The sequence below is a fragment of the Ips typographus genome, linkage group LG5 (genome assembly GCF_016097725.1).
Source record: "Ips typographus isolate SLU linkage group LG5, UJ_Ityp_2.0, whole genome shotgun sequence".
Classification (NCBI taxonomy): domain Eukaryota; kingdom Metazoa; phylum Arthropoda; class Insecta; order Coleoptera; family Curculionidae; genus Ips; species Ips typographus.
In genome coordinates, this window is record NC_138426.1 from 13,443,149 (window position 1) to 13,723,219 (window position 280,071).

General features: G+C 34.3%; 28 protein-coding genes, 4 long non-coding RNA genes and 4 other non-coding genes across 64 annotated transcripts in view; 17 read left to right on the forward strand and 19 right to left on the reverse strand.

Moving 5' to 3' along the window:
- Positions 1–3,513: 3,513 nt before the first annotated feature.
- Positions 3,514–11,201, reverse strand: LOC145729648 (adhesion G-protein coupled receptor G6-like). 4 transcript variants are annotated; one of them, XM_081980487.1, is made up of 7 exons: positions 9,952–10,016; positions 9,725–9,770; positions 8,246–8,292; positions 8,018–8,058; positions 7,803–7,829; positions 7,078–7,615; positions 3,514–6,728 (listed from the first exon to the last, which is right to left on the reverse strand). In XM_081980487.1, the coding sequence occupies exons 6-7, from the start codon at positions 7,120–7,122 to the stop codon at positions 3,579–3,581; spliced, it is 3,195 nt and encodes a 1,064-aa protein (XP_081836613.1). In that variant the 5' UTR covers positions 7,123–7,615; positions 7,803–7,829; positions 8,018–8,058; positions 8,246–8,292; positions 9,725–9,770; positions 9,952–10,016; the 3' UTR covers positions 3,514–3,578. The 4 variants fall into 4 exon arrangements, 2 of the variants coding, with proteins under 2 accessions (XP_081836613.1, XP_081836614.1); XM_081980488.1 differs by lacking the exon at positions 7,078–7,615; XR_014178430.1 differs by lacking the exon at positions 3,514–6,728 and adding an exon at positions 10,200–11,201 and having other exon boundaries at positions 7,558–7,829.
- Positions 7,673–7,756, reverse strand: LOC145730040 (small nucleolar RNA snR60/Z15/Z230/Z193/J17). Its single transcript, XR_014178525.1, has one exon. It is a non-coding gene; the product is annotated as a small nucleolar RNA snR60/Z15/Z230/Z193/J17 (small nucleolar RNA).
- On the reverse strand, positions 7,895–7,977 carry LOC145730042 (small nucleolar RNA snR60/Z15/Z230/Z193/J17). Its single transcript, XR_014178526.1, has one exon. It is a non-coding gene; the product is annotated as a small nucleolar RNA snR60/Z15/Z230/Z193/J17 (small nucleolar RNA).
- LOC145730043 (small nucleolar RNA snR60/Z15/Z230/Z193/J17) lies at positions 8,354–8,435 on the reverse strand. The gene has a single exon (XR_014178527.1). It is a non-coding gene; the product is annotated as a small nucleolar RNA snR60/Z15/Z230/Z193/J17 (small nucleolar RNA).
- Positions 9,833–9,910, reverse strand: LOC145730044 (small nucleolar RNA snR60/Z15/Z230/Z193/J17). The gene has a single exon (XR_014178528.1). It is a non-coding gene; the product is annotated as a small nucleolar RNA snR60/Z15/Z230/Z193/J17 (small nucleolar RNA).
- Positions 11,202–11,462: 261 nt separating the features above from the next.
- Orc3 (origin recognition complex subunit 3) lies at positions 11,463–14,135 on the forward strand. Its single transcript, XM_081980496.1, has 9 exons — positions 11,463–11,630; positions 11,681–11,815; positions 11,867–11,975; positions 12,027–12,418; positions 12,475–12,663; positions 12,716–13,033; positions 13,085–13,633; positions 13,687–13,886; positions 13,952–14,135. The coding sequence occupies exons 1-9, from the start codon at positions 11,598–11,600 to the stop codon at positions 14,052–14,054; spliced, it is 2,028 nt and encodes a 675-aa protein (XP_081836622.1). The 5' UTR covers positions 11,463–11,597; the 3' UTR covers positions 14,055–14,135.
- A 505-nt stretch (positions 14,136–14,640) lies between these two features.
- Positions 14,641–16,088, forward strand: Rae1 (ribonucleic acid export 1). Its single transcript, XM_081980502.1, has 3 exons — positions 14,641–14,789; positions 14,852–15,135; positions 15,189–16,088. Exons 2-3 carry the CDS (start codon positions 14,860–14,862, stop codon positions 15,987–15,989), a joined length of 1,077 nt encoding a protein of 358 aa, XP_081836628.1. The 5' UTR covers positions 14,641–14,789; positions 14,852–14,859; the 3' UTR covers positions 15,990–16,088.
- Positions 16,089–16,165: 77 nt separating this feature from the next.
- Fak (protein tyrosine kinase 2 Fak) lies at positions 16,166–28,676 on the reverse strand. 3 transcript variants are annotated; one of them, XM_081980492.1, is made up of 14 exons: positions 28,515–28,674; positions 27,651–27,750; positions 27,446–27,601; positions 26,602–27,388; positions 26,442–26,552; positions 24,895–25,077; positions 24,433–24,843; positions 24,044–24,376; positions 20,713–21,142; positions 20,502–20,682; positions 18,861–19,007; positions 17,396–17,623; positions 17,033–17,343; positions 16,166–16,967 (listed from the first exon to the last, which is right to left on the reverse strand). In XM_081980492.1, the coding sequence occupies exons 1-14, from the start codon at positions 28,532–28,534 to the stop codon at positions 16,784–16,786; spliced, it is 3,582 nt and encodes a 1,193-aa protein (XP_081836618.1). In that variant the 5' UTR covers positions 28,535–28,674; the 3' UTR covers positions 16,166–16,783. The 3 variants fall into 3 exon arrangements, with proteins under 3 accessions (XP_081836618.1, XP_081836617.1, XP_081836616.1); XM_081980491.1 differs by lacking the exon at positions 20,502–20,682 and having other exon boundaries at positions 21,006–21,142; positions 27,651–27,757; positions 28,515–28,676; XM_081980490.1 differs by lacking the exon at positions 20,502–20,682 and having other exon boundaries at positions 21,006–21,142; positions 28,515–28,672.
- Positions 28,677–28,904: 228 nt separating this feature from the next.
- PCNA (Proliferating cell nuclear antigen) lies at positions 28,905–30,002 on the forward strand. Its single transcript, XM_081980504.1, has 2 exons — positions 28,905–29,254; positions 29,314–30,002. The coding sequence occupies exons 1-2, from the start codon at positions 29,034–29,036 to the stop codon at positions 29,873–29,875; spliced, it is 783 nt and encodes a 260-aa protein (XP_081836630.1). The 5' UTR covers positions 28,905–29,033; the 3' UTR covers positions 29,876–30,002.
- A 72-nt stretch (positions 30,003–30,074) lies between these two features.
- On the reverse strand, positions 30,075–34,375 carry glo (heterogeneous nuclear ribonucleoprotein glorund). 3 transcript variants are annotated; one of them, XM_081980500.1, is made up of 8 exons: positions 34,232–34,375; positions 32,734–32,972; positions 32,540–32,680; positions 32,232–32,370; positions 31,269–31,483; positions 31,077–31,094; positions 30,694–30,869; positions 30,075–30,638 (listed from the first exon to the last, which is right to left on the reverse strand). In XM_081980500.1, exons 2-8 carry the CDS (start codon positions 32,969–32,971, stop codon positions 30,420–30,422), a joined length of 1,146 nt encoding a protein of 381 aa, XP_081836626.1. In that variant the 5' UTR covers position 32,972; positions 34,232–34,375; the 3' UTR covers positions 30,075–30,419. The 3 variants fall into 3 exon arrangements, with proteins under 3 accessions (XP_081836626.1, XP_081836625.1, XP_081836627.1); XM_081980499.1 differs by having other exon boundaries at positions 31,077–31,097; XM_081980501.1 differs by lacking the exon at positions 31,077–31,094.
- A 99-nt stretch (positions 34,376–34,474) lies between these two features.
- Positions 34,475–41,080, forward strand: Pdk (pyruvate dehydrogenase kinase). Its single transcript, XM_081980497.1, is given in 9 exon segments — positions 34,475–34,755; positions 36,308–36,446; positions 36,740–36,993; positions 37,099–37,284; positions 37,340–37,384; positions 37,387–37,514; positions 37,592–37,816; positions 40,161–40,296; positions 40,299–41,080. Coding segments are annotated over 9 exon segments (1,266 nt in total). The 5' UTR covers positions 34,475–34,655; the 3' UTR covers positions 40,352–41,080.
- Dhfr (dihydrofolate reductase) lies at positions 41,068–41,906 on the reverse strand. The gene is made up of 3 exons (XM_081980505.1): positions 41,689–41,906; positions 41,234–41,629; positions 41,068–41,184 (listed from the first exon to the last, which is right to left on the reverse strand). Exons 1-3 carry the CDS (start codon positions 41,766–41,768, stop codon positions 41,109–41,111), a joined length of 552 nt encoding a protein of 183 aa, XP_081836631.1. The 5' UTR covers positions 41,769–41,906; the 3' UTR covers positions 41,068–41,108.
- A 3,592-nt stretch (positions 41,907–45,498) lies between these two features.
- On the reverse strand, positions 45,499–53,958 carry LOC145729650 (hapless 2). Of its 3 annotated transcripts, XM_081980494.1 has the most exons (13): positions 53,801–53,956; positions 51,015–51,076; positions 50,863–50,955; positions 48,235–48,863; positions 48,011–48,173; positions 47,830–47,955; positions 47,445–47,729; positions 47,194–47,400; positions 46,820–47,143; positions 46,366–46,767; positions 46,116–46,314; positions 45,710–46,062; positions 45,499–45,654 (listed from the first exon to the last, which is right to left on the reverse strand). In XM_081980494.1, the coding sequence occupies exons 3-13, from the start codon at positions 50,879–50,881 to the stop codon at positions 45,539–45,541; spliced, it is 2,823 nt and encodes a 940-aa protein (XP_081836620.1). In that variant the 5' UTR covers positions 50,882–50,955; positions 51,015–51,076; positions 53,801–53,956; the 3' UTR covers positions 45,499–45,538. The 3 variants fall into 3 exon arrangements, with proteins under 3 accessions (XP_081836620.1, XP_081836621.1, XP_081836619.1); XM_081980495.1 differs by lacking the exons at positions 50,863–50,955; positions 51,015–51,076 and having other exon boundaries at positions 53,801–53,958; XM_081980493.1 differs by lacking the exons at positions 50,863–50,955; positions 51,015–51,076; positions 53,801–53,956 and having other exon boundaries at positions 48,235–48,957.
- eve (homeobox protein even-skipped) lies at positions 50,984–56,818 on the forward strand. Of its 2 annotated transcripts, XR_014178431.1 has the most exons (4): positions 50,984–51,300; positions 52,217–52,407; positions 55,019–55,972; positions 56,030–56,818. XR_014178431.1 is itself a non-coding variant. In XM_081980503.1 (3 exons), exons 1-3 carry the CDS (start codon positions 51,141–51,143, stop codon positions 55,547–55,549), a joined length of 882 nt encoding a protein of 293 aa, XP_081836629.1. In that variant the 5' UTR covers positions 50,984–51,140; the 3' UTR covers positions 55,550–56,818. The 2 variants fall into 2 exon arrangements, 1 of the variants encoding a protein (XP_081836629.1); XM_081980503.1 differs by having other exon boundaries at positions 55,019–56,818.
- A 22,414-nt stretch (positions 56,819–79,232) lies between these two features.
- Positions 79,233–82,085, forward strand: Erk7 (Extracellularly regulated kinase 7). Of its 2 annotated transcripts, XM_081980342.1 has the most exons (6): positions 79,233–79,382; positions 80,109–80,478; positions 80,536–80,742; positions 80,804–80,944; positions 80,996–81,135; positions 81,186–82,085. In XM_081980342.1, the coding sequence occupies exons 2-6, from the start codon at positions 80,219–80,221 to the stop codon at positions 81,950–81,952; spliced, it is 1,515 nt and encodes a 504-aa protein (XP_081836468.1). In that variant the 5' UTR covers positions 79,233–79,382; positions 80,109–80,218; the 3' UTR covers positions 81,953–82,085. The 2 variants fall into 2 exon arrangements, with proteins under 2 accessions (XP_081836468.1, XP_081836467.1); XM_081980341.1 differs by lacking the exon at positions 79,233–79,382 and having other exon boundaries at positions 79,967–80,478.
- Positions 79,562–80,100, reverse strand: LOC145729544 (uncharacterized). Its single transcript, XR_014178401.1, has 2 exons — positions 79,891–80,100; positions 79,562–79,829 (listed from the first exon to the last, which is right to left on the reverse strand). It is a non-coding gene; the product is annotated as an uncharacterized LOC145729544 (long non-coding RNA).
- A 525-nt stretch (positions 82,086–82,610) lies between the features above and the next one.
- Positions 82,611–91,830, reverse strand: SMC1 (structural maintenance of chromosomes 1). 2 transcript variants are annotated; one of them, XM_081980325.1, is made up of 21 exons: positions 91,561–91,830; positions 91,083–91,203; positions 90,915–91,026; positions 90,116–90,264; positions 89,893–90,061; positions 89,663–89,838; positions 89,502–89,610; positions 89,299–89,448; positions 89,002–89,246; positions 88,734–88,947; positions 88,445–88,675; positions 85,322–85,465; positions 85,141–85,263; positions 84,960–85,091; positions 84,719–84,902; positions 84,346–84,660; positions 84,163–84,290; positions 83,991–84,109; positions 83,576–83,937; positions 83,207–83,526; positions 82,611–82,802 (listed from the first exon to the last, which is right to left on the reverse strand). In XM_081980325.1, the coding sequence occupies exons 1-21, from the start codon at positions 91,670–91,672 to the stop codon at positions 82,731–82,733; spliced, it is 3,687 nt and encodes a 1,228-aa protein (XP_081836451.1). In that variant the 5' UTR covers positions 91,673–91,830; the 3' UTR covers positions 82,611–82,730. The 2 variants fall into 2 exon arrangements, with proteins under 2 accessions (XP_081836451.1, XP_081836452.1); XM_081980326.1 differs by lacking the exon at positions 89,299–89,448 and having other exon boundaries at positions 89,002–89,088; positions 89,545–89,610.
- On the forward strand, positions 86,470–87,075 carry LOC145729542 (uncharacterized). 3 transcript variants are annotated; one of them, XR_014178399.1, is made up of 3 exons: positions 86,470–86,579; positions 86,652–86,855; positions 86,955–87,075. It is a non-coding gene; the product is annotated as an uncharacterized LOC145729542 (long non-coding RNA). The 3 variants fall into 3 exon arrangements; XR_014178397.1 differs by having other exon boundaries at positions 86,478–86,588; positions 86,620–86,855; XR_014178398.1 differs by having other exon boundaries at positions 86,491–86,619; positions 86,703–86,855.
- A 278-nt stretch (positions 91,831–92,108) lies between the features above and the next one.
- atos (atos homolog atossa) lies at positions 92,109–100,110 on the reverse strand. The gene is made up of 9 exons (XM_081980340.1): positions 99,866–100,110; positions 99,040–99,089; positions 97,410–97,619; positions 96,987–97,165; positions 95,682–96,932; positions 95,474–95,625; positions 93,740–93,912; positions 93,445–93,683; positions 92,109–93,390 (listed from the first exon to the last, which is right to left on the reverse strand). The coding sequence occupies exons 3-9, from the start codon at positions 97,617–97,619 to the stop codon at positions 93,222–93,224; spliced, it is 2,373 nt and encodes a 790-aa protein (XP_081836466.1). The 5' UTR covers positions 99,040–99,089; positions 99,866–100,110; the 3' UTR covers positions 92,109–93,221.
- On the forward strand, positions 94,280–95,405 carry LOC145729541 (uncharacterized). The gene is made up of 3 exons (XR_014178396.1): positions 94,280–94,410; positions 94,473–94,768; positions 94,827–95,405. It is a non-coding gene; the product is annotated as an uncharacterized LOC145729541 (long non-coding RNA).
- Positions 100,111–100,368: 258 nt separating the features above from the next.
- LOC145729540 (translation machinery-associated protein 7 homolog) lies at positions 100,369–101,182 on the forward strand. The gene is made up of 2 exons (XM_081980347.1): positions 100,369–100,530; positions 100,866–101,182. Exon 2 carries the CDS (start codon positions 100,866–100,868, stop codon positions 101,058–101,060), a length of 195 nt encoding a protein of 64 aa, XP_081836473.1. The 5' UTR covers positions 100,369–100,530; the 3' UTR covers positions 101,061–101,182.
- On the reverse strand, positions 101,032–101,440 carry LOC145729543 (uncharacterized). Its single transcript, XR_014178400.1, has 2 exons — positions 101,311–101,440; positions 101,032–101,244 (listed from the first exon to the last, which is right to left on the reverse strand). It is a non-coding gene; the product is annotated as an uncharacterized LOC145729543 (long non-coding RNA).
- A 42-nt stretch (positions 101,441–101,482) lies between these two features.
- On the reverse strand, positions 101,483–102,083 carry LOC145729820 (uncharacterized). The gene is made up of 3 exons (XM_081980740.1): positions 101,868–102,083; positions 101,771–101,819; positions 101,483–101,718 (listed from the first exon to the last, which is right to left on the reverse strand). Exons 1-3 carry the CDS (start codon positions 102,081–102,083, stop codon positions 101,561–101,563), a joined length of 423 nt encoding a protein of 140 aa, XP_081836866.1. The 3' UTR covers positions 101,483–101,560.
- Positions 102,084–102,103: 20 nt separating this feature from the next.
- Positions 102,104–104,123, reverse strand: BckdhA (Branched chain keto acid dehydrogenase E1 subunit alpha). Its single transcript, XM_081980343.1, has 8 exons — positions 103,982–104,123; positions 103,599–103,816; positions 103,393–103,547; positions 103,192–103,338; positions 103,028–103,142; positions 102,768–102,968; positions 102,449–102,715; positions 102,104–102,393 (listed from the first exon to the last, which is right to left on the reverse strand). Exons 1-8 carry the CDS (start codon positions 104,057–104,059, stop codon positions 102,318–102,320), a joined length of 1,257 nt encoding a protein of 418 aa, XP_081836469.1. The 5' UTR covers positions 104,060–104,123; the 3' UTR covers positions 102,104–102,317.
- A 372-nt stretch (positions 104,124–104,495) lies between these two features.
- Fancm (FA complementation group M) lies at positions 104,496–111,902 on the forward strand. 2 transcript variants are annotated; one of them, XM_081980323.1, is made up of 17 exons: positions 104,496–104,652; positions 104,710–104,848; positions 105,020–105,203; positions 105,252–105,517; positions 105,567–105,713; positions 105,770–105,894; positions 105,945–106,057; positions 106,113–106,234; positions 106,290–106,517; positions 106,579–106,962; positions 107,014–107,125; positions 107,184–107,357; positions 108,715–108,795; positions 108,844–110,309; positions 110,363–110,532; positions 111,531–111,633; positions 111,694–111,902. In XM_081980323.1, the coding sequence occupies exons 1-17, from the start codon at positions 104,636–104,638 to the stop codon at positions 111,859–111,861; spliced, it is 3,999 nt and encodes a 1,332-aa protein (XP_081836449.1). In that variant the 5' UTR covers positions 104,496–104,635; the 3' UTR covers positions 111,862–111,902. The 2 variants fall into 2 exon arrangements, with proteins under 2 accessions (XP_081836449.1, XP_081836450.1); XM_081980324.1 differs by lacking the exons at positions 110,363–110,532; positions 111,531–111,633; positions 111,694–111,902 and having other exon boundaries at positions 108,844–110,100; positions 110,154–110,303.
- A 33-nt stretch (positions 111,903–111,935) lies between these two features.
- On the reverse strand, positions 111,936–113,255 carry RpS7 (ribosomal protein S7). Its single transcript, XM_081980344.1, has 4 exons — positions 113,116–113,255; positions 112,489–112,650; positions 112,105–112,437; positions 111,936–112,050 (listed from the first exon to the last, which is right to left on the reverse strand). Exons 2-4 carry the CDS (start codon positions 112,648–112,650, stop codon positions 111,973–111,975), a joined length of 573 nt encoding a protein of 190 aa, XP_081836470.1. The 5' UTR covers positions 113,116–113,255; the 3' UTR covers positions 111,936–111,972.
- On the forward strand, positions 113,251–115,483 carry LOC145729538 (cytochrome c oxidase subunit 5B, mitochondrial-like). Of its 2 annotated transcripts, none has more exons than XM_081980345.1 (2): positions 113,251–113,491; positions 115,037–115,483. In XM_081980345.1, the coding sequence occupies exons 1-2, from the start codon at positions 113,401–113,403 to the stop codon at positions 115,321–115,323; spliced, it is 378 nt and encodes a 125-aa protein (XP_081836471.1). In that variant the 5' UTR covers positions 113,251–113,400; the 3' UTR covers positions 115,324–115,483. The 2 variants fall into 2 exon arrangements, with proteins under 2 accessions (XP_081836471.1, XP_081836472.1); XM_081980346.1 differs by lacking the exon at positions 115,037–115,483 and adding an exon at positions 114,528–114,868 and having other exon boundaries at positions 113,282–113,491.
- Positions 115,383–152,698, reverse strand: AGO2 (Argonaute 2). 8 transcript variants are annotated; one of them, XM_081980330.1, is made up of 20 exons: positions 152,677–152,698; positions 128,144–128,172; positions 127,936–128,007; positions 127,814–127,867; positions 127,197–127,279; positions 126,475–126,538; positions 126,336–126,407; positions 126,098–126,277; positions 125,991–126,029; positions 125,872–125,931; positions 125,035–125,070; positions 124,926–124,973; positions 124,785–124,829; positions 124,686–124,730; positions 124,286–124,571; positions 122,848–123,146; positions 122,229–122,745; positions 119,425–119,731; positions 118,576–119,365; positions 115,383–116,019 (listed from the first exon to the last, which is right to left on the reverse strand). In XM_081980330.1, the coding sequence occupies exons 2-20, from the start codon at positions 128,157–128,159 to the stop codon at positions 115,667–115,669; spliced, it is 3,366 nt and encodes a 1,121-aa protein (XP_081836456.1). In that variant the 5' UTR covers positions 128,160–128,172; positions 152,677–152,698; the 3' UTR covers positions 115,383–115,666. The 8 variants fall into 8 exon arrangements, with proteins under 8 accessions (XP_081836456.1, XP_081836455.1, XP_081836454.1 ...); XM_081980329.1 differs by lacking the exon at positions 152,677–152,698 and adding an exon at positions 128,894–129,056; XM_081980328.1 differs by lacking the exons at positions 128,144–128,172; positions 152,677–152,698 and adding an exon at positions 151,965–152,028 and having other exon boundaries at positions 126,125–126,277.
- On the forward strand, positions 130,243–160,982 carry LOC145729533 (inactive dipeptidyl peptidase 10). 4 transcript variants are annotated; one of them, XM_081980338.1, is made up of 11 exons: positions 130,243–130,449; positions 155,148–155,361; positions 155,420–155,514; positions 155,567–155,694; positions 155,745–156,126; positions 157,667–157,894; positions 157,950–158,176; positions 158,226–158,690; positions 158,743–159,098; positions 159,151–159,356; positions 159,456–160,982. In XM_081980338.1, the coding sequence occupies exons 1-11, from the start codon at positions 130,357–130,359 to the stop codon at positions 159,588–159,590; spliced, it is 2,529 nt and encodes an 842-aa protein (XP_081836464.1). In that variant the 5' UTR covers positions 130,243–130,356; the 3' UTR covers positions 159,591–160,982. The 4 variants fall into 4 exon arrangements, with proteins under 4 accessions (XP_081836464.1, XP_081836462.1, XP_081836465.1 ...); XM_081980336.1 differs by lacking the exon at positions 130,243–130,449 and adding an exon at positions 133,641–134,315; XM_081980339.1 differs by lacking the exon at positions 130,243–130,449 and adding an exon at positions 149,653–149,898.
- Positions 160,983–161,273: 291 nt separating this feature from the next.
- On the forward strand, positions 161,274–169,159 carry LOC145729019 (NPC intracellular cholesterol transporter 1 homolog 1b-like). 2 transcript variants are annotated; one of them, XM_081979626.1, is made up of 24 exons: positions 161,274–161,413; positions 161,469–161,699; positions 161,752–161,943; positions 162,443–162,593; positions 162,645–162,768; positions 162,823–163,024; positions 163,068–163,133; positions 163,192–163,409; positions 163,460–163,561; positions 163,611–163,804; positions 163,857–164,033; positions 164,086–164,290; positions 164,346–164,539; positions 164,590–164,693; positions 166,700–166,827; positions 166,884–166,993; positions 167,045–167,183; positions 167,231–167,394; positions 167,449–167,704; positions 167,751–167,932; positions 168,396–168,627; positions 168,684–168,797; positions 168,853–169,015; positions 169,071–169,159. In XM_081979626.1, exons 1-24 carry the CDS (start codon positions 161,407–161,409, stop codon positions 169,100–169,102), a joined length of 3,687 nt encoding a protein of 1,228 aa, XP_081835752.1. In that variant the 5' UTR covers positions 161,274–161,406; the 3' UTR covers positions 169,103–169,159. The 2 variants fall into 2 exon arrangements, with proteins under 2 accessions (XP_081835752.1, XP_081835753.1); XM_081979627.1 differs by having other exon boundaries at positions 163,077–163,133.
- LOC145729021 (uncharacterized) lies at positions 164,896–166,685 on the reverse strand. The gene is made up of 2 exons (XM_081979630.1): positions 165,802–166,685; positions 164,896–165,683 (listed from the first exon to the last, which is right to left on the reverse strand). The coding sequence occupies exons 1-2, from the start codon at positions 166,240–166,242 to the stop codon at positions 165,600–165,602; spliced, it is 525 nt and encodes a 174-aa protein (XP_081835756.1). The 5' UTR covers positions 166,243–166,685; the 3' UTR covers positions 164,896–165,599.
- A 6,596-nt stretch (positions 169,160–175,755) lies between the features above and the next one.
- LOC145729020 (homeobox protein aristaless-like 3) lies at positions 175,756–187,121 on the forward strand. Its single transcript, XM_081979629.1, has 3 exons — positions 175,756–175,978; positions 179,743–179,963; positions 186,590–187,121. The coding sequence occupies exons 1-3, from the start codon at positions 175,891–175,893 to the stop codon at positions 186,944–186,946; spliced, it is 666 nt and encodes a 221-aa protein (XP_081835755.1). The 5' UTR covers positions 175,756–175,890; the 3' UTR covers positions 186,947–187,121.
- A 9,616-nt stretch (positions 187,122–196,737) lies between these two features.
- On the reverse strand, positions 196,738–238,074 carry LOC145729704 (retinal homeobox protein Rx1-like). 2 transcript variants are annotated; one of them, XM_081980564.1, is made up of 5 exons: positions 237,890–238,074; positions 237,747–237,832; positions 222,719–223,027; positions 217,018–217,286; positions 196,738–197,823 (listed from the first exon to the last, which is right to left on the reverse strand). In XM_081980564.1, the coding sequence occupies exons 3-5, from the start codon at positions 222,900–222,902 to the stop codon at positions 197,446–197,448; spliced, it is 831 nt and encodes a 276-aa protein (XP_081836690.1). In that variant the 5' UTR covers positions 222,903–223,027; positions 237,747–237,832; positions 237,890–238,074; the 3' UTR covers positions 196,738–197,445. The 2 variants fall into 2 exon arrangements, with proteins under 2 accessions (XP_081836690.1, XP_081836689.1); XM_081980563.1 differs by lacking the exons at positions 237,747–237,832; positions 237,890–238,074 and adding exons at positions 228,900–229,089; positions 229,151–229,647.
- Positions 238,075–241,237: 3,163 nt separating this feature from the next.
- Positions 241,238–243,402, forward strand: LOC145729140 (kynurenine/alpha-aminoadipate aminotransferase, mitochondrial). The gene is made up of 4 exons (XM_081979781.1): positions 241,238–241,405; positions 241,465–241,823; positions 241,890–242,342; positions 242,702–243,402. Exons 1-4 carry the CDS (start codon positions 241,318–241,320, stop codon positions 243,125–243,127), a joined length of 1,326 nt encoding a protein of 441 aa, XP_081835907.1. The 5' UTR covers positions 241,238–241,317; the 3' UTR covers positions 243,128–243,402.
- An 8,617-nt stretch (positions 243,403–252,019) lies between these two features.
- On the forward strand, positions 252,020–279,188 carry LOC145729225 (homeobox protein orthopedia-like). The gene is made up of 5 exons (XM_081979905.1): positions 252,020–252,097; positions 252,408–252,706; positions 270,017–270,203; positions 273,508–273,663; positions 276,704–279,188. Exons 1-5 carry the CDS (start codon positions 252,073–252,075, stop codon positions 276,991–276,993), a joined length of 957 nt encoding a protein of 318 aa, XP_081836031.1. The 5' UTR covers positions 252,020–252,072; the 3' UTR covers positions 276,994–279,188.
- Positions 279,189–279,309: 121 nt separating this feature from the next.
- The window catches only part of LOC145729559 (uncharacterized), a 1,189-nt gene continuing 427 nt past the window's right edge, over positions 279,310–280,071 (forward strand). Inside the window, exons 1-2 of the mRNA XM_081980365.1 lie at positions 279,310–279,392; positions 279,450–280,071. The exon at positions 279,450–280,071 is cut by the window's right edge and continues 427 nt beyond it. Of these exons, the coding sequence (XP_081836491.1) occupies positions 279,390–279,392; positions 279,450–280,071 (625 nt within the window). The 5' untranslated portion in view covers positions 279,310–279,389. The remainder of the gene's footprint in view (positions 279,393–279,449) is intronic.

Here is a 280,071-nt window from a genome sequence, read left to right on the forward strand (position 1 = left end):
AACACGTGACCAATTTGTTTGCAAATGCGCAAATGACAACCTGCAGTATCAGTGGGAGTCAGGTGACTTGCTGTCAAATGACGTCACACAAAGTGCTTTCACCAGAAATTATGCAAATCAATTTAATTGATTCATTTGTTTGGGAGTTACTTTATTAAAAACCACCCATCAGTTCGAATAAACATCCAGTTGGTGTATTACAAATTTCTTAAGTCATTCAATTAGCTTTAGGTATACCTGTTTGGTACCTAATGCTATATAATATTGGGTGGTTGTCGATGATAAATTATCGCACAGTGACTTTCGTTTTAAGGTGATATTGGGCGGCACTCAAAGGGTATGAATCCGATTACACGCCGGTTGCATCTTGTTAAAAGTTAATTAATCACAATTGTGGCAAATAAAGATATTTGACCGTGTTCAAGAAGGCGTTTCTAGAATACCCGATTTATTTCAGAATCTTATATTAATATTTCTATAATGACTTGGCATATACAGGTGTGGTAAATCCAAAATCGACCATAGGAAAACCGTGTAACGGACAGAGAAACGTAATAAGCATGCGCGGGACTAAGACAGAAAACGAAAAAAATATCAAGTAGGCCATATTTTTAGCGCGCTGTTGCCAAACGCCGTAAGTAAGTTTGTCGAGGGTATTGAATACTTACGGCGTTTGGCAACAGCGCGCTAAAAATATGGCCTACTTGATATTTTTTTCGTTTTCTGTCTTAGTCCCGCGCATGGAATAATGTACGTTTCTCTGTCCGTTACGCGGTTTTCCTATGGTCGGTTTTGGATTTACCACACCTGTATAATTTTTTTATGTCTTGTTTGTTCTGAATTTTGCCACTTATTCAATGTTATGTCAATTGAACGCAGTGTAGCTGTTTTCTTTCGGTTTGTGATTTCGTATCAACAGAGGTCACGTGACCTCTATCTCATTTTATAATTATGATATCATGTGATTTTTAGATCAGAATAACGCTTTTGGATCCAAAATCATGGATCGAAAGAATGCGGCTTGTGTGTAGCTGGATATTGGATTGGATGAAAGTGTCAGTCGATACTCTCCTTCATCGGTGAATAGTAAGAATAAAAGATTTCGTGTGAAAAAGAAAAAGATAAAAAAAACATGGATGTTTTGTGGCGCCCGCTGTGGTGTTGACAGGCAAGGTGAGGTTGTGAATTAAGAGCGGTACCGACTACCATGAATTTTCACTACGTCATGCTGTTTAATGAATTTTTAACCGACTCAGGAATGACTCGGCATCAAGCCCGGTAGCTACTTTTCTTATCTACATAAAATGATTGACTTGACGCCGTGTTAAATCTATACGATTTTTTTTTTGTATGTTTCAGATATGTAATTCGGAACAATAGCGTTCTCTTACTATCAATTAATTCACGTTATAAGCCAAACTTGCAAATGCTCTTGACACCGTGCGAAATATTCTACTTACTACTCACGCACAGTATAGACAACTGATTTCAGTTAGTTTGCAAATAATTTAAAAACTAAATCAGGTAAAACTGTCTTATCTACACTTACAGTTCTACAACGGACCACAAGCGACCTCTAGTGGCAAACTGCCAAACTTCAAAACCAAGCTACAGAAAACTGTCACAACCAGACCAGAAAGCGCAAGCTCGACCAATCAGATCCTCCTTCTGTGCCCTCTCCCCGTCACACGCCATGGCTCCATTAAAGCTCAATCAGCCGCCATTGGTTCAAAATTCAGGTATGGAAACGTGGTTTAGCATGGCAACAGTCACAGGACCTGTTATTGCGTATATGGGCAAGGGTTATGGGTATATGGTACACCTTGTTCATTTTCAATGGGATAATAATGGGTTGTGGTTTTTTTTCTACCATTTTTCTTTTTTGGCATGCAACCTAGTGAATGGTATAAAACCTTCTATACAGCTGTTTGTTTTGTGTATAGTAAATCCAGGGTGGTCCAGTTTTAAGTGTCAATAATTCACCATTTGACAGCTAATCAAAAAATAAGTTGACTTGCATTGTGTCATTTTTCTGAAAAACGTTTCCTAAGGAAGATACAGTCCTGCAAATTTCAATTTAAAAAATCGTTTTATAGTTTAAAACTGAACATCCAAGACTTGTGAAAGTCCAAATTTGTACTGAATAGTCTAAAAACTTTTTTACTACTAGGAATGGTCTTATGATTCGCTTTCTCAGACTGCCATCCTGGTTGAGTGTCTGAAACTGGCATTCAAGAACTAAAAAAAGTCCGGAAATCAAGACAAAGATTGTATTGTGCATGAAACTCATTTTTTACTACTAAAAATAGTATAAAAGTTGACTTTTAATGCTAGAACGGACCTTACTAGGACTAAAGAGAGTCCAAAAGTATATTTTCAAGACTTGAATTGGTGTACAACTGAATTTTCTGGACTGGACAACAAGTCTAGAAGTAAATTAAATTTTCGGACTATTTTATTTCTAAAAATTAGTTCTCAAGACTATTATTGTAGCATTTGGTACCAACATTTTTTACTTTTATTACTGAAGAAACTTGACTTTTGGAAATAGTCTTAAACTCAATTTTTCAGTCTTAAAAAGCATTAAAAACAGTCTGAATTTCTTAGAGGTGCTACAATTTATTGCACCTATGAGTGTAGAAGTCAATTTAATAGTGAAGAAGCTTGAAATAACATTTTCAAGACTATGGTCAGTGGACACACTGGCTTTTAGGCCTGATAAGTCAAAAACTTTGTAAAGATAGTCTTGAAACTCGATTTGAGGCACTGAAAACAGCCTTAAAACACTAAAAACAGTCTAGTTTATTAAGAAATACCCGAATTTTTAGCACTGAGGTGTCTAGAAGTCGATATAATAGTGACAAAGCTTGGAATGCTATTTTAAGTCTATGAAGAATGTAAAAATTGTTTTTTAAGTTTGCTATGTCAATAACTTGGTGAAGATAGTCTTGAAACTCGATTTTCCAAGCTGAAAGCAGTTTTGAAGCACTAAAAATAGTCCGGAATTCGAAGAAAATGAAAAGCAAAGTAAAAAGCACGAAAAGTTCGTTTTCAAGACAATTTTCATGAATCTAATGTCAATGTCCTGCATCTAAGACTATTTTCAAGACTAAAATATTGAAATTTGTCTTCAAATTATGAAAACTTACTTCAAATGCAAATTATAAGCTTCTGATGTCACTTTTCATTAGTTCAGTCACATTTTGGGGTTCAAGTCAATTTTTAAGGTTTAAATGTGTGAATTTGTAGTAACAAATTCTTGAAAAAGTAGTTTTTATGTCTACAAGTCAATTTTCAGTATTAAAGTCTCTCGATTTGCATGAAAACTGGTTACAAACACAATTTTTAAGCTTCTGAAATTTTTATCTTTTCTAATTCAATTTTCAAAACTAAAGTCTTTTAGTTTGTCTGGAAACTATGAAAACTGGCTACAATATTATTTTTTAAACTTCTTAAGTGAATTTTCCGTGTGATAGTACCTACTTATTTAAGGTAAATTAAAATAAAAAACAATTTACTACTTATTTATCCATATAAACTATATAGCACAATAATTTCTAATACAAAAGTTTAAAAACTTAAGATACACTCCCCGAAATTGATTGCGATTTAGATGTAGAAAATATTTTATAATTTTCTTTATCATAAAACAACACCCGTTGCCACGAGCTTCTAGTCTCTTTGTTGAAGATAACGTAGAACAGAAACATCAGAAAACCTTGCAAAATGGCGGTAATGGTAAAAATATACACGCACACCAATTTCAACCATCGCCACGGAGCCACATTGGAGACAATCCCGAAAATCCAAGGTATTCCCAGAACTGAAAACAGTAAAACAGCCAATTTGATCTGTTGAATTCGCACAGTGGTCGAGTGGAATTTGTCCAAGTTGCCTTTGGTAACCTCACGCATTATTTTGCAAAACACCCCGCAATTTATGACCACCACTACAGCCACCGGTAAGTACAGTCCTATGTACAAGTAAATTCCATCGGGGTAACAAAATGTTTGCTTGTAATATGTGGTGGGGTTGGAAAGTGCCACCCAAAGTGCTGGAATAATTCCAAAACCCCAACCGAAACAAATTGATTTAGCAAGAAATCTGTTTGGCATCAATTTAAAGACCTGAACGAAACGTAGATATTGACAAAAAGCGTAGATAAGCATCCAAGCAAACTTACTTATAATCACATACTGTAGTATACAACCAGACACCACACAATCAAATAGTTTGATACCGTTTAAGTACATAAAAACTATTTCAAGTAAAGTGGCAAACGACAAATGTAACAAAATTTGAGTGCCTGTTTTGTCCCTCCAGAATTTAAACATACAAGAAGTGAGGAATATTCCATTGATCCCAAACAAACTAAGCATACTACCAATAGCAGTCATTAGACTCAAAATAGTATCATTAACCCCTTCCAGAAACTCCTCACTTTGATCTCTGACAACGAGCAGTGCCAAATGGGTGATGTGAGAGTAAGAACACTTCTGAAGATTCGGATTGTTTTCAATAGTTCCTTCGAAACTGCTCCCTGAAGAAGACCAATCACCTTTTTTTGGATCTTGCGGGTTTCCATAATCCCAGAAAGCACAAGTGGAATTCAAATTCGAGCCGGAATTCACCAAAATCTCAATAGGACCCTGCAGGTAGTCGTCATAGTTGAGCAAATTCGCATTAACCACCAGGTCAACTTCAGAAGTGGTATTTGCAGGAAAAAAGTTTCCATTCAAGTAAATCACAAACACTGCGCTCACATTTAAAAGTTGGTTTTCCGTTATTGCAGCGATATCTTCTGGCGAAATGCATACAGCTAGTTTTACCTCATGGATATCTTCCACCGAATCAAATCCTTCAGTTAGCACCGATGGAAGGTTTTTAATAGTGTAATTCTTATACAACACAAACCCTGAAGTGTCATCTTTTAAAGGGTTAAAAGAGTGGAAAATCACATTATCCTTCTTTAACGTAACTGAGGTTTGGTTAATACGACTAGTAGTGTTCAGTACAAGCAATTCGCAATTTCTCAAGTAAGAATCAGTCAAGTTAAACTCACTCTGGGCAGAAAAAAGCAAATCTATATCTTTTTGCAGTAACCCATTAACAACATTAAAAGTTGCATCCAACATGGTTGTCACAGGTACTTCAGATGACTTCTCCAGAATTCGGGACACAATATACAAATCGACTAAAGATAGGTTGTGATACTCCACAATTTCGCTGACGCCCTCCATCACTCCAGCAGAAACTCCTTTAGAAAGATAAGTCTGCAGTAATAAAGTTTCTGTATTGTAGTTGCTACTTTCTAGAGAGCAGGTGCCTTTAATTTTTCCCCATTGCAAACCGGAAATAAAATCCCCGGAACAGTATCGTGACACTGGAGCCCCATTTTCTTGAAGACAAAATTCGTTGCTTAAAGCTCGCTGAAAACTTCTGGTAATAGGCCAGGTTAAGTTGCCTTCCACTTCTGGTAGACATCTTTCAGAACTTCTCACGCTAACTACTTTAATATAATCAGGCAGGTCGAGCAATATGTTTTTTAAATGGTTAAAGTCTTCTACTAGTTGGTATTTCCAATGCAACGTAGACGCATGAATAGTAATGTCTGCGTTCTGATGAAATGCAGTGATTTTCATTAGTCGAACTTTAGCAAAATTCTGGCTTTCTATTGGTTGCTTAATGTCGTTTAAAAGCAAGTCTAACTCGTTTGTAGGTGGACAGGTCATGTAACTGCATATTGAGCTGATTCTAAGTCTGACAGCAAACTCATTGCTTGTTGTAATTTTAGCAGCCATTATAGTGTTTGACTTGTATTCTGTATTGCCTTCTAGGTGTCCGACAGTTTCGCACCAGTACTGCCCAATGTAATCTTCAAGTTCCACTTGGTAAACTAGGTAGTTCCGAGCACTTAAATATGGATACCCTTCGTCCTTCCTTACCAACATTATATTCACTCGCTTTATCAATTCATCTCCAGCATCAGTGAAACAGTAGATGTAGTCGGGATCTCCTTTGTTGTACAAACAAGAAGGGCTATAGATTGTAAGGAACAACCTTCCATTAAAAGAAAGTACCATGTTGGCATTTCCTGGACAGTGATTCACCCTTCTGAAACAACCAGTGCAGGGATTAAAAGGGTGTCTTCTATATTCAACCCACCTCCTCCAGGTGGTAGCTGGTGAATAAGTTGATACATTCGCAACGCAAGTAAGACCACTAAAACAATAAGTGCAGTCGGAAGAACAAAATTGATGTTGATCCGCCTCGGAAATAGTACAATTATGCTGGTGCTGCGCATCACAATCCTCCGGAAACACTTCGTCAGTACTATTTCCAAAAATCAAACAATCCTTATCAAAATCCGGTACAGAAACATTAACTTTGTCCTGTACACTAGACCCGTACAAACTCCCCCAAGTGGTAGACCGATAGTCTCCATATTTGATAAAACGCTTGGCAGGATACCAAAAAGTCGAAACGTTCCAATTAGAAGAATTATCATAAGACACCATATCCTCGAAGGTTCCCTTCAAATTGCAGCCACGTTTAAAGGGCTGAGCCGAGGATAAGTAGTAGCACATTCCCTCGGAATCGCAATTGAACAGTGTGGAGGTGAGGGAGTTGGTCAGACACGTGGAGCACATCAACGTCGATTTACAAGAGGATTCATATTGGAACGCGTTGGGGTTTTCTTGACTGCAGGTGTCGTATTGGGATTTCACCTGAAAAATGTTTGTTTAGTTAATTCTAGTGGTTATGTGGGATTATTTTATGGAACAGTGTTATAGATTGAGAGAGGAAATTAGTTTTATAACTTTAATAACCAATAGCAGAGAACAGTAAAATAGTGCAACACTGGTATTGGTTACCATGAACAGAGTAGGAAATAACATTGTTTAATTTGGCCCAAAGAGTGCAAACGAAATGTTGGTATACCTGGATTGCTGGGAAAAACTGGATGAGGGCTGCTTTGGACACCTTGGACTATACCTTCGTTAGGCAAAACAACATGTTGGAGGACAAACAGCTTTTAGACTAACTTCATTTTTAGTTACTGAAGTCTTCACTTACCTGACCAATGAAGAAAACCAAAACTGAGATCCACAAGCTCCACATTATACCATGGCCTCCCGGCCGTACACACTTATTAATACTAATGTTGAAGTCCCAGCCAGAAAGGTTTGTTTAAATTTTATTGCACTTACAAATCAAAATTTGACAAGTTAAACAAAAGGAAGTGCAGTATCTACATTTGCGGAACAAATTAAAGTGATGGGGCTATCCAACTCAAGCCACACATAAGCGTTATCTGAATCATACATTTCGATTAAAAGGAGCAAAAATTATTTTTGCAAAAAAAGTACTTGACATTCACTGAAATGAGGTCCAGAAAAAAAATTAACAAAGCCCTAAATTGTACGCGTGCTAATAAGGTGTATTTGTTTAACTGATTAGGCGGATTTGAACCACATGTTTGAGCAGTTAATTAGTCCAGGTAGATTAATATGACGTGTTATTAGCAATGTTAGATTAGAAAGGAAAAACAGGAAAAACTCTCAAATTATTTATTTTTTCTAGTTACAAAATTTGATTTCAGTTTGCCTCTGCACTGAAAACAAAAAGTACAGTCAGCAACTGAATATGACTATCACTTAAAACTAAAATAGATTTAAATATCAGATAGGAGCGAAAGACAAAAAAGTGTGTAATCATTTAGTCATCTGAACTATGCAATCATCATTTTTAAACTTATTCAATCAGGTCACTAATTCAAATTAGTGACCTGATAAACTTACCTCTATCCAAGATGACTGAGCAACTGCCTGAAATAATAAATAGTTGGTTAAACAGTAACAAAATTAATAAAACAGGGATGACCAATTCATTATAATAACTCAGATAGGAGCGAAAGACAAATGCGGTTGTAATCATTAGAAATCATCTGAACTATGCTGTCATCACTGTTTAACTTGATTTAAATTTAATCAGAATTGTATCAGGTTGTGCTTACCTTAACTAGAGAAAAAAGGACCAGCGGGTTGCAGGTACAATCTGAAAATTGCCATTTATTTAAAATAATGCTGTAACTAACAGAGATGTATTTAAAGTAAATAAGCTTAATTAATCAGCTGGTAGTGCATGTTTGTGGAATAATCATTGATCATTCAGTTAAAACGGTAAGAAAAATCATCATTAATTCGAACGTTGTTAGTAATTTGTAATAGTAAAAAATAATTACCTTCCAATCTTGTATTCCTGGTGGCCTTGGTTGTGTTAAGATGTGTACTAAAAAAAAAGCTAAATTAAAATGTAATACAAAAAAGAAACAATTGGTTTTGGATTCATTTAAATGTCAGATAGGAGCGAAAGACAAATTGCAATTGTAATCACAATGGTCATGTGAACTATGCAGTCATCATAATAATAAGTAATTAATAGAGTCCAGATTAAAAACATTTCTAAAACTTTCTCACTAAAAAAGATTTCAATTTGCTTCATCATTATCATAGCATCAGGAAGATTTTAGACTGTTTTGAAAACTTCACAACAAAAGTGTTTTTGAACTACTTGAGAGCATTTGGAAGGCTTTTGGACTGTTTAAACAGCATATTGAAGGTTCTGGAATGCTTTTGGAATCTCTTACATGGTTCACAAAATTTTTTGGAAGCTTCTAAACTGCTTTAATATCTTCTGGGAGCTTCTAGACTAGTTGAAAAGCGTTTAGAATCTTCTGTTTGACAGACTTCCGACTGCCTTAGAAGCATTTTGGAGGTTCTGTAGTGTTTTGAAATCTTTTTAGACTACTTTAGGAGCATTGAAGGTTATGGACTGCTTTTAAGACATGTAAATTTTAAGTTTTGGAAGCTTTTAAACTGCTTTAGAAGCATTTAGCTTTTAGACTGCCTTGAGAGAAGAGAGAAGTCTTTAGAGTATTTAAAAGCATTTGGAAGCTTCTAGACTGTTTTGGAAGTCTTTAGACATATTTTGGAGTTTGTGTAGTGTTTTGAAACCATTCTAGGCTATTTTAGAAGCATTTGGAAGGTGTTTGGGCAGTTTAAAGAACCTTGAAGGTTCTGGACTGCCTTTAAGACATTTAAAAAGCTTCTGTATGCTGCTCTAGAAGCATACAGAAGCTTTTGAAACTTTCTAGATAAATTGAAAAGCATTTGGAAGCTTTTAGAAGCTTCTAGGCTGCTTTGTAAGTTTTGCAAGACATTTTAGAGGTTTTATAGTGTTTTGGAATGTTTTTACATTTTTTTAGACTACTTCAGGAGTATTTGGAAATTTTTTGGTCAAATTGGTAAATTGATACTTATACATTTTGCAACATGTTTTTGTCATTCAGAAAGAAGCCTTTAATATCTCAATATAGGGGGTAATTGAAAACAGCCCCCAAGCTCTGCATTACATTGTTAATAATGCTTTTGAGCGCCAAAAATGTACTACTTTATCTCTCTTCATTTTTAGTTTTCACATATTTCAGTTATTATTTTGTTTAAAACTATTGTTTGAAGACCAGAAATTGAAGTAGTCTATTGATATCCATATAAATAATTAAAAAACTGTGTTCTTCTTCACTTATTCAATGGTTATTTACTGTTAATGCAAAAATTCTCATTCACAATGTTTGAAACAGCTAACACATTAATTTATTTAGTAGTTAATGTCTTTCATGTAAATTTACAGATTGAATTTGTTTGTGTTTACCAATACTTACAATCTCAGCCACTAATACTGTTTGGAGCACCAAAATCGAAATAGTCCTAGAAAAAAACTGAAATTAGATCTTTATAGAGGCAAAACATGGGTAATAGAAGTGAATTGAAAAATCAGATAGGAGCGAAAGACAAAATTGCAGTTGTAATCAGAATAATCATCTGAACTATACAATCATCATAGTAGAGTGTTAGTTTTCTAATTAAATACTTATATTAATTAACTTACCTCACATTAATCCTCTGCTTCTTAGCTTAATCTCAGGTCCCAATTAACTGAGCTGCATCCTAGAACAATTTTAATACAAAGTTAAAGCACAAATTTTAACAAAAAAACAACATTTTTCTATTACACACATAAAATCAGTTGGTAGTGCATGTTTTAGGAATAATCACCAATATTCATAACAAACGGTATTGATTGTCATCATTGAAAATTATTAATAAGGCAACTGACAACTGAAATAAAATACTCACTTTTCCCAGCTTGTCTTCTTCACTTTTCGGCTTTGACTTGCACAAAAATCCTACCAACATCCACATCTTCCTTCTTATTCACAGTACGGCGGTGGACATATGAGTTAACCAACAGTTTAAACCCAGCCTTTTCAAACAAGTCTTTTGTAATCTCCAAAGAGAAAAAGTAGCTTCTAGTGCCATCCTGTCTCATGTAAAAATTTTCAGCTATCTTGCTTCCAGGTTTAAAGCGCAACTGTGCCATGTCATACAGACCGTAGTCGCGAAAAAGAATTAAACCTCCAGGTTTAAGTAGCTTGTATAGGGTTAGAAGTGTGGACAAAAATTTATCAGGGTGAATGGCAGAAAGGACAAAAATTAAGGTTATAATGTCAAGAGACCCAGCTGGAATATGGTTAAACACTTCATCTTGTTGAGTGATATCACACTGGAAAATTGTTATTTTTGTGGGGTCATAGAGAGAATTGGTTTTGGCAAATTCTACAGCTCTTGGTGACAAATCACATGCGAATATGCGTAAATTTAGTTTTTCTTCGACTAAAGGATATATGAAGTTACCCACACCGCAGCCAATTTCAAACAAAACTCTCTCAGTTTCAGGCTTATTGTCTTCCCCTAGGAGTTCAGCAAACTCCCTGGTAGTCCAATGTCGGTCCCGGAAAAAACGTGTTTCATTTCTCTTGTAAAATTGATCCCAGTATTTCCGGGCTTGGGTTTCTAGCAGATTGGCTCTGTATTCACTAACCAGGCGAGTGTCTTGGAATTTCAACAGTTCAAGATTTTGATCTAAATTGTCCTGATTATTCTGTGGGAATTTTACAGAATGGGCACACATTACAAGAAAATATTTAATAAATACAAAAACCACTAATATAGTTAAAGCAAAAGTGGCTTTTTTTAGTAAATTTACCAAAGGATTGGGGTTATAAACGCAGATTTGAAATTAAGAAACACGTCCTACCTACCACAAACCACAACACAAAATGAAATTAAAAATGGTGATTTCCAGATTTCCAATCAAAGTAAACAAAACCTCTAACCTAAGTCTGAAAAATGTCAAATTGTGATATAAGCACGTGAGATGCCTATATCAAGTATTAGTACAAGTCATGTGATAAAGTGATACAAACTGTCGTTTTTTTAATGTGAGGTTAAATACAATTGACGGACGTCGAGAATCATATGACTTTGTAGTAGTTTTTCTCACAGTTGGTCACGTGATTTTTTTCTTACTGTGGTATTAGGTTAGGAGGACATATTTTTTTAGGTTATTGTTATTTCTACTTGATTGGCGGGAAACAAAAATTAAACAAAAAAACTATACTCTGGCCAAATTAGTTAATAAGCACTATTAATTTAAAATCCCTCAAGTTATTTCATCATTAAAAAACTAGAAATATGTCAGGTGAAGACACTGCATCAGTTTCCAAAGTAAGTAGTAACATTTCAAACTGTTGTAATAGTATACATAGTACTTTTAGGGGGTTTTTGTCTTTAAAAATGGTTTCAAACCAAACAAAACACACTCTAGAAGCAAAGATAATGATCCTTTTATGGCCAATTTATGGTATCAAGAGTACAGGGCCCTATGGTCTGCACTTAATAGGGAATATAAGGTTTGCATAAATTTCTAAGATTTACAACAGTTTTAACCAATAAACTTGTAGAGAATTTCTGTAGAAATGTTTGCATCAACTACAGCAGAGCTACTTAACTATGTAGGGAACAGCCACAATGAGGTTCTCAATGAAATACCTACAGCTGCTTTATTAACTGGTAAGTCCAGCAACTGATCAGTAATTAAAAAATAATTAAAATTACTCAAAGGAATCAACATGCCCGATCATAATGCCCAGTTTAAAGGTTTATATGATTTGGTTAGAAATCACATCAGTCCCCATGTGGCATTTTTAACCACTGAAGAATGTAGCAGTTTAAAGTATTTAATGGAAACCATGATTTTGCAATTAATGGGTGAACCTGATATGAAAAAGGCACAAATCAGCTTTGCTTTACTAAACAGCTGGTATCAGGATTTATACAAAACCAATGTAGAAAAGCTGCTTGTTGTTATTATTCCTAATTTTGAGGGGTGCTGCCCTAAGTTGCTTCAGGGATTTATTCAAGTAGTTCACTCTTATTTGGGTCAACTGCCTTTTGTTTTTATTTTTGGAGTTGCTACTTCTGTTGAAACTTTGTATAAAAATTTACCATATCATGTGAGTTTTATTTTATTATACAGCACTAGGAATGTATAGTGTATTTAATTTGTTAGGTGATCTCAAAAATTAACATCAATGTGTTCAAGTGTGAACCATCTGCAGTGCATTTGAATAATGTTTTGGAAGAGTTGTTTCTTACTCCTTACTGCCCTTTCCAGCTGGGTGGGAAGGTTTTTGATTTGTTTACTGAAATCTTCCTGTTCTATGATTTTTCAGTTAGGAATTTTGTACAAAACATTAAGGTTTGTTGTGTCTATATTTACTTAACTTGATAAAATAATAGGAAACTTTTAGTTTGCAATGATGGAACATTTTAGTCACGGAAACGCCATGGCTTTGTGCCAAATCGGCAAAAAAGAGGTCAAATCTATTCTTAATATATTTACACATGATGATTGTGAAAATATGCGACAGCTTCCATCCTTTAGGACACTTGTTGAATCTGAGACTTATGAAAATCAAATTAAACTTTTCAACGACCAGGAATATTTTAAAAAGGTTGCTTATGAAAAAATAGTTTTGATCCAAAAATACATTAAGCGGTTTCATGTGTTTCTCAAATGTCTTCACGCTTTAGTTGATGAACTTCCTGAACTGCCTCTAGGCCAAAACGTGAGTTAGTGTTTCAGTTTGAAACACGCATCCACCATTGTTTTTTTGTAGCTTAGAGAAGTGTACACTATCGCAGTCACTAAACCTTTAACAACTTCCAAGGAATACAAAGAGGCATTCCAGTTACTAGGCTTCCAATCTATGGGTGATTTAAGGTCAAAATTGTACAACATAAAGAAGGTAATGGAAAAGTATGTCAATGTTGACAGTAAAAAGACCCAACTGAAAGACTTCTGCTTGGAAGTGGACAGATACCACACCCTTATTGATAACCTAATAAAAAATCCAGAAGTTGATAATGAAGTGATACAAAAATCTGATAATTCATCTTTAAAAGGTGTTACAGATCGTAAAGCATTAAAAAAAGCTTTACTGTCGCGTTCCAAACAATGCTCTAACTCTGTGAGAAAATTTGAGAATGTCAGGGAAGAAATTCTTACATTCCTGTCATCAAATTTTGAAACCTACTTAGCGCATCCATCTTCATTCCATTTTTATGAAATATTCTTCTTTGAAGATATTTCAATTAAAGACAAAATAATTGGTACACATAGATCAGCAATTCACAATGCCCTTAGGAATCCTCACTACTATTTACAGGTCAGTTTTACAACACTAAAAGAAAGATTGTTTAGTGACGTCCATTTTTACAGTGTAAATGTTGCCAAATATTCAATGCACAAACTATTAAAGCCACAATGCCTGACATATGCATTGTCTACAAACTTCACCTGGAGTGGGGAAAAATGATAAACTTGTATGATTGGCTGTGTGCCTTTCTGTGTGTGGTGGATTCAAAACATGAAGATGAAGGTGATGGCGAGTCTAAGAAAGTTGTTGATCCACAGTTGCAGTATCCTTTTTTTTTAACAAATTTGACTTGAAAAGTGTTGGGAATTTTCTTTAATGTGTGCACAGAGCCCGGTTTACTCAAGCAGTGACTGAAATGGAGTATCTTGGTTTTATAAAGAGTTCAAAGAGGAAAGCAGATCATGTAATGCGCTTAACTTGGGAGGGTTAATCTCATTAGTTTACTATATTTATTTTGATAATTTATTTTTGCTACTGGATATATACAATATATTTTTGTTATGTTAGTCAATATTTTTTTTTTTCACTAGTTCACCTTTTTCAGCTAAAATTTCCTCAATGTTCCTTTTACCATTCAGGTCACTAAACCACTTCAAATTGTCCGCAATTACATGATTGTTCTGACATCCAGTACAGGTAACAATCACAACTCCCTGGTTGTAGGCAACTTTGGAGATGGTGTGGAGATTTCTGGAGCCACACACTTTGCAAGTGTATTCCAGTCGCAGTTTACTTTCCATCTGTCCCAAAGGCAGAGTGCTTTTTAGGGCTGATGTATGCAGTCTCCTACTTATCCACGGATTAGTATTTGTTTCTAACAGTTTTGATGTGCCTACAAGATGATTGATTACATTGGGAGTTTTTTTCAGAAAACTGACTAAACGGGAACAAGCCATATTTACAAAAATCAACTATTTTCTTGCTTTAAAAATTTCACAATTTTAAAAAATTCAAAAACCAAGTTTTTCTGAGGTTATGCGAGCTGATTTGAGTTTGACATTTATCACGTGATTTTACTTTTTGGATAATTAATACTGTCACGTGACAACTATCAAGACGATACAAAATGACAGATGACAAACCTAATTATTGTGGAAGTGGAAAGTTGTTTATTATTGTGGTTTTCGGAAACACTGTACAAAAAAGTGTAAACCAAAATTCCATTGTAAGTAACTTAACATAAAATTACTAATTCTAGAACAGATTTTCATTTACCCATCTGTACAGTTGAAATCATGTTCAATCAAAGTGGAATTGGTGGTTTTACCAACACCACCGTTACAAACACGAATCCTATGAAGGATTACGAAGTGGTACAGCCCCCAGATGACTCGATCAGTTCCTTGGCATTTTCTCCTAGTACTTTGCCCCAGAATTTTCTCATCGCGGGCAGTTGGGACAACAATGTCAGATGCTGGGAGATTGAACAGTCAGGCACCAGCATTCCCAAGTCAATGCAGTCTTGTGGGGCCCCAGTTTTGGATGTGGCTTGGAGTGATGACGGCACAAAGGTAGGTTGTGGTTATTACTCTCTGCTCAATCACATTTACATTGATTTTAAAAGGTTTTCATGGCTGGTTGTGATAAACAAGCAAAGATGTGGGATTTGGCCAGCAATCAGGTGGTACAAGTGGCAGTTCATGATGCGCCTATTAAAACCTGCCACTGGATTAAAGCACCCAACTATTCCTGCTTGATGACTGGATCTTGGGATAAAACTCTGAAATTTTGGGATACGCGCAGTCCAAATCCCATGCTGAGCATCAATTTACCTGAGAGATGTTACTGTGCTGATGTTGACTACCCAATGGCAGTTGTTGGGGTAGCCAACCGTCAAATTATAGTATATCAACTGGAAGGGAAACCACAAGAGTTTAAAAAGCTTGACAGCCCTTTAAAATACCAGCATAGATGTGTGGCAATTTTCAAAGACAAGAAAAAATCCCCCACTGGTTATGCTTTAGGTTCAGTTGAGGGCAGAGTGGCCATTCAATATGTCAACCCATCAAACCCTAAGGACAACTTTACTTTCAAGTGTCACAGATCAAATGGCACTCCAAATGGATTCCAAGACATTTATGCAGTCAATGACATAGCCTTTCATCCAGTGCACGGCACTTTAGCTACTGTGGGTGCAGATGGATCTTTCAGTTTCTGGGACAAGGACGCCCGTACCAAATTGAAAGCTTCCGAATTGATGGATCAGGCTATAACTAGATGTGCATTTAATCACAATGGACAGATATTTGCTTATGCAGTCAGTTATGATTGGAGTAAAGGACATGAATTCTACAATCCACAGAAGAAAAACTACATCTTTTTGAGGAGCTGCTATGATGAGTGTAAACCTAGAACATCAGCTTAATTGCATCTTTTTGTCTATTTTAAAGTAGCTATTAAATTATAATTAAAAGGTGTAAACGCTTTCAATTATTGAAATAAAAGTTATAGGTGTTTGTATCTATTTCTATCTCTCATTGTTTTGACACCCAAGTGTCTGTATATTTAAAAACAAAAACTTTACAAAATGTAAGCCACAAGTTACATAATAACTATATTTAATAAACAAGCCGGACGTTGATTAATTACCGAGTTACATACACCTACATTTTACGGGCAATAAGTAGAAAATAAATCGGTATTAATTTAACAATGTTCGATTTTTTACAAGTGCAAAATTACTGGTTAAAATTGTTTATTTACACATTTATAATACACACAAGCAACTGGAAAACAATATTTTTATATAAAAAAAAAACAATTTAAATCTCTCATTCACGTTCAGTCTATTATAATTTCGTTTCTTTTGACAAAAAATGCAATTTTTCTACTTGCCAACCCTTCGTTCAGTCAGGTGTTTTCCCAATTTTATTGTTTAAATGTCTGATTTAATTTTAGTTATTCAATGAATAACGTAAGTTATTAAAAAAAAGTTCATTCAGTATATGACTAGATATTCGATAAGTGTCTAATGTTTTGTTTGCTCTGCTTAGTATACTGACCGACGTAAAAGCTTCGCCTAGAGATTCCCATTAATGTTAAATGGGAAAATTCTAAGTTAAAACTGAGTATTCTACACTAAACCAGAAATCACCAGATACGCAAATAATATCACATAAGATCAATACGTATATTTTATCGTTACCGTCGACTTGATCACTAACTGTTGCTTTCTTCCTGCGGTTCACCCATGCTTTTCTCTTCTTCCAATACTGATTCGACTAAAGTGTCATCGCCATTTGTCGATTTTTGTGTCTCTTGATGCTGCGCACGCAAGTTGTCGATCACGTCCAGTAAATTCTTGGAGTCCATGGCTAAAATATGCGCCGTACTCAGCATCCCCCTAAAAATTCATTTTTAGTCATTTCTACTCTAAACTAAACTTTAAAACAAGAAAATAGAACGTACTTCCGGTATTCGGCATCCAACGTAGTTCTACTGTATTGCTGTGCCAGTTTCATGGCGCTGACCACTTCGGTCATGTCTTTGGAAAGTACTTTGTGCGCCATTTCAACCTCGCGCAGCATATGGGCGGGGAAGTTGCTCACTATTTCGTCCACACTAGTTAGAAGATTGCGCAGTTCTAATCCAACGTTTTTCACCAGATCTAAATACTGATCGGATTTGGACTGTTGCACTCCTTGAGATAAAAGCATTATCGCTTTTACCACATCGGTGGTGCATTTGTAGACTTTGTCGTTTTCACGGTTTAAAGTTTCCTAGAAATTACAGTTTTTCTAGTGTCAACTAACGAATGTGAATGTTTTTTACCTTCGAGCCACTGCCATTCACTCCCAACCGATGTCTCCTCTCTAAACTATTCAGTCTACTAGTAGACAAAATGGGGGAACTACTTTTACTTCGATTCAACGATTCGTTGCTGTTCTGTATGCTAGCAGACTTACTCGAGCAGCTTTCGCGCGCTTCCAAATCTAACCCGTTTGAGGAGGAATGAACTTCACTGCTAGAATCGATGGGAACGCGGCTAAACCGTTTTTCCTAGACAATTTATACAGGAAGGTCAAAATTGTGGCAAGGTGTTATGGTTTACACTAGGTGACCTTTCTTGTCCTGGGTGGAGAGAAATGGGTTGGATTTGTTAATTTACATAATGATGTCCACCTGACTGCCGTCCCAGTTCTCCCCAACGGCACAAGAAGGCCCGTTTGTTTTTGACATTTTTAATTCACAAGAAATCACTCCTAGTATCAAACCACAAAATAAAATGAATTTAGAATTTAAATTCAACAAAAACAAGAAATACAGGGATGCCAAAACGTTGTATTAGGCCAACGCATAAAATTATCTTCTAGGGCCACAATACCGTTATGTCCAAAAACATTCTGAATTCAAAAAACAATTACTATTCTACTTACAGTCAGTTATGTACTGTACTTTTTAATCTCACCGCACGTCACGTTCTCTATCTCCGCACTAAAAGGACAATGGGCCTGTCCCACAATTTTTTTTTTATTTCATAACTACAAAGACGGATTGAAAATATTATACCCGTATTTTTTTGTTTTCAAAAATATTAAGTCTAAATAGAAAAAAAATGATGATAAAAACTACATTAATCTCATGCTTAAAACGCCCGCCGCCGGTGACGTACTACACTATCAACCAATCAGCGACAAGAAGTGAAACAGATGGCGTGCAACAGCCAATAAAATCGCCCAGAATTACGTACGTCACATGCGCGCCAAAACCGATCTTTTAAATTTAATGGACAAATTCAAACTAATGTAGGAACATTTACGACCATAATTTTTTCTTCAAAAATATGAAAAATTAGTTTTTTGATCCTATTCTTTCGATTCCAGTCGTTAAAACAAAAATTTATGATATGTGGGATAGGCCCATTTGCTGCAATGCCGAAGAAATTGTCTTGAGTCCGATGCGGCATTGAAGAACCTGGAATCCTCGGATTCTTTAAAGTTTTCTTGGAAGAAATTTCTTCCCAGCTCAAGTGTTCCTTCAGCTACAGCCAGACGTCCTCCAAAAATAATAATACGAAAATGGCTCTTCTTGGTGAGACTTTCGTATCTAACGTTTTGTTGTTAGCTTTTTTGACTTCTCTTACATTCAAAAACCGTCAATCAAAAAACCACTCAACAATTAAATACTTATAAACTATCTATTTTTTTTAACATCCCTGTAAAAAAAATACCAGGAGTGATTTCTGTTACAAAAAGATAAGATTAATATCTTTTCAGAAGTAACACAAAAAAAGTACCAAATTCGTTTCGGACTCGGCCAGCCATCTGGAATCGTCGTTTGACTCTAATTGTTGCTGCCTCAATCTCTGTTCGAAACGATCGTTTTGAGGAATAACGATTTCTCGCCTTTTTTCGTTCATATTATGGATGTGGTGGGTTGTAAGCTAAAAAATAAATCATTTATTAAAATTAAACGTAGTGGGTATATAAGAAAAGGTGGCCAAACAAGAACAAATTGAAGGCGTTTTCATGAAAGTCCTCTTGTGTATTATTTACGTAATAATCTCAGCATTGTTGGTAGTTTGTGATTGAACAAAAAAGCTGGTTTTTCTTGACCAATCCCAACAAATCAATGCTGCACATGTGGACTTAATTAAGAAACCTGCAGTTTTAAATGTCTATTTCTATCAAGTTACATAGTCTCCTATAATCAAAATTTTACCCATCGAGAATGACGTAAAACAGGTGAAAAACCACGCATATCTTGCATTAAATCACAAATTTTCACCTGCAAACTTGAATTTTTAACTTTAACTAACTTACTGGCTGATAGTGATTTTTCTGTCTGAGATAGTTTTCTGTGGCTATTTCCATTCAAAACCAATAGTTTGCATCATATTTTCAAAGCAGAAATGACGCTGAAACTTTTTAAATGTTCTTCAACTTGGTCAAATAATTCTTTTTGCAAAATTTCCATCCCTACATAATAATTCTATTTAATCTTACATTAATTTGATCTCTGTGTTCTTCATAAATGTAGTTATTTTGGTTTTTCTGATCGACATTTTCTTAGAAATGTTGGTGAAATGTGGCTTAAATTCCACCCTTTTTTAGGGTGGTGGTGTTTTTATAACTTTAATATTTATTTAAATCAAAGTGACAGCAAAAGACAACGTTTTTAATTCGACAAGATGACAAAATCAACAATGTGTCTTTTTTGCTGAAATTTTTCATTTCGATATGCGAGAATCAAAGATGGTAACAGGATGACGTCATTCTCAAAAGGTAAAATTTCAACTATACAAGGTAATTCGCTATTTCAATATTAATCAATGATACAGGGGAGTTTTTTTAAAGTTTTCGGTTGGTCACTCTGTATAATAACACCCATGCAATTCGACATGCCGTGAAATCAAAAAAAATTCAAAAAACAAGCTGAAAGTAAAATACCCACAATGTGCTCCTTTAAGAAGGAGAAACAAGCTGGCCTAATTCCACTTTACACCGCCCTAAGGCGTAATAACAAATTGCGTTGTTGCCAAAATGTAGAGAAATTAATTGTTTAAAATGTGAGTATTTGCACATTTTTTATATTCAACACAATACTGATTTTAAAAAACTAGCGTGTGAAAGTGAAAGAAAAACTCGTTTTCAATAGACAGCAATGACAAAAATTTTAAATTAAGATATAATCCAATTAAGTTATAAAAACTAGACTCCCATTTTATTGAATTGAAGAAAATATATTAAAACAACCGCACTCAATGGATTTGGGACAACCTTTGGGTCAACATTCTTTAAAATCACACCATCAAGCAACTTTAAACTTGAAAAAACTCGCAAAAAAAACTGAACCAGGCATGCAACTTTGTAGCATTCTCAAATTGAAGAAAATAAAATAGCACGCCTAATAACATGCCATTTTGCAGTTTTCAAACCTGCGGTGTCGGTTGTGGATGATAAAACTTATCGACAGGCCGTGCCTGGACCATTAAAGGTTGCTTATGCGCGCAACTCTTGACGTTTTCCCCACCAAAATCGTACAAACTCTCCTCGACCTCCACGTTCTTATACAAAACCGGGTCCTTGTGATAGGCCGGTATGGCGTCTAAAGTGTAACTAACGTTGCGGGTCAACGAGGACGCGTACGAACTAAAACTGGACTGGCTTTGAACGCTCGAGCTTTCCACATAAGTGGATTGAGACTTTTTCTCTAAAGTGCTTGATTTCGAAGAACCCCGTGAACCGCTATCGCTTTGCAACAGCGAAAAGTTGCTCTCAGTGAGCGAAATGCTCTCGATCGAGTCAAGAGATTTCGGTTCTGCGTTTGGTACTTCGGGATCGAGTTTTTTTAGACTCTGTATCGGGATGGGACGCGTTTTTAACACGGGATCGGGAATGTCTTCCTTAATACCAAATTCTACAGCTACAGTGTTAAATACCGAAGCGGGAATTGTGTACATCGCCGGCGTCATTCCACGATTTTCATTCTCTCGCATTAGGTGGGCCAGTACTTCGGGATTTTGGGCCACTATGTAGGTTTGTGGTACCAGGTCTCCTGTAGTATTAGGTCCGGCTTCTAGAAATAAAAGTTATGTTTATTTTAAGTTTAAGTGTCATTGCTTTTTAATTTATATACTGCCGATCTGCCAGCACAGATCCGATTTTGTACTGTGCACCTGTATGCAGATGACACCCAGCTAGTCGCAAATTTCTACCCTGAAGCGGCTGGTTGGGCGTTAGAAAAAATAAATGAGGATTTAAGTAGAATAGATCTATGGTCGGCAAATATTGGGTTGAGATTGAATGTGGCTAAATGTATGTATTTGCTGATAGGCTCAAAAGCCAATATAAATAAGGTTCCTGTGTACAACTTCAATGCCATACATATAAATAACATAATAATTCCCCAAGTAGAAACGGCAAAAAATTTGGGAGTGGTGTTTGACAGTAGTTTGAATTTTGAAGCGCATGTCATTAGAAAGATATCAGCCGTATTTATAAAACTGAGATTTCTGTATCCCCTAAAATTTATTGTACCACCTGAGGTTAAACTTAGACTAGTTGACACTCTTTTATTACCGTATCTCGATTACTGTGATGTATTATGAATATCTTACTGATGAATATAAAAAAAAAATTCAAAAGGCGCAAAATGCTTGTATGAGATTCATTTACTGTGTAAATAAATACGATCATATATCTCTGTATGTAAGTAACAATATTTTAAAAATGAATTACCGTATAAAACTACATACCGTGTTGTTTATACAGAAAATACTTTTAACTAAAACTCCAAGCTACCTTTATGAACTCATTATAGTAAGGGATGATATGCATTTATTAAATCTGAGAAATATTGTTAGATTTAATATTCCACGGCATAACACATCGAAATTCAAGGACTGCTTTTTATTTCATTGTATAGAATTACTTAACTCGCCTCTGTACTGGTTAGTGGTGGATTGCAGTAAAAGCTCACTCAAAAACAAACTAAAGGCTATTTACTTTGAAGAACAGAGTAGGGGTTGATTAAATTGGATACAACTAGGTATGTAAATATAGATATAGTTGGATTTTTACCTTTTGAGAATGACGTCATCTTTTTACATCTTTGTTTCTCGCATATCAAACATGTGAAATAAACAATTTTAACAAAAAAGGCACGTTATTAATTTTGTCATCCTGTCAAATTAAAAACGTTGACATTTACTGTCACTTTGATATAAACAAATATCAAAGGTATAAAAATGATGCGCTACAATGAGCAAGCCCAAATGCTAGTTCTAAATGTGCTGCTTTTTTGGAGGACGAAAAGAAACAGTTTCCAGATGTCATCCCAATTGATCATCAGTCACTTCTGAACACACTAATTTTTCAGAGCATTTGTAGGTTAAAACTTGTGATCTAATTCCAGACATGCCTGTTTTTTCACCTGCATGACGTCATTCTCAAAGGGTAAAAATTTGACTATATATGGTACTCTCTACGTTTCGATTGGCGAAGATCGGCACTCAACGTAGCTATTCGGGTTGTGCAAAATAGAAAGACCGAATGAGGTCTTGCTATGATTTTATCTCTCTTGGGGCTATGAAATTTTGTATTTGTTAATCTTTCTTTTCCGTCGTCTTCTAAAATTGAATTGTTTTGTTTTTTAACCTTTATCCCGTCAGTGTCAACATTGTGTCAATAAGGTTGGGTTGAGGACCAATTGATTGTGTTTGCACCCCCCTTTCATTGTTTTTGAGTTTTTAGTAAAAGTGTTAATGCATCTATTAGTTGTTGTTTTTAAGGTGTAAGCTGTTCATGATGGAATGGTTGTGTTATGGCTATATGAGTTCCATCAACACATCCTAAAGTCCCATCCTACTTCCTTCACAAAATGCTTAACAATTGGTAGCATGTTTACAAGGAACTGAGAAATATTAATAGTCTAACAAGAAAATAAGAAACTGAAGACAGAACTACAATAAATACAACAATAATGGGAACAAAACGGACTATTTTAGAATGCAATCTTTGAAATATATGATTAATTACTGAGAAAGAAAGCAAAAAACGTAGAATTATCCAAATTATTGTCATTGATACTTGTCATTAACCCTGAATAGGAGGAAACAAGTAAAAGCCCTATTTTTTATTACTAGAAATTAGTCAATGTTTTTAGGACCGATAGCTTCCCGTTTTCTGTTGACGGTGTCAGCCGAATATGATAGAAAATAGCTTAGAGAGTACCAACAGTTAATAGAAAGAAATTTTCTTTCTTGTCTATTTCTATGCGTTTTCTATTTCCTACATCGTTACGGAGTTCGCCTCCTGAGATCTCTGTATCCCCTAAAATTTATTGTACCACCTGAGGTTAAACTTAGACTAGTTGACACTCTTTTTTTACCGTATCTCGATTACTGTGATTTACTTTATTATGAATATCTTACTGATGAATATAAAAAAAAATTCAAAAGGCGCAAAATGCTTGTATGAGATTCATTTACTGTGTAAATAAATACGATCATATATCTCCTCTGTATGTAAGTAACAATATTTTAAAAATGAATTACCGTATAAAACTACATACCGTGTTGTTTATACAGAAAATACTTTTAACTAAAACTCCAAGCTACCTTTATGAACTCATTATAGCAAGGGATGATATGCATCTATTAAATCTAAGAAATATTGTTAGATTTCTGTATAGAATTATTTAACTCGCCTCTGTACTGGTTAGTGGTGGATTGCAGTAAAAGTTCACTCAAAAACAAACTAAAGGCTATTTACTTTGAAGAACAGAGTAGGGGTTGATTAAATTGGATACAACTAAATATGTAAATATAGATAGACTTAGTGGGTATTATTGTAATAAATCTCTAGTTAAAGAACATCATGGAAGAACGCTCCAGCGAATGCCTTTTGTGTAACCCCTTGAAGTTTGCACAATAAATATCTATTTATTTATTTAAGTGACAAAACTAGTATGGCTTACCTGTATGTCTTAAAGGTTTAGGTGGTGGACTTATATCATCGGTAGAACTCCAAGACATGGCGGCCAATCTGCGAGTTTCCCGTCTTAATGTAGTTTGCTGGCTGCTACGTTCCTCCAACAAGATTTCCTGCAAGATTTCCCTGATGTCCCTGAAGCTAGGCCGTTTGCTAGGCTCGTAAGCCCAGCACTGTGACATCAAAGAGTAGAGTCTGGGCGGACAGTTTTCAGGCAGCGCCAGCCGCTCCCCGTTCTCGATTTTACCAATTACGTCGTTGTTTTTGACGCCTTGGAATGGTTTGACGCCCAGCATCAGAATTTCCCATATACACACCCCTTTAAAAAAAAACAACATTTTGTATTAACCAGAGTAGTGTTAAGAAAAAACTCACCAAACATCCAGACATCACTGGCCGTGGTAAACCTACGAAAGTTAATACTTTCCGGGCTCATCCATTTAATGGGTAACTTTCCTTTAGAAGCCCTATAATAGCTTTGGTCCTGGCCCATCCAACGGGACAAACCAAAATCGGCTAATTTTACGCAGGTTTCAGAACTGACTAGTACATTTCGGGCAGCAATATCCCGATGGACGTATTTTTTCGACTCTAAATAACTCAAAGCCGTGGACAGTTGGAAAGCAAACGTCAATAACGTTTCAAGTTGTAAGTCGGTCTTTTTACTTTGCAGATACGCCCTCAGTTCGCCCAGTTTGGCCAGTTCCATCACAATCCACACCGGCGAATCCGAACAAACTCCTATCAATTTGATTATATGCGGATGATCGAATTTTTGCATGATATCTAAAAATGATCATCAAACACTTTAAATCACCTAATTCAAAGCAAACGTACAAGCTTCCTCGAGGAATTTTTCGGTTGTAGTGACATCGGCATCGGTTTTACAGGTTTTAATAGCAACAGGAATACTGCTGCCCTCTTTGGTAGTTACGGAACCTTTGTGAACATCACCGAATTGGCCTTTACCCAAAATAATGCCCAGCTCAATGTGATCTCGGTTCAGTTCATAATCTCTTACTGCAAACATGATGGTTGGGTTGGTAATTTGAGATTTTTTGACCAATCACAAGATATCTAAGCATATACTGCACATGTGCACAATATAGTCTGTTCAGAAACTGTGACTGTTGCGTCACAATCACCAGCAAAAACCGTATGTCGGTGAATGATGATTAGTTAGTTTTATAACTTAAGACAGGGGCTACATTAAATTATATAGAATATGGACCAATCAAAGTTTAAAAACCAACAATTACATAATTCTTAGGAGTAGTAGTCCATTTTTACTCAGTGGAGCTGTACAAATACAGGGGTAACACTCAGTCGACTCCACAATAAATTTATTAATTTAATAACCTCTCTAAAAACTGCCCAACATGTTTCGAGTGCAGAAGCAGCTCATCATCAGGAGCTAATACCAAAATTACAAAATCATGCTGTCATTCTGTAAAAGCAGACAGCAGATCTGGGGTTAAGTGTTTATAGTTTTTAAAGGAAAACTTTTCAAAAACCCATTAATGTTTTTAAGGATTAAATATGTAACAATCGTAATTATCTACATGATTAAAAACAAATTATAATTTTTTGTAAATTAAGTGGTTTTTGGAAAGTTTTGCCTTAAAAACTATAAACGCTTAATCCCAGGTCTGCTGCCCCCTTTTACACAATGACAGCATGATTTTGTAATTTTATATTAGCCCCTGAGCTGCTTTTGCGCTCGAAACATGTTGGGCAGTTTTTAGAGAGGTTTAAGACCTAATAAGTTTATTGTGGAAACGACTGAGTGTTACTGTTACACCCCTGTAATTCTTAGAAGGTTTAAAACACTTCCAGAGGCTACTGATGGCAATTTTAAACAATTCATGAAAGGTTTAAGACCCTCGCAGAGGTCTTTTGAAGGTTCTGAATATCATTTAAAGTCTATGGAACTTTCAAAATGGTCCTAAAAGCCTCTGGTAAATTTAAAACAGTTCTGGGACGGTTTAAAACACTTCTAGAACCTGCTGACACTTTTTAGAAGGTTTCCAATAGCATTTAGAGGTCTATGGTACTTTCAAAATGGTCCTACACTTTTTAGAATATGTTGTAGAAACACACATTTTTATTCGATCTTCCTCTAATAAAACAAGATAAGGGATATGACGTAACAGTCAAAAGTAAGTGAACAGAATATAGTAAGAAGCTTGTCAAAAGTCTTGCCCACTGTATAAGAATGCAAAATTAATTAATTTAGTAGAGTGTTGCCTTTAAACTTCTTTACAATAAAAGACAACAAAAATGTCATTTGCCTTGATTTGGACCTGACTGTTAATTGAAAACTTTTACATTTAATAGTAAAAAAACTGCTAAAAACTACTAATTTTAATAAATAATTTATTCACCAGCTGGTACTGAATAATCCCCTTCTTCTATAATCTCAGCATAATCTTCTGCAAGTAAAATCCCTCCTTTGTGCTTTACACTGGGAACCGCCTTACTTTCGGGTTTTTCCTCTAAAATATTTCATAAACAAACTTGTACTAGCAGTATACAACAACAAACCTTCGAGTTTCCACACTGGTTCTTTCCGATCGGAATGTAAACGACAATACCCGTCAATTAAATCGGCTAAACTCTCCGCCACCGCCAAATTGACGCAATTAAAACAAATAATTTCGGTGCTGGTAGTCAGTTTCAGTTTTAAAGTCACCTTGGGGGACTCTTCGCATTTTTCAACGTGTAAACTTTTTATGTGCTTAAAATCTATACTGCGAGCTGAGGTGGCGTGAATGCCGATGTCAGGCCCGATAATCAGTTCAATTGGGATGGTAAAACTTGGACTAGTGCCGTAATCCACTTGAAATCGTTCCTGATCGAATTTGGTGTATAGTTTTAGCTTTTCCAAAAAATGCAACATACACTCTTCAGCACTAATGTTGCCCAGTTTCTTGAATTGTGACTGTATGTGTTTTTTTAACATTTTTGGCTTGATTTTGTCTGACAAACTGGGTGGAATAAATTTCTGTAAACCAACCTCCCTATCTAAGTACTCTAAGGTGGACTTTTTGTCTAAGCCACTAGTCATATTTTTCAAATACTTTCGAATTTCAAAACAGCACAATTGCAAGGCCAGCTCTTGATCAATTTTTGTGTGTAATTCTGCATAATAATCACTCCTAACCTGTTCATAATAGAAACTGAACACGGCATAGTCTTTGTCACACAATTCTTTGAAAGTTGTTGGAAGATATCTGATTCTCAAGTCAAACCTCCACTCATCCTCTGCATGTCTTTGAAGGTATTTATCAAAAACTTGCTGCATTGTAAAATCTTTATGAAGCCAAAAGATCTAAAAGTCATATAAAACTAAGCAAACACAGCAACCTAAAAGTGAGAGAAGTAGAACCTCTTTGGATGGCAGCAGATTGAGCCGCATGGCGAAACAAGAGTGATAACACCCATTTCCAGCTGAAAGTCTTTCAGTAACTGTGGAAATTATTCCTTTAATGTCAATACCATCACCATAACGGACCACATTAAATCCTCCATTAGGAAGATGCACCTAACAAGATTCTTTTAAAAACAAGCAACTTGAATGAAGAACAACTCACTTTAACAATTGACTTTTCAGTGGGCAGAGGGTCAGATCTATCCATAGTCAGTATAAATGGAATGCTGTCAAGTTTAATTGATTTAGCTGCTACATGAGGCCTGAAATCTATAGAAAAATCAGTTATGATTTACTCTGAAATGTTTTATACAATTTTCTCATTTTTTATCAGCACTTATTATGACCTATAAAAAATAGTATTTTCAAAGGTATTTTACAGAACACATTACACAGTGGTAATAATCTGTGTCATTCAACTTTGCAAGATTATGTACTTGATCATGTATATTGATTGTATTGTGTGAAAAAATCAGGCAGGAAAGTGATTGATATCATATCAAGGTGGACAAACAAAAATTAAGTACAGATGGAAAAAAACAAACATCTATGTTAATATACCCACAATACATAAGCTTGAAAGTTTAATTTTTGCCAGCTTTATGTCTATGATTAAAAACATAGATGTACTGTGATTAATTCCTTTGCTCACAAACTGAAAAATACAAAATCACTAAAACTGATTACACATGTATGAAAGCTTTAAGATTTAGTTAATTTATGTCAAGCTTTGCGAACAGAGTGCTATTAACACACAAAACAACAACCAAAAATACGAAAACATGAAGATGAAATAACTTATGTAAAGTGAGAGCAACAGAAGGCTGCCTAAATCAAACAAAAATAAAACCTGCTATAACTATATTAGGAAGTAGACCCAGCCCTCTGGGTAGCATAAAAATAATTAATAAACACCAAGGTAGAGTAAGAAATCCTTGAGAACCCACTTTTTTGAACTGGGTGCATATTTAACAGAAATTAATAAATGTTATCAAAAAATATGTGATCATAAATTGATTGCACTCACCTAAATGGGTTTCCACGCATTTTTTTCAACCATGCAAACGGCTGCTACTTCCTGTACAACAACATTTAATTGAGTAATTTATAACAATTTCCTGCAGGAAGGAAAATTCTTATTGATTTATTTACTCCTCCTCAAATCATTCAATCACCTGAAAAAGAAAGGTTATGTTGATAGTTTGTGACAATCGACAGTGACGTGAACGTCAGTGTTGTCACGTGGAAAAAAACATTTTCGAGTAGGTTATGTAACATTGTAAACGGTCTAGCACGTGACTGCGTATAAAAGAATTGCCACAATACTCACGTGACAGAATAAAACAATATGGTTAGTCTGACATTTTAACGTTTTCCCTCCAATTTAAAGATGACATTTGATGTAAATGTTTTTACCGCCTTTTTAGTTTTTTTTTTATCATTTGGGGCCCATGTTCCTTTGTTAGCTGTTGCTCTATAGCAAGTATTAATAATAGGCTCTTTTAACTTAATCTACAATTAGTGGCAGCAGAATTAAAGTGTAAACATGTTCGAGGCAAGGTTGGTAAACAGTGCAACTTTCAAAAAAGTCCTGGACGCCATCAAAGATCTCCTAAATGAAGCATCCTTTGACTGTTCAGAGTCTGGGATTCAGCTCCAGGCCATGGACAGCTCCCATGTCTCTTTAGTTTCCTTAAATCTCAAGTCTGATGGTTTTGATAAATATCGGTGTGACAGGAACTTAACAATGGGAATGAACCTTGCCAGGTAAGGTTTTAGCACTTAACCAGCTCAGTTTTAGTTATTGATGCTCATTTTCTTTACAGTCTTGGAAAGGTATTTAAATGTTCAGGTCCAGATGATACAGTCACAATGAAAGCCCAAGATGATGCTGACATGGTAACCTTCATGTTTGAGTCAAAGAAGCAAGACAAAATTTCAGACTATGAAATGAAACTAATGAATCTTGATCAAGAACATTTGGGTATTCCTGAAACTGAATTTTCCTGCATTATAAAAATGCCAGCAGGAGAATTTGCAAGAATTGTCAGGGATCTGTCACAGTTTGGAGAGTCTATTGTAATCTCGTGCACTAAGGAGGGAGTTAAATTCTCAGCCCAAGGTGATATTGGTACTGGCAATGTTAAATTGGCTCAGACCAACAATTTTGATAAAGAGGAGGAATCAGTAATTATTGATTTGCAAGAACCAGTCACTTTAACTTTTGCCTGTCAGTACTTGAATTCCTTCACCAAAGCCACACCTCTTAGCAACCAAGTTACACTGTCCATGTCTGAAAATGTGCCTTTGGTTGTAGAGTATCAGATTCCTGAGTTGGGACATTTACGGTTTTATTTAGCTCCTAAGATTGAAGAAGATGATAATTAAGTTGTATAACAATGCTATTTTTTATATATTTACAGTGTATTTCTCATTTTTTAAGTTCTGTTTTTATACCTGCCTTTGTTTAAAATGAATTATTGGTCCAGTAGAAATAAAGTTATTTATTTAAGTACCTGAGAATTTCTCTTCCCCTCATCATCAACTTACTGTAGTATATCTGGATGAAAGGTACAAAAACTGCCAGTACTGGAAAATATTGACTTTAATTTCAATAGAATTGGAGTGGTACATTTCATAAACTTACACTGATAAATCTTTACCATAATTAATGATTATTACTATGTCAGTCATAAAATTCCACTCTTATGGATTGTTTGCATTAGAGGGGAATTTTTGCGACCTTATATACTGTCAATATAAAGCTACTAGCTAATAAATGCGTCGTTACGTCACCGACTGCCAATCATGTAAATCGCCACTAATACAAAAAATGGAAAATAAAAAAATAATCTATGAACACGCCTTCTACATCGAATTTCACACACAAAATAAACGATACCGTAACTAAGCCCTAAGCAATGCGCGTTTCTTAGCGTCGAAATTTACCAGGCGAACCTCCGCCAATTGAACTGGGCCCCGAAGAATTCAAAAACAATTCGATATAACGATGGGACATGTTAGTTTTGTCTTTTGACATCGCTTTGATTGCGTCCTCGTGCGAGGCGAACGTTACGTCAGCCTCGCCCGAAGGACGTCCCGACGGATCTGTGGAAATGTTGATCGATACTGGCTGCACTGGATCGAAAAACTGTGACAAACCACAATAATCAGTTTAAGACGGCAGAAGAAATGAAATTAATCACCTCGGCAATATCCATTTCAGAAGCCTTAAATGGCAAACCTCGCATATGGATGCAGTGATTCTGCGTGTTAGCCCAAAGGTTCTCTGGTGGCTGCAGATTGTTCATTCTTGAGACAGATGGAGGAGCAGCTATTGGGGCCGGTCTTTGACCTCCGCCATTTAAGCTTACCCAGTTACCTGATTTTGGTAAGTTGATTATTGCAAATTATAAAAATCTAGTTACGTAAAAAGATTCGTTGCATTACAACAATAATATTACACCTAAAACACATTATAATATTTAAGAAGTGAGGGTCTTATAGACATAACTGTCAGTCAGTTCAAAAATGTTTCTTTTAATTGTTTGGGGACTTAAATTGATAACATCAACATGCCGACACTCACCCTTTTTTGAAGAATTGCCTGCTGAAAACAAATATAGTCTTTAAACAAGTTTTTTACCGACAAAACAAAAAATGTCGCTGACAAATAGAATTGATTATTAAAAGACGTTTTAGATTTGAAACCATCAAGTCGACATTTATATATTCACTGAGCTGTAACTGGTAAACTAAATATTTGAAAATCATTACTTACTTGAAGTGTTGCTAAGGTTGGCGCCTTTGAAGTTCCGGCTGGGCCTCTGAGGAAATCGACTGGATGCATTGTTGCCAAAACGGTCACCCCGATCGTAAGGACCGGGCCGCGAACCAAAGTTGGAAGAGCCGCCACGTTGCAAAGGGCCACGAGGACCGCCAAAACCAAGGGCCCCACTTATTTCCGATAAACTGCTGCGGAAAATCTCGATGTATCTGTTCGGATCAAAGAATAATTGATGTATTAGTTGGATTGCCTCATTTCCCAATAGTAGTAACTACGTTGTGAGTTGTATTTGAAACTTTTAAATGGAAATTGTGTTTTTTAAAACTTTCAGTTAATATGATTCACTGGAGAAAATAATTTCCATACAAAAGTGTTCAATTTGGCTTACGGGGTGTCCCAAATAGTCAGTACAAAAATATGCTACAAAAAAAGATAATCATTGATGACCACAGATCTTACAAATTGGAAATTTGGGACACTCTGTAATAATCAATACAAATGTAAAATAAACCAGGTCCCAGTACTGTGCCCCCCAGTCATAGCGTCCTAAGACCCCAGTCCCAACATTGTTCCGAAAGAGGCCCAGTTTGAAACATTTATGTTACATTACCTAACGTCCACAATGCTGCAATAACTTCATTAAATTTCATTGTCGATAATCATTTGTATTTTATTATATTAGTTTTAAAGTGTACCATTAATCAGGGAGGGCGCGCCTCAGGTTAACCCCCCGCCCGCCCCCCTTTCCCTTATAGGCCTGAAAAGACCCCAGCATGATCGTTTTCTGTAAATTTTAACCCTCCCTCCCAACCCACGACTTTTTCCGCACTTTAAACCAAAATCAATTACGCCCAACTTGGACCCTTTCAACTTTTTCAAAGGTTACAGAAAAAGAAAAAAACAACCATGCTAAACTGTAGTAAAAATGATCTCTCCAGGCCTACGCCCTTACCCCACCTGTGTCCGATTTTTTCCCTGTGTTTCTCGAGAGCCCGTTCCGCCACTTCCCTGTTCGCGAATTGTACGTAGGCCTCCCCTGAGCTGCGCCCCGAGTAGTCGGTCAGCAGCGTTATCCCATTGGGTACTATCTCCAACCCTACCCAAATAAACCACCCGTTTCAAATTTGTTACGAGCCCAACGCAGGTAACCCTCAAAGAAGTGACAGTGATTAAGTAAAACAACGAAACTAGTGCCTTTACGCAAAATTGCAAAAAAAACTCAGCAGTAAACCCAAACAAAAATCTGGAAACCTGGTGGCACTCACCCGTAAAGAACTGGGCAATCTCTTCTTTGGAACATTCAAATGGGAGTCCGCGCAGACGCACGCAACCGTCTTCATTGCCGTTGTAGGAAGTGCCAGAACGCTTAACCATCCAATCCATTTCAGCTCGATTAACTTTGAAAACTACTTAAGGAGTAATTACACTGAATCCAACTTAAAAAACCCTCCAAACTCACCCTCAATATAACGATTGCCCATATGGGCCTTATCTTTAGTTTCGGCTTTCTGCAGAGCGCTTTCAGAATCCAGTTCCACAAACGCCTCCCCACTGGGTCGTCCCTCTTTGCTTAACGTAAGGTGAACACGTTCGATTCCTTCACCACCAAGAAACTTTTTCACATCTTCCACAGTTGCCGACCAGGGCAAACCTCGCAGTTTTACAATATAGCTCTTATCTTCTTTGATAATAGACATACTGAAAAAGATAGAAAGAAATTCACAGTTACAAAAACTAAAGAAGTATAGTCAATCAGTTGGCACAGGTTAAAATACCCTATCAATCCATAGACAAAACCAAGGAGCTTGTTTGTGATTTGATTGTTCCCTCAATACAATCACCATAAAGCTGTTTGATTGGCCTTTTTTTTCAGATTCTTGTAGAAAGTGGGTATTTATGGAAAACACAGTGCAGTATTTAGAGTTTTCAATCCTGTTATTTGAAAATATAAATAATATTGTTCAATGTGCGTGTGTGTTCTTATTTGTCTTATTAATTGACTTAGGCCCACTACTTTCAGTTCAGAATAACTTTATTCTAAGAATATGGAAACCCTGAAATCAGAGGCTGCTATTGGTCAATTCCCTCATTTCTATAGAAATTATCCTAAGAATAAATTTATTTGGAGGTAAAAGTAAGGCCCTTATGCAAAGAAGGGCTAAATACATTTTTATCACACAACCCATGTTTAACAAAGGCCGCATTCGTTTTTGAGCTCCATGGAGCAAGCAGCGCGTTTTTGACGTCACGATGACGTAATTTAGCAAAAGCATAATTTAACCAACTGTCAAATTACGTCATCGTGACGTCAAAAACGCTCTGCTCCCTCTATGGAGCTTGAAAATGAATGTGGCCAAAGACACATAGGACAAAATAAGCAAATTCACTGGTAAGAAGAGACTTGACACATTCTCCTTAACAGTATTTATTCAAAATGATTCCTTTTTATTGTCAATTTAGCTTTTAGTGAGAGGACAAATTTAGACTACAAAACAACACTTACTCTCCCTTAAAACAATAAACATGTTTTGTAGAAACATTAGTCTAGCAAGAGAAGCTTTAGTAAAGACCAGTCTAAATTTTGCCAAGGTTCCAGATGAACACAAAAACCTTGTGTTTAGAGCAAGTTTAAGCATAAAAATAACTAGGGCGATAGAGGATAGAGACTACCCTATATTTTGGAAGAGTGAATGCCTACTCAACAGTCTGGAAAAAGCCAAGATTTTACCCTTACTTTTCTTTGTAAAAATTTAATTTTTATGCCCAATATGTTTAATAAGTTGATTATATGTTACAATAATTATCCATTAAAGTACTTTTTACAACAATTTCAGGATGAGGGAGACATAAACTAGCTACATTTGGCATTCAACCTACAGGCCTGAAATAGGTGACGCCAACCTTATTTTGTGCTCGTTTTCATACAAATTAAGGCATCAGAAAACTAGGATACATACCTTTAACGCTTCGAATAGTTTTTTTAAACGTTTAGACACGCACAGACACTCTAAAATTGAAATTACCAAATTATTTGTAATGTTGTTTAACAAACAATTAAACTGATCAGTGATATCCAGCCACTCCAGCTTTCACAAGTGACAACATTGACAACTGATGTACTACATGTCATCTGTCAACTTCATATGACGGTCAATCAGCTGGTGCGCGCGACTGTTTGTCAAAGTCAACCAAAGTTTGTTGTTGAATTTTTATTTGTTGAACAAACGGTAGTCTATCAAGTCGATGTCAAAGTTTGTTTATTACAAATGACATAACAAAATTCCAAGTATTGTTTATTGCAAATATCGGGATTCCGTCGTTTACATCGTTTTTCCAATCATTCAGTGTTTAGGTAGCGCGGTCACAACACATTGAAAAATAATGAGACTGAACTACAAATTGCTCAGCATATCCAAAATGCTGGATTTTTATTCCCAGTTCAATCCGTCGCCGTTGTCCATTAAGAAATTTATTGATTTCGGTAAGTTTTTTTGATTGTTTTCAAGTTTCAATTGGTGCTTGCTTGTCTAGTAGTGTTAAAAAAATTCGCAGTATTTAAAAACAAATCCAGTATTTTTTCCTGTGTTGGATTCATGAATTCATAATTAGCCTTAAACTCCTGATTGAATGCATCTGTGTCATCTTACAAGGGCAAACTAATTTTTGCTAAATAGTGTTTTGGTGCTAATTAAATTCAAAAATACCCTTCACTTAGTCAATTTTACATAAAAAGCTGTTGTAACCCCCCATGAAAGTTCATTTCTATTGTAAGGACATGAAAGGGGTAGGTAATCAATTTTGTTACCCTCTAGCTTGACCTTCAGCTGTCATGTATTGTACAAGTTATTGAATTTCCATTAAACTAGGGTGGTTAAACTCAACCAATGTCAGAAAATTACTCACAAGTCAGTGCTCTTTTTATACAATCAAATAAATGTCATTAAAGCAGCATTTTTAGATTTAAAAATCATCTTAAATGGTGTGATTTTGAAGCACCCATATTGCACCAGATTGCACTGGTAATTTAAGTAACATTCTAGCTCGAAATTACAAGATTAAACCAGACAGACTTAACAATTTCAGATTGGTATTGATTTACAATGTTTTTGATAAGGATATTTAGATAGTTGTGATTCAAATATGTTTCGATTAATTAATTATATTGTGCCTATAAGATAAAACTTGTTTGCAGTCTTTTGATCAACATTAACTGGAAATTAGAAAAGCGCTTTGTATGTAATTTAGTTAAAATCACATGATATGACATCACTAGTTATTACCACAACTTTTGGGGATTTTTGTCGAAAGTCCTGAATGGAATATTACTGACATAAAAGCGTAGGCCATATAGTCACAGGAAATTGGACTGGTCTAATTAAAATAGCATATTATATGCCAGCCAGTGCCAGATGCACCAACTTTATAATAAATGAATGGAAGCGCATCATTTATTCGCCAAACGCCAAAAGGTGATGAAAAGTGTGAGGCGCGTTTATTTATAACCTGATCCCCTAGGAATACATGGGAATTGGGACATACAACATTTTAGTTTAACGACTGGGTTGTTGTGATGTTCCATATCAGACCCACACACAATTATTGCCAATATTTTTTGTATTTAGGTTCAAAGGTTCAATTTACCGCGTGTGGTTTACTATTTATGATTTTAATCACAATGGATGACAACAATGAGCCAATAACTGATTTTTGACTTGTTGTCCCTGTTCTATTTGTTTATATTCAATCCTGAGTGATCCTATCAGGTTTTTTTTTACTACTATAATAATATATGCAATTAAGTACTGTTTGTTGACTACTTAACCAAGGTCAGTAATTATTATGAGTAAACAGACGCAAGTAGGAGAGAATACGAATAGATACGTTTATTATCCATATTGGAGCTAAATAGTAGGTTTTACTGAGATAAGATTTTGTAATCTAACTTCCAGAAACAAAATTGTCACTAGATGTGACTCCATCACATCAAAGAGCGTGGAAAACTCTAAATAATGAGGACAAATCTTATTTTCTAGGTCTAAATGCTTCAGAAGAAAAGTCCTTTATTTTTCTACGCAAAGAACTACCAGTTCGGTTAGCCAATATAATGAAGGAAATTGCCTTGTTGCCGGAAAATCTACTGAGAATGCCGTCTGTAATTGCTGTTAATGATTGGTAAATATCGATGTTATTAGCAGTATTTTAGTTATTTTCATAATGCATTTACGATTTTATAACACTAATATAGTAATCCAACATGCTTAGTAATAGTATCACAATATTCTCCTATCTTTCTGATTTATTAGTACCTATTAGTAAGCAGTTCAAGTTGAAGGTGATCACAATGTTAATGGTTATTTTTTCCTGTGACTTTGTCCTTGAATTATACTATTTCCTGATTATGTTCCTAGTAACAATTGTTACTTTTGATATTAGTCTACCTAATTGGAAAATAATAAATATTTTAGGTACATGAGAAGTTTTCAAGAAATATTAGAGTTTGAGAAACGCGACCCAACTCCGAGTACCCTGGAACATTTTTGCGATGAACTGGTCAAAATCAGAAATCGTCACAGTAACGTGGTGGAAACAATGGCCCAGGGAGTGCTCGAACTGAAAGAATCGCACGACGTGGATTGTCACACCGAACACAGCATCCAGTATTTTCTGGACAGGTTTTACATGTCCAGAATTTCAATCAGAATGCTAATAAATCAACACAGTAAGTAGACCAGTAATCGCACGGACTCCTGTGCATTGTTTAAGCCAAACCACAAATATATGTGTTCAAATCCCTCTAATTTTTAAAAAGTCCTTTTATTTGCAGCGCTGATCTTTGGTGGACAGTTAGAGAACGCTCCAGGGCCAAACAAGAGCAAGTACATCGGGTGTATTGACACTCAGTGCGATGTGGTCAGTGTTATTAAGGACGCCTACGAAAATGCCAGGTTTTTGTGTGATCAGTACTATTTAGCATCACCAGACTTGATTATTCAGCAGGCCCAGCATAACGGTACTTTTGCGGTGCAAATTGTTATGCACCGCAAAAATAGTGTTTAATTTTGTAGATCTTCAAAAGGATGACTATATCAACATCGTTTACGTGCCCTCACATTATATCACATGCTGTTTGAACTGTTTAAAAACTCCATGCGCGCAGTTATGGAATATCACAATACCAGTGATGAATTTCCTCCTATTACTGTTGCAGTCTCTAAGGGTAAAGAGGACATTTGTTTAAAGGTTTGTTTTATTGTTTATTTATTCATTAGTGTGTTTGTTAAATTATAATTTTTGTAAACACTTGAGTGTCTTCACAGATGTCAGATTTGGGTGGTGGAATAGCAAGATCAACCACCGACTATCTATTCAAATATATGTATTCTACTGCACCGCAACCAAGCAAATCTGACGCCCATACCGTACCATTGGCCGGTTATGGATATGGTTTGCCAATTTCACGGCTTTATGCCCGATATTTTCACGGTGACTTAGTCTTATTATCGTGCGAGGGTTATGGGACTGACGCTGTTATTTACATGAAGGTATGTATTGTTTTATAAGGCTCTCAAGTCATCAAATGTAACTTCACGTTCTGTTCTCAAAAAAAGAGGAAAATGCTTTGTTTGGACTAGTTAAGTTAGAAGGTGATATCCATGTTTACTGACCAAACCTTACTTTACTGAAACAGGAAAAATAAAGAATGTCAGTTGAAATGCAATGAAACACCATTTCAGTTAGAATTTTAGAAATCTGGGAGTTCTTTGATATCTTGTATAGTTTTCAAAATATCCGCTCTAGAAAGCCGCGGTTAGTTTACAGACATTCGAACGCGGATATCTCGAAAATTGTAAAAGATACCGAAAAACTTGACCGAGTAAAACTTGTAGCGATTTTTCAACTTTTATTTTGTATAGAGTGATATCTTTACAAAGTCAAGAGAGATGTTACTTTCAATTTGACAAAAATAATTTCAATTGCAGTGGTGTAACTACCTCTGTGTCATTTATGTTTCCACCACAGTTTTTTAACTCTGAGACTGTTTTTTTCAAATTCAAAAGGAAATCACTGACTTTTCCTTTTTCAAAGTATTTCCTCCTGGTTTGCTATTCCTTGCTTTTGAAAAGTACCTTTCAACTCATTCATGATTTCTTTAGGTGTAGTTTTGGTTTTCACCATTTCAAGAACATTATCAGCCAATAACTGAGCAATTAAATTCCGAGTTTTTATATCGTTTTTATTAAAAACTGCAAGTTCATTTGTGGCTGTTGACAACAACATTTCCAAAACACCTTGTTGCTCAACTTACTCAAAACTCCCAATTTGAGAAGCCGGTTCCATCAAATGGCTTTACAATTAAATTACTTGGGATTGTCGCCATAATTTCTCTTATCCTTCAGGTTTTCATCAGCACATTCGAATAATAATTACTAGAGTCTGGATTTCTAGAAATTTTACTTTTTGTAAAAAAAGCAACCAACCTTTGACATCTAATGTGTACGATTTATGCAAAAACGCGTTATTTGACAGATTTTGTTGATGCTTTTACTAGTTTTTTACAAAACAAGCTTTTCAAGTTTTTTAAAAATAAACTAATCTAATATCTGCTTTGACAAAAAATTGCTATATTGAGATATTGAAGGTTCTGAACGACAAAAACATGTTGAAAAATGTATAAGTATCAGTTTACAAATTTAAACTAACCAAAAAATTTCCAAATACTCCTGAAGTAGTCTACAAAAATGTAAAAACATTCCAAAACACTATAAAACCTCTAAAATGCCTTGCAAGCTTACCAAGCAGCCTAGAAGCTTCTAAAAGCTTCCAAATGCTTTTCAATTTATCTAGAAACTCTCAAAAGCAGTTCCACCGGCTTCCAAAAGTTTTTAAAACCGTCTACAAGGTTTCAAATGTCTTAAAAGCAGTCCAGAACCTTCAAGGCTCTTTAAATTGCCCAAACACCTTCCAAATGCTCCTAAAGTAGTCTAAAAAGGTTTTTAAACACTACAGAAACTCCAAAATGTTTCTCATATCGTCTAAAGCCTTCCAAAACAGTCCGGAAGCTTCCAAAGCTTTTAGAACACTCTAAAGGCTTCCAAATAATCTTCAACTAGTCAAGACACTCTCAAAAAATGTCAAGGCAGTCTAGAAGCTTCTGTATGCTTCTAAAGCAGTTTCAAAACTTTCAAATGTCTTAAAAGCAATCCAGAATCTTCAATGCTCTTAAAGTAGTCTAAAAACACTACAGACACTCCAAAATGCTTCTCAAGCAGTCGGTCGTCTCAAGCTAGAAGCTCCCAGAAGATATTAAAGCAGTTTGTGAACCGTGTAAGAGATTCCAAATACCTCTAAAGCATTCCAGAACCTTCAATATGCTGTTTAAACAGTCCAAAAACCTTCCAAATGCTCTCAAGTAGTTCAAAACACTTTTGAAAGTTTTCAAAACAGTCTAAAATCTTCCGTATGCTTCAGCAATTTGAAATCTTCAAAAAATTCCTAGAGAAGTTAAACTCAAAAAAATGTTGCATCTCTGAAGAGTTTTGTGCTTTTTTGAAGAAAATAATTTTGCTTTTTAAGTGCTTTTTTCCCACGATTTTAGTGCTTTTTAATCTGGACTCTAAATAATCTTCCTTAACCTGATTATCTTAAATTATCATTAGATAACATAATTTTTTAGTTTCTGTAAAATTGTTAACACTCCTTTGGCTCAAGGGCTAGGGGCGGGGACTTTAATATGTCCACCTAAGAAGTCCAAACAAAGTTAGGAAAGCAAAAATTGGTTCCAAGCACCTCTATACTTTTTTGTTGACTGGGCTAATAATACTCTTTATTATTATGTTTTCCCGCATTTCTGGACACAACTAACAATCAAAAAAACAAAATTTACAGGCATTAACAAACGAGGCTAACGAGCTTTTGCCCATATTCAACAAGACCACCTCGAAATTCTACAGGACATCGGTGCAAACTGGCGATTGGTCGAATCAAGCGACCCACATTGGTGACCGACAAATTAGTATACAAACTAAAAGCACCAGTTGCCCCAATCTGCTCATGAGGCTCTAACCAGAGCTTTGTAATGTTAGTGTACAATTTATTTTAGTCGTCATCGTAATAGGGCATGAAGTTGGACATATTTAGGATAGTACCCATTTCAGCTGAAATGTGTTAATGGTGTCCAATAGTGATTCACAATTTACATTTTTAATCCAGTGACTAAAGCTCATTTTTGCATATCAAAATTGTTCAATGGCAAAAACTAAAATCTCCACCAAATCATCACAAAAACCTGTTTTTTGCCACAAAATTTTGAGTCAAGAATAGTGAATAATGTCCAACACTTTTTTAATTGTCTGTCTGATACATTTTGGTAAGCAATAACATTTATTGTTTTTGATTGGAAAATGCCTAAAGGTTGTCGGACTTTCAGGCTTTAGCAAGATTTACTAGTTAAATGTTATATAATTTATAGATAGTGCAACTATATAGCTTTATTTTACACTAGAAACATTTATAAGCTTTATTCTTTTTATGTAAAAAATTCTAGATAATTATTGTTGTACATTTAGTTTATTAAATTATTTTGATTAGTTTTTATTTTGTTGAAAAGGACATTTCTATTATTATTTATTAATGTTGTAAAATATAAACTTCTGACAGGAATTATTGTGATGGATGCAAACTGAAGTGCATATAAAATTATAAATTTTGAGAAAAGTGATAATTTAGTGAGGTAACTATTAATTATACTCTAATAATTGTGTGATAAATGTCTACAGTGGTATAATAAACACAATTTGAATATTGAATTCCAGTGTTTATTCGAAAGTGCTTACCTCAAGACTTCACATAAACATGGTAAGTATACTGAAGGCCATTTTCCTCTTGAATTTCCTCAGGCACTCCACTTTCCCTACATGCAAACACATTAAATATTTAACAACCCTACAGTGACAACTTACTTGATTGGTTTTAGTGTATCCGGAAATTCAGGCAGGAATGTATCACAGTCAAATTCTCTATGGATTTTAGTCAAGTACAACTTATAAAAATTAGGTGAATCTAAAGCTTCTTTATAAATACTTGATCCCCCAATTACCCAAACATCCTCATAACTCTTCTGGAATGTTTCATCACTCAACTTTCTATAAGCATCTTCAAAGCTTTTAAATGCGAAACTCTCTTTAAAACTGCTTAAATCCAAGTCTGACCGACTTAAAACGAAATTTATCCTGTTGGGCAATGGTTTGTACTTAGGTGGGATGCAGTCCCAGGTCCTTCTACCCATGATTACTACATTCTTACGATTCTGGTCTTTTGTGGTCGATGTCATTTTACTAAAATACGCCATCTCATTCCTGGTGATGAGTTATTTACTTAATTATGTGAATAATAGTAAAAGTAGAAAAATACAAACTTTAATCTCCAAGGTAGATCACCATTTTTGCCTATGCCCATGTTTTCGCTAGCAGCCACTATTAGTTTCAGTTTCACCATTATAGTGTTTTAAAGTTTTATTCGTAGGTTTTGGAAATTGTTTTGATTTTAACTGAAAATACCAATTTAACTCTGAAAACTTTTGAATTTAGATAAAACTGGTATAACCTAACCTAACTTTTTTAACCGCTATGATGCTGTCAAACATTAACACTGTTGCCGGATGAACCTTTTATTTGACATTTATTGATTAGTAAATAAATTGGTGTTTTAGTTTTGCAAAAATTTGTGTGCTGTGTGGAAGTAAATCAAATTATAATGAATGGTTCAAATTAATTTACTGGGTGTTGCTGCAACTATTTTTATAAAATTTTTGTTGATTAATTGTGACAACGTTACAGCTATGTGCATGTTGCGGTTATCTATTATCGATACTGTGGATATCGATATGAACAGTGAATTTCATTCTTTATGAATGATTAGAGTCTTTTTTCAGCTTAACTAAAGCTAATATTTTAATATCATCATGTAGAACAAAAGACTTAAATGAACAACATAAACGAAACAACACATCGAAATTAAAACGAATAAAATTCCATCACAAATATAACTTACGAGATAATTGTGTCGTACCGTAAGGCTCAACCCTCTATTATTTTTCTCGGCAGAGAACTGAGCCGGCGAACCGACCGGGGATAAAATAAGGGCTCTAATAGCACGCCGGGGAATTCACCCTAATAAAAGTGTAAATCCCCGCGTAATACGAAGTGTTCATTGAAAATAAACAATTTTTCATCCTCCCTAATTGGCGAAAACAGGATAATTTCCGTACGGATCCAGATGACTCACTAAACGATATTGTATTATGCGTTTTTGATTGGGTGTTTGGTAATATAAAAGGTGTCAACGATCTCTTCCCACGTCCCAAAGTGCGATGATATACACCAGGAACCCTCAATTATCGTGTCGACGCTCGATAAAAAAAGGCAGAAGCCCGAAATTTAGTACCTCTTACAGCTACTAATGTCGGTCTTTTTTTAAACCGCCTTAAAAGTGTTTATACTATTCTGGCACAATCAGACCAGATAATTTTAAGTGTTTGAGTGTTTTACAGTGTTAAATTTGGATCAATTAAAAAATGACTGAAACAGTAGTCTAAACAGGGGGAAATATAAATGCATCCAATAAAACCTAATTGATTTATATCCGAGTTACATCAGGACAGTGAGTTAGCTAAGAATGTACGTTTAGGTAATAACTAAAAGAACTTGAAGAAAAAGGGCAAAATCAAGATTTTTTTGGCGCCCTCTGTTGAAATTAGACGGATTGATTGATCTGGTACCACAGTAGCAGTACTTGAGACCTGTCGGAGATGGCGCCTTAAGACTGTTTGACAAGTTTTATCTGATAATAGGAGGAATTGTATTTGTATTTGTCGCCTTTAAAATAAAAGTTGAGCCTCTAATATTGCGAAACAGGTACTGCTGTTCAAGGTTTTACGGTAAAATAATTTCTATTGGGGTCATTACAGTGATAATATCTGTTACTTTAAGGGTTGTAAATTAAACAAATATGATTTCTATTACTTGTTTGCGTTGAAAGTTGGAGGTAAGGTCCAATTTTGTGGACAAAACTTAAATTTATGATTACGACTATGGCTTAGAAGCTGGGTAAACCCGGCTTATGTTGTTAGACCGTAAAATACATAAATCCTAAAATTAGTTCTTGTCGATTGTCACTGCATTTTGAAAACATCTGTATAATCTGTTAAATGACAGTGACTTCCGACTGTTGGGTCACATTAAGAAGCATTTAGAAGCCATTGGCACTTTCTTCATGAATCTAGAACAATTCTTAGGTTTGAGACTTGAGACACTTGTAGAAGTTGATTTGACACTTGATTCAGTATTATTTAGAGAGCTCCGGCACTTCCAAAATGGTTCTGGAGACATCTGACAACTTAAAACCATCATTGTAGAGCCTTCTGTGACTTTTTAGAAGGTTGTCAGTAGAACTAGAAACGTCTGTAGCAGATTCAAAATAGTCCTAGAGGCCTCTGACTATTTAAAACAAGTCTGGACACTTTTAGAGGCTTCTCTGACTCTTTTTAAGAAAGTTTGCAATAGCATTTGGATGTATATATGGAACATCCAGAATGGTCCTAGGTCCTCAGAAAGTTCTCAGTAATATTAAGCACACTCAAGACGGTCGTAGAGACTTTTGACAATTTAAAACTAATCTGGGAGGGTTTAAGACACTTCTAGAGTCCTCTGACACTTTTTAAGTTCTATGGAACTTCCCAAATTGGTCCTAGAGGATCTGGCAGTTTAAAACAGTTGTAGTTGTTAAAATACTTGTAGAGGCCACTGGCAATTTCATAAAATTGTTGGAAGGTTTAAGACACATGTAAAGTCTTCTGGCACTTTTAAGACAGTTCTAGAGGCCTCTGGCAGTTATTAGAAGGTTTGTAGTAGTATCTAGTAAGCTTTGACCCTTTCAAAATGGTTCTAGAGGCCTCTGGCAATTTCATAAAATTGTTGGAAGGTTTAAGACACATGTAAAGTCTTCTGGCACTTTTAAGACAGTTCTAGAGGCCTCTGGCAGTTATTGGAAGGTTTGTAGTAGTATCTAGTAAGCTTTGACACTTTCAAAATGGTTCTAGAGGCCTCTGGCAATTTCATAAAATTGTTGGAAGGTTTAAGACACATGTAAAGTCTTCTGGCACTTTTAAAACATTTCTAGAAGCTTCTGGCAGTTATTGGAAGGTTTGTAGTAGTATCTAGTAAGCTTTGACACTTTCAAAATGGTTCTAGAGGTCTCTGGCAATTTCATAAAATTGTTGGAAGGTTTAAGACACATGTAAAGTCTTCTGGCACTTTTAAAACATTTCTAGAGGCTTCTGGCAGTTATTAGAAGGTTTGTAGTCGTATCTAGTAAGCTTTGACACTTTCAAAATGGTTCTAGAGGCCTCTGGCAATTTCATAAAATTGTTGGAAGGTTTAAGACATATGTAGAGGCTTCTGGCACTTTTAAGACAGTTCTAGAGGCCTCTGGCAGTTATTGGAAGGTTTGTAGTCGTATCTAGTAAGCTTTGACACTTTCAAAATGGTTCTAGAGGCCTCTGGCAATTTCATAAAATTGTTGGAAGGTTTAAGACACATGTAGAGGCTTCTGGCACTTTTAAGACAGTTCTAGAGGCCTCTGGCAGTTATTGGAAGGTTTGTAGTAGTATCTAGTAAGCTTTGACACTTTCAAAATGGTTCTAGAGGCCTCTGGCAATTTCATAAAATTGTTGGAAGGTTTAAGACACATGTAGAGGCTTCTGGCACTTTTAAGACAGTTCTAGAGGCCTCTGGCAGTTATTGGAAGGTTTGTAGTAGTATCTAGTAAGCTTTGACACTTTCAAAATGGTTCTAGAGGCCTCTGGCAATTTCATAAAATTGTTGGAAGGTTTAAGACACATGTAAAGTCTTCTGGCACTTTTAAAACATTTCTAGAGGCTTCTGGCAGTTATTAGAAGGTTTGTAGTAGTATCTAGTAAGCTTTGACACTTTCAAAATGGTTCTAGAGGCCTCTGGCAATTTCATAAAATTGTTGGAAGGTTTAAGACACATGTAGAGGCTTCTGGCACTTTTAAGACAGTTCTAGAGGCCTCTGGCAGTTATTGGAAGGTTTGTAGTAGTATCTAGTAAGCTTTGACACTTTCAAAATGGTTCTAGAGGCCTCTGACAATTTAAAACAGTTACGGGATGAAGATAAGGGATGTGCTGCAACAGTCAGAAGTCACTGAACAGAGAACATTCGTTTAATATTTGATTTTTTCTTTGAAATCATTTCTTTTCTTCGCTTTGGCTTTCTTTACTTTTTGATCGTCTGCAGCAGAGTAGACTTTTCTTCTTCTGGCTACCATCAGCTTTACTGCTTGATCGACTAGGATTTCGACTTTCTGAATTATTTACACTTTATTACTATACCTCACATGAATTTCATTAATTTCTTACCTTTGCTGGTAGATTTGTTATCAAATTTTATCGTCTCTTTACTTTTAGTATTTCTTCTGCATTTGAACACGCTACTTGGTCGGTTAGTTTTGGCCTTTAAAATGGCTCGACTTGGATGACACTGGCAACCGTACAAGTCGTCCAACATGTCATCGGTTGAATATTTAGGACCCAGAAGGTTCTTGATTGTGTTCCAGACCAGAGCAAGTGGAAACAGGAAAAAGAACACCATATTGATAGCGAATTGGGTAGGTGGAGCTACGTTGTGCACTTTTTTGCTAGTTTCTGGATGTATTGGCCATCCCTCATCGTCGTAGACCACTTTCACGTCTTGCAATTCGGGCTCGTAGTATCTAAAATTGTCAAACTATCATCCACCAGCAAGATTTTTCAAATAGTTAATTACTTATTAAGCTTCTTTGGGAGATCTAAAATCTTATCCAAACCCCACAGTCCTATAGGCAAAACGCAGCAACCTATCAAAGCTTTGATTAAACCCATGTACCATAAGGTGAGACAAAAATATAGGATGATATGAAGTGTTACGGATACTGTATCATCTAAAGCGGAATAGTTGACCACTTGGCTTGCAACAGGCATTCCTCCTATACACCAAATATCTGTAACATCAATATCTTCGAAAATCATTGTCAAACCTTGAAAGCCTGCAGCATGATATTGTTCAACCTCCAATGGGTTACACTTTAAGCCATAATCCGAATTGTAGCACGTACAAAGACAATACCAAACGCATATGCATCTGTCAGTTTTTTTGAAACGAATCCTCCTGACTGCGATCAGTTGTTGCTTCAAATTGAACACCTCCAAGGAACAGTAAAAGTTTTTAATCGGTAGCTCGCAGTAAATTTCCAAATTGAACATGTGCTGGTTTTGTGGAGCTATGAGGACTGGCTGAGAGCTGATACTGCCAAAACTGGCCGGAATTTCCAGAGGACAAGCTCCGATTCCCACGTAGAAGACGCTGGTCACCAACCCAGAGTTAAAAATCTTCGCAGTTACCGTCACTTTTTTAGGATTTAGCGTTTCGGTGTAAACTTCTAAAATTTATTTGTCTTTAAAAAAATGTTGGATTGACTATAATATGAATACCGGTTATCATGGCTGAAGAATCAGGTTTCAAAATGGAGTTTGTATCGGCAGCAAAATTGATATTAACACTGCTAACCATAGGAGCCAAATAATACATGAATAATAGTTTATTCTGGGGCTTTTTAACGCTTCCGTTGCATGGTTTTATGTGGACGGGGTTTTGTGGTAACAAACCAAAATTTTTAAGAAAGTAACACCCTTTTTTACCACTACTCTCCAAATCGTGGTCATGTTTCCACATATGTTTGGGTTGGTTTTGCAGGCAGGAATTCTGGTCGCTGTCACACTTTTTGGGTTGTTTTGCAAAAGCCTCATATCCAACCCCTGACAAATTTATATAGAGGCACAGTTACAAAAAGAAGTATAGTGTTAACCAGGTTTGTTGCAAGTTTGACCGCTAAGATCCACGTCACTCTCGCGTATCACCAGGTATTCGGGTGGACCACCACACATTTCAGGATATTGGCTTTCGTTAACGTCTTTTCCAACCACTTCAGGGATTAGTAACATGTGAGATTTGCAGTCCAAAGCAAATTCGCTGTCCACTTGTGGATTGATCGTGTAGTAGGCCAGAATATTTCCTGCTCAAAAACTATTATGGTGGTTTACTGTTTTTGTAATCTACCTTCTTTGTTAGCATATCTTTGGTCTGAAGTTCCAACCGATATTGCTCCAGAACAGGTAATTTCCCTCCAGAAAACTCTTCTTCCCGCGGTAATTTTCTCGAATATTTGCACATCGACCGAGTGATCAATATCCGGATGAGCTATCCTGTATATGGAATACCATATGTCCGAAAAATCCATACAATGAGCACTGTCGTGGTATGTTTTCGGATCGGCGTTCTTTGGAGTGTAGTCGTCGCCACAATCCTGACCTCCTCGTCGTTGAAGACGTTTTTTCTTTGTACCTTTTGATTAATTATTTACTTATAATATATTTTTGAGCTAGAACGGGACTATTTATGACATCATAAAAAAGTAAGTATCACATTGTGCTCTAGTTTTTACCTGTTTTGGTGCCAGTCTGGCGTGAAGCTCTAAAAGGTATCGGATTATTTCTTTTGCTGTCTAAAATGGGATTTCCGTTTATTGTTATTGCATCTCTTATTGCGTCATTTCCTACCAGCCCACTGCCTACAACAGATTTGTTTTATAGTTTTACAAAAAGTCGGTATATGATCGTTTCAACCAAATTCATTGTTCGATTGAGACGAGTCCAATCCTAAACCGGACAGGTCTTTGTTGATTGCCGATTGTTGAAGGCTATCAAGTGAAGGACTGTTTATGTTTGGATTCAGTTCGGAAGAACGTGGTGATGCACAAGAACAACAAAATCCAGAACTATAAGGAACCTAGAAAAATTATGCTTAAACTCTCTGAATCTCTTACACAGAATCTAAAAAACAAACTTACCTCTTTTTCATCATAACGTACAGTACCACAAGTTGGATTGGCCGAATCAGTACTGCAACCAGTAAATCCAGGATCGTTCTTATTGACCACCCTTTCCGACGGTCCAGCATTGACCACAGTTTCAAACAACAAATCGTACACTTGATAAACTGGTCTTTGCGTGATTTTCAACACGTACGGATTGAGCAACTTCAATTTCTCATCGCTTAAACCGTCAATCACATGATCCAGGACGATGTACTGGGGATTACAGTACGTCATCCCTTTGTTCTTAATCTTCAAAGTTAATGAAACCTTCTTCTCGCAATTTTTTAGGATTTTATCATCGGCCAGTTCTTCGCACTTGGACCGGTACTCTTTAGTACGCAAATTGGTGTTCAAGGTAGTGTTGGCTGAACACTGAAATGAGTTTTCGCAGTCGCACACTTTCGGGTTAGGACACTTGGTCATTGTGGCTTTGATTTCGAAATTGGTCGGTTCTGGACTTGGTTGGGTTTCGGGGGCATTTCTGCGTGGTTCTTTGCTGATTTCGGTGTAAATTTCTTGCGATTGCTGGTATGGGAAGGAAATGCCGTTCATAAAATCCGGTTGGGACACCGTGTTTTCTAAAACACCCTGATCTCTGACGCCTTGAACAAAAGTAATAATAAAAAAAACGTGGATATGTGCCATAGAAGGAAACATGTGTCATTTATAGAATGGTTACATAATAGCAAAATTTGACACTGAAAATTTGACAGTTTTGGTGTAATTTTGGCAAATTTTTATTTTTCTCCAAAAGCACAGCAAAATACCTATTTATATCACAAAGTTTTAAATTCTTCTAAATTCTCTTTTTTGTCAATTATTTAATTTACTCCAAAAAAAACAAAATCATTCAAAATTGGAAAAATGTCGGTTTTTGTAAAAAGTGCAATTTTGCTAATTAATAATGCACAGCAAAGGTGAAATAAGCACTTTAATGTCATTCGAGTTGATAAGTTGATAACTACTTTATCAGTGAATCATATAAGAGTTCCACAGAGTGTTTTCAAATTATTTGAGTATTTCTCCTTCAAATTTCAATTTAAAAAATCCGGTTTTTTGTCATAAATAAATAAATTTGGAACAAGCACTTATGAAATTAATACTTATTATGAATGACGTTTGCCAAGTAGCGTAGATACAGGAAGATGGTTTTCATGTTTCTGCCTGATTCTCTGGATATTTTTCAAAAATTTCAGTTTTTTTTACTTTACTTGTCCAATTTGGCAAAATACCTCTTATGATTTGAAGCTTCGTTTACGAGATAATTGAGTTATTACGTTCAAAGACCCAAAATCAACCCAACTTAACTTAAAAATTGTCTTGAAAACAGTGAAAATTTACTTAAGAAGCTTAAAAAATGTCTTTGTAGCCAGTTTTCATAGTTTCCAGACAAATTGAAAGACTTAGTTTTGAAAATTGACTTAGAAACGAGTAAATTTACTTTGAAACGGTGAAAATTAACTTGAGAGGTTTAAAAATTGTCTTTTGACCAGTTTTCACAAATTGAAAGATTTTAGCCTTGGCAATTGACTTGGAAACTGTAAAAATTGTCTTGAAAGGCTTAAAAACTGTCTTTGTAATCAGTCGTTATAGTTTTCAGATAAGTTGAATAACTTTAGTAGTGAAAATTAGGTTGTAGTGATGATAAACTACTTTATCTACAATTTTTTACTACAAATTCACACATTTCAGTCTTGAAAATTGACTTGGACACCAAAAAGTAACTCTAAACCAATGAAAAGTGACATCAAAAGCTTAAAATGTCCATTTGAAGTAAGTTTTCATAGATTAAAAATACATTTCAATATTTTAGTCTTGAAGATAGTCTTAAATACCGGATATTGGCATTAGATTGATAAAAATTTACTTGAAGACTAACTTTTCAGGTTTGTTTCCTTTGCTTTTGATTTTCTTAGAACTCTGGACTATTTTTAGGGCTTTAAAACTGCTTTCAGCTAGGAAAATCGAGTTTTAGGGTTATCTTCACCAAGTTTTTGACATAGCAAAGTTAAAAAACTATTTTTACATTTTCCATAGGCTTAAACATGCCATTTTACGCTTTGTCAGTATTAAATTGACTTCTAGACGCTTCAGTTTGCTTTAAGACTGAAAAATCGAATTTTAAACAAATTTTTCTAGTAAAAGTTAAGTTTCAGACTCTTCATTGATGAAAATAAACAATTTTGGCATTAAATGCTACGATATTAGTCTTAAACACTAATTTTTAGAATTAAATTAGTCCAAAAATTTTGAAGGTCTGTGTTTTCCTTAGGAAGCGTTCTTCAGGAAAATGACATGTCAACTTATTTTTTGATTGGCTATCCATTGGTGAATTATTGACATTTAAAACTGGACCACCATGTAGAAAAGACTATAACAAGCAGTCTTATATCTTTCATCTTAACAAGATTTTCTAACATAGCTAAATATGGTAATTTGGTAGCTTTATAAAGTTAATCAATATGAACAACCTAATAAAACGAAAGCAGGGGGAGCGGAAAGAATTTCTCATTAAGACTTAAGAGCAGCGGCACCCCATGTCGACCTAATACATTTCGACATCTACTTAGGGCAGATAAAGACGTGTGAAACGATTTGTACCCTTAAACCATCTGAACATAAAGAACCATGGGCGGACTCGCCAATCACCGCTCGTTTTACCCACAGCCAACCAGGTTCCGTATTGGCCACGCCCTGTAAAATTGGATCTATAAGCCCAATACCTGCTTAAATAGGGTCTGTCTACAACCAACCATTCTAACCAGAGAGTTGCTGAAGTAAATACGTGGTTCACAGTGTTCGAATACAGCAGGTTCTGAAAGTTGATTGTGCGTTAGTGAAATTGACTATTTTGAAAAAAAAATTGTATATAGTTCGGTATGCATACACAAGACAGTTATAAAATGTTTGGCCATCAAAATGATGATTCCCATCATGGTTCTGTGGTTTTGGACATTATGCCGCCACATTACGTCGATAGTGATTTACATAAAAGTAGTGATACTCCTCCACGATCACCAAATACCAATTTTGGAACAGGTAAATTTCATTTTTTTTTAGTAGTGTTGAGAATATGAAAAAATTTGGAATTTGTGGTATTGTATACTTATTTTCAGTCAGCAAGCCAAATTCCATTTTAGATTTATTCTTAATAAATATTACTACTTAACAATAATTCTTGTCTTTACTTCTCGTATTTTTTACATAACCATAACAAAAAAGCATATTATTTTTACAGTTTTTTTATGATTTTTCAAACTGCCTTTTTCCTTTCATTTTAGTGCTTCAACTTATACTTTCATTTCCTGCATAAGATTTTCAGTGTCCCATACAAAAAAATCCAACTTAAGCAAGTCTGGTGGGGTAGCTGGCCTTTCAATGGAAGTACTCTTTTTACATAAAATTATATCTTTAAAACGTTTAGACACATTCTTTATTAAAAAATACCTTGTGCAGTCAATTTAAAACCTGCTTCTTGTCCAATTTATAGATTGTTCATTCTAATTTTGACACCATAATCCATCTAATTATAGTAATCAGGCAAGGTTCTATAAATGGGTCTGGAATATGTCACTGACAATACATTAGTGGATTATTTAATAATAAAGTTTTAAAAACATTTTTGTTAAAAGGCAACCACTTTAGCCTGTAATCACTGAAATATCGCTAAAATTAACATTTTACAGTGGCGGAAGTGAGTCGCCCTTGCTTCCGAATTGCTTCACCCATTTAACCATTTAAAGTGGTTTCAAAACAAGGGAACGTCTGTTGATGCTATTTAGCATCCACTCGAGTCTAGACTTTCTTCCTTTTCTCGAGGTTCCGAAAGTCGCGTTAATTGCTCATTAAACACTTATATGTTACCCTTATATGATGGGCCACTTGATCTAGGCAGTTGCCCACACTTTTTAAGTTTTATGATTTGTTTTATTTAACGAATTGTGTTCTTGTGCAGAAACATCGTGTCCGTCGGACAGCAAGCTGTCTTCCCAACAAACGGATCCCAACATCCGACGGTATCGGACGGCCTTCACCAGAGAACAGCTGAGCAGATTAGAAAAAGAGTTTTATAAAGAAAATTACGTGTCGAGGCCTAGAAGGGTGGAACTTGCCGCCCAACTGAATTTACCAGAAAGCACAATTAAAGTGAGTATCATTTAATAAAAATTTTATTTGTATAAGGTCGAAATTGGTTTGAAACAAATAACCACGGTAACGGTGTCTGTCATTATAATTCAGTTTTACAATAAGCGAAAATGAGCTTTATGAATATTCAAAAAAATTGTATTCATTTGTTTGAATGTGTTAAAACTAACGCTTTTGTTTGCTAATTTTCGCAAAATGACAATATTGACATTTATTTACTAGCACAATGAAAATTCGTTACTGTACTAGTAACATAATGTATGAGCATATTTTAGACCGCTTTAAAAAAAAACATTTTTTATTCTAAAAAATTTGAAAAACAGTACCTAATTGTCAGTTGTATACGCAACACGGCAAACCGAAATCATAGGCACCCTTGACAATGACAGTGACAGTTAGTTCTGTCGGCAATGGTGGATGTCAACTAAATAATGTGTTCTCTCTCTGTTTAATATAAATAAAGAAGGGTGGAACTATTCTATGAACGTATAGTTGGTTGCCTATGATAAAATCGTGTATTAATGGGACTCATTAATGAATGATTTTGCATTCTTCTTCAAGGGGATGAACTTATTAGATTTTTTTTCTTACTAATATAGATAGTAAAGTTATACTACTTACAATCCAACCAACAATTTTTCGAATAGAGCTGTTTTCTACCAATTTTTCAGAAATAACAAAAAATATGTTTTTATTGTTGATTGGAAAATTGCAAGTAATTGATAATTTATCATTGCAATTTTTTCTACTGTACCGAAGTCCGACGTTTCTCTTTTTGCTAACCAACATCAAGATTACGTTGTTATGTTTTAGAGAAAAAAAAATCGTAAAATTGCAAGAATAAACTAAATGTTTTCAAAATCCAGTATGGCGCCCATAAGAAAAATTAATGATGGTAACCAAACATTGAAACGTTGGATCTCAAAATAATATGATATTGCCACGATGTAAAGTGTTACTCACCAAATAAATTAACAAAAAAACAATTTTCAATTTCTAAGGATATACAGGGTGTGTCTAAAAGGTCTGTGCAAAATCCTATGACATATTCCTTGCTTCATCTTCGAGATACAGGGTGGTAAAGTTAAAAAATAAAAATCGAGTTTTTTAAATATAATGCACATTTTGTAACGTATTATTTTTAAATCTGGTACTCAAGCGTTTATTGAGATTCGAATTTGGACACGTTTTTACTACTATTTCTGATATATTTTTTAACTTTACCACCCTGTATCTCAAAAATGGAGTAATTTCGGACTGGGGTAAGTTGTTTTAAATTTTGATGTCAGGAATATGTCATAGGATTTTGTACAGACCTTTTAGAGACACCCTGTATCTGGAAGTTTCAGTGTCCAATTTTGCCATAAATTTAATCAAACTCTGTATCTCTTACCGTTTTCGAAATCTTCTCCTCTCCATCACTCTGTATAATAGAAATCAAAGAAGAATGGGTAGGTCTGTGGTTAGTGGCTAGTAGCTAGTGGTTAGACTGTGTGTAGATTTTAAGAATTTCACGTAAAATAACATCTAAAACAACTTTATTGTTGTTTATTGTGATTAATCATAACCAAAAAAACAAGGTTAGGTTAAAAACGCGTCTCTTTTCGCGAGCAGCGCGTTCCGAAATAAAAACGACACACACAGGAGCGTTCCGTAGTTAGCACTATAAAAAATAGATTTGTTCGCAACAATAAGCATTTGCAGTAAGTTTGCTTTAAGTAAAGTGGTTTAAAAAATTAGAAAGCTATAGTGGTTACTACATTTTTTAGTAGAAGTTTGCTTTGTTTTTTTTTCTATACAGGGTGTGTCCCTAAAATGAACGGAAACAATGCTTCCACAATGCTACTATTAATACCCTGTATAATTAAAATTTTTCTTCAAATATAGTAGTCTTTCGTATATGAAACTTTGGTTATGTTTTAGTTATGAAGGACTTTCTGATTACTAAACATTTTTACTGTATTTTATGACATATAACCTTCCGAATATTACTTAATAAAGTGTGATATATGGGACACTTTACGTCATTATTGATGTGGATTTCAGTGGTGGTAAATTTATTCACGTATTACCAATTGTGTCTTAAAAGTAGGTAATTGACTCCCACGTCACAGAAATTTCAGATCTCACTTAGAGCTCTTGGTGGTAAATAAAAAATACATATAAGAGCGGCCATTGTGGTCGGCGGTGTTTTTTGTGAAACTTAGCGGTAACTTCCGCCCATTTACAATCGTATAGGTTTCGTTTAATATATTATAGCCGGTGGCTGGCAATTAGCACATTTGCTGGTCAAATAAACAGCTAATAAGCTTTTAAGAACATCTAAACATGCCGCCGATACGCAGATCGTATTATAATGTTCGGTCGCGGCCTAATGGACGATAAGTTGGGGTATCATGCGTTTTACGACATGCTAACTACTTGAGAAAGATCAAGGCAATAAAGCCGGCATTAGCTACTAAAGGCGAGCTTTTGTTCTACTCTTTGTTTAAATAATTAACTGGAAATTGGTTGTGTCAATGAAATGTTATTATACCTTTTGATGCTTCTAAAAGCCCGTCTTAATTGACGCATTAAACAGTTAACTAAATCTTTATTTTTATTGTTACAGGTGTGGTTCCAAAACAGAAGAATGAAAGACAAGAGACAAAGAATGGCAATAGCTTGGCCATTAACCGCAGTATACAACGATCCATTATTTGCCGCATCAATATTACAAGCGGCAGCATCAACGGTAAATTACCCTCCACCAACAGCAATGTACCCACCCCATTTTCGGTACACTCCCTACCCCAGCCACCCTTTTGGTGTCCACCCTTCAGTACCTATGCCCAACCCTAACCTACTCCACCATCAAAATATGGCATTCGCGTCCAACCACAGCAGTTTGCCCAATGGTTTAGGGCCAAATCTACCTCATCACCATGGCCTAAACATTAACCTAAACTTTGGCGATATGCCCTACCAACCAATGCACCAAAAAATTTCACCGACCGATTCGCATCGTTCGGAAATTAGTCAAAGTCCTCCCACTAATGATAGTTTGTTGTTAATTCCCTCGACGAAATTAACAACCCATCATCAAACGCAAATTCAAAGCGACAAACCTAAACTGTTCAAACCCTATAAATCGGAATCGTAAATATTGATTTATAAAAAAATTTGTAAATCTTAATTCACTAGTTAGAAAGGAGAAAAGACCACTTTTCTTTGAAAATGTAAATAATTTTTTAAGTTTTCTACTAAAACTGAATGCAACTGCAGGGAAAAGAACCACGTGCCTGGATAAAATCTACGTATTTACTTGCATCCAGTTTTAATAGATCGATTTAAGTTAAAGCCGGTTCTCACGGAAAGATTTTCATAAATAAATGTGTAAGTAATTTATTTACTTGTACAGGGTGTTCCAAGAAGCACAAAAAAAAATATCTCCAGTAAATGGGGGCACGAAAAAATGCTTTAAGGTTAAAAAATACCCAAAAACAGTTAAATAAAGCAAAAATGTAATGAACGTAATTGCCTGTTTATCACATTTTTGCTATACCATTCCGTTTATCTTTTCAGAGTTTTTCAGAATTTTTTATTTTAGTGGTATTAAAACGCTCCCTAGCGGTGGATTTAGAAAGTTGAAAATTATTACAGGGTGTCAGGATTTAGAGTGTTTTGACAGGAAAAAACTAGTATACAAGTCTATAGGTCGATTTTTGAGAAAAGATAAATGGTACAGAAAAAAAAAGTTTTTTCAAAATGAGCAACATTTTGAAAAACTGACAAAATATCGAAATTCGATGTTTGCCATTAATCTTTTTTTTTTTTAATTGACCTCTGGACATGTATACTAGTTTTTTCTTATGTAGCCGGGAAATGGGGTTTTCCTGTCAAAACCGACACCCTGTATAGTTTTCAAGAAGCAGCCGCGTGCTTATTGGATCACCCTGTACTTTTTTAAACGTTTTTTTTTTATTATTTTCCTCTTGATTTATAAAAATCTTTTCTTTCGTGAGTTGCAATCTTTAGATCAAAAATTGTTTGAAACTGTAATAAAAGCAGTAATGACAGTTTTGGTTTTATAGAATTTAATTTAGTTTTACCTTGAGTAGATTTTACGTTGACCAATGCCAAAGATGAACGTGATCTAAGTTATAAGTAAAATATAGTCGTATAATAAAAATGAATGCAAATTTCATGGGTTACTGTCAAATGGGTGGGGGAGAACTAAATACGTTCTCTTTTACTCGTTATTTATAAAAATATTTTAGACTTTATTTCTTTATTGTGCATTTGTCAATTATTATAATTATTATGTTCGACCTGTTCCATACTGTACCATAGAGCTTTCTGTTAGAGATATTATGTACCTATTTAGGAATAATAAACATTTTATGTAATAAAACATAGATATGAGATTAAAGATATGGTTTTATTTTATTCTTGCACACCTTTAACAATAGTAGCTATTTATGATATGAGTGTTAAAAGTGCGTTTTTAAAGCACGCTTGTGAAAGTTGCGTGACATTCAGAATTACTAATAAGTCATCACGTGACCAAAAGTGACGTAAAACTGACACATGTCACAGAGATTTTTCAATTTTTATCAATAGCATTGATGTGTAATAATAGATCACTTTGTAGAGCCAATTTCAAACTGGTTCCCAACTGAAAATCGGAAATTGTTGGCTTTTATTGGTTGAAAACCCACGTGACATTGACATTTTAAGGGTAATGGCCAATAGCTGGACATATTCCTCTGATTATTAGTTGGAGATTCGTTCTGCGAACAGACCTATTAACTTTCTCTTCCTATAGAAATTTATACATATACAGGGTGTCATATTCATGGGGATCTCTGTTGTATTTGAAGTGATACAACGAAGATTAAATTGGGACAAAGTTACGCAATTTGGAACATTAAAGTGGTGTCTTGAAAATTGAAATTCAAAAATAACTCCATAGAGGTGTAAAAGTACAAAACACTCTATAAAACAATTTAAAGTAGTTTCAGGTGCATCAATTGTGTGCACCTCTTTGAGTAAGATTTTGACAGTTGACATCTACCACTGTATATTTGGGATGTTGTCTGGTGTGACATTAAAGAAAAACAGTAAAAAATAGCTTTATAGAGGTGTAAAAGTACAAAACACTCTTTAAAACAATAGAAACCAGTTTCAGATACATTCATTGTGTTTTACATTTCTATGACTAAAAATTATCACTTTTGCAATTTTGCATTTTTAAGAAGAAGGCATAAATCAAATGACACTAGATCACTTGATAGTATTGCTATTTGCAACATCGATAAACGATCATGTGATCAAATGTCAGACGATATGCCACATGATCATCTGTTTGAAAATGACAATGATGTCACGTGAGTACGCGTTAAACATGTTTTTTTCTTTTTTGCTCTAGATATATTTGACTGCAAGAAAACGTTATTAAAAACCTATATGACGTAGAAAAAAAACAGCCTAATTCAGAGATGTAAAAAGAAAATTGATGATGGTAACTAAAAACCGAAACGTCAAATTTATCACATTATGTATTCCAATATTTATAGAAATTGAAATTTTGGAATTAAAAGAAATTTTGTGAGGGCTATGTAACCTATATCTATCTACATCGGTTTTCGAGATATTGAATTGCATTGAAAAATGACACTTTCAGATTTTCAAGTGTCATTACTCCTAAGCAGAATGAGATAGAGCAAAACGGCTGACAGGTGTCAAAACTAAATCAAAATTTTATTATCAGTAAATATTCATCTTGACACTCCAAAAACTAAAAATGTCATTTTTTAAACGTCAATATTTCGAAAATCGTTGCAGATAGCTATAGGTTATGATACATCAAAAAAGATTATTAAAAAATACAATAAGATACAAGGTGTTCCATTTAAAATAAGCAATTTGACATCTACCTCTGGTTAAACCGTTCATAAAAAAATATATTGGCTAACCCTGTATAATATCTGGCTTTGGTTTGATTTAGAAACTTAATATTTCAAGATTCAGAGTTGTATACAATTTTTGATAGATGATTTGTCATATTTCTATGGTTTTTATGAAAACTTTCCTCATTTAACCAACCCTGCATAATCACAATTTGAAGAACGCAAAAGTATTCTACTTTGAAAGTTTGTTTGTGTAAATTTACCAGAAATTCAGACCATAAAGTAGCTGATTTCTGCTCTAATTTAGGTCGTAAAAACATGAATAGTTCCAAGGTGACCAGAGGCTAGAAAACACTTATCCCTAGTTAGAAATAATAACATTCTAGTGATTCTGAAAACTTAACCCAATTTCGACACAATAATTGTGTCAAATGCTCTTCAAACGTATTCGTTACAAGAACAATTTGAGAGCAATGTTTACAACACTATCAGCGTGCAGTCCATCCCAAAAAAGACATTAACGAATTGAGAACAAATAGTACGAAGCAGCTTCCGTAACAAAGTAGGATCTGTTTTCCTTTTATTGACCAAAATTTTCGTCAACTGAAACGAAATGATTTAGTTAGTTTTGTCCAAAAACGTATAGGTTCGCCGACACAAAAGAACTTTAAGGTAATAAAGCTGTCGACATTATAGTCTGAAATCACAATTTTAGGTTAATGCAGTTTAGTTCCCGGACCGGTTTACATTACTAGATAATGGTTTGGGTTAGAAAAAAATATTACTTTAAGAAGAACAGTTTGTTTGGGATGGTTTTTTGTAACGGTTTGTAAAAAGTAATGAATACTTTTTTGGCCAAGATAGTTGCTACCGTTTCTCGGTAAAATTTTTTAGGAGGTAATAGCTCTATTAAGGAGAGCAAGGCAAGGTCTTAAGCTATTAAAGACCTTTATAAATATTTCGTTAACTTTCTAGAAAGTTTCCATATTGACGCAATTTTTGTTTGATTATTTTTTCTTCTCTTCTGTTGGCAATCATCAGGGCGATTCTTATTTTTGAGACCGCAGGTCTAAATAGTTTGTTGTTATTGCAACCAAACCATTCTCTAAGGTTCTTCAGCCATGAATTACGTCTTCCCCCCACAGATCTCTTTCCTTTGATTTTTCCTTGCATAATAAGTTGCAATATTCGATACTTTTCCCCTCTCATAACGTGTCCCATATATTGCAATTTTCTGGCCTTAATTGTTGTAATAACTTCTCTCTCCTTATTCATACGTCTCATCACTTCCACGTTGGTTATTTTGTCTACCCATGAAATGCTCTTCATTTCGGTTACCTTCAGCGTCCAGGCTTCCATCCCATAATACAGTACGGACAGCACATAGCATCTCATTAGTTGTATTTTCAGTTCCAGGTTTAGATCCCGACAGCAGAAAAGCCTTTTCATTTTTATAAATGTGCTTCTGGCCTATTCGATTCTGATTCGTATTTCTTGTGAGCTGTCGTTGTTTTCATTAATGGTCGTGCCTAGGTATTTGTATTCTCTTACTCTCTCAATAGGTTGATTGTTTACGTATATCCTACGAATGTCCTGAGTTGTTTTTGTCATCAACATATATTTTGTTTTGTTTATGTTCAGTGATAGTCCATATTCTTCGCTTACCGTGACCATTCTATTAATTAGCGTCTGCAGATCTTCGTATGTTCCAGCCAGAATAACTGTATCGTCAGCATACCTCAGATTATTTATTGTCATGCCCTTGATCTTAATGCCTATGTTCTGATCATCAAGTGCCCTATTTATTATGTCCTCCGAGTACAGATTAAAGAGGATTGGTGATAGTATACACCCTTGACGAACACCTCTCTGTATTTTTATTTCTTCTGATGTCATGTCTTCTATTCGTACTACTGCTTTTTGACCATAGTATTAGTTTGATATTATTCTTATGTCTCTGAGGTCTATTCTTCTCTTTATTAATGTTTCTATGAGCAAGTCATGTCTCACTTGATTTATATCTAGGCATCTTTGTGACAGGACATTGAGTGAAACTAGCGCTTCCCTTGTTCCTAGGCCTTTACGGAATCTGGAAATTGTGTATCGCCGATGTCTATGTCTATTTTCCTGAATACTCTACCATGGACCACCTTCAGCAGGACTTTCAATATGTGAGCCATCAAGCTAATGGTACGGTAGTTCAGAGCACTGCTTGGGATTTTTCTTTTTTGGAAGAGTTATAAAAGTTGATAGCAACCAGTCATTTGGTATTATTCCTGTTCTATACATGGTATTGATTAATTCTACCAAAATATGAATCCGGTCTTCCTCTATCAGCTTTAGAATCTCCACTGGCAGTTGGTCCGGACCTTCAGCTTTTCCGTTCTTCAGCATCTCCAGTGCATATGTCACTTCATTCTTAATTATGTCCTATCTATATTATCAAGATTGGTTTGTCGTTTATCTTCGAATAGTTGTGTAATGTAGTCTTTCCATATTTCTAGTTTTTGTACTGTTTCTGTGACTATTTTTTCGTTGTTGTTGTATAATATATTGAGTTGCTTTTGTTAATTGGTGCTGGCGAGTTCTTTGATCTTTTTGTGTATGTTGAAGCTATCATGTTTGTCTTGTAATTTCTCAATTTCTTCGCATTTTTGTTTATAGTAGTCTTCTTTTGCTTTCCTGATTTTTGAGCGGAGTATTCGTTGTGTTTCTTTATATTGTTGTTCATTTTTTCCTTTATAGCTTCTCCTCTTATCCATGAGATCAACGATTTCGCCAGTTATCCATTCTTTCCTTCCTGCGGGCTTCTCTTTCTTTAACATGTCTATTGAGGGTTCCAATACGGCTGATTTAATTCCGCACCATTTTTCATTTATGTTTCTGCAATTCCGGTATTCTTCCTTACTTTCGAGTGTTTCCAGATTTTTGTTTATTCTTGTTTGTAGCTCATTCCGTATTTCCTGGTTCTTTAAGTGTTCTATATTTAACCTTTCATTTCTTGTCCCCAATCCATATTCACCCATATACCTGTCACTCTTCCCTTTTCCGACTTTCGCATTTATTAGTCATTTCTTAAATGATTGGTTCATACTGTATGACCTATATTCTGCTTATACGAGACTCTTGAAAACTCTTGAAAGTGGCTTGGAAGATAAAAAGGGCGGAAAAACGACCCCAAGACGATCGTACATTTGGAGTAGGAAAAAAGGCGTTCCGCTTCGAAATTGTATTATTAAAATTGAATAAAACTGAAAACAGAATAATGTAAAAGCCGACCCGATTCCCGTTCCTCCATAAATATTTCGTTCGGTCGCAAATAAGAATCAGGCGGCCTGGCGAAATCAAGGGTTGTCGGAGGGCGCGGTGTCATAGCACCCTGATTTCCCAAAGGCCGTATAAACTTCGATTTAACAACATATTGAGATCCATGTCACAGGCCCCGACGTCGACTACCGACTAAAATTTTCAGGTGTTGCGAATTTATGTCTCAACGTTTTCAGCAGTAAGAATTATGGGCGGAAATTCGTCGGCTCGAAGGGAATTTTCACGTATGCGTCCCTTTTTCCCGGTGTCTAAGCATACTGTTAGTCTACCAGGTAAAGTAAAATTTCAGTGAATAAATGAAGAATTTACTCGATTTAACTCGTTAGGAATAATAAGATCATCCATCTGGCTATGATACCGTTCGATTAGAAAAAACATCTTTCATGTTTTATACAGGTGTGGTAAATCCAAAACCGACCATAGGAAAACCGTGTAACTGACAGAGAAACGTAGATAATTGCATGCGTGGGACAAAGACAGTAAACGAAAAAAATACCAAGTAGGCCATATTTTCAGCGCACTGTTGCCAAAATCCACCCCGCTTCTTAATTAAAATTAATTTTGTCGACGGGGTGGATTTTGGCAACAGCGCGCTGAAAATATGGCCTACTTGATATTTTTTTCGTTTTCTGTCTTTGTCCCGCGCATGCAATTATCTACGTTTCTCTGTCAGTTACACGGTTTTCCTATGGTCGGTTTTGGATTTACCACACCTGTATGTATACAACAACAATGTGCAATATCTAAAACGGTTTTTTTTTAGAGTTTAGGAGAGCAGGTGCAGAAAAACGTTATAAATAATGATAATAATGGTCAAAAATTAGCCTCAAAAAAATTATTCTAAAAAGTGCAAAAAGTCATGATTTTATTGAAAATAAAAATAGAAAGCTTTGACACTTTCAAAATGGTTCTAGAGGCCTCTGGCAATTTCATAAAATTGTTGAAAAGTTTAAGACACATGTAGAGGCTTCTGGCACTTTTAAAACAGTTCTAGAGGCTTCTGGAAGTTATTAGAAGGTTTGTAATAGTATCTAGTAAGCTTTGACACTTTCAAAATGGTTCTAGAGGCCTCTGGCAATTTCAGAAAATTGTTGGAAGGTTTAAGACACATTTAGAGGCTTCTGGCACTTTTAAAACGGTTCTAGAGGCTTCTGGCAGTTATTAGAAGGTTTGTAGTAGTATCTAGTAAGCTTTGACACTTTCAAAATGGTTCTAGAGGCCTCTGGCAATTTCAGAAAATTGTTGGAAGGTTTAAGACACATATAAAGGCTTCTGGCACTTTTAAAACGGTTCTAGAGGCTTCTGGCAGTTATTAGAAGGTTTGTAGTAGTATCTAGTAAGCTTTGACACTTTCAAAATGGTTCTAGAGGCCTCTGGCAATTTCAGAAAATTGTTGGAAGGTTTAAGACACATATAAAGGCTTCTGGCACTTTTAAGACAGTTCTAGAGGCTTCTGGCAGTTATTAGAAGGTTTGTAGTAGTATCTAGTAAGCTTTGACACTTTCAAAATGGTTCTAGAGGCCTCTGGCAATTTCATAAAATTGTTGAAAGGTTTAATACACATGTAAAGGCTTCTGGTAATTTTAAAACAGTTCTAGAGGCTTCTGGCAGTTATTAGAAGGTTTGTAGTAGTATCTAGTAAGCTTTGACACTTTCAAAATGGTTCTAGAGGCCTCTGGCAATTTAATAAAATTGTTTGAAGGTTTAAGACACATGTAAAGGCTTCTGGTACTTTTAAAACAGTTCTAGAGGCTTCTGGCAGTTATTAGAAGGTTTGTAGTAGTATCTAGTAAGCTTTGACACTTTCAAAATGGTTCTAGAGGCCTCTGGCAATTTCAGAAAATTGTTGGAAGGTTTAAGACACATTTAGAGGCTTCTGGCACTTTTAAAACAGTTCTAGAGGCTTCTGGAAGTTATTAGAAGGTTTGTAATAGTATCTAGTAAGCTTTGACACTTTCAAAATGGTTCTAGAGGCCTCTGGCAATTTCATAAAATTGTTGAAAAGTTTAAGACACATGTAGAGGCTTCTGGCACTTTTAAAACAGTTCTAGAGGCTTCTGGAAGTTATTAGAAGGTTTGTAATAGTATCTAGTAAGCTTTGACACTTTCAAAATGGTTCTAGAGGCCTCTGGCAATTTCAGAAAATTGTTGGAAGGTTTAAGACACATATAAAGGCTTCTGGCACTTTTAAAACAGTTCTAGAGGCTTCTGGCAGTTATTGGAAGGTTTGTAGTAGTATCTAGTAAGCTTTGACACTTTCAAAATGGTTCTAGAAGCCTCTGGCAATTTCACAATCCTGTTGGAAGGTATAGTCTTGTCTGCCTTTTTTGATCGACTTATGTCTGTTAGAATTGAATTATTATCTTAAATAGAAGGCCATGAAGACACAAAATTTGACATTTGATCAAAAGCTATTTCGATAGAATCCGCCGCCGGAGGGAACCACTCAATTTTTTTCTAAAAATCACGTGACCCCATGATTACAAAATTATATGCACGCCACGTGACCTTTAGATCATATCGCGTTTAGATCCGAAAGAAAACGACTAATTTCCTAGTTGTCATTGTTGTTGTCACTATAACATCTATTTTGAATTTAAAATTTGAATATCATAGTATCATCATAGCTTTCGCACTTTCATAGGAGACATAAAACTATAAAAATTACTTAAATTACTAGCAAATTTTCGATTAAAAATGTAATATATTTAATAATTCATTTTAATGAAACTGATTATAATCAAAGTTTTCATAATGTAACACATTATACAATGCAAGTAAATTGTGCAAATACCTCTGTTTTTAACGTTAAATAGCCAAAATGTACTATACCATAGTGTATAGGGGTTTATGGCTAAACCCTTCAACTAATCATCTGGGCTGTCAAAAATTAGTGTCTCTCAACTTTGTTCGTTATACCATTAAGATGAAATACTCCCGCTCTATTTGTGCCCAACAGAGTACCATAAATTCGCAAAAAAATCTTCTGGAACCATTGAAATTTTATGGTTTGTCGCCTTAACTGAGAATGTACCATCCCATCAACAGCTTTTAAGCATTGTGAGAGTCACAAAGGACATTAAACCGAACCACCCATTTCTTCAAAACCGCTTTAGTCCAAATAAGAATCTCATCGTTCATAATATTCGTCACGGGAGACAGGAATTTGCTCCGATTTGACCAAATTGTGGTGTGTACAATGTGTCGACAATCGTCACCCATGGTTTTCGGATGCTAAATGTTTTGTCTGGTCTGTGATAAATTGCTCTAAAATTGCTGCACTTCACAGGAAGCTGCTTCATCGAGGTGGTTTCGTTGAATAGTATGATTAACAAAGTGAATTATAGCTCATCACTGTTCGTATACTGTAGTGTGTGATTGGTCAAAAAAAGCTTGCCAATCACTGTAAGTAAATGTCAAAATGGTTTTATAGTGACATTTTTGCCCTTAAATGCAAAAACACAATTAATACAATTCTGTAATAACAACTTTCCTTAGTCAACATGAAGTTAGTTCTATTCTGTTACTTTTTGCATTGCAACTCCTTAAGGATGCTCCCTATTATCATTGTCACGTGACAGTTTTTGGACTGACATTTTTTAAGATTAAAAATAATGAAATTTATTAAAATTTAGCACCTGGCGGTGTGATAAAAGTGTTACAATAATATCTGAAAAGTGGTGAAATATCGGATATTTAAGAACTAAAGGGCGACGAGAAAAAATAATCAACTAATTAAATGTTAGAAGAGACGAAAAGAGAGAAAACACAAACTTCCTAGGCTATTTCTGCCAGAACAAAAAAAAATAACAAAAAAAGAAGAAGAGAATATCCCAGTTAATTTAAAAAACAGAAAAACTGAAAATAAAAAAGTAAAAGAACAAATTAAAAATAAGAACGGTAAGATGGGACATTTTAACTTTCGTCCCAAAAATAAAAAAAATTGATAAACTGAGAGGAAGAAGAAAAGAAACAGAATAAGCCACCAAACTAAAAAAAGAAAGAATAGTTATGTGGTTTTATTATAATCAACTTAACTAAGTTTTATATCAAAATATACTTTACTTACATTTCGTTAGATTTGTGAATACAAAAGTAAACTGAAAGGGCTGCATTCGTTCTCAGGCTCCATGGAGCGAGCAGAGCTTTTTTGACGTCACCATGACGTAGTTTGACAATTGGTCAATCTATCGTTTTGCTAAATTACGTCATCGTGACGTCAAAAACACTCTGCTCGCTCTATGAAGCTTGAAAAGTGTGCTTAAAACAGTCATTTTCTCAATCCAATGTGTTTTACAGGCGATTTTGTCCCTGACTGTCTTTTTAAACTCTGGTTAAGGCAGTTCAAACTTGATACCAGTTTTCTAGCTGACTGTCCCAAATTTTGTAGTTTTTTAGGTTATTAGATAGGAAATTTAATGAGGATTTCAAAAATGTGCTTAAAACAGTCATTTTCTCACTCTAATTGTGTTTTATAGGCGATTTTGTCCCTGACTGTCCTTTCAAATTCTGGTTATGGCAGTTCAAACTTTGACGCCGTTTTTTTCTCTGACCGTACCAAATTTTGTAGTGTTTTTTTAGGTTGTTGATTAAGAAATTTATTGGGAATTCCAAAAATGTGCTTAAAATAATCATTTTCTCTATCCAAGTGTGTTTTACAGGCGATTTTGTCCCTGACTGTCCTTTCAAACTCTGGTTATGGCAGTTCAAACTTGATACCAGTTTTCTAGCTGACTGTACCACATTTTGTAGTTTTTTTAGGTTATTGGATAGGAAATTTAATAAGGATTCCAAAAATGTGCTTAAAACCGTCATTTTCTTACTCCAAGTGGGTTTTACAGGCAATTTTGATCACTGACTGTCCTTTCAAACTGTGTTTCTGTCAGTTGTTTCAGTCAGCAGAAATCAGGGTTTAGAAAAGTCTTCTTGCAGTTTTCGATACAAAACGTGTTTCTGACCGTTATTTTGACAATTGTCAGTAAATTGCTCTAAATGCTATTTTTTAAAAAAGGCTACTTTTTTCTCTCTCTTGAAACTCATTTGGTACAAGAGTCACTTTGTAACTTCGCTTAATAAAAATCTCTAAAACAATAAATAACAAATCAAAACAGCGCAGCAAAAAAGCAATTCAGTCCTTATTTTACAGGATTGTATTTTGACAATATTGACCGAAAATGACTAATGTAGAAATATTTTGTAGAAATATTGGGCTTAAAGGACTGATTCTATACTTTACTTAATAAATTTTATATTCCAGAAAAATCCAAGAAGACAAGATAAACAGAATCATAACAAAAGAACAACAGTACAACATCGAAAATAAAAACACATTTGGGTTAAGTTTACTCCTAAACTTAACTAGGGATGGGCAAACTTAAAGGGAAATGATTGCTAAATTCAACAAAATTCGAATTTAACAATACATTTTCCTGTCACGCTGTATTTTACTTTACCTTACTGGTAAATAACCAGGTCACGGTAATTTTACGCCCACCATTAATATAACAATTTGAGAAAAACGAAATCAGTAGATTTTCAGATATTTACAGCAATATTCCACCCTTTTTAGACACTCGCTAGAACGAAAACGCGGAACAACAAAATATCAAATCAGTTTGAATCGCGAAATCAGGAATTCAAAGGGCCCATATCCGGAAGCATATTGCGAGTTTATTGCCTGGTATCAATATAATAAAGGGAAGATAAGCCCTGAAGCCCTTCGGGAATAAATATGACTATTACCGTATTATACAGTTTGGAAATAGGACTTGTCACAACAATGGGAGGGAGCGTAACACGATCCGTTCCACATATGAATGGGATTATGATTTTATATTGGATTAGATTTTAATGGTGTGCTTACACATGTTGCCTTTTTTTGATGCTGGACAAAGGGTTGCTTTTATTGTTTTTAAAGGGGTGAGATTATGGACCGTGAAGTTGATTTACACTTGTTAAATCAAGGGTTGTGTTTATTTAATAACCGATTTTTTTAGGACAACTTTCAGCTAGTTATAATTTCCAACCAAAAATATCTCTTAAATCACGACAAATAAGGGCAGCTGAGCGGAGTGTAATTGCCTCATAAAATTCCCTGTACGGTTTCGTCCTAATTGTCCGATTTACGGGAAATAGATCACACGTAATTAAACGATTACAGTACGGAATCGGCATTGTTTGACCACTGTCCGGCCGGCCGCACTAACAATTAAGCGTAGGCGGTAATGTCCGATGACAGATGCGGACGCCTAAAAACGATTTATACCACCGCATTCACCCACAACTAAATGGATTAAATGGACCGTTTTATGGGCATCGATTGGCAAATTCCCTGGTTGTTGGGGGTAATTTGAGACAAGTGATTCTTTTACCATAAAAAGGAGACTTGTCAAGATGTTTGGCGCATAATTGCAATTATAATCTTCGTTCATATCAAGTTCAATTCTCAGCTGTCCCCGGACATTTATAATAAATGGAGCCGTCCTTCGGAAACTATCGCTCAGACGGAGCAATAACAGTTTGACCCAAGTTAATCCGATCTAATCTTAAACCTATTACATTGTTGACTGCAACGGATTAATGCGATAGGGAATACAAACAATTTGTCACGCTTTCCATTGTTCTGCCCCTACGGATGATAACATAGTTATCTATAAAGCCCTGTTTCGGATAGAGCAATTGCCTCGTCTACATCTGTTAAGTGAATTTAATTTTTAATCACTTTTACTACAAAATCTTTGCTAATTTCTTGATAATACTCTTTCATCGTAAGTTTACAGGGGCAGAATGTGGTAAGAGATTGCGCAAAAGTTGCGCAGTATTATGTCGTTCTAACATTTGAAAAATTTCCGGAAATATTCGAAAAAATGCGAAATTTTGAAAAATTATTTTTATTTTGTTTAGAGCTTATTTTCCTATTTTAAACAATATGACATATTTTGCAATAATTACAGTCTAGTTTGTTTTTCTAGCAGTCAATATTTCAACTAAATGATTTATTAAAAGTTTGATAAGATGTTGAAAATATATGGATGTATAAAATATATAAATGGTTGAAAATAAAATAGTATACAAAGTGAAGCAGAAAGGAACAAGGATGATAACCCGGCGACACGTGTTTCTGCTTTTTAGGTTATCATTTTTGTTCCTTTCTGCTTCCCTATTTTTTTGCGGAATTACCTAAAAAACATGTCGTTCATTACATCCGCGTTATAAACTCTTCCATGAGTTACTGTAATGGTATATCTTTTGGTTTAGTGCTTTGTTTGGTAGTTAGACGTCTTACTAACAATAGCTGCTAATAGAGATAATAGATAAATTATCTCTATTAGCAGCTCAAAACCAATTTGAAACAGCTAGAAAACTGGTATCAAGTTTGAACTGTCATAACCAGAGTTTAAAAGGACAGTCAGGGACAAAATCGCCTGTAAAACACACTTGGAGTGAGAAAATGATTATTTTAAGCACATTTTTGGAATTTCCAATAAATTTCCTAACCAATAACCTAAAAAAAACACTACAAAATTTGGTACAGTCAGCTAGAAAACTGGTATGAAGATTGAACTGCCATAACCAGAATTTGAAAGGACAGTCAGGGACAAAATTGCCTGTAAAACACACTTGGAGTGAGAAAATTACTGTTTTAAGCACATTTTTGGAATCCTCATTAACATTTCCATCCAATAACATAAAAAAACACTACAAAATTTAATACAGTCAGCTAGAAAACTGGTATCAAGTTTGAATTGCCATAACCAGAGTTTGAAAGGACAGTCAGAGACAAAATCGCCTGTAAAACACACTTGGAGTGAGAAAATGACTGTTTTAAGCACATTTTTGGAATCCTCATTAAATTTCCTATCCAATAACCTAAAAAAACACTACAAAATTTGGTAAAGTCGGAAAGAAAAGCGGCGTCAAAGTTTGAACTGCCATAACCAGAGTTTGAAAGGACAGTCAGAGACAAAATCGCCTGTAAAACACACTTGGAGTGAGAAAATGACTGTTTTAAGTACATTTTTGGAATCCTCATTAAATTTCCTATCCAATAACCTAAAAAAACACTACAAAATTTGGTACAGTCAGGGAGAAAAGCGGCGTCATAGTTTGAACTGCCATAACCAGAATTTGAAAGGACAGTCAGAGACAAAATCGACTGTAAAACACACTTGGAGTGAGAAAATGACTGTTTTAAGCACATTTTTGGAATCCTCATTAAATTTCCTAACCAACAACCTAAAAAAACACTAACAAATTTGGTACAGTCAGGGAGAAAAGCGGCGTCATAGTTTGAACTGCCATAACCAGAATTTGAAAGGACAGTCAGAGACAAAATCGACTGTAAAACACACTTGGAGTGAGAAAATGACTGTTTTAAGCACATTTTTGGAATCCTCATTAAATTTCCTATCCAATAACCTAAAAAAACACTACAAAATTTGGTACAGTCAGGGAGAAAAGCGGCGTCATAGTTTGAACTGCCATAACCAGAATTTGAAAGGACAGTCAGAGACAAAATCGACTGTAAAACACACTTGGAGTGAGAAAATGACTGTTTTAAGCACATTTTTGGAATCCTCATTAAATTTCCTAACCAACAACCTAAAAAAACACTAACAAATTTGGTACAGTCAGGGAAAAAAACGGCGTCAAAGTTTGAACTGCCATAACCAGAATTTGAAAGGACAGTCAGGGACAAAATCGCCTATAAAACACACTTGGAGTGATAAAATGACTCTTTTAAGCACATTTTTGGAATCCTCATTAAATTTCCTATCCAATAACCTAAAAAACTACAAAATTTGGTCAGCTAGAAAACTGGTATCAAGTTTGAACTGCCATAACCAGAGTTTGAAAGGACAGTCAGGGACAAAATCGCCTATAAAACACACTTGGAGTGATAAAATGACTCTTTTAAGCACATTTTTGGAATCCTCATTAAATTTCCTATCCAATAACCTAAAAAAACACTACAAAATTTGGTACAGTCAGGGAGAAAAGCGGCGTCATAGTTTGAACTGCCATAACCAGAATTTGAAAGGACAGTCAGAGACAAAATCGACTGTAAAACACACTTGGAGTGAGAAAATGACTGTTTTAAGCACATTTTTGGAATCCTCATTAAATTTCCTAACCAACAACCTAAAAAAACACTAACAAATTTGGTACAGTCAGGGAGAAAAGCGGCGTCATAGTTTGAACTGCCATAACCAGAATTTGAAAGGACAGTCAGAGACAAAATCGACTGTAAAACACACTTGGAGTGAGAAAATGACTGTTTTAAGCACATTTTTGGAATCCTCATTAAATTTCCTATCCAATAACCTAAAAAAACACTACAAAATTTGGTACAGTCAGGGAGAAAAGCGGCGTCATAGTTTGAACTGCCATAACCAGAATTTGAAAGGACAGTCAGAGACAAAATCGACTGTAAAACACACTTGGAGTGAGAAAATTACTGTTTTAAGCACATTTTTGGAATCCCCAATAAATTTCCTAACCAACAACCTAAAAAAACACTAACAAATTTGGTACAGTCAGGGAAAAAAAACGGCGTCAAAGTTTGAACTGCCATAACCAGAATTTGAAAGGACAGTCAGGGACAAAATCGCCTATAAAACACACTTGGAGTGATAAAATGACTCTTTTAAGCACATTTTTGGAATCCTCATTAAATTTCCTATCCAATAACCTAAAAAACTACAAAATTTGGTCAGCTAGAAAACTGGTATCAAGTTTGAACTGCAATAACCAGAGTTTGAAAGGACAGTCAGGGACAAAATCGCCTATAAAACACACTTGGAGTGATAAAATGACTCTTTTAAGCACATTTTTGGAATCCTCATTAAATTTCCTATCCAATAACCTAAAAAACTACAAAATTTGGTCAGCTAGAAAACTGGTATCAAGTTTGAACTGCCATAACCAGAGTTTGAAAGGACAGTCAGAGACAAAATCGCCTGTAAAACACACTTGGAGTGAGAAAATTACTGTTTTAAGCACATTTTTGGAATCCTCATTAAATAGACAGACAGTCAAGGAAAAAATCGCCTGTATAACTCACGTGGAGTGAGAAAATAACTGTTTTAGGCACATATTTGTAATCCTTATTCATTATTAGTGATTATAAGTACTCTTAAAATCTAAAGTCATGCATAATGTGTTAAGTTTGAATTAAAAAAGTTGGTATATGAGTAACCCTGTATATTTGCAAACCTCATTTCACCCTCATGTCATGCACTGTTATTTTATATAACAATACGAGAAACCAAAAAAAAAATTAAATCGGTAGTTTTCTACATATTTGCAATATTCCAGAATTTTTAGAGAAATTGTATGTCTACGCAATATTGCAGTTTGGCTCCCAGACAATGGGGCGTAAATCATGATTTGGCATTTTTGCCAATTTTCATACCTTTTTAAAATGATTCGGGTTAGAGTGTCTGAATGAATAATTTCCTCCTAGCCTAGTACACTTCAACAGATTATGGCCCTTTTAAAATTTGGTACAAGCCGACAAAGTTCTTTTAGGGTACTTTAACGGAATATTATAGATTTTTATTACGGTTTTATGGGAAAAATACAAAAACTTTTGTCCTTTTAGTTTGGCTTTCTTTTGGCTATTTATTAGATAAACGTGACGCAACCTCGTCTGGTCCACCCTGTATAAGGTATTCTAATCTAATATCTTTGTTAAAAAAAAAAATTGGTGCTCAATTATAAGATCCTTGATTTGGTACTTTAGTCACACAGTGTAATTATTATTATATTGTCTGTTTTGTATTCTAGGGACTATGATAGTAATTATGATACCAAGGGCATTATTTATATCAAAAATAAAAAAAATTTCACATAAAGTTATCTTTTGAAAGCATTCCAGGTAAGTTAATAAAGCAAATTAAGACACATACAGGTGTGGTAAATCCAAAAGCGACCATAGGAAAACCGTGTAACGGACAGAGAAACGTAGGTAATTGCATGCGCGGGAGAGAGACAGAAAACGAAAAAAATATCAAGTAGGCCATATTTCTAGCGCGCTGTTGCCAAACGCCGTAAGTATTCAATACCCTCGACAAACTTACTTACGGCGTTTGGCAACAGCGCTCTAAAAATATGGCCTACTTGATATTTTTTTCGTTTTCTGTCTTTCTCCCGCGCATGCAATTACCTACGTTTCTCTGTCCGTTACACGGTTTTCCTATGGTCGCTTTTGGAATTACCACACCTCTATATAGAGAGTGGAGCTCTAAATGGAACTAATTTTAGAGACGTGGCTAGTCAATAAAGCCGTCACATAGTTCGACATCGTCGGGGCAAACATTCTTCTAAATAAGCTGGAGGATTTATTTACCGTTTAATAAGAGCGTATGCCGGCGAACTAGCGACTAAATTAACCTGATCGACCGAAATTTTGTCGGGGAGGTAAATAACGGGCCATAAGTCTATCACGGCGTCCCATTAACTATATGGAACGTCGGCACGCAATAAACTACCTGAATTAAATCGCGAATAGACTTTATTAAAAACGTTGGCCCGCAATTGGCCCGTAAATTAGTGCGGATTTTCATTGGCAGTTTGCTGGGACAGTGGATATAAACGACGTGCGAAAATTACTTTTTTACACCATCCCCCCCCGTGAATTTATGGGTCCATTACATCTCTACGACTATGTAGTTTTTTCGGTTACATACTGCAAAACTCATGTATTGCGTTGAATTATCAAAATTTGATTAAAAATTATTATTTTTTATCACTTTATTATTGATTATTTTGGAAAATCAATGACACCTTCTGGAGGCTCTTTTTTATGCTCTTCAATAGTTTTAGTTATCCGACGTTTCGTTTTTTAGATACCATCATCAACTTCAATTTTTCTAATAGTGAATTTGAAAATTAAGCATAAAAAAGTGCCTCCAGAAAGTGTCATTGATTTTCCAAAATAATTAATGATAAAGTGGAAAAAAAAATAAAATAGAAAATTGACTTTTTTGGTTTTTGCCAGATATCTCCGGATGTAATGAAATTTTTTTACGAAATTATTTAGCAAATAAAATTCGCAACTTCTTAACATCTATTTAACTAAAACATTGAATTTGTCTGGCATTGCCATAAAACAGCTAACTATTGCCAAAAACTATCTGACAGTGATAGACACTATCTTTTAAAGCCAGGAAATTTGTATCAACTGCCAGAAATTCTGGCATTGTTCGAAACTATTTTCAATGTCAGAAAGTGTCTGAAAAATGCCAGAAACTATTTGACATTGTTGGCAACTATCTGGTATTGCCAGAAAATACCTGACTATTACCAAAATTTATCTGACATTGTTAGAAACTGTCTGGCATTGTTTTAAACTATTTTCAATCCCAGAAAGTATCAGACAAATGCCAGAAATTAACTGACATTGCCAGAAACTATCTAACATTGTTAAAAACTATCTTTCAATTCCAGGAAATATCTAACAATTGCCAGAAACCGTCTGGCATTATTTGCAACTATTTTCAATTGCAGAAAGTATCAGACAAATGCCAGAAATTGTCTGGCATTGTTTACAACACTCTGTATATACAAACAACATGTTTCTAATCATGTAACCATTTCTTGCCGCTGTTGTCAGGTTTCCAAAAATAGTGACTCTTTAACAGACAAAAATTGTAGGGTTTGCAAATGCAGGTCGGTAAATACTTTTGTCCAAAACCTAAACTATCTGACAACTTTGTTACAGTCTGGGTTTGGGACAAAACGGTCCATTTATACGACCAGAAAATTGGTTCTGCTTCATTTAGCACAAGAAAACGAACATTCACTGAATAACTTTACAGCATCCGTTTTATAACTTTATGGACGCTACTGATTGGTGGTTGTAAAACCTGAAACTTTATGACGGTTTCGTCAAAAACCCTTCAAAGTATATTAGCACAATACTATTATATTTGTGTCTAGAAACGTTAGTTTCTTTAGTAAACCTTAGTGAATACCTGACCCATTTTGAAACTATATTGAGCAATTTTTGTTGGGTAATTTTAACCATGTTTCCCAGATTTGTCATGTTCGTATAAATTTGGTTATTAATTATTTCACGCTCATCAGATATTTAATACGACAACCCCATATAAAATACCCACTTTTAAAACTGCTCTAGGCTGAACTTCCAGGTAAATGACCATTAAGAAAGCCTTTGTATTTCCTTGACTTTCAATAGCTTTTGCAGTTATTGCCCCTCGTAAAGTATATACAGAAACCATTTTTTGTGTGATTTTTTTACCAGCCGAAAAAATACCCAACTTTTATAACTTCTGGTTTATGACATAATTAGGGCCATTAGATGGTTGAACCGAATTATTACCGTTATAAAAATATCATACTGTATTAATGGCACATTTTAACCCAACTCTACAAAAAATGTGTATGAAACTGAAAAATCGTAATAGTATATTACGTAACTAGTGCTGTAAGATGCATTTTACGCACGATATGGAAAAAGAGTAATTCCATCACGTGTGACGTACTATACTTTACATACGACCAAATGGAAAGTGCTGTTTTCGCAATTCATATAATTCAGAGTAACTTTTCATTAAAAAAGTATATTTTCAACGTATTGACATCATATTTGTACTAATAATAGGTATTATGCCACAAAAAAAAAAAAAAAAATAACCACGTAATAAAAAAAATTCACAAATCATGTTACTTATAAAATTATTACTGTTGTTCTTAAAATAACTGTGCGTAAAGAGGTTCATTACGTAACGAAATACTATGCGTAAATAGCTATTTACACTGAGGTCGTAGGTAAAATTGATTTGATTGACTAAAAAAATCCCGTGAATGGGGCTTTTCCATGATTTTAGCGTCGCTTAATCATTAAAGCGTAATTTAGCTTAACTGAGCTTGCTGATAGTAATTTTGACTGTTGTCAGGTCACGTGATATGTCATTGATGTCAAAACTGTGTTTCTGACAATTGTCACGTCTATCTAAATAATGTTCTAAGAAAACAAGCAAACTGTAAAGTAGCAAAAATCAGTGTTTAGAAAGGTTTTTTTTTTGTCGTTTAAACGTCAATTTTATGACAGTTATATCGATAGTAGTCAGGTGACTGTCTATAGTAAGTTTTGCTTCATCCTATTGATTCGCAATGATTCTCTCTGATTACATGAATAATTTTAAAATTTTCCCTCTATAAAACAAGCGGTAAGGAAAAATCCAATTTTCCAACATGGATCCGTATACCCATCGGTATCTTAAATTTTCCAGGAACGGGGCAATTATAAAGTCAATTATTTCTCGGGCGGTTCTCGGGAACGATGAGCATACTTATTAATAACTGACGGCGAACTTCCCGGAAAACGTTTCAGCCAAATTTATGAAACGAATCAGTCTAAGCGGGGCTGCCTCACTATCATGGCTGATAATGTTGCCGGAGTATTTTTATGGTCGCGAACCGAGCTCCGATTGGCCACCTCATCGACCCAGCTCCGCTCCCATTGGCCGCAGTAAATTAGTCCCGGAAACGTTTCGACCGAGAAATCCTGGAGTCTCGTATACAGTTCGCTTTAACGTGCCTGGTTTTCCTGAATATTTTACTGGCCGCCATTGTTTTACTGATACACTTGTTTTAATATCACTATATTTTATAAAACCACTTCTATGGACACTATAGCTTTACCAATCCAGGAGTGACTATATTGATTTATAGTAAGTTTTGCAAATGTTAAGGAAAAGAAAAATAACTTGGGGATAGCCCCCCCCCCCCAACAAGAGGAAAGGGCATCGAGCGGTGGGAAAAGCGTTAGAAGGGAAACTTACAATTTATTACCGCTATTTATTTCCGAGACTAGATTACATGCATATAAACGTTGCTGGGCGGCTGCGCCCCCCAATTTCGACCCAACTCACAAACAGCTATTTGCAAAATCGCATTATTTCGAACGAAAAGAGACTTCTATCTATGTCGCTTACAATTCTCTCAGTTTTTATTATCATTTTATTGATGCAATTTTATATTGCCGCGTTTATGCTGAGAGTATCGTTTCAATATCAGATTTTTGTCCTTATACTAGTTTTCTGCAGTTAATTGCATCAAGTTTATTGGGTTAATTACATGAGAGGAGACATACAATGACCAAAAATTATTTTAAGGGCCGATTACAGCCAAAGCGACAATGGATTTGACATTTCATGACATAATCTGTCACTGTCAAATTACAACTTAGCCTTAGTACCCTTAATTACGTCGGTCACCGCCTACTATACTAGAAAGCGTAGAAGGTGCTTGTCAAAAATTCCAATATGGCGGGAATAGTGGTGACAGTTCGTATTGTGGAAATTTAGTTTTTTAAAGGTTAGATGAATTTTTACGGTTTAAAATCAAAACTTGAGGTTATTATATAGAGTTATTATTAATATAAGAGTTGATTACAAAATGTTTCCATCGACTGTAGTTTTGACAATGACAATGACAGTTAGCTCTATTGGAATCGACTCGAAATGGTGGATGCCAACTAATGAATGATGTGTCTATTTCTCTCTGTTTCATACAAATAAAAAAGGATAGAACTATACTATGAGCGTATTTGGTTGCCTGATCATGCATTAAAGTAAAACAATTGAAAAATCGTACATTAAAGGGACTTATTAACGAACAATTTTGGATTCGTTATCGTCCATTAAAAAACGTTAATTATACGTTATTTACATTACTAGTGTGGTATGAACTTTTTTATAGTCACGAGTGAGAAGTCCAGTCCGCACGAGTCCATTAATTTGCCATACCACACGAGTATTGTACAATACTTTATCTACGATTAACACAGAAATTAGCAAATTTTTTAACTCTATAACAAAGTTAGGTAATGAGGGATTTCACAGCCACTAGTGCGATAAAATCAATTATTATCGCACTAGTGTAGTAAAATCGATCATTACGTAACTCAAAGGAAGCTATGTAGTGTATGTTTTATTACGTCTACTCAGCGTGGATTTTATGAACTCAAAACGAACAGAATTTTGTCCTGGGATTTTTCAATCCGCAAACATCCACTCGAAATGTACATCGAACTGATTTAGAGCTGTATTGCTTTTGAGCAGCTTATTTGTTACTTTTAAAGCTTCATATATACTGGTATTTGACAGTTTACAGCTTTTTGACATATGGAATAGCTGCAAAGAAAGATTTATGTCACATCTGCCAAAAATCCTGCTCATGCAGCTCTAAAAAACATTGAATGTGTTTAACTACTCTATTGGTATTAAGATAACCACAAATAAACGGACAATAACAAAAAGTACAATTTCTTACTTATTAATTACTATACTTATTAAAATGTGTTAAAAATTTAAAAGACAAAAAAACGACACATTTGGCTAATCATAGTTACACTTTACTTGGCTTTGCAGTACTACTGTACTATCTTAAAGCAATGTTTTGATAGCACCATGTATTTGAGAATTACCATCATTGTGACAGATGGAATTAAGATTAAAATATAGATTAAAATAAGCGTCTAATTTCCTCTTCTAACCTTGTATATAGACAAATATTTGTGTTGCTTTAATGAAAAGTTGTTGATTTAAGTTTCCCAAAGAAGGGAAATTTTCTCCAGACCTGGCAACACGGCTTTTATACATACATATTCCTAATAATATGCAAAATAAAACATGAAAAAAAAATACTATAGAGATGTTTCCTGTTGAGAACTTTTTTCAAATAAAAGTCCTTATAGTAAAAAATAGTATCTGTATACCATAGGCGCCATCTATATAGGCATTCTAGTTCTATACAAACAACTACCTATATTTGATCGATAGTAAAGGCGTTAAGGTAGATAACTAGAAAAAACTTGTTTTTCAAGTATGTTTGTAAAGATGGCGCTTCCAATGGTGTCACCATTTCAACCATCACTACTGAACACAAATCTGGAGGTTTTGGTGACCTTACCTTTGCACTAAAGTCAAAAGAAGTCAGGTTTTCTTGAAAATGGGACTAAAACAGCTTTTTTGTAACACAATACAGAGAGTACAATTCACTCTGTATACATTTATTTAAGTAATAAAAGTTAAATGGTAATTTTGATTGATGGTTTTAACTAATCGACATCATTTACTTTAGAAACAATTACCGGAAAACTCATTGTCATCAGTGTATCGATCAGAAACTATGAGGTCGTAGTGAAAAAAAAGAATTGTTTTACTATGCATACTACAAATCTAAAATTAAAACCGACCCAGTAAGAAAAATCAATTACGAACTGGTATATGGCAACTTATTTTAGAACAAGACAAAAGTCGATAAACAATCGTAAATATCGACTTGACCTATTTAAACAATCCCAACTTTTTTGTCAATTAATTATTTAGACAGTCTAGTCTTGGTTTGCCCTAAAAAGTGTAGCTTTTTGTAATAGACTTTTATTATTTATAAAACACCCATCCTAAATAGACATATTAATAACTATGATAACATGCGTGATCGTTTCAATATTCAATCAGTCAATTTAAACTGGATATTTAAAGGGTGACTTCTGTCTTCGATAGCGGAACTCTAATAACAACCCCCTTACCCCACATTGATCGTCGTCATGACGACCTGGTTGCATGTGGCACATGACGAATAAACAAACCTATTTATTTTATACAGAAATTAATGACAAAACATTCTTTGATTTGTGGCCGAGTCCCGATAAAACGCATCCAACCAATATTGTTGCGGGGACAATAAACTGATAAAGTGGCACGCATTCCTAGTGGGTGATTGGTAAGTAAATCTTGATTTTTTTTTGTAACTGATGGTTTATATTTAACTCAGTTATCCTAATAAGCTAAGTTTCAATACAAATTTTTTGTCACAGTTATTTTAAAATTTTAAAAAAGTTGGATTTGTACTTGGTTTTCTTCTTGTTACCTGGTGATGTCGGATTAAAGAAAATTTAACCGTTAAAGTGCACATATTGACTTTTTAAATGTAATTTTTTGTACTCCAAAACTAAAATTTGTACATACAACTTAAACATAACAGATATTTGTTTCATTATAAAAAAATACTAGTTTCTTGTTTTTTCATAACCATTTTGAAATGCTTTCGGTAACTGAAAGTTTACTATTTTCTTTAAAATCCACTTCTAAACCGATACTCCAAATGAAATAGTTGTTTTTGTACTGACTGTTACCACTTTCCTGACAAAAGTTGATACAATTTAGAAATCTGGAAAAAGAATAAATGTTTTTATATTGACAACCAACATATTTTGATTAAAATAATCTACTTTGTGATGATATTGGTTTATAGGTATGCGTGTCACAGTCACATACAAATCTTCTCCCTCCAACCCTTAAATTTTACTTCCCAGTGACAACCGGTACAATTTAAATAGTGTCATCCAGAGTTATCGCTGCATTACCCTGCACTGGGACAAACAAATCATTGAATATTTGATGGTCATTGCAAACTTAAATAAATTAAAACATGCGTTTTGTTTTGCAGCGACGACCTGCGTCAGCCGCAACGTCAGTCATCGTTTTGACGTCGTTTTTAATTTACGATGGCTTTTTACGAAAGTTTTACTTGAAATCGAGCCGCTGATCCCGATCAACATGGCCCAAGGGAAAGATAAAATGTCCGAGATCGACGATCACATAACAAAACGTTTCGATATCCAGAAACGACTGGGCAAGGGCGCCTACGGGATTGTTTGGAAAGCGGTGGACAGGAAGACAAAGGACGTGGTGGCGGTTAAAAAGATTTTCGACGCTTTCAGGAACCAAACGGACGCCCAAAGGACTTTTAGGGAAATTATGTTTCTGCAATCCTTCAAAAACCATCCCAACATAGTTAAACTACACAGTATTCACAGGTACCCACGCAAATTCCCCACTTTCTTCAGCCTTTGCAGTCACAATATCTTTTGTAGAGCGGCCAATAATAGGGATATTTACTTAGGATTTGAGTACATGGAAACTGATTTACATAACGTCATAAAAAGAGGTAACATTTTAAAGGACATTCACAAAAGGTATATTATGTACCAGCTGCTAAAAGCCATGAAGTACATACATTCAGGCAATGTAATTCACAGAGACTTAAAACCTAGTAATGTCTTACTTGATAGTTTATGTAGGTAAGTTTTAACTATACACCTCCAAATCAACTTAATATAAATTTGGACTGCAATTTTAAAGGTGTAAAATAGCAGATTTTGGACTAGCCAGATCACTAACTCAAGGATCTGAAAGCACTCTGAGTGATTGTGACCCAACTTTGACTGATTATGTAGCAACTAGATGGTATAGAGCCCCCGAGATTTTAATAGCAAACAGAAGGTGATTTGACTTCTAACATTTTACCATTTTAACAGCTTAACTAATTTGTAGATACACAAAAGGCATAGACATGTGGAGTTTGGGATGTATTTTAGCTGAAATGTCTATAGGGAAACCGGTTTTTCCAGGTTCCTCCACAGTCAACCAAGTCGAAAGAATCATGACCACTATACCCACTCCAAGCACTGAAGGTATTATAACTGAAAACTTAAGTTATTAATTTAATTAACATTTTTTGCAGACATAAATCAAGTATGTATATCAGGAGTTGGATCATCCATGATTAAAAATGCAGCCGCAGTGACTAAACTACCCCTACAAGGCATTTTAGGTGCTAGCGTCCCTGAGGATGCTGTGGATTTGATAACCCAACTCCTGGTGTTTAACCCACATAAGAGGCTGAAGGCTGACGAAGCTTTGGATCACGACTACGTGTCCAAGTTTCACGACTTAGACCAAGAAATCGTAATGCCCGCTAACGTTGTTATACCCTTAAATGACGACATTAGATTATCGGTGGACGACTACAGAAATAAACTGTACGAACTGATGTCTGTCCACCACACCCACTCTAAACCCTGTCCCAAATCGTCCATCACCCGTCCGAAGCTGTTCGCCCCAGAAGTGTGCTCGAGAGTATCAAAAAACGCGGAAAAGTACATCAGATCTCACGGGGTCCTAAAAGACGACAAAACTCAAGTGATGTCACACTCAGAGTCGAAAATCTACCAAAGAAATCCATCTCATTGGATCCAATCGGCTCAGTTGAACAAGTCCGACTCTAAAGTGCCTTCCGGGCGTACCAAACAAGTGGTATTGGACAAAGTAAACCCTTTAAAAGCGGGAGGTGATTGTAAGCCTCACATGAGATCGTCCACGGAGGTACCCAAAAGGCGGATCACACCACCCAAGCCAAATTTGTATCAATCCTTTAATAGTTACAATAAAACGCACGGTATAATTACTCAGAGCGCTCTAATGCAATTGAGAGCGTCCGGACTACGTTAATCTTCAGATCAGTATTATTGGAAGTAACGCGGTTTTTGTATCACCACTTTTTTTACATATTACAAGGGTATTTTTATTAATATATAATATACACTTTATGTACTGTGTTCTTGGAATAAATACGTAAATAAAATGTGTTTTTTTTTTAGGAATTTAAAAAATACTGTAACTAAATTGAACAACAAATTTGGTATAGACTATTTATAACCATAATGAAATGTTTGATGTGTGCCTGAACATACGAAGAAATCAAACTACAATACTAAAGTTATTTTCCTAACAAGTGCGGTAAGCGATACTTTACCGCACGCGATGAGTTTGCTCCTGCGCAAAAATTCACCCTTATTGTGGTAAAAGTTAAATAAACAATCTGACATAGATTTCATCAAAAAACAACTAAAAATACGGTGGCACCTAAATCGCACCAGAACCCAATATATTTTGGGAGCAACTAATACCCAAACTGATGTACTTCACGTTTTGTAATTGACATGTTTACTTTGATTGACATGACAGAACACAGTTTGTTGTTACACGTAATATACAATGTTAATCAGAAGTTTCGAAGAATGAATGTTCAATAGAATTCTTTTAAAAGCAAAAGACTAACTTTCTGCACTCATATACACGGGAAAAAGTATCAAATTCTGCACAGGAGTAGAAAAAAACATTTTTATTTGACAAAAGTCTTACAACATTGTCAGAAACACATATAAAACGCAAAACTTTTATTATAAACAGAACTGTTAAATACTTTCAAGTAGTGAAATGCTAATAGCTAATAAGAAAGTTCATAAGGATAAGGAGTAAGATCCATCGTCAATACTTGGCTAATAAGACATTCGCCAGGCTGGAAAAATAAAATATCATGACTTTTATGTGTATGATATCCCTATAAATACAGGGTGGTCCAGTTTTAAATGTCAATAATTCACCAATCGATAGCCCATCAAAACTGAAACAAACGTATTTGTTCTAAATTTGATTAAAATTGCTCTAGCGGTCAGACAGTTATGACAAGAAACCGATTTTTTAAACTGAACATTTATGGACTGTATTTTCCTTGGGAAGCATTTTTCAGGAAAATGACATAATGTATGTAAACTTATTTTTTCATGGGCTATCGAATGGTGAATTATTGACATTTAAAACTGGACCACCCTGTATAGTAAATATGAAGTGTTGTAAATTGAAGTTATGAGTTATTGCCGCAAATATCACAAAACAATTAAATAATGAACAGTTTTGACTTACCTCAGGACAAATCCCGATCAAAGAATCAGCGTGGGAATAGAATTCCTCTTTCAATGAAATGACGATAATCTGCAACGATTCGGTCTTTTCGCAGATAAATTTAGCAACCTTGCCAATGTTGGTGTTGTCCAAAGCGGCATCTACTTCGTCCAGCACGAAAAACGGAGCCGGCTGATAACTGTGCACGGCAAACAACAACGCAAGGGCCGCCACCGTTTTCTCGCCTCCTGACAAGTTCGACATCGGTTGGAAACGTTTACCCGGCGCTACACAATTGTAGTTTATACCGTCCAAATACGGTTCCTCCGGATTTTCTGCACCTGTAAAAACAAGTTTAACCACACAAAAACCACACACGGAAATTATTACCTAGGAAGGCCTGAGCGGACTGATTTTGTGATAACAATTTGTAGATCGAGTCAATCTCTTTTGCCACGTGGTCAAAGCAAGCCGTAAACCGTTCTGCACGCAGCAATTTCACTTTTTCGAAAGCTGCCTTAGCTTTACGGTTCTGTTTCCTGAAATTCTCGAATTCTTCATTGGTCGATTGTAGTTTTCCCTGCGCTATTTCCAGCTTCTCCAGAGCTCTCATGTTTGGTGCTTGAATTTTCTGCAACGTATCTTGCAACGACTGAATGCTCTTCAGCAACTTATTTTCGCGTTTTTTAATGTCCTCCTTCTCCTCCAAATCCTTCAGGTCATCTGACAGCATGCTGTAGTCTATTTGAATTCTGGAAAACCCCTAAATTAGACAAAATAACCGTAACGTGATAACAGAACTAACCTGGCTTCTCTCTCATACAACTGGGTGGTGCTGCTAGTGTCGCTGGAAGTTTGAGTTTGATCGGCGGCTACAATATCCTCCATATTACCGATAATCATAGGCAAAGCAATGTCGTCCATCTGTATAAATAGTGTTAATATCTAAAAAACTTAAAAATTCACTACAAAATTACCTTGCAATGCATTAAAATAGCATGTCGGTCGCCTTTTAGGCTTTCAATTTTGCTTTCAATTGATACAACTGATTTTTGGATGGCTTGAAGGTCTTTGTTTATACTGCCCACTTCTCGACGAGCTTTTCCTGAAATAAGATGACATAAAAGTGATATCAAATTTGAAACTTTGTGTCAACTTACCTAACTCCTCCTCCATTTCTTCCACTTCCTTCTTTTTGGACATTTTTTGGGCTTTAAGCTCATCCAATTGTTTCAAATCCTTGTCAATATCATCGCGCTGTTTGGCCTCTTGTTTTTTGGCAGTCTCCAGCTTCTCCTCCTCGTCGTTCACCGCCCTCTCCCATCTGCTTACGTTGCTCAGAGTGTCGCGACTTTTTTCAAACTCCAAGTTGCTCGTAATTCGATTGACTTGTTTCTGGAATTCGAAGCGTTTTTGTTTGCGTTCCTCTTGAGCGCGCAACTCGCGGTCTTCGTATTGACGGATGTTTTTCACACCTACAAAATCCTTACGTGCTTTTAAATGAACCGATATGGTTTTTAAATATAGTCTCACCGATCTCATTACAAAAGTCAGAAAATACATCGTCCTCTACGGTGTTCATTTTTAATTTAATTTCTTCAATTCGCTGCTCGCGTTCTAGCATGCTTCTTTCAATGGCTTCGATTTCAGGACCGTAGCGTTTCATTTCCTCTTCTATATTAGCTATATCACGTTCCACTGTTTTAATTTGCTTTTGCTGTAAAGTTGGCACTTTTAGTTCCAGCTTAGTATTTATAAAAAAAGAAAATCATACAGTGTTATCCATGTCACCTTTGGCGTAACGCAACCTGGTTTCCAGACCTCTGATTTGAGAATCCACAGTGCTCATTTCAGATTCCTTCCGGGATTTCTTCATTGCTTCCCGCAATTCATCAGTCAATTTTTCCTGTTCATTTCTTATTAATTGTGAGACGATAAAATTAAATTTTTTTTACCTTTTGGGCTTTTAATTGAGACATGTGCTTTTCGTCCCAACGTTTGGCTTTGCGTGCCAAATCGACACTACCTCCAGAAATTATTCCAGATTTTTGGTAGTAAGTACCGTCAAGTGCCACAGCCTAAGTTATTAAAACATTATTAATGTCGGTCAAAAAAAAACACAAACAGAGTTCTTACATCGTATCGTCCGCCTATTTCATAAGCAACTTTGGCTGCGTCTTCGGGAGTTTCGCAAACTAAAGCGTTGTTAGTGGCAAACATGACAGCAGTTGCTATCTCTGGAGGATCGAATTGCAGAACGTCATAGATCAGTTTTACACCCTAAAACGTGTATAGCAGCAATATACAGTGCGTTTTTTTTAACGCGCAACATAGGATTTTACGTGTTAAATTTTTAAGCCCATGTTAGACCATTTTATTTTGGAACTGCAAGTCTATAACTTGACTTGTGTGTCTTTAGTACCCTGAAGCTTAAGTAAGTCTACCAATTTGGTCTAAAAAGTGATTAAAAACTGGAAAAAAAATCATTTTTCTTCGAAAAGATTTTATCGTTCCATACTCCCTGTATGCATTGTTGTTCCTTGTTGTTTTTATACTGGCAGGGCAGGTAACAGGTAAAGTGACATATTTTGACTGCATCACGACCCGACATCTTTTGAACGTCAAAAGGGCATTTTATGATTGTTTGGAATACTGTTTGGCTTCAAACGGAGGTCACTTTGAACAATTCACTTATAAAAATACTTCTTTTGTTCTTAACTTTCTTGATATAAAGTTAATGATCACCCTGTTTTACTTTCTACGCCAAATTTTACCTGCTACCTGCCGTGCCAGTATCAAAAACAACAAAGAACAACAATGCATACAGGGAGTATGAAACGATAAAACCTTTTCGAAAAAAGATGATTTTTTGCAAGCTTTTTAACACTTTTTATGCCGAATTGGTAAACTTACTTAAGCTTCAGGGTACGAAACAGCCACCCATCAAGTTTTATACTTGTAGTTCCAAAATAACATGGTCTAACATGGGCCTAAAAATTTAACACGTGAAATCCTATGTTGCGCGTTAAAAAAAAACGCACTGTAGAGTGAACTATTCAATTATAAATTGACCTATGAGTTCCAATTCACAGCAATATTTATACCAAAGAACCTTAAAATAGGTGAAATTGTCTTAAAAATATCTATTATTTTTAAGATTGATTTATTTATTTTTTCTTTTTGCGCAAATTAAAATTTATGCCAGGGATATTCAGGTAGAGGTAGATGTCAATTTTTTGATAAGAATTTTTTAGAATTATCAGACAGATATATCTAATTTTCTGTGATGGAAGAATAGCTTGTAGAAAGCTTCAAATAGTTAATACACGTTGCGTAAAAGGCTGGCCGGAAATACGATAGTTTTCACCCCGTCGTTTGATGTTCGAGAACTAAAGTCAAAGAGGTTGTAATCTGCATTGAGCAGTTCCAGTCAGGTACCAATTGGAAGCATTTGTTGCTTCTTAAGCAAACTAGTTGGGAACGCTGCAAAGCTGTCTAAGAGATTTCATCTTTGCAGAGCTAGATACTGGGCTGATTGCTGCTGTTCAAAAGCGATACAGATGTTGTGAGCGAATTCCAGAAAACCTGAAGTAGGAGTCATAGTGCAACACACCACGTGATCTGTAGACGTTTTGTTTCTTGGACTAATTCCATAACCGTGTCAGAGACAGTAAGTAATTAGGCTAGTATAGGCAGTAGTTCATATATCTTAAATTCTTAAATCTTAATTTTTCAATGCCAAACAAAACAGCTAACAATTCCTTTTCAGTGGTTGTATATTTACGTTGACATTTGTTTAAAGTTCTACTCGCATAGGCAATAGGGTGTTCCAAACCGTCCTCCTCTTGATACAACACACAGCCAACTCCTGTGTCAGAAGCATCACACATTGAACTAAAAGGCTTGGTATAATCAGGACTGGCAAGAACAGGAGCAGTAGTAAGTGCCTCTTTAATTTTAGCAAAAGCAATGTTTGCTTCAGGGGTCCAAACAATAGGTTGACCTTTTTTACGCCCTTTCAAAAGATCTGTAATTGGACTACATAGGGAAGAAAAATCCTTAAGAAACCTACGATAATAACCTATCAAACTGACAAGTCTACGAATTTGCGTAGTATTCTTAGGAACAGGGTAATCTAAAATAGCAGAAACTTTATCAGGGTTGGTCCTAAGCCCATCACAATCAACCTAAAAATTTGAGAGACGACCTACAAAACTGACTTTTGTCCAAATTAATAGTCAAACCAGCATCCTTAAGACGCATAAATAGTTTTTTCAAAATCTCACAGTGTGTGTCAAAGTCAGGTGTGTCAATGTCATCAAGATGATAAAATACATAAGGCTCTAAAGCCGGTCCTATAACCATGTCCATTAATCGACCCATACTTTGGGCACTATCATTCAATCCAAAAGGTAAAACTTTATAATGGAAAAGCCCTCTACCATGCACTGCAAAAGCGGTTTTCTCTTTTGAAGTGTCATCAAGTGGAATTTGATGAAAAGCTTGCTTTAAATCAATTGAAGACAGGAATTTAGCATCTCGAACCTTTCAAATTCATTTAGTAATAGTGGTAGTTATGTAGTGTGATGTATGTAAAAGGTCTAAATAGAAGAGTTACTGTAGTAAAGTAGTTAGGTTAGTTTTGTTTTAGGTTTAGTTATTTATCCATTTATAAAATAACTTGGCATCCCTGGGATCTTTTTTTTTTGTAGTTTTTATTTGAAAGAATGGATATTAATCAGGATAATCACTCTCGAGAGAGTTTTGATGACATAATATTGCAATTAGACAAATCACTAGAATTGTGTCGTTCAACGGTTCAAGAAAGGAAATCCTTGGAACGACCCAGTCCCGAGAGTGATTGTCTTAACAAAATAAGCACTTTAAACCAAAAAATTGGAAAAATGTAATTTTTTGTAAAAAAAAGTGCAATTTTTTATTTTGCTCCAGAAGGGTTCCAATGCACAGCAAAGGGCATAACATAATAGACAGAAAAAAAGCACTTTAAAATTTTTCATTTTCAAAAAAACTGAAAAAATGTGGGGGTATACTGTTTTGGCTCATTTTGTAGTATTTTTTAAGCCCTTTTCAATGGTGTGTAAGTAAAATTAATACAAGTTCAAATAAAAACCCTACAACCCATCAAAAATAAAAAAAATGCACATTTTGTCAAAACTTAAATTTTAGCTTCATTTTGCTCCAAAAAGGTTCCAATCCTATAATAATAATTTAGCCTGAAAAAGTAGACCAAATTCATACCTTTGGTTCAGTAATATTACGCAGTCTCTCCTTAATTGGTTTAGTTTGTAGATAGGTCAATGGTAGAAAAGTTTCAGGGTCCAACATTTGTTCTTTTAAATACTTAATGCACTGTCGTCCTGTATGCTCATTATCCACTACAATACCCTCCATGTATTTTCCCAAAACCTTAGTAATGGCGACGTTGTATCGCTTGTGAATAGGCTGACACATGTTGATCATGCGATCATACTGAAAAAACCGATTAATAAAAAAAAAAATCGCCAACAGTTCACTTTAAATCCCCTACCACTCCAGGATAGTTGGCTTTGAAACGATCCACAATTTCCTGTTTTTTCTTCCTTCTAGTGTCCTCGTGTTTGTCAGTTCTGGCATCGCCTAACTGTTCCATAACATCCTCCAGTTGACGTTGAATTTCGCTGACTCGATTTTTCGACGACCCCACGTCAGATTGCAGGTCTTTTAGCAATTTTTTCTGATCAGTCAAGGCTTGCTCGCTCGTTCTAGCCATTCCAAACATGTAAAAATTGGACACGAATGAGTTAGTTTACACTTACCGAATATGTTCGGCGAGTTTCTCGATTCTTTTCTCCATTTCCTCTTTCTCGTGACACTTTTGCGAGAGTTTGTTTTCTGCATCGGTTCTCAACCTAGACTCGTTGTCTAATTTGTCCTGATCGGCTTTCTGTTCACGATTCACGCTATCCAATCCCTGCATGTATCTAGCCGTTCTTTTAGCAACGTCGTCTTTCAAACGACGGTAGTCGTGTACTTGAGCGTCCTCCAAATGCACGTCTCTACCCTACAAATTACGTTAGTAGTACGAACCTACAAATCCCACAATAAAAACTCACTTGGCTCTGAGATTCTCCGGCAATTTGCTCTTCGTATTCCTTTTTTGCTTTTTCAACTTCAGCAAGCTCAGCTTCAAGTTTTCTTATATCGTTCATGTGAGCATCATGCGCTTTTTTTGCTTGGTCTAAAGTTTTATAAGCTCCGTCAACCTAAAAGTTAAATTTACTGTAAAAAAACTCTCAGAAACCCTGTAAGTGACAACCTTTTTTTGAAAATGAGTTACTTTCTCCTTAGCTTTAATAAACATGGGTTTTTTCTTGGATATTTCTGCTTCTGCTTCACGAATATCTTGTTCAATTTTGGCCAATTCTCTACAAATTAAAACCCAATAAACTTTAACAACTTCATTTAACCTGAACACACCGGTTCAGTTTTCCTTGTTCCTTCTTTTTTTCTTTAAGCACTTCTTCAAGTTTTTCCTTTTTCTTCTCAATTTTTTCTAGTTCTTTCTGTTTTGATTTCAGTTCTTGCTCGCGAATTTTCATAGCGCGTTCATTATGATACGCTCTGAAGAGCTGATGCTCCACCATTTTCTCCGTCTGAAAAATGTCATAAATATAACTTCAAGTTAAGTAAATACACAAAGTAAATACCAAGTCATCTTTGAAGCGTGAGTATTTGTCCGCCTCTTCTTTTTCAAGACGAGCTTCTTTCCGTTCAGCGTTTATACCTTTCTTCTTCTGCAGAGCAAAATTCATTTCTTCCTGAGCTTTTTGCTGTTGCAGTTTTAATCTTTCATACTCTTCTTTCAGAGCACCAGACCTGTTATTTAATTTCTTTTGCTTAACTGTAAATACTTTAGCTGTTACTACTAACCCGCTGAGTTCCTCAAAAAGAGCTGTCATTTCTTTAGGATTCTTCATGGCAATAGACTCTACAGCCCCTTGAAACACTAAGAAATTCTTGGCTTTTACGTTGATTTTCAGTTTTTCTAACTGGGCCAGATATTCATTGGCTGCAACCACCTACACCAAAATAATGAGTTTTGCTCCAGCCAGCAATGTCAAAATTGACATTTGTCTTGTCAAATTTTTGATTATTTTAAATGGAATACCCTGAATATCTATTTTATTGACATTTATTTTTATTCAAAATTTAAAAACTTTTTTGATAAGTAACTAACATAACCCCAATAAAATATACACTTATATTTGAAATCACAAAAAAATGATTTCCCACTGAGCAAATAGAATACAGGGTTCCATTTAAAATAATGAAAAATGCATGTCAAAAATATGACACCAGACATCAGGTTTTTGTGATGCAGGGAAAATACTGCAACTTTGCTAATTTAAATTATGCTGCCAGAGTAAAATATAAAATTAATGATGTTCCTACTAATTTGTGTAGTGTCAAAATTGTTGAGGATTATGATTTATGTGCTAGCTTAAACAATGTTACAGACCTTGAATAACACTGTTCTGTGAAGCACAATTAATATTTAATGTTAAGAGTTGCCTGTTTTTTATTGAGTTTTACCCATAAGTAATCATTTTATACCTGTGAAGAAAAGTAACACTTATTAAACTTTATTCAAAGAAACATGGCATAAACAAACAATTGTGGGTAAAACAGCATTACTGATAAAAGAAAACTCATTTAATATACAACTTACATTGCCATTAATTCTGAATTCAGATGATGAACCTTGAACAGAGCGTTGAAAAGCGATTTCCTTGTCGGGGTCTTCAGGATCATCCAGCAAGAAAACGGCAGTGACTGAAGCACTAAATAAGTCTCATTTAAAAATAAATACACTTTTGTAATTTGTTGCTGATCTAACCTTCTAGCAACTGGCCGATTAATTGCCGCACCATGAATTAACTCACTCAATCTTTTTACTCTCAGACTTTGAGTTTTTTCTCCCATAACAAAACTGATGGCATCCATGAAATTCGATTTGCCTTGAAAGAGTATTGAAATAAAAAGTATTTTCTGTGAAACAACAACACCTAATCCTAAATATTAGCAGTATTTCTTTTCAATAAATTAATTTACTAAACACAATTTTTTTGTTGCTTGTAAAATGTTTGCTAGGAGTTTGATCTAAATATTATCTATCAATATTATTAATATAATTATTGATAGAAATATTGGGCACAATAATGTTGCAAAGATTGTAGAACCACCTTATGTTCTAAATGGGCCCCCTTCCCTGAATCTTAAGTTGCTAATCTTGAACTACAATAACCTCCATAACACAAAACTTAACAACAAACATTAGAGCAGCATTACAAATATTAAGATAGTCTGGTGCATACCTGAGCCATTTGGGCCAATAACAGCATTGAATGGCTTTAGGGGCCCGATAACAAGGCGTCCCTTGTAGGACTTGAAGTTTTCCACTTCAATATGTTTCAGCCTAGGCCCCATTCTAATCAAAGCGCTTCGCGTGGAGCTTAAAAATAATGTGAATCTCAGAAATACACACGATACTTGTTTTATACCCGGTGGTTTTTAAACGTTTATTAGAAATCGAAAACCAAACATTTACACAAGAAATACCGCCATTACAACGAACAAAACAACTCAGACTGACAATACTGACATTTGACATGGAATGATGAGAGTAGTAGTGTATGAAGTCACATGACATTAGTTACAGTTTCCATAGGATGTTCACGTGATACTTTTAAAAGATAGAAGTAGAGGTTATGTTATAACATAATTTTTATTGTTTATTATTTGTTTTTCTATACTTTATTAAAATTTAGTGCAAAAGTACTAATATCTTTTCACGGAGAACGAGACTGTTTGAATTGCCAATTAAAAAAAACTTCGTCAACTTGCCACCCACAAATAAAACATGTTTCCTTTATTATTGTTTATTCACAATTTTTAATATCTAATAAAAAAATTAGTATGTGTGATGTATATAATAAACCTCTTAATAGACATCTCTAAATACGGGAGCGAAAAAGTCCGTTAATATCTTTCCGCTAATCAAAAACGAGAAACACAAAAAACGCATTTCAAAGTATATAACAATATAATAATAACATTAATACAAAAACAACCTTAAAAAGTGATATTAAATAAATGAATTACGTCAGAGTCCTTTAAATGAACTACGTATATGCATAATTGTTTAAAAATACGACATTCACTGGCAGTAAATTAGCTATTTGTCTCTACCAAAAAAAGTGAAATACCGGACCACACAGTATATCATAATCTAGATTCTTCGAGATACAAATCTCGCTAAATTTAAATTCGAAATCAGATGGACAATTAAATATTTCAAGTCGCTGATATTTAGAGAACGTTGGTCAAAATAATTGAGATTTTTAGGTCATACAGGGTGATTATAATTAAGCAAAAAACTAGGAAATTTATTAGTCAAAATATAGCTTGCCAGACACCTTGTACCATGAAAATCTTTAAAATAACACTCTGCTGAATACTGAAATACAAAAATTAAAAAGTAACCACAATATAATATTTCCCTGTAAAATCCTTCAAACTAAATGTCAATAAGTCTGCGCAGAGGCAATCCCTGACTGGTTTCCAACTCAGAAACAGTAAATGTCAAGTTTCATTGGTTGAATGCTCACGTGACTATGACGTTTTCTGACTTGTGGCCAATGGACTGATTACTAGTTGGAAATTCCCTCTGCGAACAGACCTAATAAATGCAGCGACTTGTTATTGACACTTAATGCTTCCTTCCTGGATCTTTAACTGAATTACTCGTCTTGGCAAAACCAAAGACTTGTTAATACTACTACAAGTGACTGGTCATATAGTTTTGGACGAAACAACCGAGAAAAATCCGACTAATGCAACTATAAAAATTATTAGGCAACGAGGCGTGCGTCCTAAGCATTTTTGGCTGCTTCTCCAAAGCCGGAATCAGCCTAAAACCGTCTTTACGCAAGGCATAACGCGTTGATCTACTAACCTTACGCAAAGGAATCTTTAGTTACTTTCTCGATGAATATTTCGGATTGGTCGGCATCGTCACGAAACTTCTTAGTTCGTAATTTTTCTCGATATCGTGCGCAGTTGCGGTGTCCATGTCGGATTTCCTGATGATGATCATTCGAATGTCGCTGTGCAAGTAGATTTTACCAGACTTGGAACTCATAAATCTGAAAAAATATTGCTAAAGCTGCTTGACCTGGTGTAAAAAAATCAATACGTACCTAATATTGATGACAAATCTCAGCCATTTAGGTATGAGATCTGGTGGATCGTTTTCGTCGCCAGTTGGCATGTAATAGGTGCGTTGTCGTATAAAAGTCTGCGAACTCGGAGGCATATCAGAGAGATCATAAGGTAAAACAAACATTTTTACGACGGTCCGTAAGGGGTTGAACAAAGTCACTTGGACTGTTCCAGCTTTTGGAATGTTATAGCCTTTTTTGCCTAGTCGGATGTGACCCTAAGTTTATTAAAAACTGATAGTATTAAATATCTATTTATACATAAAGTACCTACCATATAAGGGGTAGACACCTTGTCCTGATCGCCAAACGCGTAGAAATAAGTTGTAACTGGAACGAAAATATGTTTTGGTACGAAAGAGCCGCTGGCGCCAAGTTCGGCAGTGAAGCCGTGTACCGTTGATACTGGTTCAAGTCTACCGTTTAGGACAGATTCTTCAAAAGTGCCTAAGATTGTTCAATAAAAAGCTAAAATTTATTATACTCACAGTAATTTGTGTAAATCGCAAAATCACTTTAAATGTGTAATAAAATGACATAGGAGATGCAGTAAAGTTACTCAGAAAGTATCGAAATAGTGTGCAACTTTTAAGTAGTAGCAATTAAATTAAAAAACATTTAAAAATAGGTTACATCTCAATATGCACACTATATTCGGACTTAAGCTGGATTTATACAGCGGACAACACCGCATAGAAAGTTCATAATTTTTAACTTTCTATGCAATTCTTCTGCGAAAACAGCTGTACGCATGCGCAAAATTTTGTAATGTCATATTTTGACATCCGCCGTCCGTCATTGTATTGCGTTATTCTTTTGTTTATGAATTGTGGATTTGGATTGTTCTAGAATTGTGGTTTGTTGTTGATTTTGTATTTGTGATTTTTTGGTCATTTAGTGCAATAAAAACAGTTGAAGTGTCTACGGAAAAAACAGAGTTTAGTGGTAAAAATTATCAAGAGCTAATTAGTTTCTCTTTACATCAAGAATTTATTAAACAATTGCAGATGGAACCTTGGCAACAATTGGGGCTTGGGTGCTGCAGCTACAGCATTAAGCTTAGATGTCAAGAAAAGGAGAATACGGAAGTTTAAAACGCGACCTATGAATAGAAAACGCAATGAACATAGTGTTTTTGAAAAAATAGTTCAGTTTGCAGAAAAACATGATACAGAGCAGTTTTTCAAATATACGCGACTCCAGAACTGTTCCATAAGTTATTAGCTTTTGTGGGGCCATTCCTGCAGAAAGACAAGACAAAAAATCCAATTAGCCCAAAACAATGTCTTGCCCTCACTCTGCAGTAAGTATATTCTCAATTCCAAATAAAAATGTGTAGTATTGCCAGTTCTGTTTTTCAGTTATTTATCAGAAGGTTGTTCTATGCAGGAAATAGCATGGAATAACACCTGAACGCTGCCATCTTGTGTTGCCAGTGGTGGTTGGAATCATCAGGGATGGTCGGTTTGTGTTGGCTTTCTAAATATGGGAAAATTCTAATATATTGTTTGTCCCCTTATCTTTTTGCCTTATCCTCCTTATCTGTGCTTGACATGATTGACAAATGACAAGTGACAGAAAAATAACATTTCACATTGCAATGACATTTATCACCTGTTGTCATAAACTCTTTTCATTGGTTAAAAATTATATTTTGTGCCACTGTATAAACACCAAAAAGAAACACTTGTGATTTCTTGTGCAATGTTATGCATTGTGCGCTGTATAAACCCAACTTTACAGTCAGTTAAACTCTTGCATTTTTTTTCAAGAAATTTGTTCAGAAATATACAGGATGATCAGACTAAAAGTTTCAACTCAAAAAAACACGCTGGACCAGAACTGATCGCAGACATTTATTTAACGACCTACAAACAGTACGGGTCACCCTGTATATGCGTTAAAAATTGTTTCAGAAAATAAAGAGCGTACGTACATAATTCAATATTCCACTTTAAATAGGAATCAGCGTTTTCCTGCACTTAAGACGGGAAAATGTTTTACCAACCTAACAAACCAGTGGATCGACCACGTCTACGGTAAATGGGCGGACAAAATTCCTTTCGTGGAACGGCATAAATTTCGGGACTGCATGGTGACACTAGTCCCCCTTCATTTTCGCTTTCCTCGTCTGTAGAGAAACTGCTCGAAAACAATGCGCTGTAGGAATAGAAAAGTGTAATTACATACTACATAAGTTCGTGCCTAAAGTATACCTTTTAATTGCTGATACGGTGTTCAAACTTGAATCAAATTCAAAGCGACTTTGTCCCTTACGAACCGGAGCTGGACTGCTACTTAACGGTAAACCAGTACGGTCATCAAACGCTGAAGGTATGGAGTTCCCTAAATTTCTTTTGATTTTCACTGGTTCATTACTAAGTGGTAGTCCATTAGTGGTGGTGTGTTCTGCCGTGTCATCCTCTAGCTCTATCACCTTATTGGTACTTTCACGGACTGGTTGAATCGAGCACGGTTTACATGTTTTGTTAAAATCGGTAAACAAGCCATCAAAAGTGATTTTCTTTCTGGCACCAGTGGATATGGCGTTATCATCGAAATCCCCGTTCTTCCTCACAAACTTCTTCGTCAACATTTTATCACAATAATGATTCCCATCATCTCTGTCATCCTTTTTATTAAATTTATATTTTTCCTTACAACTAAATAATGTATCACTTTCGCTCATATCACAATAAAAATTATCACACTCACTCAGCTTTGGCCGGTACATCTTGCCGTTATTGCCATTCTTCTTACCACTACGCTCAATCGCATCTAACAACATTTGGCCCTTGCTTTGAACAGTTTTGAGATCATCTAAATTATGGCAACGCTCTTGCGTCCTTGTATGCCTTTCTAACTGGGCTCGAGCCTCCTGGATCCCCTCATTCAAACCCCAACAAACTTTGTCACTTAACTCTGATGGTTCTCGACTGTGTCTAGATTTTGATTTGTCATGCGCTTTTTTCCTCTGTTCCTTTCCATTTGCGTTATCTGACATCAAATTACTATCACGTTTGATTCCTTTCCCACTTTTTGGACTGTCATTCTCATCCATATCCTCGCAACAATGCTTCCCTTTTACAGTGCAAGAAGTTTGCATCCTGTCATCTACTAGTTCCATTTCTTCCTTATCAAAACTTATCCTAAGGGTTGTCAAGGAGCAAGTTAAACAGTGAGAAACTGGCTTGATTGATGTTCTTGGGGCACTCAAAAATGAAACTTTAATCAAGCTACCATTACCCAAATCGGCACAGGGAAACTCATGTTTGGATGCCGTCAATGAGAATGTTATGGGAGCTATTAGATCTTGTGGAGTTGACAGTCGGTAACGGAAGTTTTTCGAGGCAAACGGGGATGATTTGTCTTGAGTGACCAACCAGGCCGTCACTTGTGAGAAATACAGTTGGGAACGAACGGCGCTGAGTAGCTGATTAATATTCAGGTGAATATTGCACGGGTCCCTAAATTTACAATTACTTAATAGACTTGCCTTAGTTGCAAAATGAAAAACTAACCTGTTAGTGTCAATAGAGAAATACCATTGTTCTAGCAAGATGAAGTCGTCGTCAAAGTTAGAGTGTGTAATAAGGTCAAGATTTTTACAGCAACAAGTAAAAAGGACTTCAACGCAAATTGAATCGCCTCTTTTAAAAGTCTTGAGTATCGTTTCTTTGTTTTTTAAAAATTGCTCACACTATAAAAACAAAAAACGTGCATAACCATTTTAGGAAATGATAATTGGTAATCCCTGAAATTAACCATTCAAATAAAATAAATTTCATTTAGCTCATTATTGTGATCCAAATAAACGTCAAGAAAAAAAACTAATATACAATAATGAACAAAAAAGTATTTGAACAGTTGCCAAACAAGTTTAACGACTCTTCTAAGCCCCTAATGAGTTTTCTACCCAAAATAAAAGTTCAAACAACTCTTACCAATTCATTATTGGTATCACAAGTGTGAGTTTGGTCAATTCCTATTAGTTTATTGCTATGCGGACCCTCATAAAAATCCTTGAATTTCTTGCAGCCAGTAGGCGAGGGTCCAGGTATGCGACCCTCAATCACCAAAGTGAGGACAGCCACCAGAATATCCTCTGCTTCATGACTGCTGCCTTGCTCTAGCTGGTTGGTCAAACTGTGCATCTGTTTAACAAATAAATGTTCAATCATTCATTATTACTATTGAATTTGATTAAAAGTGAAGTGTATAGAGTTTCAAGTTTTTTCCAGATACAGTTAAGTTTACTTTAATTATCATTCAAACAATTAAGAATGTAGATATAGTCTGTTGCCTGATAATGTCACAGTCAAATGAAAACTTAGCCTAGGGTGCCTGTAAATATGTTGGTGCAAATGGCCCTTAGAATACTTGTAATTATGCATGGCAAATTTCTACATAACTCCAGAGGTCTCTGGCACTTTTTAGAAGTTTGTCAGTAGCATTTAGAGGCCACTGACACTTTCTTAATAAATCTAGAAGCTTTTGACAATTTAAAACACTTCTTGGAAGGTTTAAGACTCATAGAAGCCTCTGACAATTTTTAGAAGATTTGCAGAATTATTTAGAGATCTCTGGCACTTCCAAAATGGTCCTAGAGGCCTCTAACAATTTAAAACAAGCCTGGAAATGTTTAAGACACTTGTAGAGCGCTCTGAAACTCTGCAGAGAGTTCTCAGGAGCATTTAGAGGTCTCCGGCAGATTCAAAATGATCCTAGAGGCCTCTGACATGTTTAAGACACTTGTAGAGGCCTCTGGCACTTTTTAGAAAGTTCATAATAGCATTTAGAGGTCTATGGAACTTTCAAAATGGTCCTAGAGGCCTCTGGCAATTTAAAACAGTTCTGGGAAAGTTTAAGACAGTTGTAGAAGGCTCTGAAGCTTTTCACAGAGTTCTCAGTAACATTTAGAGGTCTCTGGCAGATTCAAAATGGTCTTAGAGGCCTCTGGCAATTTAAAACAGTTCTGGGAAAGTTTAAAACAGTTGTAAAGGGCTCTGAAGCTTTTCAGAGAGTTCTCAGTAGCATTTAGAGGTCTCTGGCAGATTCAAAATGGTCCTAGAGGCCTCTGGCAATTTAAAACAGTTCTGGGAAAGTTGTAGGGGGCTCTGAAGCTTTTCAGAGAGTCCTCAGTAGCATTTAGAGGCCTCTGGCAGATTCAAAATGGTCCTAGAGGCCTCTGGCAATTTAAAACAGTTCTAGGAAAGTTTAAGACAGTTGTAGAGGGCTCTGAAGCTTTTCAGAGAGTTCTCAGTAGCATTTAGAGGTCTCTGGCAGATTCAAAATGGTCCTAGAGGCCTCTGGCAATTTAAAACAGTTCTGGGAAAGTTTAAGACAGTTGTAGAGGGCTCTGAAACTTTTCAGAAAGTTCTCAGTATCATTTAGAAGTCATTGGCACATTCAAAATGGTCTTGATAAGCTATAATGATCTGATGCAACACTGCAACAGTCAGTAGTCACTGAACAGAGACTAACTGAAAGCATGGTCCAACATGTTAAAGTTCAAGCATTATTGGCAAGTTGAATTTGTTTCAAAATTTACTAAAAAATATTCTAATATCTTACCCTATAAAGTTTCTAAGTCCATTGGTCAAATAATCCAAAGCCAAAACTATCTGAAACAAAGAGAAGGTCTAAACTTGCTTCTTGCTGTAACACAATACACATTAGGTCTGTCTCAAACCCAACCCTGCTGGGGTTTTCAGACCATCATATTTATGGTATTGTTTGTATCCTATACCCACCCATTACTACCTGAGCTAAAGTGAAAATAAGTTGAGTACTGTTCAAAATATTAGGAAATGACTCATCTTTTATCCAAATACTACCACTATGGTATTAGTTATCTTTCCAATTCAAATCAATTCACAAAATCGCACCTAAAGTTCCTTTTATCAGTGTAAATGTGGTTTGTTAGTTGTTGGCTTCATTACCTCATTTAAAGCAATTTATTTGAAAGGTCATCAGGAAAAATTGCACAGCTAACATGAAAAATCTTAGTTGAATTATACCATTTTAGTAATGATGTTAACCAGATGTCAATATTCCCTAAAGGCAAAAAATAGATTTCATTGAAATGCCTATACCTAGTCATCAGATAACAGTTCAGTGAAAGCAAAATAAAAAAGCAACTAAATGCAAATCAGTGAAGCTTAAACAATAGTGACTTTCTTCCCAACTGGACAACAAAAGTCTGGTCACAACCTTGAATAAGGACTCTAAAATAGTGCAAAGTGTAGCAATTTTTTGCCAACACCAGACTGTACTTTTTCTCTAATCACATTATCTAGCCTAACTACGCAATAAGCCAAAATATGTTAACCGAAAAATGGCTCCTAATTAACTGACAATCAAAAGAAAGGCAAATATAGACATGTTAAATGGAGATTACCTTACAGCGCAGACATCACTTTCCACAAAACACATATGCTATATAATGCAGTTTTTGTAGTCTTTTTTAATTTTCTTATGCATGCTGAGTAAAAGTTTATAAGGCGATCGACTGAGTAACGCACTGAGGCGATTTACAACGCGCGACACTGTTCACAGCTGGGACAATTAGAACACAAGGAAAAGAAATCGATTGTCCCCTGCTGCTGTCCACACACAAAATCCTTTCAGTTTGGTAGGATCAGCTGTTTGCCACATGCCACATGTCAGCTGACAATGGCAGCTCAGGTGCAAAATGCAACGTTGCCACTAGTTCACTAAAGAGATACAAGTTTGTTTTTAAAAATGTTTTGTTCAATTTTTATGACATTTAAATACTGCGTATTAGAAAGTGAGCCAAAAAATGATTGTTCACTACTTCTATAATGGAGTATATTGACAAGAAAGTACTTAGACTGTTGAAGCACGGGCAATGCTGGCTCCTTTTTGTCAAATGTCAATTTGTAGTGAGTTTCACTTGATAACCTAACTTTTTTTTTGGAAACTTTTCAAGAAAGCACAGCACTTAAAAGTCCACATTTTTCAGTTTTACACTGCAATAATCAATACCAAAATATCAATTAAGTATTAAAAACTTATTAGCTGCGACTTTAGGCATTCTGCAAGGTGAGGATAATGAAGTTGTTTGTTTTGTTAGCATTTTTACTAAGGAGGTCCCCATTTTACTTAACTGTATACATATTGTAATTAGTGAAATTATCTCATATTAGTAGATAGTCTACTAAAAAATATGTTATTTTAATTTTCCAAGTAGTTTGTTTATATTTTTTATCTTCTGTCACTGTTCTTAGTGGAGAAGGTAGGAAATTTGGAAGTTTCCTTGGTCTAGAAAGTATCTAGTTGGTAATGTATGTGTTTGTTTGTTGTTGTGAGTTAGAAACTTGTTGTCCAGAACCCTAGGTTGCAAAAAGGTCTTCTCTAAATTCATCATTTTGTTCTAGATGTCTGGCAGAGAAGGTGGTAAGAAAAAACCCTTAAAGCAGCCTAAAAAAGAGACAAAAGATGTAGATGATGATGAACTGGCCCACAAGCAAAAGATGAAGGAACAACAAAAGGCCTTGCAAGAAGCCAAGGCCAAAGCATCTCAGAAAGGGCCACTGGTTGGGGGTGGTATAAAAAAATCTGGAAAAAAGTGACTCTCTTGCATTATCTTCAGGTTTTTATAATTTTTTTTTGTATGATTCATAAATGTTACATATTTCAGGGAGCATTTTTTGTATCATAAATAATTAGCTAAAATAAAACTGAAACTTTATAATGTGTAGTCAGTTCAACAATACCTGCAGAATGTAGGTATAAAAAAAAATCTTGTTTTAACTGCTGTCACAAAATACATTTCATATAATTCTCTATAATTTTTCTGAAAATGGCTACTTAGGTTTTAACTTTGATTGGATTCACAAAACACACATTGGATTGTCTAAATTACAAGGTAAAATTTATTTAAATGTACTCAGAAAGTTATTAGTAGACTACTTATTATTATTAAACTATGAATTATGCACCAGCTTAAAAATCATTTTTCTTAGGTGAGTTATTTGTGCTAAAAGAAATACTATTTTGCTTGCATGGTAACTTTTATTTAAAAAGCACTGACTAGACTACACAATAAAGCACAATAATTCATCTTATTATCCTATTTACGTTTGAAAATGTTGTCACTGACTTGCAGTTGGTGATCAGGTTTGATTGGTTGTTGCAAATTTGGGTTGAAAACCTTGAACAAGTCCTCAGAACCCTCAAACATTTCTGGTGCGTATTCATATAAGTAGGAGATATCTGGCCAAATTGGATCTGCAACTATCTATAATAATGGGTGTTGAGGAATTTAAAGTGTTAAACTTACATTTTAATAAAATGGGAGCAGAATAATCCGTATTTACCACCTGTTCACCCTAAAATGTATAGTTGTTTTATCTACTTTTACAAAATCATGTTCTTACCTCATTTCTTCTGCCAATTCGGGGAACACTCTTTGAAACCTTCATGAAGAACTTGTCAAACTCGGACATACCGTTTTTGTTGGCACTTCGGCCAATTCGAGGAACGTGTTTTGCAGCAAACATCAAATCTTGAAGGCTCATCGGTTCTTGGGATGAAACTATCAGCACATTTATTATCATTAGGACTAAATGGCAAATAACAGTCGCGGACGCCATTGTGCGTTTGTTGACTATTTGGTACCGAATTTTTGCTTATATAGGTAGATTTAGGAATGAGGGCAGACTGATGGTACCCTGGAGGATTGAATTTCAATTATTAGCCCCTATAGGGCCTGTATAATTAAATGAGAAGTACGTGCTTAAATTGTTAAGGTTATTCAGCAAGTAGGAAGAATGTGAACTAATTTTTTTGCAAACATTATATTAAACTCATTTTGCGATAAATCAAACTTAATCTTGGAATGAGCTTAGGGGATAATGGCTTCCGTACTCTTTCAGATGATTCTTCATGGCTTCTTGTTGCTTCCTAAACCGTTAATCGTATTAAAATACAGTTTAAACTTTTAAATCAAAGGTACAACCTGATGTGGGGTGGCAAAAATCTGTACACGTCATCGTACATTTCCGTCCATTTGTGTTTCTTCTTTTTTTCGCCAGCACTAAGGGCAGATAAAACTTCCGATTGTGCCGATTTCAGTAACGTTTTCTCTTGTTCTTCATTCCATAATCCTCGACTTTCTAGGTATTGTCGAAATTTCGTTGTGGGGTAGTGATTTTTCGACCACTCTATCACCTCCTCCTTAGGTCGATAGCTGGTGCTGTCGTCTGATGTTGAATGATCACCCACTCTAAAATATGATTAAGTTAACAGTAAAAATAGCTTTTTTTTGAAGGACTAACCTGTAAGTTAAGGCTTCAATAAGAACTGGTTTATTTTCTTTAGAAGCGTACTCTCTAGCTAGCTTGGTGGTTTGGTACACTGCCAATACGTCATTACCATCAACCCGCAAAGTGTTAATACCATAAGATGGTCCTTTAGCTGCAATACCATCTCCTCTGTACTGTTCTTTAACCGGGGTTGATATAGCGTAACCGTTATTTCTATAATTTCAATTAGGTACTTAGTTAACTGGATATTGATAGAAGGTATTATAGACCACCTGCAAAAAAATATAACTGGACATTCTAAAGTGGCGGAAAAATTGAAAGCTGCGTGCGCATCTCCTTCTGAAGCGCTTCCATCTCCAAAATAGCAAATTACTACTTTATCAGTGCCTAAAATTTTACTTTTTAAAACTATGCATTTCTAGAAGTAAAAGTGAACCTTTAAAGGCATAGGCAGACCCTACAGCTTGAGGCATTTGAGTACTTAGTGGACTAGATATAGTCACGTAGTTTAAGTCTTTACTACCATAATGAACTGGCATTTGCTTTCCTTTACCTTTGTCATCCACATTACCATAACATTGATCTACAAATTTTAGAGCATCAACACAATATAACAGTTAAGAGCGCATTGAATTACCTACAAACTGTTGGGGCGTAAAACCCCTATAAAGCAACACTCCTGCTTCCCTATACTGCCCATAAACTAAATCTTCACTACTTAAAGCAGCCGCACTACCAATATGGGTGGCTTCTTCACCATAATTAGTCATATAGAATGAAATTCTCCCTTGTCTAAAATTCTCTTATACACCCTCTATAAACCTCAAAAGCATAACTAAAAACCTTTGAGACTCGTACAAAATCCTATCCATAACATTTAAAACTTTCATGTCCTTATACATTTTTATTAGAGTTTGTTCGTTGAGTTGCGGATCTTGACCCACCAGGCCTTTTTCATCCAATACCCTGTATACTGGAATTGGTGCGTAGGAGTCCGGTCTTGTAAACTTTAATTCGTTTGTCCAGGTTGTTTGCGCCCCTGGAAATTGTGGGGCATTTATCTAAATTAAATGGAAAAATGAGTTTAGTGGAGTTTGAATTTGAGTTGATAAGTTTCACAATTTATTTTTGTTTGACACGTGAAGCACAAAACAAATTGTTTTTATAAATTGAAGGAATATATAGTTAGTTTAAAATTTGGGTAATAAAATGTATACGCAACTTACACTCATTCGTCGCATTTTACTAAAAAACAATTTCGAAACTGTACCATAAGTTAATTTTACCGATTTTCTGAGAGTCATCTTTATGTTAATTTCTTAAAAACAAACTGTATAGAGCACAACGGTACACAATAACAATTCTACTTTGACTGACCTCGTTGAATACCCAAATCAGTTTTATCAGTCTTAATAATACATTAATTTTTGTTTACGGTTTTGATGATAATGGTAGATTTATATGCGTCAACTCTTATTTTTTGTTTTCTTTTTAAATAAGTCATTAATTTATTAAAGAGAATACATACATATAAACTTACATTACGAAATAAGTTACAGATAATTTAAAATCTGATAAAAGTAGTTAAAATTTTTTACCCCAGCTCTAGTACAGTAGCTATTTTGACGTCACTAACTACAAATGGTCGTTAAAAGCCGTCGTTCACGTGATTTTAGTTACACTTTTTTCCATGTCGATCACGTGACACACAATCAAATTGGTATTACGAAAATTTGAAGAATGTAAACATAACCTATTTGTTTTTTTTGTTTTCAAATTTGTTTGTAGGTATTATAAAAAATTATATTTTTGTAAATTTGTTAAGCTGTGATGTGAGAAAAGAAACTAATTAAGCGGTTTTTATAACCTTTTAGTGCAAAATGGATGCAGTTACACAGTAAGTTAATCAAGAGTAGTTAGTATTTAGGCATAAATTTTACACAAATATTCTTAGGACAAAGGGTCTGAGTACTGAGCGGGAAACCTTGGGGTTTGATCCACAAATAGGGCAAACATGGATCTATCCCACCAACTACCCAACTCGAGAATACCAGTTTAATATTGTTGAAGCTGCTTTATTCAAAAATACATTGGTAAGTGGGAATATACAAAATATGTAGTATACTAAGTTTGATGTTTATACAACACTCTGTATTGAAATTTTTTTCATTTCTAGTATCACTTTTTTTTGTCTTTGTATTTTTTTTGATTTGATTTAAAGAAACTGGTCTAAGTTTAGTTTGAGGGTGTAAAAATTTTTCTAGGTAAGTTTACCTACAGGTCTTGGTAAAACCTTTATTGCAGCTGTTGTTATGTACAATTTTTACCGCTGGTATCCACATGGTAAAATTATTTTTATGGCCCCCACTAGGCCTTTAGTAAAACAACAAATCGAAGCTTGCTACAATATAATGGCCATACCTGAATCAGTTACAGCAGAACTAACTGGTAATACTGTTAACTGATAGGTTTTTTGGTTTTTAAGTAAAATTTTAGGGTCAAAAACTTCAACGTCGCGTTCTAACATTTGGATAGACAAACGCGTTTTCTTTGCCACACCACAAGTGTTACAAAACGATTTAGAAAATGTGGCTCAGTTGGGGGAGAAAATTAAATGTTTGGTTTTTGATGAAGCCCACAGGGCCAAAGGCAATCACGCCTACTGTCAAGTTATTCGGAAATTAACGGCAGGCGGTCATCAGTATTTTAGAGTTTTGGCTTTAAGTGCCACGCCTGGTTGTAATGTTAATGATGTTATTGAGGTAACAGTTGTTTTGTTAACTTTTCAAAGATTTGCAGTTAAACTTGTAGGTGGCTCAAAATTTGTTAATTTCTCATTTGGAGTTCAGGACGGAAGAGAGTAAAGACGTGGAAAAGTATGTTTTTGAAAGGTCTTTAGAAACTGTTGTGGTGCAGTTGGATGATAAACTGATGGAGATTAGGAGCCAGTATATGAAAGTAATTATTTTAGACTTGTTATTTCATTTTCCTGATTGGGTTCAGAATGTTTTTAGGTTGTAGAGTATTACGCCCGGACCCTCATAAAATACAAAATAATACAAGGCAACTGTGGTTCTTTAACAAAAGGCAAAATTTTCATGTTAATGAAAGACTTTCAAAATAAAAATCGAGGGGCCAGGTAATCCCAAAATCATAACAATATTCAGAAAATTACCAAATTACTTTTAGTTCCTCAAATTACTCGGAAATAATGAGGTGTCTCAATATTTGCGTAACATTGTATCACGCCCTTGAGTTACTTATCAGGCACGGATTGAGAAACTTTTTATCATTTTTTGATGGTGAGAGTTATTCCTATTAAATAACTGAGTTTAAATTATTTCCTACTTTTTAAAGAACATATTGAGAAACCTTTACTCAGAGGTAACGGAAATTTGAGAAGTATTGTGGAAAATGTAAGGGCATACTTAGGACCTTTACCTCACATTGCAGTTTTACCTGATGGGACTTATCCAGAGGTAACAATAAGTCTGAAAATTCACAGTGATAATAATTGGTCTGATCATTGCACAGATACCTGCTGATATCAAATTTGGGCATCCAAAACATTACAAATTACGGGATATTTTAGTTAAACATTTTTCTGGTGAAGAAAAGAAGAACTCAAGAGTTATCGTCTTTTTTGAGTATCGTGAATCAGTAATGGAGGCTCACGCTTTACTGTTACAATCCAGACCATTGATTCAGCCTAAAGTATTTTTAGGGCAAGGTTCTGGGATTACCCAAAAAATTCAGTTAGGGGTGAGGCAACTTTAAGATTGTCTCTTAACCCTACATTACAGTTGAGTTACCTACCATTCAGGTTGTGAAGGCTTTTAGAGAAGGTAAATGCAACACGTTACTGTCTACTTGTATCGGTGAAGAGGGGCTGGACGTAGGCGAAGTGGACCTTATAGTTTGCTTTGATATTTCGAATAAATCCCCAATTAGAATGGTGCAAAGAATGGGCAGAACGGGAAGGAAAAGGGCTGGGAGTGTATTAGTTTTGGTTACTGAAGGAAAAGAGCAGCAGACGCTTAAAGACTGTTTGATACATAAAAACAACATTTCTGCTCATGTTTTGGGGTCAGTGCAGTTGAAAAACAGTATGTACCGACAGAGCCCTCGATTGGTACCTGATCATTTGCAACCCAGATGCGAGAAGCTTTTTATAACCCCCAGAGAGAAGAAACAGAATCGGATTTTTGTGAGGATATTTCTGAAAGTTTGTAACTTTAGTTGTCATGATTTTTTTTAGGATTTACTTAAAAAACGTTCCTCAGACTCTCCGGAGATTATTTTCAGTCAGGAAGATCCCTCTTTTAAAGTGCAGGATGTAATCCCTGATACTCGGATGTTATCGTTAGCAAGTAACAATTATTATTCCTAGGTAGGTTGTTATAATAGCTAAACAGAGAGAGTTTTTAGGAGATCCCTTAGAGAAATTAACTGGGAATTTTATTTACTTCAATAAGCATCACGAGAAAATGCGTAATCTCCAGAAAGTCAGCTTAGTTAATCATTCAGCTCCTACGAAAATGTTAAGTGAACTTTTGATGTACGCGGATTCCAAAAGGTTTAACATTCCCATAAAAAAGTTAGGTAAGTTTGTATTATGGGTTTGTGTAAAAATTTAATTTACAAACCGGTTGTAAAGAGCGATAAGATGTCGAAATCCAGAACCGGTTTTGGTCGAGTTTCAAATTTTACTGTGGAAGATAAAAGTTAGTTTCTTAAAAAGTATACAGGGTTATTCACGTTATTTGATACGGAAGATTGTGACTAAACTATTCACTTTCAAAAAAGTTTTCTGGGATATAGATCTATTGGAGGTATAGATATTTTAAAAATATTTTCAAGATGTACCCAAATGCAGAAAAAGTCATGTTTTTTCAAATGGATCACCTATAGTGATTCACCTAGAATTTACGTTGAAAATAAAAGGTAATTTCATTGAAGTTTGAAAGTAATGTAAAAATGTAGAACCAATATTAACATTTAAACATTCAACCTTTCTTTGAGTTTTATTGACCAAAATTGGCTTGGGCGCTGATAACATATTAAGTTTCATGATCCAAAAGTGATAAATTGTCTAGCTCATATAGGAAGTCTCAAAAAATTTACTCAAAAACTAAAATTTTTAAGTAGTCAAAATGAAATGAAACTCCACCTATATTATGGTTACAGTATATGCAAAATTTAATTACCTATCGAAAATTATTAAGGTTTCATACCGCTAATTGTTAACGTTTTCTTGGAAAATCGACATTTCTTAAACTAAAGCTGACTTTGACTCATTTTTGATATTGTTCAAAGATCACTTGGTATCTTTTCCAATTACATATTTCTCGTTCTAATCTAATTAAAGCTTAGAATATAATAGTGGCTTAATACTTTGTAAATTTGTTATAACAAGTTACAAAAATAATTCATAAAAAATTTTTGACTACAAACATAAACATACCTACTCCGTTTTTGGTTCCTTCAGTAACATTATTAAGTATGTTAATGAATATATTCCTACAAATTTCGCTATTTAAACTGTCACTTAAAACAGTTTGAATCTGTGGTAATTTCTCAAGGATATCAAAAATCCCTCAAAATCGGTCCAGAATTGTTGACTTCCCAAAAAAAGATAGATAGTTCTAAATTTTTGCAAAATAATAAATATTTGAGAAACTGTAAAGCTTAGACGTATCAAACCTCAATGTAATTACCTTGTATTTTCAACGTAGATTCTGAAAATCAAAAAAAATACTATTAATTCCATGTGAAAAAATACAACTTTGATAGTTTTTCTGCATTTGGGACAACCAGTACATCTTAAAATACCTCCGATCTTGAAAGTGAATACTTTAGTCATAATTTTCCGTGTCAAATAACATAAATAACCCTGTATATTTTTTAATTAATTTTAATTTTTTCGGTTTAATTTTTGACTCCTTTTTGTATTTTATAGGTAAAAATGATGGATTTAGTGAAAAATCCTTGAAACAAGGCGACATTAGGCACATGTTTTTTTCAGGAAAACGTTCCGAAGGTAAGCATTATAATAAACCATTCAAAGTTTCCAACTAAATGCTTTTAGAAATTGAATTAAGTCAAGAATTGTTGTCGGTACCAAACTCATCGCAATCCTCAAAATTGTCACAAGACTCAACTTTTTCACCAGCAATTGAAGAAGCTTTAAAGATACTTCCCGACTATTTAAGTGGGGAATTTTCTTTGCACGATTCACAGTGTCCTTACTGTCCTACAGGTTTTGATTGTGCCGATTTCACTTTGAAACCCCCCAAAAACACTACGGGAACGATTTTAATCCCTAGCGAAGACATAGTCAATCAAATTACTTTGGAAGCTATCGAAGGTTTTATCGCTTCGTTGGATCGGAGTTTTTACCGGGAACTTTACGACGAAATGTTAGAGGATCCCAGTTTTACTCAGTGCGAGGATTTTTACGAAAATGCCAAAAAGTCAGTTGATGCTGGGCAGTCATTTTTTGAGCCTCCTAGTAACTTTTCTGCTGTGATAGAGAAAATCAAACTAAGCCAGGAACGTGAGATTTTAGTTCAGGAGGAAACATTGTTGGCATTTTTCAATTTGAAAGGTCTGAAAGATTTGTTTAGGGAGGATTCGTTTGAAAGTTCGCAAAACACAATTATCTACTCTCCCAGTTATTTAGAAGACAATACTAATTTAATTAATAAAGAACATGAAACCACAATAAGCAGTCCAACTGTGGAAGATTTAAAAAATATTGGTTCTATATGCGATTTGTCGTATTTCGGTTTGTTGGGGACTACTGAGGATGTTGCCACTTCTACCGTAAATAAATCAAATAAAAAAATACTGGATGATCTGAATAATTCCTTGTTGGTTTCACCAGTAAAAAAACAAAATGACAGTCCAGTGACAGTTCATACAGACTGCAGTACTTCTCCGCCTATAATCTCACGTAAAACTAGTAGTCTGAACTACACTAGGAGAAGCATTCAGTTTAATGAATCTTTTAGGGAAGTAAATTGTAAAACTGAAACTCCCATAAAGGAGACCAACTGTTTGGATGACACCTTTTTAGAGGATCCCTTCAAAAATAGCCCCATTTCTCCAAGTATTTCTTTGAAAACTAAAACTGCCAGTCAGGACAGTCTTGTAGACTGCAGCACTAGCTCTTTATTTAAAGTAGAAACTTCAAACTTTACCTCAAAAAATGAACTTTACAAAGCTAGGTCACTAAACGACAACTTGAAAACCGCAAAGTTAGAACAAACTTTTTCAAAATATAATTCTCCTGGTGGTTCAATGTTGGACCGAGCATCAAAGCCTTCTTGCAGTGCTTGGAAGAGTAAAAATACTCTTTTGAGTGTCAAAAAGAAAACCTCAAAAGTTTTACCTCAGATTGTATCAATTGATGATTCTTCTGACGATGCTTTTGAGGATATTTCCGTTAACGAACAGGGAAAGCTGGTGAAAAGATCTGTTTCTCCTACTATAAAGAGTTTTGCCAGCAAATCAAGGAAAAAAGGGAAAACTTTGATCAATAAGGCTAAAAAGGTACAAGAAAACTGATATAATAGTGATGTTATTGTGTTGAAATGGTTTTTTAGGTCTGTAACGAATTTCTGGACACTGAGGCTGACATTTCAGACAATAAAGCAGTAATCATCTCCGAAGATGAGGATGAATCTGATCTAGATGAGTACGAAAAGAGTTTCGTGCATGACGGCACCATGAACCTGGACACTCAAATGCATGCTGTTTACTTAAAATCCATCAGGTAATAAAAACAGACAACCAGCGCAATATAATTAAAGTGGCACCCAAAAAGGAAGCTGCTTAGGCCTTCCTAATGTATTTCGGCCGTTTCAGTTGTAGGGAAACTCTAAGAGATGGCGCTAATACAGCTCGTAGACACAGACATAGTTGCCAACTTTTGCAGTATTTTCTATAATCTGCTTTCTTTTGCTATTCCATCTGAACTCCCTAAAAAAGCTTAATTTTTTAAAATAAGTTTATTTTATATTATTATTTATTTTTCAAGACCCTCTTTACAGTGCAAATGGCCACGTGATAATTTTCAATTATTTTAACGTCAAAACGAAATCCTAAAGGTCACGTGAGCGTTTTTTAGTTTTAAACTGATACACTAAATCACGTATCTATTTGTAAGATAAAAAATGTAATTTTTAACGTCACGTGACAGTTTTTATGTTTAAACTTTTTTTTTTCAAATCGCATTGCTTTTAACCTCAAAACCGATCCTGAAGGTCACGTGACTCTTTTAATATTACAAATGGAATTTATAATGTCACATGACAGTTTTAAATGCCAAAATGTCATTTGAAGGATCACGTAATCGTTTTTCAGTTTAAACTGATATTTTTCAAGACCCTCTTTACAGTGCAAATGGCCACGTGACAATTTTCAATTGTATTAACGTCAAAACAAAATCCTAAAGGTCACGTGACTGTTTTAAATGTCAAAATATTATTTGAAGAGTCACCTGACTCCTTATAATGTGCACATGGTCACGTGACGATTGCACGGCAATATTGTATTGTGTTTTACAGTATTGCCTAGAAACGAAACAAATAATGTGATTTGTCAACTAGACAACGCCGCACGCGAATATGCGTTAAGTGGTGCCATCTCACGCTGCTTATTTAAATTAATTTTCAACTCAATTGCCACTGTTTGTCTAAACTTATCATTTGGTCTATGCTACAAGCCATAAATCCTTTTTTTGGTTTTATTTTTAATTGGCCGCATTTTTAGGAGTCCTGCAGTCCTCAAACCCTTCCAACGCAAACCACCAGTTACGGACATTTCAAATGTATATTCTCAATTACCCATTAATGAAACTAATAACTATGTCAATGTAAGTTTTATCTACTACATTTAACATGTTTATTATTGCCACAATTTGGTTTTTTATCAGGATTCATTTTGTGTGGATTCAGTGGAAGAGGATTCTAGTGAAGAACAACAGATGACACAATTAACCGCTTTAGAAAAGCGGTTAGAAGAAAAGAAGAGACGGAAGAATGCTAAAAAACAGCCAAAAAGGAAAAGGATCATACACGTTTCCAGTGATGATAGTGATTGAATTTACTAATTATTTATTTTTGTAATAAAACTTTTGCTATTTTTATGAGTTTGGAAAAAATCAAAAGGCAGGTATTATAGATTGTTTTTATAACATTGTATTTAAAAAAGTTTACAAGTAAGGTTCAGGAAATTCAAAAGTCACCTCCCTTCCTGTCAGCTTTTTGTAGACGGCGGCAAAAGTATCAACCTAAAACCACCTCCCCATTAGTTTTCACATAATTTTTTGTTGCATAAAACATACCTTATGCTCAATTGTCGTTTGCTGATTCTTGTCCAAATGGACTTTAATCAGTGACGATCCGTCCAACCTAACCCGAATCCTCTTTCCTACAATCTCTGCCGGATATACAAGATCCTCTAAAACAGCATCATATACAGCCGTCAGAGTTCTGGAACGTGGACGCTTCTGCTTGTTCTTCATTCTAGTCTTACGGGTAGGTTTTGGGAGGATTTTGCGTTCTCCAACAAAAACTACATGTTTGCCAGAGAATTTCTTCTCCAACTCCCTAACCAGCCTGGTTTGTATTTTTTGAAACTGTTTCAGTTTCGGGATTGGAACATAGATGATAATCGACTGAAAACCAATCCTAATTAACCAACTAACTAAGTGGATTAAGTGACTTACCTTCTTGTTGTTTAGTTCAATTTCCCTTGCTTTTGTTATGTGAAGCTCACGTAATTGAGCTTTTAAATCGGAGTTCATCTCCAATTCTAATAATGCCTGAGAGACTTGAGTCTCAAAGGTATCAGGATCAGTCCCTCCAGCTTTGATTATTTTTGAAGCCATCTGAAAAGAAAAGTCTTTGTTGACTAAATTCACAAACAAAACAAATCCGTACTGGCCAAGTTAACAACTTTTATAAAAACTAGGAGTTCTTGGGGAACTTAACTAGTTAAGAAAGTGGTTTAGGGACGTAATGGAGGTTAGAAAAATTAACCTGCAAATTGTTTTATTTTAAAATCCAGTTGAAAGCAAACACTGAACTGTAGGGCACACAAAAGAAACGGACTGAACAAAAAATAACACTGTACACCGCAAATTAAAAGGGTAAAACTGTAAACTTAAGGTCGAACTACGCGAATACAACTACCAAACAAATCGGTTTTTATATCGTAATAACTTGGCCATCGGATAAGTTTTCTTCCATAGATCGAAAGCCTGAATTGGTTAAAGCAAGTTTTAATTTATATTCACTATTTAAACTACGTATTTCACTAGTTTTTTCTTAAAATAAAATGGTAAACATAATACCTTGAAAGACTCAAGACTGAAAAAGGCCCGTACAGTCGTACAGACAGATGAAAGAGGAACGGTATCCAAATGTCACTGTCAAATGTCGAGAATGTTAATGCGTCAATGTCACTTTAAACACGTTTATGTTCGGGTTCGGCGCTGCCAACCTGAGCTGTTGCCTGGTATTAAGTTGGTATTTCTGTACTTCAATCTTGGCCTGCCCAAGAAATCGACAATTTCGATTGGAAAAAGTTGAGAATAGCATTTGTTTTCCCAAATCTACTCATATAAAAGTGAATTAGAATGTCGTCCATTTGCAGAAGGCTGGTGTCAAAAGCGGCATTGAGGCAATATTTGGCTTCAAACGTGCGTTGTGCCAGTGCAAGCGCCAAAGGTGAGTCAAGACTGGCCATTTATCGAACATTACGTAATTTTACCTAAAAATCCCTAATTTTTGGGACTATTGGGCTTGAAGATGGTTTTAAGGGACCGTGTACCTAATCTTCGACATCCCAAGCATTTACTTTGCGTATTTAATTTATGCAAGGTAGTCTAGAGACCTGTATCATAACTTCAATATAAAAACTGATACATCTCTGACCAAAGTACCAGAGATTGAAAGTTTTTTTAAAAGCATCAACACCTTTTTTGTTTTTACTCTACTGTTATGTTGAGAAAATATCAGAAGTAGAACTAGTGTATTGTCATACTATTTCATTAACATTTAATGGAGCAGGATACAAATACTCTAGATTTGCACTAAACCTGATCCTGATGGTAAATGTCAAAATTACATGAAAATGGTCACATGACTAATTGACAGTTAACAAGTCACTCTGGTTCTTCCATGGATTCAGGAAACAGATTTAAGGATGAATAAACCTGAATATTGGACTGTTTTATGGTAAGTACACATGTACAGCATTTGTATAAATCCCAGTACTGTATGTGATTGGTCAAGATAAAGCGGAAAGCTGCTTTTTTTGACCAATCACAAACTATTCACTGTACTGTGATTTAGACAAATGCTGCTCATATGGACTTACCACCAAAGTTGGGTATTAAAACTTTGAATTTGCATATTTAGTGCATTCATATGTCTCCATTTCTACTCTATCAAATGTCATTGCAACAGTATGATAATACACTAGTTTGGCACTAAACACACCAATTAAAAATGCCTTTATAGTCAACCCACATTTGTAGCATTTGGGAAAGTTATACAGTTTGTAGGTATTTTATTTCATTATCATTGTTTTCCTCTATTTGTGAATGTGCTAAAGTTTATGTGCAAGTTTCGTATTAAACATTCCAAAATGTTTGGGTTAAGTATATCTCAAAAATTACTAATTGAATGTATTTTATTGCAATTTGAATTCATAATCATTACATGTGAGTTGGTCAGTCAAAAACAAAAATTTTCGTTGCAGTGACATTTGGCGACCCTATCGAGCACGCCACCGGTTTGGAAAAGCGTGAAATCTTAGCGAAATTGAAAGGTTCCGACGATCCCTTCAACACTAGAGTGTTCCAAAAAGGGCCCGGCACCAAGAACCAACCCACCGAAATCCCTTCCGCTTACCCGGCTAGGATTGTTGGTTGTCACTGCGACGAAGAGGCTACCAGCATCAGTTGGTTTTGGTTGCACGAAAACGAACCGAAAAGGTGCGAATGCGGTCACTGGTACAAGTTGGTCCAGGTCGCCCCAGTTTAATTAGATTTCCTTTGTATATTGTTAGAATGTGTTGAATAGAATTAAAATATAAGTAAATGTGTCTTTTTTAATCGTCAATTGATTTGGTTATTGGACTTTGAATCAGTACATGAAAAAATCTTTTCACTCACTTATTTCAGTAAACCAAACCATGTAGGAATCTTGTTAACTTTTTGAATGATAATTCCTAAAAAAAGGGAGTAAACTGGTGTTGCTTGCTTTCAGTAACTGCAAATGAAACATCCGTTGTGCAAGTGAGCGACGAAGAAAAACGACAATTGCTCAACAGAGTGACCGGTAGTGACAATCCCTTCGATGTTAAAGTGCTGAAAAAAGGTCCGGGCACTAAACAAGACCCTACGGAAATCCCTTCAGCATTTGACGCTAGATTAGTTGGATGCATATGCGACGAAGACTCAACTAACATCAATTGGGTGTGGCTACACAAAGGCGAACCAAAAAGGTGTGAATGCGGCCACTGGTACACATTAGTGCACCGAACACCGGCGTAAACAGAGAGTTCTTTGTAGTAGTCTGATGAGGTTATAATGGTAAAACTAAAATATCTAAAATCGTTTCATAAAAGGTTTATTATTTTGTAAGTAAATGATGTTCAAACTAAATGCAAGACTACAATAGCAGTTATTATATTATTTTCAAAGTAGTTGCTAACCTAGTGTTATATTATTATACTTGAATATAATGAAACATCCATAAAATTTTTTCCCCAAATACCCAGCAAAAGCAAATTATAATAACATAATTAATACTAATATACATCAATAATTATGTTGCTATTAATCTAATAATTAAAAAAAAAACAGTTAGTAATAAATTTCAAAAAAATTAACAAAATTAAACAAAGAACATTGGCAAACCCTTCCTAATTTCCGTTTTAATTTCGTATCGTTTGGCCTCCTCCTTTAAGCTAGTCATATCAAGCCGATCGTACTCGATATAAACTTTAGCACGAGCAGCCGCCAAATGGGCGTAATAGGTCGGGGCCGGATAACTAACCGACCTGGTGCATCTGGAGAACATGTGACACAAATAATACGTCAACTGTTCTATTGTATCATTGTCCATATTGTTGTCGTCGAACAAAGTGCAGTATTTGGTCGGTTTGGCCACGCCCTGGATACTGGCGTGCGAGACCAAGTAGAAGTCTTGCAAGAAAGGATGCGTTATGTCTGTGTCAACGCATGTTCCTGTAAATTCACTTTTTGTTTGACAAATTCTGACATCTCAGTCTATTTTATGACTACTATGCGTTAGAAGTTTTTTTTTTATATGTATATAAGGTGATTCACGCTGATGGTATATTAGAAGCATCTAGAGAACTTTGGAGTGTAGTGTATGTTGCCAGATCAGTCGGAAAGAAGAACAACTTATGATTTTCAAATGGAACATCCTGTTTCTAATCTCATTTTTGAATTCCTTGCAAGAAGGCTAGTAAGTAAGAGTCAGTCAGTAAGAGTTGTAGTAGATAGGGGTAAGTAACACACAATCTACTCCACAAAAAATTGTAGCAAAGATTGTGTGTCCTAAAAATGGTGAATTTGTCAGCAAACGGTGGTCTAAATTTTAATTAAATTCTCAAGTCCTGAAAGGTTTGCTTTGACCTTTTGTTCTCAGTTAGACAATACCACATGGTCAATATTTACCTTTATGTCGGATAGATAGAAAAACTGTCAGAAGTTTGTTTTTTTAAATGCAACCACCAATGTATTATGGTTTGTAATAAAAGAACATTAAATTTAGAACAATTCTATGTATACTCTTCCTATACCTAACTTCAACCGTTTCTCACTTATCAACAGTTTTTCATTAAAGTGCGTATAAAATCGTACTGCATATACTGTACTGCATATAAAAATATCAAGTAGGCCATATTTTTAGCGCGCTGTTGCCAAACGCCGTAAGTATTCAATACCCTCGACAAACTTACTTACGGCGTTTGGCAACAACGCGCTAAAAATATGGCCTACTTGATATTTTTTTCGTTTTCTGTCTTTCTCCCGCGCATGCAATTACCTACGTTTCTCTGTCCGTTACACGTTTTTCCTATGGTCGCTTTTGGATTTACCACACCTGTATACTAATCTGAATACGGACACCTGCTTGTGCTAAGTTTGAATTAGTGTTGAATTTGACAAATATCTGTCACAACATGTTGTAGTTATGGAATTGACAACTAGTCATTACGATCAAGCAGATGTCCGTATTCAGATTAGTATGGATTTTACAACTGGTTGAAGTTAGGTATAGGAAATGTATACATGAATTTGTTCTAAATTTAATGTTCTTGTATTACAAACCATAAAACACCGATGGATCCATTTAAAAAACAGACTTTTTGCAGTTTTTTTTATCTGTCCCACTAAAAAGTAAATATTGACCACTCTGTAGGTTTTTTCATTTTCTGTCTCTGGGCTTTTCAACCATGTAATATTGTCTAACTGAGGACAAAAGGCCACATCAGCAAACCTTTCAGAACTTGACAATTTAATTAAAGTTTAGACCACCATTTTGTTGACAAATTCACCATTTTTATGAAATATTTAAAAAACGGTGCTGAAGATAGGTATAGGGAAGTATTAACATTAATTACTAGCCTTCTAGCCATTAATTCAAAAATGAGATTAAAAACAAGGTGTTCCATTTGAAAATCATAAGTTGGCGTTCTTTCCGAGTGATCTGGGAACATTGTAAAGTCCAAAACATTTTGGAAAAAGAGTTTGGAGCCAAAACTTAGGCTACACGCCCAATTTCAGTGAAAAATATTGAGTTCTTCTCTAGAAAAATGGTTATTTCAGATATTGTAACTTGAAAGTGACTGCAAATGAAAGCACATTAACTGGTCTATTATATTCAAAATTTTGATGATCAAATATGGGTTATTATTACTACTTTCTTGTTTTGGCAGACAATTTTTTGCAAACAACCAATTTAACTTCAAAAAGCTTAGATTTTAAGTGCAATTTCTAAACATAAATACTCAAAAATTAACAATTTTCAGTTACCATGGGAAAAATTTTAAATTCTGGACTAGAGTCCGGATTAAAAAGCATTAAAATCGTGAAAAAAAGCGCTTAAAAAGCAAAATAATTTTCTTTAGAAAAAGCATAAAAATCTTTAAAAAAGCACAAAACTCAAATTTTGAAGATTTCAAATTGCTTGAGAAGCATACGGAAGATTTTAGACTGTTTTGAAAACTTTCAAAAGTCTTTTTAACTACTTGAGAGCATTTGAAAGGTTTTTGGACTGTTTAAACAGTATATTAGAAGGTTCTGGAATGCTTTAGAGGGATTTGGAATCTCGTACATGGTTCACAACATTTTTTAGAAGCTTCTAAACTGCTTTAATATCTTCTGGGAGCTTCTAGACTAGTTGAAAAGCGTTTGGAGTCTTTTAGACTGTTCTAAAAGCTTTTTGGAAGCTTCTAGACTGTTTTGAGACACTTTCGACTGATCTAGAAGCATTTTGAAGTTTCTGTAGTGTTTTGAAATCTTTTTAGACTACTTTAGGTGCATTGATTGTTCTGGACTTCTTTTAAAACATGGGAATTTGAAGTTTTGAAACTGCTTTAGAAACATATGGAAGCTTTTAGACTGCCTTGGAACTTTTTGAGAGCTTCTAGACTAGTTGAAGATTATTTTGAAGCCTTTAGAGTGTATTATAACTAAAATTTCGTTTTTCTGTGGTATTAATAAATATGAAGCATAATTTTCAAATTCATACAGGAAGAAAATATGACCACTTACCAGCTGGAACGTTTTTGTTCTTGTCTTCGGAATCGCGCTCGTTCATTGGAAACAGTCTAGTATGATGACGTTTTTGCACAACTAAAAATGTGATTTTCGGCTCAAACGAGCCCCCTTTAAACTTTTTGCAAGCCGATCTGATGGCGCGTATTTCTTCGTTCTTCACTTGTTCGAATTGTCCTTCGGACACGCCGTCCCTGAAGAAAACAATCGCTTCTGGTTTTATATTTGTTTTACTGTGGAAGAAATTCAAGTGTTCCAAAGTAATCTCTTCCAAATCGCTTATGATCTCCACTTTCGGATTTTGCAGACGCCAGCATATATTGTATTGAAAAGCGTTTGAGTCGTGAGAGGCCGTTACGGCTGCTACGCTCGGTATATCTTTTGAATCGGGGCCTGGATGAGTAACGTCCGCTCCCATAATCATCACGGGACGTTTCAAGATGTTCGGCTTAAAATTCGGTGCCAATTTGTGATTGGTGCCGTTCAACTTGCTGTTCACTTTTAGTAAAATGTTGCTGGCAGTTTGACCGTTCATCCTTCGGGTCATTGTGGTTGCTTTTATGCATTGAGTGAGACAGCCGACGACCAATTCGGCGGCTTTCTTCACCCACGAATACTGTTGTCCACTGTCCGGTACGACAACAAATATAACGTCATACTTCTGGTCTTTTTGCGTCTTGAAATATTGTTCTACATCAGAGTATCCACGTCTACATTCGATATTGTTAAATGGTTCTCTGGGAGGGGCCGCAAAAATCATACCCACGTCTCTGGCTGACTGTTGAAACTGAAAGAATACTTACTATAACATTTGTTTTTTTTTTTATTAGCATAAGATCGACTAACGTATTGAGCCATTTTTTTGAAGTCGTCCGGTCTAGGTCCGTAACGAGGAACAACTCCAACCATTGTCCAATTTTTGATGGTTACTGGAGCTACGAACTGATCACTCCTCCAGACACCTCTGGACACGGGTACGATACGTTGAGCGTACTGAATTTGCGGTGGCTGTAATACTCGCGCGTCCAACTTTTGGAATTCATTACCCACCGAAAAACCAAACTCTTTAACGCACGGATGGTTATTGTAATTAGCCCTAGCGATGCCGTCAACGATTTTTCTTTTGCGTATGTCCGTACTTGTTGCTGCGTGTCTGAAATTGAGATTTGCCTCGGTTAATTCTAAATCACAAATATTGTTAGTAAAAAAACCTAATAATAATAAAGCCGTTTATTTCCAACAGGCCGACGCCCACTTACAGGAAATTAAAAGAGAGTATACGAACTCAAACTTAAATAATTAATAACTAAATACTAAAAAAAAAAAACAAAAAACTTATCTTAGAAAAACACCTCAAAACCTATCCAAACCTGAACAACAAGCATTATACTCTCTCAAAAAAGACATAAAAATACTTCCAGCAGACAAAGGTAACGCTACAGTCATAATGGACTCTATTACATATACCACAACAAAGTCATGACTCTTTTAAATGAAAATAATTACACCAAACTAAATAAAAACCCAAGAGAAAAAATTGAAAGGCAAATTTACACTACTTTAAAAAAACTGATCTCTGATCTTGAATCTTCTCTTCTTGATCTTTCCTAAAATTCATAAAAATAACATGCCATTAAGACCAATTGTAATAAATTCGCCTACTCACTCATAAGCTCGCTTCTTGCTAAACATTTCAAATCCTTTAGTAGGTAACACAGATTCTTACATAAAAAAACTCTCCTCACTTTCTTGAAAAACTCAAACATATCGACATTAATCCAATTCATATTCTGGTAAGTTTTGATGTTGTAAATTTATTCATGAACGTCCCAGTTGACAAAACTCTTTTAATTGTTAGATCTAAATTGCAAAATGATTCAAGTCTTGGGGAACGTACAAGCTTAAGCGTAAACACTATTTTAGAACTTTTAACAATTTGTGTTAAAACAACATTCTTCCAATATGGAGATGATTATTACCAACAAAATTCTGGAATGGCAATGGGTTCTCCATTGTCTCCAATATTAAGTAATATTTTTATGGAACATTTCGAAGAAAATAATGTGGGTTTTCATTTAAAAAACTTGAAATTTTTCATTTTTTTCTTTTCATTCACAATCAAATTTACAACAGAAACTGAACAAAATAACGAACTTCCATTCTTAGACATTCTAATCAAAAAAGACATAAACAAAAGTCTACAGAAAACCAACCCACACAAATAGATATTTAAACTACAAATCCAATCATCCAATAATGGTAAAAAAAGGTATTGTAAAAAGTTTATTTGATAGAGCCAAAATTATTTGCAATAATGAACAATTTAATAAAGAAAAATTATTCATTAAAAATGTTCTAAAAGAAAATGACTATCCTGAAACATTTATTAATAAATGTTTTAGGGATTTAGAACATCCAAAACAATCTGGAAATCAAAATCAAATTTTATCTTTTACTAACCTTTTTATTCCTTACATTCCAGGTATTTCTGACAAAATCAAACGAATAGCTAAAAAATATAACATCAGAACAATTACACAGAACTCAAAACACATTAAGATCACACTTAACTAAAACAAAACCTCACAATGAAAATGAATCTACAAGAAACGTGATATATAAAATTCCTTGCGAATGCAATCAATTTTGTATTGGTGAAACCTCCAGACCTTTAAAAAAACGTATTAAAGAACACCAAAACTAGAGACTTTCACAAATCTAATATATGCCAACACGCGTTTGATAATGATCTTAGAGTCAAATGGAATGAATGTAGTATCATAGACAAAGAAACTTTTTCAAAAAGACGTAAAATAAAAGAAAGTGCATATATTAGATTAAACCATGACTCCTGTGTTGCTACATCCTCTATTAATATTGACCAAACTTGGTTAAATATTCTAGAGGAGGAGATAACACTTGGTCATATCAAACGAAACTGAAATTTCTTGTAATTTTGTTTTCATTATAAAACCCACCTTTCACTACAACAATAGATAACCTTTCCTATTGGAATGACAAAAGTCAAAATTTATGTCAATTTTTATTGACAAAACCCTTCTCAGAGTTCCAAATTGAACATTATCAGGTTTTCTGTGTTCTGCCGTTGTGTTCTTTCTTTTTTAGATTCTCTGAAGACGGTGGTAGATTTTCCACCGAAACGTCAGCGTTTTTAGGTAACAAGACCGAGCCTAAGTCAGTGATCTTGTGTTGGGACGACTAGGTTAATGTTATTTTCAACTTAGTTGAAAATAGTGCAAAATTCCATTTTCCCAACAAAACTTTTTTTGTGTGAGACAGAAGAGCCAATAAAAGTTTCACAATACAATCACAAAAAGGTAGGGGGAGGTAGGTGCACAAGATATGTGCTTGTGGACAACAGGATTCAGGGGGGAAAGCTAGAGAACGAGCGAAACCTGTGCAACAAGGACGAGAGACTGACTGTCTGAACCTCGCAAATGCCAATGAAAAAGTTGGTTGATGCCTGACCGCCGTACGAGGAATATTAAACGAAACCCGCTCTAACAAGTATGGGCAGTCTATTTTAGAGTTGGTAAGTTTATAGAGAAACGAGAGTGACTGCAATTTCCTAATAAACTAAGATCCACTTAGCTATTGTAAAAAGACTGACTTAAGTAATGTTAACTTACCTGATCATTTTACTAGTCTGATTTTCGGTCATTTTCCTATTCACCCCTTGGCCTTCGACGATCCGGCAGAGTTCAAGAGGCAGCAGAACTCGATCGGCTCTTGACGGACTACCAACCCAAAGTGTCGGCAAATGCGGGTACTTCAGAGTAAACCGCTTCACTGTCTTAAAGTATTGTTCAATCGTCATTCTTTTTCCTTCGTGTTCGAACGAGGCTTTCGAGCAGGAAGCGCCCAAACCATTGACTCGATAATGCCGTTTCGATCCAGGCACGCCGGGTATCTCATAAAGCACCCGCAGCGTTCTGATAAATTTCTCTAACGTTTGGGATTGCCAACTTTGTAAATCCCTTTGCAAATCTTCCCGTCGCATCTCTTGACGCGGACTAGAAAGCAGTTGGGCCAAGGAATCGACCACGCAGATGTTTTGAGGAAACGCTTTATGGGCGACATCAACGTTGAGTAGAGGACGCCACGCTCTGATAGCTGACTGATAAAAACCTTGATACATCTCCATACCTGAAAAAGAATTCCATAAACATTGTTTCATATTATCATCATGCATGGAAAATTTAAAGTGTGACTGGTTTTACCAGTCATAATAAATAATTTATCACTTGCCTTCACCCAGGTCAATCAATTGAGCCGGCTTGACAAAGAATGATCTACCAACAGGGTAACACGTACTAACAGGAGCCATACGCAATACAATATCGACCACTTGAAGAGCTTCCTGTGGCGTCACTGGGGACTTTAAGAAATCGTGCAACGGCGTCATGTCCACTTCGTTAGCAAACTTGATTGTTGCTTTAAAGTTCTTTTCTCTGTTATCTTCATCCACTATCTTTATTTCGGAGCTTAAATTCTCGGGTAATGGTGAAACAGAATAAAGATTCTTTCGACCGTCAAAGGCAGGATTCCTAGTCAAATAATTGTAAATTATCTCTGACTCTGTGGGATATAAGTAGAGTAGAATTCTATTTACTAACTATATTCTAGGTGTCGGACATTCTATGCTAGCTCTTTGTGCATAGAATGTCCGACACCTAGAATATAGCCAGTAAATATAATTTTACTCTACTTATATCACACAGAGTCCCAGTACAGGTTTTAGAAAAAATAAAGCTACTGAAAGTGTGACGTGTTGTCTTGAAAATAAGGATTTTTTTTTCGAGAAAATAAAGAAAATTTATTTATTTAATTTATAGAAAAGGTACATTTTTGTAGGGATGTCAACTGTTTACCATTATAGTTAGTTTTAGTAGGATTGTATGTAGTTATTAAGAAAATTAACAGTATTACTTGATGAACTTCAAAGGAGGTGAAAAAGGTGGTACGTGGAGGTAGAAGGTGGGAAAAAAGCTTTTTTTTGTTTTTGGTTGTTGATTGTCAAGAAGAGAGACTTTTAATGAGAGCTGGAAAGTCAGTTTTCTAAAAAATTCGAGCAAAAATCAGACTATTGAAGATCAGGTGATCTTAGAAAGCTGTTTCCTTCCGGAACGGAAGTTACTGAGTGTAATACCGGGTGCTACCAGCAATTGTACCGTCTAGTCCACGTTATGACGTGGAGCAGATTGTGATAGAGGACCTATTTTGTAATTTTTTGTATTAAATATATTTGTAGTTTCAATGATATATTTAGAAGCACGATTTTTAGGTAGAAAGTAAGTTAGATAGGTTTAGTTATTTACCTTTAAAATAACTTGGCATCCCTATTATAGAATTTTTATTCAAGCTTATTTATTTAAATTTTCTTTATTTACTAGATTATTAGAATGAATGGTCAGGGTGAATCTGATGCCAGTTATGATGATATTATCATGCAACTAGGAGGTGAGGGAGATTTGAGTAAATCTCATCTTCAGGATGATAATAATCATGACAGTGTGAATAACCCTTAATGTAAAATAATGGTGGGTAGAAAAGGCGAATCCAAAGTACATTATTAGTGTAATAATTAGTAATAAAATAAGTTCTGTCGTTCGCCTCTGCTACATAATTTATAAAAACTGGTGAACACGATTTTTGCACAACAATGAAAATATTAACACAAACTTACATTTTTGGAAAGAACTTTTTCCTCATTTCCTCAACAACGGGTCGCATAAATTTCTTGGGAGTATCGGGCACAATATCGACATCGTAGTGATATGCAGTTCGTAGTTTACCCAAATTTAATGACAAATGATTCGACTCCACTTTAATAATGCGACCGTTTTTCCCAGGCCTCAGTCGCACGTTAGACACCAAATTTTTGTCGCTTACTAATGCGATCTGCCCCGTCTTCGCGGTCAACTCCTTTGTATCTCCAGATGGTGAGCTTGGTTGAGCTTCTTTCTGAGCAGCTGGTAACACATTATATTGAACTTTTACAGTTTGTTTTTTTCACACAAATGGAGTACAATATGTGCTTCCAACTTAAAACAGTTTATGCCTTCGAATTGATAATATGTACTTACTTTTTTGGGGTGGCCCTTTTGGAGAAGCCTGCGCTTGTTGAGGCCCTAATTAAAAATATGTAATGAAATTTATCTTATAAAAAATTATATATAATATACCTCGTTGTTTTGGTTGAGGCTGTTGTGATGTTCCTGCTTGTGAGCCTAAATGATATTGTTTGGTATAAGATGAAATACAAAAAGTTTTATTTTAAGCTGAGAGATAATTTAATGAAAATAACAATTTTTCAATTTACTTACTTAATCCTTGAGGTGGTGGTCCTTGCTGTCTTTGAGCTGGTGGGGGTTCTAAATAAATATTAAAAAAGCCTGTTCTACCATCCTCAACAATTAATAATTTCACACCTACCTTGTCTTTGTTTTTGGACTGCAGGTGGTGGACCTCCTACAGAAGTTTATAATACAGTGCGTTTTTTTTAACGCGCAACATAGGATTTTACGTGTTAAATTTTTAAGCCCATGTTAAACCATGTTATTTTGGAACTACAAGTATAAAACTTGACGGGTGTTTCTTTAGTACCCTGAAGCTTAAGTAAGTCTACCAATTTGGTCTAAAAAGTGATTCAAAACTGGAAAAAAATCATTTTTTTTCGAAAAGATTTTATCCTTTCATACTCCCTGTATGCATTGTTGTTCCTTGTTGTTTTTGATACTGGCAGGGCAGGTAGCAGGTAAAGTAACTTATTTTGACTGCATCACGACCCGACATCTTTTGAACGTCAAAAGGGCATTTTATGATTGTTTGGAATATACTGTTTGGCTTCAAACGGAGGTCAATTTGAACAATTCACTTATAAAAATACTTCTTTTGTTCTTAACTTTCTTGATATAAAGTTAATGATCACCCTGTTTTACTTTCTACGCCAAATTTTACCTGCTACCTGCCGTGCCAGTACCAAAAACAACAAAGAACAACAATGCATACAGGGAGTATGAAACGATAAAATCTTTTCGAAAAAAGATGATTTTTTGCAAGTTTTTAACACTTTTTAGGCCGAATTGGTAAATTTACTTAAGCTTCAGGGTACGAAATAGCCACCCGTTAAGTTTTATACTTGTAGTTCCAAAATAACATGGTCTAACATGGGCTTAAAAATTTAACACGTGAAATCCTATGTTGCGCGTTAAAAAAAACGCACTGTATACAGTTTTATAACAATCAAACCATAAGGCATAAGGTACTTACTCATTTGTTGGGGTGGCGGTCCTCCTTGCTGCATTGGCTGATGAAATCCAGGCTGTCCACCTAATGAAAAAAATGTAATAGCGCCACTTTTGGGTAACTAAATATTGTTGAATATTTACGTTGTTGCCATTGTTGTTGAGGAATTCCGGGAGGAGGTGCTGAAATTTAAAAAAAAAGTAATATAAATAGGCTTACTGTAAAAAAAATTTAAAATTATTTTTAGTACCTCCTGCAAATCCTTGTTGGGGCATACCTTGAGTAGGATACTGAGGTCCAGGTGGAGGGCCTCTTTGTGCTCCCCATTGAGGAGGCGGTGCTTGACCTTGAGGAAGTTGCTGTTGACCTTGAGGAAATTGCTGTTGAACTTGAGGATATTGTGGAAATCCTTGAGGAAATTGTTGCCCTCCTAAAACATAATTAAATACATACCAATTATTACATCAATTTTGATTAAAGAAGCAAACCTTGTTGAGGAACACCAGGAGGTGGTTGAACACCCCAACCTCGTGACTGCCCTTGAACACTTGGAGGTCCACCTAAAAAATTATTATTAAAAAAATTATACAAATATATCTTCAGTATAACTGGCAACTTATAGCTCACCTTGGGGTGGACCGCCTCGACCGAATCCTCTCCGTTGTTGCATTTCACCTTGCTGCTGGGAGCTCTTTAATAAAAAAAAACCATTAATTTGCTGGGAAAATAATCATATTTCAAAATGTCATATTAAGGAAAATAAGGTCTGTTCGCAGAGGGAAAAATAGATACATCCATTGGCCACAAGTCAGAAAACGTCATAGTCACGTGAGCATTCAACCAATAAAACTTGACATTTACCGTTTCTGAGTTGGAAACCAGTCAGGAATTGCCTCTGCAAACATACCTATAATGAAACTGACAGTAATGTGCAGCATTTACGTCAATTAACGTACTGGTTGTAGTTTATGAATGACTAAGGCCGGGTTTACCCAACTTCATAGTAATAATCATATTCATAAACTTGTTGTTGTGTTGTTATTGACAAAAATTAAGTTTATGATTTTGACTATGTAGTTGGGTCCCATCACAAACTCATTGTGCTAAGATTTAAGCAAATTCTGCATAAATAGACTTAGCATTATTGTATATTTGGACTCAATGTTTAAAATAGCAAAAGTAGTGCTATTTTAACAAAAACTACCATTCAAAAAAAACAGAAACAATTCTCTCTTGTCCTGTTGCATATAAATTTATTCTATTTTTCAGATAAGAAAGTTTTTAGTCACAGAGACTTTCCTAAAGTGTTTTTTTTTAATACATCTTAGATTTTACTGTAACAAAATTACCTGTTGACTTCTTCCTTGACCAGACTGCCCTTGTTGGCCCCTTCCATCACCTTGGCCTTGTTGTCCAGTTTTTTGTGGAGGACCTAACACAGTTTCAAAATTTACTAAAATATTTTACACTACCGTTAAAAATATATTTCCGTCGACCACGTATTAACAGCTTTTTTAATGGACGATAACGGACACAAAATCGTTCATTAATGAGTCCCATTAATGCAAGATTTTTCAATTGTTTTACTTTAATGCACGATTCTATCAAAGGCAACCAAATAGGTCTTATAGTATAGTTCCATTCTACTTTATTTGTATTAAACAGAGAGAAATAGACGCATATTATTCAGTTGACATCCACCATTAACGACAGAACCAACTGTCACTGTCATTGTCAAGGGTGCCTATGATTTCCGTTTGCCGTATTGCCTTTACAACTGACAATTAGTTTTTTTCAAACTTTTTAGAATCATAAACATTTATTATTAACTACAGTCGACGGAAAAATGTTGTAACCAACTCTTATATAAATGAGCGATTAATAATCTCAATTTAATTAACGCGTTCACTGCGTTAAACTTAATAATAAATTACTAATTCATCAAGTTTTTCTCATTACAACACACCTGCTTTAGCCTGACCACCTGTATCCCCAGAAGGACCTGCCTTAGGTGGACCACCTAAAGTACACATCCACAAAAAATGTTAAAAAACAAAACACACTTTGCTATAAAAGGGTCATGGTCACCTGCTGGAGGCTGTTTACCAGGGCCATCTCCTTGTCCCCCACCTTCAGCTCCACCGGAACCAGACTTCTTTCCTAATACAAGCAAAAATCACACAAATGTTAGTTATGATAATGTTAAAACCATTGCAAAGTTAAATGCACACTGGGTTCAAGTTAGTGATAATAAAAATCACACTTTAAAAAGTCAAATCATTTAGTCGAAGCTAACCTTTTTTCTTTCCCATGATTCTAGATTATCTGAAACAAACATAAACAAAATTACGACTCAACTATTACTAGCAGTTAAAAATTGTTGTTATTTACATTCTGAGGCTCTATTAATTAGAATGCTGAATCTATGTACTGTAAAACATTGAGTGAGTAAAACTTTTTCTTTGAAAAGATGCTACTGAGATTTAACTGTATCTATCAATGGGTAGATCCAAGTTACTATGTTTTTCAGTACAGGAAAAAGGAACAAGTCCAGAAGAAAAAAGTGACTGGAAAAACATTAACCCTGAAGGCTCCCACATTTTAAAGAGGGTTTCCCATGTTTTAAGCATTTTGAAGTGCCTCTGACATCTTTCATAGAAAACTTGATCTGTATTAGATTTATGTAAATACAGCAATCAGTGTAAAATTAAGGTAAAACACCTTGAAATGTTTAATATAACACTGGCTAGTGTTTCCAAGTTAAGATTTCCAAGTTAAGTGAACTGTAAAAGTAATCAATCAATGCCCAAATTGCAATATGATGCAACCTGAACAATCTCAGGGACACAGTAATACACAGCCATTTAGGCAGCGTTGCTAGTTATAATAAATAGTATTTTTTACTTAAAGATCTCAGGAGTAGCCATTTTGAGACAGCAGGGACAAGAATAGATGAAAGTTCAATCTTACAGGACAGTTTAATCACACGTAATTGATATGTAGGAGCAAAACAAGCCCATATACATTACGAGAATGAAATACATACCCTGAGTAGATTTGATTCAATAATATAAATATTAGTAACTCTATTCACTACTACGTACTACACTCCACTACAGTCTGCAGTGAACAGAAAAACGTAAACAGGTAATTCACAGAGTATTTTGGTTTTTTTTTTGCTTTCTCTCCAATGAAAAAAAAAAACACTACACAAAGAGTTGACAGCTGTAAAACATCAATTGCTTATGAATTGTGACAAACAGACAAACCGATCTGATTCTCTCTTTCTCTTTTTAACCAGTAGCAAGAAGGCTATAAGTTCGACAAAGACACAAATATCTCAACTCACGTCGATTGACAGTGTTGACACACATCAAACGCTAGCTAGGTAGGAACTGTATCGACGCCGCAGTGATGTGTACTCGTTATCGATACTAAATTTTTCGATACTTAAAATCCTTAAAGATGTTGGTTAACTGATATTATGATATTTTACACACGTCATTCTATTCGTTTTGACATTCTACTACAACACAAAAACCACTTTAAAACTTTAACCATCAACTTTCTTCTAATCTAATCTGTGTGTGCTTCCAATTTTCTCGTTGCCAAAGAAAAATCTGCTTTAAAATTCATGACAAGAAACCTGGAAAACTTAATTAAAGTTGGCTCCGAACTCTTGATGACATTAACGTCTGTTCGTTTTTATACCTATACCACAACAAGCATTATTTTAATTAGCGCCAATGTACAGAGTGGTGCAAAAACATCTGTCTTGTAACAGATGTTAATTTATACAATAATGACTGAAAAGGGACTGAAATCTCAATTAAACTTAAAGGTTCCTGCCTACTTTTTAGTAGTCTAATGGGAAAAACGCTTGTGTTTATAAATTGCTGTTTATAGCTAGTCAAGTTGGGCTATGGGATATACAAGAACGAGGGCATTTTCCAAAACGATCCTCATCCAGTTTTGGAAGCGTCATTAAATTAAATATACGAGGAAAACGTGACTGTCATTTTTATATGTGAGAAGGAACTGGAAGAGATGTTTTGGGACTGATAAATATCGTCTTATCGTCCTAATAATAATAAGTATTTTATCGCAAACATTTAGTTATACAGAGTGTGTCTGGATGGATATCAGAAACCCTGTATTTTTAAGATTTGATAACTGTTTAAACACCCTGTATACGAGTTTTCGTAAACTCTGGCGTTTGTGTATCGGATACTGGCTAAACTGGACTTATCACTGGAAATCGAACACCGGACGTTAATTATTAACAAAAAAATATGAAAAATCTACATATTGCGGAGTCTTGCAGGAAAATGTCGCAGAAAAGTTCGGCCAAAACCGAGAGCTGCCGAACGGACACTCACGCAACGTTAGAGGGATGAAACTCGCACTTAGTAAGAGTCCGCACCCCCTTCGATATGGGGTGGAAAGTTTGAGTTTTCCGTCCCGAAGTCACCTGTTACACGGCGTGCCGTGTTTACATAGACGATAAGCATGCAAACAAACGTCCATATTGATACGAAGAATTTAGGCCCGTCCCCGGAACGACGGATCAAAGGCTCTGGACAGGGCAAACGACACTTAGAAGTAAGTTTGAACTTTTTATTGAAATTTTATAATTTTCTTGTTAAGAGGATTTTCTTATTGAGGACCAGGTGAAAAAAATTGAGTCGTCTGCTTAATGTCAATTATTAGGAAAACCACTCAAATTGCTTGGTACATAAGTAAATTTTTAAAATTTCCTGCTTTTCTGTTTATTTTTTTAAATTTTTGTTGTGTTAGGAAATATGTCTGAGCTTGTTTAAGTCTAATATCTTGAAGTTTAACTATACTCCAAGTGCTTAGCATCCAGACTGAAAATTAGTCTTGTGGGAGTAAGTAATGTATTTAAAAAATATTTGTTAATATACAAGGTGGAAAACATAAGACGTGTGGAAGTTTGTGTATTTTGGTAAAAGTTTATAGAACGAAGGAGTATGCAACTATCACTGACTGATTGGATATGATATCATAGTTTTCTCCTAACTGTGAGATATGAAATAAACTAGTAATAGGAGGTTTTCAACGTCAAATAGAAAATTACCTGTAAGAAAATGATTGTAATCCTTGTATGCATTTTACTAGGTAATAAATCCAAAAATTGAATGTTTATCAGTTATTATGTAAAATTTGGTAATCATGTAATTCCAATTAGGGAATTGGGCTTCTCTGTATGTAATTAAAGAAACTGAGATAGCCATTTGATGTAGTTTAAACAGTTGAATCAAAAAATTAGTACCAAAATATTCCTAACCTTCAAATAGAAGAGCTACAGCCAATAATGGTGTTTTCTAATGGATCACTCGGTATATATAACTATTAATTTATTTATAGGTATAAAAAATATAATAAAATTTTAATAATTTTTCGAAATTTGTTTTTTGTCAAACCTTGTATATTGATAAAAATATAATATAATATAAAAATACAGGGTGGTCCAGTTTTAAATGTCAATAATTCACCATTCTATAGCCCATCAAAAAATAAGTTAACATACTTATTATGTCATTTTCCTGAAAATGCTTCCCAAGGAAAATACAGTCCATAAATGTTCAGTTTAAAAAATCAGTTTCTTGTCATAACTGTCAGACCGCTGGAGCAATTTTAATCAAATTTAGAACAAATACATATGAAATTAATACTTCCATTAATCAAAACTGTCCAGTGGTGTAAATACAAAAAGATGGTTTTCATTTTTCTGCCTTATATTCTATGTCACAGAATATTTTTCAAAATTTTCCGTTTTTTTTACTTTTTCAATTTGACAAAATAAGTATCTCTTACAAAACTCTGATTTGAAGTTTTGTTTAAGAAAAAATTGAGTAATTACGTTTAAAGACCCAAAACCAACCCAACCCAACATAAAAGTTGTCTTGAAAACGGTGAAAATTTACTTGAAAGGCTTAAAAACTGTCTTTGTAGTCAGATAAGTTGAAAAACTTGTGAAAACTGACTTGTAGCCATGAAAAACTACTTTTTCTAAAATTTTTTACAACTAATTCACACATTTCAACTTTGAAAATTGACTTGGACACCAAAAAGTGACTCTAAACTAATGAAAAGTGACATCAAAGGCTTAAATTTTGCATTTGAAGTAAGTTTTCATAATTTGAAAATACATTTCAATATTTTAGTCTTGAAAATAGTCTTAAATACAGGATATTTATATTAGATTCATGAAAATTGACTTGAAGACTAACTTTTCAGGTTTTTTTACTTTGCTTTTCATTCTCTTAGAACTCTGGACTATTTTTAGGGCTTTGAAACTGCTTTCAGCTTGGGAAATTGAGTTTTAGGCTTATCTTCACCAAGTTTTTGACATAGCAGACTAAAAAAAACTATTTTTACATTTTTCGTAGGCTTAATTATGCCATTTCATGCTTTGTCAGTATTAATTTGACTTCTAGACGCTTAAGACTGAAAAATCGAAATTGAAACTATTTTTTATAGTAAAAGTTAAGTTTCATCAGACGCTTCATTGATGAAAGTAAACAATTTTGGCATTAAATGCTACGATATTAGTCTAAAACTTTAATTTTTAGAATAAAATTAGTCTGCCTGTCTGACAGTTGGAACAAAAAAAAGATTTTCAAAACTGAATTTTGGAGGTCTGTGTTTTCCTTAGGAAGCGTTCTTCAGGAAAATGACATAATGTGTGTCAACTTATTTTTTGATGGGCTATCGATTGGTCAATTATTGACATTTAAAACTGGACCACCCTGTATAGAGAGGACCATTCATTAATTGTAACTCTGGAATCGTAGCCATAAACAAATGAGGGTAGAATATAAGACATGTTTTACAATAAACTAAAATACAATATTAAGAAATAATTTTTTTTTAATTTTGTGGTCATGGTTTTTTTAATTACATACAGGGAAGTCAGAAAAAGGGGGTTGGTCAGTCCCCAGTGAACGACCCTGTACAGCTGTCAAAAACCATTTAATTTGAATGATGGAATGTATCTACATTTTGTTTGTCAGCTAAAGTTGAAACTAGTAACTCTAAAACATAAAAGTGAACATTAGAGACAATATAGATTTTATCGTGTATCTTAAAGTTGCATAATTTGCCTATTAAACTGTTCTACCCCCTTCAAGGGGGTAGAAATGTGATTAATTAGCACTCTCTGTAACTGGAAGAAAAACACTATTATTACTTAGTTTATTCATTCAAAGTTTGCATTTGCAATCTTTTCATTACGCACGCAAAATAACTTAAACTTTTACTACAGAAAGGTGTCGGATTAATTAGAAGAAGCTTAATCATCACGTGTTCATATTCCGCAGCCCTTTGACCTGCTTGAAAACCAATCTTTTACCCTCAGAGGGCGTAAAGTAATTTTTTATAGTAATTGTTGTGATTGTTCTCCCCCTTTAACCATATTAACACGCAACCACCGCAATTTCTTCAGCAAGTCAAGATGTTGCCATGGCAGCAATTGAAACTGTTAATTAAGGGTTGATTAGTACAGGGTGGTGGATTTACCACGTGATTGAACAGACAAAGACTGTGCAAATTGTGCATTGTAAAGGAGAAGAGATCAAAAAGTTTTGATTTTTTTCTATTCAGTTGTGTTCTTTACCTTTACTTTGCAGGAGTACAAAACAATTAGTTTAAAACCTAAATTAAATTTCGGGTAACTGCTCTAAGGGTTTTTCGCCCATATCTTACCCGATAAATCAATACGTTTAGTTGAGGAGAGGACCGCTAGGTGCGCTGATGGTAGTGACACATAGGACAAACCTATCCGACATTTAAGTTCAATATCAGCCTCAGAATCGCTTTGATAACAAAACGAGACGATGTTAAAAATCGGAATTTCGAAGTGGTGCAACGTAAAAATGATAAAAGCAAAAAACAAAACACGTTAACTGGGCTGTTTCACGATTCACGACGGTTTAGGATGTAACTTTAGGAGTATTTTTATAATGAAGTTGAACACATATCAACTGAACGAGCTATCACAGTAATAAAAAGGAGAGTATTAAATAGATGTTATTTTTGATACTAGTTTTTGGGGGCCATATGTTTTGAATGTTTTAGATTGTTAGCAGTAATAAGTGTTAGATTTTTGTCTCTATAATCGGAGTCGTTTTTAGAGCTTTAACACACATGTATGCTCAACTAGAACGTAATAATTATTAATAAAAAATGTTTCTATTTTGGTGTTTTACTACTAAAACTATTATATTCGATGTTATTCATATATAAATGTATATCTGTGGGGCCATATTATAATCGAACATATATTTAATATCAAAACAAGTTTGAAGAAAAACTTTAACAGTGGCTTATTATGAAAAAATATGGCAAATGCGGTTCCTCAAATTAAACCTGTGATTCCGACTGTCAGCACAATAAATCCAGCACCAGAAGGAGAAATGGATGCGTTACTATTGGGCAGAACTAGGGTGAGTTTGATGTTGTGTTAGATGTACAAATTTAGTAAAAGACATACTGTGTATGGACGATTACTGTTTTTTTGTAGTTCTAGTTTAAAAAAAATGACTTGTCTAGCTTTAATCTTGATTAGAGCTGTCACAATTACTCAATATTGAATTACCAACTACTGCAAAATTGCTGATTGTAATTCAATTATTGCAAATAATTTTAAAAAGTAGTTGAATTACCTGCACAAAATTAATTCAACTCCTCACGAAGGGTTGAACTAGTTGAAAATAAGTTATTAACAATTATTTACAAAATTAATTATCGATTGACAGAAAAACTACCAGAGGCTCCTAAAAAAGTCCTAAACGTTCCAAGAAAGTTAAAATCATTTTGCCAGAAGCCTCTACAAGTGTCTTAAACGATTCAGAACTTTCTTCAAGTTCTAGAAGCTTCTAGAATTTGCCAGTGGCCTCCAAACATTACCAAAAACCTCCCATATACCTAAAAATTGACAAAATTCTTTACAAATGTCCTGAAATTTCTAAAAACTCTAAAAATTATTTTAGAATTACCAGAATTCTCTCAATACCACTAAAAACCTGCCAGAAGCCTCTACAAATGTCCTAAACTTAAAAAAAATCACATCGCCAGAGGCCTTAAGAGTCATTTTTGATTAGAGGTGTCACAATTACTCAAAATTGAATTACCAACTACTGTAAAATTGCTGATTGTAATTTAATTATTGCAAATAATTTTTAAAAGTACTTCAATTACTTGCTCAAAATTAATTCAACTCCCCACGAAGGGTTGAACTAGTTGAAAATAAGTTATTAACAATGATTTACAAAATTAATCATCGATTGACAGAAAAACTGCCAGAGGCTCCTAAACGTTCCAAGAAAGTTAAAATCATTTTGCCAGAAGCCTCTAGAAGTGTCTTAAACGATTCAAGACTTTCTTCAAGTCCTAGAAGCTTCTAGAATTTGCCAGTGGCCTCCAAACATTACCAAAAACCTCCCAGACACCCAAAAATTGACAAAATTCTTTACAAATGTCCTGAAATTTCTAAAAACTCTAAAAATTATTTTAGAATTACCAGAATTCTCTCAATACTACTAAAAAGCTGCCAGAAACCTCTACAAATGTCCTAAATTTTAAAGAAAAAATTTCACATCAGTGTTTCAAACTGATCATCATTTTGGATTCACCAGTGGTCACTAAATACCACTAAAAACCTTTCAAAAACCCTAAAACTGTAAAAATTTCGAAACAGTTTCTTTTAAGTTTTCAAAGTAATTTTGGAATTGCCAGACATCCTTAAATACTACTAAAAACATCCCACAAACTGCCAGAGACCTCTACAAGGGTTCTAAAGGTTCAAATATTTTTTTTAGATTGCAAAAAAACTTGAAAATAATTTTGGAATTGCTGGAAATACTGCTAAAAAGCTGTCAGGCTGATAAAAAAAGTTTCTTAAATTACAAAAGAACTTTAAATTCATTTGTAGTTCTGTTAAGATTTTTTAAATTTCCAAACGTTTCTAGAATTAACTTGGTCAAAATTAAGTTTGACAGAAACACAGCAATGACACCGAAAAAACAACAATTGCATTTGTATAAACTTGACAACATCGTAAATAGGAAACATTGTAAAATCAATTACCAATGGCAACTATTTTTGTTTAGTAATTGACAAATCATCAATAACTATTGTTTTATAAAAGTAATTCAATTTTAGTAAAAAAGGTGGTGGTAATTTGGTTACTTTGACAAATTATTTTTAATTTTCTGTCAAAGTGCTATAGAAAATATTTTTTGTTTGCTTATACAGACCTACAAAGTGATCTAAAAGAAGCAATACAGAAAGTATCTGGTTTCTGAGATATTTGAAGTCAAAATTGGTTTTAGGCTGCTGGAAAAGGTACATAGAAGTTAATCGTACATTTGACTTCACTGTAACCTTACTTTTGATTGACAAAGTAATTAATTTAGCAATCACGATCTGGCTAATAACTTAATAATGTGAATATCGAGAATGAATGAAATTGGGAAATTAAGCAGTATCTAGAAACGTTGGATCATTTCCAGACCATTTAGCTGGTGCCAAATTGCTTGAGCATTTTATTACACTAGATTGAACTTTATTAGAGCTAAGAAATGAAAAGTTACTGTCATAATTATTATTAGAAATGTGTGTGTTAAAACTTGTCTTCAGTACAACAAATTGTATAAACAATACTGGTTTTTTAAACCCTCTATAAAGGTATTTTTAGGTGAAAAAAAACTGAGAGAAGCAAAGACACTTACTCCTTTATACATTGCCCTATTTTTAGAACTTTCAAGGGGTGCTGAGTCAAATCTAGAACGCTATAAGAGTTCGTAAAGTTGCGTTATTAATGTCGAATTTATACTGACGCTTTGTTATTGGAGTGTTTTAAAAGCCCTTCAGCCCCTTTGTCAGTATTACCTTTCTGTCCTACAAAGAGGTTATTGTGGCGCACCTTTTATTATAAATCCAGCTTCTCACACGATTCGTGATCACAAATCTACGTATCGATTGACAACAATGCAATTTAAATGCAAATAAAGTCTTTGTTCCCAATTTGTGGATAATACGCGCAGTTCCAGTTGTCGTTTGTTGAAAATGTTGTGATTTTTCCGATTGGACCCAAATACATTTAAATAACTTTCACTGAAGTTTGGATGTCTCGAAAAGTTTTATTCTGTCGGTGATTTGTTTACTAAAATGTGACTTTTGTCGACATTTTACTTACTAAACTAATCCCGTCCTTTAACACGACGCTAATCCATCAGACATATTACGTAAACATCCTGCTGAATTTTAAAGTTGGTTACGATGTGCGGAAAATAACGGCACCTGTTTGCAAGATAAAGCAGTGAAATTCCGGGAAAATTCCTTTATATTTGAAAAATATCCACGTATTTCGGAGCTATTCGTATGATGCTTGTGTTTTGGAGGATATAGAGACATTCAGGACGCTACGAAACTTGGAAACTTCCATTAGTAATGCGGAATTTATTCATAAGGGTTGGGGGAATAATTGACACGTCTTTTTCCGTCAGGTTGTTATTTATTTTCAACCAGGTTATTTCTTATGTGTAAACCAGATGGAATTATTTATTAAAAGTTCTGATAATAAAATAGTAAAGCACGGTGGAAAGTTTAATTTCTGTCTCGAGATAAAGTTTACCTAATTTCTTGACAGAAATCAAACACTTTCCACCTGAGTATGTAATATACAGGGTCGTCCAGTTTTAAATGTCAATAATTCACCAATCCATAGCCAATTAAAAAATAAGTTGACATTCATTATGTCATTTTCCTGAAAAGTGCTTCCTAAGGAAAATCAAATCCTTCAAATTTCTGTTTAAAAAATCGTTTTTTTTGTCATAACTGTCAGACAGTTGGAGCAATATTGATCAAATTTGGAACAAGCACTTTATTACGGTCAAAGACCCAAAACTAACCCAACCCAACTTAAAAATTGTCTTGGAAACGGAAAATTCACTTAAGAAGTTTAAAAAATATTATTGTAGCCAGTTTTCATAGTTTCCAGGCAAACTGAAAGACTTTAGTTTTGAAAATTGACTTTTCATGCAAATCGAGAGACTTTAATACTGAAAATTGACTTGTAGACATAAAAACTAAGTACTTTTTCAAGAATTTGTTACAACAAATTCATATATTTAAACCTTAAAAATTGACTTGAACCCCAAAATGTGACTGAACTAATGAAAAGTGACATCAGAAGCTTAAAATTTGCATTTGAAGTAAGTTTTCATAATTTTAAGACAAATTTCAATATTTTAGTCTTGAAAATAGTCTTAGATGCAGGACATTGACATTAGATTCATAAAAATAGTCTTAAAAACGAACTTTTCGTGCTTTTTACTTTGCTTTTAATTTTCTTCGAATTCTGGACTATTTTTAGTGCTTCAGAACTGCTTTCAGCTTGAAAAATCGAGTTTCAAGACTAACTTCACCAAGTTATTGACATAGCAAACTTAAAAAACAATTTTTACATTCTTCATAGACTTAAAATGGCATTCCAAGCTTTGTCACTATTAAATCGACTTCTAGACACCTCAGTGCTAAAAATTCGGGTATTTCTTAATAAACTAGACTGTTTTTAGTGTTTTAAGGCTGTTTTCAGTGCCTCAAATCGAGTTTCAAGACTATCTTTACAAAGTTTTTGACTTATCAGGCCTAAAAGCCAGTGTGTCCACTGACCATAGTCTTGAAAATGTTATTTCAAGCTTCTTCACTATTAAATTGACTTCTACACTCATAGGTGCAATAAATTGTAGCATCTCTAAGAAATTCAGATTGTTTTTAGTGCTTTTTAAGACTGAAAAATCGAGTTTAAGACTATTTCCAAAAGTCAAGTTTCTTCAGTAATAAAAGTACTGAAGTAGTAATTTTTATAGAAATAAAATGTCCGAAAATTTAATTTACTTCTAGACTTATTGTCCAGTCCAGAAAATTGAGTTGTACACCAATTAAAGTCTTGAAAATATATTTTTGGACTCTCTTTAGTCCTAGTAAAGTCAGTTCCAGCATTAAAAGTCAACTTTTATATTATTTTTAGTAGTAAAAAATGAGTTTCATGCACAATACAATCTTTGTCTTGATTTCCGGACTTTTTTTAGTTCTTGAATGCCAGTTTCAGACACTCAACCAGGATGGCAGTCTGAGACAGCGAATCATAAAACCATTCCTAGTAGTAAAAAAGTTTTTAGACTATTCAGTACAAATTTGGACTTTCACAAGTCTTGGATGTTCAGTTTTAAACTATAAAACGATTTTTTAAATTGAAATTTGGAGGACTGTATCTTCCTTAGGAAACGTTTTTCAGAAAAATGACATAATGCAGTGCAACTTATTTTTTGATTAGCTATCAAATGGTGAATTATTGACACTTAAAACTGGACCACCCTGTACTATTGTTTCTATAAATTTACGTACTGTTATTAATAATTTTTCTCTCCAGTGTGCAAACAAATTTGACAGAGTGATCGATGAACCGAACAAGCCATAAAAGCAAAAATATATAAATATAACATGGTGTTAGCATCATTAATCTTGACTCAAATCGTTATGGCTCGTTTAATGTTAGACAATATTCTGATAATTAGGTAAAAGTAATGTGATTCATAGGGAAAAGGTCGAATTAATTTTTTTCTAGTAAAATTTAATTGATTGGGTTAAAGTTTTGAGGATTTAAGTCGACGTAATCCACGTCCATCGCCCTGAATAATTGTCGGTCATGTTTCTGCATAAACCAAGCTGATTTGCTGTATTGTCCGCTTAAAAAGTATTCAGCTCATTGTAGAGAAACTTTGTTAAACATTATACACAATAAAAAAAAAAATAAAAACACCTTTAATTGAATTAAACAATTTATGCACCGGCACTGACGTCATTCCCTTAAATATGCAAATTAAAAAAGTTTTTCCGTTATTAAAATCCGTTGCAGACGTGGTTTTATTCTTAAAACTGCTATACTAAATGACACGCACTCACTATTAAACCTAGATTATGCTGCAGCACACAACACAATATCGATTATGAATTCCATTGTAACATATCCATTAATTAGTGGTGTTTTTCCCTAAACGTGATTAATCACGTCTAGTGACAGCCAATGGTGATGATGTGGACCCGTAGGCGACTAAATTAGATGTCGAACAATAATTAACCATCATTATGAAGAGTTTTTGTCTTGTGGTTCATCAATTTATTATAGTAAATACGGAGTTTTTAGTCAATTTTTAGAGTTTTAAAATAAGTGTGGCAGCAGCAAACTCTAATGACACTTAAGAAACTGGAAAAACGAGCAAATGCGGTTGTACAGTTTTAAATCTTGATTAGAAACGCCTCGTTTAAGTTGAACAAAAGTTTAGCAAAGTTGTGCCCGTTAAACGGGGAGTTCCGGATACGAGAAAAAATTTGTCAAGGATGTTCAAGACAAATTTATTATTACAAAATTAATGGGACGTTGGAAGTCAATTAGGAAAACTGTACAAAAAGCATATTAAATTGAGCAAAAGTTGTAAATGAACATAACAGTGAAGTGACAACTGGGGACAAAGAAAAAGAGACATATTTAAAAATTCGCAACCCTTATCGCTTTGATAGATACTACAAGCAGAATAGTATTATTTTTGTCAGCTTTTTTTTTTCTTTTTTTTTTTTTTTATGACTTCTTAAAGGATATTTGCTATTTTCTTAGCAGTTTGGAGTCGCTTATCAATAGTCCCAAAGTACAACAATTTTTGTTGTTGTTTAAACTGACTAATTTTGGCCAAAAACCACAAAAAAGCGCTGTAAACGTTTGAACTGAATTTCTGTAACAAATTTGCTAGTTACGAACTTGTAATTAACAGCAGAAACACTGAATTTGCGGCAAAATACAAAGTAATCAGAAAAATTATTAAGTAATTGGTTAAACTGACTAATTTAGACCAAAAACGCCAGAGAAGCACTGTAAACGTTTAAATTGTAATTCCGTGACAAATTTGGTAGTTACAGACCTGTAATTAACAGCAAGAACATTAAATTTGTGGCAAAATACAGGGTCGTACTCAGAAAAATTATGTCGTCCAAAAGAGAGGCCAGTTTTGCCTCATTTTGTAGTATTTTTTATCCTCTTTCTAATAGCGTTTGATTGAAATGTATACGAGTTCAAATAAAAAAGTTACAATTATTCAAACATTGATAAAATGCCATTTTTTGCAAAAAGTGCAATTTTGTCAATTTTTTATTTTACTCCAGGAGGGTTCCAAAGCACAGGAAAGGGCATATTTATATCAAAGGACCTTAAATTAAGTGAAATAAGTTCAAAAAAAGAACTTTAAAATTTTCCATTTTTCAAAAAATTCGAAAGAGTGGGGGATTATAAGGGGTCATTTTTTACTACTTTTTGAAATTCAATATCTCGGTAACACAAAGAGCTAGAGAGGCCAGTTTTGGCTCATTTTGTAGTATTTTGTATCCTCTTTCTAATGGCGTTTGAGTGAAATTTATAAGAGTTCAAATAAAAAAGTTACAATCATTCAAAAATTGAAAAAATGTCATTTTTGCAAAAAGTGCAATTTTGGCAATTTTTTATTTTGCTCCAGGAGGGTTCCAATGCACAGCAAAAATCATATTTATGCCAAAGGACCTTAAATTAGGTGAAATAAGTACAAAAAATGCACTTTAAATTTTTTATTTTTCAAAAAAATCGAAAGAATGGGGGGGTATTTGAGTGTTTTTTTTACTACTTTTTGAAATTCAATATCTCGGTAACGTGAAGAGCTAGAGAGGCCAGTTTTGGCTCATTTTGTAGTATTTTGTATCGTCTTTCTAATGGCGTTTGAGTGAAATTTATAAGAGTTCAAATAAAAAAGTTACAATCATTCAAAAATTGAAAAAATGTCATTTTTGCAAAAAGTGCCATTTTGGCAATTTTTTATTTTGCTCCATGAGGGTTCCAATGCACAGCAAAGGGCATATTTATACCAAAGGACCTTAAATTAGGTGAAATAAGTACAAAAAATGCACTTTAAATTTTTTATTTTTCAAAAAAATCGAAAGAATGGGGGGGTATTTGAGTGCTTTTTTTACTACTTTTTGAAATTCAATATCTCGGTAACGTGAAGAGCTAGAGAGGCCAGTTTTGGCTCATTTTGTAGTATTTTGTATCCTCTTTCTAATGGCGTTTTAGTGAAATTTATAAGAGTTCAAATAAAAAAGTTACAATCATTCAAAAATTGAAAAAATGTCATTTTTGCAAAAAGTGCCATTTTGGCAATTTTTTATTTTGCTCCATGAGGGTTCCAATGCACAGCAAAGGGCATATTTATACCAAAGGACCTTAAATTAGGTGAAATAAGTACAAAAAATGCACTTTAAATTTTTTATTTTTCAAAAAAATCGAAAGAATGGGGGGGTATTTGAGTGCTTTTTTTACTACTTTTTGAAATTCAATATCTCGGTAACGTGAAGAGCTAGAGAGGCCAGTTTTGGCTCATTTTGTAGTATTTTGTATCCTCTTTCTAATGGCGTTTTAGTGAAATTTATAAGAGTTCAAATAAAAAAGTTACAATCATTCAAAAATTGAAAAAATGTCATTTTTGCAAAAAGTGCCATTTTGGCAATTTTTTATTTTGCTCCATGAGGGTTCCAATGCACAGCAAAGGGCATATTTATACCAAAGGACCTTAAATTAGGTGAAATAAGTACAAAAAATGCACTTTAAATTTTTTATTTTTCAAAAAAATCGAAAGAATGGGGGGTATAAGGGGTCATTTTTTACTACTTTTTGAAATTCAATATCTCGGTAACATGAAGAGCTAGAGAGGCCAGTTTTAGCTCATTTTGTAGTATTTTTATCCTCTTTCTAATGGTGTTTGAGTGAGTTCTATAAGACTTCAAATAAAAAAGTTACAATCATTCAAAAATTTTCATTTTTAGTTGGTTAAACTGTGTGTGTGTTGGTTAAAGTATTCCTAAATCTGAGATATAAAATAATAGCAATCACACTTAATTTTGTGCATAAAATTGATCAATAGATCTGCTACAGCTAAACTAACGATACAAAATCTTCCACCTCTGACAAATTAAATAACCCTTCAGCAGCACTTTTCTCTCACTAGTTGAAACACGAAATCCATTCCGTAACTGGCAGCTTACCTCATGATTTACCGACTTCTTTCCAACACGAGCAATAAGACAATGGTGCAAAATCCTTCTTTGTAATGCCAGTCGAATGAAACGCGAGATTACAGATTGAACCATCCATCTTCGGGAGAGTAATGTATTGTGAATGTGTCTTTTGTTGGCGGTTTAAATATGGATCCTTGTAATAGAAGATTGCCAGGATATTGATATATTGGATCATAAAGTGGCACGCTGTGTTCGAAATTGGAACGGTAATTTAAAATACGATATGGGGTTTAATCAAGTTGATAAACATTTGTGATAAATAACTTAAATGGAGTTTGTTTTAAATTATAGAGAATTTTCAAATTTGGTTTTTCGGTCACAAAGTCGGATTTTGTCCTCAATAAAAGGCCGGCGCCTTTGCTCTTTAGCAATAAATTAAATTGTCAGAAAGCGTAAGGGCGTCAGTCATAAATTCTTTTGGGACTTCTCCAAGGGGAATCGGATTTGTAAATGGAAAATATTAGACGAGAAGACAGAACACGACATTGCATAAAGCAAATTGAGTTTTGCATACCATTATGCGTTATAAGGTAATACTTGTCAAAGTAATTTAATTTTTTTACCGCATACTGGAATACTGAAAACAGCACAATGGAGAGTCACTGAATTATTGGTTAAATGGAATAGAGGTCATAAATTCCTTTAGGAATCCCACTTCATATAAGTTCAAAACGAATTAAACTTTTATGATTACGCTTTTCTCATGCCACCAACACTTTCGTAATTACAATTATTGACTATTGTTTTCCTCCAATATCGATTAACAGTTTAATAGTCACGAGGTGGCTTACCGACTATTAATTAGTAAGAGCGGAGCCATAAAGGACCGAACTCGTTTCGAGTTATGGGCTCATGTTTCACATAATTGCTAACATGATTACTGCAACTCGGGCAAAATAACCGAGACTGTTTTGCTTATGCACACTACTCCGGGAAATTAATATTTTCTAGTTTAATGGGTGCCTGCAAAATTTGCTGCTTTAGATTAGAAGTAGTGTGAAGTTGTTTTGGGAGAGGAAACATTTAATTATGTACTTTAAAGCTAGGCCATTTTTAACCCATTTTGTAGTATTTTTTATGCTTTTTCGAATGGCGTTGGAACGAATTTTCTGCGAATTTAAATAAAAGAGCTACAATTTTTCAAAAAGTCTGAAAATTCAATTTTTGTCAAAAGTGCAATTTTGGCAAATTTTTATTTTGCTCCATAAGGGTTCTAATGCACAGCAAAGGATATATTTATACCAAAGGACCTCAAATTAAGGGAAATAACCACTTTGAACCTTTCAGAAATTCGAAAAATGTCATTTTTTGTCAAAATTTTCAATTTTTTTTTTTGTTCCATAAGGGTTCCAATGCACAGCAAAGGGCATATTTATACAAAAGAACATTAAATTAGGTGAAATAAGCACAAAAAAAGCACTTTAAAATTTTTCACTTTTCAAAAAAATTGAAAGAATGGGGGTGTATTAGAGAGGTTTTTTAGGTACTTTTTGAAATTCAATATCTCGGCGGATCGTTGTGAGGGCTTTTAATGGGAAAAGTTTGTTAAAAATTATGTTTTCAATATTGCCAGGCAGTAAGTGACTAACTAACTAACAAAAAGTATTTGCTACAAATGTCTAGTTACTTCATGAAGTCCTTAAACTTAAATTAATGTTACAAAAATTGTCCAGATTTATATTGTTTTTTAAATACCAGGTGTCCAAGAGCACCCTGGACATACAGGTGTGGTAAATCCAAAAGCAACCATAGGAAAACCGTGTAACAGACAGAGAAAGGTAGGTAATTGCATGCGCGGGAGAAAGACAGAAAACGAAAAAAATATCAAGTAGGCCATATTTTTAGCGCGCTGTTGCCAAACGCCGTAAGTATCCAATACCCTCGACAAACTTAAATTTTGTTGTTGGATTATTCCTATATAAAAGTAAATGGAATGTTCTAATAACAAAGTTATCTAAATAATTACAAGTTAGTTTGACAACACTGATGCAAAATTATGGCCTACCCCTAAGTTTGTCGAGGGTATTGGATACTTACGGCGTTTGGCAGCAGCGTGCTAAGAATATGGCCTACTTGATATTTTTTTCGTTTTCTGTCTTCCTCCCGCGCATCAAAATGTCATGTCCTCCCGTCAAATCTACGGTATTGAAAAAATTACAAATTGATATCCGAAAATGTGCTCTACAACTTTTATCTAAAGCGTTTTTCCATTAAATGAACCGTACAGGCGCAGAAAAATCAAAACCATTTTTCCAGGGTGCTCTTGGACACCTGGTATATGGATGTAAATTGAGTTTGAGTTGATACCACTCTAGATTGCTGTAAATTAATAAGGTTTTCTGAAATTAAGTGAAATAAGCACAAAAAAAGCAAAATACTGGTCAAAAATACTCTTTGTTATTTTGGCATTCTTGCCCTCATTTTGCTTGCATTTCGTAAAATATTTTAATGCTGATCCCTTGAGAATCTCTGTCTTGTGCTAGTGGGAAATGCAAACAGCGATACGAATTTTCCGCCAGTTTGCCTGAGTTAAAACATAAATCAATAGCAATAAATTGAGGTTTATGTTGCTTTGCATTAGCGCAATAAACTTCTCTAAGAAAACAAAATCGAGGTCATAGCGTAGTCGATTTGTCGTTGGCAAACCTAGCAGCTTCGCTTAATTCGTCCAATCAAGCTTTCTTAGTAAATTCTCACATCAAAGTTGTATTCTGAGAATGTTTTAGTTCCCAAAAACGCAGTTTGCTATAAATTATTCCTACAAAACTCATCGTGCTCTCTGAAAACTTTTTTGCTCTTAAATAAAACATTACTCTCACGTCATCAACAATAATTTTGCTTTGTATTTACAGCTTTAAAATTCTCATTTAGCTGTACAAAACAGTGGATTTTCAAACTTTAATTAGTGCAACTAAAGAAGACTTAACGTCTGAACGAATTAGACTCACTCTAAGCATTACAGCTAGAGATTTCCTAATGATCTACAAAATGAACATGGAGCAATTTGGGAAGATTTGTACGACACTAGAAGATTTGCATTTTTAAAATAAATCGATACTCTATTAGTCCGAGTAACGAATAATTTAGTTCACTTTTTTATGGAGGAAGAGTAAACATAATTTTACAGGTTAATCAAGAAATTTCATTTATAAAACAAGCTCTTGTGCCACTGTAGTTAAGGGTAATTAACGTAGCTAGCTGCACTATACCAATATTGGGTTAGGAGAAAAGTAAATTTTTGCTTCAATCCGTCAAACCAAAAAGGGAAATCAATCATTTTCCCACATATGAAATTTCATTTAGACGACTCGAGGAATTTCGCATTTGCAATCCAGAGAAATTGCTTCTGCATGTCTCGTAACCTCGAAGTGAAACACGTTCCATGCTGTAATGCCTTCATTATTATCTTTATTTTACAAATAGTCTTAGTAAATGCTTTTCTTAGTTTTAGAGTGAGAATGGTCTCTATTATTAAGGACAACAAAAGTTCCATCCTAATTATCTCAAACTTTCATTATACTTTTACTGATTTGACCACAATAAGGTTGCTAAGAGCCCTCAAGTTGACCTGGTTGTTAAAGAAGACAGGAGTTTCTCTATGAGGGGAACACTTAGAATGAAATGTGTTTTTCAATAAATTTCAGCATGATGTCTTACAGTTTAAGTGTTTCTGGGGTTATAAACTTGAACGTGTTTTCAGTTAGAGCAAATAATTTCAAGTAGTTCAAACAAGTCGAGACGGCACGTACTAAAACGTTAAAAAATAAAATGCAATAACAAACTGTTCGAAAACTCCCATCCCTCATCGCTTTACAGAATTGCTTAAAAAATCCTTCTGCATTATCATCTTCATAATTTTAATATAATAAATCTGACCTTTCTACTGATTTATTAAGGTGTGTGTAAAAGTTTTGTCAAATTGCTTAGACCCACATTGATTATGGTTTTAGGGCCTCCAAAAAGGGCCACGGAAATCGCAATGTGTTTTCCATAGCGCTGCGTTTCCCGCAATCCTAAATTCCAGTTAATGTGAGAGGGTTTACTTGAGGGTCTTCCAAATCTGTTCGATCGGAATTCATGGTTTTGTTCGCAAATTAAAGGTTCAAAGTTTATTTTATGAGAAAGATTAGTTAAAGATACCAAATAGATTAGCTGGAATCTGACCAAACAAGCAACTTATCCACTTGATTGTAAATAGCTACAAAATTGAATAATATTCAAATGTGCATTGTTTCTACATTAAAAGCCCCGTAAAAGCATAAATTATTAGCAAATTTGTACATACAATACAACAATATAAATGTAAACGAGCAGTTGTCAAAAAAAATTAGATCAATTTCAACTGGTTTATGGTTAAATAAACATTCCTGTTTATAATAAATGTGAATAACAAAAGTGATAAATGGATCAAATAAATTTTTGCTCAATACACTTGATTAATGTTCAATTTGCTCGAATTTCCATCGAGTAGAAATTAATTTGACTGTCGTAAATATACATTATTTTGACAATCCACATTTTTTGCGTTATTTTATTGATCCATTTTTTTTTCAAATTGACTGCTGGATGCTAATTGATGAACGTTGCATCCCAACCGACATGAAAGCATTCTAAATCATTGTGTTCAAAACTTTTTTGCTTTGCTGTCAGACAGCAAATTACCAAACGCAGCGTTATCAGAGGAAAAAATGCCTGGTGGAGATTAAACTGCACTGTAACCTAGTTTGGTTTTAGTGCAGAGTAAAATCAAAAAGTAACCAAATTCATTTTAAGTTTGTGATAAAGTTAGGTTAGTTAAACAGTATGAATTGAATGAAATTGAAAATTTCCGGTGTTTTCACCATATTTCCAGGCAATTTCGACTTTCACAATATTTGAATTAGAACTTCAAAACGTTTAAACCCTAGAGGTACACTTTTACGAAACGAAATGCTTTGATTTTTGTATTGACTTTTCGAAATTGAATAGTAATTTGTATTTTACAGCTCAAAGGAAAAATACATTTATTAAAAAAGTTAGTTTGAAACAAATCACACAAACAATATGATTTCAAAATTCTGCGACAAACATATACCTAGTTTAGGTGTTTTCCTGAAACTACTTTTACAGTAAAAAAAAAACAATAAAACTTTGCATTGTAAAACAGGGGTAGCAATTTACCATGTGCATATTCCAAGCTATTCTGAAATATGCTAAATGTTGATAACAAAACTGAATTACTACAGCTCCACTGGTTTAGTATCCAATTCAGTGATTTTGGTTTGGTGGCCAGGATGAGCAAAACTAAATTCATTCTTGTTTACAGTACAGTGCTTTTTCCATTCTAGTTTCCAAATAAATATTTATCCAATGGGTAAATCAAATTTAAAAATAATTTCCCAGCAGATGTTTAGAACCCCTCTAAATCAATGTTATTTTTTGCCAAATTGGCAAAATGGGTAGTTCCTCCTCGTATCAACGATGAAAAAAAAATGCGATACATCCGACATCAATCTCTGGCACTGTCAGGTAAAAACCACGCCTACCTTGTCGTCCACCTACAGCTGTTCTCTACAGACAAGACCGCAGTATACGCTGCAGCACTCTGAAGAAGACATATCCTGGTGATTGCGCGTTCGCGAATCCGCATCATAAGGCGCCAATTTCCTAATGCGATTTCAGTTTTCAACTTCTTCGTCGTGTTAGTGCAACTTTAAGAGTGTTAATATTTGTCATTATACAAATTTATTCATAGAAATCTGTTAAAATTAAAAAAACTGTTTCTAATGGAAGTTTGGAAGAAACGTTTTTCTAATTTTGCTGTTATTCAGCCATTTTTCCTGCCGGAAGGGCTTTTTTCTAGGTTTCTCTTAATAAATTAATTTCCAAGACGGCTTTTATATTTCACAGTTAGGACGTGGTCATTAATTAAATTATTCATATTCATAAAAGTGAAATTGTTTTACAACTATATTAAAGTGATCAGGGAGAGGAATTTTTAAATTAGTGCAGGTTAGTGTTTTTTTTTTGGTTCACCCTGCTCCTACTTGAACTTACTGTAAATTGCTTAAAAAGTGGTGTAGTTTGAAAATATATGTATTTTATATTTTACGCACACATTATCCAGTTCCATTCTGTTTATTCTCTGATTTTTTTCTTCATTAATCTTTCTATTGAACATAAAATCATATTTTTTCAGACTAATCCACATATAAAAAAGATAAATTAAGGTTTTTGTGTTAGGAAACCTAAAAAATCCATTTCAAGAATCCACATCAGATTTTTGCTTAGTTCTTTAACCGAATAGGGTAAGACAACCCTATAATAAATAACACAAACCTTTGCGTACAGTTAATTTAATGATCGTGCAGGCTTTGTTGCTTTAAATTAGTTGGAACGAAAGTATAATCTAATAAAAAAAGTCTACTAATCCTGTTAAGATAATAAAACAACCGCATACGAGCATAGGGAGTTGAAATAGGAACATAAAGAGGGGTCACATCTAATAAAGAAGTGAATTTTTTGTGACACCCTGTATGTACAAAGAACTCAAGTTAACTTTTTCTTAACTTAACTTAGAGCAAACAACACATGAAAGTAGCAGAGTTACATAAAAATTCGATAATTTCCAGAAAACTTTCATTGTGAGAAAACTTCTTCCTGACACTGTTTACCTCATTTCGGAAGTTTTATTGTCTGAACAAACCCAGCCACTTTCGTTCAAGTTAGCTGAACTTTTCTCGCGGCTTTTAAGCAAATGAACCTATCAAACATTTAAGTGAACAAAGAGTGAAGGAAAACTTCGTTAATGAATAGCAAGACTTTGCAATGAATACGGTGCAAAGTTCCGGAACCGGAAGCCATGGCGCCTCGAAGAAAACTCAACTGGAAGAGGTAATTTAACGCAATAATATGTAGAATAGGAAGTTCATTGTTTTCGAAAGGTTTTTAATAAGCTTTTAGGGGAGTTTTTTTAAGCTCATTCGATGTAACTTTCCGGACCATAACCTAAAAATGTTAAGCTTTTTAGAATACCTTTTGTATCTGGAGGCTTAAACAAAAGTTCTTCTGTTCTGATGTTTCTGATTTTTTACAAACTTGATGCCTTATTTTATACCTCAGGTTACTTTTATATTGTTCCTTATTTAATTAGTTATTTGGATGATAAAACTACACATGAGAACAAAATTAGTGCACATTGTTAGTACTAAATTAATTGAGTTAACTTAGTTTAATTGCTTTGCACAGAAATTGTTTGCGCTTGGAATGTATAATTTTAAGTTATTTAATAAATGACCAGACACTGCTTGTTTTGCAGAAAAATGGGTTTACGGTAAAACCTGACAACTGCACACAATCTGCTGCTATAATTAGTTCACAGTGTTTTTCACTAAAAGTTCAGTTGGTTAGGAAAATTAAACTCGTTAAATAGACCGGTCTTTTTTGGTATTTTTTAATGTTGACTACCATCACTAAACAGTTTTAGACTTCCGTTAAAGTGTTTTTCCAAACGATTTCTCGGTACTAATGCACTTTTTCGGCTCAAACTTTTCCAATCCAGGACGTCCATCCATAACCAACTTGTCTGTGAGCTTTTTGGATTTGTGCAACCCTTGGCCAAGTTCCAGAACGTTTTGTTAAAAAAAAAACAGCATATTGCACTTTTTAGCGTTTTGCTTAACTGAATTAAGAATTAACGGTTTAAAATGGCACAGCGAGAACTAGTTAATGAGGAGTCCACCAAGGAAAATGGGGCTCTAAACGTTGGGTGGTAATATTATTGCCAGCAATTGTCTGGCGTTTTCTCTGTTTCTAAGGATTTTTTCTGCTTTTAACGTAATTTAGCTTTCGGGCGCTGGTCTTAATGAAATTCCTTTTTCGGACAGTCAGGTTAATATTTCAGTCCGAATTTTAATTATACTGAGTTGGTTATCGGAATGATAAATGAGAGCTGTCCTTTTAGGGGCTTTATTTAGTAATAAAAGTGTGGTGGTGTGGTATTTGTCGCTCTTTTGAAAAGTTCTAAAAAGGGCAATTTAACTTGCTCTGAACAAGTTGCCTTCACCATAATATACAGTACAATTTTGAATGATAACTTTACCTAATTATAATTATTACAGAATCAAGTCAATACAAAGTGTTTACTTAATAACTGTGACCTCTCAATTTTAAGTAATAAATTTATTAACAATTTTATGAGAAAATCGAAGTGTACGTAAGTTACATTCACCATGTATGCCATTAAGAAAATTGAAGTGGAACAGTAAATTGATCATGCAAAGCATAAAGAATATGGTATACAACTTGCATCTACTTTTATTACAAGTTTGAACTATTCACCTTGATTGGATGACCTACGAAGTTTGCACTAAAAATATAAAATCAAAATTTTGTTTGAGTGATAAACTGAAATTTGTTATATAAGAGAGCCACTTTATAGCACCATTTTTGAACAAAAAGCGTTTATTTTGAGCGTAATTTAATAATTTTGGGTTGTTTCAGCTGTGTAAATTGTATAATTGAAGTTTAAATAGTCAATTAGAGTGAACTTTTTTTGTGCAACGAACGGTTAAACAGTTTTCCAGTCGGAATTCATTGCAGCTAAATTTATTCAAATAGAAATTTGGAAATTTGCATCTAATTGAATGGATTATACTTCTGTTTTAACGCATTTAAAATAACAGCAACCATATTTGTTTAATGTATTCATGTGTCCTATTGGCGTTTCAAGATAAGACATACTCCATCTGGTGGTCAGTTTTGAAACAAGTATCGGACATGCCAGCTGTCATTTCTCCGTTGTACGTTGATTTTGGTGAGGAATTTAGCACTGGTTTTATAAATATAAGGTGATAGTGTCATATTATTCATAATGTTAGGTTAGGAAAGGGTTGTCCAATTTTCGTTGAAATGGCAACATTGTAACATATAACACATTTTTAAGTGACATACAAACTTACCCTGCACTGGATTCGTACGCAAAGGTTTTCGGTCGTTACGTCGAGACATTTTCACGGATAAGTAAACTATTCTCTACAAATTGGCACTGTTCAACAAGTTACAACATTCAAAACTACTTGAAAAATTGTGAAATACCGGCATGAACACGCGAATGACCTTTCCGAACCGTCTAAACGTCAACTACCACAAAACAAAACACACAATAAGGTTAAGAAATGCGGGTTAAAAAAGTGAAACACAAAAACTATCTCAGTGCCATCTTGTGTCAACCGAGCAAACTATTTTTGCACCATAACCCACCAATTTCATATTTGTAAATTTAGAAACACAGTTAAAACGCTAATAATTCACTGCTATAGAGCATTCTGCATTCAGGATTGGCTCTTTCATCAGTTTTATTATCTCAAAATAATAGACATAGTTGAACCACAGGACAAATTCTGAATGGCTTATCCTTAAAATATATCTAGTAACAACATGATTCTGTTTAGGAATTTCATAAAAAAAGCAAAAATTCAATCTTATGAGGAAGTTTTGGAGATTTAACTTTAGTATTAGCTGTAAGAAAATTTAGAATTTTATGTAAAACCAAGGTCAGCAGTTACAGCTAAATTTACAGTTAATGTTAAATTTTGTTTTATAAATCAGGCTTAAGTTTGTACTAAAAAAATGCTGTACTAAAAGCCAGTTGTATCTTTCAAAAAAACTTACCCTACTTGCTTCTTATTTGGTTAAACATGAATCCGAAATCCTGGTTCTTTCTTGCGTTAATTTTACGGCCTGGTTAGGTTACACGGACTAGTTGTAGAATATAGGGGAAAGACAATGGTTTTTCTTAAATTTGAATAACTAAACACAACCACACATAACACACAAAACCTTCAAAACCAATGTCAACTGTCAAAATTATTGCATCTTTCAACTTCAATTGCGACGTTGCTAGGCAATGAGTAAATCTGACAACGCAGCGTTTGAGCGAGCCGCCAAGTTTTTCGTGTGGCAAGTCACCGCCTACTATACTAGAAAGTTTAGAAGGTGCTTGTCAATGTTCTTGGTAATAACATAAGAACCATTTACCAGTTTTGCTTACCTAGTTTCAAGGATTTACAGATTTTCTTACATTGAACAGTGTTTAAACTAGTTTGTTGTACTTTCCAGGACAATTGTTTTAACCAATTTGTTTAATTTTGATTGTGTATAAAAAAGCTCTATCTATACATATCTGGATTAGGAATGAACCTTTTTTTTGATTTTTCAGTCACAACTTGCAATCAACTACACAAAACAATTAAAAAAAACATATTTTTTACTGCATCTGCATATGTTTGTATACAGGTGTGGTAAATCCAAAAGCGACCAAATTAAAACCGTGTAACGGACAGAGAAATGTAGGTAATTGCATGCGCGGGAGAAAGACAGATAACGAAAAAAATATCAAGTAGGCCATATTTTTAGCGCGCTGTTGCCAAACGCCGTAAGTATACAATACCCTCGACAAACTTACTTACGGCGTTTGGCAATAGCGCGCTAAAAATATGGCCTACTTGATATTTTTTTCGTTGTCTGTCTTTCTCCCGCGCATGCAATTACCTACGTTTTTTCTCCGCGAGAGGGTGTTTTACATGGCACCCTAGATATACCCTCCGTTCTAAAGGTCAACTGTTAAATAATAAATTATGAAGTTAAGCGCTGATAGCACAGATTTAGCTTAACTTAAGCCGTTAAGTATATTTTTTCCGTTTTCAGTTTGTGTATGTTTTTCTGTATTTTTCCTATGATTTACTATATTTTCCTATTGGAGGATGTTTTTTTTTAATACATTTATTAAAATTGTCTTAATTTGGCAATTATAATATAACCCCAGACTTAAGCGCGAAAAAATATTGAATGCTTTATTTGACATATCCGATAAAATGAGTATCAAAATGTGCTTTTAGCAAAATATATCAAGAACAAAAACCACCTTCCCGTAAATCATAACACTCTAATCCATTATATGACCAACAAAAGCACTATAGAATCATCCTATGCTAATGTAGTAAAACAACAACCCCTGAAAACCACCCCCCATAAAGAGCCCAAATCAATCTCTCGCACTATCAAAGGTGACCTATAAACTTTAACACGATGTTCCACTCTATAAGATGCCCAAACCATAAAGATCCAATGAAGAAAATACCGGAACAATCAATTTCGGATCCAGGAGAAACGATGGAAAGCTTCCAGCGCACATCATCCCCCTGGAAACGTGAATGAATTCGTCTGCGTGAAACGGACTTCTATTGGCTTTTTCCTGAAGCTTCAGTTTGGGTGTTTCTCCATCGTATTGCCAGCTCTCGATTTGTTTACGTCGATATGTAAACTTGTTTTCAAGACTGTTAAGTGCTGAAAACCTGTATAGTGTCCAATTAGTGGTCTGTGTGTCAATTTGTACACAAAATTGTTCTGTGTTTTTTGAGTCAAACATTAACAACAACAAACCATTAAATAAAGTGCCAAAATAACGTAGTAAGTGGTTAGGGGGGTGAAAATGCCCGATATCAAACACAACAAATTTGAGTTGAGTTTTTTCACCCGAAAACTTGTGGGTCCCGACAGTAAGTTCAGAAAATCCTCTGATAAAAGGGGCAGCATTAAAAGCCCCAACAGTGTAAAAATTGGTGGAGGGCCCTACCCTTATGTTGAGGTAAGTTCTGTTAAAATCAGCCCTGAGTACAAATAAAGGGTGATTGAAAAAAGTGAGGAAAAACAAGTCAAATAACAACTCGCTGCATGATAAATGACTATGACCTATTTACCAGTGAATTTTTGGTTAATAATAGACTGTTTTGGCATGAGAAGCTATTTTTACTGAAATAACTAAGGTTAAAGGTGTCCGTGAATTAACATCGCAGTACGTCAATGACGTTATGTTCACGTGTGCAGTATGTGCCTAAATTGCAAACACTGTTTGTTAAAGTAAAAAGTATTTAACTATTCATCTGTTTTTTTAACTAAAAATGTGATTCAAACATATGAAGTCTTCCTCTGAAACAGACAGATTAGGGTTAGGAATTTTCAAACAACTCCATTTATGCCTCTATTTTTGCATAGCTAGTCTATTAATTCTATTGTGAAACCACAGAAAACTTAATATATTCCTTTTGTTTGTTTTTCTCTCTGAGTAAATCATTTTTTTGCAGGAATTGGTCGTAAACTCTCCCAGTGAACGAAACTGGCGCGGTATATTTATCGCACTACTGGTTATAGCGGCTGTCCTGGGACTGATCGTTTTTAGTATTATCCTAGTCTCGCCCCCCGAGGAGTCTCCGAGGATAAAAGGGGTAAAACCCAGTTTGGAGGACATATTTTTGAAGTTGCCTCCCGCGTCTAGGTTTAATGGAACATGGATATCAGGTAAATTTTGTGTTTATTAATGTGATTTGTTTTTTTTAAACTAATTTCTTGTTTTCAGATAACGAATTTATTTTTAAAGACTCGCACGGCGGAATATCATTATACAATGCAGAAAACCTGACTACATATGTAATTTTGACGAATATTACTCTGGTAAGTGTTAAATTTCCTTATTAGACACCTTTGACAATAAGTGCATTTGCAGAGACAATACGAAGTTGTGGACTTTAAGTTTTCCAGCGATTTAAAGTATGTGTTACTCATAAGCGATCTGGTTAAGATTTACGAACACACTACATTAGCCAAATATCACATTTACGATTTAGCTACAGGGTGAGTAATAATAGCAATTTGAAATACGTTTATCCAATCAAACAATCCAGGATACGTAAACCACTATCACCAAAAGAACTTGATGAAACAGCACCCCATCTCCAATACGCTACATGGTCACACGATGGTACTGCAATAGCTTTCGTACACAAAAACGACATTTACTACAAACCGAAAGTGGAAAAGGACTTAGTGTGCAGGATAACCAATACTGGTGAAACGAGCCAAAAAATATTCAACGGAGTTCCTGATTGGCTGTACGAAACTGAAATTTTGAAAACCTCCCACACTGTATGGTTTTCAAGAGATGGAGTTTATTTGATGTTTCTCAGTTTCAACGATACTAGTGTTGGAGAGTATTCCTACCCGTGGTATAACAGCAAAAGTGTGGATGCAATTTATCCGGAAGTTAGGAGTTTTCGCTACCCCAGAGTAAGTTATTTTCAAATATGTTATATGAGTGTTCATGTGAAAGTTTGTGTTAATTTCTAGAGCTTCCTTTATCCCTTTATGAACTGGTCAAAGAGATTGAAGATACTTTTATTAGATTTTATACATATATACCTATATATATTTTATAACTATATTTTAATGTCAATATTTTTCACTTGGGTTAAATACTGTCCTTGATTTGATTTAAATGATGAGTTGCTCCACTGTCCACAATAAATTGTATCTCATTACTAGTTCCACTTGTCATTGCTTCACTATTTTCATTAAAACTGCAAAAAGCTACTTCTTCTTCCTCTGCAATATTACATTTTCCTTGTTTGAATTTCATTTTCCTGCATTTTGATTTTTTGTGTCCCCTTATACCACAATAATGACACTTGTATGGAAAATTTTCACTTGAGGTCGCACCGCTTCTATAATCAGGAAATGCATAACGATTTGTAGTTGATGGTCGTTTGTTTATTGGCTGACTTTCTGGATGTCTATATCCTTTTCCAAAATGTTTTCTTTCTTCATCTCCTCTACCATAAAAAGCATGTGGCTGTGATGTGTCTACATTCTCCTCTTTTACCTTTTCTTGTCTTGATTCCTCCATAAGTAATTTGTTTTTTACAAAGTCAAGAGAGATGTTACTTTCACCTTGACAAAAAATAATATCAATTGCAGTGGTAACTACTTGATAGTTCTCTGGCATTGCAGACAATAACTGTGTAACTATCTCTGTGTCATTTATGTTTCCACCACAGTTTTTTAACTCTGAGACTGTTTTCTCAAATTCAAACAGAAATTCACTTAGTTTTCCTTTTCCAAAGTATTTCATGTTTCTTAATTTCTTCTGCAAATGTACCTGGTTTGCTATTCCTTGCTTTTGAAAAGTACCTTTCAACTCATTCATGATTTCTTTAGCTGTAGTTTTGGTTTTTACCATTTCAAGAACATTATCAGCCAATAACTGAACGATTAAATTCCGAGCTTTTATATCGTTTTTATTAAAAACTGCAAGTTCATTTGTGGCTGTTGATTCCGAAGGATCTTTCTCCAACATTTCCAAAACATCTTGTTGCTCAAGACACAATCTTACTCGAAACTCCCAATTTGAGAAACTGTTTCCATCAAATGGCTTTACAATTAAATTACTAGGGATTGTCGCCATAATTTGTCTTATCCTTCATGTTTTCAAAATACGTTTCACAACAGGATAATTACTGCTTACTTTTCCAGTTTTCCTGGACTGGGCCCATAACCTGTTAATTTCTACAGCTTCCTTTATCCCTTTATGAACTAGTCAAAGAGATTGAAGATACTTTTATTAGATTTTATACAACTTTATTTTACTGACATAAAACAATGGAAAGACATAAGCACACTCGAATAATAATTACCGTCTATCTTCCTTAACCTGAGTATCTTAAATTGTCATTAGATGACATAATGTTTATGTAGTATGTTCTGTAAAATTGATTATTTTAACAGTTTGCAGTAAATCAATTTTAACACAAAATACAATTCTTGCTTGCAGGTTGAGACTCCTAACCCAATAGCAACGGCCTGGATAGTAAATTTAAGCACCCCTAAGTATTTGTTCCCTTTTGAACTGAAACCTACTAACAGTGTGGAACCTGGCAGTTACATCACTAGTGCAAAATTCCATGGAGAAAACAGCGTCAGTATTATATGGCTCAATAGGGATCACAACACTTTTGTGCTAGTTAGTTGCAGTAATCGTGATAACTACAATTGCACAGATGTTAGTCGGTTACATAAATTCACAAGTTTTGAATTTTGAATGAAATTTCTTATAGTTTCATGTGGAAAAGGAGCACGAACATATTGGGTGGACTGAACCAGTTTTCCATCCAATGTTCAATGAGAATGGTACTAAAGCACTGGTTAGGTTACCTGTTAAAGACGAAGGGAATGGACATTACATGCATGTTTGTGAAATTTATAAAGGTAGAGTACGACCCATTACTCATGGCGCTTTTGAGATTATAAGGATTTTAGCCTGGGACGAAGAAAATTCGTATATGTAAGTTATTGTTGGTTTACATTCATCATGCTTTTATATTGGTTTTCAGATATGCAATAGGAACCATCGAACAAAACCCAGGTTCTAGACATTTAATAAAAATTACAGACAGAAATTCCCAACCTTACTGGGACTGTCTGACCTGTTTATCTGAAGAACTTTTGAACATTACCTCCCCAGAATTCAACGAAACAATTTTGACCGAAACGATGTGGGCCACTTATCGATGCGACTACAATCAAATCGTATTCAGCAACAATTCCAGCTATTTTGTTCAGGAATGTTTGGGACCAGAAGTACCAATCGTAGTTTTAGCCAAAACTTTTCCGTACGTTCGACTCACGATTTTGGACGGCAGTCCAAAACTTCGGAGACGTTTAAGGAAATACTCAAAGCCTCAGGAAAAAAGCATTTCAGTTGAAATTGAGTTTGGGTATAAAGCCCAAGTAAGATTGTATTTACCTGCGGTATTGAGAGAGTATGAGGATGTGACTTTTCCCTTAATTCTATTAGTGTAAGTGTCAGTGCTTTTCAATCAACTGAAGCTTGATGATTAGTGTTTCTAGTGACGCCTCACCATCCTCCCAAACCGTTTCCTCTAAATGGGAAGTATCTTGGCCTTGGTATTTGGCAAGCACTCGAAACTACATAGTAGCCACCATAGATGCCAGAGGATCAGGTTTCCAAGGTGTAAGAATGAGAAGGGAGATACAAAGAAGGATCGGTCTAATTGAGGTGCAGGATCAACTGGCTGTACTCACTTACCTTAGGGATACGTTCAAGTATATTGACAGGGAAAAAATCTGCGTGGTGGGGAAAGGTTATGGTGGTTACGTTTCTGCCATGATGCTACTCCAAGACCTGCACCAGGTGATCAACTGTTCTGTCAGTGTATCCCCTATAACGAATTGGAGATACTATAGTAAGTGTCCGTTAAATTTGAAAGTTTTTTGTACAAATTGTGCTGCCTACAGACTCATTTTATGCCGAAAAGTATCTGGGACTTCCTTCAAAACACCCTCTAGAATACGACAACGCTGATTTAACTTTAAAGGCTGCCAACATGAACAACAGAAACTTTTTTTTGATCTATGGAACGGCCGATACTAGGATTACATCTCAACATTCTGTAATGCTTGCCAAGACTTTGATCGAACAGAATATTATCTTCCAACAACTGGTACAGTATTTTGTTTAATTCTGGTCAGGAACTGAAACTCTTCTTGACCAGGTTGTTTTATTATTGAACAGTTTTCTTCTGTAACTGACTGATTTCCAGGCTTATCCTGATGAGTCCTTCAATTTTGGCCAAAAAGCCCAACTTCACATGTACAAAGAAATCGACCAGTTTTTCAACGATTCCTTCGGACCAGTTGTCGATAAATGGATAGAAGATACAGGATTTTTTATATAATACTTAGCCTATAGTTCCGCTTCTGTCAAGATTCCTTTTGTGCATTGAGCTCTTCCAAAAAGTGTTACACACCAAAGAGTCTAAAGTAAAATATGCCAATATAATGCAATATAAATATTTTTGATATTGAGTCACCATACATATAAGTTTGAATATTAGAATTTATTAACTGTTATACCGCCTAATATGACGTACGTTAGTCCTTATATTGAATGTGATACAATTTAGTTTTGTTTTTGTATGTTGGTAGACGTATTTTTGCATGCCCCTAGCTGTTGTGGCCATCTGACTTTTGTATGTTAAATTTAATGGCCCTGGATAATAAAGGGGTTAAAACTTTGCAAAAAGTCATAAAACTCCAGTTAATTTAGATAAAATTAAACAGTAAAAAGTTGACGTTTTTAATGGAATTTTTAAGTTACTCAAAGTAAGATGTTATCGACTTTATTAAGCACTATGAATATTACACCGTTAATGTACAAATTGTAACAAATGTTCTATGAAAATTCCGACAAATCTAATCGGTTAAACCAATTATCAGGTACTTAAACTTAGATACCACTTATTTTTGGAATAAGTCAGAAAAATTTGCAGCTGTTGTCTTTTTTAGATTAACTTGGATGTTGTTCGGTGTCTATATTCCTACAGATTAAAATAGTTAACATTATTTTGTTTTTCCTGGTTGAATGTAAGACTAATTGAAAAACTACCTGGAAAAGTTTATAAAACAAATAAACCTAAAAATTTGGCCTACAAAAAATAAGTTTACAAGTAAAATAGGATGACGTAACAATTAGCAAAATTAACAGGGAGAAAATTAATTATATTTTTACGTCATCATATTTTACTTTGATTTTCGCCATACGTGGGCAAACATATTTCTAATTCCAAGAAAACTCTACATTGAACGGATTTAAACATACTTTTAGGTTTTAAAGCGAGCTCGAATACCAAACAGTTTAGACTGTGATGAGAAACACTTAAACTCGTCTAACCTAACCTTAGGATATTAGATGACAATTAACGGTTACATAAATAACAAAATATCTTGATACCGTATGTGTGCCTATTCGTATAGCTTTATGGATGTAATCAAAGTGTTAACTTATAAATTTAAGTACTTTTTTGGTGAAAATAGAAATGTGGTTTTAGCAGTTGATGATGAGTTACAGATAAACGAAACGTCGACCAACATAATGGCTGTTTTTTATCACTATTTTTGTTTGTTTAGCGACAAAAGTCAGAATATGTATTTGAAAAATGTTGTAATGATATATTTACAAATTTAATTGTTATGTATACTGAACTAATAAAAATAGTCGCAATTTGGTATGTAAAACGTACATTCATTGTTTAGATGTTAATAATAAATGGCTTATTTGTATGAAATAACTGTTTTGTTTTGTACTTCTATTTTTGTTCATATAATATCAGTGCCTTTCTTCCATATATCAAAAACTTATTAAATATACTATTAAGAGCCGGTACTTTCACCTCCAAATAAATTTATTCTTAGGATAATTTCTATAGAAATGACGGAATTGACGTGTGATTTCACGGTTTCCATATCCTTAGAATAAAGTTATTCTGAACTGAAAGTACTGGGCCTAAATCGTTTTGGCTGATTAATAAAAATTGACCGAATTTATCTACACTACACAATTAAAGTTAACGAAATATATTCGATTAGTCAGGACCCTTCACTTGCGACACTGATAAGTTGCAGGTGTTCCTAAAAGATAAAATGACGAGAGTAGAATTCTGTAAATATCACATTCAGTTTAAAATCTGTGCGTTTTGATTGAATTAAAAAAATATGAATGGTGAGAAACGTTTGTAAATAAGCCATCTGCAACATACGTAAAAACGAATTTTCAGCTTTGGTCCTGTGCTTAATTTTCTGGTTTGTTCAATGTCAAAGTTTACGAGCGGAAGATTTGGAACCAAAGTGTAGTTTTCTGCACATATGTCACTATGACTCAAAAGGTCACGGGCAAAATTGCGTTGAAGAAACAGATCCTGAGGCTTTGGATATTACCAATTCCACCATAAACGACATCAACGATCAACTTAGAAGTTATTGTCCTTTTCTGTACGAGAACAGTTCAAGTAAGTTGTGTATTGGGAATTTTTAATTGTGACTAAAACTTGTACAATGTAGATCCGAAACTATGTTGTGATGTTGACCAAATACAAGCCACACTGGATGGTTTCCAGAACTCAGCACCTTTTGCCAGATGCCCTACGTGCGTGAAAAACATCCAGAAATTCTTTTGTATGTTTTCCTGCAGTCCTTTGCAAAAATATATGACTGAAAGTTATAATAAAGCAGTGGATTCAAGTACAAACCAAAGTATGTTGACTATTATAGAAAAGTGCTGTTAATCTTTACTTCTTGGTAGTTTGTGATTGGTCAAAAAAGCAGCTTTTAGCTTGCTGTTTTTTTTGGCCAATAAAAACGTCAGTCAGAAACTCACTGTGCAGTAAAGAAACCATATGACTAAGTTGGCCAGTTTAGTGTTAATACACCTAACAGAACTTTATTAACAAAACCCTTATACAATCCAAAACCGACCATAGGAAAACCGCGTAACGGACAGAGAAACGTACATTATTGCATGCGCGGGACTAAGACAGAAAACGAAAAAAATATCAAGTAGGCCGTAAGTATTCAATACCCTCGACAAACTTACTTACGGCGTTTGGCAACAGCGCGCTGAAAATATGGCCTACTTGATATTTTTTTCATTTTCTGTCTTAGTCCCGCGCATGCAATAATGTACGTTTCTCTGTCCGTTACGCGGTTTTGGATTTACCACACCTGTATAAATATTTTGTCATGTTATTTTCAGGTTATGCTTCTTCCGTCAATTTGTACACAAATAACGAAACCTTGACCAATATTTACAATTCTTGTAAAGATGTTTCACTGCCAAGTACAGGTGAGCCAGTACTACAAAGTGCTTGTGGGAATTATGGTTCTATTTGGTGCACACCGAAAAGGTAATTAATTAATTCATTTATTTAATAAAATTAATTATTGTGGATATTCAGGTGGTTCGAGTACATGAACGATCCAGACCAGAACCCTTTCGCGCCCTTCAAAATCACGTTTGAATTCAGTTCAGACTATGACAGTCCCTTAAGTTTTGATGTTCCGGCTTGCAGTGAAGCTTACGTAAATATAAACCACTCTTAAGACACTTTTATATATTTTCTACTTAATTTCTAGGAAAATTCTTCTTCTTGTGGTTGTTCAGACTGTCCGGTAAACTGCCCTTCTAATCCTTATTCCAGTATCACGAACGACAACATACTTTTTTGGAAATTAAACAAGTACTCCATCTACATCTCAGTTGGTTTGTTTGCTGTAGGAAGTTTAGGGTTTTTAGTAGCCTTGGCAGTCAATCATTTCATAAAATTGCCTGTAACTGGTAAGTTTCTCTATCAGTTGCATTCAAGGGTTAAGTTGTGAAGTATTTGCAGGAGTATCAAAAAAGATCCATAATTTTCTTTATGAATTTTTCAAAACGTGGGGCACTAGTAAGTACAATTTTTTAAATTAAAAGCTGGATTTTAATTTTTTTTTTCCATATTAAAGTTATGGCAAAAAGATGGCCTTACGTCCTTTTGACCTGTACTGTAGTGGCGGGGGCAGCTTCTAGTGGCATTTACTTACTGAAAGTCACTACAGACCCTATCGAATTATGGGCATCACCATCAAGTAGAAGCAGAAAGGAAAAAGACTTCTTCGACACTAATTTCAGTCCATTCTACCGAACCAATCAGGTTTTCATTAAAACGGTTGCTATGAGTTCTGTAAGTTTTCTACTAAAGGGATAAAAATAGGTTAAGAAGGTGTGGTTCAGTTTTATTTTAGTTCTACTTATGGTGGTGATATCATTTTAGGACCGGCATTCAACACCACTTTTTTGGAAGAAGTTTTTAAGTTACAAAAACAGATAGAAAATGTAAGTGTGAAGCAAAAGGTTTTGCAAGTGCGACCATGGTTTTTTCTAGATAACTGTAGAAGTGGAAGGTGAAACTGTCGCACTGAAGGATATCTGCTATTCCCCGCTCAGAACCCCATTTTACGGTGAAAAATCAGTGGATGAGTGTACTGTTATATCACTGTTAGGGTTGTTCAACAACGACATTGATACTTTCAAAGAAGATCTGCAGAGCAGTACGGAAAAAATTATTGGATGTCTTCAGTAAGAACATCAAAAAAAAGCAAATTTTAATGACCTAGCTATTTACTTTAAGGGCTCCAACGGGTATAAACTGTCTGGCACCTTATGGTGGTCCTGTCATACCTGGAGTAGCCATGGGAGGGGCTACACAAACAGACCATTTGGACGCGGTGGGGGTAACCTTAACCTTTATTGTTGCGAACAGTGTCAACCAGGATGACTTGAAAGGAGCCTTGGCATGGGAACAAGCGTACTAAATTTCCTACTTAACTGAAAATTCATACTTAAGTCAGATTTAACAGATTTGTAGAATTTATGAAAGAGTGGGATACTTCTGATGCCAAACCCAGTTATTTGGACCTGGCCTACAACGCTGAAAGGTCAATTCAAGATGAAATAAAAAGACTGTCAAGTTCAGAGATGGTCACTGTTATAGCCAGTTACTTGGTGATGTTTGGTTATATTGCCATTTCTTTAGGGAAGATTGTAGCTATTAAACAAATTTTGGTAAACCAAACCTAAATCCACCAATACCTGGTAACTAACTAAATCATAACTTCAGCTAGAAACCAAACTGATGTTAGGTACAGGAGGAATAATCATCGTATTATCATCAGTGTCGTCATCAATAGGACTTTGTTCTTACTGTGGTATTACCACGACCATGTTGACTTTAGAAGTAATACCATTTCTGGTGCTGGCAGTGGGCGTGGACAATATTTTTATTCTAGTGCAAGCCCATCAGAGGAGAGAAAAGTAAATGTCAAACATATACGGCTGAACTAGTAATCAATTTGATTTTTTAGAAATTTTAGGGAATCCGTAGAAGATTCAGTTGGGGAAACATTTGGAAAAGTCGGTCCCAGTATGTTGCTTACCAGTTTATCGGAGATTTTCTGTTTTGCTATTGGTAAGTATGTGAAAGTTTAAATTGTTTTATATAGGACCTGTTAAGGAAAGTCAGAATTGTGGTTTAATAAAATGGTTTATGCACTTTAGGGATTAAAAGTGCACTTTTGAGGGATAAAAGAAACACTTTTAATCCCGCAGGGATTAAAGGTAATTTTAATCCCTGGGGGATTTAAAGTAAATTCTTTCAAATTAAACAATGATTTTATTGAAATTTTATTTATTTGTTAAAGTGTAAGGACGAAAAAGGATAATTAACATAAACATAACTTAAATCTAGTTCTTATTATATATATTTACATTTATATTGACTTTGGTGCAGTTTGCAAGGCTAACGAAGGGTGGACAACTGGAAGCAACATTTTTAGTAGTAAACATATTCTGCACATACGTAGCAGTCGCCGTTGCCGTTGTCTCATTTTCTGAAATTGATCTTTCTATGGTTGATGCTGATGCCATATCAACATCGAAGAAGACATTGGTGAATATTTGATCGGCAACATTCTTCTTTTGATACAATGAATTTTCAACATAACCTTCAGCAACAGAACTGCTTTTCCAGCCACCATGTCTTTTCAACACATCTATGGTTGATCCAGAGTCGGCAAGTAAAGGAGCTGATGATCTGCGAAAACAATGCCCAGTATATAGGTTTGCGTTTGGTAGTCTCAAGTAGCCAGCAATTCTCCTTGGTAGCTGTCCAAATGTATTTTTTCCTATGGGCTGAGTCATGCATTTCCCATTTTTGTAAGACACAAAAAATCGTATATGCTTTGTGGGTGGCCTTAGACCAATATACTTTCTCACTAATTCCACTACATTCGTAGAGTTTTCGCCAGACGTTTTTATCACAAATAAGCGATCCTTTCCTGATTTTGTACCCCGTAGATTTACCAGAAAAAAGCTTTTATGATCCGAGACATCGTTGCAGTCTAGCTGGCAGAGCTCCCTTTCCTCGACATGCTCCAGCGACTCCCATAATCAGCACCACCTGCAACAAAATTGTCTCCTGTCAGTACATTTTGTAGTTTTGTAGACAAAAATAATCAATGGTGTTATTTTTAGTAGTACTATCAGGAAAATATTCAAAGTAAAGAAAATAATCTTACCTTTTGGGCTAGATATTGTTCATCTGGAGCATTTTGAAGAAAATCTCTTATATGGTCGAAATCCAGTGTCTTGGACTTCTTCGGCTTATAATGGTCATTCTGTCTCTTTAGAAATGCCTGGAGTTTACTGTATTTGCTGATGTCGACGTTTGCTTCAGATATTATCGTGGCTTTGATCATGGAATATTGGCTCCATAGAGAAGATGCCTTGAGCTTCTTAGACTTCTGCAGGAAGTAAGCCAGGAGTACCTTTTCATCCGTAAAATTCTCTGCATTCTGTTCAACGCACCACTTTTGGTAAACAAGAAACTGTTTTTTGTAAGCCTCGCGAGATTTTTCTGGAAGAAGGCTCACGATGGCCTCTTGGGCAGCTTCTTCAATGTTCATTTTCAAAACATACGATTTTTCTGGACTCACCGTTTGATAACAACTGATTGACATTTGTTTTGTGCCATAGCAACACTTCCAGGGCACAATAAATTTTAAGTGAATCCACCATGCCAACAACAATCAATAACAACTATCAGTAATACGAGAGTACCGTTGTAACCACTGTTAGTTTTGTAATTTTTATTTTATTTTTAGTTTCTCGCATTCTAAAGTGCATAAAATAGTATATAAACCTCGTGACTAAAGTGTCTTTTAATCCCTTAGCGAATTGTAGCCCTCCCTACTACGGGAACCACTTTAGTCCCTAGGTTTATAATATACTATTAAACCAAAACAATATAGGCAAAGAATCTTCTGACTGAAGGTTCTTTTCATGCTTTTTATTAAGGTTTTCTAATTTTCAACTCTACTGTCAACGTTTTGTCTAGAACAATCATGCCCTGAAGATGTCGTTGACATAGAATCTAAACGTTGAACATTTTTTTTCTAGCATCTATTTTTATTCCAGGTTCTTTATCTTCAATGCCTGCTGTACAGACGTTTGCTGTCTACGCCACCTTGGCTGTAGTTTTCGATTTTGTTTTCCAGACTACAGCATTTCTAGCATTGCTTGCGTTAGATCAAAAACGATATGATGTATGTTATGCTCTTCCACCCACAAACTTATTTATTACGATTATCATATTTGACAGGCAAACCGTTTGGATGTCTTGGTTTGTATTAAACTGGACGCAGAAAAATCTAAAAAACCTCCAGTGATACACACATTCTGGAAAGAAAAGTTTACACCACTTATCATGAAGTAAGTTTGTCTTTGCAGTGTTGCCAAAATGTTTATGATTTGGCTTTAAAGGTTGTCAGTTAGAGTGATCGTGATGATAATCTTCCTTATTTCGACTTGTGCTTGTATCCTGATTGCTCCTTCGGTAGAATTAGGTTTGGAACAAGAACTGTCCATGCCACAGGACAGTCATGTGCTTAAATATTTTCGGGTTAGTTTGATTAATCAAATTTGCATCTTTCTAATGTGGATTTTTAGTACTTAAACAAACTGCTAGGGACTGGTCCTCCGGTTTACTGGATTACTAACGGTTACGTGGATTTTTCCAACCAAACAATCAGAAACAAGGTGTGCAGTGGGGTGGGTTGTGCTGAAGACTCCATAATCACCAAATTATATTTGGCAGCCCAGTCAGAAAATGTGTATGTAAGCTTCCTGTTAGCTTTTCAGACTAGTCTATAGACAAAAATATTTAGGACTTACATCTCAACGCAGTCAAACTCCTGGTTGGATGATTTTTCTGATTGGGGAGACACTACAAAGTGCTGCAAGTACTTTGAGACCAACTCGTCATTTTGTCCTCATACTTACACTAACAAACAATGCGCATCATGCGATTTAGCTACAGTTAACATGGACAAATCCGATTACTACCTGAAGTACCTGCCGTATTTTTTGATGGACAATCCGGATTCCACGTGTGCTAAAGGAGGACATGCTTCTTATTATCAGGTTAGTCATGAACTTAAAGTTTTCTACTTTACTAATAAAATTCCAGGGTATTTCCTTTACAACTGACCATTCTGGTAGTACTAAGGTGGCCGCGTCCAGTACCATGTCCTACCATACTGTCCTTAAATCATCCAAGGACTACATTGCAGCCTTAAAATATGCCAGATACATTGCAAAAAACTTGACCGCCATTTTGAACCAGGAGGGTGTCGAAATATTTCCTTACAGGTTTGTATCAGCCCAATGGGCCTGTCCCACAATTTTTTTTTATTTTATATTTACAAAGACGGATTGAAAATATTATACACGTATTTTTTTGTTTTCACAAATATTAAGTCTAAATAGAAAAAAAATGATGATAAAAACTACATTAATCTCATGTTTAAAACGCCCGCCGCCGATGACGTACTACACTATCAACCAATCAGCGACAAGAAGTGAAACAGTTGGCGTGCAACAGCCAATAAAATCGCCCAGAATTACGTACGTCACATGCGCGCCAAAACAGATCTTTTAAATTTAATGGACAAGTTCAAACTAATGTAGCAACATTTACGACCATGTTTTTTTCTTTAAGAATATGAAAAATTAGTTTTTTAACCCAATTTTTTCGATTCCAGTCATTAAAACAAAAATTTATGGTATGTGGGATATGCCCATTAGTGAATTTTAATTACCATTGATATTCCAGTGTGTTCTATGTGTACTACGAACAATACTTAACTATATGGACTGACTTTGTGGAGAGTATTACGTATTCCCTTCTACTGGTTTTCGGAGTGACTTTCATTCTAACCGGACTGGACTTGTTCGCAGCCATTGTAATCCTGATGACGGTTTCCATGATTATTTTGCACATGCTCGGGATGATGTACGTTTGGAATATTTCCTTGAACGCGGTGTCTTTAGTGAATCTAATAATGGTTGGTATAAATCAAGCCCATTCTAATCTAATTCTAGTGCGGAAGTTGTTTTTTAGAGTGTTGGGATTGCTGTAGAGTTTTGCGGACATTTAGTACATTCCTACGTGTTTTCATCTGAAAAAACCTCCCTAGGAAGGGCAACTGACGCTTTAGGGAATATGGGAAGTTCTGTAAGTGTATTTTCCTATTCAAGTTGTTAATTTACTGTGATGATATAACTTTCAGATCGTGTCTGGTATTACGTTAACGAAATTCTTTGGAATAATGGTTTTGGCCTTTTCAAGCTCTCAAATTTTCCAAATTTTCTATTTTCGAATGTACCTGGGAATTGTACTGATAGGAGCCATCCACGGTTTAATATTCCTACCGGTTTTCTTGAGTTTTGCCGGTAAGAATCCATTGAAGTTTGTGATTTTAGGTTTTGTATTTTTTTTTAATTTCAGGACATCACATATATGGCAGTGTAAAAACATAATATTTAAGGTTTGTTAGTAAATTAGTTATTTATTCTTAATAAATCATTGACAAACAAGTTTTTCGTTTCCTATTTCCCACTGACGCACAACCGGTTAAAGCTTGGTTTGAGCTGCCAGAAACACAGTTTGAAAAGACAGTCAGCGACAAAATCGTCTGTTAAACTCACTTGGAGTGAGAAAATGACAGTTTTATCCACATTTTTGGAATCCTTATCAAGTTTCCTATCTACTAACCTAAAAAAACACTAAAAAATCGAGTATAGTCAATTAGAAAAACAGTATCAAAGTTTGAACTGCCAGAAACACAGTTTGAAAGGACAGTCAGAGACAAAATCGCCTGTAAAACCCACTTGAAATGAGAAAATGACAGTTTTAAGCACATTTTTGTAATCCTCGTTAAATTTCCTATTCAGTTACTTGGAAAAACCGTATAAAATGTGGTACAGTCTGGGAGAAAAGCAGTGTCAAATTTTGAACTAAAAGAAACACAGTTTGGAAGGACAGTCAGGGACAAAATCGCTGGTGAAACCCACTTCTAGTAAGAAAATGTTTGATTTAAGTACATTTTTGGAATCCTCATTAAATTTCCTATTCAATAGCCAAAAAAAAAACAAAAAACATATCGGTACAGTCATGGTGAAAAATGGTGTCAAAGTTTGAATTGTTAGAAACACAGTTTGAAAGGACAGTCAAGGACAAAATCGCCTGTAAAACCCACTTGGAATGAGAAAATGACAGTTTTAAGCACATTTTTGGAATCCTCATTAAATTTACTATCCACTAACCTAAAAAATCACTACAAATTGAGTACAGTCAGAGAGAAAAAAATTGTCAAAATTTGAACTAACAGAAACATAGTTTGAAAGGACAGTCAAGGACAAAATCGCCTGTAAAACCCATTTTTGTGGTGTGAAAATGACAGTTTTAAGCACATTTTTGGAATCCTCATTAAATTTCCTATCTACTAACCTAAAAAAACACTACCAAATTGAGTACAGTCAGTTAGAAAAATAGTGTCAAAACTTGAACTGCTAGAAACACAGTTTGAAAGGACAGTCAAAGACAAAATCGCCTGTAAAACCCAATTGTGGTGTGAAAATGACAGTTTTAAGCACATTTTTGGAATCCTCATTAAATTTCCTATCCAATAGCCTAAAAAAATATCACTAAATTCTGTACAGTCAGGGAGAAAAGTGCTGCCAAAGTTTGAAAACACAGTCAGCGACAAAATCGTCTGTTAAACTCACTTGGAGTGAGAAAATGACAGTTTTAAGCACATTTTTGGAATCCTCATTAAATTTCCTATCTACTAACCTAAAAAAACACTACCAAATTAAGTACAGTCAGAGAGAAAAACAGTGTCAAAGTTTGAACTGCTAGAAACACAGTTTGAAAGGACAGTCAAGGACAAAATCGTCTGTAAAACCCATTTGTGGTGTGAAAATGACAGTTTTAAGCACATTTTTGGAATCCTCATTAAATTTCCTATCTACTAACCTAAAAAAACACTACCAAATTGAGTACAGTCAGAGAGAAAAACAGTGTCAAAGTTTGAACTAACAGAAACACAGTTTGAAAGGACAGTCAAGGACAAAATCGCCTGTAAAACTCATTTGTGGTGTGAAAATGACAGTTTTAAGCACATTTTTGGAATCCTTATTAAATTTCCTATCCAATAGTCTAAAAAGACACTAAAAAATCGAGTATAGTCAGTTAGAAAAACAGTGTCAAAATTTGAACTGCTAGAAACACAGTTTGAAAAGACAGTAAAGGATAAAATCGCCTGTAAAACCCATTTGTGGTGTGAAAATGACAGTTTTAAGCACATTTTTGGAATCCTTATTAAATTTCCTATCCAATAGCCTAAAAAAATATCACTAAATTCGGTACAGTCAGGGAGAAAAGTGCTGCCAAAGTTTGAAAACACAGTCAGCGACAAAATCGTCTGTTAAACTCACTTGGAGTGATAAAATGACAGTTTTAAGCACATTTTTGGAATCCTCATTAAATTTCCTATCTACTAACCTAAAAAAACACTACCAAATTGAGTACAGTCAGTTAGAAAAATAGTGTCAAAACTTGAACTGCTAGAAACACAGTTTGAAAGGACAGTCAAGGACAAAATCGCCTGTAAAACCCATTTGTGGTGTGAAAATGACAGTTTTAAGCACATTTTTGGAATCCTCATTAAATTTCCTATCCAATAGTCTAAAATAATACTAAAAAATCGAGTATAGTCAGTTAAAAAAACAGTGTCAAAATTTGAACTGCTAGAAACACACATAATTCCGGATACATGAGAAGCTTTACTTTCTAGTTCAATGCAATCAAGTACTACTTACTTTTGAAATAAAAAACATTTTTCCAATTAATTATCACCCAATATGTGGTATGTTTGATCTAAATATTGTATGTTAATAGAGTGATATACAAATTATGTGACCTTTACGGACGTAAATAGCTGGCAGTTAGCATTATAGTGTTAAAAAAAACACAATTTACTTCCAAATATACCAATGCTGGAACCGAATATAAATGGTTCGTTTTTTAGTTAATTAGGTCTAAATAAAGAACCAGTTGGGTGTTTTAAGCAGATGGTGTTCTTACTAACCTAAATTTTAACTAAATTTAGGAGCTTATCAAATGATAAGTTACTTACAGGGTGAAACAAAATATGATTTTTGCTTGGACATTGTTGAATTTTGAAACTGTAACAACACATCAAAGTGTCGTTCATCAAGAGGACAGTTTCGATTAGATTTATTTATATGATTAAAGGTCGTCTACGCAAAAGAGGGGGTGTGTACACAAAGCAGGAACGTCAGCCTGGTAATGATAGGGTTATTAAAGTCTGGTGCCACAAACAGATTGTAACATAGAGGAAGAGTTTAATAGGACAGCCCTATCCTATTCCCGGATTAAATCATTAAAATTGCTCAGAGCGGTACAAAGTGAGTTTACCTGATGTAGTTTATAACGAAAACGTTTTAATGGGGTTAAAGAGAGAAACAAGTATTCGTTAATTACATGCACTTGGAAATTTCGCTTTTGACAAACTCCCTTTAGGGGCTGTCTTGACGTTTTCCTGTAATGACGAAAGTTTATTGCAAGTTATATACAAATTATATTGTTAGACAATAGGTAAGAAAAAGGTCGGAGGAGGGGGGGGATTAATTCGCGTAGTTTAATAACAAAGTCAAATACAACAATGAGAGAATCATATTTGTCGCGCATTTACATGCTCCGACGTCTGAAAGGAATTCAAATTTAACATTTCCAGTTGAAATTAATAACCGTCATTGTGTTCGCATTTCCAAACTCTTTGATGTTCGACGCATTTAAGGCATGCATTGTTAAAGTTGTCATTATGTTCACAATAATTAATTTCGAGCTATTAAAAGCCCGTCAAATCGTTATAATAGGGTCTTACTTCTTTGAATTTGTTAATTTTTAAATAATCGTTACAAATTTCTAGTTTTTATGCTGAGGTTTTTGTCTTTTAATTAGTTGGATTATTCTAACTTTTTTACTTTGTTTTAGAGAGTATAAAAACAATTCAAATACACATGTAATTTTGTTTACTACATGAAAAACAATTTTTTGACACCAAATACTCCATATGCTTTCTTCTCATTTTCCTAGTTTTGACATTTACATTAACTATAACAAAACAGGGAAATATAATACTTTAATATCCGACAGGGCTAATATTTCATCAATAATGACACCTATTAAAGACAATTATTTGAGAAATAATGCACTAGGGCGTTATTTTTCATAATATTTCAAAATTCACACTTCAGGTGAGGGCATTATTTTTTATAATGCCCTCGGTCGAAATTACTATAATATTTTTGGTCAAATTATTGTTGAATAATTTTTCAAAGAATATTTCCACCACTTTTTTTATTAACACTTTTTGATAGCTCTTCAAATATCAAATAACGGAACTACGTTTACTTGAAAAATCAAACTAGCTGAAAAACAGCCCCTTGGAGCATCTGTCCTGTCTGAACAAAATACCTAAATGCAATCTTGTAGAGCAAGAAGTTGATAACTCCTGCAATAACGGAGCTACACTCACTTGAAAAATCAAACTAGTTGAAAAACAGCATTTTGGTACATTCTGTCACTTTCTAAGCTGTAACTTCTTGAGGAGGCCTTTAAGGACAAATCTCCTAATGCAATCTTGTAGAGCATGAAATTTGCTACAAATTTCTATATTAGCACTTATTGATAACTATTGCAATAACGGAGCTACACTCATTTGAAAAATCAAACTAATTGAAAAACAGCATTTTGGTACTTTCTGTTACTTTTTGCACTGTAATTCTTTGAGAAAGCCATCAAGTATGAAAACACTTAAAATGATCTTGTGTAGCATGAAATTTGCTACAACTTTCTTTATTACCACAATCTGATAGCTCCTCAAATAACTCAATTACACTCACTTGAAAAATCAAACTAGTTAGAAAACAGCATTCTGTCACTTTCTGTCCTGTAACTTCTTGAGGCTTTTAAGGACAAAACTCCTAAATGCAATCTTTTAAAGCATAAAATTCATTAAAAGAGAGATTTTTTTCTTGCATTTAAATAAATTGGTTTGCATTTTTGGTAAATTATTTATTTTTTAGATACTCACATGTTGTTTGAATTGGGGATTGAGTTTTGTTGAAACAGCTTATTTTATTATTTTTTACGTCATTTTGGTTCGTTTTTGCTTGGTACTACTTTTAGTTCTTATAGCCAAACCCATAACGATAGTGAGTCATTTCAAGCAAATTTGAACCTAAATGACATTTCTTTCTATTTATACTACCTTACCAAATACAGAAAACTGTCTTGACTAGAAATTGTGGTTAGTCAAGAAAAATGAGCAAGCTAAAGCTACTTTTTTACCATTTTTTTCAGCAATTTACGAAAAATGTACACTAAACATCACTGTCACCGAATTAACCTCGAAATTATGTTTGAATTACACGTAATAACCAATTTTTAACACAACAATAAACTTGCGTCAATTCATTTCACATTACGAGAATCCTTTACACTTTAATAATCATTTATGTCAATTCAGGAAATTGTTTAACCGCCATTCGGATTTTAAATTGAAATTATCGGTAACTGGCAAATATTTAACGAACAATTTAACGCATTTTATTATGTTTACAGCCCCAATTGCAAATTGCTGCTAACTCTGTAAGACCACAGTACCTCGGTATAAATAACAGTTTTCTCACTAAATCCACCAGAAGTAATTGTATCAAAGCAAAGAGCATCACAGAGAAACGAATAAGTGAAATGCAGACCGCATACGCGGTACTTGCTTTACTGCTCGCAGTCCAAAGTGTCCTAGGACAACCGTTGTCCAGTCATGATGAAGGCAAGAAAGTGCAGAAACGCTCTCTGTACACAGAGAAAAATTTTGGCTTAACTGGCATGGAGAAAATCACCAAAAGGGCTGCTCCAGAAGAAGATGACATGGACAAAGCTGAAAGTGGTGTGTACTTTTTACCATCTTTTGCCAGAAGAGGCAAACGGTCCGTTCCAGAAGTAGATGACATGGATAAGGCTGAGAGTGGAGTGTATTTTTTACCATCTTTTGCCAGAAGAGGTAAAAGATCTACTCCAGAAGTAGATGATATGGATAAAGCTGAAAGTGGAGTGTATTTTTTACCATCTTTTGCCAGAAGAGGTAAAAGATCTACTCCAGAAGTAGATGATATGGATAAAGCTGAAAGTGGTGTGTATTTTCTACCATCTTTTGCCAGAAGAGGTAAACGTTCACTGGACCAACTAGGTGATATGGAGAATGCTGAAAGTGGAGTATACTTTTTACCTTCCTTTGCTAGAAAAGGTTTCAGACGATCTTAGATGGATTTGACGGGACTTTCACAATGACGACAGTGCACATCTTGGACACGACTTGATTAGATTAGTTCTGTAGTTTGAGTATTAGTAGATGATTGTCACTGTAGATAAATACACTTAGTGGAGCATGTAAAATGGACTTTGTGGCCAAAATCGAGATTTTTTTATTTATTGTTTTATGTAGTTTATAAGAACGCTGTGTTCTAGAATATAAATTTGTATTCATAATATTTGCTTTGATTGATGAGTGAGGAAGTAAAAATAAACTCATGGGAAAGGTTTTGTATTTCTGAAATGTCTAGACATGAATAAAACCATTTGAAAGAAAAAAACTGGTTTAATTAACACTTTGGCGTAATAAAAACTGATATAGCAGGATAATTTATAATTTCCTATATTAAAGGCTGATCGGTTCCCTTATCTGCCTAATTAGATGCTTTTCATACATAATTTTCCATACATATACACACCCAGATGATTTTATTACTGTTTAACAAACCTGCTTTCGTATAGATAAACATTATTAAAAACAAATTAATATATAACACCTGATAGCTTACGAGCAGCTTCTAATAAACTAATAATGTTTTAATAAACCGGCGTAATCAATTTAATTAACTGTTAACATTTCGTAAAATACACGCTATCGAATTGTTCAAACAAGATTAACTTTGGGGCCGGTCGGCGTGGTTAAATTTAGTGGAGAAGCATGCGTAAACAACGGAATTATTTTCATTGGTCTAATGGGAGAAGGCGGAGAGAAATTGCGAGGGTAGGTTTCGCTTCCCTCTGAGGGCTGTAAAATATTACTTCAGTAACATATAGCCTTCGGGACGAAGGAATTCAATTAAAGGGACTGATCAAGTCAAGCCAGCTTGATAAACTGATAGTTTGGAGGTTAATTCTGGTACAAGTTATGAGTAATTCAGTTCGAGAACAGAAATCGCGAACTGTGTATAGTATCGACCAGATTTTGGGATTCACATCTTCTGCTGAACACTGCGGTAAGAATTCGTTTACTAATTAAACTTATTACTCTTTAATTGCATTTTCCAATTTTGTTCATCCAATAAAAGAGCAGAACTGTAAACTGTCTAAAGGTTAAAAAATCTTTCAATCATTTAAATGTGCAAATTTACTGTTTAAAAAAAGTTCACAAAAGAAGTAATTACATTAATGCACTATCTTTTTTTGTATTTTATTTATAAAATTGACTTAACTTTGGCACATCAAAATGAATTGATGAACTACCTCTGTCTAGCAAGGTTAATAATTTTTTTAACTAATTTTGATTCTTGTTTAGTAGAAAGTAGAGAAAACCAATAGAAATGCTTGTTGAAAATGTGTAAATCCATTAAAACAAGATTTTAAATTAAATTAACCTGCGAAAATTTAGAGCTTTTTGACATTATTTTTATTTATTTGAAAGTTAAATGTAATCCCAAAAATGTTCTTTTCAAAACGTCAAAGTGTGTAATAATCGTAATGTGCAAATTTCCATTATTATACAGGGTTTTTCAATGAAAAGTAGCCACCCGGAATATCTTCCAAAATAATTTCTCTGTTAAAAAATGCTAAGACACGTCAACAAAGATTGCAAGGGGGACATCTTTTTACGTAGGATTTGAATTTCTGCCATCAGCCTCTTTGCCGCCATAGCCACCCCCACTAAATTTTAAAATGGCATCATACCCTGTGTGGAACTTCGTTGGAAAGGGTATTTCATAAGGAATTAATTGCACTATTTCCTTTAAAATGAGATGCAAGTCAATATTTTGACAGAAAATTCAAAATGGCGGCCTCGGACGCCATTTTGTCTGTCATTTCTTGAAACTACGTGAAATTTCCTTTAAAATGAGGTGCAAGTCAATATTTTGACAGAAAATTCAAAATGGCGGCCTGTAACGCCATTTTGTCTGTTATTTCTTGAAACTACGTGAAATTTCCTTTAAAATGAGGTGCAAGTCAATATTTTGACAGAAAATTCAAAATGGCGGCCTGTAACGCCATTTTGTCTGTCATTTCTTGAAACTACGTGAAATTTTCTTTAAAATGAGGTGCAAGTCAATATTTTGACAGAAAATTCAAAATGGCGGCCTGTAACGCCATTTTGTCTGTCATTTCTTGAAACTACGTGAAATTTCCTTTAAAATGAGGTGCAAGTCAATATTTTGACAGAAAATTCAAAATGGCGGGCTGGAACGCCATTTTGTCTGTCATTTCTTGAAACTACGTGAACATTGCTTTAAAATGAGGTGCAAGTCAATGTTTTGACAGACAATTCAAAATGGCGGCCTCGAACTGTCAAAAAATACAACTTTTTTATTTGTCAAGTTAAAGTTGACGTCTCGGTGTCATTTTATGTTAAAATTTCCCGGAAAAGACTCTGGTGCAGTCGGTTTTTTGATATCTCAAAAACTAACAGAGTTAGATCTAAAATTTAACATTTTAACTGTCTGTGTTAATTGGGTAAAATTTTTTTGCCAGGAACTCGGCCGGATTAAGGGACATGAAATCGGACTAAAAAATATTTACAATATAATATGTGATATTATGGTAAAGGAAATTTGATGCCCTCTAGTGGCCAAACGGTGTTCTCAATCAGCTCATGGGGGGACATTTTTAGAAAGCTTGAAATGCTCTATCTTTTGTTTTCTATGACATTTTGAGGTAACTTGTCAAATAAGGGAGTAATTTAGGATCAAAGCAAGGTGTGTCCCAAAATATGCGATTTTAGGGTGAAATAATTTTGACGTCTTCTAGCGTCCAAACGGTGTTATCAATCAGCTCATGGGGGGACATTTTTAGAAAGCTTGAAATCTGCTCTATCTTTTTCTTTCTATGACATTTTGACGTAGCTTATCAAATAAGGGAGTAATTTAGGGTCAAAGCAAGGTGTGTCCCAAAATATGCGATTTTAGGGTGAAATAATTTTGACGTCTTCTAGCGTCCAAACGGTGTTATCAATCAGCTCATGGGGGGACATTTTTAGAAAGCTTGAAATCTGCTCTATCTTTTGTTTTCTATGACATTTTGACGTAACTTGTCAAATAAGGGAGTCATTTAGGGTCAAAACGAGGTGTGTCCCAAAATATGTGATTTTAGGGTGAAATAATTTTGACGCCTTCTAGCGTCCAAACGGTGTTATCAATCAGCTCATGGGGGGACATTTTTAGAAAGCTTGAAATCTGCTCTATCTTTTTCTTTCTATGGCATTTTGACTGTCAAATAAGGGATTAATTTAGGGTCAAAGCGAGGTGTGTCCCTCCTTAGCATTTTTCCCCAGGGAAATTATTTTGGAAGATATTCCGGGTGGCTACTTTTCATTGAAAAACCCTGTATACTATTTTGTCCAGTAAACCTGTAATCGTCCTGTCAATTTTTAATTGTTATTAAAAATATTTTTAATTATCCACACAAAAGATTTAGAGAAAACTCGATATTTCAGATAAACTAAATGTAGATAAAGGAAACGTAACGAAACAGGAAATGTACAAAAGGTGAAAAACTAAAATAGTAAATTGATACTTAATTGAAAATAATCTCAATATACAGGATGATTCAAACTTGTTTTGAACGTTAAAAATAAAGATTTTTTAAACTCACTTTCATATACAAGGTGTTTGTACAAATTTTTCAACATTTGATAAATTATTTACCGGTGAATTTGGACACCTATTAAACCAATAATTGTGGTCAGTGGCGTAGTTTATTCGGTCGAAGAGAATTATTTGTTTTGTTAGTTTACCATCTAATTTGGTGTCACCCTGTATGTCACTGAAATATGTACATTTTTGAAAAAACCTTAACCTGATGTAATTTTTAGTATTTTCATTTTTGCTTATTTTAGAAGCATTTTAGAAACCTTGTAGAACTAGAAAATTATTTTAAAGGTAAGCGTTTATTCAAAACTAATCTAACTTTTTCCATTACTAACATGATAACAATACTATTATTGACCGATTTAATGGTTATTGTTCACCTAGGTCAAAAATAGAGTCTAATCTCTAGTTTTAGTTTGACACAAACAAAAAAGAACATATTATTCATCTAGGTAAATAATAATGTCAATGTCTATTATGACATATGCTTGACAGAGACAGATAATTTAGATTGTTTCTTCATGTTGTTGTTTTGTTGTTATCCTACAAGGATCATAAAAAATATGGTTAATAGTGGAAAAAATGCTATATTATCCACGGTTTAAGCAGCTTCTGTCTAATGTCTCAACCTTGGTTAATAATATACTATTACCTAATGAGAAATGTAAATTTTGTTTCAGTCTTGTAATGTTTTATTCATTTTTAGTAAATTTAATCATTTTTGACAACAGTGTTTTTTCATTAAATATTTTATTTGTTTCTATTCAGTTTTAAAGCTTTAGCAGCTCAACAAAGTAGTACAATCAAAAATAAACATCAATTCACCTAAACCTAATTAATTCGTAAAAGCTTAGTGAAATAACCTCCCCTTTTGATATTTTCATCGAGTTTCACATGACCGGAACACATTGTGAGTAATTACGTATCGTCTAAATCCCTTTAAAAAATTTCTAGTGCCTACATCGCTTACAATAAGCTTACAATTCGCTTTTAATCGGCTTAGTAGCTTAGTACCTGCATAATATACGAATCATCGAATCAGTTTTATTTGGGCCTACAGCTTTTTATTGAAAATGCCAATCGTAAAAGTGGAATTAGCCGATTAAACTGGGATTTAAATTTTTGAGCGTGATTATTATTAAAATAAAGGGGGAAACTGATTGCAGGTAGTTCAGCTGAAGAGGACAAACATAACCTGACTAACTCCAATGAAGCTTCGGACGACTTGGAGGAATCCAGACCGAGGAAAGTCAGAAGATCCAGAACCACTTTCACCACCTACCAGCTGCACATTCTGGAATCTGCTTTCGAGAAAACTCAGTATCCGGACGTGTTCACTAGAGAAGAATTGGCCATGAGACTGGACTTAACCGAAGCTAGAGTGCAAGTAAGTTATCCAAGATTTTCAAGCTGAAGGGTGACAGGCAATAATCGAATATTTGTACAGTTAAACCAACATAGTGGTCCCTCTTATAAGATTTTAACAAGGGAGGTCGAAGTGTTTTATGGTAATGCCTCCAGGCTACGCTTGTGAGAGATTTAATAAAGAGACTGGAGGGTTGGAGGGATTAATTCCAGTTGCCCAGTTTGTTGTTGAGTAATTAACTACTGTTAGCTGCCTTTTAAAGGCTAAATTTGGTATAAAGTTTTATTTTTGTAGGCAAAGAATTTTGTTTGATTCCTCTACATTCAAATTGATTGCACTATTAAATTTAGCAATATGTGCTGTTTTGGCAAAAAACCCCACTGCACATTAATGTTTGTACAGTGTAAGGTTGACAAATTAAAAGAAGAAGTTTTTGACTACATTTTGACGTTCGTACGAACCTCCTAGCTGTCATAGAAACCAAGTTAGGAGCTGTCAAATTGTGATACCTTCCGTATTTCTGGTACAGTTACACTGTTATATTTCATCTCAAATATATCGGTTATTTGTAATTTCTGAAAGAAAATTGTATTCAAATAAAAGAATGCTAAAATTACGGGCTATATTTTGACGTTTAAATGAACCTCCTAGCTGTCATAGGAACCAAGTTATGAGCTGTTTAATTATGACTATAAAATTTATTTACTTCCTCTGCTCTATTGCCCAGCCAATATTTCGCTTATTTGTAATTTTTGAAACAAAATGTGTAACTGTCATAGTAACCAAGTTAGCACGTGTCAAATAAGGACACCTGTCATTTTTCCTTACGTTTCTTTACACTCTTTTTAGCTCCTAAAATAACGGAGCTAACTTAGCCTTTTAGTTAGAGCAAGTTTAGAAAGTTTTTGACGTATATGACATTTGTCACGTGATACCAGAAGCCGATTTACTTAGACAGTCACGTGACAATAACTACAATGAAGATACTACATTTTCTCTTCAGCACTATAAGAAAACTGTGACACTAAAACCCAATTTACTTAGGCAGTCACGTAACCACTGTAAAAATTATTTCTATAAATTCTTGACACTTTAAGAATTTTGAAGACTTTGACTCTTAAAAGTCTTAAAGCCTTTCAGTTACAGCAAGCTTTGACAATTTTTAAAGTGACATTTGTCACGTGATGCTAGAAGCCTATTTACTTAGGCAATCACGTGACAATTGTCATAATAAGTACCATAAATATAAAAACTATATTTTCTCTTCTGTACTACAAGAAAACTGTGAAGACACTGATTTTTACAGCATCATGTCTTTGTTGAGTACACTTTGATAGTTTTAATATGACTGACAGTTACCACGTGACACTAAAACTCCGTGTACTTAGACGCTCACGTGACAACTGTCAAAATAATTTCTTTCTATGAAGTCTTGATACTTTAAGTACTTTGAAGACTTTTTGACACTTGAAGTTAGAGCAAGCTTTAACAATTTTAGACGTATGTGGCATTTGTCACGTTATACTAGAATTCCATTTACTAAGACAGTCACGTGACAATTGTCACAATAACTACCATGAAGATAAAAACTACATTTCCTCTTCAGCACTACAAGAAAACTGTGAAGACACTGATTTTTACAGTATCATGTCCCTGTTGAGCATACTTTGACAGTTTTAACATAACTGACAGTTACCCACGTGACACTAAAACCCAATTTACTTAGGCAGTCACGTAACCACTGTCAAAATTATTTCTATAAATTCTTGACACTTTAAGTACTTTGAAGACTTTTACTCTTGAATCCTTTTAGTTACGGCAAGGTTTGACAATTTTTGACGTATATGACATTTGTCACGTGATACTAGAAGCCCATTTACTTAGACAGTCACGTGACAATAACTACCATGAAGATAAAAAACTACATTTCCTCTTCAGCACTACAAGAAAACTGTGAAGACACTGATTTTTACAGTATCATGTCCCTGTTGAGCATATTTTGACAGTTTTAACATAACTGACAGTTACCCACGTCACACTAAAACCCAATTTACTTAGGCAGTTACGTAACCACTGTCAAAATTATTTCTATAAATTCTTGACACTTTAAGTACTTTGAAGACTTTCACTCTTGAAGCCTTTTAGTTACGGCAAGGTTTGACAATTTTTGACATATACGACATTTGTCACGTGATACTAGAAGCTCATTTACTAAGACGGTCACGAGACAATTGTCACAATCACTACCATTAAGAAAAACTTCATTTCCTCTTCAGCACTATAAGAAAACTGTAAAGACACTGATTTTTACAGTATCATGTCCTGGTGAGCATACTTTGACAGTTTTAACATAACTGACAGTTACCCACGTGACACTAAAACCCAATTTACTTAGGCAGTCACGTAACCACTGTCAAAATTATTTCTATAAATTCTTGACACTTTAAGAATTTTGAAGACTTTGACTCTTGAAGCCTTTTAGTTACGGCAAGGTTTGACAATTTTTGACGTATATGACATTTGTCACGTGATACTAGAAGCCGATTTACTTAGACAGTCACGTGACAATAACTACAATGAAGATACTACATTTTCTCTTCAGCACTATAAGAAAACTGTGAAGACACTGATTTTTACAGTATCATGTCCCTGTTGAGCATACTTTGACAGTTTTAACATAAATGACAGTTACCCACGTGACACTAAAACCCAATTTACTTAGACAGTCGCGTAACCACTGTCAAAATTATTTCTATAAATTCTTGACACTTTAAGTACTTTGAAGACTTTCACTCTTGAAGCCTTTTAGTTACGCAAGGTTTGACAATTTTTGACATATATGACATTTGTCACGTGATACTAGAAGCCCATTTACTTAGACAGTCACGTGACAATAACTACAATGAAGATAAAAACTACATTTTCTGTTCAGCACTATAAGAAAACTGTGAAGACACTGATTTTTACAGTATCATATTCCTGTTGAGCATATTTTGTCAGTTTTAACATAACTGACAGTTTATCACTAAAACCCAATTTACTTAGGCAGTCACGTAATCACTGTCAAAATTATTTCTAAAAAGTCTTGACACTTTAAGTACTTTGAAGGCTTTTTGACACTTGAGGTTAGAGCAAGTTTTAACAATTTTGTCACGGGATATTAGAACTCAATTTACTTAGACAGTCAGGTGACAATTGTCATAATAAATACCAAAAATATAAAAACTACATTTTCTCTTCAGTACTACAAGAAAACTGTGAAGAAACTGATTTTTACAGCATCATGTCTCTGTTGAGTGTATTTTGATAGTTTTAATATAACTGACCACGTGACACTAAAACTTCGTTGACGTAGGCACTCACGTGACAACTGTCAAAATTATTTCTATGAAGTCTGGACACTTTAAGTACTTTGAAGACTTTTTGACACTTGAAGTTAGAGCAAGCTCTAACAATTGTGGACGTATATGACATTTGTCACGTGATACTAGAACTTGGACAGTCACGTGATCATAACTGCTATAAGTTTTAAAATGTTGAGGAAATAGAAAAGAGTGTGAACAATTCAAGATTAAGACCGATTTACACTGTGGAGCTGATTTGAAGTAGGGGAGTGTAACAAAAGACGTACACCCTTAAAGACTGGGTAATTCGCTGCAATTTGTCTGATTATTCGAATAGCAAAAAGATCAACGAGCACAATCTTTCTTCACTTTGACCCTCAAGCCTTTAGCGAATCATAGAAGCAGAGTGAAATGCAATTAACTGGCAATATCGATTTTTCTCCCGCAGTGCCCGATTATAAAAAGCCTCCCCGTTTGAAACTTGGTAATATCACTTAATGCCCTTTTTCGCTACTGCGTTTTCAAAATCCGAACATAATAGTCTTATATGATTAGGCGTTTTATTCGGTAATACCCGACTAATGATGGACATTAACTTGAACTTAATTGGTAACAATTTAGATAATTAATCTGCCTTGTAGCTGTTGAAGTGGGAACGCAATTGCCCATTGTTCGCCACAATGGAGGTAATCGGAACTGGATCCGGCACTAGATTTTCTCTGATGTCTCATTTAAAGTGCCTCCCTGCTACGTATATAATGATGGAGGGCTGTCTCTTTTCATAATTGCCTTTTCAGCCTCGATTTAAGAACGACTGAATGCTTCGCACAAAAGGATATTTCAATATTTTACTTATGGATGATTTTTAATCTAACCCACCTTCTCAACCAGATTTTTTCTACACGAAACTGCAATTAAATCGATATTAACCAGCCAGAATGCTCTGGAACTGATTTCTCGTAACGATCTAAATCCCAACAAAATAGGAATAAACACGTTAAAGAAATTTTAATGGAAATATTCCGAATATATGCAATTTGCTAAACATTTCATAAAGGAACACGATCTTTTGATAACCACGCGATCAAATAACTTTGTCGGAATCACAAAATTCCTCAAAGCAGGCTTATATTTGGAATAGTGTATCATTATTGAGGACTTACACTTTTGTACAATAATTGTTTTTATAATTTTTGGGTTTTCATTAAAATATACCTACTTCAACTAATGCTATTTTTGCTTATTATCAATATTGTTTCTTATAGAATATTACGCACAACAGTGAGTAAAGCAAATTACGACAATAATTACATTTCTGAAAAATAAGTAACTATAGTCTATCCGGCGAACAAAAAGTAAGAGTAATAAAATTCGATGGGCAGCAACTTTGGTCGACCCGCATTACACTGTAAAACAAGTACGTAAAAGTCATCTTCGTATAGATTTCCAACAATTCATATACACACCACAAATCAAAGTAAATTGCGATGACGTCATACAAAGAGAAAAAAGGCGTTGTTGTTCCATGTCACGCATATCAAACAAATCAAATAATAGACTGTATAACGTTTTAACCATAGTAACTCAAAAACTGTCAAAGTCATTGACACTGACACTTGGTCACGTGACTGGGTAGACCAATAGGAAACTTTTTGTAGGTTAAGCAATTTTCGCTAAAACCACAAGTTTTCCAGATGTCAAGCAATTAGCGTGGGATTTTAGCAGTTTGTTTGTCCTCCAGGAAGTTATCCGTAAACATTGCCGATTGGGTGGATTAGGGTTGAACAGTTAGAATGGCGGTTGGAGGACACATTTGACTAACACTTACATTGACCAAAATTGTTCTAAAACGACTATTTAACGCCATTGAAATGTAAACCATTTTTCTCCCTGACTGTACCGAATATTGTAGTGTTTTTTTAGGTTATTAGATAAGGAATTTAATGAGGATTTCAAAAATGTGCTTAAAACTGTCATAAACCGTGTTAAACCGTGTTTCAGGTAGTTTAAACTTTGACAGCAATTTTTCCACTGAGTGTACTCGATTTTGTATTGTTTTTTTATGTCATTAAATAGGAAATTTAATGAGGATTCCAAAAATGTACTTAAAACTGTCATTTTCTCACTCCGTGTTGATTTTACGAGCGATTTTGTACCCGACTGTCTTAAAGTGTGTTTCTGACAGTTCAAACTTTGACAGCACTTTTCTGCATGACTGTACTCGATATCGTACAGTTTTTCATGTTATTGGATAGGAAATTTAATGACGATTCCAAAAATGTGCTTAAAACTGTCATTTTCTCACTCCACGCTGATTTTACGAGCAATTTTGTAGCAGACTGTCTTTAAGTGTGTTTCTGACAGTTCAAACTTTGACAGCACTTTTCTCCCTGACTGTACCCGATTTCATAGTGTTTTTTTTATGTCATTAAATAGGAAATTTAATAAGGATTCCAAAAATGTACTTAAAACTTTCATTTTCTCACTCCAAGTGATTTTGTCCTTGACTGTTCATTAAACCGTGTTTTAGGTAGTTTAAACTTTGACAGCAATTTTTCCACTGACTGTACTCGATTTTGTATTGTTTTTTTATGTCGTTAGATAGGAAATTTAATGAGGATTCCAAAAATGTGCTTAAAACTGTCATTTTCTCACTCCACGTTGATTTTACGAGCGATTTTGTAACAGACTGTCTTTAAGTGTGTTCTTGACAGTTCAAATTTTGACAGCAGTTTTCTCTTTAGCTGTACTCGATTTTGTAGTGTTTTTTTATGCCATTAGATAGGAAATTTAATGAGGATTCCAAAAATGTGCTTAAAAGTGTAATTTTCTCACTCCAAGTCGATTTTACAAGTGATTTTGTCCCTGACTGTTTTTTAAACCGTGTTTTTGGCAGTTTAAACTTTGACAGCAGTTTTCTCTCTAACTTTACTCGACTCCGTAGTGTTTTTTATGTCATTAGATAGGAAATTTAATGAAGATTCCAAAAATGTGTCTAAAACTCTCATTTTTTCAATACCAAAAAATTTACTAGCGATTTTATCCTTGACTGTCCTAAAATGGTGTTCTTGGCAGTTTAAACGTTGACAACTTCCTGTCTATACTTGATTTCGTTCAATTCTAGAAACTGGCAAATAGAGCAAAACAACTAATTTTGAAGAAGATATTATATTGTAAAACGGACCGGATATAGACCAATACTAATGGACGGGGCGGGTCAACCCCTCCTAATTTTCGCTTTTATTACTCCTAGGTTCGCCGGATGTAAGTATTTACTTACACGATTGTGTTTTTTTTTTCTAGGTGTGGTTCCAAAATCGTAGAGCAAAATGGCGTAAACGTGAAAAATCCCTAGGCCGAGAAACCAACGTGCTAATCCACTCGGAGCAGCAAGGCTTGGAATACCAAATGCACATGCTACCATCAATTAACGACTCTTTCTGGCCTAGAACGCAACTACCCCCAGTATACGGGAACACCTCGTTGGGCCTACCATGGATGGCCAACCAAATGGGTGTGCCCAACATACAAGCCTTCCTAATGACTCGATTTGCTTTAGCTGAAAGCGTAGCGAAATTCGGTTGTTTGAATGAAAAATTGAAAACTTCACCTCGAGAAACTGGATCGAGTGGAGAGTGTAGTCCTCCACCTCCTCCATAATGTTTTGTAGTAGAGTTGGAGGTTGTAGGGTGTGTAGTGTTGTTTAATCAAGGTTAGGATAAGGTTTGAGGAGATTTTGTTAGCTAGTCATTCTAAGTATAGATGTGTTTCTTTTGTTTCACCTTAAATCTGAATGTTATACAGACTGGATAATAAAGAGTATATTTTTATTAGTTTATTATTTGAAGCGTCTTTTTATAACCTAACCTTACCTTTATAACCTGATACTAACTAGTACTTTACCCGCAGAAAATATTACAAACATTCTTGAAGGTTTGGAACACTTGTAGATGCATCTGGCTGTTTTTGGAAGGTTGTCAGTTATATATTTATACAAGGGGAAATAAGCACAAAAAAAAATCCATTTAAACCTTTCAAAAATTGAAAAAATGTCAATTTTGCAAAAAGTGCAATTTTGGCAATTTTTTATTTTGCTCCAGGAGGGTTCCAATGCACAGCAAAGGGCATATTTATACCAAAGGACCTTAAATTAGGTGAAATAAGTACAAAAAAAGCACTTTAAATTTTTTATTTTTCAAAAAAATCGAAAGAATGGGGGGGTATTTGAGTGATTTTTTTACTACTTTTTGAAATTCAATAACTCGGTAACGTGAAGAGCTAGAGAGGCCAGTTTTGGCTCATTTTGTAGTATTTTGTATCCTCTTTCTAATGGCGTTTTAGTGAAATTTATAAGAGTTCAAATAAAAAAGTTACAATCATTCAAAAATAAAAAAAATGACATTTTTGCAAAAAGTGCCATTTTGGCAATTTTTTATTTTGCTCCATGAGGGTTCCAATGCACAGCAAAGGGCATATTTATACCAAAGGACCTTAAATTAGGTGAAATAAGTACAAAAAAAGCACTTTAAATTTTTTATTTTTCAAAAAAATCGAAAGAATGGGGGGGTATTTGAGTGCTTTTTTTACTACTTTTTGAAATTCAATATCTCGGTAACGTGAAGAGCTAGAGAGGCCAGTTTTGGCTCATTTTGTAGTATTTTGTATCCTCTTTTTAATGGCGTTTTAGTGAAATTTATAAGAGTTCAAATAAAAAAGTTACAATCATTCAAAAATTAAAAAAATGACATTTTTGCAAAAAGTGCCATTTTGGCAATTTTTTATTTTGCTCCATGAGGGTTCCAATGCACAGCAAAGGGCATATTTATACCAAAGGACCTTAAATTAGGTGAAATAAGTACAAAAAAAGCACTTTAAATTTTTTATTTTTCAAAAAAATCGAAAGAATGGGGGGGTATTTGAGTGCTTTTTTTACTACTTTTTGAAATTCAATATCTCGGTAACGTGAAGAGCTAGAGAGGCCAGTTTTGGCTCATTTTGTAGTATTTTGTATCCTCTTTTTAATGGCGTTTTAGTGAAATTTATAAGAGTTCAAATAAAAAAGTTACAATCATTCAAAAATTAAAAAAATGACATTTTTGCAAAAAGTGCCATTTTGGCAATTTTTTATTTTGCTCCATGAGGGTTCCAATGCACAGCAAAGGGCATATTTATACCAAAGGACCTTAAATTAGGTGAAATAAGTACAAAAAAAGCACTTTAAATTTTTTATTTTTCAAAAAAATCGAAAGAATGGGGGGGTATTTGAGTGCTTTTTTTACTACTTTTTGAAATTCAATATCTCGGTAACGTGAAGAGCTAGAGAGGCCAGTTTTGGCTCATTTTGTAGTATTTTGTATCCTCTTTCTAATGGCGTTTGAGTGAAATTTATAAGAGTTCAAATAAAAAAGTTACAATCATTCAAAAATTAAAAAAATGACATTTTTGCAAAAAGTGCCATTTTGGCAATTTTTTATTTTGCTCCATGAGGGTTCCAATGCACAGCAAAGGGCATATTTATACTAAAGGACCTTAAATTAGGTGAAATAAGTACAAAAAAGCACTTCAAATTTTTTATTTTTCAAAAAAATCGAAAGAATGGGGGGGTATTTGAGTGCTTTTTTTACTACTTTTTGAAATTCAATATCTTGGTAACGTGAAGAGCTAGAGAGGCCAGTTTTGGCTCATTTTGTAGTATTTTGTATCCTCTTTCTAATGGCGTTTTAGTGAAATTTATAAGAGTTCAAATAAAAAAGTTACAATCATTCAAAAATTGAAAAAATGTCATTTTTGCAAAAAGTGCAATTTTGGCAATTTTTTATTTTGCTCCAGGAGGGTTCCAATGCACAGCAAAGGGCATATTTATATCAAAGGACCTTAAATTAGGTGAAATAAGTACAAAAAAAGCACTTAAAAATTTTGAATTTTTCAAAAAATTCATATTCTATAAAAGTTACAATCATTCAAAATTGGATCAGTTTTTGTAAAAAGTGCAATATTGTCAATTTTTGATTTTGCTCAAGAAAGGTTCCCACAACAAAGCGGCAAAGCGCACATTTATGCCAAAGGGTATTATATTATATAAAATACGCACAAAAAAAGGACTTATTTTTTTTTTTTAATTTTCCCAAAAAGTTACAGTTGAATAACTGCTTCTTTGATATCAGGTGCCTGCACAACAATTCTAAATAAAACAGTCACGTGACAAAAATTTTGAAAATTCTACATCGGGTAAAATTACTTTAATAATTAGACTATTTTAGAAAACTATTTAATAAATTATCATAAACACTTTAGACGAAATAATTAACTAATAAAGTTTTCATTAAACGATAAAAATACGAGCATCAAGTTGATAAATAAACGGAGCCAAAAAGGCAGAGCAAACAGAGTGTTATTTCGGGCTAGACGAACCGAAATTGGAAACGTAGCCATGCAATTCGGAACGAAATGAAATATGAAAACGTGCCCCAAATCCGGGAACACTTTTTTAATTTTGTGGACGCAATAAACCAGTCGAGTTGTAATATTAGGAGATCCGCAAATTAATTTGTCGAATTTCGGTTCGGGGACGAAGTGCGACGATCTAAGTAAGTGTTGATCTTGTCCGATACGAAATGAATCAGAAACCAATATCCGAGGGTGGATATGAATACCGGGATGAAAAGGGCCCTAAAGCGCAAAAGGGGCGCACCAGTGTCGCATTGAATCGACGTTCATATGGTAATCGCCTGAAGAAATCCGTGCACAATGGCATTAGAGCCAACTTATTACGTTTACATTGATCTCGAGGTTTATATTTTTTTGTTGGCTGTTTGTCTTTATATTTAGTTTTGCACGAGAGATTAGAGAACTTTGAAACGTTATTTGAAACGCATCGCAAATAAACGCTATCCGACCCCTCCTTTTTCTCGTTAAATTAAAATACTCATGGATATTTTGCAATTATGCCTCTTCACTCGTTTTTGTTTATTTCACTTTTCCTATTTGAAAACCACAACAATTTCATCTATTTTTCTTGTTCTTTTAAATGCAACTAGAAATTATCTTATTCAAACAACATTTTTTACCTTAATTTAGTATCTTCAGTGAACATTTTAGGTCCCTAATTGCTCAATTACCCAAATTGTTTTTCTATTTAGTTGAGTGGAGTTTCTGCTTGGTTATTCCAGTTTAACAAATTCCAGGATTTTTTTGAAAAATTTCCAGTACGATCCTGGATTTGGGGTTAAATTGAGTACTTTCAGTGAAAATTTCAAGTCCGTAACTGCCCAAACACCCAAATATGTCCCAAAATTTCTTTCGAAATTTGTGGGCAGTTAGCCAGCCATATCAACGCACTTCCATTCTTCTTTTCTGACACTGAAAGACCTTAATTCTACTTTAAATTATGTTTAGAAGAAAATGAGTGGACATTCCACCCATTTAGCATGACATGACAGATGACAGAGCTGCAACTGACTAATTATTACATAACCTTTCAGGCCACTGGTGAGCGAGTTTTGACAGTTATGACAGCTGTCTAGTGACGTAAAAAAAGTATTAAAGTGTTTTTTCGCTCCCCAACTGTCAAGTTTGGCTCAATCGAGCTTTAAACGCTACTCTAAGTGAAATTCCACACATTAGCAACTAAATATTTGTAATTTTATAGTTTCAGGTCACTGGTGAACGGGTTTCTACAGTTATGACAGTTGTCACGTGATGTAAAAAAAAGTTTAGGCTCCATAGAGCTGTAAACACCACTTAGAGGCCCATCCCTAAAAAAAACACATATTTTGGCATTTCATTCTTTCAGGTCACTGGCGTGTGAGTTTTGACAGTTATGACAGCTGTCTAGTGACGTAAAAACAGTATTAAAGTGTTTTTTAACTCCCCAACTGTCAAGTTTGGCTCAATCGAGCTTTAAACGCTACTCTAAGTGAAATTCCACACATTAGCAACTAAATATTTGTAATTTTATAGTTTCAGGTCACTGGTGAACGGGTTTCTACAGTTATGACAGTTGTCACGTGATGTAAAAAAAAGTTTAGGCTCCATAGAGCTGTAAACACCACTTAGAGGCCCATCCCTAAAAAAAACACATATTTTGGCATTTCATTCTTTCAGGTCACTGGCGTGTGAGTTTTGACAGTTATGACAGCTGTCTAGTGACGTAAAAACAGTATTAAAGTGTTTTTTAACTCCCCAACTGTCAAGTTTGGCTCAATCGAGCTTTAAACGCAACTCTAAGTGAAATTCCACAATTTAGCAACTAAATATTTGTAATTTTATAGTTTCCGGTCACTGGTGAACGGGTTTCTACAGTTATGACAGTTGTCACGTGATGTAAAAAAAGATAAGGCTCCATAGAGCTGTAAACACCACTTAGAGGGCCATTCCTAAAAAAAAAACACATATTTTGGCATTTTATACTTTCAGGTCACTGGCGTGTGAGTTTTGACAGTTATGACAGCTGTCTAGTGACGTAAAAACAGTATTAAAGTGTTTTTTTCACTCCCCAACTGTCAAGTTTGGCTCAATCGAGCTTTAAACGCAACTCTAAGTGAAATTCCACAATTTAGCAACTAAATATTTGTAATTTTATAGTTTCAGGTCACTGGTGAACGGGTTTCTACAGTTATGACAGTTGTCACGTGATGTAAAAAAAAGTTTAGGCTCCATAGAGCTGTAAACACCACTTAGAGGCCCATCCCTAAAAAAACACATATTTTGGCATTTCATTCTTTCAGGTCACTGGCGTGTGAGTTTTGACAGTTATGACAGCTGTCTAGTGACGTAAAAACAGTATTAAAGTGTTTTTTAACTCCCCAACTGTCAAGTTTGGCTCAATCGAGCTTTAAACGCAACTCTAAGTGAAATTCCACAATTTAGCAACTAAATATTTGTAATTTTATAGTTTCAGGTCACTGGTGAACGGGTTTCTACAGTTATGACAGTTGTCACGTGATGTAAAAAAAAGTTTAGGCTCCATAGAGCTGTAAACACCACTTAGAGGCCCATCCCTAAAAAAAACACATATTTTGGCATTTCATTCTTTCAGGTCACTGGCGTGTGAGTTTTGACAGTTATGACAGCTGTCTAGTGACGTAAAAACAGTATTAAAGTGTTTTTTAACTCCCCAACTGTCAAGTTTGGCTCAATCGAGCTTTAAACGCAACTCTAAGTGAAATTCCACACATTAGCAACTAAATATTTGTAATTTTATAGTTTCAGGTCACTGGTGAACGGGTTTCTACAGTTATGACAGTTGTCACGTGATGTAAGAAAAAGATAAGGCTCCATAGAGGCTCCAACACATGTTTTGGCATTTTATACTGTCACTGGCGAGTGAGTTTTGACAGTTATGACAGCTGTCACGTGATATAATATAAAATTTTGTTCCTAAGCTGTGTTGCACTGTAAACACAACTTACAGTGCAACAATCAGAGTCAGTTTTAAAATTTCCGGGCAAAACACGAGCCCAATCAACGTATTCTTTGCCTCTTTTTAACGATAACACAACAAAATTGTTCTCGAAAATATGTTTGGCTTTGATATCCATCAGTAAGTCTTTTCTTCAACAATTTCTAGGCAATAAACCAGCTCCAATCATTCTTCAAGCAAAAACAAAGTTGCACAGAAGAATGAAACTAAAAATGAGTTAAAGCCTAGTAAAAACTACGGACATGCAATCTAGAGTGTTTATTTATATTGATTGAAAAATTACCCACACTAAACAGTAAGGTTATGTCGTTTGTGAAACATTATTCGTACATTTTTTTGGATTTAAGCCTTATTATTACTTTGTCTAGTTAAAAATAATATAAGTTATCATCTAGTATAAACAATTTAGGGCCATCTAGTAGGAATATGTCTAAAAGATCCTCATTATTGACTATTATGAGTGCAGGTAGAGTCAGAAAAATCAATAACTCTAATGAGTTTAACTGTCCTGACATAGAGGGAGCTGGTTACTTACAACCTCACTGATGTGAAATTAAATAGAGGGCGCGGTAATGTTGGAGACTTCCTTACAAGTGAGACTCACAGAATTAAAATCTTTTGATTTTTGCTCACCAAATAATATTAAAGAAACTGGTCCATCACTCAGACCTGTCAAATAAAAGGACCCTCTTAGACACGAAGAGCAAAAAGGCGAGAATTAAGTTTCTTAAGTACAAACCTAAGTCTCACGGTTGGTGAACTTAGAATCAATTTGTGCCAGTAATACGGTTGATTTCCTACAACAAACATATATTAGCATTTTATTGCTTTAGTCAGTCTTTAAACACCCTCTAGATAAAATGAAATTAAAACTGAAGGGCCCTTTGATCTCGGCCTCTATTGACTAAACTCGATTATTGCATCCAGTTTATTAATTGGACCGTCTTCGAATGTTAATCAGGTTTTGCTGACTAGCATAATGATTAGTTTAAGATTGCAGTGATCAATAGTCTGTCGGATAAATTGTAAGTTTAATAAAGTGAAAAGTATCTTTGCATTTTGCACCGCTTTAATTTAAACGCAAATAAAAGTATTAATAATAAAATTTAATTTCCAGGCTTCCATTTCAGCCTTATTAAAATTCCTGGTATTTTTCAACTCTGAATGTAAATAACAGTTTTGCCAACTTTTTAAATTTCACTCTAATTAACTAATTACGGAGCTTTTTTGAACTCTTTAACAAGTTGGAATGCAATCAACTTTTACTCTTTTATTAGGGGTTATTTGAGTTCAATTTTTTGGTCACCTAAGTCATTTCAGTTAAATTATAGGGGAGGTTCACCTAGACTAAGTTGTGATTCGACTGTGACAGATCATGTGCAAAATGTCAAATTAAAACCTAGTCTATGGTGTTCTTAATGTCCTTAAATAAGTGGGTGTTATTGGCCCTTAGCTTCTATGCAACTAAATTAATTTTTTAGTTACTAAGCATATTACTGAAAGAATAAAAGAAGAGACAACAAGCATGGACCTCTGACATCTGTCAAACAAGTCAATGAAACCTGTTAAGTTGACACTGACAAAATCCTAATTAACTGACAGTTAATTTTGGAAAATCGGCTTAAATTAAAAGACATTAATACACTTTTAGTGTCTAGGATACGTTTGATCAGCACTAATTTAAAAAACCGCCTAACATTGTGGAAGCTACCAAACAGATTTTTTTTAAATGGAACATCCTGTATATTTTATAAGGATTCTGATTCGATGTTCATTAAGAACGGTTTAGGATAAATTTTGTTTCGACTGTGTGAACAATTCTGTTTTGTGGCTGTCATGTGACCAAAGAAAAGGTTTGACACGATCTATCACGTGTGAACTGTTATCTTTTTAATTAATATGTTTACCACCACTTTGAACTTTTACCTGTCACGTGACTATTCAGGGCATTTTCAAATGCAGGGAAGTAAAATTTCCGGAAATTTTTCCAGAAAATTTTAGACCTCTAACCTGAAACGTTCTTGAGATATTGAGCAAAAACTGCAAAAAACGAGACTCAACTTTCACACCCTCTAGCGGATATACGGGGCAACTTAGCCGTGCCTGCTCAACGTCACGTGATAGCTCCGTTCATTAGCTTTCTTTTGTTATACGGTGGTTTTATACAAAGTGTTTTAAATAAGCGAGTTATGGACGATTTTCTGGAAAAGTGCACCAAAATTTAAATAAAGTAAGGTTGCTAGAGCAAAAACAATTGAATATCGATACAAACATTGTACATAAAGTAGGCCTAGAATTTGACGTAGATTCCAAAAATCGATTAAAAATTATAAGTTTGTTGCTCAAATTTGGGACACCCTGTATACTGATGGATTATCTAGGAATAAAGTATATGCAATATTTTTTTATAAAATGAAAATTTAACAAGTTACAAGGAAGTTAAAAATTCATTGAATCACCCTGTAAACCACTACAGAGTATTGTTAATAACTCGGTTATTTTAACAATTATAGGGTGGTTCAATATACCAATTTGTAGCCTTTGAAATTCTCTTTTGACCACTCTGTATATCGTTTTTACCTAAAACAGCGCGTTTTTGACGTCACGATGACGTAATTTAGCAAAAGCATAATTTAACCAACTGTCAAATTACGTCATTGTGACGTCAAAAACGCCCTGCTCCCTCCATAGAGCTTGAAAACGAATGCGGCCTTATTGGCTGCGGAGTTATTTGCTATTAAAACTGAGTTGTTTAATTTTGACAAATTTTACTGTGACAGCCCATAACTCTGTTATTTTGACAGTTACATGGTGGTTAAATATATCAATTTGTAGCCATTTAATTTCTCTTTACCACCCTGTATAGCGTTTTTACCTAAAACGTCGAATAAGTGAGTTATTTGCTGTTAAAACTGAGTTGTTTGATTTTGACAGTTTTTACTGTGACAGCCTATAACTCTGTTATTTTGACAATTAAAGGGTGGTTCAATATATCAATTTGTAGCCCTTTAATTTCTCATTTGACCACCCTGTATAGCGTTTTTAACTAAAACGTCGAATAAGTGAGTTATTTACTGTTAAAACTGAGTTGTTTGATTTTGACAATTTTTACTGTGACAGCCTATAACTCTGTTATTTTGACAATTACAGGGTGGTTCAATATACCAATTTGTAGCCCTTGAAAGTGTCTTTTAATCACCCTGTATACCATATATAGTAGAAATGTCACGCTACCGAAAGATTATACTGGGAATGTGTTGTCCAGAAGGAATACATTTATAAATAATATTTTTTTCAAAATTCATATTATTTTGAAAAGTGTTGAGGTTATATATACAACATTTTTTAGAAAGTTTTCGGTAATTTTCCGGAAAAAATCTAAAAATTCAAAAATAATTAGTTTTTTAATTAATTGTACAACAATCCAATATCAATTCAAATAAAGTTAATGTACTTTTAATTATTTACCCCCGTTTGCACCATCGTTTTGTAAGCCGAGTTTAATTTAAGTGTGGGTCAGACTGTGCCAGTTCAGGTGAAAAAAGTCACATTCTAAACCACACTTAAATTAAGCTATGCTTAAAGTACGACGATGCAAATGGCGATTAGATGTCTTAAATTATCTCATTAGAATGTTTGACAATAACAATGACAAGTTTGACAGTTGTTTTCCCTATCAAGGAAAATTTTCATTTAAGCATGAAGTAATTTTCCGGTAAATTTCTAAAAATGGAAAACGTCTGACTGTCAAACTTACTTCAGTCTACTGTCAAATTTTATTTGACTTTTTGTCACGTGATCATTCTGATTCGTGGGTCAGTTTTATTCTGAAAATATGGCCGCTTAACGTATGGCTGGTATAAAAAAGTATTTCTCCTAATACATGATAATATTTTGTATTGACTGATTATAAACAAGAGGTGTAAGTTGTAGGGGAGTTTGCTGTAACTTTTGTGATATTTTTCAAGCAACTATTTGCAGAAAAATCGAGGATTTACAAGCAAAAGTACGGTCAGTAAAACAACAAATCTGAAAGTCCTTAAACTGATTTTTATTTATGTAAAATCGTTTCCTCGCAGAGGAATCATGTCGGGATATCTCGATGGCCATTAAACAATAATACTACACTTTTACGACCACTGAAATTTTAATTGTTATAAAGGAACATAAGTAGGTCTATTTATCTACAAAGTACGTAGGAAGTGTTCATAGTCCACACAAGAGTCACATTCAATTTCTATAATATCTTAAGGGGTGTAACCACTGTAAATGTGAAGAAAACTAAGATGGTTTAGATTTCTACAAATCTTCTTTTCAGAATAGGTACACCCCATTTGCATATAGTTTCTTACACTACTATTTACACAAAAATAACAGGACGACCTATACAAAGCCCATTAAAAACGTTTTTAGAGTGGTTTTTTACAAAAAAATTTTACGTAAATCTTAGCAGTTGTTAGTTTGTGATCGAAAAAGTAGCTTTCAGCTTTGACTAATCACAAACTACTACAACACAAACTACTGAAACAGTGCTGTGATTTAAGGAGAAAAAAATAAAAAAAATTATTATGAATACAAATGAAAAAAATTGTGAACGAAGGATTAAATCAAACATTAACAACCTGTTTGGCATATGCTTCTTAACAAAATTTTTTCTCTAGTCAAAAACCTGAATGTACGAATTTTAATGGGCCACCCTGTATATAATATGTACAAGATTGTCAATTTATTAACTATATTACACCGTTTGCAGCCCTTTTGTGATACTTTCCACGTGTTCCTTGGCTTTCAGCCGTAGGGCGGCTATGGAATTGGTTCGCAGATCCGGAGGTGGGGCACTTGGTGAATGTGAATGTGCCACCGGCGGGGGCGGCCGAGCTGGATCTGTCGCTATGGGGGAGGTGAGGTAACTGGGGTAGCCGGTCTGGGGGTGGCTGAGGAATCCAGGTAGGGCGGACAACAGTGGCGGCGAGAGCCACGGGTCCATGGGTAGAGTGAGACTTGATCCGCCCACTCTTGATAGAGAGGCGGCGGCATGGTAGTCGCTCAAACCTAATCGAGCCGCCTCCATTTTTTCTTGACGTCTCCATTTGGCTCTACGATTCTGGAACCACACCTGGAAATATGTTTTAGTTTCAGTCATGTTTGTTCAATATTTTTGGTAGTCAAACTTATTATTCCTTATAAAGAAAAAATTAACAACAACTCACGTTAGATTTGATTAATTGTTATTAAGTCCGTTATTTACTGACTGTCAGACAAAACGACATTCGTCATTAGCCGCCTCTATTTGAATATTAAACAAACGTATAGATAGCATCGAATCCTCCATAGTCCTTTACGAACGAAATTACAAAATGATGATAATATTTATAAAACAAGGAATCGAAATATCGGCTAATAAAACAGACTAAGTCCATTATCAAATAACCCAGGTGTTTATCTAGTAAATGGATATAAAATTGGACTTACATTTACTATTAACTATATAGCTTTTTGACATGCTGACAAAGTAAGCAAATATAATTTATAACCACCTGTTTGTGTATCTATTGTCTGTGTTTTAGTAATTACTTTTCAATTTACCTAATTATATACACTTTATTCCGTACGTAAAAGCTTTGGATTTTGTAGTGTTTCTATATGATTTATTGATTGATTACGGAATGCATCTAAATCTAATTAAGTTGCCGGTAAACCCGATCGGGGACCAATTAAAACTCATATTAATCAAGCTTTACGCATTTTATTTAATAAACTGTTTCCAAGCACAATTACTCAACCCCTACTCGTATTTAACAACAGCGCGGTCGTGGCGACGTCTCCCCCACGTTAAAATAAATTGGCAGCTACACATATCAACGTCACTGCTTCTTTCTTTGTTATAACCAAGTAATCAGCCCTATAATATGTAATTTGCGATGTCACGTGACCGTCACGTGACACCCGGCGTCGGTCACGATTGTTTAAAACTAGTTACGTTGTTTGTCGGTCGACATGGACCAGAAGGCTTTTCCAGTTATTACCGTTGGATATTAACTCCTAATTGTGTTTAGTACAAATACTTCGCTTTTATTAAGTTAACTTTGAGAAATGGAGGGTTGACTGTGATTTTTCCCTTCTTTGTGTGTTATTTTTTGACTTGTTTCTACACGGAAATTACGACTTTGTTTTTGGGGTACATTAACTGATTTTAGTTTTAAAATAATATCATGTGAATCTTCTATATGGGTAATCTGTCCTAGTGCCTTTTGAAAATAACTTGGGGAAAACTGTGTTCATCAGTAGGTATACCATCCGAGGTAGATTCCAAGCAACTTTGTAAAAGAGTTTTTGGGGTAATATTGTTAGGATAATGTAATTTCACATTTCCAGCTTGAAAACTTGTAATTGGACTATCAAGTCAATTTTCAAATTTCTATGCTTCTAGTCTTCAGAATCTTCAAGTTAGACGCCAGAAATTAGGTAAATTTTTATGTTTCAGACATTTTTTCATTCCAGCTTAAAAATTGACCTCACCGATTTGATTTTGAATTTTGAAAAACTTGTAATTGAAGTATCAAGTTAACTTTGAGGTCTTTGACTATCATTTCCATGCTTCTGAGCGAAAAATAAAAGTTTTAAGTCAACTTTTATGTTTTCGACATTTCCAGCTTAAAAATTGACTTAAACGTTGAAAATTAATTCAGAAACTTGTAATTGAAGTATTAAGAAGTACATTTTCAGGTCTTTGGCGGTCATTATTATGCTTCTAGATTAAAAAACCAAGTTTAAAGCCAGAAATTAGGGTTTTAAGTCAATTTTCATGTTATAGACATTGTTTTCAACATTGCAACTTAAAAACTGCGTTAAAAGCTTGGATTTGGACTTTTAAACGTTGAAAATTAACTAGTTCAGCACAGTGGGTATAGTTTGTGATAAAGCACTGTCCAGTTTGACAGGTGATAACTTTGGTTGTGTGTGAGCTACAGGGTGGATTTTTTTACCACAATGTAACTAAAACAATGCTTTATTTGATCCCCTTATATAACTAGCCCGGAAAAATTTGTAGTGATAGCGCCAGAAGGAAAAACGTCAAAGTAACACTCTAAGCCAAAACCAACAAATCACTGTCTAGTTTGACAGGCTATAACTTTGGTTGTGTGTGAGCTACAGGGTGGATTTTTCTACCAAAATGTAGCTAAAAGAATGCTTTATTTGACCACCTTGTACAACTAGCCCGGAAAAATATGTAGTGACAACGCCAGAAGGGAAAACGTCAAAGTGGCCAAAACCAATAAATCACTGTCTATTTTGACAGGCTATAACTTTGGTTGTGTGTGAGCTACAGGGTGGATTTTTTTACCAAAATGTAGCTAAAACAATGCTTTATTTGACCACCCTGTACAACTAGCCCGGAAAAATATGTAGTGACAGCGCCAGAAAGAAAAACGTCAAAATAACACTCTAAGCATAGACTCTAAGCCAAAACCAACATTTTATCTAACTGTCTATTTTGACAGGCCATAACTTTGGTTGTGTATGAGCTACCGGGTGGATTTTTTTACCAAAATGTAGCTAAAACAATGCTTTATTTGACCACCTTGTACAACTAGCTTGGAAAATGGTGTAGTGACAGCGCCAAAAGGAAAAACGTCAAAGTGACACTCTAAGCCAAAAGCAACTAATCACTGTCTATTTTGACAGGCCATAACTTTGGTTGTGTGTGAGCTACAAGGTGGATTTTTTTACCAAAATGTAACTAAAACAATGCTTTATTTGATCCCCTTATATAACTAGCCCGGAAAAATTTGTAGTGATAGCGCCAGAAGGAAAAACGTCAAAGTAACACTTTAAGCCAAAACCAACAAATCACTGTCTATTTTGACAGGCCTTAACTTTGGTTGTGGGTGAGCTACAGGGTGGATTTTTTTACCAAAATGTAGCTAAAACAATGCTTTATTTGACCACCCTGTACAGCTAGCCCGGAAAAATTTGTAGTGACTGCGCCAGAAGGAAAAACGTCAAAGTACCACTCTAAGCCAAAACCAACAACTCACTGTCTATTTTGACAGGTCATAAGTTTGGTTGTGTGTGAGCTACAGGGTGGATTTTTTTACCAAAATGTAGCTAAAACAATGATTTATTTGACCACCCTGTACAACTAGCCCGGAAAAATATGTAGTGACAGCGCCAGAAGGAAAAACGTCAAAGTGGCCAAAACCAACAAATCACTGTCTATTTTGACAGGCCATAACTTTGGTTGTGTGTGAGCTACAGGGTAGATTTTTTTACCAAAATGTAACTAAAACAATGCTTTATTTGACCACCCTATACAACTAGCCCGGAAAAATTTGTAGTGATAGCGCCAGAAGGAAAAACGTCAAAGTACCACTCTAAGCCAAAACCAACAAATCACTGTCTATTTTGACAGGCTGTAACTTTGGTTGTGGGTGAGCTACAGGGTGGATTTTTTTACCAAAATGTAGCTAAAACAATGCTTTATTTGACCACCCTGTACAACTAGTCTGAAAAAATTGTAGTGACAGCGCCAGAAAGAAACACGTCAAAGTGACACTCTAAGCCAAAACCAACAAATTATTGTCTATTTTGACAATCTATAACTTTGGTTGTGTGTGAGCTACAGGGTGGATTTTTTTACCAAAATGTAGCTAAAACAATGCTTTATTTGACCACCCTGTACAACTAGCCCGGCAAAATTTGTAGTGACAACGCCAGAAGGGAAAACGTCAAAGTGGCCAAAACCAACAAATTACTGTCTATTTTGACATGCCATAACTTTGGTTGTGGGTGAGCTACAGGGTGGATTTTTTTACCAAAATGTAGCTAAAACAATGCTTTATTTGACCACCCTGTACAACTAGCCCGGAAAAATTTGTAGTGACAACGCCAGAAGGAAAAACGTCAAAGTGACACTCTAAGCCAAAACCAACGAATCACTGTCTATTTTGACAGGCCATAACTTTGGTTGTGGGTGAGCTACAGGGTGGATTTTTTTACCAAAATGTAGCTAAAACAATGCTTTATTTGACCACCCTGTACAACTAGCCCGGAAAAATTTGTAGTGACAGCGCCAGACAAAAAAATGTCAAAGTGACACTCTAAGCCAAAACCAACGAATCACTGTCTATTTTGACAGGCCATAACTTTGGTTGTGTGTGAGCTACAGGGTGGATCTTTTTACCAAAATGTTGCTAAAACAATGCTTTATTTGACCACCCTATACAACTAGCCCGGAAAAATTTGTAATGACAACGCCAGACAAAAAAACGTCAAAGTGACACTCTAAGCAAAAAAGTTTTTAGAGCAATCACAAACTATGAATAGTGCTGGGATTTACGGCAATTATGTTATGTTGTATGTTTGAAGCATTTTTTTACGATTAAAAATAACCTTATTGAATTCATTCTTGAAAGTTATTAAACCAAACCAAACACGATAATTTGTGTTGAACAAAATAGAAGTTTTCGCTCGAATAGAAAGAGGCGCTCTCGAAATGCTGGCACCTTTTTAAACTCGAATCAGCTAGCCAAATCACGCTATTAAGAGCTTTTATGCACACAATGGCCTCTTTGTTAGGCTCTATTATGCAACAATCGAGCAAATGAGTTTGTATCAAGCCGTCGAATATTTGGGGTGTCCGCTTAGTCAAGCATAAAAGAAGGGGTTTAGGGGGCTCTTTTACGAGCCCATAACCTATCTGTTACGAGGCTGCTATATTGGAACAAACCCTCTTTTATTTAAAATTTGCTTTTCCTCATTTTTTTTTATTAATATTTGCTCTGCTCGAGATGTTTCTTGAAACTGGTCGATACTGTGTTACAGTGTGAAACAGAAAGGGATTAATAAAAGCCACTGGTGGAATAAAATTAAAACGGTTACAACAAGGCAACACAGTAACAAGCATAACACGCTTTCAAACTAGAGCCCTAATAAGTTAAATCCCCGTTGTTAAGATTAATTTAACGATAAAGTTTTGCATGCAAATATCGATTTTCCTCGAACCCCCTTGTTTAGGGGCAACAGAAATCGGAAAGTTGCAGCCGAACGTCGCGTTTGAGATTATTTCTAACAAACCCAGTGGCAGTTAAATTGGCTTTAGTATTAAAGATTTGACGAAGAATACAAAAATCTGTTTCTGACATCTTATTGAGGGTGGCTCGGCTGCGCAGCATGACGTAACAAACTTCCGAATTCTGGTTTATTAGAAGGCGTTTTGTAGCAAGAAACGGAAGTTTCACTTCAGATCCGCTTCGATACTTTGTGATAATCATAGGTTATATCCCGAGACGTTCAAGTTTTATCGGGTAAACTGTGCATAGGTGATTTTTTGCAAAATTTTGCTTGGAAAATGATTGAGACGATTTTTTCCAAAGAATTATTTAGTCGAAACCATGTGCCTATAAGAAAAATTTTGCAAAAAACCTACCAATGCACATTTTACGTGATAAAACGTGAACGCCGAGGGGTATATGGTCAAGATTATTTCCTGAAAACACACATTTTTCAACGTTTGCTTTATTAACAAAAGAACACCTACTACGAGTACTTAACAACACAAAACTACTAATTAAACTAAACATCACAAACGTAATAATAATATTAAATGTTGATTTTTTTACATTAACATTTAAGCAGGCCTAAAGTTTGAACAATTATAAAGAAATTGCAATTTTGATAAATTACAGAGTATGTAGAGTCTTTACTTTCTTGCTTCACTTCACGTGGTGGTAGATTTTCATTGCTTAAGGTGGTTGCAGCTGCTGAATTTGAAGTTATAGTTGTTGTGGCTGAGGGAGCTAGAGTACTACTGCTGGCAAGAATCTGTTCTGAATGAATGTTTCTCATTTTCTCAATAATATTTAAATGATGATCGGGATTTAGCTGCAAATATGGTTTTATAGAACTTGCATTACTTGACCCGTTATCTTTATTAATTCTTGTTCTTCAACACCGTGGAAAGAAAGTTGCTCGATTAGAGTGATTTGATATTTTTATTCTTTTTGTGTCTAAACCAACTTTTTTGGCTGCATTTTTTGTCCACTTTGAAATTTCATTTCTACCTAAAGGATTATTTTTGTACCATGGTTTGTTGCTGTTCTTGGTCCAAAATCGGTTGCAACTTAGAAATAATCTATTTGTAGTTATGGCGCTTGTTCTCTTAGCGATTAGTATTTTGCACCAACCATTTATATTCGGCCAGTTTTTTAGCTCCACCTTGATTTGTTTTCGAAAAAACTGGATTGTATTCAATTCTTCCTAAGAGCCAAAAAATACTTCACAGTTATAGCTTATTATTGTATTGATTTAAATTCTTTACCTGTTGCAATGCCTTGTTGTCCAATTCAGTTTGAAAATAGTCAACTAAGCAATTAACAGCTTCTCCGCCTCGCCATGCCAGTTCTACAGCAGCAATTTGATAGAATTTCTTTCGTAAACCAGCCGGGGTATCTTTATCAAACAATTGGGGTGAAAGCTTTAGAACTTTGCTTTTTTTTAGTAGGATCTTTTTGTAATAATTTTTGCTTTGTATCTCGAGCATTTCTTGCTTGTCGAAACATTACGTCTTTAAAGGGATCAAATACTATGTTATAATTGTCAAAATAAAGCTGTTGTAACTGCTTGGCCGTTATATTCCACATTGTTTTGATAACTCCTTCTTTATAATCTGTTCCATCAACTCTTTTCATATTAAACGCATAGTCTTTCAAAATGTTTCATTTAAAACATACCCTTTTTCTTCATAAAAGGCACTAAACTGATTCCAAATGGATATATGTGTCCTCTTTGTAGTCCTGGGAGTACAGTTTTCAATTTCTTGGTCAATTTCCACAATATCAGGATTTCCAAAACGTGACATTTTAAATCGCGGAATTTTTCACAAACTGTTTTGAATGTTTGTATTACAAACAGCGGCCTTACTATGGAGACCACCCCGGCCTACTACAGATTTCATTCAGCCATGTATATTTTTGTTTACATTTCAAATTGACAATCATACGTCAAAATATTTTAATTTATGTAATTATTTAATGAAAACTACGTTACAGTGATTTATTAATTGTTAATATTGAAGAAGATAACTTAAATTTTATAAGTGTCTAAATCCCGTTTCGTTTAATATCAAATTTTCTTCAAAAAACGTATTCGAAAAAGGTAGCAGCCAGGGATTTAATCAGTATAAAACGGTTTCCATTGGTGGAACTAGAAAGGTTCTCGGAATTTGATTGGCTGCTGGTACAATGAAGGAAATAATCGGGGGAAAAATTAGATGTACGAGGGATATTTGGGAAGATTATTTCCTGAGTTAAATTAACATTTTATTTTAATTAAAACAATTCTTTATGTTGCTGTGAGGAGTGTGCAATTTTTTCGATTTTTTTTCCGGAAAAACTGCTGACAGCTAAGTTGACAGTTGTTAAGTGATTTTTCCACTTAAAATTTACTAATTCTTGATAGCGATTGGTCAAAATTGATAGAAAGGAAATAATCTGGAATAAAACATAGAAAGCATCGTAGCAAATCATTAGGTCGGTAATAGTATTTGGATGCGAAGTTAACGACTCTAATTTGAAGCGTAACACCATAATCGAATGGCCTAATCGGGTAGAAAAGTGCGAGGAAAACCGCCCCCTTAGAATGCCATAAACGACGGCTAATTGTTTACAGCCCAATAAGCCTTGCGAAAAACGGCACAAGGGGTATATTAGTATGGATACACATCACCCCACATCATTTGTCTTACAAAAACCGGGGTCTATTTTCTCCGACAAACGAATTTTCCGGACGGTTGCTTTCCATGTGTCCCGGTTCTCACACTTACATGTTCATTTAGTAATGCGATCCGTGTCAAATTTTACCATTTATATTGGGTGCGGTGATGTTGATCCCTAATCTTAAACGACCCCCGTCTCACCGTCCTAAGAATGATTGCTATTTTTCTACCTTTTTAAACAACACGACTAAAAAATATCTTACGTTTGTTTCGTTTGGTTTACTTCTTCTTGTAAACAACGTTACGACAGATGTTTCATCACAACGTTTATTATAATAATTTTAAATATTTCAGGAACACCATGCCATGCTTTTTTGACCAAACACAAACTACCCACTGAGCAAAGATTTACGTCATTTCTGCACATGTAGAACAAGCTTTAATGTAATAAGGTTTTCAAAGATGCCAGGCAAGAAATTTGAACTTGTTGAAGAATATACTATTTAGAGAGTGATTTTTGGCCATTTAACCAAAAAATTAGAGAACATAGAAATTTATTAAGTAAGTTAAACATCGGGAATGGCGTTTATGTGAAGTTTTGTTCTTAAAATGGTGGCAAATTAAATCGTTTTCGTTTTATATGTATTTTTCAAATCTTGTATATCCATATTTTTCGAAGATGCTAAATTTTGTTAGTAAATACATATAAACTAAATTCAAGGTTTCCAGAAAGAGGAGAACAAAAAATAATTTTAGTCTCTTATGATTACTAACGTGACTTTTAAATCTTAGATCACTCTAAAGTGACTCAGCTTATAACCACCATGATTACAGGAAAGTAAATAAATATACAGAGCGAGCCATCCAAACGAATCATTAAAAGTTTATTATGATCTAATAATTGAAGACAGTTTTCTAGGAGAGTTATAATTTAAATATATGAAGTAATTTAAAAAAGACAATTTATATGACATATAAAATTATTGATTCTTATAACTTTTTGAAACTCAATATCTCGGTAACATAAAAAGCCAGAGAGACGAGTTTTGGCGCATTTTGTAGTATTTTTTATCCTCTTTCTAATGGCGTGTTAGTGAAATCTATAAGAGTTCAAATAAAAAAGTTACAATGATTCAAAAATTGAAAAAATGCCGTTTTTGAAAAAAGTGCAATTTTGGCAATTTTCTATTTTGCTCCAGGAGGGTTCCAATGAACAGGAAAGGGCATATTTATATCAAAGGACCTTAAATTAGGTGAAATAAGTTCAAAAAAAAACTTTAAATTTTTTATTTTTCAAAAAAATCGAAAGAATGGGGGGGTATTTGAGTGCTTTTTTTACTACTTTTTGAAATTCAATATCTCGGTAACGTGAAGAGCTAGAGAGGCCAGTTTTGGCTCATTTTGTAGTATTTTTTATCCTTTTTATAATGGCGTTTTACTGAAATTTATAAGAGTTCAAATAAAAAAGTTACAATCATTCAAAAATTAAAAAAATGACATTTTTGCAAAAAGTGCCATTTTGGCAATTTTTTATTTTGCTCCATGAGGGTTCCAATGCACAGCAAAGGGCATATTTATACCAAAGGACCTTAAATTAGGTGAAATAAGTACAAAAAATGCACTTTAAATTTTTTATTTTTCAAAAAAATCGAAAGAATGGGGGGGTATTTGAGTGCTTTTTTTACTACTTTTTGAAATTCAATATCTCGGTAACGTGAAGAGCTAGAGAGGCCAGTTTCGGCTCATTTTGTAGTATTTTGTATCCTCTTTCTAATGGCGTTTAAGTGAAATTTATAAGAGTTGAAATAAAAAAGTTACAATCATTCAAAAATTGAAAAAATGTCATTTTTGCAAAAAGTGCAATTTTGGCAATTTTTTATTTTGCTCCAGGAGGGTTCCAATGCACAGCAAAAATCATATTTATGCCAAATGACCTTAAATTAGGTGAAATAAGTACAAAAAAAGCACTTTAAATTTTTTGTTTTTCAAAAAAATCGAAAGAATGGGGGGGTGTTTGAGTGCTTTTTTACTACTTTTTGAAATTTAATATCTCGGTAACGTGAAGAGCTAGAGAGGCCAGTTTTGGCTCATTTTGTAGTATTTTTTATCCTTTTTATAATGGCGTTTTACTGAAATTTATAAGAGTTCAAATAAAAAAGTTACAATCATTCAAAAATTAAAAAAATGACATTTTTGCAAAAAGTGCCATTTTGGCAATTTTTTATTTTGCTCCATGAGGGTTCCAATGCACAGCAAAGGGCATATTTATACCAAAGGACCTTAAATTAGGTGAAATAAGTACAAAAAGGCACTTTCAAATTTTTCATTTTTTAAAAAATTTGAAAGAATGGGGGGGTATTAGGGGCCTTTTTTTACTACTTTTTGAAATTTAATATCTCGGTAACATAAAAGGCTAGAGAGTCCAGTTTTGGCGCATTTTGTAGTATTTTTTATCCTCTTTCTAATGGCGTGTTAGTGAAATCTATAAGAGTTCAAATAAAAAAGTTACAATGATTCAAAAATTTAAAAAATGCCATTTTTGCAAAAGGGGCAATTTTATCAATTTTTTTCATTTACTCCAGGAGGGTTCCAACGCACAGCAAAGGGCATATTTATACCAAAGGACCTTAAATTAGGTGAAATAAGTACAAAAAGGCACTTTCAAATTTTTCATTTTTTAAAAAATTTGAAAGAATGGGGGGGTATTAGGGGCCTTTTTTTACTACTTTTTGAAATTTAATATCTCGGTAACATAAAAGGCTAGAGAGTCCAGTTTTGGCGCATTTTGTAGTATTTTTTATCCTCTTTCTAATGGCGTGTTAGTGAAATCTATAAGAGTTCAAATAAAAAAGTTACAATGATTCAAAAATTTAAAAAATGCCATTTTTGCAAAAGGGGCAATTTTATCAATTTTTTTCATTTACTCCAGGAGGGTTCCAACGCACAGCAAAGGGCATATTTATACCAAAGGACCTTAAATGAGGTAAAATAAGTACAAAAAAGGGCGCTTTAAAATGTTTTTTGGATTTTAGGGGTCTTTTTTACTACTATTTTTTGAAATTTAGTATCTCGGTAACATGAAGAGCTAGAGAGGCGGAGTTTTGGCACATTTTGTAGCATTTTTTTGTCAAAATTTTCAATTTGATTTCCTGCTCTTTTTAGAACTCTTTGGAGACCAATTATTGACCACACTGTATAATTATTTTCGACGTTTTTCTGCACCAATTTTTAGAACAAACCTTGTTTAATACAGCAAAATACAGAAGCCAAGATTAATACATTTTCTAAAATGTGTTAAATTAAAATTGTTTGAAAATGTGAAATTTCACATGAAATAATAAATATCTCAGAAACGGATAAAGATAAGTATACGATTCGTATGTGCAAAAATTTACAGGGTGTCCCATTTAAAATATGCCAGTTGACATTTACTCCAAAACTCTACAATTTCAAATATCTATCCCTGTTGTAATTAATTAATGTTTTAAAAAGTGTATAATAGTTAGTTATTATACACTCTGCCTGAATTTATTTGATAATTATTATTGACCTTTTTTTTAATAATCATCTCTCCCCATCTCTTTCGATAACAAATTTAAATAAAGCGTAATAGAGCAGCGAGAAAGTGCGCTGACGGAATTTAGCCAGTTAAAAAGCCATTTTACGTGGATAATTTAAAAATGTAGAGCGGATGATTGCCTTAACGATATTCTTGGAGCGTTTCCTAATGACTAAAAATCAAATTTCGTTGGATATGAAGGCACCAATAATGTTTCGCTTTTAATATTTTTCTAAGCGGCGGCGATTGCGTCGCCCCTCCTAATTGTGTTTGTGCTCGCTAAAGTGCTTTCCGTCCTCAAATGCAAATTTTAACCTCATTAAGCCACGGACTAGCGAGTTTAAATTATCAATGGTTAATTAATCTTCAATTTATTCACTTTGTGTAATGAATTTAACACTCAATTTAGTGGTTATTAATCAAGATTTTAATAAGACTGTTACGGGCATACAATTTATTTCGGTCTGAACGGTACAGCGTGCATAATGGAACGTTTACCAGATTATTAAGTTTGCGGATGGGTAATTATTTTCGCAGTCGTGAGCAAACAACCTTTTTGTTTTCCGTTTTGTTAACTGCCTCTATTCATTGCAGAACCATCATTCTTCTAAAGTTTTAACTTTTTTCAATTCAAATTTCATTTAACACAAACTCACTTAATATAAAAAAAAAGATAAATTTAAAGTATATAACAAAACTACTTTACTGAGAAAAAAGAAACATTCAATCAGCATTTAAGCAACGTACTACAACGTAAATTCTCGTCTAATCGGATTTAAGATCGGTGACTGAACTATGCATGAATTAACTACCAAAACCTAACCTTGCGCTTAATAAAATAATCAAATTAAGCCCCGAACACACTAGTAAAACTGGCCGGAATATCATTATTCGGTGAAATAAACAAAGAGGAAATTTTAATTAATACAACAGTCGCACGACTTTTCATGCGCTCTGCGTGTTAACTTGAGATAGGAATCGCGACTGCTTAGTTGCCAATAAAATTAATTTACCCTGCATTTTATAAGCACGACCGTAATGTACCCCGTGGAAACTAACGTTACTTTTACGACGACAAATAAAGTATTATTCCAATACCGAAGGCAGTGTTGAAAACCTAATCTAGATCGAGTAAATTACATAGGTAGTACAGATGTATTTGAAAATTCCTAGCCCTAATCACTTTGATAGCTACAAGTTCCGTGCAAGCTCAAAACAAATTTTAAATTAGTATGTTTTACAAAGAAAAGTGTTTCAGCAGCAATTTACAAGTTTATGTAATTGATTGCTATGTGCTATGATATTGCTCTTGTCCGTTTTTGTTTCTTTTGTCACTACATATTTTGGTTTATCAATTTTTACCGTGTGTTTTCCTTTTTTCCTGGTTTGTTCTCTATTTTACCATTGATATTTACTCTAAAGCTTTTAAGAATTTTAGTTATACTGAATATTTCCCAAAAACTGAAAAAATATACCAAAAGAATTTCTACAAGTATCTTAAACCATCCAAGATAGTTTTTAAATTGCCAGGGTTTTAAGAATAATCTCGGAAATGCTAGAGGCTTTCAAATATAACAGAAAGCCTCCTATAAAGTGCCTAGAGGCTCTACTGGTGCCCTAAACGTTTCTAGTTTTATTTAGAAATGCCACAAGTTTCTGAAAAATACAGAAAACATCCTAAAATTGCAAATGCCTGAAAGCTTTTTTTCAATTTTCAGAGCCATTTCAAGATTTTTTTGTAAAATGGCATCTAAATACTACTGGAACCCTCCCAAAAGCTCTTATAGGTTTCTTAAACCTGTCAAGAATTTTTTTAAAACTACCAGAGCCCTCCAGAATCATTCTGTAAATGCCCGAGCCTTCTAAATACTAAAGAAAACTTATCAGAAGATGCTAAATGCCTCTTCTACAGGTACTCAAAACTTTTTAAGAATGTTTTTAAACTGCCAGAGAATCTTAGAACCGTTTTGGAAATGCCAAAAGCTTCTAAACAGTACGAAACAGTGCTTGAAGGCTTCAATAAGCTACTGCAACTCTCCCAAGAAATTTCAGAGGTTTCTGCAAAAGTTCTGAACCTTCTAAGAATTTTTTAGAATTGCCAGATCGTTTTAGAATTATCTTCTGAATTACAGAGGGTTCTAAATAGTATAAAAAACTTTCCAAGAAAGCTTCTATAAGTATCTTAAACCATCCAAGATATTTTTCAAATTGCCAGAGGATCTAAGAATAATCTCGGAAATGCTAGAGGCCTTCAAATGTAACAGAAAACCTCCTAAAAAGTGCCAAGAGATTCTACTGATGCCCTAAACGTTTCTAGTTTTTTTAGAACTGCCAGAATTTTCTGAAAAATACAGAAAGCATAGAAAGCATTTAATACGGCGAAACCGGTCAGAGGATTGGGATTGATAAACAAAAAACAAAACCTCACCATTTACAGAAAGCATGTTGAAAATTTGCAAATGCCTTCACAGGTGTTTTAAAACCATTTTGGAAATGCCAAAGGCTTCTAAACAATACCAAACAGTGTCTGAAGACCAATAAGCTACTGCAACTCTCTCAAAAAATTTCTAAACTTTCTATGAATTTTTTAGAATTGCCAGATTTCTTTAAAATCATTTTCTGAATTACAGAGGGTTCTAAATAGTATAGAAAACCTTCCAGGAAAGCTCCTACAAGTGTCTTAAACCTTCCAAAAATGATTTAAATTACCAGAGCTTTTTAGAGTCATGTTGGAAACTCTAGATGCCTCGAAATACTACAAAAAACTTCCCAAGAAGTGTCATAGGCCTCTACAAGTGTCCTAAACCTGTCAAGAGTTTTTTAAACCTGTCATAAGCGTTTAACAGCCAAGTAAAGCTGTTTTGAACTTGAAAATATTCAAATTTCAAAATTCAAATTAAATAAAACAATCACGTGACCCTGACAAAATTGAATTTGTAACTGTCAAAGTTTAAACGTCAATAGGATAAAATGATAAAAAAGGATGTTTAAAAAATAGTCAAAACAGTTACTTGACTCTAATAAATACAGTTTTGAATTTAAAAATTATCTGGGACGTCAAATTGAAATTGTCAAAGTACATATTGAAAAATTGAGTTTTAAAATTATTAAAGCAGTCACGTGACCCCAAGTAAGGCTGTTTTGAACTTGAAAATATTGCGGAACGGTTAATTTAAGTTGTCAAAATTCAAATTAAATAAAACGATCACGTGACCCTGAAAAAATTGAATGTGTAACTAAACGTCAACAGGATAAAATAATAAAAAAGGATGTTTAAAAAATAGTCAAAACAGTTACTTGACTCTAATAAATACAGTTTTGAATTTAAAAATTATCTGGGACGTCAAATTGAAATTGTCAAAGATCATATTGAAAAATTGAGTTTTAAAAATTATTAAAGCAGTCACGTGACCCCAAGTAAGACTGTTTTGAACTTGAAAATATTGCGGAACGGTTAATTTAAGTTGTCAAAATTCAAATTGAAAAAAACAGTCACGTGACCCTAAAAAAATTGGAATTTGTAACTGTCAAGGTTTAAATCAGAATCATTTGTATTTGTCAGAAGCTTCTAAATACTAAAGAAAACCACTCAATAATTTGCCAGAAGTCTCCATCAGTGTTTTTAAATTTCTTTTCTTTAAAATTGCTAGAAGCTTTTAGAATCATTCTGTAAATGGGAGAGGCCTCTAAATCCTACTAAAAACCATTACTAGAGCAGTTTAAAGCTTTCAAGTAAACATCCAAACAGTGCCAAAGGCTTGCAACCTTCTCAAAAATTTCAGAAGGTTCTACAAGAGTTCTTAACTTTCCAAAAATTTTTTAGAACTGCCAGAGGCTTCTAGTATCATTTTCTAAATGACAGAGGCTTCTAAATAGTACCTCTTAAGTGTCAAAGGAGTGTCTTAAACCTTCCGAAAAAGATTTAAATTACCAGAGCTTTCGAAATATGTACTACAAAAACTTCCCAAAAAGTGTTATAGACCTCTATAAGTGCCCTAAACCTTTCAAGAGTTTTTTAAACCTGTCCTAAGCGTTTAAATTCCACTGATTTTCTCCAAAAGGCTGCCAGGGTCCTAGAGAATCACTTTGTATATGTCAGAAGCTTCTAAATACTAAAGAAAACCACCCAAAAATTTGCCAGAAGTCTCCATCAGTGTTTTTAAACTTCTTTTCTTTATAATTGCTAGAATCTTTTAGAATCATTTTGTAAATGGGAGAGGCCTGTAAATTCTACTAAAAACTATTACGAGAGCAGTTTAAACCTTTCAAGTAAACATCCAAACAGTGCCAAAGGCTTGCAACCCTCTCAAAAAAATTCAGAAGGTTCTACAAGAGACCTTAACTTTTTAAACATTTTTTAGAACTGCCAGAGGCTTCTAGTATAATTTTCTAAATGACAGAGGCTTCTAAATAGTACCTCCCAAGTGTTAAATAAGTGTCTTAAACCTTCCGAAAATGATTTAAATTTCCGGAGCCTTTTAGAGTCATATCGGAAACGCTAGAGGACTCTAAATACTACAAAAAATAGTGTTATAGGCCTCTCAGTCAGAACCGTTTAAATGCTGTTTTGTAATGCTACAGAAAACTTCTGTCCTTAACCTGCCAAATTTTTTAAAATTTCTTCAAGCCTTTAGTATTAATTTATAAATGCGAGAAGCTCTAAACCCTAATAAAACAGAGCAGTCTAAAAATGTTCTAAACCTTCCAGAAATGTTTTAAAATTTCAGAAGCTTTTAGAATCATTTTCGAAAAGCCCTTAAAACTTAATTAATATAGTTTTATTGAAGTTTATGTTGACATGAATTTTTGGGATTATTCTTTAAAGTTTAATCTAGATGTCGTTAGGTGCTTCTTCTCTGCTGGTATGTGATTGGGTTACGGCTCGTGAATTTTTGTTTTCAAAAGTAAAAAGGCATTAAAATAAATGTATAAAGTTGGAACGTAGTCGTTTAAAGTTGGTGGAAAGAAATATCATTATTAAGGGAATTAAATATGGGGGAAAGTTTGTGGGAAATAATAGTCGCGCGCCTAGTTCATGTGACATTGCGTGTAAACGCCAGACAACAATCTCGAACTGCTTAGTTGGCAATAAAATTAATTTATCTTGCATTACGGGGTCCTAACGATTTGGTAGTAAACCAACAATATACTGAAGCATTAAATTGGTCGCGTTGGAACTATTACCGAGCCCGACATGCGAGGGTGGTTTGCGCATAATTAATGCGATCACGAAGACTGGCACGGGGTAAGAAAAGGCTTACGCACGTGATTGCTAATAAATAGTAGGAAATAAGGGTCCTCGTGCATCTTACCTGCTGATAAAATAATTCGAAATGTCGTGTATAATAACGGTGCCGGGCTCCGCACGCAAACGCCCTTTAAACGCAACACTTAATCAAGGTCGCGTTCCTCTAATTGAGCTAATGAAAATCAATTTACACACAAACACGACCAGGACGATCCAGAACGTTTTTACACCACGTAAAGTATCGATTTTATGCGAAAAATCGTGTGGTTTATAAAAAGATCACCCTCCAAAAATATATTCATAGAAAAATCTAGGTTAGAAACGAGGGGATGACGCCATATTCGCGATGCTAAATTATTATGTTAGCATGAAAAATTCACTTTTATTCCCGTGATATATCCGTTTGGTTTATCGCACTTTATCACGGAAATATAGAGAATTTATTGCTTTTCAATCGAGCCAATTGCTATAGCAAATTGTAGTGGATACCAAAATGTAATACTGTAATGGAGTACATTTTTCACATCTTTTTTATTTAGCAGTGAATTTAAAACAGCAATTCATATTACAATATGTTATTAAGGTCTATTTTTTTTTAAATTCAAAATGGCGGGCTGGAACGCCATTTTGACTGTCATTTCTTGAAACTACGTGAAATTTCCTTTAAAATGAGGTGCAAGTCAATATTTTGACAGAAAATTCAAAATGGCGGCCTGGAACGCTTTTTGTCAGTAATTTCTTGAAAACTACGTGAGATTTCCTTTAAAATGAGGTACAAGTCAATATTTTGACAGAAAATTCAAAATGGCGGCCTGGAACGCCATTTTGACTGTCATTTCTTGAAACTACGTGAAATTTCCTTTAAAATGAGGTGCAAGTCAATATTTTGACAGAAAATTCAAAATGGCGGCCTGGAACGCTTTTTGTCAGTAATTTCTTGAAAACTACGTGAGATTTCCTTTAAAATGAGGTAGGTACAAGTCAATATTTTGACAGAAAATTCAAAATGGCGGCCTGAAACGCCATTTTGTCTGTCATTTCTTGAAACTACGTGAAATTTGCTGTAAAATGAGGTGCAAGTCAATGTTTTGACAGAAAATTCAAAATGGCGGCCTCGAACTGTCAAAAAATCCAACTTTTTTATTTGTCAAGTTACAATTGACGTCTCGGTGTCATTTTATGTTAAAATTTCCCGGAAAAGACTCTGATGCAGTCGGTTTTTTGATATCTCAAAAACTAACAAAGTTAGATCTAAAATTTAACATTTTAACTGTCTGTGTTAATTGGGTAAAATTTCTTCGCCAGGAACTCGGCCGGATTAAGGGACATGAAATCTGACTAAAAAATATTTACAATATAATATGTGATATTATGGTAAAGGAAATTTGATGCCCTCTAGTGGCCAAACGGTGTTATCAATCAGCTCATGGAGGGACATTTTTAGAAAGCTTGAAATCTGCTCTATCTTTTGTTTTCTATGACATTTTGACGTATCTTGTCAAATAAGGGAGTAATTTAGGGTCAAAGCGAGGTGTGTCCCAAAATATGTGATTTTAAGGTGAAATAATTTTGACGCTTTCTAGCGTCCCAACGGTGTTATCAATCAGCTCATGGGGGGGGCATTTTTAGAAAGCTTGAAATCTGCTATATCTTTTGTTTTCTATGACATTTTGAGGTAACTTGTCAAATAAGGGAGTAATTTAGAGTTAAAGCGAGGTGTGTCCCAAAATATGTGATTTTAGGGTGAAATAATTTTGACGCCTTCTAGCGTCCAAACGGTGTTATCAATCAGCTCATGGGGGGACATTTTTAGAAAGCTTGAAATCTGCTCTATCTTTTGTTTTCTATGACATTTTGAGGTAACTTGTCAAATAAGGGAGTAATTTAGAGTTAAAGCGAGGTGTGTCCCAAAATATGTGATTTTAGGGTGAAATAATTTTGACGCCTTCTAGCGTCCAAACGGTGTTATCAATCAGCTCATGGGGGGACATTTTTAGAAAGCTTGAAATCTGCTCTATCTTTTGTTTTCTATGACATTTTGACGTAACTTGTCAAATAAGGGAGTAATTTAGAGTTAAAGCGAGGTGTGTCCCAAAATATGTGATTTTAGGGTGAAATAATTTTGACGCCTTCTAGCGTCCAAACGGTGTTATCAAGCAGCTCATGGGGGGACATTTTTAGAAAGCTTGAAATCTGCTCTATCTTTTGTTTTCTATGACATTTTGACGTAACTTGTCAAATAAGGGAGTAATTTAGGGTCAAAGCGAGGTGTGTCCCAAAAATAATACATGAATGCCGACAACTGACACCGCAGGTCCTCACAAATGTTCGCGAACTCTTCCAAAGTCGCTTGTATTATTGTATGGATGTTAACGGAGGTTATTTTGATTACGGAAAATGCCTTTACTATAACTTGCTTCAAGTAAAATTGAACCATAATGACTTTAGATTTGTTTTTGTTTATCAATAGCTTTTAAAAATTACTGGTCCAATTTTTAGAGGTTAAAAATTATAATTACTTTATTTTTGTTTTAGAAATATTACTTCTTCTATTATTCACAGGCTCTTTTTAACGTGTATTACAAAGTGGGTTATCCTGACGAGGTTTGTTTTGTCTCAATCAGCTCTATTGAAGATGCTGATTAACTCAGGGTAAATCTTCAAATTTAGTCGAAAAAACACGAGGTCTCTTGGGTTAGTTGGTGCTATTGTAAAGTTGTGTCGTTGAATACTAAATCAATTCGTCAGGAATAAAAGGGGAGGACAACAGCATGGAAAATAGACATACCTGCACCCTAACTTCAGGCAAATTGACTTTCATCGCAAGCTCTTCCCGACTATAAACGTCGGGGTAGTGGCTTTTCTCAAACGCCCGCTCCAGCTCGTGCAGCTGATAGGTTGTGAATGTAGTTCGGTTCCGTCGATGTTTCTTTTTACAGCCATCACTCTCCGATAAACCGGAATTATTGGCCGTGCCCTCGTCTTCAGAACCGCTTCCTCCAATCTTTCCGTATCGCAAATCCGACACGCCGTCATTCGAGTTACAGCTTCCCTCGCCTGCAAATAAACATATTATCACTAAGTATCCCCTTGTTACGTTCATGGGGAACTTTTTCTGCCCCTGCTCCCAAATTGATTTTTGTCCCAAAAGTCTCAATCATCTATGACATATTTTAGGTAAATTTAAATTTGTTCTGAGCAAAAAAAATATTGTGAGTAATCACATGGTTGGGAATAAGTTAAGGCTTTGACAATTTAAAACAATTATAGGAAGATCTAAGACACTTGTAGAGGATTCTGACACTTTTTAGGAGGTTGTCAGTAACATTTAGAGGTCTATGGGACTTTCAAGATGGTCCTAGAGGCCTCTGGCAATTTAAAACAGCTACGACAAGGTTTAAGACACTTGTAGAGGAATCTGGGACTTTTCAGAAGGTTGACAAGAACAGTTGGAGGTCTATGAAACTTTCAAGACAGTTCTAGAGGCTTCTGGCAAATTAATACTATTATGGTAAGGTTTAAGACACTTGTAGATGAATCTAGCATATTATTTAGAAGGTTGTCAGTAACATTTAGAGGTCTATGACACTATCAAGATGGTCCTAGAGGCCTCTGGCAATTTAAAACAAATCTGACAAGTTTTAAGACACTTGTAAAGGATTCTGGTACTTTTTAGAAGGTTGTCAAGAACAATTAGAGGTTTATGAAACTTTTAAGATGGTTCTAGAGGCCTCTGGCAATTTAAAACATTTCTAGGAAGGTTTAAGGCACTTGTCACGTGAGCATTCAACCATTTTCCGATTATTAGTTAGAAACCAGTTTGAAATTGCCTCTACGAACAGACCTAGTATTGTAGGGTTTTCTGTTTGACGTCCCATTTTTGCATATTAATTACGTTGTTTCCCGGACAGTTCCAAGTCGATTACAACTTATAGACTAAGTTGAAGTTTGAATGTGACGGATCAGGTGCAAAATAACACAATCTAAACTGAACTTATCTAAGCTATCCTTGTTGGGGTCAGCCAATGTTGGGAAAGCGGACTTTAATTACGTGTTTTTTGAACAAAAAATGTTGACTTAAACACACATATTATAAGTTAACAAAATTCTAAAATTGTTTCTTCATTTTATTAATAAGAAATTTAAAATCTATAAAGTTGATGGAGATCGCTCTGTATATAACAGAGAAGAAAGTAAAAGTTTCTCCTGATTCAAAATTAGTTTTGATACTCGAGGTGGTGTAACAATAATATACAGAGTGGTTCAAATATATGCTACATAGACGTGGAATAAATAACTCGATGGAGTGACTAGAGCGAATGTGACGTCACAATGACGTAATTTGTTTAAACCATAATTTAATCAACTGTCAAATTTCGTCATTGTGACGTTACATTCGCTCTGCTCTGCAACAGAGAAGAAAATTGGCAAAATTAAATAACCATCAACAGTCAACATTACCAACTTTTCCTTTTTTGATAGTGTGAAGACTTGCAAATAGTAGGATTTAAAACGCACTGATGGGCCAAAATGTCCGCCATTACTCATCTCTGGAACCTTTTGAGTTACCCAAGTACCAAAACCACCAATACTGCCAAACCCACTTCTTCCTAACTTACTAAACAGGTAAATAACATTATGTAACGAAGTTTGTGGGTCATTTTTGGTCTCATTGGCTAAAAGTGATTTTTTAGGTTCCTTGAGACCCAAATAGTGGAAAGCAGCTCTTGGAAAATTGGAATAAGGTTAGAAAAATGGGAAAATGTATCTTTTTTGCCAAAATTTGCCCTATATTTTAGCAAGGACAACAAATTTTAGGTATTTTGGTTAATGTCAACTCTAGGAGGGTCAGGAGACCTTAAAAGAAGCTAACCCAAGATTTCGGTGGGGTTGCCTAACCCATAACCCACTTAAATTAGTTAGTTTTAGGCCAATTTTTATCTAATGTAAGCGTTTTTTAGAGATTCGTTTAAGATAACTTAATAATTTTCTTTTTTGACCAAGCCCGGTCAAAAGGGCGCAGGAAGGTCCATAGTAAATAGAAAAAAATTACCCGACACCAATGGACTTTGCTCGAATATCAAAAACTATCGTAAATTTAGCACAAAACATATTTTATTTTGCAAATTTTCGGTCGATCTTCGAATTTTCGAGATCTTAAATGTGAATAAGAAGAAGAAGAAGAACTACAGCAACTTAATATATTACCTGTAAATGTAATATTATATTAGTGGTTCTATGTGGCAATCTCTCTTTTTAATTTTTCCTTTTGTTGACGTAAACTAATAGTTATTGAAAAAAGATTCCAAGTTAAGAAAAAATTCCAAAATCGGTAAAAATCGTTAAAGTTCATGTTTTTAGTTAAATCCAGGTCCGATTAAAAAATAAAAATTTTGAGATATCTTGAAAAAATTCGAAAAAATCCTTGAAATGGGTAAAAATTGGCTTAACACGGCCTAATTGAGTTGGGCAACCCAACCAAAATCGTGGGTTGGCTTCTTTCCTTATTGAACCTCACAAAAACAAAATTTCTGCTCCTTGATGCTAAAATATAGGCCAAATTTTGGAAAAAACTGAAAAAGTTCAATTTTATGATTTTCTGTTTCCCACTATTTGGGACCAAATAAACCCAAAAAAAACACGTTTTAGGTGGCCTCTAGCAATTTAAAACAAATAGGACAAGGTTTAAGACACTTGTAGAGGACTCTGGTACTTTTCAGTAGCTTTTAGAATGTCTATGTCTAGAAAAATCTATGGAACTTTCAAGTTAGTCTTAGAGGCCTCTGGCAACTTAAAAACAGTTCTGAAAGTTTAAGACACTTGTAGAGGACTCTGGGGCACTTTTTAGAAGGTTGTCAATAACATTGTCAATCTAACCATCAGGTAAATAGAAAATTGTCTACAAATCGGCCGTATTATTTATATTAAAACGCCAATAGATAATTTGTATATTTCACTATACAGGTGTGGTAAATCCAAAAGCGACCATAGGAAAACCGTGTAACGGACAGAGAAACGTAGGTAATTGCATGCGCGGGAGAAAGACAGAAAGTGAAAAAAATATCAAGTAGGCCATATTTTTAGCGCGCTGTTGTCAAACGCCGTAAGTATTCAATACCCTCGACAAACTTACTTTGGCAACAGCGCGCTAAATATATGGCCTACTTGATATTTTTTCCGTTTTCTGTCTTTCTCCCGCGCATGCAATTACCTACGTTTCTCTGTCCGTTACACGGTTTTCCTATGGTCGCTTTTGGATTTACCACACCTGTACATTAGATACTACAATAATTATTATCAGTGCAAGCTTGTGTATTTAGATGTTTTAATAAGAAATACTTAAGTGTCCTTATATCAACAATCGTCACCTTGCTTAACTGGTCATAGCTGTGATTAGTTAAGCAAACTCAGCACGTCTAATAAGCCTTCCAATAAGTTACAACATACACAGTGCCGACGTTTATTAGTGGACACAAAAGGGCTTTAATGTCGATGTCCGCCATCAGAACGACGGACAGACGATTGGTCAGGGTACACATCCACACGAAACCAATAATTAACGTAAAATCAATGCGGCCAGACGAGAATGGGCACCCTCTATCAAATATTATTTTGGCTAATTTCCTTTTGTATAATACACTCGATTTTGAATTTTAACTGTACAGTTAATCTAAATTTATTATGGAGTTGGTTACAAGACAACGTAACAGTTGATTAACTTGATATGTGAGAATGTGGCCTAAATTCAATATAAATGACTATATTATTACGTAACGGTAACTGGCAAATGGATATTTAAGCACTAATTATGAATAAATGGCCGCATGCAAAAATGCTATTAACAATTACCGACCTTATCTGAAATCTGCTTTGTTTATTATTAATGCGGAGCAATTAGGGCTCACGAATACTAAAACGAACGAAAGATCAATAATTCTAATTTGTGGAAAAAGGTTTCTTTTAACTGTTCAAACCTTTTGGTAAAGCTGACGTTTTACCACTCAAAATTCCTTGAACTGATATTTCCTAGGATATATCAAACTAACCCCGAGGCGGCTTTTAAACTTCTATTATTGCAGCCCTTAACTAACTCCAATAACTGCTGTGTTTATCGTGCAGGTAATCTAGATTATATCGTATACTAAAGCCCTGCACGGGGCGGCCCATTAGGGCCTGTTTTGTTGTCGGCTGATATATTCAATTCGAAGTTTTTCTGGCGTAAACCCTCGATTTAATGCTTAACAGTTGCTGTCGCGCCTTTTAGAAAGCTTTCACATTGTATAACTGTAAAGTGTAGATAACAGCTTTTCTGTTAAAACAAAATTTAGTTTGAACTTTAATATATCAAGAAATACTTTTTCTTTTCTATAATACGACTTTATTTAGAAAATACCACCAAAAACAAGATGGATGATAGAAACAGGTAAGACTTCTTAATCATTTAAGGGTTGTTTTACAAAATTTGAGGGTAAATTTTGATGATGATCAAAATAAATTCGTGTTTCATTCAGTACAAAGATTAAGTTGTAAATGATTTACTAATCAAATACCAGATGTTTACCAGTACATATTTAGTTAAAATCGTACTGTCAGCAGAAATACCATCAAAAGTCTTGAGGAAATGCACAGAGAAGCTGAAGAGTCATTAGGGTACTGAAACAGGCAAGAATTTGCCAAGGATTATAACAACTGAATTCTCTCGAAAAATTGAACTTAAGGCTGGTTTTCCAAGGAACAGTTAATTTACAGGTAACGTTTGAAAAAATTGAACATGTTGAAGAAGCCTACCACTTTGACAGTTGCCAGAAAGTAAGCAAGTCTAGTTTTTTGCATGCAGTTCTGTAACATCCTGGAGTGTCTAAAATACTAAGACTCTATTCCAGAAATCAGATCAAAGTCGTGAAGTTGACAGGGAGTTATTTTGGCTAAAAGAGAAAAATCGATACCACTTGAATTCTACCATAAAAAACCTAAAAACTAACAATTTTGAAACTGCGCCACTGGAATATAAAGTCATCAAGGATGTTAAATAATATATCTGTATATAAGGAAGGTTTATTTCTGATTATTACCATATAACTCTTCTACGGAAAAGACCATTACCGACGTGAAATGTTTCAATCCAATTTTGACTGTGGATGGATACTTAAATTATCCAATCCACAATGCATTTTATGGTTTGGTTTTGGTAATTATGGCATTACGTGTATGTTTAAAGAGTTACTAAAAATGTTGGATTACATTAAATGGATATACTGCAATAGATACTGGAATATCATACAATCCAAAATTATGGAAGAAACTATGCAATTTATAATTGTTTAAGTATTTGTCAGTTAAAGTTATCATTAACCAGAAAAGTTTCAAAGGTAAATCAATAACTGTTAGAGAAAAAATTGGGATTACTTTCTACTTAGATGGGGATTACTAAAAATACCATAAAGATGACACTCCATCATAAATTCAGCTTGTGGATTATGCGCACTCACCTGCACTTTCGTCGTTATTCAGTAAACCTTTTTCCTGATGCGAATCGTCTTTTCTGGGCAATCCCAAAATATTGTCAATGGTGTGTCTGGGTCCGGAACTACTCCCGACGACCATTTTCAATGGTTTGACGTCCAGCCCGTAATTTAAAATACTGGCAGTGTCGTCACACCGATCCGAATCCATCGCCCGTTTTGAACTAACTAATCTAAATGGGCTGCCTTTTTACCAGGGATGGGCGGACACGAGGGCGGGGCCGCCCCTGTACCGACCAATCGCAGCCCCGTTGCATCCAACATGGACTCCAAAAACTAGGGAGATAGATGGTAATGAGAAATCAACGCAAAGGTCCGCCAACAGTAATAAGCCTGACGTCGAAAATTTCATGGTGTAAAAAAGCTTTAAATTGGTGTCAACACTAAAGAAATTAGGCTGAATAAACTGCTATTGCTACCCACTTCTTTGATTACGAGTCGAATGAAATTAAAAAATATTAAAGGAATATGAGGAAGTGGATTGTCGCTCCGTTTAATTAACTCTGAGATTTTAGTTCAATTCCCACTTAATTGGATTTTAAGTTGGTTAACATTGATCAACTGTTTGCACTGAAACTAATTACGGAAAACGCTTTTTGAAACCATTCTTCAACTCTACCACCACTAAATGTCATTATTGATTCATCAGTTTACGTCAATCATCCCAATGGTAGGGATTAAATCCAATCGTCCTAAATTAGTCTAAAACCCTAATCTCATTGCAATGCGATTGCTTCAATTTGACCGAATCAATAAAACCATTCCGAACGTGTATTTGAACAGTATTAGGTGTTGTAGCTTTAATTTCCTTTTGTCCGAAAAAATTAACCGGGATTATCCCGCAAATCAGGATAAAGCTAGATTTTGCCGTCGGAAAGAACAATCTCATCAGAATAGATGATAAAAATCTGGAAAATGTATCATTAGGTTTTAGTGTTTTTTGAGTTAGAATTTATTACTAACTCTTTTTATTTTAAAAGCCTATACAGCCAATTATCGTGACTCTTCATGTTCAATTAGAAGACGTTTTTAAAAATGTTGTCTAATACTATTAACAAGTAACAAGAAAATGGATTACCTATACAGGGTGGTCCAGTTTTAAATGTCAATAATTCATCATGCGATAGCCCATCAAATAATAAGTTGACATGCATTATGTTATTTTTGTAAACTTAAAAAGATACAGTCCCCGGAAGAAAATCTACTTGAAGTAAAATAATAAGTAGTTTACTGAAATACTTTTAAAAAATGAAATACTTGTGCAAAAGTAACTAGTATATTTTAAATGAAGTACCTGTACTTATTACTTAAAAAATGTCTAAAATAAAGTAATACTTATAATTTGTATTGGAAAGTTTTTATTGAATTTTTCAAAGAATTGAATCAAAGTTTTACAAGAGATACTTCGATCTTTCTTTAAATTGAACAAAGAAATTTAAAAACTTAAATTTTTGGGAAATATCCATGTTAGCGTAGAAAATCAGTCTGGTGGTTTCCCTGCAAGCTAAAATGTCAAAAACTGTTTGAGAACCACTGATTTCCCACTCATTTCACTCATAATATGCTATGGACCCTTGCTCAAACATTATTTTGTGTTAGAATGCTTATCTTGCACAAATCGAAGGATTTAAGACATGTATCTACGTCACTTAACAAGTTTTACAAACGTCATTCACATCACATAATGAGCATTAATTTTATAAGTATTTGTTTACAATTTAATCAAAATTGCTCCAAAAACGGTCTGAGAGTTGTAGCAAAAAAAAAACCGATTTTTTAAACTAAATTTTGGAGGAGTGTATCTTCCTTAGGAAACGTTTTTCAGCAAAATGACATAAAGCATGTCAACTTATTTTTTGATGGACTATGGGAGAGTGGATCATTGGCATTTAAAACTGGACCGCCCTGTACATACAAAATGAAGTAAGATAAGTGTCAGAATAGAATTCCGACGGAGAGGCGCTATCTTGTATTCAGTCAATAATTTTAAAGTTTGACATTAAAAAGTAATAATTTAATTCAAAAAACAAGTCTGAATTAGTTAATATCGACTAGAGCAGATAAAGCTATTTACCATTGACTGTTTAACAACAATTAGCAACTAGAAAAATTAGTTTTACTATGACTGTTTAATAATATGCTTATTACTCCCTAGTTTGGAATACATACTAACACCCATCACCTTCCAGTGAGTCATTACTCACCACCAATATATAGCAAAAATCAAATTCAAATGCTGTGACGTAACAGTGTAATAGAAACAAAAATGGTTTCGGTCTATAGTGTCATTCTTAAACCTTAACTTACCTTTCTATTACATTATTTTGTCGTTATTTGGCTGTCAATTACAGCTCTGTCATTTGTGCTGTTTTAAACCTGGAAATTGTCAAATTCAATCCCATAGAGGTACAAAATAGCGAAACATCCTTGAAAAGTAACGAAATTAGTTTGACTTTGGTCGAATGCAATTTATACTTTGACCAGTGCATTTTTGCCATTTATTTGTGGTTCTATGTGTCTGACTTAATTTTAGTCTATTTTGAAATAAGACAACCGTTAAAGGTTTTTCCATAAAGCTGTAAAACAACAAAATACTCTTAAAATGAAGTAAAATCAGTTTTTATGGATGGAATTTTGACTGTTATGGCATTTGGCAGAAGAAAAGAGTTGCAATAACCAATGGTAACTATTATTTCAAATATCGTTTTTCCAAAATTTCCTATTTTTTTCGAATATCTCCAGAACTAATAGCAGTTCAAACGATATAATATTAAACAACAAAATCTGTACAGTTTTTTGCAGATTTTGCTGTTTTATATTATATCAACTCTGGATTTTCTGCTATTTTTGAGATTTTCATATTTACGTCCAATTTTTTGTTAGGTTTATTGTTAATCTCATGTTTTCAATCAAATGGTATGCTAAGGTCTGTGTCACATTGGGTATAGTGTGTAAATGGTCAGTGAGCATTTTAATTATGATTTGTTCGTTCACAATAATAGGACAGTGAAATTACATGATGAGATACTACGATCACTAACAAAAATCAACGTGAAAGGTAAATAACAAAATCAACCTAAAAGAAAAAACAAAAAACGTTCAAAAAACATTACGCATCGCAGTTGTAGCTTGCTAATTAACAATTTTCCATCAAAACGTTGCAAATTTGCGAGTAATGAAAATTCAATTAAAAACCCAATAATTGCTTTATCGTCGAGTCCCATCAAATTTCCGAAGAAACGCGCTACCGCAAACCGAGGCCTTCAAATCGTAACAATAATCTGTACGATTCAGCCAACATAAAAGATAATCTCTTTTTGCATGCGAAAGATAAGCTGGACCGATAACTAAACTTTTAAAATATCCCTGAATGCCGTTTCTTGTAACGCAATACACCGACAAAACGAGTAGCAGTTGTTCGGAGTGGATGCTGCTGCTCTTTTAAAGTTAAGACGATGCCATTACAAAGGTGAGTTTGCTTTTGTTCAATCCCAAATGTATCCTTATGAATGTATATGTTTACTAAACACGAAGATTAGGAGCTTTGTGCTTGGCAGTACTTGAAAATGGATTTTCAGATTATGTTTATTATGTTCATGGTAGTGAATGTGGTTTACTTAAGGTGTCAGAGTTGTTGATACTTTCATTATGTTTAACAAATTACATTGTTAGTTTCTATACTGTCCAATTGATGTTAGATAATTATTTTGATTCTTAATTTCTTAACTTTAAATTATTTTTAAAAAGTGAGCAAAATTACAAAGATAAACCAGCTGATTAGAATAACAAAATTGCTATAAATCTAATGACATTTCAAAAAATGCTTCTAGCACTAATTTGAATCAAATATGACCTTTCCGGAAAAAAATGTATTGAAAAAACCAAAAGCCTCTAAAAACTACATAAAATCTCTTCGTTGCAGAATTCTCTAAAATAAAAATTAAGTTTGAAAGCAAAACTGCAAAGGCGTTAAATGCAACAAAAAATTAAGGATTTCAGCTAGAAACAAAATTTAACCAAAGTTTAACGTACATTTTATTTAAATCGAAAGTAACCAAAGCAATCAAAAAATGGTTTTTGTAAGAAGCATTGAATTAAGTTAGCTTGGTTAAAATAAACATTTACTAAAAGAGTTTAGCAGTAAAAATGAAGTAAATGGAGGAAAAGGATATTTTACTGGTAGAACTTTGTCGTACCACAGAGGACTTCTAATCAAGATGCTGGATGCCGGCTTTTCAGTCGTCCTGGTAAAACTAATTAGATCTTTTCACCATTTCTCTATAACATTTATGTTTCAGATCCGCCTAGAATTCAGCGAACCAGCTTAGCACTCTACGCGGATGACACTGCAAGAGGAGACAACAGCATTGGAGAAATGGTGCAACAAATGGAAGATCGGAATAAACGCGGAGAAAACGCAGACCATAGTCTTCAAAAGAAGACCAAAGATGGAAGTTCACCACCACAATGGAAAGGATCAAGCAGAGCGCAGTGAAGATATTCCAAAAAGTGGAAAGCAGCGAAAATCAGTTATTGCGAGAAGCAGTGAACTACGACCTGGAGCTAGAAGCACCCCACAAACGACCCCGATACCAGCTATTAGAGAACAGGTAATTGTTATAGGACCATATATAGGACCACCAGAGATGGACAAGCTGACGAAGACAAGAAGAGCGCCAGAAGAGCCTCTCCCTCAGCGGGGGCATTCTTCTCCCAGGACAGAGGACGCCAATGCAACTCTGGGAACTTCCTAAAAGGGAAAATTCTTGGACTTGTAGCGACTTCCTCTTCTAGACCTATCTTTTTGGTCTACAGCGATGGGAGGGTAAAAAGTAAAAACCAAAGAATATTGGCGTTTTGTCGCACCAATCTACTTTTGACACACTTTCTTTTAAAATTGCGAAATTATACTCTTTAATAATAGGGAGAATGATACTTAGAGCTTTCTCTTGATTTTCTTCTACAGTTGCAGCATTGGAAAAATACTTTTTGACTAAAATACACCGCCAAAACTGTTGAACAAAACAGTAAAATCATCAATGAATGATGATTTCTGAGAGAAGATGCAGCTTTATCTTCTTTTGATCTGATAAATTCAATTTTGTGTTAAATTAAACAAGACACTGCAAATTGATCAAAACATGAAAATTTGTCCAAAAACTAAAAATCGAGCAAAATCATGAAAATTGATCAAAACATGAAAATTGGTCCAAAAACTAAAAAATGAGCAAAATCATGAAAATTGATCAAAATCACGAAAATTGGTTCAAAAACTTAAAAATGAGCAAAATCATGAAAATTGGTTCAAAAACTAAAAAATGAGCAAAATCATGAAAATTGGTTCAAAAACTTAAAATTGATCAAAATCATGAAAATTGGTTCAAAAACTAAAAAATGAGCAAAATCATGAAAATTGATCAAAATCACGAAAATTGGTCCAAAAACTAAAAAAATGAGCAAAATCATGAAAATTGATCAAAACATGAAAATTGGTTCAAAAACTTAAAAATGAGCAAAATCACAAAAATTGGTTCAAAAACTTAAAAATGAGCAAAATCCTGAAAATTGTTCAAAACATGAAAATTGGTTCAAAAACTTAAAAATGAGCAAAATCATGAAAATTGGTTCAAAAACTAAAAAATGAGCAAAATCATGAAAATTGGTTGAAAAACTTAATAATGAGCATTATCACTAAAATATTACTGATCGCACTACTTTATAAAAGCATTTTGAACAAGAACTAGAAACATGATTTGTCTACTTTTATCGGTTTTTTTAAGCTTTACAGCCTTAAGCTGTTTAGACTTTTTTACTATGATCAGCATGAGCTCGGATCCTCTTAAAAGATTTGATATACACTGAATCTAACCAGCATAAGATTCCGCTTTGACAGTTCCGCAAGTGGTTTACCACAGTCCGTCTTGTCTTTGGCGATGCCGCCATTGTATGCACCCCGTATTTACCGCATAAAGTACTCGATACTTCTTTTTTTTTTGTGCTAGAAAGCCGCCAAACATCTTTTTTTCCCCAGTTTTACGTGTATTTACCGCCCGCAGTGCTGGGGGTATTCTTTAGAGTCGAGGCGTCGAGTTGTTAATAATATCCTGCTCTATACTCTGACCCTCGAATAAAATAAATTAGATATAACCTTAAAAAGCAGTGGCGTGTCCGGTGTGGATTTGGATAACTTGAGTCAAATTTGTCATAACCACACTGCAAAAGTGTAGATTTCTGTGAAAAAATGAGTGTCCAAGTGCTACAGCAGCCAGTGGGACCAGAGTGTGAGACTTGGGTGCTCTTGTTGCTGTTAGACACTGACTACACCACTGGTTGGCATGCTAAAAGAGACATCATTAGTAGGATTAACTAGCATTGTGGTTATTTGATGCTGTCACATACACAAGAGTAAAAAAGGTATTGTTAACCACTCCATAATAATGGCTTAAACAGCATCGGTACAAGGCGTAAACAATCGGATTGAGTCGTTTGGTAGCCGCGGGGGTCCATTTAAAATCCGCTCTTCTGTTTAGGTTTTTGCTACAGTTTCGTCGAGGAAGTGTCTTTCTGGTCCGGACATGTGCGAGACCTTTTTTTCAAATACCGGTATGTAAAATGGGACAAAGGAGGGACGCCAAGATTGGTCGTTTGATGGGTACCAAAAGGAAATCTACTCCCGCAATGGTTTGCCTCTATATTATGATAGTCAGCTCAATTGAGATCAAATTTGACAAATGATTTGTCTTGGGTTAACACAAAAAAGCTGTTTTTTGTAGAAAAGTGCAATTTTGGCATTTTTTATTATAAGCACTCTTCAATGACACGTCAGCTTTTATTGGTTGATCACTCACGTAATTATGACATTTTCTGATTTAGGACCAATCAGGCTGCTCATATTTCTCTGGTTATTAGTTTAGGGTTCTGTTTACAAACAGATCTTATAGCAAATTAATAAAAGAAACAAAACCAAAGATTGCCAGAGAACTTTTCGGAAATACCAAACACCTCTAAAAACTATGTTTGACAGAAGCATCAGGTGACAACAAAACGTCAAAGATTTACAGGGTGTGACAAAATACGTATTACAACTTATCTAACAATGTAATAAGAGAAGAAAAATGTTAATTTGGCATTGCCCTAATAAATTGGACACAATTAAAGTCATACAGTTCGTTTTTAATAGCTGTTTACCTGTCAATCTGTAGTTTGCCTTCAATCAACCTCATCTTTGTAGTTCATATTATGATATCTCGAAAACTAAAGTTCTGACTACATTTGTCTTTGAAACATTTTTTGCCAATTTTTTTATTGATGGCTAAATTACCAGTATACTACTATTAAATTACAAATACTGTGTTTCTAGCAATACAAATTTTGATACCGCTTTTCTCCCTGACTTTACCAAATTTTGTATTGTTTTTTTCAGGTTATTGGATAGGAGATTTAATGAGGATTCCAAAAATAGGCTTAAAACAGTAATTTTCTCACTCTAAGTGGGTTTTACAGGCAATTTTGTTCCTAACTGTCCTTTCAAACCGTCTTTTAGTCAGTTTAGACTTTGACACCAGTTTTTTTCAAGATTTTACCAGATTTTGTGGTGTTTTTATGTCATTAGATAGGAAATTTAATGAGGATTCCAAAAATAGGCTTAAAACAGTAATTTTCTCAATCTAAGTAGGTTTTACAGGCGAATTTGTTCCTAACTGTCCTTTCAAACCGTCTTTTAGTCAGTTTAGACTTTGACACCAGTTTTTTTCAAGATTTTACCAGATTTTGTGGTGTTTTCATGTCATTAGATAGGAAATTTAATGAGGATTCCAAAAATAGGCTTAAAACAGTAATTTTCTCAATCTAAGTAGGTTTTACAGGCGAATTTGTTCCTAACTGTCCTTTCAAACCGTCTTTTAGTCAGTTTAGACTTTGACACCAGTTTTCTTCAAGATTTTACCAGATTTTGTGGTGTTTTTATGTCATTAGATAGGAAATTTAATGAGGATTCCAAAAATGTACTTAAAAACATGATTCGGTCACTCCAAGTGGGTTTTACAGGCAATTTTGTCCCTGACTGTCCTTAACCGTAATCCGTATTCAAATTTCAAATTACACTTTCACTGATTTGTAAATTTGTTTTCCTAATAAACCCAACACAACATAACGTAAATTTGCAGGACGGTTTTTGCTTTCAGTATACAGGGTGTGTATGAAAACTGACTGTTTTTGGTCACCCTGCACGCAATTTTTCAGATAGAGGTTTTTGCTCAATACCACTGGTGCTCAAGACGTTTAGTTTGAGTGGTTCAACTTTCCTAAACTCCCAAAAACAATCGAGTTACAGGGTGTTCAAATTTCAAATTACAACTTCAACTGATTACATTGAAAATTTGTTGTATTAAACCAGTTTTTGTTAAATAACTCCGAAACGGTGAAAGTTTCGAAAATATTGATAGAGAACAAAAGTCTTACAGTCTGTCAGTGTCGCTACTATACAGGGAGTGCATAAAAAGTGTAGTGATTCAGATTTATTATTTTTCAAATTAATATTTTACACAATTTTGTAATACGTATTCTGAAACACCTTAAATAAACCTGACAACATTGCTTCTTGACGTTTATTTTAGTGACGTCAATACATATGTTCAGAACTTAGGTTATATTTTCTGTTTAAATTTCATATTTAACTTACACGATAATAACCATGAAAACTGTCTGTCTTAATGAAATTGGATGTACAAAGCACTCATTACACCGCTGTGGGTGTCGTAAACGAGTCCCTCGACAAAAAAATTCCAATCAAAACGCTGTTAGTCACCATTATATTCAATTCCGCACATCAAAAAGAATAACCTCTCTAAATTATTTGTATACGAAGTAACTTTATTACGTTAAACGAGTTTCATTCATATCTCCGTTAAAAAGTAAAAGGGCTTTTTAAACGATGTGTCGCTTGAATGGAAATCCCCTCGGTTTTCGGGGCCCCTAATAGTGCTTGCGTTACATATTATATATAATAGACGTTCGAAACATTTGTGCCCCCGGCAACTTCATAATGACTTTTTGAACGCAATTAGGTTTGTTTTATGCCGTTTATTGAATTCGACATGGCAACATTTGTTGCGGGACGCAAAATGATTTTTATTAAGTTACGCGAAAACTTTAGGGTTGGTAATTTAGTGAGTAAGCGGAAAAATGCTATTTCGTTTTTCGACGGCGTTTATAGTCGCGAATTGGTTCGATGGAAAAAGTTTCAACAGCCAATTAATTTGTGTTTTGATATCGTCACAATTTTGCCTAAAATTCATGTTGATACTACCAACCTAAATTTTGATAATTTATCTGAATATTGTATAAAAATATGTGTTTAGTTGAAGTAAGTAAAAACACAGACTATCCTATTTTTGGACAGACACATTAGAGAAAATTTCGTAAATTCCTAGGCCCTAAGTGATCCAAAAATACAATTTGCTAAACGTCGGCTGAACTGTGAAGTTTTGATTTCTAGTACAAATTCAACTCCCAAACTGATGAGACTGATTATCTGCTAAACTGAATTACATAGTCCTAATATGTCTAAAAATTGTAATTGTCTGACGATCATGTCAATAATCAGTATGTTTCAGTTAGAATATTTTCTGCAAAACATATTTATTGACTTTCCAAGCCTAAGTATAAGTTAATTAATTTACTACAATGCCTGGTTTATATAGCAAATAAAATTAAATAAGCAAAAAAAGACAATTCTAAGTATGTTTCATATTATAATCTATATCTATATTCTATTGCCTTCTCTTCTTAAGGTTCAAATAGCATGCTTGCAATCACATAACCATATTTAATTTCAAAATGTTGTTCTAAAGCTCATGTAATTATTTTCATGCCATTTTCATCTTCTTACGAGTAAAATAGTATCCTTGCAGTCACGTGACCATATTTAATTTCAAAATGTTGTTCTGAGAGTCACGTGACTGTTTTCAACTATCGAATTTACCTACAAAGGTTACGTGACTATTTTCAAGCGTCGAATAGAATCCTGAAGGTCACGTGACTCTACTATAGTTTAAAATAGTATACATGTTAACGTCAAAATGTTCTTCTGAGGGTCACGTGACTGTTTTCAAGCGTCGAATGGATCTTGAATGCCAGTTGACTCACCTTACGGTTAAAATAGCATTCTTGCAGTCACGTGATCATATTTAATTTAAAAATGTTGTTCTGAAGGTCACGTGATTGTTTTCAACTGTCAAATTCACCTACTAAGGTCATGTGACTATTTGGAAAAATCGAATGCGAGTTTGGATGCCATTTTACTCTTCTTACAGGTAAAATAATATCCTTGTAGTCACATGACCATATTTGAACTTAAAATGTTGCTCTGAGGGTCACGTGACTCTTTTTAACTATCGAATTTACCTGCATAGGTTACGTGATTATTTTCAACCGACTAAGGGAATCCTAAATGCCACTCCACTCTTCTTACGGTTAAAATAGTATACTTGCAATCACGTGACCATTTTTAATTTAAAAATGTTGTTCTGAAGGTTAGTGATTGTTTTCAACTGTCAAATTCACCTACTAAGGTCATGTGACTATTTGGAAAAATTGAATGCAAGTTTGGATGCCATTTTACTCTTCTTACAGGTAAAATAGTATCCTTGCTGTCACGTGACCATATTTACACTCGAAATGTTGCTCTGAGGGTCACGTGACTGTTTTCAAGCGTCGAATGGAATCCTGAAGGTCACGTGTTTGTTTTCAACTATCAAATTCACCTACTAATAGATCATGTGACTATTTGGAAAAGTTGAATGCAAGTTTGCATGCCATTTTGCTCTTCGCACGGTTAAAATAGTATCTTTGCAGTCACGTGACCACATTTAAAGTCAAAATGTTGTTCTGAGGGTCACGTGACTGTTTTCAACTATCGAATTTACCTACAAAGCTTACGTGACTATTTTCAAGCGTCGAATGGAATCCTGAAGGTCACGTGGCTCTACTAAAGATTAAAATAGTATACTTGCAGTCACGTGACCATATTTAATTCCAAAATGTTGTTCTAAAGGTCACGTGACTATTTTAGAGTGTCAAATGGCATCTTGAAGGTTACTTGAGTCTTCTTAGTATAATACTAGGGTACAGTTTGTTAACGAAACTCAAACTCTCATTTTAACTGTATAACTTTCACAAATTTCTTATTTTACGTTAATTTTTAATTTATTTTAATTTGCTGCATAAATCAGGCAAACATTTTGTAACAAACACACTATAATCAAACTGCATATTTAATGTATTTGACTCATATTACCTTTACTGAGACTGTTCAAGTTCTTACTAAGACGTCTTGAGTGAAAATTTGGTACTTTTTTCAAATGAGAATCGCTTGTAAAGGTAAAATTTTATTTTTTCAAATGTAATATGAACAGAATAATCATTTTAAAATGTTTGAAATCCCTTTTAAGAAGCCTTCTGGAAGTTTCTGTCCTAATTCACTGTCGGTGTCTCCGTAATTGCATTAAATGAGAAATGCACTTTTTGGTCAAGTTTTTTATTTTTTTTTTTAATATGCACAGTTTAAAAGTGGATTTATACTAAAAAGCTATAAGTTATTTAAAATGGACCAACAGAACAGGTTTTTATTAATTTTTGACCAGTGTAAGGTGTTTGTTACTGAGTTAGTACAGGTCGTGATTGGCATTCAACTAGTTTCAATTTAAACGAGTTTTACCATTTAAACTCGACTAAATAAGAAGCAAATGACCATATTGTTGGTTTGACTTAAAAACAATCTAACAATGTGCACTTTAGCACTCAAAAAGTGACATTTTCAGTAAAAATTTTAGGGTAAAACTGACTGGAAACAAATTGTCATTTCATCATTATAACTCGGTTTCATAGCAATATAAGCCATAATAAGTTAAATATCTCAGACTGAAATTCTTTAAGACCCTAAATTTTCTGAAGGTTAACTGGAAGTATGTTAAGTAGCCAAACACAGATAAACCTATTGCATTTTAATAAACCCTCGTTATAGAATTTTGGGTTAGCTTTTAGCGATGACCTATTATACGTGGTTCGGAGTGGTACCCCTTTTAAGATCTTAAACATCGATATAGTTAATGGGTTTATGATGGTTCCTTATCTGATTTAAGCCCGCTCTTTTGTTGCGCATTAGTGTCAAAACGTCGCTAATTATTTAAATACGTCGAGAATAGTAGGCGGCAACTTATAATGGGATCCGGGCCGTAGTACGCCCGTTCCACACTAAATGACAGCCGGCTGATTGAATAATTAACCGAAAATGTTCAGGTTTTATTCGGATTAATTGAAGTTTTGTTATCTAAGTGACCGGTGGTCGTGAGTTGCCCATAATTGTTTAAGTAACCTCAGTCAAGTAAACCAAAATCCGGTCCTGATAAAAAAATTGCATTAAGTATGTTTTCACACCTGAAATCTGACTGGGTTTATGCAAATACACAAATTTATGAGATTAACTTCAAATGTGCGTCACTTTGATCGTCTTAATTAATCGTAATGAGCTTAATGTAAAAGTAATCGACTAGCGATTCTAAGAGATAATTTGATTAAAAGAAAACAATAAATGAAAATAACTTGGCAACTAAAACAATATTTAAAAAGTAAAAAATCTAATAACCACTAACTAATAGAATAGTAATTAATTTGTGCTAGTTGTGGCTCCCTCTTACAATCACTGTTGTACTACTAATGGCAGCCAGCGCCGTCTAGGGCCAGATCGATCACTTAGGCAGGAAACTCTATAATCATCAGGTTCAATCAATCATTATGGCTTAGTTCACACTTTTGATTTTAGATAGCACTGTTGCTTGTTGTTGAGATTTAATTAAAAAAATATACAGGGTGGTCCAGTTTTAAGTGTCAATAATTCACCATTTGATAGCCAATCAAAAAATAAGTTGACTTGCATTATGTCATTTTTCTGAAAAACGTTTCCTAAGATACAGCCCACCGAATTTCAGTTTTATAGTGTAAAACTGAACATTCAAGACTTGGGAGAGTCCAAATTTGTACTGAATAGTCTAAAAACTTGCTATTAACTACTAGGAATAGTCTTATAATTCGTTTTCTCAGTCTGCCTTCCTGGTAAAAACTAAAAACAGTCCGGAAATCAAAACAAAGTACATAAAACTCATTTTTTGCTACTAAAAATAATCTAAAAGTTGATTTTTAAGGCTAGAACTAACTTTCCTAGGACTAAAGAGAGTCCAAAAGTCTATTTTCAGGACTTTAATTGGTGTACATCTCAATTTTTTGAAACAAGACTACAAGCAAACTATTTTACTTCTCAAGACTAATAATGTAGCATTTGGCACCAAATTTTTTTACTTTTATTACTGAAGAAACTTGACTTTTGGAAATAGTCTTAAACTCGATTTTTCAGTCTTAAAAAGCACTAAAAACAGTCTGAATTTCTTAGAGATACTACAATTTATTGCACCTATGAGTGTAGAAGCCAATTTAATAGTGAAGAAGCTTGAAATTACATTTTCAAGACACATGGACAGTGTACAAATTGGCTTTTAGGCCTGATAAGTCAAAAGATAGTCTTGAAGCATCTTAAAGCACTAAAAACAGTCTAGATTTTTAATAAATACTGGAATTTTTAGAAGACTAGAAGTCGATTTAATAGTAAGAAAGCTTAGAATGATATTTTAAGTCTAAGGAGAATGTAAAAATTGTTTTTTTAAGTTTGTTATGTCAATAACTTCGATTTTCCAAGCTGAAAGCAGTTTTGAAGCACTAAAAATAGTCCAGAATTCTAAGAAAATTAAAAGCAATGAAAAGTTAGTTTTCAAGACAATTTTTATGAATCTAATGTCAATGTACTGTATCTAAGACTATTTTCAAGACTAAAATATTGAAATTTGTTTTCAAATTAAGAAAACTTACTTCAAATGCAAATTTTACGTTTCTGATGTCACTTTTTGGTGTTCAAGTCAATTTTTCAGGTTTAAATGTATGAATTTGTAATAAAAAATTCTAGAAAAAGTGTTTTTTTATGTAAACAAGTCAATTTTGAATATTAAAGTCTCTCGATTTGTATGAAAACTGGTTAGAAACACAAAGCTTCTGAAATCAATTTTTATCTTTTCTAAATCAATTTTCACAACTAAAGAATTTCAGTTTATTTGGAAACTATGAAAACTGGCTACAATAAAAATTTTTAAGCTTCTTAAGTCAATTTTTCGTTTCCAAGACCATTTTTAAGTTGGGTTGGGTCAGTTTTGGGTCTTTGAACGTAATAAATGAATTATCTCGTAAACGAAGTTTCAAATTAGAATTGTATAAGAGATAATTAATTTTTCATCGTGAACAATAAATTTAAAAGAAACTGTAGTTTTTGAAAAATATCTAAAGACGTAGAAAATAAGACAAAAACATGAAAACCATCTTCCTGTAGCTACGCTTCTGGAGAATTTTGGAAAAGCAGTCATTCATAATGAGTATTAATTTCTAGAGTGCTTGTTCCAAATTTGATTCAACAGTCTGACAGTTATGACAAAAAAAAACGATTTTTTAAACTGAAATTTGAAAAACTCTATTTTCTTTAGGAAGCCTTTTTCAGAAAAATGACATAATGTATGTTAACTTATTTTTTGATGGGCTATCGAATGGTGAATTATTGACATTTAAAACTGGACCACCCTGTATTCATAAAAAAGTGTGAGTGATTAAAAAAAATAAGTCACCGATTTGTACATTTTGAAGAAAAGTAGAAAAAAAAATGTTGTAATTTAAAAACATTTCGTTTATTGAAAACATTTTAATTTTTTTCATGTATGTAAGTTATGCAAAAATAATCTCATACTAATTTTAACAAATTTCAAACACTTTTAACAGTAAAGGCCAAAGTTTTTGTGCAATTTTGTTTTGCTGCAACTTTCTTGCAAAAATAAACTTTTCGGCAAGTTTATTGATAGTTTTGAACTTTTAGTTACCAACCTACAGAAAAAAAATAGCCCTTTACCTTTCTCCTGAAATTCCTGACTGTCAATACTGTCATCAATGTCAGTTGTTATAAATTGTTTGTTGTTTATTTGCGGAAGCTAAAATCTGCTGAAGCCCAATAAAAATTAAAACCTACTAGTGGATTTTGTGCCAAGATGGTACCTTAAAAATCACTAGAAAAGTTACCAAACTTACAATTAGATGAAGTCAATTGCCACTCATTGTGATTGGTGCAAAAAAGCAGCTTTCAGCTTGTTGCTTTTTTTGACCAATCACAAAAACTATGGCATACGCAAATACAGGTGCACTTTAAAAAAAAAATACTTTTGCTATTCCAGCTTTTTTGATACATTTAGTTGAAATTAGTGACAAGTTAATAAAAACAACTAAATGTATCCAGCAATTCAGTGACGTCAGAAAACTGAGATTAGAAAGTGTGGCCTAAGAAAATAATATTAATTTAATTATTGTTGTCCTTATCACACAGGCATGTAGTGATAGGGCTATTTATAAGTAATCTGATGTTTGAGAAAAAATGGTCGATTGACACTTAAGTGCATCCGGAAATGGCGTTAAATACCTACTAGAAATTAATACAAATTCAACAATCATGTTGCAGTATTATGTTTCTTATTGGCTGATGACAGTCCTCGATAATGACCAAACCAGAACAATACCAACTGACCCCTAACCTGACGATAAGTGGCCTATTCAGATTTTGTAATTAATATTTTGTCATTTTTGAATCTGAACCGGCTAAAACTGGATTTTATGCATAGCGGTCATCAATAACCGCTCAAAAATAACAATTAAGCGTTTTATTTCTAGTTTGTCGATAATTTTTGGTCGCAATTAAGCTTTGATTGACGTTTTTCATACGATTATTATTACACCAAGAAAACCCTTGTTTGTAAATCAAAAACTGAACATTTGTTAATATTATTGCATAATTCTGTTTCGATATTTGTTTCCAGCTGGATACTGTTGGTGTTGCAGCAGTCATTGACGTAAATTGTTTAAAAACCCAATTGACGCATGTTTTTTTGAGAAATTTTCAACCAACTGGTTAGTTCCAGAGCAATTCTGCATTAATCCTCTTCTAATGACTTGGTAACACCATCGTATTTCACTCGTTTGTAAATAGTGTGTAATAAATATCTCTTTCACAACAATTAACAAATAATATAATTACATTCAGTTTAATGAGTAATTTAGTACAAAAACAAGTTTAAATTTGGTCTTTATCATTTCCAGTGAATTTTTTCCAAGACTAATCGATTTTTTTTTCGAAAGGTTTCACAACTTTACTTTCTCAATACGAATTGATAAAAAGACCAAATCAAGCACTGCTGGCAAATCGTATGATGAGACACTTCCGCTTTATGGTTTTTGTTTCGAATTTGTCCTCTTCAGATTATTTTACAAAAACATCTGTTTATAAAGATATCAGAATCTGAGTTAATAAAAATTTCAAGTACTTATGGAGTTATCCGAAAAAAAAACCAAATTTATGAATATACATAAAAAAAAATTCGAATGTAAAAACTATTTAATTGTCGCTTTTTCTTAATCAACAATGACCTCAATTACTATTTCATCCTTAAACCCAAAATTGCGATTTATCATTTCAATGGCAAAAATTTACATGCCAAATAATTTTTTTTTGCGATAAGGATATCACGTGATTATGGTATGAATGACTTTATTTTTGATTGTCTGTTGGTAGCACCTACTTAGAGAAAGTGTGATAAAGTTATTGACTTTTTTGTGGCTTGAGATAGTTTGTTGCTTATCGATATTGAATCTGGTCACACAGTTTGATAGCAAATTGTGGACTAATTTGCAAAATTAGTCTAGTCAGCATCAAGATGCAAATAAACTCGAGATTAAAACTTTTATTTACATAAATCGAGACAATTAAACCAACTTGTTATCTCTCGACATTAAATCATTAAAATATTTAAATTTCCGGCAGTACCTATATAATACTCAAATGCATGATGAAACAGGATAAGGCCAAGAATCATTACCTCTTGTTGTTTACGATCCATAAATTACAAATTTGTACATTGCGAAGCAATTTGTTATTAAAATTACTTCATTTTTGTATTATTTGTTTAGAGTTTAGAGTGTAGCAATTTATTCAATATGAATAGTTCGAAAATAAGTTTAGTCTTTTAAACTTGAAAATTCAGTCTCTTTCTAGGGGTTAATGACTGCTTTTCCCAGAATTTAAGGGCTCTGCTCAACAAAACGGCTGATGCAAGAAAGGTGCCTGTTGTAAAAAAATGATGCAATTCAAATCAATAGTTTGATTATGTATCAGTAATTTTTGTTTATATAATTTTATTTGAAAGTAAATATAAATCAACAAAATTTAACTCATATTTTGATTTAAGAAAAATTATATGTCACGTTTTATCAATATTTGAAATGTTTTGATTTGTATTTGATACGTCAGTAGTGGCACGTTTTAGTTTTTTCCACGTGCATAATCCTGAAATGACGTTTTTGTGTTTTATACTTCGTCATCAGATGCTTTAACCTTCTAATGTCTCCCACACTTTAAACTCGTTTTTAAGGACAACTTAATAAGCTAAGTGGTGATTTGAATGTGACAGATTAGATGCAAAATATCACAGTTTAAACAATAGGTATCTAAGTTGTCCTTAAATCCACCTTTGCGAGTGTCAAAAAAAAAACAAATTAACAGAAAGTATTCTTTAAACTAAATTGAAAAAATGCTATTTTTATAAAAAAGAGCCATTATTTAACCTAAAATAAAATATCATAGCATAGTATAACATAACATAACAGCACAAAACAGCCTAAACTACGTTATTATGTTATAATAGACTGTATTTTAGCTTGCTTTATGCAATTTTGGGTTAAATTTGGTTAGTTTTAGGCTGTATTAAGTTTGGTTAGGTTAGGTAGATAGAAATTACAGAAACTCTCATAAATCCTCAGTAACCGTGATAGTAACCCTTGTATCCTAATTATTTTTGGTTTGATACAGTTTTGAGTATTGGTGATTGATTTTGTTACTATACAGAGTAAATTCAAAGTTTGCCATAATTATTTTAACAAATATCCCAAAATTAGTTGGCCATGAATTACCGTTTGCAAAACTTGAATGAAAATATACTATGCAACAACAATATCAAATGTTTTATCAATCGTACTATTTACAGTTGATATTTCTCAAGCTCAAAAGCCAAATATTTTGATTGCGGACATTGAACAGACGCAAACTAGAAAACACATGGTATTTACCCTCGCAGTTCCAAGAATAGCAACATTATTGTTAAAGCCTGGACAGCCCACTAAAAATTCCAGTTTTTGGAGTAGCAACAAAATTTTGCAATTTTCAAGAAAAATATTTTGCGATAACATGATTTTCGGCACAAAACCATTTCATCATCTTATCGATATCGCGTCGGTTTTAAAATTCATATTACATCATCCGAAAGCCCGCCATCGTTCAGCCATATAAACCAGCTTGCAACTGATTAAGAATCATTCAGTAAAAGAACTTGAAACAGTTCAGTTGTTTAAGTGAAGCAGATAGCAAAAAGAAGACGCTGAAGATGTCGAAAACCGGTAGTGTGATTGATTACAGTCAATTTATTAGTGTACGAGCTGGAAGAAGACGACCGGCTTTAACTAGAGAACTAAGTAAGTGTTTTTAGTGTTCTAGGTGATGTTCTATTTTGTTATTTTTTGCTATTTTACAGCCAAACGCCAATATGGAGCCCCCAAAGAGTCCATCTCTTTAGCTGAAGGAATGCCCAACGAAGTGACTTTTCCATTCCAAGCCATCAACATTGTGATGAAGGACGGGACAACGTTGTCCATTCAAGGACAGCAATTGAATACGGCTCTGCAGTATATTCCCAGTCAGGGCTATCCACCGCTGTTGAAAAAACTGAAGGAATTCACCCTTGAATTGCACAACCCTCCTAATTGGCAGGACCGTGACATTATAATGACCAATGGCTCTCAGGATGGTATTAGCTGTGCCCTCGATATGCTTGTCGAAGAAGGCGATCCTGTTTTGGTTCAAAACCCTTTGTACGCCGGAACTGAAATCATTGTAAGTTATTTTCTGTCGCGGAATCACTAAATTTTGATTATCTTAACCTCAAATAACTATTTTCAGTTAAAACCTTATAAACCAAATCTGATTGGTATCGATCAAGACGACTTTGGCATCATTCCCTCGAAACTGATTGAAGCACTTGAAAATTGTAAAGCGTACACTGAAGAAGGTGGAGGGAGAATGCCCAAAGCCATCTACTTAAACCCTACCGGATCTAATCCTACCGGATGTACAATGTCTTTGGAAAGACGAAAGGAGATTTACAAAATCTGCTGCGACTACAACATCATCATCCTTGAAGATGACGCGTACTACTTCCTGCACTTCCTCGAAGACCAACCGGTGTCGTTTTTGTCTTTGGATGTTGAAGGCCGCGTGATCCGATTTGATTCCATGTCCAAAGTGCTGTCGTCTGGTCTTAGACTGGCTTGGTTAACCGCTCCTAAGCCTGTAGTGTATAACATTGAGCTGCAAATTCAAAGTGCCATTTTGCATCCCAGTACTCTATCTCAGGTGAGTTTTAAACTGTCAAAGTTGCATCATTTACTGGTGGTGTTTGCTATTGATATTAAAGTAAAAATAAATTTTGCAAACGACCCTGTTTGTGACCTTTTATCGCAAACGTGCAGGAATTGTAGCAAGATTCCGCAGTGACCTTTTTATCTCTGACGACATTACTTAACAAATATTGTCACGACTCGAAACCATTTTAGTCAGTTTAAATATGCATATTCACCATCCAGAATAACATTGATGTACGTTGACCTAGTACTGGAAAAAAGCCTAATCTTCTATTAAGAGCAGTTCAAACCGGTTTCTTGACTTATCTGACTGACCCATGCAATTTAAATAACATCTGCTTTTTTTTACAGGTCATCATGGACAATCTGATTTCAGCTTGGGGTTCCAACGGTCTGCTCTCTCACTTCTCCTACGTGAGAAAATATTACCAAGCTAGGCGAGACTTTACCATAGCTTCAATGGAGAAGCACCTAAAGGACGTCTGCGAATGGTCAGTCCCAACTGGTGGCATGTTCGTTTGGATCAAGGTGCATGGAGTCGCTGATGTCTACGATATGTTGATGACCAGAGGACTGAAGAAGAATATCACTTTTGTTCCTGGACACGCTTTCATGGCTGATCCCACTCAGGCTTGCCAATATATCCGAGCGTCTTTTAGTAAGGCCAGCTTGAAGCAGATTGACAAGGCCATGAAGTTGTTGGGAGAGTTGATCAGGGAGGAATTGTTGTTGTTGCGTAGAAAGTTGGACGGTTTAGAAAATAATATACTTAGATAGTTAATTGAGCCATGTTGGGAATTTGTATGTAAATAATGATTTTTTGTCGCCATATTGGCGTTGTGTGGAAGAACGTAGGTGGAACCTATTGTAAGCAGGAGTCTTGGCAGTACTGAGAACCTGTTCTAGCCTCTGATTTATAAGCACTACTTAATTCTATTTCCGTTAACATTAAATTGAATGATCTTGATTGGAGAAGATTCTGGTGTGATGTGAGCCAAAATGTATTACGTCAATTTTTTTAGTTACCTAAATAAAATTATGGTTTACAATGATTTATTTATTTTCTTTTTAATCCAGCGTAATAGTACTATCAACAAGGAACGTATTTACCAACTTGTTCTAACTGTAAACGTTAGTATTAAGTTGATTGAACCAAAATTGCTCTCAAATATTGACTGTGCAACAAATCTCATTCATGACATGCAAACATGAATGAGGCATATTTGATTCTTTAATTATATTTGTTTAAATTAGTAAATGATATATGTAAATGATTTGCTAAAATTAGGAACTGCTATGCTTACTGATGCTATCGGTTATTTGTTGGCAATAGCAGGATGTTAAGTTAAATATATTAAAAAACCGGTTTTATGTAGTTTGTATAATGCTTTCAAATAGCTCTAAAATTCTAAAAACATTAATTTTGAAACTTTGAAAACCAACAACAAAAACACATTTCTCGTGGGATACTCATATTTTTTGGCCAAAATAAACGAGACACCCTGTATATTCATGGTCTAAATAAAAAAAATTAAACATAGAAAAGCGCTACCTTACGGGCATTTTTTGAACTAACTGTCATTAATCGATCACCTTTCACTCTGTATCTTTAGTAGTCTTTGTGGGTATCATTTAGTTTGCCTAGTTGGCCGTTACGTGACGCCACTGCTGCGTGATACAGAAAACTATAATGTTGGCCTTGTCAAATAAAAAATGAGATTTAAGTTATGTTGTATAGATGGCGCTTAACGCCATACCTGTCCAGGTTTGATTATTAATTTATTGATATTACACATAAGCAACATGTTACTTTTATTGTTAGTTAAAGTAACATGTTTTTTTAGTAACTTAAGTAATTTTTTAGACCAAGTTAAAAAATTAACCACTAGCCAAGTTACTATAGCTCGTCAGAACGTTTGGCAACGTTCCAAAACCTTTCAGATTTTTGTAGAAGCTTCTATAGCTTGCCAGAACGTTATATAGTATTTTGCGATGTTCCAAAACTTTCCAGGTCTTTGTAAAAGTTTCTATAGCTTGTCAAAACGTTCTAGAGTCTTTGGCAACGTTCTAGAACCTTTCAGATCTTTGTAGAAGCTACTATAGCTTGCCGGAACGTTCTATAGCCTTTTGCAAATTTCCAAAACACTCCAGATTTTTGTAGAATAAGCTTTTATAGCTTGTCCGGCCGCTCTATAGCGTTTTGCAACGTTCCAAAACTTTGTAGAACTTTTAGATCTTTGTAGAAGCTTTTATAGGTTGCCAGAACGTTTTAGAGTCTTTGTAAAAGTTTCTGTAGTTTGTCAGAACGTTCTAGAGTCTTTGGCAACGTTCTAGAATCTTTCAGATCTTTGTAGAAGCTTCTATAGCTTTCCGGAACGTTCTATAGCATTTTGCAACGTTGCAAACCCTTACAGAAATCTGTGGAAGCTTATAAAACGCGTCAGATCGTTTTAGAGCTTTTGGCAACGATCCAAAACCTTCCAGATCTTTGCAGAAGCTTCTATAGCTTGCTAGAACGTTTCAGAGTATTTGGCAACGTTTCAAAACCTTCCAGGTCTTTGTAAAAGTTTCTATAGCTTGTCAGAACGTTTTAGAGTTTTTGGCAACGTTCTAAAACCTTTCAAATCTTTGTAGAAGCTACTATAGCTTGCCGGAACGTTCTATAGCCTTTTGCAAATTTCCAAAACACTCCAGATTTTTGTAGAATAAGCTTTTATAGCTTGTCCGACCGTTCTATAGCGTTTTGCAACGTTCCAAAACTTTGTAGAACTTTTAAATCTTTGTAGAAGCTTTTATAGGTTGTCAGAACGTTTTAGAGTTTTTCTAAAAGTTTCTGTAGTTTGTCAGAACGTTCTAGAGTCTTTGGCAACGTTCTAAAACCTTTCAGGTCTTTGTATAAGCTTCTAAAATTCGCCAGAACCTTTTAGAGTCTTTGTAGAAGATTCTATAACTTCACAGAACGTTCTACAGTCTTTTGCAACGTTCCGAAACCTTTCAGATGTTTGTAGAAGCTTCTAAAACTCGCCAGAACGTTTTAGAGTCTTTGTAGAAGATTCTATAACTTCACAGAACGTTCTACAGTCTTTTGCAACGTTCCAAAACCTTTCAGATGTTTGTAGAAGCTTATATAACTTCACAGAACGTTCTACAGTCTTTGGCAACGTTCTAAAACCTTTCAGATGTTTGTATAAGCTTCTAAAACTCGCCATAACGTTTTAGAGTCTTTGTAGAAGCTTCTATAACTTCACAGAACGTTTTACAGTCTTTTGCAACGTTCCAAAACCTTTCAGATGTTTGTAGAAGCTTCTATAACTTCACAGAACGTTCTACAGTCTTTGGCAACGTTCTAAAACCTTTCAGATGTTTGTATAAGCTTCTAAAACTCGCCAGAACGTTTTAGAGTCTTTGTAGAAGCTTCTATAACTTCCCAGAACGTTCTACAGTCTTTGGCAACGTTCCAAAACTTTTCAGATGTTTGTAGAAGCTTCTATAACTTCACAGAACGTTCTACAGTCTTTGGCAACGTTCTAAAACCTTTCAGGTCTTTGTATAAGCTTCTAAAACTCGCAGGAACGTTTTAGAGTCTTTGTAGAAGCTTCTATAACTTCACAGAACGTTCTACAGTCTTTTGCAACGTTCCAAAACCTTTCAGATGTTTGTATAAGCTTCTAAAACTCGCCAGAACGTTTTAGAGTCTTTGTAGAAGCTTCTATAACTTCACAGAACGTTCTACAGTCTTTTGCAACGTTCCAAAACCTTTCAGATGTTTGTAGAAGCTTCTATAACTTCACAGAACGTTCTACAGTCTTTGGCAACGTTCTAAAACCTTTCAGGTCTTTGTATAAGCTTCTAAAACTCGCAGGAACGTTTTAGAGTCTTTGTAGAAGCTTCTATAACTTCACAGAACGTTCTACAGTCTTTTGCAACGTTCCAAAACCTTTCAGATGTTTGTATAAGCTTCTAAAACTCGCCAGAACGTTTTAGAGTCTTTGTAGAAGCTTCTATAACTTCACAGAACGTTCTACAGTCTTTTGCAACGTTCCAAAACCTTTCAGATGTTTGTAGAAGCTTCTAAAACTCGCCAGAACGTTCTAAAACCTTTTACAACGTTCTAAAATCTTCGAGATATTTGTTAAAGATGTATTTAAGTTAGTTCAAACTCATTTTACTTGGTTTGATAAATTTGTTCTAGTTTTATAGCTTTATGAAGAGGATTTTTAAGGTTGTCACAATGAAAATAATTTTTTTAATTATTCAGAACTACTCCAAATAATGAGTTAAAGTCTCCTAGTTAACTTTAACCCAAAAACCATACAAATTCCTGCAAAGAAGTCAAATAACCTACGTTTAAGTCGGTTACGACTATTTATAGTCTGAACATGTCTTTTAGGAACCTTTGGTAACCTTCAATTAAACCGAATTTCAAGTCAACTGCCAATTAACTGTAAGCATCACTATTAACGTTAAATGACAAACTGAAGTAGATAATTTAGAGCACATAATTCCTTAATGCTGTATCGAAGGTAATTGCGACCTTTTGCAATTTGCAGCATCTAATGTCGAATTAATTGCTGCGTTCCATAAGCGATCAAAAGCTTCGATAACAGTTTCCAGCTTGGAAACAAGTTAGCTTTTGCTGAAAAAAAACTGTTACACACAATCTGCGGCAATGCAACGCAGTAATAAAGTACACACCCCGCATTATTTCGTTTTCCCAAGAGGTCCCGGTATAAGTGAAATACCGTGTTCCCTGTTACTCCCGATTTTCAACAAAACTGGCAGGACTACTTTCGTTCTTGCACGGGCTGAATTTTAGTTAGGGGGAGATCATCGTTTGTAATGTGCACCGCGGATACATAAAACTTGACTCGGGATTAAAAAAATAATGAGGATTTTCTCCCAAAAAGTACATTTCAAGTTTACCGGATTCCAGGAAAACATTTTGCTGTGACAAAATTTAAAAAAAATGGGTATGTAAAATAACTTGCACATTTTTGTTCAAAAATATGTTTAATAACGAAATATTAATTGTTTAAGTTTTTATTTTATAACAAACAAGACACTCAATAAACATGTCAGTGTAAACGAATGTGACGTAAATTGATATCGGTCAGTCTTTCTGATAAAGTGATCATGTGACGTCACATTAGGTGAAATAAATTATATTCAACTGTTTTCGAGATATTGACTTGAGTGACACTCTGTATTTCTGTTGCTGAAACAAATAAAAATTTTAATTAAATCTACTCAATCAATTATTATTTTATAAAGGGCAACATATTCATAGTAGCCGTCAAGTCATTGTGGCAACAATTGATTCGATCGTTAACAAAAAACTAATATTTATGCATCGCGCTAAAAGCGTTTTCTTGTCCCGGGACGTAGAGAAAATTGCATACCTGTCCTTCGCCCTTCGTTATTAATATCGAACGCAGGTCAAAAATATTTGTTTGGCAATTTTGGCGTGAGCACAATGAGCAACAAAGTCATGTCGTTTTTCACGGACGCCTGTCGGAAAAATTACCTGCCCGATGCGCTACGCAATTATTTCCATAAAGGAAAGCCGGGAAGCTCTCGCACGTGCCCTGCACGTGATTCTTTTAGCACCCTTGTTCGATCAATTTATTAAATTACTAAGGGCGTATCGTTGTATAAATTATACGTGTACCTGCTGGTTTATATTAAATGCTATGATTCACTCTGGTTATATTGCATTCCACGGTGATGGACACTTGACGTAAGTCTCTTAAAGTGGAATTTGCCAGAGTTACGTTCGGAAATATTCTGAATTCACGACGAAATATATAACTCGAATGAACGAACACAATAACAGGGATGTCTTACTTAATAGTCTGAACAATTTATTACAGATCAGAAAGTTTTTTTTTTAAATTAAAATGCTTTTTACTTACAGAAGCATTTTAATAACAATCTGATCAGAAAATGATCAAAGAGTAATATTGTTCTTACAAATCGTTAATCAAAATCAGAACGTATAATTTTTTTCATAACATTTGAAGTCGTCTAAAGTGCAATATAGTTTCTCTAACTAAACACAAAATTATACATGTAAATTGAAGTTAAAATATGCTTAAAAATGATACATTGGAAATCCAACTATTTATCTTAAATCTAATAGTAAACTCCTTTAAATTAAAAGTTTACGTCATAAATTAATAATTTAGTTAATTGTTAGTTTTAAGGAGAAAAAAAAACGTGATTTATTTATTAAAGTAAGAATCAAAATTTGCAAAAAAAATGTCTTATGTACAGGGTGCTGCATTTTCGATGGTTTTACGGGGTACAGAGAAAAACTTCTTTTGTTTCAAAGATACGGGGGCGTTTGAAAATTGGTCATTTTGGAACCCCCTCTGTATTTCATTTGCTATTAAAGTTATCAGAAAAGGAAAAACGGTTTCCGGTAGAAGTTTTGACGTAGTCAGTTTTTTTCTATTACGTTTAATTTCTGACATATGACAGTAAGTTATATTTTTTTAAATAGAAAACCCTATACAGGTGTGGTAAATCCAAAAGCGACCATAGGAAAACCGTGTAATGGACAGAGAAACGTAGGTAATTGCATGCGCGGGAGAAAGACAGTAAACGAAAAAAATATCAAGTAGGCCATATTTTTAGCGCGCTGTTGCCAAACGCCGTAAGTATTTAATACCCTCGACAAACTTACTTACGGCGTTTGGCAACAGCGCGCTAAAAATATGGCCTACTTGATATTTTTTTCGTTTTCTGTCTTTCTCCCGCGCATGCAATTACCTTCGTTTCTCTGTCCGTTACACGGTTTTCCTATGGTCACTTTTGGATTTACCACACGTGTATATTTTTAGTTCATTTAATTCTGATGATTTTTACTTTTTCAACGGTTTAATAAATATATAAGTTTGTAAACGTTAATCTTGGGGATTAGAAAAAAAAGCGTTTCCTTAACAAAAAAGTGCTAAATAATATGTATAAAAATACCCACAGTCGAAACAAAAGGCTATGTTTATATTAACATGTTACATGTCGTTTATAAACAGTTTTTTCAACTTTTACCTTAAAAATAGTAGAAAATAGAAATGGCCACTTTTCTTATTAAAGTGACGATAGAATCTTATTAAAAATATTTAATTTTCTGATGTGTTAGTTTATTTTATTTCCGATTTTGTTTGGAATTTTAGATATTGGCTTTTTTTCAGCTTAGCAAAGGTCTTTTTTTAAAATAACAGGATTAACCTCTACAAACTTGTTGTAATACACCGTGAACTTAAATGGTGAAATTGTATGGAAAGTTAGTAAAAATCTACTACTACTTGCAGAAGTATATTATTGTTCATCTAAGGAGCGGTATTTCTACCTACTAGGTACTACTAAATTAATTAAAAAAAAAAAATAATAAACTGCCACTAAATATAACAAAAAGCATTGATTAAAAAATATATGGATTATCAAATGTTTCTTATATTTTTAAGTAGCAAAAAATGATGTTTAAACGATATAGAAATATTTGAAATTTTTGTCTTTTTTAATGTTTTTTTATTATTCAGTTAAATATTATCATATTAACGGGCATTTACTAATTCCAAATACCTTTAAACTTTCTCAAAATTCATTCTAAAACAACTTTTTATATTTTTAATTTTTTTAGCTTTTACTAAACTAACAACTAAATAAATAATAACAAATGACTGTTAAAACCTGACCTCAAATGATAAGTGAGACTGAGAAAAATTTATTAAAATTATCATTTCAGTTCTTGATAGATTGTTGAGAAAATGTTGGCAAAACTGCAAAACAGATGAAAAGCTTCTTATGATATTTTTTAATATTCTAGCCTAACTTTTAAATTGTTAATGGATAATTACAGATTGCGTGCTTAGATACATTTCTGTTTAACTTTCTCATCTAAATAATTACAAAACAATAACTCAAAAACGAGCTAAATGAATGACAAATCACAAAAAAATGCAGCACATGCAAGATAAATTGAAAAAATAAAATATAACACCGGGAACCGTTCTTCCTTTTTTGATAACTTTAAGAGCAACTGCAATTCAGAAGAGGTTCAAAAATTAACAATTTTCGAAAACCCCCCGTATCTTTGAAACAAAAGAAGTTTGCGCCGCCTACTTTTCGCCAGTCATCTCAGCTCAGAAAAAGAGATCAGAACACGTATGCTACTTTTTTTCTATCTATTACCGTTTTCTCTGTACCCAGTAAAACCATCGAAAATGCAGCACCCTGTACTTGTAGAATTTTTCACTTCCTGGCAGTATGTAACCAGGATTTTAGAAAATTCTGACCCTAATAATTTGCAATCTAAAATAATGAATTTTTACATCAATTTTTTATTGATATTTTAGCTTAATTCTATGAAAATTGCATTACAGGTATGGAAATTTCAAAACATAACAATCCTATATGAGAACAGTGCGACAACTACAGCAAACCTATGCTCTAGACAAAGATAGAGGTAAACTTTGTAAGTGTATCAGGGTAACATCATTTGACAGTTGACCACAACTTGAACATTCGTTTTGGCACGCTGAAACATGTCACAAAGTTTATCCCCATCTTTGTCTGGAGCATTCAGTTCAATAGTTCTCTCTCTTCTTACCTTGTCTAATCTTGAACTTTCCATACCTGTAGGTTGACTAGAATATGTTGGAAATAAGCTGGATTGGTGATTTTATTCTTTTATTAATCTATTCTCAGAATGTGACTTGCACAATTTGCTACTCAATATTCAACTGAATAAAGTTTCAAAATGTATCTTTAATATCTGGAAAATGTTATACTAGTTGTATCTTCTTCTTGTCTGTTTGAGTAGGATATTTTGACAAATTTTTCTATAGGTTTATTGATATTTTGATCTTATTTTCATTTTCTAAATTAACCTTACTATAATAAGAAAATTTAGCATGTTATGAGTGAAATCAGTGTTAGAAGACAGTAGAAGGTTTCAAAATGAAACACAAAATGCATCTTGTATATGGAAATTTACTACCAGTGTAAAGAAAAACCCATGAAACTTTAAAACCTCACCCTGTACTTGTAATTGTCATTGAACAATGTAAACTAAAGTTGAAATGACAGAATTGAATAGAATAGTCGTTATGTTCAACACTCTGTATCTTGAAAAGGAATCGTTGTTAAGTTCATATGGACATTAGGCTAGCAGAGTGAATGTGATGTCACATTGATGTAATTTGGCTAAGTCATAATTTGGTCAACTGTCAAATCATTTTTACATAAAAAATGTTTACCTAATATTTAAATTATGCCTGAAAACAAAATAATCATTTTAGGAATTCTTATACAAGCCCCAAACTAATCTAGAAAATATAAAATCTAAACTGCTTTGCATATTTTTTTGTTGAATCGAGTTTGGGCTGACTTAGCCAAGCATCTAAGACAGCCAAAAGTCAGTTTTCAGCGAAGAGAGGAAAGAGAAAAAAAAGGAAATAAATTTACAATTTCATATTGAAAAGACTTTGGGACTTATTCGTTTCATCTTTATTATAGTTGATACCTTTAGGAAGAAATAATGGAAGCGCGCGCCACGCCTATATCGTCCTGGCTCCGCCCATTTAGGGGCCCGGTCCCCGTTAGCTTGCTTCCCACTTATGTCCCTTTTCGGCATCAACAACATATTCAGAATTCAGTATCAAATCAGTACTCATTAAATAAACAGTGCAGTGCGTCAAATTTTATCGTCGCCCAAAAATATGTTAAATACTTTGGGCTCTGTCGGTAAGTTAGGGGGGGCATTAATTGACGCGAAGGTCTTTAGCGGTTCAGCATACTAACGATAGGCTAGTTAAATGGGCTAAATTGGAGCAGCCTCGCCCTCATTAAGGCAATATTATTGGGCTTCGCTGGTAGGCCAAACAATTAGGACATATACCGACGAGGCTTTCCAAGCTGCTCTGCCATGTTCAGTTGGAACAAGGCTCGCGATTCGCTAACATGATTTTTTTCCAAAACATTATCAATTCAACAAAATGTCACAACACTCAAACAAACCAAAACACATACTAAACTAGCCTTTTTGCTGTTCCAGGTATAAAGGACATGTGCGGTGAGGAACTAAAGAGACATCAGGGTGATTTGAAAGTGTTAGATCAGCCGCGTTTATCTGGGATTTGCGATGGTAATTTGGGGGGTGGAATTAGTGGTCCTCTGAGTAACAGCAGTTCGAACGATGGGGAGAAACCATCCAAACAGAAACGGCATCGGACCCGGTTTACTCCAGCTCAATTGAACGAATTGGAGAGGTGTTTCTCCAAGACACATTACCCCGACATATTCATGAGAGAGGAGATTGCTATGAGGATAGGATTGACTGAGTCCCGAGTTCAAGTAAGTGAAACAGTTTTTCTAAAACATTCAGACCACGCCTTTCAGCTGTCAATATCCATGACAAAACAACAGTCAGCCATTATTGTTTATTTACACAGCAAACTCTGCTTTAATGCGGAACTTAAAACCCAAAGCAAATTAACTGATAAATCAATGAATATCCATCAATCCTGTTCAAACTTTCAATACTAAAATCATTAACTTGTTACCTACCAAATTAATAACTCGTTTTAAAGCACTACCATATAACCTAAATTATTCCGCGAGAAAATGCGCTGATATCTCGGAGAGTTCAACAGTCAAGTAGACCACTAACCTCCCGAGAATAATTGTCCGAAATTATGATTTAACTTAATTATGTACAGTAATAGTAAACAAGCCCTGTAATTTTATTTTTTCTTGTTTGCAAGAATTAATTAAAAAAATAGTGACAGAAAAGACGTCGAATTAAAACCGTCGAGTATTAAATTTTGCACAACATCACACAAATATTATTAAAATACTTGCTCAGCTTATCTTATAATCGATTATTAATGTAAAATATTTTTGTCAAATACAAATAAAATTTTGTAGTATCTAACAGCTGGTTAATCTTCGTTTATAATACAGTTTTATCAGTATTTCACGTCAATCAAATAACTAGATCTAATATACTAAGATTGAGAAAACCACCAAAGATTTGATAAAGATTCCAAAATTGATAAAAAAGAAAAGTAATCCCTTCACCTACAATATGCAGTATCAAACTGTAAAAGTGACAACAATGACGATTGTCTAGGTTTATCATTAAGTTTCTGGTAAAGTACTTAAAACTTCTAAAAACTTGTTTAAATTGAAGTTCTAAATTTCAAATTAGTTTTTTAATTGAGGAAAATCTGATCTACAACAATTTAAACAAACTGCCCTTTTTGCTAAGTATTGTTTTATTATTAATTTAATTTACTATATTATTGATCTATTCACTACTTAAGTACAGTTTATGTGTGTAAAAAAAAGTCTTAATTAATTTGTCCATTTTTTTTCTCAGATATCATTCTACTTTATAAATTAAATTGATCCCTTATACAGAGTGTCCCTAAAACGTGCCAATAAAATGCTACCTCAAATTCTTGACTCTTAAAATATGACGATCTAACCCAACTTACTGTAGTCAAAAAGTGGCTGATGACAGAAGCGGAGATACAGAGTGTCAAAAGTATAGTTTAGTTTTAGTTTTTCGTAAATAATTTTTTTAATAAATAGCTTGTTACTATTTGAAAATATGGTTAACGCAGACTTTATAGGGTGAATAATTAAAATTTGATTAAATCGTGAGATTTAGAGGGGGCTATCTATGGTACCTTACACGTATTAAAATCCACAATGTAACTTTTTTGAGACACTCTGTGTATTTAACTTAAAATTAAAAACTCTTTTTCTTTAATGTATTTTAACCTAACCTAACTTAACTTAATCTAACCTAACCTAGAAGAGGTGGTACAAATTGACTTGAACAGCAGTTTTTAAAATAATCAGCTTTGCTCCAGGAGGGTTCTAGTGCACAGCAAAAAACATATTTATACCAAAGAACCTTAAATAAGTACAAAAAAAGCACTTTAAAATTTTTCATTTTTCAGTATTAGGGGTATTTTTAACCGCTTTTTGAAATTCAATATCTCGGTAACATGAAGAGCTAGAGAGGCCAGTTTTGGCTCATTTTGTAGTATTTTTTATCCTCTTTCTAATGGCGTTTTAGTGAAAACTATAAGAGTTTAAATAAAAAAGTTACAATTATTCCAAAACTGAAAAAATGCCGTTTTTGCTAAAAGTGCAATTTTGGCAATTTTTTATTTTGCTCCAGGAAGGTTCCAATGCACAGCAAAAATCATATTTATGCCAAAGGACCTTAAATTAGGTGAAATAAGTACAAAAAATGCACTTTACATTTTTTATTTTTCAAAAAAATCGAAAGAATGGGGGGGGTATTTGAGTGCTTTTTTTACTACTTTTTGAAATTCAATATCTCGGTAACGTGAAGAGCTAGAGAGGCCAGTTTTGGCTCATTTTGTAGTATTTTGTATCCTCTTTCTAATGGCGTTTGAGTGAAATTTATAAGAGTTCAAATAAAAAAGTTACAATCATTCAAAAATTGAAAAAATGTCATTTTTGCAAAAAGTGCCATTTTGGCAATTTTTTATTTTGCTCCAGGAAGGTTCCAATGCACAGCAAAAATCATATTTATGCCAAAGGACCTTAAATTAGGTGAAATAAGTACAAAAAATGCACTTAAAATTTTTTATTTTTCAAAAAAATCGAAAGAATGGGGGGGTATTTGAGTGCTTTTTTTACTACTTTTTGAAATTCAATATCTCGGTAACGTGAAGAGCTAGAGAGGCCAGTTTTGGCTCATTTTGTAGTATTTTATATCCTCTTTCTAATGGCGTTTGAGTGAAATTTATAAGAGTTTAAATAAAAAAGTTACACTCATTCAAAAATTGAAAAAATGTCATTTTTGCAAAAAGTGCCATTTTGGCAATTTTTTATTTTGCTCCATGAGGGTTCCAATGCACAGCAAAGGGCATAGTTATACCAAAGGACCTTAAATTAGGTGAAATAAGTACAAAAAAAGCACTTTAAATTTTTTATTTTTCAAAAAAATCGAAAGAATGGGGGGGTATTTGAGTGCTTTTTTTACTACTTTTTGAAATTCAATATCAGGGTAACGTGAAGAGCTAGAGAGGCCAGTTTTGGCTCATTTTGTAGTATTTTGTATCCTCTTTCTAATGGCGTTTGAGTGAAATTTATAAGAGTTCAAATAAAAAAGTTACAATCATTCAAAAATTGAAAAAATGTCATTTTTGCAAAAAGTGCCATTTTGGCAAATCAATGTCTATCTAATTATGAAAAAACTGATTCTACATTGACATGTTAATAAACAGGTTATATTTATTTTAGTTATGCCTTTTACAAAATCAAAGTTAACTAGCTTAATCTAACCACTGCTCCATATTTGTACGTTCTGTATGATAATAATAAAATGCAATTCACAATCTTTAGATGATCATAATCATAAAATCGAGTCAATTTCCATTCGATAAATCCTCGAATGTTTACGGCGTGTAATAAAGTTAATGCTGGAAGCTGTGAATCGATATCGTTATTCTAACAAATGGCTAATATGTTAAAATGATTGCCGCGGTAAGCCGCCAGGAAGTTAATTTCGGCCGTGCTGGCATCATTAATCCCCAATGGGGCGCAGTTGATGTATGATTTTGAGTTAGCCCCGCAAATACCACGCTGCGAACCCTCCCCATACGGAAACTTTATTGCTTAAGGATTTCCTCGCCAGCAAAATCAGAGGTAATAACTTTTAAAGCCCGTTGTCCTAGTTGGTTTGCCGTTTTTGTCTCTCAGTTTCTAACGTTGCAAATGTATCGAAAATTGTTTACATAATGAAGAAAAAATCTTCTTCGAGAGCAGAAAAATTTTGTTAGTAGCAGCTAAGAAAGTTATAAAGCTCTCGATTCTTGTATAGAAACAGAAAATTAAAATTTTAAATTTTGTAATTCAACTAATCAGTTGTCAACAGAATCCACACTTTTCAATTTCTGATAACACTGAAATGAGTAAATTACTGAAAACAAAGAGAATTGTTTTTGTGTTGAGAATCAGAAACTACAAATAGTGTTGTGATTTATTATATTTTCACGTTCTCTAGCTACAAAAGCGTTCCCCTAACCCATCAACTTTTATACGTCAATAGAAAGCTTATTTCATTGGCTATCCATTGGCATATAAAAGTTTATACAAAGGGTGGCAAATAAGCTAGTTATTGACGATTGAACGAAAAAATGCACCAACAAAGTCATGAAAAAATTAGTCAATTTTGACACCCTCTAGCGGCAAAACCGTCTAACCTATCCATTCAAATTGGGAGACTGTTAGAAAGCTTATTTCATTGGCTATCCATTGACGTATAAAACACTACTAAAAATGGTGCAAATAAACGAGTTATTGAAGATTGAACAAAACGATGCACGAATAAAAGTCATAAAAAAATAGTCAACTTTAACGCTCTCTAGCGGCCAAAACGTCTAACCTATCAATCCATGTTGGAAACTTTTTAGAAAGGTCATTCCATTGGCTGTCCATTGACGTATAAAACTCTATAAAAAATAGTGCAAATAAGCGGGTTTTTGAATTTTAAACAAAAGGATACACGTAAAAAATTGGTCAAAGTTGACGCCCTCTAGTGGCTAAACGGTACCACTAACCAACGACTTTTCTACGTCAATATAAAGCTCATTTCATTGGCTGTCCATCGACATATAAAAGTATATACAAAGTGTTACAAATACGCTCGTTATTTACGGTTTACAGACAGGGTGCCCCAGAAACACTTTTTGACTGGTTAGGGCTAATTTGACCCTGGAAAATTAAGAAAACACGGTTACTTGAGCTACTAGGTCTACTACGATGTAATGCATAGAAATTTCTTGAAAAACCAATTTTGCAAATTACAATTTTCGTAAGGGTCAAATTTGCCTGAAACACCACCACTACTCCAATGGGTTTTGGGGTATGTTGGCCACTTTAGTGCAAGCGAAAATCGACTTTAATGATTTTATTTCTACAGTTTTGCTACAGATCTAAATTTGACCCTCACTGTGCTAGGTTTGTGCCTTTTATCAGGGTCGTACCTGATCGATTTAAAAAAATTTGTTTGGAGCCCTCTGGCGGCCAACACAAACACACAAACGGCCATATTTTTGAAAAGCCCATTATATTTTCTATCCATTAAAGTCTGTACAAAGTGTTGTAAATAAACGAGTTGTTTGACAGTTTTGACTGAATTTGACAGCTACTACTTTAATCTTCAATAACTCGATTATTTTGACAGTTGCAGGGTGCTTCAATATATCAATTTAAAGAATAATTTTTTTAAATAAGTGACCTAATACAAACTTACCTTAATTTTGAACAGAGAATCAGACAAAGTTATAAGAATAAGGAGTGTTTAATTTGGAAAACGTCTTTTTTAGAACTGACGTCTTGAACTCTTTTTTTGACCATCCTGTATAATATATTTTATCATTTTTCTTCACCCACTCTTAGAACAAACCTTGTATAACACAACAAAACCAAGAAAAAAACGTTTTCTGATATGCATAAATTAAAATTATTGTTTTGAAGACTGAAAATATTAAATTTCACGTAGAACGGTAAATATCTCAGAAACGTATACAGAAAAGTGTATGACATTAATGAATTTGACGTAGAATCCAAAAAATGCAATAATATACAAGGTGTCCCATTTAAACTAAGTAGCAGTTGATATCTACTTCCGGTTAAATCGTTGCACACACATTTTTACTTTTTTTTAATTATAAAAGGTTTTTTAGATTCTCCATTCGTGGTAATTCATCAGAAAATTAGTAGCGATTGTTAGGTTAGGTTAGTTATTGGGAGTTATTAGGAATTACTGGACATTACAACGAATTGGTGGAGATTAGTGGCAATAAGTTAATTTTTTCCTAAAAAATTTAAATTTGATAGTTAATCAATGCTTTAAGTTATTTACTAAATGTTGACTCCTAATTTCCTCTAAAAACATTTCAATGGCAATTTTTACAAAATTATAAATTGTATTAAAGTAAAATGCTTTTTAAACTTCTTTTTATAGAAAACCTTTTATTCATTACAGACGAAGAAGAAATAAAAAAAAACAAATTATGCAAAAAGTGTAGAAACATGCTGCAGAAGATTAACACACGTTTTATTCAGAAAAATCGAAATATTATTGCAAAAAATGTCTTTAAGACATATTGTGCTTCCCGTAATACTCAAAACTAACAATAACTTTCGTTAGAATAGAACAAAACCTGCTTTAACTTGTAATTAAAACAATTTCAATTTCATTAGTCCCGAAAACGAGCAAACTCTAATCCGGCACGCACTTTACAGGGAGCGGAATGACTTTGGCAGATGATATGCTAAAGCAAGGCAGGTGAATTTAATAAATACATCTGCCACTTGACTAATAATATTAAAGTTGGATTTACTTGCTAAATCATGTCGGGCGGAAGGGCGAGGGTCGTATTTATTAGACTCGGATCGCCGTGGGGCCCATAAATCCCTGCCGAAGTTTCATTCCCGGTTAATGATCATTAATTTTACCATCAGTCCACAGACTATATACCCTTTGGTGTTTGGAAGAAACTGGAGCAGTTTGAACGTCCTTAAGCCGGTTAAAATCCACCCCTCGTAGCGGATCGGAATTTGTAAACGAAAAAAAGAAAACGGTTAAATATGAAGCAATTTTTATGCATAGAGTCGCGGCTGATTTAATATTAAACCGAATCAGTGTTCCTTACACATCTCCTGTGTTTATGTTCCGGCTGATTTATAACAAAGGGTGACTTTCATCACTCCCCCAAGGGTTATAGCGCCCCCACAAAAATATAGCTCATAATGCAGTCAAATTCCCGTTTAAATATTTAATGAAGAGTGATGATCTTATTAAGCAGGTTCATCGGTCTTTTGTATTTATGGTTAATCGATCGACTTTGTCAGTCAAAAAAGGCTACACATTTTCAAATAATTATTTAGAGATCAAGTCAACTAAATATAGGAAAATGTCTAGTGAGGAATCAAAAGGCTTGTTTGTGCTTTGAATTATTATGAACTCTCTTAGGAAAAACATATAAAAATCACAATGCTTCTTGGAACAACCTAGTTTTCAGAAGGCTGGAATAGAAAAATGTACAAGAAAGTCAACTAAATAGGAAAAAGTTCATAATTCAGGAATCAAAAGGGTTATGGGGCTAGTTTTTGCTGTGAATTATTAAGTACACTCTCAAGAAATACATATCAATACACTCACAGTCCTACTTGGAGCATAATCTAGTTTTGAGACAAAGCTGGAATAGAAAAATGTACAAAAAAGTCAACTAAACAAAAAATTTTATATCTCAGAAAAAAAAATTGGAGGGGTGGTTTTTGCTGTGAACTATTAAGGACACTTTCGAAAACGATATACCAAAAAAATCAGTGGTATTTGGAACATAACCTAGTTTTCAGAAGGCTGGAATAGAAAAATGTACAAGAAAGTCAACTAAATAGGAAAAAGTCCATATCTCAGGAATCAAAAGGGTTATAGGGCTAGTTTTTGCTGTGAATTATCAAGAACACTTTCAGGAAATACATATCAAAACACTCACAGTCCTACTTGGAGCATAATATAGTTTTGAGACAGAGCTGGAATAGAAAAATGTACAAAAAAGTCAACTAAACAAAAAATTCTATATCCCAGAAAAAAAAAAGTTGGAGGAGTGGATTTTGCTGTGAAGTATTAAGGACACTTTCAAAAACGATATATCAAAAAATCACAGTGTTAATTGGAACATAATCTAGTTTTCAGAAGGCTGGAATAGAAAAATGTACACAAAAGTCAACTAAATAGGAAAAAATCCATATCTCAGGAATCACAAGAGTTATAGGGCTACTTTTTGCTGTGAATTACTAAGAACACTCTCAGGAAATACATATCAAAACACTCACAGTCCTACTTGAAGCATAATCTAGTTTTGAGACAGAGCTGGAATAGAAAAATGTACAAAAAAAGTCAACAAAACAAAAAATTTTATATCTCAGAAAAAAAAAGTTGGAGGAGTGGATTTTGCTGTGAACTATTAAAGACACTTTGAAAAACAAAATATCAAAAAAATCACAGTGGTATTTAGAACATAACTTAGTTTTCAGAGGGCTGGAATAGAAAAACGTACACGAAAGTCAACTAAATAGGAAATATTCCATATTTCAGGAATCAAAAGAATTATAGGGCTAGTTTTTGCTGAAAATTATTAAGAACATTTTTACAAAAACTTAAAAAAAGTAAATTTTAAAAATTAGTGTTCTAGAATTTTATCGTAACATTTAGTGTCAAAATGTCAATTTAATAGTGACAAAGCTTGAAATGGCAATTTTAAGCCTTTGGAAAATGTAAGAACTTGGTGAATGTAGCCTTAAAATTCGATTTTAAAGCCCTAAAAATAGTCCAGAATTGTGAGACACATGGTTGTGTTAATAAAAAGCAATATAATCAACTTTCCTAAAAGAAGCTAATTCTTTGTAGAATTTAGATTGCATCAAAGTGACATTTAAAGACTTTCAGAACCAAAACCACCGGCTTTAGTCTCCTGTTGCGCTGTGGCCCGCTTTAATTAGCCCATTTACCTAGATTAGATTACCCTCTAAACCACTATAATTACTACAATATCCCTTAATGAACTAGACTGGTTTGCTTTAAACAAAATCCAGACAAATTCATAATATCACCTGAGTTCGACGTGCCAAAGCTAAATTTAGTTATCGATTTAGGGAGCTTTGCGGATATAATGAGCAGAGAAACCGGGATGGCCGGTTGTATAAAAATCAATCCAGTGCAAGCGCAGAAAAGCCGAAAAAAGCCGTTGCAATTAAATATTTCTGCTAGTATCAGGAAGAAAAAAAATTGTTACAGAAAACTGAATTTTAGGACAAGTAGTGCAGTAGTTGTGTTTAGTAATTGGTCAAGAAAAAGTAGTAAGCTGAAAGCTGCTTTTTTTGGCCAATCACAAACTATACTCACTGTGCTGTGCTGCACATGTAGATTCGGATATCTCTTAGCTTGAATTTTTTGGAAAAATTGAGGTGGTTTGGAAACGCTTCACTTTCTGGACTGTGTGAACTATCCAACTTATCATATTTATGTATAATGAACCTTTTGTTCGTGTTAATTAATATTGTCTTGCACTTCTTGGACTTTCCCTGCATGTTCGGTTGTTTTTAGAAACACTCCATTTCACACCTCCAACAATCAGCGACCTAGTGCCGCCAGACCACTTACATGCGTTCAGAGTAAATAAGGAATCATTTACATAACAAACAATAGAAACAGAGAGAGTGTTGCATCATATAATGGAGCAAACAGCTATTTTATGACGCTCAACCGACATAAAAAGTGCACTTTTCGTCACGTCGATTAGGAAATTTCACGGAGATGCATTAAAATTTCGTTATACAGGAAGAACAACAGTTTCACTTATTGTGGCGAGAGACAAAATTCAAAATTCATGGCAGAAGTTTACAAGAATTCTATTAAATAAAATGTTTTACATAAGAAATAATAATTCATATAAATTTGACATAGGTATGATGTGCATATGATTAGCTTCTATATGTACGATCGAAGAGTAAGTAAACTGGAAATGGGATTGTCAAAACTACGTTGCTTTTATATGTCAATTGTCAATTGAGGAGGTTTTAAAATGTCATTTGTTAACAGCTCGAGTCAATGTCAGTAACATCAATTGTTTAATTCTGATAACATTTAAACTTTGACACTTGGTAAATTCAATTTTTTTTTTGGTCACGTGACTTGTGTGTTTTATTTAAGTTACATTTTAAAGTTTAAATTTGCTATTCCGCAACATTTTCAAGTTTAAACGGCATTAATTCAAAATTGAATTTTTTCAATTTGAACTTTGACAGCTTCATTTGACATCTCAGACAATTTTTAAGTTTTTGGGGTCACATAACATGTTTTTTTAATCCTGTTGACATTTGAACTTTGACAGTTTCAAATTAAATTTTTTAAGATCACCTGACTTTGACGTTCCTCAACATTTTCATGTTTAAAATTGTATTTATCAAGGTCACGTGATTTACTCATTTTTAAACCCAATTTCTGTATCAATTTGAACTTGTCCCAAAAATTTGTCTACTTTAAAGCTGTATTCATTAGGGGTCACGTGACTGTTTTGATTGTTTTTTTTTTAACCAAATTTTTTTAATTTAATTTTTGACAGATAACATTTGACGTCTGAGATAATTTTCAACGAAAAAACTGCATTATTTAGGGCCAGGTGAATGTTTTTAAACACAGTTTGACAGAATTGAGCCCTGTCAGGTATCAAATGTCAATAAGACATTCTGACATTATAAATGCATTAAAATTCTATTTAAAAATGTAAAACATTAAAGTAAAAATAAGGAAACGTATTGGATAATTTCAGTTTGATTATTTATTTATTGTTTGAACAGGGCCATTTGACCGTCTTGTCATTTATATGTCATGAGTGTCATCTGTCAAATAGGCTGTAGACGCTGACGTAACAACAAAATTTGGAATGCGCTAGGTGCATTCAGGGGCATTTTTATGGCGATTTAAGTTCAATGACTGCACCCGATGTTTCCCATCTCTAGTATAAACAAAGTGTATATTGTCACGTGTAGGACATTGGTTGTGTCACATCACAGTTGTCAAAACTGTCAAAATTAACCTAGAAGCAGAAAAGTTTAATAAAACTATCATAAAGGTGTATCATTAAGATGAGTTACAGTTCAAGTTGTATTTACAGTTCCATGGATCTAAGTTTGACAGTTGGTGACAGTTTAGGACATTGTCTTTAGTAATTTGACAGCTATCACTACTGTCAAAATTAGCTTAGAAGTGCCATGAAGTTAAAACTATCATAATATTGTATAGCAAGTTGTAGTGCAAGTTGTATTTACAGCTTTAGAGAGGCAAATTTGATGAGATGTCAGATTTAAATGACAGTGTAGGGGTAGAGGGTTGGCTTATATGTGATGAAAAAGTATATAAAACAAGTAAAATGGCTGTAGTTCAAGTTTGAATTTAAACTTTTAAATTGAAGCCGTATTATTTTACAAGAAAAGTATTGTCGAAATTTTTGGTAAATCAGACTTTCTGTGTGGCGGTTTGGATTACATCGAAATAATCTGAAACCCTCCAGTACACAGCATTTATTTTATTACCCAAGCACGTATACAAATTTTTACGTTTTCACATATGTCCGTTAAAAGTAGCAAGTGACTTAACCCTTACTTTGACGGTCAAGATTAAAAACCCTTGGCAAACATCCAGGTTACTTTGGGCCGTTTTTATGGTAGTCAAACACATAAACCAGAAGGTAAAATTTTTGTTTGGCTTGCGTTGCAAGAGGCGAAACCACATTTTGTGTGTCACCACGAATTTGTTGTGTGTACTGTGTGAATTCCGTAAAAAATATCTAAAAAATGTTTTAAAAGCTCAGGAAATGTGCAAAAGATAATATAGAAAAATGGTATAAATGTGAAGAGATTTTCTCGCTATTTTAGTTCCGGGGGGCTTCCTGGTAAGTCTCTACCATGAATTTCTATAGAGGATTAGGCTTTACGATTTTCGATTACCTTTATAGCCCTTTTATATCCCCTTTCGAGCGTTAGGTCGTAAAATATTACTATTGCGGTTCTAAAAGTCAGGGGGTCTTGACTTTTTCGTTATTTTTGTTCTAATTACCTTTTTCTTAGTGCACAACTCTGAACGTGACTATTTAACATTTTTGAAAAAATTGCGTAAAAGATGTGAGGTGAACGTTTTCGTTTAATGTTCTTCAGAATATCGAACAGATGTTACGTGTCTGCTAATAGAAAAATTAAACAAAAACTTTGTTGACCGACGAGCTTCCTCAGCTTCGGAGACATTTGATTCTAGTTCGTAAATCGCTAATTTGTTAACAGATTTTTTTATGTTTTTTTACCATGGAATTGAAATTGAATTGAAAAAAGAGGAGTTTTGATAACACTTTGGGGACGAAACGAGGAAGACACCAAATTACCAGTTCCGTAATTCTACCAGTTTAGTTGGTTTTGTGTCTTAGAAAGCCCTGCTGTTAATTTCAGACACCCTGTATCCACTGTATAGTAATTGCCATGATGAGAGACCTTTTGAATGATTTCAAACTCTCAGTAATTTGCAAAATTACCGAGATATCGAAAAATGTTCAGAATTTACATAGAACTGACTAGGTTTACACCATCTCTCATACTTCTAAAAGGGTGTAAACGCGGTCAGTTTTATGGTGGTTTCTTTTTTTTGAATTTTTGTACACTCTGTATAAGGTCGATTGTGTTGGGGTTAGGACGAGGTGAAAGAACATTTCAAGACAAACATTTTGACTTTTTTGCGACCGTCAAAAGTCAAAAAATAACCGAGATACAGGATTTTGAAATTTTTTTACGCAATTTTCAAAAAAAGAGTACGAAAAAGTGGACTATCTCCGAAACGGTTAGAGATTCGGAAATTTAACAGGAGACCAAAAATGTTCAGAATGCTTTTTTGCATGTGATTGACTAAGTTTGCACAAGTATCCTACTTCTAAAATGGTGTAAACGCGGTCAGTTTAGAGAGTTTAGTCAAAACCGTACGTTGTTTTATAGTGGTTTGTATTTTTGAATTTTTGTACACTCTGTATATGGTCGATTATGTTGTGGTTAGGACGAGGTGAAAGAACATTTCAGGACAAACATTGTGACTTTTTTGCCACCGCTAAAAATAAAAAATAACCGAGATACAGGTTTTTAAATTTTTTTACGCAATTTTCGATTTTTTTTTTAAAAAAGTCGAATATCTCCGAAACGGTTAGAAATACGGAAATTTAGCAAGAAACCAAAAATGTTCAGAATGCTTTTTTGCATGGAAATGACTAAGTTTGCACAAGTATCATACTTCTAAAATGGTGTAGACACGGTCAGTTTTGGCTAAGCTATACTTTCTGATATATGGTGTTTTTTTTTTGTTTGTTGAAAATAAAGTCCAAAACTTGGAAACTGTCAATGGTGAAAACACTGTCAGAAACATGAAAATTGACTGAAAATGGTGAAATCGCAGTCAGAACGTTGAAAATTGACTAGAAATGTTGAAAACACAGTCAGAAACTTGAAAATTGATTGAAAATGTTGAAAACACAGTCAGAGACTTGGAAACTAACTAGAAATGTTGAAAACACAGTCAGAAACTTGGAAATTGACTGGAAATGTTGAAAACACAGTCAGAAACTTGGGAACTGACTGGAAATGTTGAAAACACAGTTATAAACTTGAAAATTGACTGGGAATGTTAATAACACTGTCAGAAAAATGAAAATTGACTGAAAATGGTGAAATCACAGTCAGAACGTTGAAAATTGACTAGAAATGTTGAAAGAAAACACAGTCAGAAACTTGAAAATTGATTGAAAATGTTGAAAACACAGTCAGAAACTTGGAAATTAATTGGAAATGTTGAAAACACAGTTATAAACTTTAAAATTGACTGGGAATGTTAAAAACACAGTCAGAAACTTGAAAATTGACTGGGAATGTTAATAACACTGTCAGAAAAATGAAAATTGACTGAAAATGGTGAAATCACAGTCAGAACGTTGAAAATTAACTAGAAATGTTGAAAACACAGTCAGAAACTTGAAAATTGATTGAAAATGTTGAAAACACAGTCAGAAACTTGGAAACTAACTGGAAATGTTGAAAACACAGTTATAAACTTTAAAATTGACTGGGAATGTTAAAAACACAGTCAGAAACTTGAAAATTGACTGAAAATGCTGAAAACACAGTCAGAAACTTGGAAACTGACTGAAAATGTTGAAAACACAGTTATAAACTTGAAAATTGACTGGGAATTTTAAAAACACAGTCAGAAACTTGGAAATTGCCTGGAAATGACACACTGAGCTTAATTTCATAGAATAATATATTCTTTTTCAAAAAAATGCAATTTTTGTCAATGTGCATTTATAAATTGCTCCAGAAGAGCTCTAATGCACATCAAGGCTCTATTTACGCCATAGAGCATGAAGATAGGTGAAATAAGAAGAACTTTGAAGCTTTTCAATAACTGAAATAATGGGAGAGGGAGAATTTTTACCTTTAACATTTCTTAATTTGAGCTGAAAAATATAGCAAAAAAGCAGTTTTATAATTTCACAACTAAAATGGCAGACTGATTGATTTTTGTGAGGGGATAAGTGGTCGACGATTCCAGTAAAAAAAAATCGTCGACGAATAAAACTGTGCGAGAAAAGTTTGCGTTTTTTCACGATGAGAAAATCCCCAAAGTGAATAAAATGGAAAACGGTAAATTTAAAAGCCGTGCCTACGGCAACGGGAGGGCTAAATAGATACCAGGGAGGCTTGACGGTTGCCAGGGGGAACTCAATGGAGGAGTTGGAGGGGAAAACATTCCGGCGTCAAGCGTCGCGACGTTTCGCTCGATAAGTTTGCCAGGAATTTTTAAAAACAAAAATCCAACCAAAACAGCTTGGTGTACTTATGTTTTTGACAAAACCACGTGCCTGTACACGAACAACCTTTAACAAAAGTGTTAAAAGCAACCATTAGCAAATATTATTAACCATATACTCAAGTTATTAGAATGGTCGAATATTACTAAATGGTTCATAATGTAAACAGCGTCTGATTGGTTTTAAGTGATCAATTGGCATACGCACCATTGGTAAAGGCCGACGGTTACGTGGTGCGAATTGCACCTCTATGGGTCCTAAAATAAAAGTGGTCTAATGCAAAATACCCACAATGGGTACAGGGTGTCCAACGATGGATGGTACCTTAGACGTTTATGACGATCTGGGCTGAAAATGGTTCTAAAAATTTGTGTGTACTTTATCGATCTAAAATAGGTTTATTGCCACGTTGCCGCTTGTATTATAAATTAATTTAAATGAAACTTAATTTCAACAATCATTTTTTGCTATATTTTACCATATTTACCACACTGCATCAATAAAATTGTTTTTATCCGGTTATTTTGAATCGTAGAAAGAAAACTTTTTGATCAGAGTTTAGTAAGTACTGCCTAACTATTATAACGAGGAAAAATTGATTTTAAATTATACAGGGTGGCTGAAATAGTATGTTTTTGCCTCCAGTAAATATTGAATGTTGAGTTTTTTTCCAATGGAACCTTTTCTGTTTGTATAATGTATTATTGAAAATTAAAAGGTGTTCCCATACATCTCAGAAAATTTTTGAATTTGTTGCAAAACTAGAAGATTGAAACAGTAATAAAAATTTTACACCTGCCTGACAAATCCCTTGACATATGAGGAAAGTTGCTAAGAATTTTACTTTTTACAGCATAAATTTCATCAGAATCAGGTCACAACATATCCTAAGGTCCGTTTTATCCAACAGAACATTCAGGTAGACATAAAAAGTCACCGTAAATGTGCAAATTCGAACATTTACCACGGATTACATAAATAAACCTCTGGTAAAACGCAAATTACTTTGCTTAACCTTCCGCAATCCGCTGGGATACCTCTAATCCTCCGGTGGCGTATGACAACAGTTATCCATTCGTTTCGAGAATATATGGCTGTTAAATAATCCAGCAACATTAGCGCCCCATATAGCCACCCTTAGGGCATCTGGCTACCACTTTATTTCCTCGGGTCCGCAGAGATTTGCTTCCCTTAATTCACGAATGACGACGCGTCATCCATGAAAAACGCTTTCGGTGTCTTTCCACCCCGTCCATCCGTCAATCGGTTGTCTTTTTCGTCGGACACTTTGGCCTGATGCGTATTTATACCGTTTATTGTTTAGCGGTTTATCTTTCCGGTCTCCGAGGAGAAGTTTCAATGAAGTTGTATGGGAGTTGGAAAGTTCAGATCAAACTGGGAAATAAGAATCAATATCGTCTCTAATAGAAAAAGTGGTCAAATCTTTATTGGAACTATCCTGTATTTTTTTATAGGATAAACTCACCCTGTATACAGGCGTGGAAAAATTAGAAGCATCAATGAAGTGTCTGAAGAAAATGTGACGTAATCTAATTAGCCTTTCTAAGAAAATGGTCATGTGACCTATTGTTGCACATTTTTGCTCTATATTTGTCGAAAAACTTTACAGGGTAATTCAAATTCGACTTTTCCTGGCCTACTATACTGATCGCCGCCATATTTGATTTAAACCTGTCAAGGTAGCCATTTCTACTAATTTTTGCGGACATACTGACTTTCAACTTAGAGCATGATTGGCCATTTTCAAGACTTACCCATAAAAAATGACATTTTGGTCAAATTTCAAACATTTTCCAAAAAAATTCATGGAGAATTCATTCATCGCTCCCTTTAAAAATGTCAAAAATGTTTATATTTCAAGGTATACATGGTAAAAATAAACGAACTTCTAGTGATCAAACTTAGAAGTGCTCAGTCAACGTCACGTGATAGTTCTATTAGTTAGCTACCTACGATCATCTGATATGTCTATCCGGAAAGTTTCAAATAAACAAGTTGTTCGCAATTTTTTGAAAAAATGCACATACATTCTGTCCAAATTAAGGTTTTTTTTGGCCTACTATACTAGATTTAAACGTGTCAAAGTGACAATTTTAAATAATTTTGCTATGCAAAACACGAATTTGGTGTCCCTTGCCATTTTGTCACTGAGTTTGAAATTGACTATCATCTACACCATTTACACATGTAGTTTAGAAAATATCACTTGGATTTTAAAAATATAAGTTGGATTTCAAAATCTATAACTTGTATTTCATTATCGTAAATTTGGTTTTAGAAAACGTAAGTTGTATTTCAGATTCGTCACTTGTATTTTAGAACGCGTTATTTCAATTTCAGATTTTTTTGTGTTTCTATGTGGTTATTAGTTCATTGGTTTTTTTAATATCACTAAAAGCAAAAAAAACCGTCCATCGGGAGTATTAATTTATATAAAATATACAGGGTGTCCCATAACTATATGACAATCTACATAAAAATAATACGATTTGTTCATATAATTAATTTTTTTTAAAGTTACTCCTAAGGGAAATATCGAGCCCCAAAGAACTGCCTTCCAATTAACGTTTTTGGCCGGAACGTTTGAAACACTTTGTATATTGTAATGATTATTGATTTGATCTTCTATTTGACATGAAAACCAGGTATCTCGTCTTCGAAAGGCCGGAACTAACTGGACCTAAGACACGATTTGCTTAAACTTTGACAGCTGTCATTATTTTCAGCTGCAAACGCCATTAATGGATACTCTTAACATTTTTATCGAAAAATTGTACTCTTCTTTTATTTCGATAAAATAAACGGTTTTCGAAATAAATCGATTTTTCATTAAACTGCTTAAACCACAATGTTATTAAAAATATTCCTTAAACTATTTACTTTTTTTTATTAACTTTTCTGCTCCACTTTAATTTTCCAAATTACAAATGACCATGTCTGAAAATCCAACTGCTCTTTTCTGTACTACAAATGACTAATCTGAAATACAAATTGCAATTTCGAAAATCAAAGTTATTATTCTAAAATTGAAAGTACCTTTTCTGAAATACAAATGATATTTTTCAAATCCATCTTATGATTTCTAAAATTCAACTGACGCTTTCTAAACTACATGTGTAAATGGTGTAGTTTCTGACATATAACACGGTAGTACATGTGAGAACATATACTAATTGGTGGTTAACAGGTTTGGTTTCAAAATCGAAGAGCCAAATGGAAGAAAAGGAAGAAGACTACCAACGTGTTCAGAACCCCAGGCGCCCTCCTCCCCTCTCACGGTCTCCCTCCTTTTGGGGCGATGGGTGAGAACCTGTGCGGAACCTCCATGTTCAGAACCTCCGATTCGACCTGGGGCGTTGCAGGAATGGCAACAGGTAAAAATCCTTTTTATTGATCTGGTGTTAACTCACCTGGTTGTTAAACCCGGAATTTAATGGAGCAGAGTAGGCTTCCATAATAAATTCATTTAATAATATCATTGAAATGCAAATTTTCGTTCAGTTTCAACTTGGGGTTACTACCATGCTAAGTAGATAAATTTTCAATTCATTAGTAAAGAATAAACCGATAATAAGGCAATAATCTCCAATTAGAATCTTTATTTTAACCGTACTAATTAATTCGTAAATATGCTTAACTAAATTATTTAGTACGTTTTAATATGAAACTTTCACTTGTTGACTTGGATCCGAGAAATTTTGTATTATTTGTTTTGTTTATGGTTTGGATTTGCTAATCAAATCGTTTGCATAGATAAAAGCTCAAACAGAAGCAGTTTTCTATGATTTTCCAGGGCATGTTAAAATGTTTAATCACTGTCAGGTATTTAAATCAGTAGTTCCCAAACGGTTTCATTACCACGCATTGTCATTATTAGAATCCGGATTAAAAAACACTAAAATCGTGAAAAAAGCTTTAAAAAACATGCAATGCAAAACTTTTTACTTTTTTTGAGTTCAAATTCTAGACATTTTTTGAAGCTTTTAAACTGCTTTAGAAGCATACGGAAGACAAAAAAAAAAATTTTAACTACTTGAGGAACGTTTAGAATGTTTTTGGACAGCATATTGAAGGTTCTGAAATGCTTTAGAGGTATTTGGAAATTCTTAGACGGTTCTAGAATTTTTTGGAAGCCATTAGACTGTTTTGATATCTTTTGGGGGCTTCTAGACTGGTTGAAGGGCATTTGAAATCTTTTAGACTGTTCTAAAAGCGTTTGAAAGGTTTTTGACTGCTTTAGAAGCTCTAGGAAGCATTTGGAAAGTTTCTGGAGAGCTTAAAAAACATTGAATGTTTTGAACTGCTTTTAAAGCATTTGAAAACTTGGAGAGATGGAGAATTCTAAATAGTTATGGAAGCTTTTAAACTGCTTTAGAAGCATACGGAAGCCTTTAGACTGCCTTGAATTTTTTTTATAGCTTCTAGACTATTTGAAGATCATTTGGAATTCTTTAGAATGGTCTGAAAGCTTTTGAAAGCTTCTAGACTGCTTTGGAATGCTTTCAACTGTTTAAGAAGCATTTTGAAAGCTTCTAGACTATTTGAAGATCATTTGGAATCCTTTAGAATGGTCTAAAAGCTTTTGAAAGCTTCTAGACTGTTTTGGAATGCTTTCAACTGTTTAAGAAGCATTTTGAAAGCTTCTAGACTATTTGAAGATCATTTGGAATCCTTTAGAATGGTCTGAATGCTTTTGGAAGCTTCTAGACTGTTTCGAAAGGCTTTCGACTGTTTAAGAAGCATTTTGAAAGCTTCTAGACTATTTGAAGATCATTTGGAATCCTTTAGAATGATGGTCTAAAAGCTTTTGAAAGCTTCTAGACTGTTTTGGAAGGCTTTCGACTGTTTAAGAAGCATTTTGAAAGCTTCTAGACTATTTGAAGATCATTTGGAATCCTTTAGAATGGTCTGAATGCTTTTGGAAGCTTCTAGACTGTTTCGAAAGGCTTTCGACTGTTTAAGAAGCATTTTGAAAGCTTCTAGACTATTTGAAGATCATTTGGAATCCTTTAGAATGGTCTAAAAGCTTTTGAAAGCTTCTAGACTGCTTTGGAATGCTTTCAACTGATTAAGAAGCATTTTGAAAGCTTCTAGACTATTTGAAGATCATTTGGAATCCTTTAGAATGGTCTAAAAGCTTTTGAAAGCTTCTAGACTGCTTTGGAATGCTTTCAACTGATTAAGAAGCATTTTGAAAGCTTCTAGACTATTTGAAGATCATTTGGAATCCTTTAGAATGGTCTAAAAGCTTTTGAAAGCTTCTAGACTGTTTTGGAATGCTTTCAACTGTTTAAGAAGCATTTTGAAAGCTTCTAGACTATTTGAAGATCATTTGGAATCCTTTAGAATGGTCTAAAAGCTTTTGAAAGCTTCTAGACTGTTTTGGAAGGCTTTCGACTGTTTAAGAAGCATTTTGAAAGCTTCTAGACTATTTGAAGATCATTTGGAATCCTTTAGAATGGTCTGAAAGCTTTTGGAAGCTTCTAGACCGTTTTGGAAGGCTTTCGACTGTTTAAGAAGCATTTTGAAAGCTTCTAGACTATTTGAAGATCATTTGGAATCCTTTAGAATGGTCTGAATGCTTTTGGAAGCTTCTAGACTGTTTCGAAAGGCTTTCGACTGTTTAAGAAGCATTTTGAAAGCTTCTAGACTATTTGAAGATCATTTGGAATCCTTTAGAATGGTCTAAAAACTTTTGAAAGCTTCTAGACTGCTTTGGAATGCTTTCAACTGTTTAAGAAGCATTTTGAAAGCTTCTAGACTATTTGAAGATCATTTCGAATCCTTTAGAATGGTCTGAAAGCTTTTGGAAGCTTCTAGACTGTTTTGAAAGGCTTTCGACTATTTAAGAAGCATTTTGAAAGCTTCTAGATTATTTGAAGATCATTTGGAATCCTTTAAAATGGGCTAAAAGCCTTTGTAAGCTTCTAGACTGTTTCGGAAGGCTTTCGACTGTTTAAGAAGCATTTTGAAGTTTCTGGACTGCTTTTAAGCAACTTTTGGAAACTGTTCAACTTCTAAAATCATACGGAAGCTTTTAGACTGTCTTGAAATTTTTTGAAAGCTTCTGTAGATAAGTTGAAAAGCATTTGGAAGCTTTTAGACTGTTTTAGTTGTTCTAAAAGCTTTTGGATGCTTCTACGCTGTATTGTAAGGTTTTGCAAGGCATTTTAGAGCTTCTATGGTGTTTTGGAATGTTTTTAAATTTTTTTAGACTACTGCAGGAGCATTTGGAAATTATTTGGTCAGTTTAAGTTTCTTAATTGATTTTTACCCATTTTGCAACAGATAAATGATATGTTTTTGACTCTCAGAAACCTTCAATATCTCAAGTTAACTAAAGTTTTGTTAAACATTCTGTACTTTACAGATAATTTAGAAATTTGGTTGAGTGCTTTAATGGAGGATTGCACCGACGTAATTAAGAGCACCCTAAAGTTCATCTGTGATTTGACTGTGACAGATCATGTGCAAAATGTCAAATTAAAACCTAGTCTAGGGTGCCCTTAGATATGTCGGTGTAATTGGCCCTAAGTTCCTAAACACACTTTTGTGTAGGATGTGTTCTACAGGAAACTGTAGATTTTTCAATCACTTTGTTTGATATACATGGTGGCTTAATTACTACAAAATTTTGTGGTTTATTTACTGACTTAACAGTAAATTGGTAATTTTCAGGTTTATCCCAGTTAGGTCAAGGAACAGTTACAATGGGAAGTTTCGGCCAAACCTTAGGTCAACTAAATCAAAGTAGTGGTTTAAGTTCGACGTTGCCCATAACCAGTTCGGCAGCCAGTACCGTTTACCAAGCACACTACGGACTTAACTCCCTGGGTAAGTTAACTCCCACCGTACAAATCGACCATCAACTCAAACGTCAAGGTTCTGAATGCGTGATTGTGTGTAAACTGTGTTGTTCAAACGGGTTTAAGTATACACAAAAATAAGATCATAGCAAACAGGTTAATGGTAAAATCAGTTTGTGATATCAATTAGAGCCCCATGGGTAGGTGTATTTCGGTAGCAGACCACGGAGCTGTGTCTAATCACTGCTAATTACTCGTTTTATGTATACTACCTAACCTCTCTTCGAGTCTGTGAAATAATGCATGAGCTTGTTACTTTTGAGACGATGTGTTAAAATCGGACGAGAAAAAATCAAAACCGGTTTTGCTGGTATTGAATTTATGGAGTCTTTGTCACACCTCTGTCTTAATGACCGGACGCAAAAGATTTTTTAATGTTCTAAAGTTAAATTTATTAGGTGTTTTTTAGATTACTACACAAAATCAAAAATCCTAAAATTGTAGTCTGTACTTTGCAAACTTCTTAAAAATTGCAGTAACACAATTTCTGCAAACTAATTTTAATTTCACTTATTTTCCGAGTAAGATTCTGAAAACTTAAAGGCAAGTTCTTTGAAATTGTTGTAAAAATCAGGTCCCTTTTCTGTGTGAGACCCTTTGAGTGTAAAAAATTGACTGATTGATTTTAAAAGCCAAAATACAGGGTGGTCCAGTTTTAAATGTCAATAATTCATCATGCGATAGCCCATCAAATAATAAGTTGACATGCATTTTTGTTAAAAATGCTTCCTTAAAAAGATAAAGTCCTCGGAAGAGCAGGATTACTTAGTACCAAAATTTACTTGAAGTAAAGTAATAAGTAGTTCACTGAAATACTTTTAAAAATGGAATACTTGTTCAAAAGTAACTAGTATACCTAGTACCTGAACTTATTACTTAAAAAATGTCTATTAAAATAAGTAATACTTATTACTTATAATTTGTATTGTAAAGTTTTTATTGAATTTTTCAAAGAATTGAATCAACGTTTTACAAGAGACATCTTTCTTTAAATTGAACAAAGAAATTTAAAAACTTACATTTTTGGGAAATATCCATGTCAGCGTAGAAAATAGAGTGGAAAAATGAACATCTTCATTTTGTGTTAGAACGCTTACTTAGCACAAATCGAGGAATTTAAAAACCACTGGTGACAGTCTGGTGGTTTCCAGCAATCTAAAATGTCAAAAACTGTGTGAGAATCACTGATTTTCCACTTATTTCACTCATAACATGCTATGAACCTTTTCCTAAACCTTATTTGGTGTTAGAACGCTTATCTTGCACAAATCGATGGATTTAAGACAATTTAAGAACCACTGGTGACAGTCTGGTGGTTTCCAGCAATCTAAAATGTCAAAAACTGTGTGAGAATCACTGATTTTCCACTTATTTCACTCATAACATGCTATGAACCTTTTCCTAAACCTTATTTGGTGTTAGAACGCTTATTTTGCACAAATCGATAGATTTAAGACAATTTAAGAACGACTGGTGACAGTCTGGTGGTTCCCAGCAATCTAAAATGTCAAAAACTGTGTGAGAATCACTGATTTTCCACTTATTTCACTCATAACATGCTATGAACCTTTTCCTAAACCTTATTTGGTGTTAGAACGCTTATCTTGCACAAATCGATGGATTTAAGACAATTTAAGAACCACTGGTGACAGTCTGGTGGTTTCCAGCAATCTAAAATGTCAAAAACTGTGTGAGAATCACTGATTTTCCACTTATTTCACTCATAACATGCTATGGACTCTTGCCTAAACCTTATTTTGTGTTAGAACGCTTATCTTGCACAAATCGATGGATTTAAGACAATTTAAGAACCACTGGTGACAGTCTGGTTGTTCCCAGCAATCTCAAATGTCAAAAGCTGTGTGAGAATCACTGATTTTCCACTTATTTCACTCATAACATGCTATGGACTCTTGCCTAAACCTTATTTGGTGTTAGAACGCTTATCTTGCACAAATCGATGGATTTAAGACAATTTAAGAACCACTGGTGACAGTCTGATGGTTTCCAGCAATCTAAAATGTCAAAAACTGTGTGAGAATCACTGATTTTCCACTTATTTCACTCATAACATGCTATGGACTCTTGCCTAAACCTTATTTGGTGTTAGAACGCTTATCTTGCACAAATCGATGGGATTTAAGACAATTTAAGAACCACTGGTGACAGTCTGGTGGTTCCCAGCAATCTAAAATGTCAAAAACTGTGTGAGAATCACTGATTTTCCACTTATTTCACTCATAACATGCTATGAACCTTTTCCTAAACCTTATTTGGTGTTAGAACGCTTATCTTGCACAAATCGATGGATTTAAGACAATTTAAGAACCATTGGTGACAATCTGGTGGTTTCTTGCAAGCTAAAATGTCAAAAAGGGTTTGAAAACCACTGATTTTCATCAAAATTGCTCCAAAAACAGTCTGACAGTTGTAGCAAAAAAAAAACGATTTTTTGGAGGAAACAAACTAAATTTTGGAGGAGTGTATCTTCCTTAGGAAACGTTTTTCAGCAAAATGACATAAAGCATGTCAACTTATTTTTTGATGGACTATGGGATAGTGGATCATTGACATTTAAAACTGGACCGCCCTGTATTTTAAAAAAGAATAAGATTCTATTAGAGTCAGAAAGGAGAGTGGAAGAATGTGTTAAGATATGGTTGAGCTGGCTAATTTCCCACAAATTTAGAAAAAAAATTTTAATAAACACCAAAGAGAAAAGGGGAAGAATGCGTTGATATGATTGTGCTGGCTTTATGACCAGAATTTTTGAAAGAAGAATGAGTGACTTATTACAGAAGCCAAAATTTTAAAGAACATTTAAGTTTAGACTCATATTTCCTTTTTAATTTCTTACGTTAGATTGACAAACTTTGTTTAACTTTATGTTTTTGTACTAAAGCTTTTTTGAGAAAAATAAAAAACGTGTAGGGCTGAACTTTTGATTGAAAATAAAGATTTGGCAACATCTGAAACTGTTGTTTACCGAATTGATTTATGCATTGCAGGTGATAGCATGATGACGTACTGTAATAACGCGGGGAGCGGAGGACAGGCAGGAGGCGGTGGCGGCGGAGGGGGCGGCAGTTCTCCACCCCCGCAGATTCCGTGTTCAAACGCCGCCGTCACTCCGCCAGTGTCATCGGGCACCTCCCCCAGTGGCGGGGAGCAGGAGGAGGACGTATGGCGTGGCCATAGCATCGCTGCGCTTCGACGTCGAGCATCGGAACTTAATGCCGCTATCCCTTCTTACCTACAAATCAACTATGACACACACAATAATGCATCCGTTTATTAAATTTTACCTTTAGCCGGCTTTTCGAAACTAGATAATGAAAAATTCCAGAAATTTTCTCATCCAAAAAGTAAGAGCAACGCGACTCTAACCTTGTCTGGCTAAATCCAGGTTTACACCAATATAGAGAGATGAATGGGCGAAGGCTGAAGGGCTTTCTGTATAGGGTTCGATGTTGTGATATATGATTATTATTGTTCGTGGAACTATGGTGCGTTCTACTTAATAAGATTCAGCTTTTCAGAATAACAAGCGATGACGTACCCATCAACTATACTGTAAACTGATGTAATACTCAAACAAGAACATTTACAAACTGCTTAATCTGTTTCTTCTCCTCTGTAATTCTTTCAAGTTTAAGTATTAACAACAATAATAACAAAATGTTTCTATTGCATAAATACGTCATTTCATTTTACTTTGGTTTTTGACATAGCTGAGACGTACAAATTGTGTCTACTATTTTGCCTGTCTAGTCTATATTATTATAAGATCTCAAAAACACACGACAATGATTCTTCTAGTTCTAAAGTTGAGTACTTCAATACATGCTCAAAAATCAATATTTTAGGTTTTCTAAATGCAAATTTTCTAAAAAAGGCGTAGAAATAACTAGAATTGTTCTATGAAAAGATGGATAGAAAGGGCCTATCCCACATATCATAAATTTTTGTTTTAATGACTGGAATCGAAAGAATAGGATCAAAAAACTAATTTTTCATATTCTTGAAGAAAAAATTATGGTCGTAAATGTTCCTACATTAGTTTCAATTTGTCCATTAAATTTAAAAGATCTGTTTTGGCGCGCATGTGACGTACGTAATTCTGGGCGATTTTATTGGCTGTTGCACGCCAACTGTTTCACTTCTTGTCGCTGATTGGTTGAAAGTGTAGTACGTCACCGGCGGCGGGCGTTTTAAACATGAGATTAATGTAGTTTTTATCATAATTTTTTTTCTATTTAGACTTAATATTTTTGAAAACAAAAAAATACGGGTATAATATTTTCAATCCGTCAAAGTAGTTATGAAATTAAAAAAAATTGTGGGACAGGCCCAATACAAAATGCTTACAATACTCTGACATAACTAGAATCTCTTTGAAGAAGACTTAAATGACTTATTACAACATAAACAATGTTTTATAATGTAGGTGAGGTAGAAATTCACTAACAATGACGTTGAGAAACCTATAAAAGTGTACAAAATCTTCATATCTCAAAATCAACAGAAATTTAAATACAGTGAGTGTCATCTTAATAGAAATATAGCAACTTTCTAAAGACGACTTTGATATGTCGTGTCAAATACAGAAACTTTGATTTCAAAGTAACACCAGAAATGAAAAACTGCACATTCCTATAGTCTGAAACTTACACAACTCTATTAGATATTTTCCAGAGTTTTCCTTCCAGAGAAAGTGCCACATCTAAACCATGCACGCCATCTTCTAGTTATTTTTGTACTTATTTCAATCAATATCTAGTTAAACAGCTGCAAAACAAATTTATTGATCAATAAAGCCAAACAGAGCAGCCCTCACAGAGGGCGCTTAATACCAACAAACTTTCCAACAGATTAAGCAGTTTAATTATTACAAATCTAATCAAAGTGTGATTTTTGGTTGTTTTATATAAAAGTAACAAACAAATTACACTACTTACACCACACTTAAATGCAATCAAAACATTCCAAATGCACCCTTTACGTATCGTAATCAACCGAAACAAATACAACATATTTATTAAATAAAAAATAGTAATATAATAATTGATGTGTATAGGTGTATATATAATTTTATGGTAACTGTCAATATGATTGCAAAACGTACTATTAATTAATTGTTTAAATTATTAGGAATAACATTAAAACAACTTTTAAAAATATGGTTGTCGTAAATGTAACTGTGCTGTAACTGGGTTACGTTGAGTTTTCAACCTGGAGTGGTACATAAAAATGATGTATACGCGTTACGTACCTACCACATTGGTTAGACAATTAAGTATACATCCGTTTAACGTGAATATGTGCTCTTTATAAAGTATACGATCTATTTAGTTTGTACAAATAGCGCTAGAACGTATATTAAATAGTCTTAGACCTGTATGTATTTTATTATAAAAATTATAGATGAGTTGTATGGAAAAGTGTTCTTTTTCGAACAAAAAAATGGTAAACAATAAAAGTCTTTTTAATATTGTTAACACTTTTATTTTTTCCTTGAAATGACAAACAATCTAAAATCATACATAAACAAGGTGATACTTTAATGAGGATCATTAGTTAACAAATTGATTAGATAAACTATTATCTTTGATATTAGATAATGAGAAAAGTAATAATTTATAAACTATTATCTCTCCTATATTATTTTGTATGTGAAACTGTAATGCAAGCAACATGGTAAGTACTTCATTCGTTACAAATTCAAACTAAAAACCCAACTTTACACAAAAACAGGCAAACCAATCAACTATAGACTTTAACCAGTTCAGATGCACTTTATGCAAGAAGTATCTGTCAGTGCCACCAATTTACATGTTTACTGCCCAGTCCAAACAAGGCGAAAATATTTGTGGCAGATGTAAAATTCCTGAAGGAGTTGGTGTCTCCCGAAATAAGGTTTTCGAATCTATGGCCCAATACCTTGAATTTCCATGTATAAACTCAAAAAATTGCTCAAGAAAGTTACGTTGGGATGAGGTGGAGAAACATGAAGCAGAGTGCGGTCTTCAAATTTTACAATGCGTTATTTGCTTGGATTCACATCCGGTCACTAAAATAGTATCGCATTTCGAACAACTGCACAGAAAAAATCTGTTTTTCGACTCTAATTTAGTTGCAACTGAAGAGGAGATTGGCACACCCAAAAGTACGCATCAATTCCTTATGGTTACTTCCAAAGAACCGTATATGGTCTCTACAAACGCAAATCGTATTAATTTACAGTCAAATGTAATATTAACAGTTAAAGTTACGCCACTTTTAGAATCGTTCAAATTCCGGACTTTTACCATAACGTTCAGTAATAAAAACCACACATTTGCTTTCAAAAACAAACTTATAAAACGCCACGATAACG

Coding starts and splice junctions, on each gene's coding strand:
- LOC145729648 (XM_081980487.1), bottom strand. CDS start 7,122: ATGTGGAGCTTGTGGATCTCAGTTTTGGTTTTCTTCATTGGTCAG. Junction 6,729..7,077: donor TGGTTTTCTTCATTGGTCAG/GTAAGTGAAGAC, acceptor AACATTTTTCAG/GTGAAATCCCAATACGACAC.
- Orc3 (XM_081980496.1), top strand. CDS start 11,598: ATGTCAGGTGAAGACACTGCATCAGTTTCCAAA. Junction 11,816..11,866: donor CACTTAATAGGGAATATAAG/GTTTGCATAAAT, acceptor ATAAACTTGTAG/AGAATTTCTGTAGAAATGTT. Junction 12,419..12,474: donor ATAAAAATTTACCATATCAT/GTGAGTTTTATT, acceptor TTAATTTGTTAG/GTGATCTCAAAAATTAACAT.
- Rae1 (XM_081980502.1), top strand. CDS start 14,860: ATGTTCAATCAAAGTGGAATTGGTGGTTTTACCAACACCACCGTTACA. Junction 15,136..15,188: donor GGAGTGATGACGGCACAAAG/GTAGGTTGTGGT, acceptor TGATTTTAAAAG/GTTTTCATGGCTGGTTGTGA.
- Fak (XM_081980492.1), bottom strand. CDS start 28,534: ATGCGTGGAAACCCATTTAG. Junction 27,602..27,650: donor CTGAAAAGTCAATTGTTAAA/GTGAGTTGTTCT, acceptor GAATCTTGTTAG/GTGCATCTTCCTAATGGAGG. Junction 16,968..17,032: donor TTGGATGCCGAATACCGGAA/GTACGTTCTATT, acceptor ATGAATTTTTAG/GGGGATGCTGAGTACGGCGC.
- PCNA (XM_081980504.1), top strand. CDS start 29,034: ATGTTCGAGGCAAGGTTGGTAAACAGTGCAACTTTCAAAAAAGTCCTG. Junction 29,255..29,313: donor ATGGGAATGAACCTTGCCAG/GTAAGGTTTTAG, acceptor TTTTCTTTACAG/TCTTGGAAAGGTATTTAAAT.
- glo (XM_081980499.1), bottom strand. CDS start 32,971: ATGTCTATTATCAAAGAAGATAAGAGCTATATTGTAAAACTGCGAGGT. Junction 31,484..32,231: donor AGGGAAAAAATCGGACACAG/GTGGGGTAAGGG, acceptor TGATCCGAACAG/ATACATCGAGATTTTCCGCA. Junction 30,870..31,076: donor AGGCAATTCTTCAAAAAAGG/GTGAGTGTCGGC, acceptor TACCAAAATCAG/GTAACTGGGTAAGCTTAAAT.
- Dhfr (XM_081980505.1), bottom strand. CDS start 41,768: ATGGTGAAACTGAAACTAATAGTGGCTGCTAGCGAAAACATGGGCATA. Junction 41,630..41,688: donor GATCTACCTTGGAGATTAAA/GTTTGTATTTTT, acceptor ACTCATCACCAG/GAATGAGATGGCGTATTTTA. Junction 41,185..41,233: donor GATACACTAAAACCAATCAA/GTAAGTTGTCAC, acceptor GTTTGCATGTAG/GGAAAGTGGAGTGCCTGAGG.
- LOC145729650 (XM_081980493.1), bottom strand. CDS start 48,918: ATGTTTCCTTCTATGGCACATATCCACGTTTTTTTTATTATTACTTTT. Junction 47,956..48,010: donor TCAATCGAACAATGAATTTG/GTTGAAACGATC, acceptor AATCTGTTGTAG/GCAGTGGGCTGGTAGGAAAT. Junction 46,315..46,365: donor TCATGCTGCAGGCTTTCAAG/GTTTGACAATGA, acceptor TTTGGTGTATAG/GAGGAATGCCTGTTGCAAGC.
- eve (XM_081980503.1), top strand. CDS start 51,141: ATGCATACACAAGACAGTTATAAAATGTTTGGCCATCAAAATGATGAT. Junction 51,301..52,216: donor AAATACCAATTTTGGAACAG/GTAAATTTCATT, acceptor GTTCTTGTGCAG/AAACATCGTGTCCGTCGGAC. Junction 52,408..55,018: donor TACCAGAAAGCACAATTAAA/GTGAGTATCATT, acceptor TTATTGTTACAG/GTGTGGTTCCAAAACAGAAG.
- Erk7 (XM_081980341.1), top strand. CDS start 80,060: ATGGTCATTGCAAACTTAAATAAATTAAAACATGCGTTTTGTTTTGCA. Junction 80,743..80,803: donor TTACTTGATAGTTTATGTAG/GTAAGTTTTAAC, acceptor GCAATTTTAAAG/GTGTAAAATAGCAGATTTTG. Junction 80,945..80,995: donor ATTTTAATAGCAAACAGAAG/GTGATTTGACTT, acceptor ACTAATTTGTAG/ATACACAAAAGGCATAGACA.
- SMC1 (XM_081980325.1), bottom strand. CDS start 91,672: ATGGGGCCTAGGCTGAAACATATTGAAGTGGAAAACTTCAAGTCCTAC. Junction 90,062..90,115: donor CTTTTTGAGGAACTCAGCGG/GTTAGTAGTAAC, acceptor ATTAAATAACAG/GTCTGGTGCTCTGAAAGAAG. Junction 84,661..84,718: donor TGACTTTTGTAATGAGATCG/GTGAGACTATAT, acceptor AGGATTTTGTAG/GTGTGAAAAACATCCGTCAA.
- atos (XM_081980340.1), bottom strand. CDS start 97,619: ATGCACAGTTTGACCAACCAGCTAGAGCAAGGCAGCAGTCATGAAGCA. Junction 93,913..95,473: donor TCGATCCACTGGTTTGTTAG/GTTGGTAAAACA, acceptor GAACAATCTTAG/GCACTTTTGAAGAATCTGTC. Junction 93,391..93,444: donor AGATTTGTCATCAATATTAG/GTACGTATTGAT, acceptor ATATTTTTTCAG/ATTTATGAGTTCCAAGTCTG.
- LOC145729540 (XM_081980347.1), top strand. CDS start 100,866: ATGTCTGGCAGAGAAGGTGGTAAGAAAAAACCCTTAAAGCAGCCTAAA.
- LOC145729820 (XM_081980740.1), bottom strand. CDS start 102,083: ATGGCGTCCGCGACTGTTATTTGCCATTTAGTCCTAATGATAATAAAT. Junction 101,820..101,867: donor GAATTGGCAGAAGAAATGAG/GTAAGAACATGA, acceptor TATACATTTTAG/GGTGAACAGGTGGTAAATAC. Junction 101,719..101,770: donor TGCTCCCATTTTATTAAAAT/GTAAGTTTAACA, acceptor AGATAGTTGCAG/ATCCAATTTGGCCAGATATC.
- BckdhA (XM_081980343.1), bottom strand. CDS start 104,059: ATGACTCTCAGAAAATCGGTAAAATTAACTTATGGTACAGTTTCGAAA. Junction 103,339..103,392: donor TACGCCCCAACAGTTTGTAG/GTAATTCAATGC, acceptor TAAAATTTGTAG/ATCAATGTTATGGTAATGTG. Junction 102,716..102,767: donor ATTGAAGCCTTAACTTACAG/GTTAGTCCTTCA, acceptor ATCATATTTTAG/AGTGGGTGATCATTCAACAT.
- Fancm (XM_081980323.1), top strand. Junction 104,849..105,019: donor CTTTATTCAAAAATACATTG/GTAAGTGGGAAT, acceptor AAATTTTTCTAG/GTAAGTTTACCTACAGGTCT. Junction 107,358..108,714: donor CATTCCCATAAAAAAGTTAG/GTAAGTTTGTAT, acceptor TGTATTTTATAG/GTAAAAATGATGGATTTAGT.
- RpS7 (XM_081980344.1), bottom strand. CDS start 112,650: ATGGCTTCAAAAATAATCAAAGCTGGAGGGACTGATCCTGATACCTTT. Junction 112,438..112,488: donor TTGAACTAAACAACAAGAAG/GTAAGTCACTTA, acceptor ATTGGTTTTCAG/TCGATTATCATCTATGTTCC. Junction 112,051..112,104: donor AAACGACAATTGAGCATAAG/GTATGTTTTATG, acceptor AGGTGGTTTTAG/GTTGATACTTTTGCCGCCGT.
- LOC145729538 (XM_081980345.1), top strand. CDS start 113,401: ATGTCGTCCATTTGCAGAAGGCTGGTGTCAAAAGCGGCATTGAGGCAA. Junction 113,492..115,036: donor TGCCAGTGCAAGCGCCAAAG/GTGAGTCAAGAC, acceptor GCTTGCTTTCAG/TAACTGCAAATGAAACATCC.
- AGO2 (XM_081980327.1), bottom strand. CDS start 152,013: ATGTCTCGACGTAACGACCGAAAACCTTTGCGTACGAATCCAGTGCAG. Junction 126,539..127,196: donor GTCAAGGAAGAAGTCAACAG/GTAATTTTGTTA, acceptor TTTTTATTAAAG/AGCTCCCAGCAGCAAGGTGA. Junction 124,974..125,034: donor AGTCCAAAAACAAAGACAAG/GTAGGTGTGAAA, acceptor ATATTTATTTAG/AACCCCCACCAGCTCAAAGA.
- LOC145729533 (XM_081980335.1), top strand. CDS start 154,496: ATGCCCGATATCAAACACAACAAATTTGAGTTGAGTTTTTTCACCCGA. Junction 154,652..155,147: donor GGCCCTACCCTTATGTTGAG/GTAAGTTCTGTT, acceptor ATTTTTTTGCAG/GAATTGGTCGTAAACTCTCC. Junction 158,691..158,742: donor TTTCCCTTAATTCTATTAGT/GTAAGTGTCAGT, acceptor TAGTGTTTCTAG/TGACGCCTCACCATCCTCCC.
- LOC145729019 (XM_081979626.1), top strand. Junction 163,562..163,610: donor TACAAAAACAGATAGAAAAT/GTAAGTGTGAAG, acceptor GGTTTTTTCTAG/ATAACTGTAGAAGTGGAAGG. Junction 168,798..168,852: donor TAGGGAATATGGGAAGTTCT/GTAAGTGTATTT, acceptor TATAACTTTCAG/ATCGTGTCTGGTATTACGTT.
- LOC145729021 (XM_081979630.1), bottom strand. CDS start 166,242: ATGTCAATCAGTTGTTATCAAACGGTGAGTCCAGAAAAATCGTATGTT. Junction 165,684..165,801: donor AACAATATCTAGCCCAAAAG/GTAAGATTATTT, acceptor ATTTTGTTGCAG/GTGGTGCTGATTATGGGAGT.
- LOC145729020 (XM_081979629.1), top strand. CDS start 175,891: ATGAGTAATTCAGTTCGAGAACAGAAATCGCGAACTGTGTATAGTATC. Junction 175,979..179,742: donor ATCTTCTGCTGAACACTGCG/GTAAGAATTCGT, acceptor AACTGATTGCAG/GTAGTTCAGCTGAAGAGGAC. Junction 179,964..186,589: donor TAACCGAAGCTAGAGTGCAA/GTAAGTTATCCA, acceptor TTTTTTTTCTAG/GTGTGGTTCCAAAATCGTAG.
- LOC145729704 (XM_081980564.1), bottom strand. CDS start 222,902: ATGGATTCGGATCGGTGTGACGACACTGCCAGTATTTTAAATTACGGG. Junction 217,287..222,718: donor GAATAACGACGAAAGTGCAG/GTGAGTGCGCAT, acceptor GTTTATTTGCAG/GCGAGGGAAGCTGTAACTCG. Junction 197,824..217,017: donor TGCCTGAAGTTAGGGTGCAG/GTATGTCTATTT, acceptor ACATATTTCCAG/GTGTGGTTCCAGAATCGTAG.
- LOC145729140 (XM_081979781.1), top strand. CDS start 241,318: ATGTCGAAAACCGGTAGTGTGATTGATTACAGTCAATTTATTAGTGTA. Junction 241,406..241,464: donor GGCTTTAACTAGAGAACTAA/GTAAGTGTTTTT, acceptor GCTATTTTACAG/CCAAACGCCAATATGGAGCC. Junction 242,343..242,701: donor ATCCCAGTACTCTATCTCAG/GTGAGTTTTAAA, acceptor TTTTTTTTACAG/GTCATCATGGACAATCTGAT.
- LOC145729225 (XM_081979905.1), top strand. CDS start 252,073: ATGTTAAATACTTTGGGCTCTGTCG. Junction 252,098..252,407: donor AAATACTTTGGGCTCTGTCG/GTAAGTTAGGGG, acceptor TTGCTGTTCCAG/GTATAAAGGACATGTGCGGT. Junction 252,707..270,016: donor TGACTGAGTCCCGAGTTCAA/GTAAGTGAAACA, acceptor GGTGGTTAACAG/GTTTGGTTTCAAAATCGAAG.